Raw genomic sequence first — 288,358 nt, 5'->3', positions numbered from 1 at the left:
TTGCTGTTCTGCTGTCATCCCTGCCAGTGTTCCCTTCCAATCAGTTTTGACTAGCTCCTCTCTCATGCCTCTATAATTCCCTTTACTCCTTTGTAATACTGATATATCTGACTTTAGGTTCTGCTTCTCAAATTGCAGAGTAAATCCTATCTCCTAAGGGTTCCCTTACCTTAAGCTCTCTAATCAATTCTGATTCATTGCAGAACACCCAATCCAAAATAATTCATTGCCTTCTGGGCTCATCCATGAGCTGCAATATAAAGCCATCTCATTGGCATTCTATAAATTCTCTCTCAGGATCTGGCACCAACCTAATTTCCCCCATCTATCATTGGCATTGCCCATGGGATCCATTCAATCTTGAAAAGAATTCCTTCAGCCTCTATGTGACATAACTCACTGGTTACTTTATCACAGATGGTATAAGCAACTTTGTTGCAGCATTTTCATTTAATGCTATTTTACCTTTGATACATTTGGGTTTTTCAGTGCCATCCTTGAACGTAGCAGTACCTTTCTTAGTTCACTTTCAGTTGGCTCTATTGCAGGAGATGTGGCATGTAAATTGGATGGAATTCCAATCAAATTTTGGCTATTTCAGCCAATCATGTCTCCACAATACTGGTGCTACTGTTTTTACCACATATAAGTCCAATTTGGTTTGTTCATTGTTGCATCTTACTGTTACGAATATTATTCCTGCTGGAATTATCTTTTCTCCAGTATGAGTTCTTAGCTGGATATATGTAGGCTTCAGTTCAGTATCTTTGAAATGCCATTCATGATCATTTTGTAGAATAACTGTTAACAGCCAAGTCAGTGTCCAATTCTATTTTAAGTAATTTACCACTCACTTCTGGCGTAAGCTATATTACTTGTCTATTTTTAGCTTACACAGTATAAATCTCAAGGCTACACAATCCTGTCTCACTCTCATCATAATCAGATTTTTCATCAACAGCATGCAGATTAGTGCTTTTAGGAAATTGCAACATGACTTTTTATCTTCTTCTCTTCCCTGAGCAGTCTATTTATTTTTGTCTGCCCAACATGCTCTTTGTACATGTTGATCTGACCACTGCATCTGCAGTGTACTTTGTGTTTATGCTCTTTGTGTGTATGTGTCATACTTTATTGCATTTTCTGCAAGTTTCACCTTTAAACTTGCATTGGTCTGGTGTGTGTAAGCCCCTGCCACAATGGTAACTGATTTCTTCAGCCAGTCCTGTTTCTATTTAGATGCTGCAATTTTGTTCACACTCACTTTCATTCCAGACTGCAACAAAATGGCATCTCTGCTGTTTACATTGATGCAGCAATTTCAAATGTCCTTTTAAACTTAAATTGTGCTTCAGTTAGGAGCCATTTTCAAATGCTTTCTTGTAAGATTGCACAAACTAAGTGATCTCTCAGTGCATCATTAAGTCTATTGCCAAACTGATAATGCTCAATTTCTTCAATTCAGCCACATACATGCCTCTTCTTTTTGATTCCGCTTATGAAACCTAAAGCAATTCATAGTCAACAATGAGTTTGATTCTAAATGTTCCTGCCTTACTTTCATGACATCAGCAACTGGTTTGGTTGGTTAGACCTCTCAGCAAACTGTATGTCTTTAAATCCAATGCACTGAGCGAAATTGGCGCTCACTTGTTGATGGCCATTTCATTTCCTTCAAATTCATTCAATACACTGAAGTCAGTTATCTGTTGTGTTGTGGAATATGTATATCTTTCCAATATAGCCGGCTATCTCAGCTCTTTTTTTAATTTATTATTATCACCCAGAGCTCATTGTTTATGAACCCATCAGTTTGCCTTTTTTTGCCTTTTTTGTAGTTAATCACGTCTGTCCCTTCTGAAGAACACGTGCTATGCTGTTGTTTTTTACTCAACTGTTTCATGTTGCGCTTTGATTTAACTCAAACATCTAACTGCATTTCAACAGGTAGGTGGGCATCTCAGACTTGTTTTAAAAATTCCTAGTCACCACTGTTTCATGCTATAAATCCAAACATAAACTGAATCAAAATAAAACCAAGGAGCTGCGAATAACCTGGATTTGTTCTAAGCTGTACTTTTAGCGAGACGTGCACTTAAGACGTGGTGGTGTGATAGCGTATGCCCTGCACATACTTTTACATATAACCTGTAATGAATTATTTAATCAGCAAAGAATGCTTAATCAAACAACATATTTACAATATTACTGAAATATTAAATACACAACAGTAAGCAACTGGGAGGAGTCCCACCAACACTACTGCTTAAATGCATTAAAAATTATCCGTAGATTAGTCTTTCAGTCATTATTACTTCTCTACAACTTTTTGGTTACTTCTATAGTTGTTGAAAAAATTATAGGAATCTTGTGGCAGGATCTGAAGGAGAGAGATTTAGCTGATTTTAAGTTACTTGCTGACTGGCATAAGTACACTGGTAGGCATTCATCTTAACAGAGCATGATAGGGAGAATAAGCAGATAAACTCGACTTTCCAGCAGTGGGAAGAAAAAAAATGGTTGTGGACACTCAAAAAGGAATCATATCTGCCCAAGATTTACAGGGGCAGTTCACCCAGTGGAACTTCTGCTCCAGGAACAATTCTATGAATTGTCTGTGCTTCAGTAATTCAATAAAAAAAATCACTGGATTCTAACACATCCTGCACTTTTAAATACAACCTCAGAGCACAACAAGAATTGTAATGGCAGTTTTTATGATGTTGACAAAGGCAAACAGCTTTTATGTGTTAATCTCCTGCCAGGCTGGAGTTAGTTGCAACACAGTTTGCCATCTCTTGTTATATAAAGGAGGAACCACAGGCTCTCTGTTGAAAGTCCTAGCCACATTTCAAATGACAATCAAACAGAATTTACTTAGAATACAGCTTTGCCCATCATGCACTGGAACAATAAGGGATTTCATTCCTTCAGTACTCAGCTGGTGAAACCATAGATAAGTCAATGCCCAGTTTCTTAGCAGTGCAGGTTTATTCCATGATGGTCAATTCCACACCTGAATTTTGTTTCCATGTGCTTACACTTGTAACACTAACGACTCCGTTTTGCAAACCGAGCACGTGTAAAAAACATGTTCAAAATGAAGGTTTGGTTCCAGTGTAAAATATGTTATTGCAGACCTTTGCCAATCTGAAACATTGATTTATTGAAACCCGGCAGCATGAAATGCAGAGGGTATTAGGTACATGGTGACCTGCTGCACTTATGCATCCTCACCATCTAGGCAGCCCCTACAGCAGCTAAGCCCCTTAGCAAAGGCAGCGGCAGAAAGGTGAAGCAGGAAGGGAGGTGGCAATGTAAACAGCTCAGGCTCTCTGGTCCTTTAGTAAAGAACAAATTCAGATAAGACACAAGCAAAACCAGTCTGTGTTTTCCGCTCACAAATCATCTATTTAATTTCCATCACATTTTTGATGACTGCCAACCTGATCACAAAACAAAAAGGTATCTAGAAAGTATTTTAGAAAACAAATTTATAGGTCAAATCATGTAATATTGCAGATAAGCAAAAGTATTATGCATGCTTATTCCATTATTAGATGATTTGCTTGTGTGTTTTCCTGTACTAATGCTAGAAAAAGTTAGTACTGAGGTCTGCAGTATAGGTGGTGAAAGGCATTTGAGGTTCAGTGGAGTAAGCTGCAGATGACTCTCAAGCATTTCCAGACCCAGAAAGATATGTTTTAGACTTCACTATCAGGGCCAAGTCAGCAGCATTCTGGACTAGTTTACTGATAGACAAGCAAGAGCATGAAGTGTCTATACAGAAGGATGAATTCAGTCATCTTATGGGATGACAGTAAATAATTGATTAGGAAAGCATGGACTTATTAGGGATAATCACCATGGTTTAGCATGAGGAGGCTCCATCCCACAAACTTTGTTAACTTTTTTTTTGAGGAAGTGGCGATGATCTTTTTTTGAGAATTGGGCAGTGGCTGTTGTCTATGGGCTCTAAGTACAGTTTTGGCAATGCCTCTCATGGTAGCCTAGCCCAGAACATTAAGTCACATGATGAGCTGGCAAATTGGATCCAAAGGTAACAATCGTAGAAGACAAAGGCAGAGGTAGAGATGCAGTGGCATTGTTAGTAATAGACATGTTAATGAATTCCATGAAAACATAGGTGATCTGATTAGTAAGTTTGCAGTTGACATGAAAATTGGTCACAATCTGGATCATGAAGAAGAATGTCAAAGAATGCAGCAGGATCTGGAGCAATTGGAAAATTTGGGTGAGGAATGGCACATGGAGTTTAATACATACAAGTATGAGATGGTTTATTTTGGAAAATCATATGCAAGAGGAATCATTTGCCCTTAGGAGCATCACCTGTGGAGGCTTTGAAGAGGAAGCAGAAATAGTTTGCCAGGATGTTAAAAAATAAACTGCTGGAAGAGCTCAGTGGATAGAGGTACATCCATATAGGCAAAGGGGTTGTTAATACTTCATTTAAAAATACTGTACTTATTTTATGTTCTATTCTGCAGAAGCTTATGCCATGATGTTGTGTATTGGCTACAGACTTAATTATTATCTCTGATAAATGCTACAAAAATCAAGGGACCAACCTTTGAGTCCTATGGAACCATGTTGGTTATCACTTAACATTCACAAATATATCTCCCAAACTTTTCTCATTACTGAACCAACTTACAACTCTCCTTTGTATCCCTTGGGTTTCTGCTTCTTTTGGCCAGCCTGCCATGTTGGACTTTGAGAAAGGCCTTGCTAAATTCCATGCAAATTACAACAATGCTTAGTTATTCCTTCTTGCTGTCTTTAGAAATTATTTTCAATTTATGCTAACTTTCTTTGAATAATTTATGGCCTTCTAAACTGAAAGTTTACACTATCCCTTCAAAAGCATTCCAGCAATTTTTCCATCACTAAAAGTAAACCAACTTTTCTATACTTACTAGTTTATCTCTATCCTCTCCATTCATCAATGGTACAAAGTTAGCAATCCTCCAATCCCCAACCACCACTCCTGTGGCCCAAGGACTAAAAGATTATGCTCTGACCCTTTACAGTTTCCTCCCTTGCTTGTTTTAAAAGCCTGAGATACAGTTCACCTGGACCTGGTGATTCACCACTTTTCAAAGATGTTAACAATCTGACTTTTACTTGACTTATCCCATCCATTTTACACATTTCCTCCTTATCTGTGCAACACTGGTATCATCCCAATTTTTTATGAAGACAGTCACAAAGTATTGCCAAAGTTGTTATTTTATTCTTAAACAGACCCTAGTCTTTCCTTAGTCATTTTCATGATTGTTTATGTACTTATAAAACATCTTTGGATTCCTTTGATCTATCTTACTGATATAATGTACTTCCCTTTTCTTTTGTAATTTCTTTTTTTAACTTCATGGCATCACTTTTTATAATTTTCTAGGTTTTCATAGCTTTAAGATCGTGGGGTCAAAAGTGTCCTTTTCTTGATTTAACTCACCATCTAGGCATCTTTTCAACTGTAACATTCTAGATTTGGCAATTTGACTATTTTTCTTTGGACAAGTAGATCTACCTCAAACCTCTGGATTTTTCTGGAATACTTGCCATTTTTCTGACCTATTTATTTTAAAATGATTGTCCCCACTCCATTTCACTAAGTCACTTCTCTAGTAAAAGGGGAGGGGACTGGGAGTGGCATTGCTTACAGGGATATTATCACAGCCACAGAAAGAGGGGACATCGTGGAGGGATCATCTACCAAGTCAATGAGGATAGAAGTCAGACACAGGAAGGGAGCATTCAGTGTACTGGGAATATTCTATAGACCTCCCAATAGCCATTAGGACACGGAGGAGCAGATAAGTAGGCAGATTTTGGACAGACACAAAGATAACAAGAATGTTGTCATGGGTGACTTCAACTTCTATAATATTGTTTGACACCTCCTTAGTGCAAAAAAAAATGAATAGATGGGCAGATTTTGTTAGATGTGTCTTGACACAGTATGAGGAATGGCTAACTAGAGGACAGGTTATTCTGGATCTAGTAATCAACCTGGTCAGATGACAGTTCACACGGTGGGTGAGTTTTCAGCCATAATATCACAACTCCCTAACCTTTAGCATATCCATGGACAAGGATAGGTGTAGATGATATGGGAAACTTTTTGACTGTAGCAGGACCAATTGTGGTGGTATTCAGCCTGAACTCGGAAGTGTAAATTGGGAACAGGTGATCTCAGCCAAAATATGGAGGGTTTTTTTAGGAACCATTTATATGGATAGGGGCTGGATGGGTTTGATAGGGAAAGGATGGTGGAGTAAAGGAATCATGGTTGATAAGAGGAGAAAAAAAGGTTTAGGAAGCAAAAATTATGCAGGACTCTTGAGAATTACGAAGTAGTCAGGAAGGACCTTAAGAAGGGACTTAAGAGAGCTAGAAAAGGACAAGAGAAGGCCTTGGCAAGTAGAATTAAGGAAATCCCTGAAGGAGTTCTGCATGTATGTGGAGGATGTATACAGGGGGATGACTAGTGTGAGAAAAGGACCAATCAGGGATAGAAGAGGAAACATATACTTGGAGTTGGAGGAGGTAGAGGAGTTCCTTAATGAATACTTTGCTTCAGTGTTCACCAGTGAAAGGGAACTTGACAAATGTGAGGTCAGCATAGAACAAGCTAATGTGCTATAACATGTTGAGGTTAAGAAAGAGGAGTGATGGAGCTTCTGAAAAACATTTGGAGCCAAGGCTAAATGGGACATGGCCCAGCTTCCTACTGGAAGCGAGGGAAGAGATGATTGTTGATGATGACATTTACATTTCTGGCCACTGGAGTGGTACCAGAGGATTGGAGGGCAGCAAATGTTATTCCATTGTTCAAGAAAGATAATAATCCTAGGAATAATAGATCAGTGAGTCTTACATCAGTAGTGGGCAAACTATTAGTGAGGATTCTTAGAGACAAGCATTTGGAGAAGGATAGTCTATTTAGAGACAAGAGAAATCTGAAGATGCTGGAAATCCAAGCAACACGCACAAAATGCTGAGTTCCTCCAGCATTTTGTGGGTCTATTTAGAGATATTCAGCATGGCTTTGTGAGGGGCAGAACGTGTATCACAAGCCTGACTGAATTATTCAAGGAGGTGACAAAATAAATTGATGAAGGTAGAGAAGTGAATGTGGTGTATATGGATCTTAGTACAGTGTTTGACATGGTAGGCTCATCCAGAACATCATGAGTGATGAGATCCACGGATACTTGGCTGTGTAGATTCATATCTAGTTCACCCATAGAAGCAGAGGGCAAATGTAGATGGAGTGTTATCTAGCTGGAGATCAGAAGTGACCAGTGGTGTGCCACAACGATCCGTTCTGGAACTCCTACTCTTTGTGATTTCGATAAATGACTTGGATGAGGAAATGTAGGAGTGTGTTAGTAAGATTATAGATGACACAAAAGTTGGCAGTATTGTGAATAGTTTAAAAGATTGTCATAGGCTACAATGGGATATAGACAGAATACAGAGTTGGGCAGAGAAGTGGCAGACAGAGTTCAGTATGGGGAGGTGTGAAGTGATACACTTCGCAAGATTGAACTTGCAGGCAGAGTACAGGTTTAATGGTAGATTTCTTCACAGCGTGGTGGAACAGAGAGACTGCAGCTCCAACTCCATAGATCCTTCAAAAATGCTGTTCAGTTTGATAGGGTAGTTCAGAAAATATATGGTTTATTGCAAGCATGAGAAAATATGCAGATGCTGGAAATCCAAACCAACACACAAAATCCTGGAGGAACTCAGCAGATCAGGCAGCATCTTTGGAAGAGAGAAAAACAGCAGACATTTCAGGCCAAGACCATTCTTCAAAATTTTCTTCAGGGTTTATTGACTTTCATTAGTCAAGGTATTGAGTCCAGAACCACAAAGTAATGGTGCAGTTCAATAAAACTCTGGTTAGTTCACCCTTAAAGCATTGTGTGCAGTGGTCACATCATTGGAAGAAGCATGTGAAAACTTTAGAGAGGGTGCAGAGGAGAGTTACCAGAATGCAGTCTGGATCAGAGAAAATAGCTTGAGGAAAGGTTTGCTCTTCTATATGGCTCATGATGTTTGGTGCTCTACTGAACTCTCCCACCAATGTTCAATTTCAGCTGCTTCTGGGACCATTCTTTTTATTTTCCTTCCAAGCAGTAACCTTCATGGCTATCCTAATCCTTCAAGCTTTTCAACGTGAATTTAGATGGCTTTCTGGGCGACCTTTGAGAACAGAACATCATTACTCTTCTCCACTTATTGCATTAGCATCCTCAATGGAACTTAGAAATGGCTTGGCCATATCCTCCCACAGAGTGCTGTCACTTCCAGTATGTCTCCCAATATGGAGGTGGAAGTTGACCTGCATGTTAGTATTATTGCACAAGAAAATTATGATTTTGAAATCTATGCAGCTAATGGGCACTGCAGTTAGTGCAGTTGCACTTGAAAGCCATGTTACTCAGCCTGCAGAATGAAGATTGTACCAACATTTCACAAAATGCTGTTTAATGGCTATCCCATCCTTACATTTCCTTGGTTAGGCTTTTGAGCTAAATTCTTAATATCATCTTCTTCTACATTGTTTCCTTGCTTTGTTTAAAATTATGCCTCAACAAATTCCATTGGATTTTTCATATATTGAAAAGCAAGAGATAATGCTGTTGTGGGTGATACTTCTATGATATTTAAATTTAAATGTGAACCAAAATTAATTTAAAGGAATTTATTTAATGGGTTTTTTAAATTCCATCATGTATATGACAATTCTTTTTAAATAGAAAATCTAACATGAACTTTGGACTCTTGCTGCAATGTTTTTGACTCAAAATATTTTACATCCAGTGAAGATTTTGGGGTTTTGCTATTTTACATGTGGATATGCTGCCCTCTGCTGTTCATGGTCCTACAAATACAAAGCTGCAGCAACAGATAAATATCTAAAATATTGGGAAGATCTGAAAGCTTTTAAAAGCCAACAGAAGGCAACTAAAAAGTAATTAAGAAGGAAAAATGGAATATGAAGGTAAGCTAGCTAATAATGTTAAAGAGAATACCAAAAACTTCTTCGGATATTTAAAGTGCAAAGGAGAGGTGAGAGTGGATATCAGACTCTTGGAAAACAGTGCTGGAGAGGTAATATTAGTGGACGAAGTGAATAAGTATTTTGCATCATTCTTCACTCTGGAAGACACTAGTAGCATGCCAGAAGTTTGAGCCTGTCAAGGGGCAGAAGTATGTAAAGCTGCCATTATTAGTGAGAAGGTTCTTAGGAAACTGAATGGTCTGAAGGTAGATAAATCACCTGGACCAGATGGTATGCACACCAGGGTTCTGAAAGAAGTGGCTGAAAGAGATTGTGGAGGTATTTGAAATGATCTCTCGAGAATCAATTGATTCTGCATGGTTTTAGAGGAACAGAAGATTGCAAGTTAAGAACCCATGGTATTACAGGAAAGATACTCGCATGGATAAAGTAGTGACTGATTAGCAGGAGGCAAAATGTGGGAATAAAGGGAGCCTTTACTGGTTGGCTGTCAGTGACTAGAGGTATTCCACAGGGGTCTGTGTTGGGACTGCTATTTTTTAAATTGCTTGTCAGTGATTTAGAAAATGGAGTTGATGGCTTGCAGATGATCTGAAGATAGGTAGAGGGGCAGGTAGTTTTGAGGAAGTAGAGAGGACCAGGACAGATGAGATGAATGGGCAAAGAAGTGGCAGATGGAATATAGCATTGGGAACACTTTGATATAAGAAATAGAAGGGTTGACTATTTTTTAAATGTAGAGAAAATTCAAAAATCTGAAGTACAAAGGGACTTGGGAGTCCTTGTGCAGGATTTCCTAAAGATTACTTTGTAGGTTGAATCTGGAGAGGAAGGTAAATGCGACGTTAGCATTTATTTTGAGACAACTAGAGTATAAAAGCAAGGATGTAATGTTGAGGATTTATAAGGCACTGGTAAGGCTCACTTGTAGTATTGTGAGCAGTTTTGTGTCCCTTATCTAAGAAAGGATGTGCTGCCATTGGAGAGGGTTCAAAGGAAGTTTCCAAAAATGATTCCTGGATTGAAAGACTTGTCATATGAAGAGAGTTTGATGGCTCTGGGGCTGTACTCACTGGAATTCAGAAGAATGAGGGGTGACCTCATTGAAACCTATGGACTGGTGAAATGTCTTGATAGAGTGGATGCGGAGAGCATGTTCCCTATGGTGGGGGAGTCTAAGGCCTCAGAAAAGAAGCGCATTCTTTTAGAATGGAGATGAGGTGCAGTTTCTTTAGACAGAGTGTGGTGAATCTGTAGAAATTGTTGCCACAGGCAACTGTGGAGGTCAAGTCATCGGTATATTTAAGGCAGAGATTGATAGATTCTTGATTGGTCAGGGCTGAGAGGGAAAATGGATCAGCCATGATGAAATGGCAAAGCAGATTCGATGGTGCAAAAGGCATAATTCTGCTTCTATATCTTATGGCCTTATGGAATGGCTCTGGTAGCTGAAAACTTCTCAGAGCAAAGATGATTTGCTTTCCTCAGTGATGCACCATCAATAACTCTCGGAGACAGGAGGCGAACGATAGGCTTTTATTAGCTGCAAAAGTGACCACAACATCTTGGAGACTGAGGGAGGAGCAGTGCCTCCAATCACCTTTATACAGGGGTCTGTGGGAGGAGCCACAGGAGCAGTCAGCAGAGGGGCCGTCCAGACAGGTACACATAGTTTACCACACTCGGGTTTATATTGTGCTATGTTAGAACAGCATGTGAGGCCAAAGATGGAGGTTAGAAGTTGGAACGGGAAACAGAACTGAAGTGACAGATGACTGGAATTGATAGTCACCAAGTGGAGGTGTACTGCAACAGTCAAATAGTGTTTTGTTTCTTTAATGCAGAAAAGACTACATTGTAAATGAATGTAAGATACTTCATGGGAAAATATGTGAATGAATTGATGCTTCATTTGGAAGAACTGGTTAGGTCACTGAATGCTGGGAAGGGATGAGGTAAAGGAATAGGTGTTTATGTCTCCTGCATTACTTTGGAACTGAAGAATGAAACAAGGAATTATGCAGGCAACTGCCACTTCCAAATGCTGAAAAGAAAGGGGAGGGGATTAAAACTAGAGGAAATTATGGAGAATGATCCATCAAATGTGGAGGCTGATGAGTGGATGTTGAGGAGAGTGTACTCTGTCCTTGCTCTGACTAAAAGAAAAGAAAGAGAACAGAAATGGAAACACTGTGATTTCCTCTCATAATGGTAGACAGGAAGCAATGGTTAAGGAAAAAGGAAGACCTGTAGCACTGGAGTTACTGGAGTGTCAAGTCTCATCATCAAAACAAATGCAAAGGAGACAGGAAAAATAGAAGAATGGAATGCTTACAGGAAGCATGGTGGGAGGATGTGTTGAGATAACTCTGAGAGTCTGTGGGCTTGTACTAAATATTCTTCTTGAGCCTATTCCCTGAGAAACAGCTGGAGATAGAGAAGCCGGTGAAAGAAAGAGTCAGAGATAGATATGTGAAAGTGAGAACAGAGTGGAAATTGCAAATGAAGTGAATAAATTATAAAGCCTTGTATCTGTGCCAGAAGCAGTATCAATATAGTGATCAACATGACAGAAAAAGAGTTGAGGGAGGTAGCTGGAATAAAGGCTGCTCCATACAATCCCATAAAGAGGCAGACACAGTTCTGGCTGAGGTGAGATCCCATTGCCATATCTTTGATGTGGAGAAAGAGAATGGAGTTGAAGGAGAAGTTATTCAATGTAAGGATATGTTCAGTTATGTGAATTAAGGTGCTAGTGAAGGGGGCCTTGTTAAGACTCTATTCAAGGAAGAAGCAAAGATCCATCAGACTACATTGGCATAGCCTGTATATACAGACAGACTGAACATTCATGCTGCAGATGAGTCTGTAGGAATTAAGAATCTGGAAATATTCTAAGTGGCAGATGTCATGAGGTGTAGGTGGGAGGAGTATTGACAAAGAATTAATAACTGATTTTTTTTTATGAGCAGTTTGAGCCAATGAGTCTATCCTGGCCAGCCCAGTTTGTGGATCTTGGGAGGAGATAGAAATGGGCTGTGTGTGTGGCTGAAGGATTGAGACTGAAGGTGGAGGAAATCCTATCAGCGATTCTTGGAGATAATGGACTCAGCAATAACTCAATATATTCAGTGCTATTGTCAAGGTTCAGAAGGAGGTATAAGGAGTTGTTTAAATGTTGGCATGGCACATCTTCACTGTCGATCTTCAATTACTCTTTTCCTCCTTTCTGTTCTCAAATAGTATGTGCCACAATCACGGATTCGGCAGCGCAGTAGATACGGCAATTGCACTTGTGAATATGCACATGTCAGCTAATTATTATTTAATTGTGACAGTATTTAACTACATACTTGTCGTCTTAGTGCTTGTCAACACTTGGACAGAGCACAGCAACGCTTCACTGCCTGTTTGCTTTTGGCCTTCCCTGAGAAATTGGACTTTTGAGTCAACTGACATTGAAGGTGAGCGGTATTTGTTTAGTGTTTAGATTTTCTTTCCAGCCGCAGTATAGGTTTCATTTCCCATTTGAGAGTTTTAGTTAACGACCCCTATTTGGCCTAGCGATTATTGTTTATTTTCCCTTTAACACTGTTCGCAATAAAGTTTTGTGAACTATCGATCTGCTTCAGTACCTCCCATGCCAAACTTGGGTCATATTCAAACCTGATAACAGCAAGTCTCAACAACACAAAGATGGACCCAGGAGAGAGAGAGCAGCTGCCCTTAGCCGTGAGATTCATTGGTCAGGTGGGAGACAAGCTCCAGGCAATAGAATCTGTTCTCAGTGAAGTTACGGAGGCAATGAGACAGATAACCTTGTGCTGCCAAGCCCAGTTTCACTTGAAGGAACAGGTATCGTCCCGAGGCGTAACTGTTCAACAGCTCATCACAGACAATCGGACTCAGGTGTCTGCGATTTCCACACTCACAGCCACCATCCACGAACTTGCTGTGAACAGCCAACATCAGCTGACAGCCATTAATGTTCTTGCCAGCTCAATTGAGCAGCTTCAGGCCACCTCAGTCACACTCTCAGCATCTCGCAGGTCCTCCTTTTCTGCTGCCCCGACAATCTCTGCTACTATTGCTCCCACGCCCAGACCAGAGCTGACTCCCACAACCATACAGGAACCGAGTATTCCACCACCAGGCAGATATTCTGGTGATTCCAATGTTTGCAGGAATTTTATTACCCAATGCGAGCTAATATTCCAAGCTCAGCCTTGTCGTTTTGGTGATGATGGACGAAAACTGGTGAACATGGTCAATCTTCTTGACAGACTTCCACTCAGCCTGTTAAATGCTTTGCAGGAGCAAGGATACCCCACAGCCCAGTCATTCTGACATTTTGTGGCAGAGTTAAGGAGGGTTTTTGATCTTCCAGTACGGGGTCAGGAGGCTGCCACCAACTCTTGGACCTGCGCCAAGGCAGAGGAATTGTGAGAGCCTTTGCAGTGAAATTCCCATACCCTTGCAGTAGAGATGGGATGGAATGAGAGATCTCTCATCACTGCCTTCCAGCGTGGACTGAACACAGGGGTCTGGTATGAGATCGTCATCCGGGACGAGCAGGATAGTCTGGATGACCTGATTAATCTGGCTATTGGAGTTGACGACCGGGTAACTGAGTGGCACAGGGAAAGAATGTTTCAAACTTCCTACGCACCACCTGATCACTGTCTTTCCTCGCCCTCTCCCCCTCCCTCACCACCCAGCACCCAGCCCACGGAAGAGCATATGCAAGTGGGGTGCATACGCCTATCTCAGGAGGATGAGAGCAGCACTGGAGAATAGGTTCTTGCCTCTATTGTGATGTTCCAGGACACTTCCAGGCAGCATCATCCAGTGAAAGAGAATACCCAACAGCAGGGAGGGGAATCCTGACGGGTTGGTTCTCTCTTCAGTCAGCTTCCCCTAATCCTGTAATGCTCACATCTTCCTTTTCATGGAGGTCTCAGACCCATTTGACTCTACTTATTGACTCTGGTGCAGCCGGGAGTCTTATGGACATCTCCCTTTTCATGGAGGTCTCAGACCCATTTGACTCTACTTATTGACTCTGGTGCAGCCGGGAGTCTTATGGACATCTCTCTCACTCAAAGATGGGAAGTTCCAACTCAGGGATTAAGAGAAAAGATCAATGTCAAGGTGCTGGACAGTCGACCTCTTGTAACCGGCCAGACCCACCTTTCCATCCAACTAGTGCTCCAGGGCAACCATCATGAAGAAGTATCTTTCTATCTGGTTAATTCACCGGAACTGCTACTGGTTCTTGGTCTCCCCTGGTTATCCAGACATTACCCACAGATCGATTGGTCTCTGAAGGTACTCCAGGAGTGGGGACCGGCATGCCTGTCTACCTGTCTGGGTCCAGCTCAAGCTCCATTCCATGAATCCCCTCCTGTGTCAGCTAAGGATGTGGACCTGTCTGGGATTCCAGCTGAAAATGCGGATCTCCTTGAGGTTTTCAGTAAAAGAAATGCCACCACCCTGCCCCCACACCAGCTACACGACTGTGCCATAGATCTGCTACCTGGCACTAGTCCTCCCCGGAGCCAGCTCTTTTCCCTCTCTCGTCCTGAAACGGTGGCCATGGAGGAATACATTAAGGAGGCAATGAGCATGGGGTTTATCCGTCCAACAACCTCGCCGGCATGAGCAGGCTTCTTTTTTTTGAGCAAGAAAGATAGCAAGCTCTGTCCCTGCATCAATTATCGGCCCCTGAACAACATCACCATGAAGAACCGCTGCCCTCTTGCTAGCATCCATGCTTGAACGTCTCCAGGGAGCATATTTTCTAAAATTGATCTGTGCAATGCTTACAGTCTGATTCGCATAGGAGAAGGGGATGAGTGGAAAATGGCTTTCAGCACCTCTAATGGCCACTATGAATACCTAGTGATGCCTTTTGGTCTGGCCAATGCTCCCATTGTATTCCAGGCGCTGGAATAATGATGCGCTCAGCGACATGTTGAACCAGTTTGTGTTTGTGTATTTAGATAACATCCTTATCTATTCCCACTCTCATAAGGAACACGTCTAGCATGTCTGAAGAGTACACAGACACCTTCTGGATAATAACCTGTACATCAAGCCTGAAAGATGTACATTCCAGGTGTAGTTGTTGGGCTATATACTTACCCCATCCAGTGTTCAAGTGGATCCTAGTAAAGTTCAGGCAGTTGCAAAGTGACCCAAACCATCTACAGTAAAACAGGTACAGCGCTTCATGGGGTTTGCGAACTTTAATGGCGGCTTCATCCGGAATTTCAGCTCTGTCGCGGCTCCAATTAATGCACTCACCAAGAAGACCTTGGCAGGATTCCACTGGACGGACGATACCGACCAAGCATTTTCCGAGCTAAAGAGACGTTTCACCACTGCCATGCTGCTGCAACACCCAGACCCATCTCAGCCAGTCATTGCCAAGGTGGATGCATCCGATGTAGGCGTTGGAGCTGTCCTCGCTCAGCGCACGTCTGCGGCTAGCCGGCTGCACCCTTGTGCCTTTCTTTCCCGTTGCTTTACTCCGACCAAGAGGAATTATGATGTTGGGAACCGAGAGCTTCTGACTGTCAAGGAGGCCCTGGAGGAATTGCGACACTGGCTGGAGGGGGCAGAACATCCATTCTTGGTCTGGACAGATCACAAGAATCTCTCCTGTATTCAGGATGCTTAGAGACTCAACTCTTGTCAAGCTCAGTGGGCTCTGTTCTTCACACAGTTCAATTTCGTCTTCACTTATCGTCCAGGCAGCAAGAATACAAAGGCTGACGCTCCGTCCCGGCAGTTCAATAGATCTGCGGACAATGCTGATCCAGAGCCCATTCTTCCTCGCTCAAGTATCACTGCTCCGGTGATCTGGGGACTAGAGGCAGATGTGAGGGCTGCCCAACAATCAGATCCAGGCCTGGATGGGGGACCTCCCAAATGGCTGTTTGTCCCTGCTGCAGTTCATTCCAAAGTGTTTGAATGGGGTCACTCCTCCCATCCGGCTGGACATCCAGGAATTCAATGGACTCAGAATGTTATAAAGAGACAATTTTGTTGCCCATCTACATCCCAGGATGTTCATGACTTTGTATCTGCCTGTCCCTCCTGCGCTTGGAAAAAGACATCACACCAGCGTACTGCAGCTCTGTTATGTCCACTGCCTGTGCCCCACCACCCCTGGTCCCACTTCTCAGTAGATTTCATCACTGGTCTGCCCCCGTCCATTGGAAACACCACCATTTTGGTCGTTGTAGATCAATTTTCCAAGGCTGCTTATTGCCTTTCCCAGGCTCCCATCGGCTCGTGAGATTGCCACACTCATGGTTCAACATGTGTTCAGCCTCCATGGCTTTCCTCGAGACATAGTGTCTGATCGTAGACCACAGTTCACTTCCCGCTTTCGGAAGGCTTTCTTCTCTCTCGTAGGAGCCACGGCCAGCCTCTAGTCAGGCTTCCACCCCCAATCTAATGGCCAGACTGAGAGTGAACCAGGAGTTCGAGACAACCCTGCCCTGTCTTGCTTCTTCCAACCCCACATCCTGGAGCTCCCAATTGATTTGGGCAGAAATTGCCCACAATAACCTCCAGTCGTCCTCCACCAGTATGTCTCCCTTTGAATGCCAGAAGGAATTCCAGCCCCCGCTCTGCCCTGATCTGGAGATCAACATAGGACTTCCTGCTGCTGAACAGCTGACCCAGCACCACGAGCCAGAGCTTCTCTACTGCGTGCCCAGCAACAGCATTCCCAGCAGGCTGATCGGCTCCATCGACAGGTAGGCCATTCAAGCCAGGAGAGGAGGTCTGGTTGGCATCAAGGGATCTTCTCTTGACAGTCGAGAACCAGAAAATGGCACCGTGCTACGTGGGAGTGGAAGTGGTTTGTAGTGGAAGAAGCTGTCAACAAGATGTCCTATACATTGCGTCTACCAGCATCACTGAAGATGCACTGAGTATTCCATGTTTCCCAGCTCAAGCAGTTTCTACCTCTCGCCTGGCCCAAGTCACCCCACCTTCCCCTCCTCCCTGCCTGGTAGATGGTTCCCTTGTCTATACTGTGCATCATAGTGCTTGTCGCGACTTGGACAGAGCACAGCAACACTTCACAGCCTGTTTGCTTTCAGCCTTCCCTGAGAAATTGGACTTCTGAGTCATCTGACATTGAAGGCTTAGTGGTATTTGTTTAATGTTCAGATTTTCTTTTCAGACACAGTATAGGCTTTGTCTCCCATTTGAGAGTTTTAGTTAACGGCCCCCACATGGCCTAGCGTTCCTTATTTATTTTCCCTTTAATACAGTTTGCAATGAAGTTTTGTGAACTATCGACCTGCTCAGTGTCTCTCACTCCACACTTGGGCCATATTCGAACCTGGTAAAAGTCTGAGGGCTTTTCACTTCTTTCTTAAAAAGAATTTCTCTCTTCCTCTTTCTTTCCTCTCCCTTTTTTTCTATTGCATTCTCTTTTGGTAAGAGAATGAAAGCAAGGCATTTGACATGGTATCCTGTGCAAGGCTTATTGAGAAAGTAAGGAGGCATAGGATCCAAGGGGACATTGCTTTGTGGATCCAGAACTGGCTTGCCCACAGTAGGCAAAGAGTGTTTGTAGACAGGTCGTGTTCTGCATGGAGGTCGGTGACCAGTGGTGTGCCTCAGGAATCTGTTCTGGGACCCCTACTCTTTGTGATCTTTATAAATTACCTGGATGAGGAAGTGGAGGGGATGGGTTAGTAAATTTGCTGATGACAAAAAGGTCGGGGGTGTTGTGGATAGTATGGAGGGATGTTCAACCCAGATAAGTGTGAGGTGGTTCACTTTGGTAGATCAAATATGATGGTAGAATACTGTATAGTATTAATGGCAGTATGGAGGATCAGAGGGATCTTGGGGTCCGAGTCCATACGACACTCAAAGCTGCTGCACAGGTTGACTCTGTGGTCAAGAAGACATACGGTGCATTGGCCTTCATCAACTGATGGATTGAGTTTAAGAGCCAAGAGGTAATGTTGCAGCTATATAGGACCCTGGTCAGACCCCACTTAGAGTACTGCGCTCAGTTCTGGTCACCTCACTACAGGAAGGATGTGGAAGCCATAGAAAGGGTGCAGAGGAGATTTACAAGGATGTTGCCTGGATTGGGGAACATGCCTTATGAGAATAGGTTGAGTAAACCTGGCCTTTTCTCCTTGGAGCAACGGAGGATGAGAGGGGACCTGATAGAGTTGTACAAGATGATGACAGGCATTGATCGTGTGGATAGTCAGAGGCATTTTTCCCAGGGCTGGAATGGCTAGTATGAGAGGGCACAGTTCTAAGGTGCATGGAAGTAGTTACAGAGGAGATGTCAGGGGTGGGTTTTTTTAGGCAGAGTGTTGAGTGTGTGGAATGGGCTGCTGGCGATGGTAGTGGAGGTGGTAATGAAAGGGTCTTTTAAGAGACTCCTGGATAGGTACATGGGGCTTAGAAAAGTAGAGGGCAATGGGTAACCCTAGGTAATTTCCAAGGTAAGGACATGTTTGGCACAGTTTTGTGGGCCAAAGGGCCTGTATTATGCCATCGATTTTCTATGTTTCTCTTCTTCCTCTCTCTTTCTCCCCTTCCTTTTCTTTCTCTCATTTTCTTAATCCTTTTGCCTTTTTATATGCTCTCTCTTTGGCTGTGACTTCTCTTGTTAGCCATGGTTGCATTTTCCTGCCTTTAGAATACTTCGTCCTCTTTTTGACGTACAGTATATATCCTATGCCTTCCGAATTGTTTTCAGAAAATCCAGCCATTGCTGCTCTGCCATCATCCCTACCAGTGTGCTTTTCCAATCAATTTTTGCCAGCTCCTTTTCCATACCTCTGTAATTCCCTTTACTGCACTGTAATACTGATACATTAAACTTTAGCTTCTTCATCAAATATGAGGGCAGAATATAGTATTAATGGTAAGACTCTTGGCAGAGTGGAGGATCAGATGGATCTTGGGGTCCGAGTCCATAGGACGCTCAAAGCAGCTGCACAGATTGACTCTGTGGTTAAGAAGGCATACGATGTATTGGCCTTCGTCAATCATGGAATTGTATTTAGGAACTGAAAGGTAATGTTGCAGCCATATAGGACCCTGGTCTGACCCCACTTGGAGTACTGTGTTCAGTTCTGGTCACCTCACTACAGGAAGGATGTGGAAACCATAGAAAGGGTGCAGAGGAGATTTACAAGTATGTTGTCTGGATTGGGGAGCATGCCTTATGAGAATAGGTTGAGTGAACCCAGCCTTTCCTCCTTGGAGTGACAGAGGATGAGAGGGGACCTGATAGGGGTGTACAAGAAGATGAGAGGCATTGATTGTGTGGATAGTCAGAGGCTTTTTCCCAGGGCTGAAATGGTTGCCACAAGAGGACATAAGTTTAAGGTGCTGGGGAGTAGGTACAGAGGAGATGTCAGGGATAAGTTTTTTACTCAGAGAGTGGTGAGTGCGTGGAATGGGCTGCCGGCAACAGTGGTGGAGGCGGATCTTTTAAGAGGCTTTTGGATAGGTACAGTACATGGAGCTTAGAAAAATAGAGGGCTATAGGTAAGCCTAGCAATTTCTGAGGTAGGGACATGTTCGGCACAACTTTGAGGGCCAAAGGGCTTGTATTGTGCTGTAGGTTTTCTATGTTTCTATCTCAAATGGCAAGGTGAGTTCTATCATATTATGATTACTGACCCTAAGTGTCCTTCTACCTTAAGCTCTCTAATCAATTCCAGTTTATAGCACAACATCTAACCCAGACTAGCTGATTCCCTGGTCGGCTCAACCATAAGCTGCTCTCTTCTTTTAGTCATGTAAAGTTGTGCTCTTGGGATCCAACACCAACCTGATTTTCCCAATCTACCTGCAAATCGAAATCCCCCATGATATTGTAACATTGCACTTTATATGCATTTTTATCTCCCTTCATAATTTGTAGACCATATTCTTACTACTGTTGGGGGTCTGTATATTACTCAATCCAGGGTCTTTTTACCCTTGCAGTTCCTTAGCTCTACCAACAACGTTGTCCTGTTTCTCCTTATTGCCCTTTATCTGAGCAACTGACTTTCTTTTGCATGGCCATCATCTCCCCCTTTTGTTCCTTGCCACTTGGCTAAACTAATGAGTAATGTCCAACAGTCAATTCAACTACCAACAAATCAATGGGATACAAGAACAAACCAGAACACCCTGCTTCTCTCACATCACCTGTCAGAAACCCATACAGGGTTAGAGCCCATAGAATTCAAGATAGTTTGGTACACTGCTGCTAATTCAAGCTCAGTAATAGGAGATAAAAGATGATGGTAGGAAGTTTGCACAGGAACCCTTGGATAAGCAGGGTATTACAGGGATACACTACTGTCACAATGGGGCTATTCTTAGGGTGAAGGAGCAACATCTCATATTTCATCTGGGTAGCTTTAACCTGATGGTATGAATGTCAATTTCTCTCATTTCTGGTTATTCCCCTTGCCCCCTTTCTTTTCTCTTTCCCCTTTCTGGCATCCCTTTTACCCGTTCTTTTCTCCTCACCTGTCCATAACCTTCTTCTTGTGCCTTCCTCCTTCCCTATATCCAACATTTCACTCTCCTTTCCTATTTGAGTCCTTCTTCATCAACCCTTTACCTTTCCCACCTGTCACCTCCCAGCTTCTCACTTCATCCCACTTCCCCCACTGGTAAGGACTCTGCAGGATATTACTGCACTTCAGGTTGGCACATTAGAGAAAGGAAACAGTGTGGAGGAGATTCACCAGAATTTTCCCTGGAATGAAATGTCTCAATTTGGAGGAAAGGTTTGATAGGCTACTTTTTTTTCCTTGGAACGGACAATGAGTGAGGGGAGGCTTTTATAGAGATCTATAAAAGTATGAGAGGCATACAGAGTAAGACAGTTGGTGGAGTGGAAAGAGGTTCTACTAAAGGAGGTATAAGGCACTCCTTCCCTCTGCTAGCTCGTAGGTCACCCTTAAGCAAGGTGTAGCACCTGCTTAACCCCCGGTCAGGGTCACGTGAATCTAGGAAAGCAGGTAGTGGATGGCTGTATGAGCAGCTGGTGATATCACAAGTCCTGGTTATACAACCATTGACGCCAGGCAGACAATTTCTAAGGGGTATTGATAATGGCTGGGGTCACTCGTCTTGTAAAGACTCTGCCCAGAAGAAGGCAAAGGCAAGCTACTTCAGTAGAAAAATTTACAAAGAACAATTATGCCATCACATAGTATTTGATGATGATTATGATGAAACATCAAGAAACTTCTCCCCATGACAACAATGACCAAAAGCTACATGCTTGCTGTGAGGAGCAAGAGATTTAATGGGTATAGAATCATAGAGATACATAAACAGACCTTTTGGTCCAACTTGATGGTTGGCATGAACATGGTGGGATAATGAGTCTGTTTGTATTTTGTATTACTCCATAATGAGATGGTTCAGATAAATTAAGGTAGAAGGATACTTGAGAAGGCCTTGGCGGGCAGAATTAAGGAAAAGGTCCAAGGCATTCTACAAGTATGTGAAGAACAAGAGGATAAGGCATGAAAGAATAGGACCTATCAAATGTGACAGTGGGAAAGTGTGTATGGAACTGGAGGAAATAGCAGAGGTATGTAATGAATACTTTACTTCAGTATTCACTATGGTTTAGTATTTTTGTTGCTTTTTTTTAGTTAGTTTCATTATGTGGGGAAAGGGGGATTTGGTGGCCAGTGTTCTTTTTGTGTTTCATGTGGGGGGAGTGAGTTTGGGGGTCGGTGTTCTTGTTGTGTTTTGTGCAGGGAGGGGCGTTTGAGAGTTGATGGTTGTGCTGCTGTTCTTCTTTTTCTTGGTTTCATAGCTATCCAGAGAAAGAGTATCTCAGAGTTGTACACTTCGATAATAAATGAATCTTTGAATCTTTAAAAGGAGGGTGATAGATGTTGCTGATTGAAGAATGTTCAAATCTATTTCCGTTCCAGCTGTTAACAATTTATATCTTTGACTTAGATTAAAGAAATTGATGTAATAAGGCTAAGTTTTTTGGTGAACCCTGATGAGCTTTCCCATAGAACGGTCTAGACGGAATTTGCTTCCTTAGCTAAAGAAAAACATTCTTGTGATAGATCCTGATTAGATCTATCCTAGCTTGTTGAAAGAAACAAGAGAAGAAACACTGAGGCCTTGATGAAAATCTTTGTATCCTGTCTAACCACAAGTGAGATCCTGGAGGATTGGAGAGGACCCAATGGTGTTTCTCTGTTTCTAAAGGAAAATAGGGCAAAGCCAGGAAATGTGAGCATTATAACAGTGGAGCTATTTGAGATGATTCTTAGAGATAGAATTTACAAAGATTTGGAAGAATATGTGATAATCAGAGACAATCATATGCCTTTGTAGGGCAGGCCATGTCTTACAAACTTATTTTAAGTTTTTTGTGGATGTGATCAAAGTGATTGATGAGGTACTCTCTATATGGACTTTAGAAAGCCATTTGACACTGACTTGTAATAGGTTGAGCAGGAAGTTTAATATGTATGGGATCCACCGAAAATTGGTAGTTTAGATTCAGGCAACACACACAAAATGCTGGTGGAATGCAGCAGGTCAGGCAGCATCTATAGGGAGAAGCACTGTCAACGATTTGGGCCGAGACCCTTCATCAGGACTAACTGAACGGAAAGATAATAAGAGATTTGAAAGTAGGAGGGGGAGGGGAAAATGTGAAATGATCAGAGAAGACCGAAGGGGATGGGTGAAGCTGAGAGCCAGAAAAGTGATTGGCAAAAGGGATACAGAGCCGGAGAAGGGAAAGGATCATGGGACGGGAGGCCTAGGGAGAAAGAAAAGGGGAGGGGGGAGCACCAGAGGGAGATGGAGAACAGGCAGAGTGATGGGCAGAGAGAGAAAAAAAAGGAAGAGGGGGGAAAAAAGCTAAATATATCAGGGATGGGCAAGAAGGGGAGGAGGGGCATTAACGGAAGTTAGAGAAGTCAATCTTCATGCCATCCCGTTGGAGGCTACCCAGCCAGTATACAAGGTGTCGTTCCTCCAACCTGAGTGTGGATTCATCTTGACAGTAGAGGAGGCCATGGATAGACATATCAGAATGGGAATGGGATGTGGAATTAAAATGTATGGCCACTAGGAGATCCTGCTTTCTCTGGCGGACAGAGCGTAGGTGTTCAGCGAAACAGTCTCCCAGTCTGCGTCGGGTCTCACCAAAGGCCACACCGGGAGCACCGGACACAGTATACCACACCAACCGACTCACAGGTGAAGTGTCGCCTCACTTGGAAGGACTGTCTGGGGCCCTGAATGGTGATGAGGGAGGAAGTGTAAGGGCAGGTGTAGCACTTGTTCCGCTTGCAAGGGTAAGTGCCAGGAGGGAGATCGGTGGGGAGGGATGGGGGCGATGAATGGATAAGGGAGTCGCGTAGGGAGCGATCCCTGCGGAAAGCAGAAGGGGGGGGGAGGGAAAGATGTGCTTAGTAGTGGGATCCCATTGGAGGTGGCGGAAGTTACAGAGAATTATACGTTGGACTCGGAGGTTGGTGGGGTGGTAGGTGAGGACAAGGGGAACCCTATCCCGAATGGGGTAGTGGGTGGATGGGGTGAGGGCAGATGTGTGGGAAATGGGAGAGATGCGTTTGAGAGCAGAGTTGATGGTGGAAGAAGGGAAGCCCCTTTGTTTAAAAAAGGAAGACATCTCCTTCGTCTTGGAATGAAAAGCCTCATCCTGAGAGCAGATGCGGTGGAGACGGAGGAATTGTGAGAAGGGGATAGCATTTTTGCAAGAGACAGGGTGGGAAGAGTAATAGTCCAGGTAGCTGTGAGAGTCTGTAGGCATATAGTAGATATCAGTAGATAAGCCATCTCCAGAGATGGAGACAGAAAGATCAAGAAAGGGGAGGGAGGTGTCAGAAAAGGACCAGCTAAATTTGAGGGCAGGGTGAAAGTTGGAGGCAAAGTTAATGAAGTCAACGAGCTCAGAATGCGTGCAGGAGGCAACACCAATGCAGTCGTCGATATAGCGAAGGGAAAGAGGGGGACTGATACCCATATAGGCTTGGAACATGGACTGTTCCACAAAGCCAACAAAAAGGCAGGCATAACTGGGATCCATGTGGGTGCCCATGGCTATACCTTTGGTTTGGAGGAAGTGGGAGGAGCCAAAGGAGAAATTATTGAGAATAAGGACTAATTCCGCTAGACAAAGGAGAGTGGTGGTAGAGGGGAATTGGTTAGGTCTGGAATCCAAAAAGAAGCGGAGAGCTTTGAGACCTTCTTGGTGGAGGATGGAGGTATATAGGGACTGGACGTTCATGGTGAAAATAAGGTGGTGGGGACAGGGAACTTAAAATCATTGAAAAAATTCAAAGCGTGAGAAGTGTCACGAACATAGGTGGGAAGGGATTGAACAAGGGGGGATAAAACAATGTCAAGGTATGCAGAAATGAGTTTGGTGGGGCAGGAGTAAGTTAAGACAATGGGTCTACCTGGACAGGCAGGTTTGTGGATCTTGGGTAGTTTGCATTCAGAATGAGTTGCTCATAAATAAAAGACAGTACGTCTTTTGTGAAAGTGTGTTACTCTGGGTGGAAATCCGTGACTATTGGTGTTCTGCAGAGAGCAGTGTTTGGATCTCTGTGATAGGAATTGGTTAGTAAATTTGCAGATGACACAAACTGATGGAGTTGCAGGCAGTGAAGAAAGCCATCAAAGGATACTGCAGGATATAGATCAGTTATAGTGGATGGAGAATTTGCAGATAGAACTTAATCTGGGCAAGTATGAGGTGTTCCATTATGGGTGGGGCAGTCAAATATAAAAGGAAAGTATATAGTTAAAGTTAGGAGTCTTAACAACAGTGATATAAAGGGGGATCTTATGGTCCAAGGCAATACCTCACTGAAAGTGGCAAAGCATGTAGATACTGGTGAAGAATGTGTTTAACATACTTGCCTTCGTCACTAAAAAGAAACAGACATGATGCCGTTGTATAAAACTTCGGCTAGGCTACACTAGGAGTATTGCATGCAGTTCCAATTGCCCCATCACAGGAAGGATGTGGAGGCTTTGGAAAAGGTGCAGAATATGTTAAACAGGATGCTACCAAGATTAGAAGGTATTAGCAATAAAGAGAAATAGGATAATTTTTCACTGGGGTGTCAAGGTTGATGGAGACCTGACAAAAATACAAAATGATGAGAGGCATTGATAATGTAGTCTGCAAGAATCTTTATCCTGGGGTAGAAATGTCAAATAATAGAGGACATGGCTGTAAGGTGAAAGGGGGAAAATTTGAAGGATGTGGGGCAGAGCAGAGCAAGATTTTTTACATAGAATGGTAGGTGCCTGGAGCACACTGCCGGGGTGGAAGTGGAAGCAGATGTGATAATGGTATTCTGGAGGCATATAGAGAGGCAAATGAATATGGAGGTATATAGATCAAGTGGACAGAATGGATTACTGTGATATGCCATCATAATTGGCAATATATTGTAAGCCACAAGCCTATTCTAGATGCAACAAATGTTCACTTGATGCATTCCTAGAATAAAGGAAGTTTCTCCTGGAAGGAGTGTACAGAACTCATATTAATTGGTTGGCCACTCAGAATTCAAAGTAAATTTATTATTGAAGTACATATATGTCACCATACACAACCCTAAAATTCATTTTCTTGTGGGCATGCACAATAATCCCAAGAAAAACAATAGAAGCAATGAAAGACCGTACCCAATAGAACAGACAAACAACCAATGTGCAAAAGACAAACTGCAAACTGTCTTCTTCCTATATCCCTTCCTGCCCTGACCAATCAAAAATCTATCAATCACCGCCTTAAATATACATAAAGACTTGGCCTCCAAAGTTGCCGGTGGTAACGAATTCCACTGATTCACTACTCTCTTGTTCAGTGATAGTGATAATGTGATAGATAGTTTGAGTTGTGTGTATTTTAATGCTGAGTGTATTATGGGTAAAAGTGATGTACTTAGAGAACGGATCAGCACATGGAACTATGATGTCTTGAACATTATAGAGCTTTGGGTGAGAGAAGGACAGAAATGGGTGTATAATGTATCAGAGTTTTGATGTTTTAGGGAAGATAGAGAGGGAGTCAAAAGTGATGAAGGTGTTGCACTATTAATCAGGGACAATATCATAGCTGCACTCAGGGGAAATAATGGAGGGCTCATCCACTGATTCTAAATTGATAGAACTCCAAAACAGGAAGGGTGCAATCACTCTGATGGGATTGTACTACAGACCCCTCCCCCCCCCCCCCAAGAGCCACCAGGATGTTGAGGAATAGATATGTGGGCAGATTAAGGAAAAAAAAGTAAGTAAAAAAAAGTTGTCATGGCAAACTTCAACTTCTCTAATATAAACAAGAAACTCTGAGTGCAAGAGATTTAGATGGGGTAGAATTTGTTATGTGCATCTAACAGGGTTTCTTAATGCAATATGTAGATAGTCCAACAAGAGGAGGGACTGTACTGGACCTGGTGTTGGGTACTGGGCCTGGCCAGGTGGCCAACCTTTCAGAGGGTGAACAGTTAGGAACCAGTGAACACAACCCCTTAAGTTTTAAGATAACTTTTGGTAAGCATGGACCATGGGGGAGGGTGTTAAATTGGACCAGGGCAAATTATGAAAGAATTAGCAGGGACTAGGGAGAGTTAACTGAGAACAGCAGTTTTTGGTCAAGTCCAAGTCTGACATGTGGAGGAAAACCAACCAAACAGAGTACAGGACAAGTATGTTCCAGTAAGAAGGAAGGACAAGGGTGGCAAGGTGAGAGAACCTTGGACGTTGAGAGAGGTGATGAATTTAGTCAAGAAGAAAGGGAATAAGTAGGTAAAGATTTGGAAGATAGAATCAACCAGCACTTGAGGATTATAAAAAAGTCAGAAAGGAACACAAGAAGGGAATTAGGAGAGCAAGGAGGGGCCATGAAAGCTCCTTGACAAGTAAGATTAAAGAGAATCCCAAGGCACTCTATACATACATACTCACAGAGTATGAGGATAACTAGGGAGAGGGTAGGACCACTCAAGGATAAAGGGGTGTAAATATGCTTTGATGCAGGGGATGTGTTATATGCTGTGTGTTGGGTGCTGTTGGCAATGTGTTTTGCACCATGGCCCCAGAGAAATGCTGTTTCATTTGGGTATATTCATATATTGACATTATATAACCTCTATTGACACAAAGGATCTGGGGTTGAGAGGGTGAACAGTATTAAGTTCCTCAGCATAAACATCACCAAGGATCTTACGTGCTCTGTAAGATACCGGCTGTGTGGTGTAAAAGGCACAACACCACCTCTTTCATTTCATACGTTTGAAGAAGTTTGGTATGGGGCCCAAATCCTAAGAAGTTTCTATAGCGGCACAATTAAGAGCATCCTGATTGGCTGCGTCACTGCCTGATATAGGAACGGTACTTCCCTCAATCGCAGTACTCTGCAGAGAGTGGTGCGGACAGCCCAGCAGATCTGTAGATGAGAACTTCCTACTATTCAGGACATTTACAAAGACAGGTATGTAAAAAGGGCCCAAGGATCACTGGGGACCTGAATCACCCCAAGCACAAACTGTTCCAGCTGCTACCATCCAAGAAACAGTACCGCAGCATAAAAGTCAAGACCAACAGACTCTGGGACAGCTTCTTCCACCAGGCCATCAGACTACTTAATTCATGCTGACACAACAGTATTTCTATGTTATTTATATTGACTATCCTGTTGTACATACAATTTATTATAAATTACTATAAATTGCACATTGCGCGTTTAGATGGAGACGTAACGTAAAGATTTTTGCTCATGTGTATGAAGGATGTAAGTAATAAAATCAATTCAAATCAATATTGTTGAATGAAAAGTGAACTTGAAATTGAACTTGGACTTGATGTGGGTGAGGTCCTTAATGAGTACTTAATATCAGTATTTACCAAGGAGAAGAATGTGAAGGATAGGGTGATCAGTGCTGAGCGTATTAATATACTACAACATTTCAAGGTAAAGGAGGAGGTAGTGTTGGGTCTCTCAAAGAGCTTTATAGTAGGTAAGTCCCCAGGGCCTGATGGGATATAATTCAGGTTACTGAGGAAGGCAAGAGAAGAGATTGCTGGGGCCTTTGCCAATATCTTTACATTCTTGTCTAGCTACAGGCGAGATCCCAAAGGTTGTTCCATTATTCAAGAAGGTAACCAGGAATAATCTTGAAACTATAAACCAGTGAGTCTCATGTCAGTGGTAGGGAAAGAATTGGAGAGATCTCTACTGGAGCAAGTTCTTAGGGATAGGATTTAGGAACATTTGGAAAACCATGACCTAATTCTTTCTACGGGACAAGTTTTGTCTTACTAACGTGCTTGAGTTTTTTGGCAAGTTAACAAGGGTGATTGATGACGATAGAGCTGTGGATGCTCTCTACATGGATTTTAGAAAGATGTTTGGCAAGGTCCCTCATGGGAAACTCATCCAGATGATTAAGATGCATGGGATCAAAAGTGAATTGGCCATTTGGATTCAGAACTCACTTGCCCATAGAAGACAAAGAGTGAAAGTCAAAGGGACTTTTCTGAGTTAAGTGTTCTGCATGGATCTGTACAGGGATTTCTGCTGCTTGTGATGTATTTAAATGATCTGGATGAAAATGTACATAGTTCGATTAGGAAGTGTGCAGGTGGTGTTGAGGATAGTATAGATGACTGGCAAATTATACAGCAGGATATAGATCCATTGCAGATACTGCATGAGTGGAGAAATGGCAGATGGAGTTTAACCCAGCCAAATATGAAGTGTTGCACCTTGGTAGGTCAAATGTAAAGAGACAATACACTATTAAAGACAAGATCCTTAAATGTGTTGATGAGCAGTGAGACCTTGGGATCCAAGTTCATAGATCCCTGAAAGTGTCTACACAGGTTGATAGGGTTGTTAAGAAGGCAAATGGCATGCTTGCATTTATTAGTCGAGGCATTTAGTTCAAAAGTCAGGAAGTTGTGTTGCAACTTTATAAAATTCTAGTTAGGCCACATCTGTGGTATTGTATACAGTTCTGGTCGTGCCATTATAGGAAAAATATCAAGGCTCGGAGAGGGTGCAGAAGAGTTTTATCAAGATACTGTATGGATTAGAGGGCATGTGCTATAATGGGAGATTGGACAAACTTGTGTCACTTTCTCTGAAGCAGTGGAAGCTGGGTGGTGATCTGATAGAGGTTTAGGAAATAATGAGAGGCATACATAGAGTAGATAGAGAATATACTTTTCCAAGAATTGAAATGTGTAATACCAGACAGCATGCATTTAAGGTTAGAAGGATTAATTGCAAAGGAGTTGTGAGGGATAAGACTTTTACACAGAGTGTTGGGTGCCTACAATGTGCTGCTGGGGTGGTAGTAGAGGAAGAAACATTGGAGACTTTTAAGAAATTTTTAGATAGGCACATGAATGCAAGGAAAATTAATGGATATTGGCATTATTTAGGTGGAAGAGATTAGTTTTGTTAGCCATTTGATTAATAATTTAATTGAGTACAGCGCAACATTATGGGCCAAAAGGCTTGTTCCCATGCTGTACTGTTCAAGTTCAAGTTTAATTGTCATTCAGCCATATATGAATAGAGATGAATACAGTCAAATGAAACAGTGTTATTCTAAGGCCAAGGTGCAAAATACAGTACCAACAGACATACACTGCACAAGGCACATATACTGTAGTGCACGCACCGTAAGATGTACATACACACAAGCACATACAAGGTATCAGTAAAATACTGTCATACAAAAAAATATAGTCCAAGACCCTAAGTCCATGAATTTTACAGCAGTCTGCAGTCGAACACATTATGAGTTGTCTTTTGCTGAATGAACACTGGAGGGCAGCTTTGACCCTAGCTTGGATGCAGCACCACACCACCACCCTACCGCACCCCTCCCCAACTCCGGTGGAGCGCACCAACTTCACCTCTCTCCTGGGTGGTAATAAACAGGCATAAGTGGCATCAACGCAGCTTGAGGCCTCGTCCTCACTATGACTGAGGGCATGCAGCTCACCCGCCATTCACTCCTGCTGTCTGCCTATAAATCTGTGGACCGGACTCGCAGCATTTTTCATTAACAGTGTCCAAAAGGGTCTTGCGACCAGAGGAAAAGTGACTAAAATACTACACACCTTCGCACACCAACTCCTTCGGCGCCTCATTGACGTAGGCAGCAGCATGATCTGAACTGTCCAGCTCCTTCAGTTTCTCTGCCAACGAATAACTCACTGATTGGATAGATCTGCAGTACTTAAATTTCTTAATATACAGAAGGGTCTTGTAATCAAAAGATAGTTTTTAAAAAGACAATAACACCTTTGGTTGGCTCTGTAAAAGCCATTGCATCCAAACACACTGCCATCTATGTTCTAATTCAAGTCCGACAATCCAGGCCTGTACCAGAAAACTGGGTATGATTTGTGGAGGGCTATTTCAAGGGTGAAGAGACAATTTTGAATGAAGTTGGAGGTGACATTGGATGCACAACAACTCTGGCAGGGCTTGCAAGACGTTTTTCTCCTACAAAGCGAAACCCAATAGCAAGATGGCAGTTAATGCCTTTTATGCCCGCTTTGAAAGGGAGAATACAACTACAGCTTTGAACATCCCTGCTGCACCTGATGACTGCATGAACTCTGACACAGTGGTCGGTGTTAGGCTGTCTTTGAAGAGACTGAACCCTCGCAAGGTGGAAGGTCCGGATGGAGTACCTGGTAAGGCTCTGAAAACCTGTGCCAACCAAATGGCGGGAGTATTCAAGGGTATTTTCAACCTCTCACTGCTATGGGCGGAAGTTCCCACTTGCTTCAAAAAGGCAACAATTATACCACTGCATGAGAAGAATAATGTGAGCTGCCTTAATGACTATTGCCCGGTAGCACTCACATCAGCAGTGATGGAATGCTTTGAGAGGTTGGTCATGACTAGACAGAACGCCTATCTCAGCAAGGACCTGGACTCATTGCAATTTGCCTATTGCCACAATAGGTCAATGACAGACACAATCTCAATGGCTCTCCACATGGCTTTAGACCACCTGGCCAACACAAACACCTATGTCAGGAGGCTGTTCATTGACTATAACTCACCATTTAATACCATCATTCCCACAATCCTGATTGAGAAGTTGCAGAACCTAGGCCTCTGTACCTCCCTCTGCAATTGGATCCTCGATTTCCTAACCAGAAGACCACAATCTCTGCTGACTAGTGATAGCATCTCCTCCTCGCTGTCGATCAACACTGGCACACCTCAGGGGTGTGTGTTTAGCCCACTGCTCTACTGTCTATATACACATGACTGTGTGGCTAGGCATAGCTCAAAAACCATCTATCAATTTACTAATGATACAACCATTGTTGATAGAATCTCAGGTGGTAATGAGAGAGTGTACAGGAGTGAGATATGCCAACTAGTGGAGTGGTGTCACAGCAACAAACTTGCACTCAGTAAGGAGAAAAAGCTGATTGTGGACTTCAGGAATGGTAAGATGAAAGAACACATACTAATCCTCATAGAGAGATCAGAAGTAGAGAGAGTGGTTCAAGCAGCTTCAAGTTGCTGGGTGTTAAGATCTCTGTGGATCTAACCTGGTCCGAACATATTGATGCAGTTATAAAGAAGACAAGACAGTGGCTATACTTTATTAAGAGTTTGAAGAGATTTGATATGTCAAAAAATCTACTCAAAAACTTCTATAGTTGTACTGAGGAGAGCATTCTGACAGACTGCATCACTGTCTGGTATGGGGGGACTGAAAGAAGCTGCAGAGGGTTGTAAATTTAGTCAGCTCCATCTTGGGTACTAGCCTACAAAATACCAAGGACATCTTCAAGGAGCAGTGTCTCAGAGAAGCAGTGTCCATTATTAAGGACGCCCAGCACCCAGAGTATGCCTTTTCTCACTGTTACCATCAGGTAGGAAGAACAGAAGCCTGAAGACACACATTCAGCGATTCAGGTACAGCTTCTTCCCCTCTGTAATCCGATTCCTAAATGGACATTGAACTCTTGGACACGACCTCACTTTTTTTAAATATACAGTATTTCTGTTTTTGCACGATTTTTGATCTATTCAATATACATATATTGTATAAAGTATACAGAAAAGATTTATTTATTTTTTATTATTTGTTTTTCTTTTTTCTTCTATATTTTGTATTGCATTCAACTGCTGCTGCTAAGTTAACAAATTTCACATCACATGCCAGTGATAATAAACCTGATGCCGATTCTAAGTGATAAGTGCAGATAATCATTGCTGATTTTGATTCCATTCATATCTTCTCAGCAACTGAAGCAATCCATGCCTGTATTCAACCCGACATTCTTCAGTCGCTGATATAATGTTTATAAAAATAATAGCATTCACTGCACAAGTGCCAGACGACAGCTCCAAGAAGACTGAGGATAATGACCAACCATTTCTATTAAATGGCATTAACTTAGCTAAATAGTCAAATCCTATATCACTAACATTTGTGGCAGTCACCACAAATAGAAACTCAAATAGACCATCCACAAGAACAAGAAAAAACAATATATACTACAGGCAAATTATACACTTCCTGACAGCATCTGTAAGGCACAAGACAGGATTGTGATGGAGTACTCCACCTCCCCCCATCCCCACTTGCCTGGATAAGTGAAGCTCCAAAATATTCAAGAAGCTTCTACTAGCCATGTGATTACCTCTCCATGTACCACCCTAAATATTCTCCCTCTATCACACTGACTACAGTGTGTACCATTTATAAAATTTTCTGTAGTTACTAGCTCTGACATCACTTCCCAAACCTGCAACTTCTACACCAAAGAGAATAAGGGAAATGAGCACAAGGAAAAACCACAAGCTGCAGGTTCTTTTTAAAGCTACACACTGTCTTGACTGAGAAATACATTGCCATTTTGACATTGCAACTGAGTCTAGCCCTTGAAGTTCCCTACAGCATGTCACTGTTTGACTTCCTCCAACACAAGAAGTGTTGCTGCTTGGGGATAATTAATGTTGGTCCTGACAATGACAATCATGTAAGAAAAATAAAAAATCATTAGAGGGTTATTTTAAAATAATTTATTGGACGCAACATCCAAAATTACATGCAATCCTCTTATATTCATTCTTTAAATTAAAATTCCAATTGAAAGCCCATTATTTTTTGTAAGAGGTAATTTTTCTATTAACAATGAATGCAGAGATCACTTACATTTGGGTTGAATGAAAGAAAGAAAAGTTATGGATCAAAACAAGCATTAGGGATTTTGGAGTTGATCTGAATGAGGCATCACACATAGCTGCAGTTAAATGGAAAAATAGAGTCTGGAGAAATGGAACTGCACCCTAATATTCACAGTCCCCTTGAGCACAGATTAGATAAGAATATAAGAAGCAAGCAGTAAAATGATATAGCCCTTTGTGCCTTTCTGCCATTCAGTAAGATCATAGCTAATCTGTACTGAGACGGTCGACCCTGAGCACTGGATTTCTCCAAGTGGTTGTTTGCAAAGAGGTTCTCTGGTCTGCTGTTTCTGAGACAGTGAAAAGATGCAAATGTTGCTGGACAATTGTAAAGGAGATTTAAAGGAGAACAGGAATACAAATTTAAAGAACAAAAAGCAAGAGAGTGGTTAAATGAACTAGAATAGAAACATTTAGAAACATAGAAAACCTACAACACAATACAGACCCTTTGGCCCACAAAGTTGTGCCAAACATGTCCCTACCTCAGAAATTACTAGGATTACCAATAGCCCTCTATTTTTCTAAGCTCCATGTACCTATCCAAAAGTCTCTTAAAAGACCCTATCGCATCCACCTCCACCACCATTGCCGGCAGCCCATTCCATACACTCACTGTTCTCTGAGTAAAAAAACTTACCTCTGACATCTCCTCTGTACCTACTCCCCAGCACCTTAAACCTGTGTCCTCTTGTGGCAACCATTCCAGCCCTGGGAAAAAGCCTCTGACTATCCACACGATCAATACCTCTCATCATCTTATACACCTCTAACAGGTCACCTGTCATCCTCCATCGCTCCAAGGAGAAAAGGCCAAGTTCACTCAACCTATTCTGATAAGGTGTGCTCCCCAATCCAGGCAACATCCTTGTAAATCTCCTTTGCACTCTTTCTATGGCTTCCATATCCTTCCTGTAATGAGGTGACAAGAACTGAGCACAGTACACCAAGTGGGGTCTGACCAGGGACCTATATAACTGCAATATTACCTCCAGGCTCCTAAATTCAATTCCACAATTGATGAAGGCAAATACACTGTACACCTTCTTAACGACAGAGTCAACCTGTGCAGCTGCTTTGAGCGTCCTATGGACTCAGACCCTCTGATCTTCCACACTGCCAAGGGTCTTACCATTAATACTATATTCTGCCATCATATTTGATCTACCAAAATGAACCACTTCACACTTATCTGGATTGAACTCCATCTGCCTCTACACAGCCCAGTTTTGCATCTTATCAATTTGAAAATGGATACAAAAATATTAAGCATACGAAATGGAGAGTAAGAGAAATTCAAGGCTAAGATGAGCAGTTCACCAGAACCTAAATGGAAAAGCAAATCAAGCCAATTCTCCAAATGCAAAGCTCTGCTCTCACTGACCCTTCTGACTAAAGTACTTTTGAAAGCAAAATATTAGCTTGAATTTTCACTGCATTGGAATTAGTGTACCTACTGTCTAATTCAAGGACAAGAAAGGTGAGATGAGTCAGATCCTGGCTAAATATTTCTGTAAGCCAAAGCACTTTTGAGATAAGTTAATTGGTTACAAGAAAACCACGGGTGCCACAGTAGCATAGCGATTAGCGTAACCCTATTACAGCTCAGGTGTCAAAGTTTGGAGTTCAATTCAAAATGATCTGTAAGGGCATCCTCCCCATGGAATGCGTGGGTTTTCTCTGGGTGCTCTGGCTTCTTCCCACAGTCCAAAGACATTCCAGTTTGCCAGTTAATTGGTCATTTTAAACTATCCCATGATTAGGCTAGGGTTAAATCAGGGGTTGCCGAGTGGCACAGCTTGAAGGGCTCGAAGGGCTATGTTTGTAAATAAATAAATAAATGTTATTTTGTCAAATATCTCATAAGAAGAATACAATTTAATTTCAATACTCAACTAGAGATTCTCATTCTGAAACTGCTGGGGAAGTATCTCCCAAAGAGAAAATAAGAAGCATTTACACAACAGTAACTTGTAAATATCCTTGAAAGACTTCAAATTCATTTTTAATGTAATAATTTGATTTCTTATTAGATCTTTGTTTCAAAGTTCAAAGTACATTTATTATCAAAGTATGTATACCATATACACACATTGATAATAAATATTGATGGTGCTGGTAAAGTTAAGCAACTACCTGCTGGTGGCAAACAAAACAAAGAAAACAACTAAATACTTTACTAATCACACAGTTTCTGGTAAACGATCACTGCAAACAATAACTTGTAACTTCCCTGTCGGGAGTTAAGCTTTTGCAATGCCTCTAAAACCCGGCATTGTTGGGGTGTGAACTGAAGTCTCAAGGGTGTTGCTGGTTGCGGCATGGCATGTATGGGTTGCATTGAGGTGACATTGTCTGGGCCTGACAGCATGGAATGAGCCAATGTATGGCCATTGCTGGAACAGATTTGGAAGCAATTCACTGAACAATGGTGAGGCAGAGTAGAGGCAGGGCCTGGGCCCGAGAACAATGATCATTTCCAAGAAAAGGTGAGATGAATACAGTAACTAATAGTTTTGTTTGCTGCCAACAAGTTGTCGCTGTGCTTCATCAGCGCCATCTTAAACCACCATCAATTTCCCAAAGTATCTTTGCAAAGCAATATACATAGTTGATAGAAATTATTCAGTCATTCAAATGTGAAGGGAGACAATTTTGCCTTTGTCACTCTTTGGAAACATCATTGTTGGAGATTGGATCATTTCTCATTTCACACAGGTGTTGAGCATTCCCAAGAGTTTGAATCCTACAATGAGCATATTTTAAAGATTGAGGGTTAATTATTCCCAAGGCTTTGAATGCACAAATTCAGATAATTAAAGTACTTTGAAAGAATTGTGGCTGTAAAATGTACGTTATTTAATATTTATTCAAATATTGTAAAACAATTCCTGTTTTAAAAAATATGTTATAAGTATGCCAAAGCACACTTCTTTATACATTCATGAAACATGGACATTTCTGACAAGACCAACATTTGAAACTCCATCTTTAATTGTTGAAAAGGTGATGATGTTCCGCTTCTTCATCTATTATTGATCTTTTCAGTGCTATTATGTGGAAAATTCCAGGATTTCAACACAGTAATGACAAAGATTTGGCGATCTATTTCCAAGTCAGTATGTATGCTTTGGAAGAGACCATAAGACATAAGAGCAGTGTTAGGCTGTTCATACCATTGGCTCTGTTCAGTTATTCCATCATGGCTGATCCTGGATGCTACTCAACCCCATACACTTGCCTTCTCACCATATCCTTTGATGCCCTGATCGATCACAGAAGTATCAACTTCCGCCTTAAACTTCCCATCAACTTCCCACGAACTTGGCCTCTGCGGCAGTCTGTGGCAGGGAATTCCACAGATTTACTACTCATTGGTTAAAAAAATTTCCCATATCTCTATTCCAAAGGGTCACCCCTCAATTTTGAGGCTCTTCCCTCTAGTTCTGGATACCCCCACCATAGGAAACGTCCTCTCCACATCCACCTTATCTAGCTCGTCCTTTCAACATTTGGTAGGTTTCAATGAGATCTCCTTGCATTCTTCTAAATTCAGTGAATACAGGTCCAAAGTTGCCAGATGTTCCTCGTACATTAACCCCTTTACTACCAGAATCATCCTTGTAAACCTCCACTGGACTCGCTCCAATGACAACATATCCTTTCTGAGATATGGGGCCCAAAACTGTTGACCATACTCTAAGTACAGTCTGACTAATGTCTGATAAAGGCTCAGCCTTATCTCCTTGCTTTTATATTCTATTTCCCTTGAAATAAATGCCAACATTGCACTTGCCTTTTTTTTACCACAGACAACCTATTAATGAACCTTCTGGGAATCTTGCATGAAGACTCCTAAGTCCCTCTGAACCTCTGAAGTTTGAACCTTCTCCCCATTTTGATAATAGTCTGCACTATTGTTCATTTTACCGAAGTGCATTTTCATACACTTCCCAGCACTGTATTCCATCTGCCACTTTGTTGACCATTCTTCCAATTTGTCTAACTCCTTCTGCAATCATATTCTTTTCTCAGCACTACCTACCTCTCCACGTATCTTCATATCATCCACAAACTTTGTCACAAAGTCATCAATTCCATTATCTAAATCATTGACAAACAATGTGAAACGTATTGGAAAAGAAGAAGGAAATGCTGATGTTCCCATTGACCTTTTGGTCTTGTTCTTCAAGGTTGTAGAGGTGGTGACGAAAAAGCCTTGTTCCATTGAAATATTGGTTACTATATTGTAGGAGGAATGTATTGGAATAGGGAGGATATCAAATATAATTTATGAAAATGTTGTCAGTACTAAATAATATTATCATTGAGGATCAGTATGATTAAGCTGGTGTGTTTTCTTTAAAGCAGAATAGGCTGAAGGAAATATAATTAAAATATATAAAATTACAAAATCCTTAACATGGTGAATAGGAAGACCTAATTCCATTCATGGAAGGACAGGTACTTAAGGGTAGATAAAGGTTCCATTTCTAAGAGCTGTCCATAAACAGATATTTCTGCAAATCACAAATGAATAATTTCCCCCTTGCCTGAAATAGTTCATCTGCCCTTCCTGATTTAGAAGCAGCTCTTTTTTTCTCACAAGCTTTTCACACCCAGCTGCTAAAATGATAATAAAACAAAGGGACCATGCTATTTAGTACAGTTTGCGTGGATTAGGATCAAAAAACTATGGAGACAATATTGAAGATCTGAAGGAGAAGGAAGCCTTCTCCTTCCCACCCTCCCCCCACCTTCTTTATAGGGCCCCTACCCCCTCCCTCTTCAGTCCCTCTTCTTGGCCCGAAACATTGACTGCTTGTTTCCACAGATGCTACCCGACCTGCTGAGTTCCTCCAGCTTGTTGTACGTGTTGCTTTGACCACAGCATCTGCAGTGTACTTTGTGTTGAAGATTTGATTGATTGCTAAGAGTGTTGGGGCTACTAAATTTGAATCATGTTTATGATTTCTGTATGAATATTGCAGCGTAGGCTGGAATATTGGTACATAGAGTCATAGAAAAGTACAGCACAGCCAATCTAGTCCATGTCAAACCATTTAAAGTTCTTAATTCCAGTGATCTGCACCCAGACCATAACAATCCATATCCCTATTAGCTATATATCTATTCAAATTTCCCTTAAATGTTGAATCAAGCTCACATGCACCATTTACACTGATAGCTCATTCCACACTCTCATGACCCTCTGAGTGAAGAAGTTTCCCTTCATTTCCATTAAACTTTTCACTTTTCACCCTTAACCCATGACCCAACTTCAGTGAAAAAAGCATGTTTGCATTTGCTCTATCTTTATCCCTCATAATTTTGCATACCTCTATCAAATCTGATCTCAATCTTCTACGTTCCAAGGAATAAAATCCTAACTTATTCAAACTTTCATTATAACTCAGGTCCTACAGAACCATTTTTGAAATCCTCCCACTCACCAAGTACAACTTTGCCTGAAAACAGCCAGCTCAATCCACACTTGCCAAATCCTTTCTGATACCACCACAATTGGCCTTTTTCCAATTTAGAATCTCTATCCATGGACCTGACCTATACTCTTCCGTATTTACTTTGAAACTAGTGGCATTATGATCACTGGATGGGAAGTGTGCCCCTAGCAGATCAAAAACCGCACATTTTCTTGTTGGGACTTCTATGTACTGATTAAGACCATAAGATTGGCCCATGGAGTCCGCTCCACCATTTCATCCTGGCTGAACCAGTTTTACTCTCAGCCCCAATCTCCTGCCTTCTCCCCATATCCTTTCATGCCCTGATCATTCAAGAATCTATCAACCTCTGCCTGAAGTATACATAAAGACTTGGCTTCCACAGCTGCCTGTAGCAAATAATGCCACAGTTTCACCACTCTCTGGCTAAAGAAATTCCTCCTCACCTCCATTCTAAAAAGATGCCCCTCTATTCTGAAGGTATATCCTCTGGTCTTACACTCTCCCATCATAGAAACACATCCACTCCCTTCACATCCACTCTACCATTTGATTGGTTTCAATGATGTCTTCCCTCATTCTTCTGAATTCTAGTGAATACAGGCCCAGAGCCATCAAATGATCTTCATATGGAATACCATTCAATCCTGCAGTCATTTTTGTGACCTTCTTTCTGCAAAACTACTTGCCCCTTCATCCATCTTCATATCATCCACCAAAATTGCCGCAAAACCATCAATTCAATCATCCAAACCATTAACACATAACGTAAACAGAATCAGTCCCAAAACTGACCCCTGTGGAACACCACTAGTCAAAGGCAGTCAACCAGAAAATTCTCCCTTTATTCCCAGTCTTTGCATTCTGCCAATCAGCCAATGCTTTATCTATGCTAGAATCTTTCCTGAAATACCATGGGCTCATAGCTGGTTAAGCTGCCTCATGTGTGGCACCTTGTCAAAGGCCTTCTGAAAATCCAAATACATAACATCAACTGACTCTCCTTTGTCTATCCTGCTTGTCATTTCTTCAAAAATTTCCAATGGATTTGTCAGGCAAGATTTTCCCTAGAGGAAACCAGGCTGACTATGTCCTATTTTATCATGACCCTCCAAGTACCCTGAGACCTCATCCTTATTAATTGACTCCAACATTGCCCAATGATTGAGATCAGACTTGCTGGACTATGGTTTCCTTTCTTCTGTCTCTCTCCGTTCTTGAAGAGTGGAATGACATTTGCAATTTTCAGTCTTTTGGAACCATTCCAGAATCTAGTGATTCTTGAAAGATCATTACTAATGTTTCCAGAAACTCTTCAGCCACCTCTTTCAGAACCATTGGGTGTACACCATCTGGTCCAGGTGACTTACCTACCTTCAGACCATTCAGTTTCCCAAAAACCTTCTCTCTAGTTAAAGTAACTTCATGGAAACTAATGAAACGTTCCTGATCATATTTGACAAATTCTATCCCATCTAGTCCTTTTACAGTATGGTAGTCAAATCAACATGTTGAAAGTTAAAATAACCTACCGTAACAAACTTGGGTTTCTTGCAACACTCATTCCATTATTTAATTGCTAACATTAGACTATTTGTAAGTTATTTATATGTAAATATTTGAGAATTGACCTATGTTGTTAATCATTATAACTTACTGTACATCAATACCGTCCACTGGATAAGACCATAAGACCATAAGATACAGGAGCAGAAGTAGGCCATCTGGCCCATCGAGTCTGCTCCGCCAATCAATCATGGGCTGATCCAATTCTTCCAGTCATTGCTACTCCCCTGCCATCTCCCCATACCCTTTGATGCCCTGGCTAATCAAGAACCTATCTACCTCTGCCTTAAATGCACCCAATGTCCACAGCCGCTCATGGCAACAAATTCCACAGATATACCACCCTTTGACTAAAGTAATTTCTCCGCATTTCTGTTCTAAATGGACGTCCTTCAATCCTGAAGTCATGCCCTCTTGTCTTGGATTCCCCTACCACAAGAAATAACTTTACCATATCTAATCTGTTCAGGCCTTTTAACATTTGGAATGTTTCTACAAGATCCCCCTTCATTCTCCTGAACTCCAGTGAATACAGCCCAAGAGCTGCATGACATTCCTCATACGGTAACCCTTTCATCTCTGGAATCATTCTCGTGAATCTTCTCTGAACCCTATCCAATGTCAGTATATCCCTTCTAAAATAAGGAGCCCAAAACTACACACAATACCAAGTATGGTCTCACGAGTGCCTTATAGAGCCTCAACATCATATATCTGCTCTTTTATTCCATACCTCTAGAAATGAATGCCAACATTGCGTTCACCTTCTTCACAACCGACCCAACCTGGAGGTGAACCCTTAAGGTATCCTACACAAGAACTCTCAAGTCCCTTTGCATCTTTGCATTTTGAATTCTCTCCCCATCTAAATAATAGTCTGTCCGTTTATTTCTTCCACCAAAGTGCATGACCAAATACTTTCTAAAATTGTATTTCATTTGCCACTTCTTTGCCCATTCCCCTAAACTATCTAAGTCTCTCTGTAAGCTCTCTGTTTCCTCAAAACTACCCAGTCCTCCACCTATCTTTGTATCATCGGCAAATTTAGACACAAATCCATTAATCCCATCATCCAAATCATTGACATACATCGTAAAGAGCGGCGATCCCAACACCAAACCCTGTGGAACTCCACTGATAACTGGCAGCCAGCCAGAATAGGATCCCTTTATTCCCACTCTCTGTTTTCTGCCAACCAGCCAATGATCCACCCAAGCTAGTAACTCCCCTGTAATTCTATGGGCTCTTATCTTGCTAGGCAGCGTCATGTGCAGCACTTTGTCAACGGCCTTCTGAAAATCCAAGTACACCATGTCTACTACATCTCCTTTGTCTACCCTGTTTGTAATTTCTTCAAAAACTTGCAGTAGGTTAGTCAGGCAGGATTTTCCTTTCAGGAAATTATGCTGGCTTTGGCCTATTTTGTTGTGTGCCTCCAGGTATTCCATAATCTCATCCCTAACAATCGATTCCAACAACTTCCGGACCATTGATGTCAGGTTAATAGGTCTATAGTTTCCCTTCTGCTGCCTCCCACCCTTCTTAAATAGCGGAGTAACATTTCCAGTCATCCGGTACAATGCCAGAGTCTATTGATTCTTGAAAGATCATTGTTAATGCCTCCGCAATCTCTCCAACTACTTCCTTCACAACCCGAGGGTGCATTCCATCAGGTCCAGATTTATCCACCCTCAGACCATTAAGCTTCCTGAGCACCTTTGTCGTAATTTTCACTGCACGTACTTCACCTCCCTGACACTCTTGGATATCTGGTATACTGCAGATGTCCGTGAAGACTGATGCAACATACGCATTCAGTTCCTCTGCCATCTCTGTGTCTCATTGCAATATCTCATTTTCTATTGGTCCTATATCTACCATCAACTCTCTTTTATCCTTTATATACTTAGAAAAGCTTTTAGTATCTTCTTTTATATTAGTCACCAGCTTCCCTTCATAATTCATCTTTTTCTTCCTAATGACCTTCTTAGTTTCCTTCTGCAAGTTTTTAAAAGCTTCCCAATCCTTTATCTTCCCACTAGCTTTGGTGTTTATATGCCTCTCCTTTGCTTTTACTTTGACTCTGACTTCACCTGTCAGCCACGGTAGTTTCCTTCTTCCATTCAAACATTTCTTCTTATTTGGAATATATCTGTCTTGCACTTCCCTCATTTTTCGCAGAAACTCCAGCCATTGCTGCTCTGCTGTCCTTCCTGCTAGTGTCCCTTTCCAGTCAACCTTGGCCAGTTTCCCTCTATTATATCCGTTATTCTGCTGAAATACTGACACATTGGAATTTAGTTTTTCCATCTCAAATTTCAGTGAACTTAATCATATTGTGATCACTGTTCCCTGAGGGTCCCTTATATTTAAACTTTCTTATCACCTCCAGATCATTGCATAACATGCAATCCAGCACAGCCGATCCCCTAGTGGGCTCAACAACAAGCTGTTCTAAAAAGCCATCCCTCAGACATTCTACAAATTCTCCCTGTTGAGGTCCAGTACTGACCCGGTTTTCCCAAACCACTTTCATGTTAAAATCCCCAATGATCACTATGACATTGCCCTTCTGACATGCCTTTTCTATTTCCTACTGTAATTTGTAATCCACATCCCGGCTCCTGGTTGGAGCCCTGTATACAACTGCTATTAGGGTCCTTTTACCATTGTCATTTCTTAACTCAGTCCATACAGACTCTACACCTTCTGATCCTATATCATTCTTTTCTAATGATTTAATATTATTTCTTATACCCAGAGCCACACCATCCCTCTGCCTACTAACCTATCTTTCCAATACACCTTATATCCTTGGATATTCAGCTCCCAATGGCAACCATTCTTTAGCCAAGTTTCAGAGATGGCCACAACGTCATACTTGCCAATCTGTAGTTGAATTTCAAGATCATCCATTTTATTTCTTATGCTGTGTGCATTCAAATACAACACTTCCAGTTGAGTATTATTTGCTTTCTGTTTTAACTGCACCACGACTCTATTGCACTGTAGCTCATCCCACTGGTTGTGATTATGCTTCATCTCCTGCCTATCATTTCCATCATCTCTGTTGCATGCTATCTTTGATTTGTTTCTGTTTTCCCCTTCCTCTACCCTATCTCTCCAATTCCCATCCCCCTGCCAAATTACTTTAACAGCTCCCTAACACCTCTATTGAACCTGCCTGCTAGGATATTGGACCCCTTTGGGTTCAGGTGTAACCCGTCCTTTTTGTACGGGTTGTATCTACCTCAGAAGATGCCCCAATGATCCAGGAACCCGAAGCTCTGCCCCCGACACCAGTCTCTCGGCCACGCGTTAATATCATGCTATTCTCCTGAGATTATTACCCCGCAGGTCCTGCTTTTCAGCTTCCTACCCTGGAGATCCTGCTTTTCAGCTTCCCACCCATCTCCCTGAGTCCTCTCTCAGGACCTCTTCCCTTTTTCTACCATTGTTAGTAAATGTCACAAGAAATACAAATCACTCGTCAGCTTCTACCATCTGTAAGGTTATCACCATGATAAATTCCCAGGGTCTGTCAAAGTGTTCTCTCAGATCCTGTGGAAGGCAAGTGCAGAAATTGCAGGGGCCCTATCAAAGATATTTAAATCATCATTAGTGACAGATGAAGTGCCAGAGGACTGGAGGATAGCCAATGCTGTTCCACTGTTTATGAAAGGCTCTAAAACTAAACCAGAACATTATAGGCCAGTCATTATAGGGATGAGGTCCAGCACCTGACCGCGTGGTGTGCCGACAACAACCTGGCCCTTAACACCCAGAAGACCAAGGAGATCATTGTGGACTTCAGGCAAGCTAGGAGACACACTCATGTCCCCATCTACATCAATGGAGCTGCAGTGGAGCACGTATCAAGCTTCAAATTCCTTGGTGTCCACATTTCCGAGGATCTCAGCAGGTCCCTGAACTCCACCATCCTGATCAAAAAGGTGGAACCACCTTTATTTCCTGCAGAGCATCAAGAAAGCTCACCTCTGTCCCAGGATACTGACGGACTTGTACCGCTGTACCATTGAGAGAATACTCACCAACTGCATCTTAGTGTGGTATGGCAATTGTCCTGTATCGGACTGCAAAGCACTCCAGCATGTGGTAAAAACTGCCCAGTGGATTATCGGCACCCAATTGCCTGCCATTGAGAACAACTACCATAAATGCTGCTTGGGCAGGGGGAAAAGCATTATCAAGGATGCATCTCACCCTAACCACAGTGGACTTTTTACTCTCCTCCCATCTGGTAGGCACTACAGGAGCCTCCGCTCCTGCACCAGCAGGCACAGGAAGAGCTTCTTTCCTGAGGCTGTGACCCTGCTGAACCTCACGTCACAGCGCTAAGCAGTATTGCACCCATATTGTACCCATCAGTACTTTTATATTTGTGTGCTGTAGTACTTACTTTTTATTCGCAGTTATTTTGTAAATAACACTATTCTTTGCATTTCTGGTTAGATGCTAATTGCATTTCATTGGCTTTGTATCTGTACTAGGCACAATGACAATAAAGTTGAATCTAATCTAATCTAACTAATAGTGGGAAAGTTATTGGAAGGTATTCTAAGGGACCGGAGTATCCTATATGAGTATTTGAATAGACATGGACTGATTAAGGAAAGTCAGCATAGCTTCATGCATGGTAGGTCATATCTAAGCACTTTCATAGTTTTTCGAGGAAGTTACCTGGAAAGTTAATGAAGGCAAATCAGTGGATGTTGTCTACGTGGACTTTAGAAAGGCAAATTGGTTTTGTGGGAGAAGCCAGAGAAGCCAGAGAGTGGTAGTAGATAGATGCCACTCTGACTGAAGGTCTGTGGTTAGTGGTGTGCTGCAGGGATCAGTGCTGGGTCTCTATCAATGATCTGAATGATTATATGGTTATCTGGATGACACCAAGACTGGGGGTGCAGTTGACAGCAAGGAAGACTATCATAGCTTGCATCGGGATCTGGACCAGCTGGAAAAATTGGCTGAAAAAGGCAGATGGAACTTAACACAGACAAATGTGAGGTGCTGCACTTCAGTAGGATCAATCAGGTTCTTACTCAGTGAATAGTAGGGCACTGAGGAGTGCAGTAGAACAAAGGGATCCGGCAATACAGATTCATATTTCTTGAAGTGGTGTTAAAGGTTGATAGGGTCCTAAAGAAAGCCCTTGGCACTTCAGCCTTCATAAATCAAAGTACTGAGTATAGATGCAACACATACCAAATGCAGGAGGAACTCAACAGGTCAGGCAGCATCTATGGAAAAGAGTAAATAGTCAATGTTTTGGGCTGAAACCCTTTATCAGGACAGATTACAGGAGATAGGATGAGTACAGGAGATAGAATGTCATGTTGAAGTTTATAAGACATTGGTGAGGCCAAATTAGTATTGTGTGGAGTTTTGGTCACCCACCTACAGGAAAGATAATTAACCTTGAAAGAGTACAGAGAACATTTACAAGGATGTTACCGGGTATGGAGGACCTGCCATATATGTAAAGATTGAATAGGTTAGCACTTTACTCCTTGGAACATTGAATATTGAGAGGAGATTTGATAGAGATGTACAAAATTATGAGGGCTATAGACAGGGAAAATGCAAGCAGGCTTTTAAACTGAGATTGGGTGAGAGGACATGGGTTCAGGATGAAAGGTGAAAAGTTTAAGGGGAACATGAGGGGAAATTTCACTCAGAGGGTGGTGAGAGTGTGAAATGAACTGCCAGCATAAGTGGTGCATGCAAGCTCAACTTCAATATTTAAGAGAAGTTTTTATAGCTACATGAATGTAGGGGTATGGAGGGCTATGGCCTCAGTATATTTTGATGGGAGTAGACAGTTTAAATGGCTCAGCACAGAATAGCTGGGCTGATGGGCGTGTTTCTATGCTGTACGTTTCTGAGTCTATGACCATGGAAGGGAATATAAAAATATATCACATGGTAGTAATTGTTTTTGGACAAAGATTATAATGCATTTGTACTTTGACATTCAACAAGAGTACAATTTGAGAGGAAGTTAGTTGCATGTTGCAGCTTCTGACTTCCTATCCTATCCATTCTTCAGCTGAATGACTGAATGTACTGAACATTTCAGTTCTCTTCATTAAACTAACAAAGCATTCACTTCTGAATGTTATGTGATCTACTGGAGAATTCGCACAAAGCACATCTTCCTTAATCCAGGGGAGAAAGGTTAGGGTTGGGCTAAAGAATAGAAAAAGAATCATAACAACATATGTCAATTCTCTTTCTGACAACAGATCCTCCCAGAAATGTGGACACAAGCTGTTTTCCAGATGGCAGAAGATGCCTGCAGACCCACAATAGGAAACATATCTATCTCACCAATCTCCCACTCACTCACTCATATATATGGGTTCTACAAAAGCCAAGCATTTATAACCTGGGGAAGGCCTGGTTATAAATAACTGGGGAATAACTGTAATGCAACAGCAAACTTCAAAACCACTATTGTAGCAGAAATTGTTACAAACCCATGCTGATTGTTCATAACCGGCCTTCAGGATCTCTGAGCTAACCGTTGTTAATTGCAAATGTAAGTCAATCAGGTGTTAAAAAGCAGCTTCTGGCAGTTACCAGCTATTATTATTTAATGTTTATTGCTCAACCAGTTTTAGAACTTTTGTTTCTTCTCTCAGGGGGATATTTCAGTGTGCACTTCGCTGTTGTCGTTTTTAGAGGTTTGTTTATCTGAAGTCAAATGACAGCTGCTGCATATTCATTAATTGGTTGTGTTTGACTATTACTCTCACTGAACTTCTGCAACTGCCAAGCAATGGAAAAAAATAGGTATATGATTAAAATAGTAAAGATATATTTTTCTTGTTGTGGCTGAGGAATTCAATACTGTGGTATGTACAAAACTTTGAATTTGCTAGCCTTTTGGGGTCACACTTCCTTAATGTTATCAGGTGCACTGGAGTATGTGCATTAACAGCATCATCAGATTATGAGGTAAGGGGGGGGGGGTGCAGAAGGCATGGTGCCTGGATTCAAAGTTCTGCTTGCTACACGTTACCTTCTACCTTACTTCTGCTCACTTGCAAAACCAAGCAGGGGTTAAATGGCAACACACACAAAATGCTGGTGGAATGCAGCATCTATAGGAAGAAGCACTGTCGATGTTTCGGGCAGAGACCCTTCGTCAGGACTAACTGAAATAGTCTTCCAACCTGAATGTGGCTTTATCTTGACAATAGAGGAGGCCATGGATAGACACATCAGAATGGGAATGGGACGTGGAATTAAACTGTGTGGCCAGTGGGATGCCACAATCAGGTTGGAGGAACAACACCTTGTATACTGTTTGGGTAGCCTCCAACCTGATGGCATGAACATTGACTTTTCTAACTTCCATTAATGCCCCTCCACCCTTTCTTACCCCATCCCTGATATATTTCCCCCCTTTTTTCTCTCTCTGCCCATCACTCTTTGCCTGTACTCCATCTCCCTCTGGTGCTCCCCTCCCCCATTCTTTCTCCCTAGGCCTCCTGTCCCATGATCCTTTCCCTTCTCCAACTCTACATCCCTTTTGCCAATCGCCTTTCCAGCTCTTGGCTTCACCCCACCCCCTCCGGTCTTCTTCTATCATTTCGGATTTCCTCCTTTCCCCCCCCCCCCTCCACTTTCAAATCTCTTACTATCTTTTATTTCAGTTAGTCCTGACGAAGGGTCTCAGCCCAAAACATCGACAGTGCTTCTTCCTATAGATGCTGCCTGGTCTGCTGTGTTCCAACAGCATTTTGTGTGTGTTGCTTGAATTTCCAGCATCTGCAGACTTCCTCGTGTTTGCTTTTTAAATTCCAGGGGTTAAATAGGACTGAGAGCTATTACACCAGGCTTCCTCTCACCATTTTTGGCTGTGAACAGGAAGGTGTACCCATGGTCGTCCATTGAAGAATATCTTAAAGAATCTTGGAATTCCAGGACACCCAGAAGTTGGATAATTATGGGGATTATCCAAATGTTAGATAATTAAAGGGCTGTCTGAAAACCTGATACACTTTAGTTATTGAATCCATTCATTGAGATGATTTTCAGGTTCTGATGACTGTGGTTGTTCAAGCCTGTATTTTTGTTTCTGCTCCTGTTTTCTGAGATAAGAGCAACAAGAAAAGAAAATCATAGGATGCGCTCTTCCAATACTTACCAATGATACTGCACCTCTCAAAAACCCAAAGAGGAAAGCTGGCCTAAAATACCTCCTATATCTAATAGGGACCACAGTATATGTTTGTGGTCTTCTGCTGCTGTAGTCCATCCACTTCAAGGTTCAATGTGTTGTATATTCTGAGATGCTCTTCTGCACGCTAGGTCATCAGATATAGGAGCAGAATTAGGTCATGTGGCCCTTTGAGTTTGCTCCACCATTTCACCATGGCTGATCCGTTTTCCCTCTCAGACTCAGTCCCCTGCCTCCTCCCTGTATTCTTCTGTGCCCTGACTGATCAACTTCTGCCTTAAAAAAACATAAAGACTTGGCTTCCATAGCTACCTGTGGCAATGAATTCCTCAGATTCAGCACTCTCTGGCTAAAGAAACTCCTCCTCGTCTCCATTCTAAAAGGGTGCCCCTCTATTCTGAGGCTGTGTCTTCTGGTCTTAGACTCCCCCATCATAGAAAACATCTCCACATTCACTCTATCCAGGCTTTTCAACACTTGATAGATTTCAATGAGATCACACCTCATTCTTCTGAATTCTAATGAGTACAGGCCCAGAGCCATCAAATGCTCCTCATATTATAAGCCTTTCAATCCTGGAATAATTTTCGTGAACTTCCTTTGAACCTTTTCCAATGTCAGCACATCCTTTTTTAGATAAGGAGCCCAAAACTGTTCACAATACTCCAAGTGAGGCCTCACCAGCGCTTTATAAAGTATTAACGTTACATCCTTGCTTTTAGACCATAAGACAAAGGAGCAGAAGTCGGCCATTTGGCCCATTGAGTCTGCTCCACCATTTCATCATGAGCTAATCTAATGTCCCCTTTAGTCCCATTCCCCCGCCTTCTCACCATAACCTTTGATGCCCGAACTACTCAGATACCTATCAATCTCTGCCTTAAATACACCCAATGACTTGACTTCCACTGCTGTCTGTGGCAACAAATTCCATAGATTCACCACCCTCTGGCTAACAAAATGTTTTTGCATCTCTGTTCTGAATGGGCGCCCTGCAATCCTCAAGTCATGTCCTCTCGTACTAAATTCCCCCACCATGGGAAACAACTTTGCCACATCCACTCTGTCCATGCCTTTTAACATTCGAAATGTTTCTATGAGGTCCCCCTTCATTCTTCTAAACTCCAAGGAGTACAGTCCAAGAGCGGTTAAATGTTCCTCATATGTTAACCCTCTCATTCCCAGAAACATTCTAGTGAATCTTCTCTGAACCTTCTCCAATGTCAGCACATCCTTTATTAAATAAGGAGCCCAAAACTGCACACAGTATTCCAAGTGAGGTCTTACCAGTGCCTTACAGAGCCTCAACATCACATCTCTGCTCCTATACTCTATTCCTCTAGAAATGAATGCCAACATTGCATTCGCCTTCTTCACCACCAACTCAACCTGGAGGTTAACCTTAAGGGTATCCTGCACGAGGACTCCCAAGTCCCGTTGCATCTCAGAACTTTGAATTCTCTCCCCATTTAAATAATAGTTTGCCCATTTATTTCTTCTTCCAAAGTGCATGACAGTACACTTTCCAACATTGCAATTAATTTGCCACTTCTTTGCCCATTCCCCCAATCTATCCAAGTCTCTCTGCAGACTCTCTGTTTCCTCAGCACTACCAGCCTCTCCACCTATCTTTGTATCATCAGCAAACTTAGCCACAAAGCCATCTAATCCACAATCCAAATCGTTGATATACAACGTAAAAAGAAGCGGCCCCAACACGGACCCCTGTGGAACATCACTGGTAACCAGCAGCCAACCAGAATGGGATCCCTTTATTCCCACTCTCTGTTTCCTGCCAATCAACCAACGCTCTATCCACGTATGTAACTTTCCCGTAATTTCATGGACTCCTATCTTGTTTAGCAGCCTCATGTGCGGCACCTTGTCAAAGGCCTGAAAATCCAAATATACAACATCCACTGCATCTCCCTTGTCTAGCCTACCTGTAATTTCCTCAAAAAATTACACTAGGTTTGTCAGGCAGGATTTTCCTTTAAGGAAACCATGCTGAGTTCTGCCTATCTTGTCACATGCCTCCAGGTAATCTGTAACCTCATCCTTGACAATCAACTCCAAAAACTTCCCAACCACCGATGTCAAGCTAACAGGTCTATAATTCCTTTTTTGCTTACTTGCCCCCTTCTTAAATAGTGGAGTGACATTTGCAATCTTCCAGTCCTCCGGAACCAGGCCAGAATCTATCGACTTTTGAAAGATCATTGCTAATGCCTCCGCAATGTCCACTGCTACCTCCTTCAGAACACAAGGGTGCATTCCATCTGGTCCAGGAGATTTATTTACACTTAGACTATTCAGCTTCCTGAGTAATTTCTCTGTCGTAATTGTGACTGCGCATATTTCTCCTTCCTGACGCCCTTGAATGTCCGGTATATTGCTGATGTCTTCCTCAGTGAAGATTGATGCAAAATACTTGTTCAGTTCCTCTGCCATCTCCTTATCTCCCATTACAATTTCTCCAGTATCACTTTCTATCGGTCCTATTTTCTCTCACCTGTCTTTTACTCTTTATATACTTGAAAAAGCTTTTAGTATCCTCTTTGATATTATTTGCTAGCTTCCTTTTATAGTTCATCTTTTCCCTCTTAATGACCTTCTTAGTTTCCTTTTGTAAGCTTTTAAAAACTTCCCAATCCTCTGTCTTCCCACTAAGTTTTGCTTCCTTGTATGCCCTCTGCTTTGCTTTTACTTTGGCTTTGACTTCTCTTGTTTAATCTTCCCCGCTTCACTGCCCGACATCACACGCCCGTGCAGTCCAGCCTCTCTTAACTCTGATGAGAATAAGAAAAAATCAGAATGGCTCCCACCGCACTCCGACTTCCTTCTCCAAAAATCTAGTCCTCTTGAAATTTATATTCTATCCTCTTTTTATTTTAGTCCTCCTGAAAGGAATGCTAACATTGTGTTCGCCTTCTTCACCACCGACTAACCTGCAAATTAACCTTCAGGAAATCCTGCACAAAGACCCCAAGTCCCTTTCCACCTCAGATCTTTGAATTTTCTCTCCATTTAGAGAATATTTAACCCTTTCATTTCTTCTACCAAAGTGCAAGACTATACACTTCCCGACACTGTATTCTGACACTTCTTTGCCCATTCTCATAATTCATCTAAGTCCTTCTGTAGCCTTTCAACACTTTCTAGCTTCCTCAACACTACCTGCCTCTTCACTTATCTTCGTATAGTCCACAAAATTGCCCGAGAAAGGCTCCCTTTATTCCCACTTTGCCTCCTGCCACTCAGCCAGTGCTCCAGCCATGATAGTGTGGCGACCCACTTTCTGCGCAGGCGAACCAGCTCACAAATAGCCAGCGCGCGGGGGGAGACTTTGGTAATGCACCTTTGATGTCATTTCTGCCCGGAGAGGGCGGGCGCTAGGGATTAAATGCCAGCGCCGCAAAGTTTGAATAAACTAGTCTCCAAACGACTTACCGACTGTGTGTCGTTATTTCAGCGCTGTGTGTAGCACATCGCTAAAATAGTATCTTTCCTGTAACACCATGTTATACAGTTTCATGTGTTGCACCTTGTCAAAGGCCTTATATTGTCCTGTCATGTTGAACCAGTCTGATCATTCTTCTCTGACCTTTGAACACGGTGTTGGGAAATGTATGATGATGCATTTTATTAAATAACAATAGTGTGGACTATTTTCTAAATGGGGAGAAGGTTCAAACAACAGAGGTGCAGAGGGACTTAGGAGTCCCCGTGCAAGACTCCCAGAGGTTAACTTATAGATTGAGTCTGTGGTAAAGAAGCCAAATGCAATGTTGCCATTTATTTCAATGGGAATAGAATATAAAAGCAAGGAGATAATGCTGAGCCTTTATAAGACACTAGTCAGGCTGCATTTGGAGTATTGTCAACAGTTTTGGGCCCCATATCTCAGAAAGGATGTGTTGTCATTGGAAAGAGTCCAGAGGAGATTCACAAGAATGATTCTAGGAATGAAGAGATTAATATATGAGAAGCATTTGGCAGTGTACCATATAGCCTACTGTATAATATGGGATTATTTTATGTTGTAGTAACACATTATTGAGCTTGCGCTATTGAGCATGTATTGATCTGTATACGTGTGTTCAGTTTGGTTTTAGTTAGTAAAGAACCCTGTTAATGTAGCTCCAGTCTCCGGCGTTTTTATTAATGATATTGTTGTGTAAACAGCCACATACACAACAAATTGGCGACGAGGTTAATGAACCTACATCGTATCGGAATGCGGCATTTCAATTGATATTGGCACTCAAGGAAGAGTGCAAGGAATGAGCCAAGGAGCGGGAAAAAGGAGGCAGAGTGAGGCTGTGAATCTGAAAGGAACGAGAGTTCAGCCGGAGTTGGGAACGTCGAGAGACAAAGAGACACACTCAGAGCCACAGTGTTTCCAGGCGAGACCACAGCCAGTGCTGAACCCCAGGAACAACACATGCATCTAGCCAGAGTACACTCGCAACGCAACGCTAGCAACACATGCATCTAGCCAGAGTACACTCGCAACGCAACGCTAGCAACACATGCATCTAGCCAGAGTACACTCACAACGCTAGCAAGAGAAAGGTCACATCAGTCAAAAAGAAAACAAAGGACCGAGGCTAAATTGACATAGCAAGGATAAATTAACATGATGATGGTGCTAATTGGAACCATTACAGCACTTGATTATGGCATTGAAGACTGAGCAACTTATATTGAAAGAATAGAGTTATATTGTGATGCTAACAGTGTTGTGATGCTAAAGAAAGTCAGCATCTTACTTAGTGTAATGGGTGCGAAAACATATGGGCTACTATGGAGCTTGTTAACCCCTGAAAAGCCAGCTGACAAAACATTCAAGCAAATAGTAGATACTCTCCAACAGCATTTAAACCGCAAACCGCTGGTCATTGCTGAAAGATTTAAATTTTACAATTGGAATCAGAGCAAAAATGAAAGCATTTCTGAATAGTGTGCTGAATTGCGCAAAGTCTCAGAATATTGTCAATTTGGAGTGGGTCTATCAGACGCATTAAGGGATAGGTTAGTGTGTGGCATGTACTGTGAAACCACACAGAAGAAGCTCCTGTGTGAAAAGACCTTATACTTGAGAAAGTGCTAAACCTCTCGATATCATTAGAAGCAGCCACACATGGTGCTTCAGAAATTCAACAAAAATCACTGGAATATGCTACGAATAAAATGTCACCAAGCAGAAATGAAGGAAAGAAATGTTACCGTTGTGGGAACATGGTGAATAGAAATGAAGGAAAGAAATGTTACCCTTGTGGGAACATGTCACATGACCTTGAGGACTGTTGGTTTAAAGACAAGGAATGCAGGATCTATAGCAAACAGGGCCACACTGGCAGAGTATGCAAAGCTAGTAAACAACAGGAAAAGGACAAAATGCAGAGAAACAAGAAACCCCAGAAAGGAAAATACAACTATGTGCACAAAATGAAAGAAAACAATGCTGATGAAAACTACTCAGACAAAAGTGAATTGTCTTATCTGCAACTTCACAGCGTGAAAGACGCAGATGATCGAAGAGTAATATGGATCACTCCGCAAGTGGCAGGCAAGAGACTGAAAATGGAGTTGGACACAGGCTCAGCCTTAACAGTGATCTCTGTACACGACTACAAACGACTGTTTTCTCACATACCTCCGAAACGAACTGAACTACTGCTAAAGACTTACACAGGACAGAAAGTGCGTCCCAAAGGTAAAATTAAAGTGAGAGTGACCTACAGGGACAAAACCTATCAGCTGAACCTCTATGTACTGGAAACTGGAGGACCACCATTGTTGGGATGTGAATGACTTAGGAAAACCCAGTTGGATTGGCACACCATCAAGGCACTAGATGTGTCAACAAAGGAGGGAAGCTCGGCGAGGAAGATGTCCGCAGCTCTCCTCTCACCCATTGTTGACTATTACAATGATGAGGAAGAGCAAAATAGCGTCAATAGGGAGACAGATATTGCCAATAAGCAGGATGATGAAGACTAGCTGGAAGTAAAAGAGCAAATGTACCAGGGGAAATTGACATCTCTCAAAAGACAGTGACAGCAGTTACAGGAAGGCACTTCGCAGGGGTATCAGAAAAGGTTGAAGAAACTAGATCAACAATATAAGCGAGGAATACGAAATGGGAGCTTATTCTGCAACTGGAGACAGAAAAAGTGGGAAGGAATTATATTAGAGAGAAGAAAGAAGCGGAGAGAGCGCAGGAGCTCCCACCTCAGACCGGCCTGAGCCACAACCATCTCACGCAGCCCATCAACACCACGAGCGAGGCCGAGACGGAGCAGCAATCCAAACAGCAGCAGCAGGAACAGCCAGACAAACCCAAATCCTCCGGGAAGAAGAAAGTCATCACAACAAAGGTTCTTGGAGCAGTAAAGTGGCTCAACGTACGAAATGGATATGGATTCATCAACAGGAATGATACAAAGGAAGATGTGTTTGTACATCAGACTGCTATAAAAAAGAATAACCCACAGAAATACCTCTGCAGTGTTGGAGATGGTGAAACAGTGGAGTTCGACATAGTGGAAGGTGAAAAGGGTGCAGAAGCAGCAAACGTAACTGGTCCCAGAGGAGTTCCAATCCAAGGAAGCCAATATGCTGCGGACAGAAATCATTATCGTCGCTGCAACCCCCGCCACCGAGATCCACCACGTAAGTACCCAACAGAACATTGAAGGTGGAGAGAAAGGAGATGGAGCAGACAGCAACAGGACAGATGGAGAAAACCAAGATTATCAAAATCAGCAACATTACCCTCCTTACAGAAGGCAGCGTTACCCACCTTACAAAGGGTCTTGACCCAAAATGTCAACTGTAGTTCTTCTTATACTATTTTCCACCAGCATTTTGTGTGTGTTGCTTGAATTTCCAGCATCTGCAGGTTTCCTCGTGTTTGTGTTACCCACCTTACTTTGTTTGTCGTCGCTATGGTCACCACCCACAATATAGCAACCAGCCTCAGAAAGAAATTACTGAGGGTGCTGAAGTAAAGGAAAACCAGGTTGCTGGGGAAGAAGGTAAACCTAACAGAGGACAAAATCAATTCCATTCAAACAGAACAGCTTTCACACGAGGTAAACCTTGAAGCAATTTTTTCCTCCATTGAGAAGCATACACTTAATCCTTGGCGGGGAAGTTTCTTTTGCGCGTATGTATTTTGAATCCTCAGCCAATGTGTATTGTTTTTCAGAAAGACATTGGGAAACAGCATCAAAACAGAGGTGAATTCTGGCAACAAACTTCAAGGTTTCTATTGTTGTATTTTCACACTTGTGCTGAAGGTGCATCAGAAGGAATTCTCCCTCTTGAGCCAGACAGATAGCACTGCAGGTAATCTTTAATATCAGCAAAACTGTACTTTAACAACAGCTTAAGAACAATGGAACAAACAACAGGATTTTGATCAACTGCTGCACAAAATGGTGAAAGATTACTGGTAAAGTACTGATCTTTCTGTGAGTCATTGGATTGCCCTGACTGTTGAATAACTAGTAGAGACAGCCAATCACTGACCACTTCTTTTGTTGGTGGCAAGTCATCTTTTAAGCAGACCATGGAAACTCCCTATCCTCAGACTTTTCATGACTTTTTTATGGAAATCTGTATTGAAACAAACAAGTTTATTGACAGATGTTACTCAGAGGGGCAGAGAAGACCCCCCCCCAAAAAAAGACTTGAGTTATAATTATTAATATTATTATGTTACTTTGTTATAATTTCATATTATTAAGTTACTAATTAAACAGTGGGTGGGCGCTTGTATATTAAGGGTACACATACAGTATTTGTTCAGCATAAAAAAAGTTGATACACTTTTTAAATAAAAGGGGAAGATTGTACATATAGCCTACTGTATAGTATGGGACTATTTTATGTCGTAGTAAAAAGTTATTGAACATGCACTATTGAGCGCGTATTGATCTGTACATATGTGTTCAGTTCGGTTTTAGTTAGTAAAGAACCCTTTTAACGTAGCTCCAGTCGCCGACGTTTATACTAATGATATTGTTGTGTAAACGGCCATACACACAACAGGCAGCTTTGGGCCCATACTTACCGGAATTTAGAAGAATGCATGGGGATCACATTGAAACCTACCGAATGTTGGAAGGATGTTTCCTATGGTGAGGGTGTCCAGAATTTGAGGGCACAGCCTCAAAATTGAGGGGCAAAGGTAAGGAGGAAGCTTTTTAGCCAGAGACTAGGAAATCTGTGGAATGCCCTTCCACAGACTGCAGAGGAGGCCAAATCCGTGGGTATATTTAAGGTGGAAGTTGATAGCTTCATAGTCGGTTGGGGCATCAAAGGATATGGTAAGAAAGCAGGTGTATGGGGTTGAGTGGGATCCAGGATCAGCCATGATGGATTAGCTGAGCAGACTCAATGGGCTGAATAGCCTAATTCTACTCCCATGTCTTATGGACCTCTCTCATTAAGAAGGGATTTTTGCCCATAGAATTACTGTTCACTGGATTTTTTTTTGGGGGGGGGGGGGTTTTGCACTGCTCTCTGTAAACGTTAGAGACTTACGCATGCAAATCGCAGTAGAACAGCAACTTCTGGGATTCTCAAATCAACCTGCCTGGCTCCAACAATCATTTCATGGTCAAAGTCACTTAGATCACTTTTCTTCCCCATTCTTATGTTTGCTCTGAACAACCACTGAACATCTTAACTGTATTTGCATGCTTTTATGCATTGACTTGCTGCCACATGATTTTCTGATTAAGTATTTGCATTAATGCACAGGTGTTCAAGTGTTCCTATTAAAGTGTCCACTGCGTGTTTATACAATAGCATTTCTTTCAGCTGTTCTGTAATCTTAATTGTGCTAACAAAATCACAAAACTTTCCTCTCCTCCTTGCTGTCCCTTGTGGTCACCGTAATGTCACTTAAACCTCTCCAACTCTCTTACTCTGTGCAAAATAGTGGCAGCTCATTAAACAAGAAATAGTTACACTGAAATCTGCTTTGCAACCTTGCCACTATTATATTTTTGGTGAATACAGTAGTTCAACAAAATATCAAGAAAATAGACTCTAAGTCTGGAAACCATAAGGAAGAGATAAGAGCTGGAGATCATGACTTTAAAAATAGTTTGGAGTCTAAAAAGCAAAAGAAAAAAAATCACTCTTCTAAAGTAAAACTATAATTCCATTAGCATAGTTACTCATAGTAAATTATGCTCCCATCCATCCTGCTTTTGTCCCTTGAAAAACTGCAAAACACATTTTTTTTCTGGTCAAACTTCTGGTTGCTTGTCCTATCATTATTCATTGTCTATTCCTTTATTTCTCTTTACTGATAAAATACTCCTCCTACATGGTGTCACAATTAAGTTGCTTGTTGTTATATCATGGACAGTTAATTATTCATCTCATATAATGAAGACTTGAAACCCATGGGTTGAAAAAATCAATATTTTTTGCACGTGTCACTCATGAATTGCAGCATAATGTCAATGGCAATGCAGAATAAAAAAAAACTGACCACATGAGGTGTAAACTTCAATTTAGTCACTTGTTTTAATACATCACTTATATGCATGAAGTGTACAGAGGACACAAGGCTGCGAACTCAATTGACCAGCAGAAAACTGATCTGTGTAAATGCTGTTAATATCCAGTCTGTGTCAAGCATGGGATATCAGGGATCTGAACAACAGGAGCAAGCCTAACAATGCCAACCAATTCTTTGAGTTTTTACCAGTGCAATTCTTTATGCGTTTTTACCTAACTTCACTCTAAAGTTTTCCACTACACTACATTCTAGAGCGTGTTTAAGGTACTCATCTCTGGTCAGATGCTATGCATTTAAGTGTCAGCTCTCTAACCAATAATACTTAAATCCCTCTAGGACACAGCATAGCAGATTATTAGCTCTGCAGCCAATCACATTGATTTACTGAACAAGTACAAACTGTGATAAGTAATTCACCCCATCCACTTCCCAGCCAGATGGGGCAATGCTCAGAAGACTTCCAAGAGTAACACAGCCAGAAGTCATGATTCCCAAAGCCAGTGGTGCAGGAAAAGCTCCAGCCTCATCCTTCCTCATGTATATTATTAGAGCAGTCCTCTGCACATCAAGTCTTAGTTTGCCTTTCTCTTCTTTAGCCCTTTGGATTGAGAATCAGATCTTTCTCTCCAATTCTAAGGTGATTCTTAGGGACCATATGGGAACTACAGTTAGTTCTGCATATGGGACAGGACAGCTGTGTGTATGTGTGCGAGTGAGATGAGGGTGGGAGAAGTGAAAGTGAGTGGTGAGGGTGGGAGCAGGGGTGAGGAGTTGCATTCCTGCTGTTGAAGCTGAGCTTCTCATAGTTTTCCCAAGTGTGAACTCAAGGGCTTCAGACAATCCTGAGTGCAGCTTCCCCAGTGTGGGCTGAATGTTCCCAAGTGTCAGTAGAGATATTCCAGTCTTTCAAGGAGGCACTGAGGGAAGAATTTGAACCTTTTTCTCTGCATCATAAATCTTGGAATAAAGATCTGTGCATTTTTCTAGCATCTGTTGTTGGGCTGGCAAGCAACGTGTCTGTCTCATGGAGCTGACTGAGTTAAAAACTAAGCTGCTAGCGGAACTTGGTGGGTCAGGCAGCATATGTAGAGGGAAACTGATGCTCCAGGTCAAGGTTGACTGTAATTAAAGCCTCAATGGGTTTGTTTCCCACAAGAGGACTCTGGTGTTGATTTTCTAAACTTTACAGTATATTTGTAACACATTCAAAGACATTGTTGGTATCTTTCCAGTGTGGTGCCTAGTGTGGATTCTAGAAGTTTCAGAAGCACATACAAAGGCAAGATCATTGCTGCTGTATGACAGATTGTGTGTTTTGTCAATTTTGAAACCTTGTTCATCAAATATTCTTTACCTCAATCAACCAGAAGCTGTGATAGTGCACTGAAGCTAGTTGTGAGTTTTATCCTTAGTGTCTGCCTTCACTGAGTGGTGGGAAGTAGTGAACACTTTCCCGGGTTTCAGCATGGATTTTCAGTATTGGAGGGCAGTGTGGTGCAGCAGGTTTAAGTTGGTAATAGACTTTGATCTTGTGGATGTTGAATGCAAAGTCCACCCTCTTCTATGTTTCTTTAAATAGGTTGATGCTTCATTTACATACTGAAGTTCGACTATTGAGGTTGGGGTGACATTGGTTCTGTGATGTAGATGACATAGGCTGAATAGCTTCCCATTAGTCCCATTCCCTAGAAGCATTTGTTAAAAGTGAATTGAGTATTGCTGGAAGAAAAATAAGAAAGCAGTTTAAGAGTAATGTTGCCGCAATGCTTAGTGCTAGATTTAACTGGGATTGGCTCTGTTATTGACCCTTTGGACAGTACCATGGCATTCATGCCATCATGAAGCACCCATAAAATGGAAATAAATACACACACACACACACACACACACACACACACACACACACACACACACACACACACACACACACACACACACACACACTCACTCCCAATTAAAGTTAAATGGGACACAGCGGAACCAGTACCTCTTGTCCTCACGTACCACCCACCCCCCCTCACATCCAGCACATAATTCTCCATAACTTCCCACATCTCCCACCACCACCACCACCAAACATACTTTTCCCATCTTCTGCTTTCCATACGGATTACTCACTAGGTGACTCCCCTCCACATCCGTACATCCCTACTGATCTTCCTCCTGGTACTTACCCTTGCAAGCAGAACAAGTGCCACATCTGCCCCTTTATCTCCTCCATCACTAACATTCAGGATCCCAAACAGTCCTACCAGGTGAAGTGACACTTCACCTGTGAGTCTGTTGGGATTAACTACTGTATCCAGCTCTCCTGGTGTGGCCTCCTGTATATCAGTGAGGCCAACGTAGATTGGGAAACTGCTTCACTGAGCACCTATGCTCTGTTGGCCAGAAAAAATGGGATTTCCCAGTGGCCACCCACTTCAATTCTATTTCCCATTCCCATTATGTCATTATATATTATATTCCCATTCCCATCCCTGATGAGGCCACACTCAGGTTGGAGGAACAACACCTTATGTTCCATCTGGGTAGCCACAAGCTGATGGCATAAATGTCAATTTCTCGATCTTCTGGTAATTGTCCCCCTCTCCTTCACCATTCCCCATTCTTGTTTCCCTCTCTCACCTTATCTCCTTACCTGCCCATCAGCTCCCCCTTCCCTTTCTTCCATGGTCTTCTATCCTCTCCTATCAGATTCCTAATTTTACAGCCCTTTATCTCTTTCACCAATCGACTTCCCAGCTCTTTACTTCACCCCTCCCCTGTTTCACCTATCACCTTGTACCTTATATTTCTTTCTCCCCTCCCCCCACTTTCTTACACTGACCTCATCTCTTTTTTCCAGTCCTAACAAAGGGTCTTAGCCCAAAACTTCAACTGTTTACACCTTTTCATAGATGCTGCTTGGCCTGCTGAGTTCCTTTTCCAGCATTTGCAGATTTTCTCTTGTTTGTAACCATGACTTCACAATTTTTATACTCAATGTCCTTTTATAAGCCTTTTTTTTACCACCCTATTCACTTTTGATTGCACTTTCAGGGAACTATGGACCTACACCCCAGGATCCAATTGTTCTCCTAAGAGCCCTACCACTACTTGCTATAAGCCTATTTTTACCACCCTATCTACTTAAGCAAAATAGAATATAATTATTTGACAACAGTACCAAAACCTATGAAAAATATTTTTAAAACTTTCACAATTTTGTAACCTTTAATACTTATTCTCATCAGTCACCACAGGCCACATAATAAAACATCTGAAAATGTTAAAAACAATAATGAGCTCAAAGTATGGATTTTCAGAGTATTTTTGTAAGTGTGTATCATGCAATATTATTTCCTCCAGAAATCACTCCCTTCAATCAAAGAATACACTTGTTTGCTCCATCTAGTCTAATCAATACTATTTACAGTAGCACCAAAGAAACAGGGAGCCATCACTGGGAATGTTGCTGCTGACAAAAGTTACAGGAACCAGCAATCCAGAATGGTAACAATGAGAACTAGATTTTCTGTGTAAGAGTGAACATTGTGAGAATGGCAGAAATGGAAGATGGCACCAACGGCAACATCCTGTAGACAGTTCATGAAACTACTTCTTTTACTTTTACTTCAAACATGATACTACCTCTAAACTGCTTGCAATTGGAACCTGTGATTTACATTTTGACCGATCTGATGCTTTGCTGTTTTTAAGGGAGTTTGGTGAGGTTTGGGGCATAGTGTGCAGCCTGGAGACAGGACTCAAGCCCATGATCGACTCCATTGCTTCTCTCCAACTGAGGCATTGAGGGCACGAGCCCATGATCAACTCAATTGCTTCCCTCTGATTGAAGCGTCAAGCAAAATTGAAGTCAACAAGGATGAGAGCGGAGAATGGGCAAGTGTTTCGTGTTGTATGCCTGTGTTTCACCTGTCTTCTTCTCCCTCCCGCTAGCTGCTGTTGGAGGAATGTACAGGAGCCTTGGGATCCACATTGCAAGGATTGACCAGTGAGGCTGTGGCTCATTTTGGGGGGGGGGGGTGCTTTTCGGTTCTTGTTGCATGTGTTCCTAGATTTAGGTTTCTCTTTTTATTGAATGGTTTGTTTGGGGTGATCAACGAGGACTGGAAGAATTGCTCTGCGGCCAGCAGTGCAGTAGTAGCACATCACTGAACTGAATTAAACTTTACAGTACTGGACTTCTGGTTTGATGTTTAATATTCTCTGTGTTGTTTGCACGCTTTTTGCTGTTTGCACAATTTGCTCTTTTTTTTTGGCACGTTGAGTGTTTGATATCTTCTTGAACAGGTTCCATAGTGTTACTTTGTTTCATACTTGCCTGCAGATGGACGAATCTCAGAGTTGTGTTCTGTATACATACTTCGATGATAAATGTATGTTGAATCTTTGAGACCTATCAGGAAGATCAAGAAGCACAAGCAAACCATTCACCTGGTATATGGTTTCTATGTGTCTGTTCTTTGAAATGAACAACATGGCTGAGTTTTTTGGGGAAAAAAAGAGGAGCATGAAGATATTGCCACTGGCATTAGTGGGAGAAGTGTAGAAAATGTTGGCTGGTTTCTTAGCGTCCATTCTCCCTATGGCCAGCACCAAACAGCCCAGGAGTCCAGAAAACTTGAGATCCAGGGATGACTCAAGACATGTGAGGAACTCAAGAGAGGGAGGCCTTGGGAACTTGAGTGAGGAACCACAGAGAAAGACTTGGTAGTCCATGAGAGGACCATGGGAAACCTGAAGAACCCTGACAACCCAAAGAGCCAGAAAAAGCCTGAAAACCCAGAAACACTCAGAACATAGACTTAGAGAAGCTTGGAATGTAGACTGGAGACACTTGGAACATAAACTTGAGAAATTCAGAACTTGGATGAGAATAGATGACATTCTCACCTAAAGCCGACTGATGTTAAAATGCCATTGTTCAACCTCCACTGGGTCCATTACTTGGCTGGGTTCTGCAGTCACAATGTGTGCTGGCAATATCAGAACCTAAGTGCGGAGGAAAGACAGACCTCAATGTATAGAGAGTGACTAGAGTTTATTCATAATAATGATTCCAAAAGAATATCAGTCGCTTGGCTGAGCGACACCATGAGAAGTAATATTCTCAAAATTAGGACTCCATAATTAGTGCTAATTGGATATCCCTTAAATAATACAAGTAACACAGAACCCCTGAGTCTACCAAAATAAGATTAACAATCTTAAACTGAAAGCACCAGGAGATCGCATTACAAAGAGTGAGTTGCTCAAGAAAAACACAAGGAACACCAAAAAATTAACACTCTTGTTCAACAACAATTAACTAATTCAAGTGCTCGAAAAACCTTAGCGCCTGATGCTCTTTGGCACCCTGCACAGGTCCGAAGAACTCATTACACTGTCTTCTTTCCATTGTTTTCTTTCCTAAAAGTGTTGACTTCTTGAAGCAGTGAGCTTTTGTATGCAGGCTTGAGCCATGTGCAGTAACAGCCAATTAGAATGCAGGATCGTTACATTGTGTCCTTAATTTGTGAATTGTGGAATGAGCTAAATCTACTAAATTCAGCAAATGGAGCTGGTGTTGTGTGAGTGGGTGGGTCAGTGGGAAATGAGTTTGCTTTGCCATTGATGTCCTGTTTTATTTTATTTGTTTATTTAGTTACTTATTTAGAGATACAGAACAGGCCTTCCCAGACCAACAATCCACCTATTTAACTCAAGCCTAATCACAGGACAATTTACAGTGTCCAATTGACCTACTAACCAGTACATCTTCGGACTATTGGAGGAAACCAGAGCACCCAGAGGAAATCCACATGCACCTGGGAAGTATGTATAAACTTTCATACAGGGGAAACCAGAATAGAACCCAGCCTCTGAGTCCCCAAGCCTTTGTTGTTGCTTTTGTTGTTGCTGCTTGTATTTTTCTGCTGAACACGATAAGCATGCTGTGTTGGCACCAGAATGCATAGTGCACTTGCGGGCTGTCCCATCACATCCTTGAGCGTCCTAGTTGTTTACTCAAATGACATATTTCATTGTACATGTGATAAATAATTCTGAATCTGAATATATCTTATCTATCCCTTTCATAGTTTTATATATTTTACAAGATCACCTCTCCTTCTGAATTCCAGTGAGAAGAGACCGCTGCCTGGCCTGCTGTGTTCCACCAGTATTTTGTGTGTGTTGTTTGAATCAATCTTTCATCAGAAGATAACTCCTTCTCCTCTAGAATCAACCTGATGAACTTCCTCTGCACCACCTTCATTACCACCACCGTTAGTTATCCCTTCTCATCTTCCAAGGAACCTATATTCACTTCAGCCACTCTTTTCTGCGTTTTATAATGATAAACATTTTTACTATCCACTTTCATGTTTTGTGTTAGTTTGCTTTGTCATTCTCTATTGCTTTTGAAAGTTTTCCCACTCTTCCAGTTTCCCACTACTTCTGGCAACTTTGTGTGTATGAACTTTTAGCTTGATGTTCTCCTTTATTTTTTTAAATATCCAAAAATGGCTTTCCTACCCTTAATATCCTTGCTTATACATGAAATATACTTTTGCTGAGCATTGTGAAAAGTTTCTTTAAAAGTCTCCCACTGTTCGTCAACTCTTCCACCATATGCCCTGTTTCCCAATCTACGCTAGCCAGCTCCTCCTCCTTCTTCCCATTGTAGTCTCTTATTTAGACATAATGTGGTTTTGAAACACATTATTGCATCCTACATTTGTATGAGAAATTCAAATGTACTGTGATCACTTTTTCCAAGAGGATCCCAAACTACAAGATCATTAATTCTACCTGTCTCACTGCATAGGACCATTCTCAGGTAGTATTTTCTGTTAGAGGTTCAGTAACATGTTGTTCAAGAAAGCTATCGTAGATGCATTTTGTGACACCCTCTCCAAGACTGCTTCAAGTTACTTGATTCGCTTAATCTATGTGCAAGGCAAAGACCCCATGACAACTGCCATTCCATTCTTACATGCATCACCTATTTATTGATTTGTTGCCTACGCCACTGTAATTTTATTGTATCTGGGAAATGACATCTTCATTCTCAGCACAGCTTCTGAAGTGAAAGCAAGAAACAGGGCCAGAGTTGAATTCTCTATTGAGGCTTAAGCATGTGGTCACAGTATAAGGGATAAGCAGGAAATCAGCAAGGCATTTTGTCATTGCTGGAGGTTCAGAAAGAGGAAACTATTTTTTTTCCCAGCATATCTGAACAGTATACAGACATTTGAAATGAATGAGGATTCTAGACTTTGTTCGAAGTGATAGATAAGTAAGAATTGCTTGGTATTATCTGGCAGCCTTCTGGGTAGGAACTCAACGAACTGCCAGGAAACATACAACCAATGAACAAGCTTGATCACTTTAAATGCAAGAAAGAAAATAAAATGAGCTTATCATATAACTGTGTATTTTCAATATTTTAATGTTTAAGCAACAAACTTCTCAAAACCCCATTTATATCTGAAACATGAGTAATAACTTAATTAGGCTAAGAGAATTCCACACATCCCTGTATAGCTGTGAAGCAAATTTATGGAATGGGCCAATTTGTTATTGTACTTACAATGGAATCAGAGAGCTAAGAGATGGGAACAGGAGTCATTACAAGCTGAAATGTAGGGTATAAATGATACAATCACGGAACATTTTATGTGTGTTGCTAAGACTTCCAGCTTCTGCAGAATCTCTAGTGTATACAACCATGGCTGACTTTTCAATTGAGGAAGTAACTATAAATATACTTGCAGACACAATGGTGAATCATTTTATATTGTTACATGATGTGTATTTGAAATACTGCAGCGGTGTGCTACACGCAGCGCTGAAGTAACTACACGGAGTCAGTGAGCTGCAGTTGCAAAAAGAGGTTTATTCAAACTTCGCGGCCTGGCTTTAAAGATTTCCTGATCCTGCCCTCCCCGGGCAGAAATACTGTAGGGGGCGCGTATTCACAGTCCCGTCCCATGCACGGGTTTTCCCCTTGCTGGTGAAGCAGGCTTGGCGCCCTTTTGGGGACCGGCCTCAATTCCGGCTTGCGCCACTTTGTGAGCCAGTTCGAGTGCACTGGGAAGTGGGTTGCCACATAACCACCCCCCCCCAGAACCGGCAATACACCCCCCAATGTCCACAGTCTGGGTCGGACTCTGTTTGGGAGGTCTGCCTCTGCACCGCGGTGCCGGAATCTCGAGCGGCTGCGCCAAGTCCACATGGGCCGGTTTGAGTTGGTCCCCTGTGAAAACCTCCTCTTCCCCCCAATGTTCAGCCAGTTGTTTCTGACCGCCGTAAACGGCCCCTTGTAGGGCCGCTGTAAGGTGCCCGTTGTCCACCCCATCATATAAAAACAAACTTACAGTTTTGCAGGTCTTTGGGTACGCAGGTCGGGTTCTGCCCATGCTGTGAAGTGGGTATGGGGGACAGGTTACTGATCCTCTTGCGTAGTCTGTCCAGGACTGCTGCGGGTTCTTCCTCTTGCCCCCTCTGGGGCTGCTACGAACTCTCCCGGGACGACCAAGGCTGCGCCATACACCAACTCGGCCGGCGAGGTGTGAAGATCCTCTTTGGGTGCCGTGCGGATTCCGAGCAGGACGCCTTTGAGGCGGGCCATGAGAACCGACTTCAGGTGACGGTGAAAACGCTCCACTAGTCCATTCGACTGTGGGTGGTAGGCAGTGGTGTGGTGCAGCTGAGTCCCCAAAAGGCTGGCCATAGCTGACCACAGGCTGGAGGTGAACTGGACGTCTCTGTTGGAGGTAATGTGGGACGGTACACCAAAGCGAGATCCCCAGGTGGCAATCAGTGCCCGGGCACAAGATTCGGAGCTGGTGTCGGCGAGCGGGACTGCCTCTGGCCATCTTGTGAACCGGTCCATGATAGTCAGGAGCTGCTGCGCTCCTCACGACACTGGCAGGGGGCCCACGATATCCACATGAATGTGGTCGAAACGCCAGCGGGTGGGGTGGAACTGCTGCAGCAGAGCTTTGGTGTGCCGCTGCACCTTGGCTGTTTGGCAGTGCATGCTCGTTTTGGCCCATTCACTGACCTGCTTGCGGAGTCCATGCCAAACGAACCTGTTGGAGATCATCTGGACGGTTGTCCTGATGGAGGGGTGTGCTAAGTTGTGAATGGAGTTGAAAATGCGCCGCCGCCAGGCTGCGGGACGACGGGGCGGGGTTGGCCAGTGGTGATGTCACAGAGTAGGGTCCTCTCAGCTGGGAGGTCCTGGAGCTGCAAACCAGAGACTGCAGTCCTGTAACTAGAGATCTCCTCGTCTGCCTGCTGCGCCTCCGCCAGCGCTTCATAGTCTACCCACTGGGACAGGGCTTGGATGTTAGGGCGGGAGAGGGCGTCCGCCACGACATTGTCCTTTCCCGAGACATGCCGGACATCCATCGTGCATTCAGAGATGTAGGACAGACGTCGCTGCTGGTGGGACGACCAGGGGTCAGATGCTTTCATGAATGCAAAGGTAAGAGGTTTGTGGTCCGTGAACACGATGAAAGGCCTACCTTCTAAGAAGTACCTGAAATGCCGGATTGCCAGGTATAGCACCAACAGTTCCCGGTTGAAAGCACTGTATTTGAGCTCGGGTGGTCGTAGGTGTTTGCTGAAAAATGCCAGGGGTTGTCAGCGACCTTCGATGAGTTGTTCCAGCACCCCACCGACTGCCGTGTTAGATGCATCCACTGTGAGGGCGGTAGGGACGTCCGTTCTGGGGTGCACTAGCATCGTGGCATTTGCTAAGGCTTCTTTGGTTTTAATGAAAGCGGCAGCGGACTCCTCGTCCCAGGTAATGTCCTTGCCCTTACCTGACATCAGGGCGAACAGGGGGCGCATGATTTGAGCAGCTGAAGGTAGGAAGCGGTGGTAGAAATTCACCATACCCATGAATTCCTGAAGGCCTTTGATTGCGTTGGGTCGGGGGAAATGGCGGACCGCGTCTACCTTAGCAGGCAGAGGGGTTGCCCCGTCTTTATTAATCCTGTGGCCCAGGAAGTCGATGGTGTCAAGCCCGAACTGGCATTTGGCCGGGTTGATTGTCAGGCCATATTCACTCAGTCAGATGTAGAGTTGACGGAGGTGGGACAGATGCTCCTGACGACTGCTGCTGGCTATGAGGATGTCGTCCAAATGGATGAAAGCGAAGTCCAGGTCGCATCCCACCGCGTCCATTAACTGCTGAAACATCTGTGCGGCATTCTTTAGGCCGAACGGCATGCGGAGGAACTCGAAAAGGCCGAAAGGGGTGATGAGTGCCGTTTTGGGGACGTCGTCCGGATGCATTGGGATTTGATGGTATCCCTGGACGAGGTCTACTTTGGAGAAGATCCACGCGCCATGCAGGTTTGCTGGAAAGTCCTGAATGTATGGCACAGGGTAGCTGTCCGGTGTTGTAGCCTCGTTCAGCCTGCGGTAGTCGCCGCATGGTCTCCAGCCCCCTGTTGCTTTGGGCACCATGTGCAGGGGGGAGGCCCATGGGCTGTTGGACCGCCGTATGATCCCCAATTACTCGATCCTCTTGAATCCTCCTTCGCCAGTTGGAGCTTGTCCGGGAGAAGCCTTTGGGCATGGGCATGGAGGGGTCGTCCTTGTGTCGGGATATGGTGCTGTACGCCGTGTCTGGGCATGGCTACCGTGAACTGCGGTGCCAGAACCGATGGGAAATCCGCCAGGACTCTGGTGAAGTCGTTGTCGGACAGCTTGATGAAGCCTAAGTGTGGGGCCGGCAACTGGGCTTCACCCAGGGAGAACATTTGAAAGGTCTCGGCGTGGACCAATCTCTTCCTTGGCAGGTCGACCAGTAGGCTGTGAGCTCGCAAAAAATCCGCTCCCATGAGCGGTTGGGCCACGGCAGCCAGTGTGAAGTCTCATGTGAACTGGCTGAAGCCGAACTGTAGCAGCACCATACGGGTGCCGTAGGTCCTTACTGTGATGCCATTCACAGCCCTCAGGGTGGGACCCAGTGCTCTGTTGCGGGTGTCGTAACTCGTTGGAGGTAAGACGCTGATCTCGGCTCCAGTGTCGACCAAAAAGCGGTGTCCCAACTGCTTGTCCCAGACATACAGGAGGCGATCCCGATGGCCAGCTGCCATAGCCATCAGTGGCGTTTCCCGGGAACTTGCAGGGCGGGCTACAGTGGCGGGCTTCTGCCACTGTTTCTGCGCCCCACCGCTGGTGGTAGAAGTACCATTGTTCGTTGGCCTCCTCACCCCTGCCTCTGGGGTTGCCTCTGGGCCTGGTCTGGTTTGCTGCTGGGAGCATGGCCTGGTGATCTGTGCGATGGACGCCCCACTCTCCTTCTTGGCTTTCCACAGCACGTCTGCCCGGGCCTCCACCTTCCGGGGGTCGCTGAAATCCGCGTCGGACAGCAGCAGGTGTATGTCCTCGGGCAGCTGCTCCAGGAATGCCTGCTCAAACATGAGGCAGGGCTTGTGACCTCCGGCCAGGGAGAGCATCTCGTTCATCAAAGCCGACGGTGGCCTGTCCCCCAAACCATCCAGGTGCAGTAAGCGGGCAGCTCACTTGCGCCGTGAGAGTCCGAAAGTCCTTATGAGCAAGGCTTTGAATTCTGTGTATTTGCCGTCCACTGCGTGCGACTGTATGAACTCCTCAACCTGGGCCGCTGTTTCCTGGTCAAGGGAGCTCACCACGTAGTAGTAACATGTGGCATCTGAGGTTATCTGCTGAATGTGGAATTGGGCTTCTGCTTGCTGGAACCATAGGTGAGGTCGCAGCGTCCAGAAGCTAGCCAGTTTTAACGAAACTGCATGAACAGATGTGGCGGCGTTCATCTTCGGCTCAAATATCCTTTGGGCCATCGGGGTCACCAATTGTAGCGGAGCACTACACGCAGTGCTGCAATAACGACGTGGAGTTGGTGAGCTGCAGTTGCAAAAAAGAGGTTTATTCAAACTTCGCAGCCTCGCCTTAAAGCCTTCCTGATCCCGCCCTCCCTGGGTGGGTATACTGTAGGGGGCGCATATTCACAGTCCCGTCCTGCACGCAGGCTTTTCCACTTGCTGGTGAAGCAGGCTTGGCGCCCTCTTTGGGACCGGCCTCAATGCTGGCTCGCGCCACTTTGTGAGCCGGTTCGAGTGTGCTGGGAAGTGGATCGCCACAATACTGTATTTTCACCATATTTCACTGAGGAAGACCAAGTGTTGCGCATCAGCTTAGAAACCCAGAAGACACTGGGGTGTGTGAGTTCTGCCTGAACAGACCACTGGTCATTTGCGATCTGTCACGAAGGGAGCATAATCAACAGACTTGAGACCATTTTACATGCGTTAAACGATCACAGCATTGTCACAGTCTGAACCTTGTGTTGCCTTCAGGATGCTGTTCAAGAACTCAGGGCCTTAAAGAACGGGCTTAAGGATTGCATTGTTGACCCTTAATCTTACATGTATGACTTTGAGGGCATCACTGAATTGTGGCTGAAAGCAGGGAACTTAACGTCCAAATAGGCACATTGTATCGAAAGGACACTGAGTTAGAATAGGTGGGGTGGCTCTGTGGTAAAAAAATGAAATCAAATCATTAGTAAGAGGTGGCAGAGAATCATTGTGGGTAGAGTTAAAAAAATGTACGGCTACAAAGATCCAAGTGGGAGTTAAATACTCTGAACAGTAGCAATGATGTGGTCAACAAATTACAACAGGAGACAGAAAATATATGTCAAAAGGGCAATATTACAAGTCATGGGGGATATCAAGAAGCAGGTACATTGGGAAAATCAGATTGATGCTGGATCCCCAGAGGGGTATTTCTAGAATGCCTTTGAGATGGCTTTTTAGAGCAACTCATGGTTGTGTACATTATGGGATCAGCTATTCTAGATTGCGAGTTGTGAAATGAACCAGAATTGATTAGAGAGTTTAAGGTAAAGAAAACCTGAGGGGCCAGTGATCATAATATGGTAGAATTCACCTGCAATTTGAGAAGGAAAAGCTAAAGTCAGATGTATCTGTATACAGTGGAGTAAGAGGGTTACAAAAGCATGAGAGAGGAACTGGCCAGGCAGTAGCAGGGATGATGGCAGAAAAACAATAGCTGAAATTTTTGGGAACAATTTGGAAGGTGCAGAAGGAAGGTGCAGACTAAGACTAATAGGCACTGGAGAAGTTTTTTCCCTACTGCGGTCACTTTGCTGAACAGTTAACTGCCGGTTAACTGTCGGCTAACTATTACTTGGATTGCACTACTTGTACGTATAATCTATATTTTCATTTATATTTATCATTATTATTGTTATGAGCAGAGAGACAACATCTGCCGGAAGTAAATTCCTTGTATGTGCACAGGTACTTGGCGATTAAAGTCTGATTCCGATTCTGATTCCGATTCTGAAGTATTCCAAAGGCAGGATGATACAAATGTGACTAACAAGGGAAATAGAAGCCAACATTAGAGCTAAAGAGAGGACATATAGTACAATAAAAATTAGTGGGAAGTTAAGAAATTTGGAAGCTTTTAAAAACCAACAGAAGGCAACTAAACTCATAAGTAAGGAGAAGATGGAATACAAAGGTAAGCTAGCCAATAATATTAAAGAGGATACTAGAAGTTCCTTCAGATGTACAAAGTGTGAAAGAGAATCAAATGTAAATATTGGACCAGTGGAAAATGATGCTGGAGAGGTAGTAATGGGGGAGTAGGAAATGGCGGAAGAACTAAAGTATTTTGCATCAGTCTTCACTGTGGAAGTCACTAGAAGTATGCCAGAAGTTCGAGAGTATCAGGGGCAGAAGTGTGTGAATTTGCCATTACTAGGGAGAAAATTCTTGGGAAACTGAAAAATCTAAAGATAGGTAAGTCATCTGGACCAGATGGTCAACACCTCAGAGTTCTGAAAGAGGCAGCTGAAGGGATTGTGGCAACATTAGTAACAATCTTTCAAGAATCAATTAATTCTGGCATGGTTCTGGAGGTCTGAAAAATTGCAAATGTTACTACACTCTTCAAGAACAGAGAAAGGCAGAAAAAAAAGAAAAATTACAGGCCAGTTGTTCTCTTACCTCAGTGGTTGAGAAGATGTTGGAGTTGATTGTTAAGGATATGGTTTCGGGGTACTTGGAGGCACATGACAAAAGAGGCCATAGTCAATATGGTTTCCTCAAGGGAAAATCTGGCCTGACAGATCTGTTGTAGTTCCTTGAAGAAATAACAATCAGAATAGACAAAGGAAATTGGTGGATGTTGTGTGTTTGTATTTTCAGAAGGCATTTGACAAGGTGCCACTCAGGAGGCTGCTTAACAAGCATACCTTTCAATTTGTCACTCCAATAAACTGTGTCATTAAGCCCTACTGAACTCCATCTATGTTTATTGTAACTTGAAACATTGACAATGTAAATACATTGAAACTTGAAAATGTTGTGGTAACATGTAAAGGTTGTGGAATGTTTATTATTTAGAAAAATTACAGATTATATTTATTAATATAACTAATTACATGGTATTTCACAATTATTTGAAAATATCGTAGATTTCAAAATTATATTAGCATAATTTCAAAATCATATTAAAACTATGTAAAAGAAAATTCCAGCTGTGTGGTAACGAGGGCTATATACATGGGAGCATTTCAGTTATTGTGCAGCCGTGCACCTGTGCAGCTTAGAGGGAACAGTACCTGCAAATTCTATCTGTATTGCTACTTTCCATGTTCAGGTTAGGAATGAGTGCCTGTCATCCACATGTTATTGCGCTGGGATCTATCAAACACTTGCCCTATGGCAGACAACAGTCCAAAATGCTTGAGTTACAATTAAATCTAATTGTAGCTTAAAATATTCCTACTCAGTCTGTAGTTTAATGCTTCTGATATTACTACTATTCAGAACTACAAAGCCACAGTTATCTTGCAAACACATAATTTGCCAATATAATACTCCAACACAGTGAGTTTACAGATGGATTTACTCATCACTGTGAAGTTACGATCACAAAGATACCAATTACATTCAGATTTTAGAAGAGAAAAACCTAGCCATTGTGCACAGTAAGACAAGTCACACTTTCTCTTGCTTGAATAATTGTACTGCTATCAAGAATTTCAAAACTACTCATCTTCCTTGGATGTGTTAAAATTCTCAATTTTAGATTGCTTCCAGTAGTTCCAAACTTCATCAGGTCTTATAGGGAAACACAAACTTATTGGAGTTATTTTCTTTTGAGGATATAATTGGTAGAACAGAAAAGAGAGAACAAATAGATGAGGTAGTTTTGGGTTCTCAGAAAGTACCACGTAAGAGTGCAAATTAAAAGCACATGGCGCAGAAAGTAAAGTTGAATCATAAATTGAAAATTGTTTTACATAGGATGTAGAGAAGGAATAAGTGGATCTTTTATGTGATGTCAGGCATTAAGCAATTTAGTGTCATAGCTATTCATAATGTGCATCAATAATTTGAATTAGGAGAGAAAATGCAATATTTCAAAATTTGCTGACAACATTAAATTGGATGGGATTATGAATTGCTTCATGATGCCTTAGACAGATTGAGTGAGTGGTCAAAACATGGCAGATAGAGAAGTATGAAATTATCCATCCATAGGATAATCAAAAATTTAACTTATTATTTACATATTTGGTATTGGATTGAAGAGTTGCAGATATTCAAAGACATTGGATGTCCCCATGCTCCAGTTACTGAAGGCAAACATCTAGGTGTATTATGGAGTCAAGAAGGAAAATACTACTTTGCACTTCATAGTTAGTGGATATGTATTCATGAGCAAGGACATCTCATTGTAGTCATACAGGATCTTGAAGAGAACACCATTTAGATGTTTTGTGTGGTTTTACACTCCTTAATCAGGCAAAGATTCATGTGCAAAAAAAAAAGAATTGGAGTAATTCCTAGGATGGCAAAATGAAATAGACAAGATTTGTATTTAATTGAGCTAGATCAGGAAGGATGTTTCCCTTCGCTGGAATGTTGAGAAGGAAGAATCACAGCTTCTGAAAAGGGTAAGAGAATTAGTATTTCAAGCTGAAGATGAAGATCCTGATTAAGGGTCTTTGACCTGAAGTGTTAACTGTGTTGGAAATATAGCTTCTATTGATGACTCCAATGCATGGTTCCATTTGCCTCTCCACATTCTATGATGTAGAAGATGCTTCAATGCAGCAACAAGCTCAAGCAAATTGAACAAGAATCATAGAGAAAAGTATCCCTCTACTCAATGAAGTCACAGATGACATAAAGGAAGTTGGTTGTGATTTTTGGAGACAAACCATCTCAGACACAACAGCAAAGACACAGACTTGCAGTACCCCAAAGACTACTCATTCACCTGGTACTAGACATATACCTAATAAGGGAGAAAGAGGTGTCTTCATTTCACAATGAGAGGGGAGATATAATAAACAACTCGCTGGTTAATGATGTTAAAAGATCTCAGGTCTCTGGGAACACAGCCAAAGATCTTCTGACTCCCATGACACACCAATCTCCTGCTGGGACACTGACCTTCGATCCGCCTGTCTCCAGAGCCACGAGATCTCAGACCTCCAAAGGTGAGCTAAGCTCTTGAGCTGCATGCTTGGAATGTCAAATAACGGCCAGTCATGAAACCCCGAAAGCGGATCCCATTCCCACAAAGAACCAAAGTCAGCGTGTAACTCCAGGTCAGAGTCAAAAGAACCCTGAAAGGTAAAAATAGAGATATTAAAGATGGAAATAGAGCTGTTCCCAAAGATGCAAGCAAAGGAGTCACCATTTAGCACCATCATGACTAAGCTCCGCCCTCTTCCAAACTAGTGGTTCCAACTAGAGAGAGCGCAATACTGGATCTTCTCTTAGGGATTGAGAGGAGGCAGGTGGAATAATGTATGATGGGGAACACTTCAGATATAGTGATCACAGTTCTATTAATTTCAAAATAATTATAGAAAAGGATAGGACAAGCCCTCAGGTTGAGATTCGAAATTGGAGAAAGTCCTTCTTTGTTGGTATCAGAAGGGATCTGACAGGTGTGGATTGGGACACTTTATTTTCCATTGAAGAGATGCTTGGCAGGTCAGAGGCATTCAAAAATGAACTATTGAGAGTATAGAATCTGTAAGTTCCAGTTAGAGTAAAAGATAAGACTAACAAGTTAAGAGAACCTTGATAATAGAGGGATATTGAGGCCCTATTAAAGAAATATTAGTTGTTTTTCAGGCTTTTGGGGAGGCAGAGAGGGGATACAGAGGATATGTTAGGGTTTTGGGGACAGAGATGTGGGGGAATTAGAGGACAAGCCAGAATCTTAAGTCTCTGCTCCACGTTTAAAGGGTGTCAACATGGACATGGGACATCTGTATACTGGGTCCGGCAGATGGACCAGCATGGATGAAGGCTGGTGGCTGCACCAGGGTCAGCAAGTTGTTGGCAGGTTACAGAGTTGGCATTCTGTCCAATGACCCCCTGGGCTTGTGAATTGGTGAGACCTTAGTTCAAGATGTTGTGTTTAGGGTTCTATCATTAACAAGTCCAGAGCTTGATGCCTGGTTTTCTGTGATTGGCAGGTCCTGTGGCTGATGCTGAGGCTCAAATTGGAAATCCAGAAGTCCAGGCCCATTGTCTAGAGCCCTGGGTTTGTGAATATCTGTAGGTCCACAAGGTAATCAAAGGCCCAATGTCTGCAAGTACATGTCCAAACCTGAGTCTGCCAGAGGTCAAAGGCCAAAGAACGCGGACTGTCGTGATGTTGTTATTTTGTTGCTTGTTGTGTTCTCTGTTGTTCTACAAAGCATGTGAGCAATATTTTGGCACTAGCCTTGGATCACCTTGGACAATAACAATAGCTATGCCAGGTTGTTGTTTATTGATTCTTCTTCTTCTTCAGTTGTCCAATGGAATCCAATGACGGTGTCCACTCTTTTAACTGTGAGATCTTTGATGACTACACAGTCCTATCCTGGACCCACAAGTTCTATTGCAGGTGGGACATGTATATGTGGTAGTGGTGGTAGTGATGGCAACCATGGCTGCATTTCTCCTGGCTCCCTTCTGCTGTCTTCTGGTTGTTCTTTCCATCTCCAGAATACGAACCCCATCCCTACACAGCTGTCGCCAAGTGTTACAGTCAGCAGTAACATCCTCCAGGTCCTCAGGTCTGATCTTGCACTTCCTTAAAGCATTCATCATCTGATCCTCATAGTGCTTTTTCGGCACTCCAGCTGAGTGTCGACATGATGTAGCTGACCGTATAACACTCTGCGGGGTACCCTTATACAGCAACCTTTGTGGAGGGACGAAGGCTCCTGTTCTGAAAGACTTTACGCCGAAGTCTCCCAAAGACAGCTGATGCCTGTTTAACGAGGCTCTGGATGTCGTTGTCAATGCCGCTATCCTCAGAGGAGAGAATGCTCCCCAGATATTTGAAAGATGGCACTACTGACAGCTTTTTATCACCAACAGTGAAGGCACTAGTACACTGGCAAACCACTTCTGTCTCGGTGGTATTGACAGTCAGCCCCATCCTGCTGTACGCTCTCACTGCCACAGCAAGGACAGTCTGAAGATCCTCCGGAGTATGGGCCACAGGAGCACAGTTATCTGCATACTGCAGCTCCAGGACCCGTTCTCTACGGAGTTTGGTGGTTGTGTGGAGCCTCCTGATGTTAAAGAGGTTGCCATCTAATTTGATGTCCGCTGCCACACTGCTGCTATCCACAATCTTGTTGTGGAGAAGCTTGGTAACACACAAGAGGAAGATGTTAAAGAGTATTGGTGCTAGCACACACCCCTGCGTCACCCCTGTGCATACAAGGAAGGGCTTGGACTCTTGTCCTCCTATGGTCACCTGAGCAGTCATGGATGGTGGAGGATGTTAACAAATTTATTGGGACAGCCAACCTGAGGAGAACATCCCACAAGAGCTCTCATTGCACAATGTCGAATGCTTTGGAGAGGTCGACAAAGGCCTTAAACAGGTTTTGATGTTGCTCCCAGCACTTTTCCTGAAGCTGCCGGGCTGTGAAGATCATGTCAATCGTGCTCCTGTTCTTCCTAAACCCACACTGCGATTCAGGCAGCATTGACTAGGTGATGTTGCTGATGAGCCTCTGAAGCATCACCTTAGCCAGGACCTTTCCAGCAACAGAAAGGAGTGATATGCCCCTACTATTGCTGCAAATGGCCTTGCCACCCTTGCTCCTATAAATTATTGATTACAGCTCAGTATTCAGCACAATCATAATCTCAGATCTAATCTACAATATATGAACTTCCTTCTCTTTCTAGATCAAGATTGAAGTTTATTTATTATGTATACCTCATAACATACAGTGAAGTAAAGTGTTTGCATTAACAATCTGAACACACCCAAGGATTGGCTGGGGGACCAACTGTTGAAAAACTATGTTAATGAATGGGTTCAAAGTGACAAGAACATTTATAATGCAAATTATGACTTCATTCAGATGGTGCTGTGAGTGTGGAACAAGCTGCCAGTAGAAGTAATAGATGCAAGTTTGATTTAATCCTTTAAGAAAAATATGGATAGATACATGGATGGGAGGAGTATGGAGGTCTATTGTCTGGTGCAACTTGATGGGACTAGGCAGGATAATAATTCAACATTGACTAGATGGGCCAAAGGGCCTGCTTCTGAGCTTCCGTGTTAAAGGTTCAAGAGTTCATTTTATTATTGAAGTATCTACGCAGAATACAACTCTGAAGTTTGTCTCTTCTCCTGATAGCCATAGAATACAGAAAACCATAAAAGTTGTGGAAGGAAAAGACATCAATTTCCCCCTCGTACGAAAAGAGAAAGAAATAAAAACTCACAAGTTCCAAATACCCCCAAACCCCTCCCTTGCACAAAAACTAACAGATCACCAAAACACACAACCTGCCAATTGGCAACAAGAAAGAATGGGTGAGAACACAAAAGAAACATAGACCTGAAAGAGGTCAATATGAACTACAGTCCAATCCACAAATCTTAGAATTTCAATAACATCTTCAAGAGCATAGGGATCTGGTGGCCCCCGACAGCTGTGACTTGAAACTGCGGCGCCTTCCAATGGCAGCAACTCAAACCAGCAGCCCCTCCGACAGCAGCCCCTCCGACAGCAGCAACTCTAACAAGCGGCCGCCTCCGAGGGCAGAGACTTGACCCAGCGGCCCCTCCAAGGACAGCAACATGAACCAGTGGCCCCTCCAATGGCAGTGACTCGAAGCAGCGGCCCCTCCATGGACAGCGACTCAAACCAGTGACCCCCCTCAGACTGCAACAACGCGAATCAGCAGCCCCTCCGAGGGCAGCGACTCGAACCAACGGCCTTTCCAGCAGCAACCACTGGAACCAGCGGCGCCTCCGAGGGCAGTGACTTGAACCAGCAGCCTCTCCAAGAGCAGCGATTTGAATCAGCGGCCCTTTCCAAGGGCAGTGACTTGAACCAGCGGCCCCTCCGAGGTCAGGAACTCGAACCAATGGCCCATCCGACAGCAGCAACTTGAACTAGCAGCCACTCCGAGGGCAGTGACTCAAACCAGTGGCCACTCCGAGGGCAGCGACTCAAACCAACGGCCTTTCCAACAGCAACAACTGGAACCAGCAGCCCCTCCGAGGGCAGAGACTCGAACCAGCAGCCTCTCCAAGAGCAGTGACTCAAACCAGCAGCCCCTTCTGAGGGCAGTGACTTGAACCAGTGACACCCTCTGATAGCAGCGACTCGATCCACCAGCCCCTCCGACAGCAGAGACTCAAACTAGTGGCCCCTCTGAGGCCTGTGACTCAGACCAGCAGCCTCTCCGAGGACAGCAACTCGAACCATTGGCCCATCTGACAGCAGTGACTCGAACCAGCTGCCCCGCCAACAGCAACAACTGGAACCAACAACCCCTCCGAGGGCAGCGACTCGAACCAGCGGCCTCTCTGACAGCAGAGACTCAACCAGTGGTCTCTCTGAGGGCTGTGATTCAGACCAGCGGCCTCTCTGACACCAGTGACTCGAACCAGCGGTCCCCTCCGAGGGCAGAGACTCGAACCAGCAGCCCCTCCGAGGGCAGTGACTTGAACCAGCGGCCTTTCCAACAGCAACAACTGGAACCAGCAGCCCCTCTGAGGGTAGCAACTCTAACAAGCGGCCGCCTCCGAGGGCAGAGACTTGACCCAGCGGCCCCTCCAAGGACAGCAACATGAACCAGTGGCCCCTCCAATGGCAGTGACTCGAAGCAGCGGCCCCTCCATGGACAGCGACTCAAACCAGTGACCCCCCTCAGACTGCAACAACACCGATCAGCGGCCCCTCCGAGGTCAGTGACTCGAAGCAGCGGCCCCTCCATGGACAGCGACTCAAACCAGTGACCTCCTCCGACAGTAGAGACTGAAATCAGTGGCTCCTCTGAACGCAGCGAATCAAACCAGCAGCCCCTCTGAGGGCAGCGACTTAAACCGGTGGCCCTCTACGAGGGCAGCAACTTGGACCAACAGCCTTTCCAACAGCAACAACTGGAACCAAGTCACTGATGGCAGTGACTGCAACCAGCAGCCCCTCTGAGGGCAGCAACTCAGAATATCGGCCTCTCCGATGACGGCGACTTGAACCAGCGGCCCCTCCGAAGGCAGTTAGTCTAACCAGTGATCCCTCCGAAGGCAGCGACTCGAACCAGCAGCCCCTCTGGGGAAGCAACTCAAAGCAGCGGCCCCTCCGATAGCAGCAACTAGAATCAGTGGCCCCTCTGACAGCAGCGACTCAAACCCTCCAGGGCATCCTTTCATAAATAAGGGGCCCAAAACTGCTCAAAAAACTCCAAAGTTAGGCCTCGCCAGTGTCATATAAAGCCTGAGTATTACATCCTTACTTTTATATTGTAGTCCTCTCAAAATGAATGTTAACATTATATTTGCCTTACTTACCACCAATTGTACCTACAAATTAACCCTTGGGGTGTTATGCACAAGAACTCCTGTCCTTTTGCACATTGAGTTTTTGAATTTTCTTCCCTGATGAAAATATTCTGTGCTTTTATTCCTTCTACAAAAGTGCATGACCATGTACTTCCCAATACACTATTCCATCTGCCACCTATTTGCCCATTTCTCCTAATCTGAGTCAAAGGTGCTGTACTGTTCTCTGACTCTGTGGCTCTAAATAGACAGAAGACTATAAGTAAGCACTGTAACAAGCTGAAAATGTAGTTGCAAATAAATATTTTCTTATATTTTAGTGGAATTGTGATCAACATAATACTTTCCTATAATAATAAACTTCATATACACAGTAGAGCAACCCAATTCTAATTAATCAATACCCTTTAATCATATTCATGTTGCATGAACAGAGTTAATTTTGTGTAGAAAAATATATTTAGGGTAATTGTAAAAAAACATAGTAAGATAAGGAGATTGGAGCTCATTTAAATAATACACTTTGATCTTTGATATACTTCATTGTTGCAGTGCTGTTGAAAACAATAGTACTAAAATAAGAGAATGCTATAAAATATATTTCATTATAGCAGAAAGCATTTAAAAGTCTTTAAAGTATTCACAATTCTCCAATATAAAACATATATTGCTTCAACGTAATTTCAAACACACTATTTAAATTTATGTTTATATGTTAGTCTGATTGACTTGAATACTTCCCATAATATATCAACCTGAAGTAAGAATTTTGAAAACCATGTAACAATTATAGCACAGAAACAAGCCATCTCGGCCTTTCTAGTCCTTGCCGAATGCTTACTCTCACCTTGTCCCACCTACCTGCGCTCAGCCCATAACCCTCCATTCCTTTCCTGTCCATATACCTATCCAATTTTTTTTTAAATGACAAAATCGAACCTCGAGACATGTGAATTCAAGTTAAAAGTGAATTTTGTTTTAACGTGTGTTTGCATATATCCAAAATCACAGAATACTTCTATTTAAGTACGACTGGATTTGCTTTATATCCTATAATAGAGTTAAAACACTGAATTTTTCCTTTGCTCTATTAAAACATCAAGGTCTGTGATCTGGAGAGCAGCATTTAATGATTTTCAACCATGTAATTTTCTTCACGTATCATCAAATTTTTCCATTTGTTGACACTTAAAGCAGAAAATAATGAATAAATGAGAAATGTAGAGAAAAAAACTGAATGAGTTGGTATTTAATGATTTTAGTTCTATTATTGGATCAGACATGTTGAATTGAGTGTAAAGACATCATAAATTTGCAGCACTCTGGAATTAATGAGTTTCAACATTTCTAAATGAAGCTGGAAATACAATAGAAATTCCTTTTCCACTGAACTACAATGGTGGTCATAAACCAGCTGGTGACTACCATGACTTGGTATGCACTCAATTTGTTATCAAGCTCCAAATGAAACTGGTGAGTGCTATGTAGGCTGCTTGGAGATAGCAATTGGACAGCATTGACTTGGCTAATTAGTTAAGGAGAAACTTTGAAATTGACTAATGCCGATTAAAAGGGAAAATGTTTAACGAAAGTAGTATTTGTCTACCAAGAGAAAATGAATCAAACTGCTTATTTTCTTTCTGCCTCACATGTCATTGTCAACTCTGAGAGTTCCTGTTAGTCACCTTATGCATATCTATATGTAGCATCACCTTGTGGACATACAATCAATGTATATAAGCTATGTTATGTATTTGTTATTATTGTGTTCTCTATCTTATTGTGTTTTTTACCTGCTGCATTGGATTCAGAATAACAATTATTTTGTTCTCCTTTACACTCGCATAGTTACAAAGAAAGATTGTGCAATTACGAAGAAAGCACGACAGTGCCTCTACTTCCTTAGGAGTTTGCAAAGATTTGGCATGGCATCTAAAATTTTGACTAACTTTTATGCATAGTGGAGAGTATATTGACTAGTTGTAACAGACCCTGATATGAAAACACCAATGCCCTTGAACAGAGAATCCTATAAAATGTAGTGGATATGACCCAGTACATGACAGTTAAAGCCCTCCCAATCATTGAGCACATCTACATAAAATGCTGCCACAGGAAAGTAGCATCCATCATCAGGGGCCCCCACCACCCATGTTCTCTTTTTGCTGCTGCCACAAGGAAGGTGCTACAGGAGCCTTAGGATCAACACCACCAGGTTCAGGCAGTTACTACCCCTTAACTATCTGGCTTTTGAACCAAAGGGGATAACTTCTCTCAACTTCATTGCCTATCATTGAAATGTCCCCACAACCAGTGGACTCACTTTCAAGGGTCCTGATGAAGGGTCTCGGCCCGAAATGTCGACTATACTCTTTTCCATAGATGCTGCCTGGCCTGCTGAGTTCCTCCAGCATTTTGTGTGTGACTGGCTTTCAAGGACTCTTCATCTCATGCTCTCTAAATTGATCGCTTATTTATATCATTATTTCTTTTTGCATTTGTAGTTTGTTGCCTCCTGCACTCTGGCTGAACATCCCATTGATAGTGATAGTTATTATTCTATGGATTTGTTGAGTATGCCCACAAGAAAATGAAAACGGTGACATGTATGTACTTTGATAATAAAAATTACTCTGAACTTTGTCCACTAGAGATGACATGAAACAACATTGGATGGCGAAAGAGCGCGCCTTCGCTCGTGCAGTGGCAGTTGCGACCGATTGTCGGTGTGACGGAAGTGACGCGAGGTCTCCATCAAACTGGGTTCTTGCGGCGAGTTGGAGGTTCCTGAAAATGGCGGCGGCGGCCGAGAGTGGTGGGCGATCGGGGGACCCGTCACCTGCAGCACCACCGCGTCCTGTGGTCGCGGCGAAAGCCGAGCAAGACAAAGACAAGAATAGAACAATCTTCATCTTCGATCGTCGCCTAGGAGACTCTTCGGAGAAATCCTTGGAGCTGAGCAGCAGCAGCACGTACACCGAGTTCAGGAGCGCCGTGTGTCGGGTAAATAGAGGGAGGGGAAAACACGGGGATCCCCGCGGCCTGATCACCCTCAGCACCACTGGTCTGCTTCATCCCTGGAGGCTGAAAGAGATGCTTAAACTCACTAACGTAAATAGGAGATTGGGGGAGATGTTCGTCTCGAGGTTCCCTGCAGTTACGGTTTCATTGCCGTGTTTTTAATTCCCCCGCCGATGGCCCGAACCGCACTGGAGTGTGAAAAGTGGACGGAAAGGTTTTGGGGTTTTCCCGGGCACCTTGCGACTGTCGGAGTCGGTTAATGTCAGAACAGGTCTGCTGGTATTTCTCAGCAAGTTCCGGCCCTCTTTCCGTGTGCTTCAGTGGAATTGACGTAGTGCGCAGCTCGTTCTGGATGATGCCTTGAAACAAGTTGCTAAAATGAAGTGCCTTTAGAATGGTAATTTCCAGTTTTGTACGATTCGTGGTTTTAAGGTACACACACAAAATGCTGGAGGAATTCAGGTCGGGCTGCATCTGTGGATCAAGGTCTCTGCTCAGAGTCGCGACTATTTCCCACCGTAGATGGTCGCATGACTCTACAGTTCCTCCAGCATTTTGTGCGTATTGCTCCAGATTTTCAGCTCCTGTAGAATCGCTGTGTTTTGAGCTTTAAGCTACTTGGATTGCAAATTTTGCTATTATGCTCCTAAAACTCAGTGAATCTATCTTTTTAAATCCTACTTTTATTTATTTTTTTCCTTGTTCTTCGATTTTCTACCAGCATGCCAGGTAGTGTTCTTGAGGAAAGCAAATGCTGAAAGATCTTCAAGACCATGAAAGTAGACTTGTAGGGGATCGTTGTACCTGACAGATGCAAAAACTTGAGACACAATAGCAAGGCAGCTGTCAATAAAATAAACATGCTAATTGTCCTTGCAATAAAATACAAATTTTATGAAATTAACAATAGAATGATAAAATATAAATAAAACCCTAGAGTAAACACCAACACATCATATGTTCCTGAGGTTTTATAGGGGAGACAAGCATAATGTGTATAGAATAAAAAATATTGGTTATTTAAGTCTTATTCAAACAAAAAGGTAAACTGGGATGTAGCTTTGTTATTCTGACATTATAAAAAATACTGCTGCTAGTAGAATGCACTTTGAAGAGTATTGTAGACAAAATCAGTATAGATGTATAGGGGAAAAATAGAATTTTGAAATTGGAATGTCCTGGGCAAAAAGGGAGATGGTGGATTATTAAGGGAAGTCGCAGCAGTCAGGTCTCTGACACCATTGGTCTCTGTGACTCAGAAGCAAGGAGGATGCTGAGGTGAGTTGTGGTGGCAGGATATTTGTTAGGGAGGTTCTGTGGACGAGAGTGAGATTCCTGGATGGTATGTTCCCTCTCGGGTGCTAGTGTCTGGGACATCTCGGATCGAGTCAGCAGATTCTTAAGTGGGAGAGTGAGCAGCCAGGGGTCGTGGTCCAAGTAGGTACCAGTGTCATACGTAAGAAGAGTGAAGAGGTTCTGCAAAGTGAGTTTAAGGAGTTAGATGCTAAGTTAAAGAACAGAACCCCCAGGGTTATGCTATGTGCTAGTGAGGCCAGAAATCGGAAGATCATACAGTTTAACTCATGGCTAAGGAGTTGGTTTAGCAGGAGGAGGGTGATTTTTGGATCATTGCACTCTGCTCCACGGAAGGTGGGACCAGTATAGAAGAGACGGTTTGCACCTGAGGGAGACTAATATCCTGTTGAGAAAATCTGCTAGAGCTTCATGGGGGTTTTAACCAGAGTTACAGGGGGTTGGGAACCAGACTGCCAGAACTGATAGTGGAAAGGTTGTGGAAACATGTTGTTAAGACCTTAGACAAAATCGGGAGTCAAAAGGTTGAGCATGGTGTAACTAATATACTGAACTGTATATATTTTAATGCAAGAAGTATTGTAGGAAAGGAAGATAAGCTCAGGGCATGGATCAACAAATGGAATTATGATATTGTGTCATTGATGAGACTTGGTTGCAGGAGGGGCAGGAGTGCCAGCTCAATATTCCTGGGTCCCATTGTAGATGCAATGGAGTGGGAGGGATTAGAAGTGGAGGGGTGGCATTGAGAGTCGAGGAAAATGTTGGCAGTGCTCAGTCATGACAGACTAGAGAACTCATCTAGCGAGGCTTTATGGGTAGAACTGAGGAATAAGAAATGTATGATCACGTTAATGAGGTTATATTATAGTCCATCCAACAGACTGGGATTTAGAGGAACAAATTTGTGGAGAGATCACAGACAGTTGCAAGAAACACAGGGTTGTTATAGTAGGTGATTTTAACTTTCCACATATTGATTGGGACTTCCATACTGTGAAAGGACTAGATGAGATAGACTTTGTCAAATGTGTTCAAAAAGGTTTCCTAAATCAGTACATAGAAATCCCAATGCTAGAGTGTGATACTTGATTTACCCTTGGGGAATGAGACAGGGCAGCGACAGAAGTTTGTTTTCGGAAACACTTTATATTTAGTGATCCTAATGCCATTAGTTTCAAAGTAAGTATGGAAAAGGATATTCTGGTCTGCGTGTTGAGATTATAAATTGGAGGAAGGCTAAATTTGATGGTCCCAGAAAGGATCTGACAAGTGTTGATTGGGACAGGCTATTTTCTCACAAAGGTGTACTTGGTGAGTGGGAGGACTTCAAAAGTGAAATTTTGAGAGTACAATGCTTGTATGTACCTGTCAGAATAAAAGGTAAAGATTACAGATTTATGGACCCTTGATTTACAAGAGATTTTGAGGCCGTAGTTAAGAAAAAAAAGGAGATGCACAGCAGGCATAGGCAGGTACTTATGGAATATAAAAATGGAAGAGAGCACTTAAGAAAGAAATCAGGAGGGCTAAAAGAAGGCATGAGGTTATTCTGGCAGATAAGATGAAGGAGAATCCCAAGGGATTCTACAGATAGAGCAGAAAGAATTGCAAATGCCAAAATTGGTCCTCTGGAAGATCAGAATGGTAATCTCTGCATGGAACCAAAAGAGATGGCGGAGATCTTAAATGGATTTTTTAAAGTGTTATTTTATTATCTAAATCTTCTTTTCCAGATAGCCTTTCATTTGCATTTATGCGGGAAACAGAGATAATATATAGCAGTGAGGCAAAGAGGAAGCCAGGTCATGGACCCAATAAAAAATTACAGAGGAGGAGGTTTTTGCTGTCTTGAGGCCAGTTAGGGTGGATAAATCCCCAGGGCCTGACAAGGTGTTCCTTCAGACCCTGTGGGAGGCAAGTGCAGAAATTACAGGAGCCCAAGAATATCAGAGCTACACACACAAAATGCTGGAGGGGTTCAGCAGGCCAGGCAGCATCTATGGAAAAGACGGCGATGTTTCGTGCAAAGACCCTTCATCAGGACTGTCAAAACTTGAGACATCTGGACCAGCTGGAAAAATGGGCTGAAAAGTGGCAGATGGAATTTAATGCAGACAAGTGCGAGGTATGCACTTCACTGGGACCAATCAGGGTATGTCTTACACAGTGTGTGGGAGAACAAAGGGATTTTGAAATACTGGTCTATAATTCATTGAAAGTGGTGTCAAAGGTAGTTAGAGTCACTAAGAAAGCTTTTGGTACATTGGCCTTCATAAATCAAAAGTATTGAGTACAGATGAGATGTTGAAGTTGTAGAAGACGATGGTGATGCCTAATTTGGAGTAATGTGTGCAGTTTTAGTTACCTACCTAGAGGAAAGATGTAAATAAGGTTGGAAGAATAGAGAAAAAGTTTACAAGGATTTTGCTGTGACTGGAGGATCTGAATTATAAGGAAAAATTGAATAGGTTATGACTATTCTTTAGAATGTAGAAGATTGAGGGGAGATTTGATGGAGGTATGCAGAATTATGAGAGGTATAGATAGAATAAATGCAAACAGACTTTTTCCACTGAGATTGGGTGGGACAAAACTGGAGATCATGGGTTAAGGTTGAAAGGTGAAAAGTTTAAGGGGGAATTTGAGGGCAAACTTGACTCAGAGGGTGCTGAGATTGCAATGAGTTGCCGGCGTAAGTGGTGCACGTGAGCTGGATTTCAAGTTTTAAGAGAAGTTTGATTAGGTACATGGATCGTAGGGGTATGAATGGGTAAGGTGCAGGTGTAGGTCGATGGGAGGAGGCAGTTTAAATGGACTAGATGGACCGAAGGGCCTGTTCTATGTTGTACTTTTCTATGACTCTATAACTCTTAAGTCACTGAATGGCATAGCCTGAAAATTGATGGTGCACAGGGTGTTCCCTGGGGCCATGTTTCTGCAAGAACAAGCACCAGGCAGTTCCTTATTACCCTCAGTGCAAACAAATGCAATCCAGCTTGTCTTTCTGCCAGCAAACACTAGAATCCAGCACCAATGGGAGGGGACAGCCCCCAACCCAGATGGATTCCAGCATGCCCACTGTGCCTCTGGTTTCTCCTCCCCGAGCGGCTGCAACAGGTGATGCTGCGGCATGAGGGCCTGGAGCACGCAACAACTGAGGGCACGCAGCTCCCCAACCGTCGGTCTCACTAATGAACCAAACATTCCCAAAGTCTAACAGGGTTTTGCGATCACAAGAAAAATGCAAGTTGTTCTAGATGTACAATTTGTTGGTGAGGTTACATTTGGAGTACTGTGCAGAGTTTTGGTCACTTTGTAATAGAACAGACTTGGTTAAATTTGTAAGAGTGCAGAAACAAATTGTGACAATGTTGCCAGAACTAGAAGGTCTGAGTTATAGAGAGAGGTTGTCCAGCCTCGGTCTTTATTCTTTATAACATTGGAGAATATCCTTATAGAGATGGTTAGAATTGAGAGGTGGATAGTAACAGTCTTCTTTCCCCCAGAGAAGTGGAATCCAGTATTAGGAGGCATAGATTTAGGGTAAGGGGGAGAAGTTCTAAATGCGACCGGAGGGGCAAGTTTTATATGCAGACGGTGTTAGTACATGGAACAAGCTGCCAGGGGAAGTGGTTAAGGCAAGTACGGGTAGTCCCTGAGTTACGAACGTCCGACTTACGGACAACTCGTACTTAAGAACTGAGGAAGGAGAACGCCGTCTGCCATTTTAAGTCGTTGCCGTTGACACTGTGTTGAGTGTTTAACTTTGTATTTGGCTTAATTTTTTCTTAGTAAGATTTTACCCTGACTCCGCCCCCTTCCCGTTCTGGTGGGCTGGTGGCGCAGTGAGATCAGCGCCGGGCTCGAGAATGGAGATTTCTGAGCTCGATCCAGTGATAGACCGCTCCCGTGCCCGGTTGATGTCGATCCAGTGACTCCTGTACCATCTGCCGGGTTGATGTCAAGCTCGCAACTCGACCTTGTAAAAAATAACACTGCCACCTCCAGTTTAAATTCTCACGCGGAATATTGTGGAGGATCAAATACCCAAACCCAGCACAGCCCCCACTTGTCCCATTTTGCCTGTCTCAGTGCGGTGGAGTTTAGGACCCGGGGAATTCAGTATGGTGGTCCTTAGGACTTGGCGGAACTCGAGACCCGTCACCCGTTTCTGTTCCATTGACGGGAAGTCATCACAATTGTAAATAAAGTAGAAGTAATAAAACATTTGGAAAGAAGTGAAACACCATTGGTCATTGGAAAAACATTAGGCTACAGTCGGTCAATGGTCAGAACAATTTTAAAGGATAACGGATAAAGTGAGAATAATGGAGCATGTGAAAGGGCCTGCCCCGATGAAAGCTAAGCAACGCAGTGGTTTAATTATTGGAATACATATGTTTCTTAAGTGTTTTATATGCATAGAAAGGCAAAATATATGCTATATATTAAGACAAACGTTTGACTAACTGAAGCTGTATAATATCAGATGTACTTGTTCCGACTTGCGTACTAATCCGACTTAAAGACGGACTCAGGAACAGAACTCGTACATAACCCGGCGACTGCCTGTACAGTCGTATGATTTGAGAAATACTTTGATAGGTACATGGAGAAGTGGGGCTTAGAGGGATTTGGGATGAAGGCAGGAAATTGGGTAGGCACAGTAGTTGGCATCAGCTGGTTAGGTTAAAGGACCTGTGTCTGTGCCATATTGCTCTATGACTATTATTGGAGACGTTTGGAGGGATATGATCCAAAAGTGGGCAAAGGACTCTGCAGTTAGAATGGGTGACTTTTACTGAAGGGCCTTTTTCCACACTGTTTTGCTGACTATACAGTCAGTTTAAGAGAGTGGCAATTTGAACATTTAGTGGACAAATAATTTGTACAGATTGAGATGGAATGCTTGTGTAAAAATTATTGAGAAAGCAAGTAGTATGAAATAGCTTGAAGGATGAGTAGAGGAGTGGAATGCAACTATACTTCCTGGATTTCCTACAGTCTTGGTTTTTATTTAAGGAAAGATTATTTGTCATGGATATTTGTGATGAGGTTGGTTTCTGGCATAAGAATTGGGTTATCAAAAGGATTTGAGTAGACTGCCTAAAGACGTAAATTCAAGGAATAATTTCTGGAAAGGTATTTTCCATTGTTGTGTGGTGTGGACAATGAATTTGTCTCGAGCTTGGTTAGTTGCCATTGGACTATATCTTTCCCCCTGTTCATAATCATCACCAGCAGTTCGCAGCCTAGACATTTGTAGTGTTAATACAGTAGACCAATCATGCAAGAATAAAGCATCTCAACATTTGCACTGTGGTCTGCATAGGGACAGGGCCTCTTGTGATAAAATGATTATATCTTCGTTGAAAAAACGGTTCCTCCTTTTTGATTGTTTGCAAAGCCTTGCACTTTCCCCTTTTCAATGCAAATGGCTTTTAAGTTCTTGAATGTGTATGACATTTGGAGATACTGGAAAACTTGGGAGTATTAAAGAAAATAAAAGTATTTTCAAAAACAAAAACTTTAAGAATCCAAACATATTATAACAAAGTAACTTCATTTTTCCTTGCTAATTCGGAGGTCACTGATCCCACATCAAGTCTAAGTTCTAATGAGATCTTAGATAGTTTTCCTACACTAAACCTCACACTTGCCTTCCTCCCTGCACCAGAGGAACCGGTTTAACAGCAAAAAAAGCTAGTTGTAATCTGTTGACATTTGAATAACAAGTACAGTCAGCCCTCCTTATCCGCGAATTCAACCAACTGCAAATCGCAAAAACCCGGAAGTGCTCTTCCAGCACTTCTTGTTCGAGCATGTAGAGACTTTTTTTTGTCATTATCCCCTAAACCAGGGGTCAGCAACCTTTACCACTGAAAGAGCCACTTGGACCCGTTTCCCACAGAAAAGAAAACACTGGGAGCCGCAAAACCCGTTTGACATTTAAAATGAAATAACACTGCATACAATGTTTTGTTTTGCCTTTATGCTATGTATAAACAAACTATAATGTGTTGCATTTATGAAATTGATGAACTCCTGCAGAGAAAACAAAATTACATTTCTGCATGCAACAAAAACATTTTGAACTCCGAAAAAAAGACGTTGGGTTGAAGGTTACTTTTAAGTAAAATACTCAACGTCTATTTGAGTCCTTCTTGTATTTATGAAAAACGCCAAACTTAAATTTGCCGCCAGCAGCAAACCAAAAATAATGTCAGCCAGCTGTCAACCTGAAAAATAAAAGGACTTTTTCACTGAACAATGAAAACATATGAATATATGTAAAATAATAGGCAATTAAAATATTTATCATACTTGGTCAGGTTGACTCACACCTGACAATGCAGTCATATTCAGTAGGGATGGATCGATGCTTAGGGGAGTGACCGGGAAGGATAATGTGTTTTTTTCCTCTCTGAACTCACAGAAGCGTTTCCCAAACGATGTTTGCATTGCGATGATTGCAGAATGTAAATACTCCGAATTTATCATGTCGTGACCTTGTTTGAACTCTCTCAAATTGGGGAAGTGAGACAATGTGCCTTTCTGTAAATCTCTGGCAAGCACTGTCAACTTGCGCTCAAATGCCAAAACATCCTCCAACATGTGCAGGGCTGTACGTCCTTACCCCGTTGAAGAGCTGTGTTCAGCGTGTTCAGGTGCGCTGTCATGTCTACCATGAAGTGTAGCTTTTCCAGCCACTCTGGCTATTCCAGCTCAGGAAAGGTGAGCCCTTTGCTGCCCAGGAAAGTTTTCACTTCTTCCAGACACGCGACAAAGCGTTTCAGCACCTCCCCTCTGGATAGCCAGCGATAAAAACACGTTGTAGCAGTGTGCTACACGCAGTCAGTAAACTGCAGTCAAAGATAGCTTTATTCGAACTAAACAGCCTTGCTTTTAAGCCTCCCTCAACCCGCCCCCCCATGGGCGCGGATGCTGCAAAAGACACGTACTCACAAACCCCCGTAGGCTATCTTCCCTTAGCCTGAACGCTGGCTAATTGTGAGCCGGTTCGGATGTGTCAGGAAATGGGTCGCCACAACGTCTTATTTAGATTGTACAAGATCACCATAATCTTTAAATTTAGAATTACATTTCAAAAACTAACAAACTAACATAAAATACATTTTAATTAAATACTGACCAATTATTTCCCAAAGCAACAGGGAGCCGCAGCACAGACGTAAAAGAGCCACATGTGGCTCTGGAGCCGCGGGTTGCCGACCCCCGCCCTAAACAATGCAGTATAACAACTATTTTACATAGCATTTACATTGTATTAGGTATTATAAGTAATCTAGAGATGATTTGAAGTATACGGGAGGATGTGCGTAGGTTATCGTGGATCGGGATCGAAAAAAATCGGAAGTTCTCTTACTAAGTAAGTCAGAACAGGTACATCCGGTATTATTTAGTGTCAGTCAAACGTTTGCATTCATATAGAGTATATGTTTTACCTTTCTATGCATATAAAACACTTAAGAACGTATGTTTCAGTGCCAGGCTCGGGAAGTTCCTGAGTTTGATCTAGTGTTAGATTGCTATGGAGTACGCTCTCCACTGTGCCGGGTTGATGTGGAGGATCAAAAACTCAAAGTCCAATTATTAAACCACTGCGTTGCTAAGTAATAATTGTAGCTTTTGTTGGGGCACAGCCTCTCTCACTTTATCCTTTAAAATTGTTCCGATTGTTGACCAACGTAGCCTAACGTTTTTCCAATGGTGTTTCGCCTCTTTCCGATTGCTTTTATTATTTCCGCTTAATTTTCAATCGTGATCGTGATTATTTTCGTGCACAGAAACACTGCGGATTCAGATCTCTTCCGCTGGGTCCTAATGTCCACCACACTGAGACAGGTTAAATAAGGTCTTGGGTTCCGCTGGGTCCTAAGGTCCAACTCAGTATAACAGGTTGAATAAGGGACTTGAGCATCTGCAAATTTTGGTATCTGTGGTGGGTCCCAGAACCAATCCCTCGGGGATAAGGAGGGCTGACTGTAGTGAGATGAGGGGGCCTGATGCAATGTACAGTGTCATGCAAATGTTTGGGCACCCCTGGTCAAAATTTCTGTTACTATGAATAGTTAAGTGAGTAGAAAATGAACTGATATCCAAAAATTATAAAGTTAAAGATGAAACATTCTTTTCAACATTTTAAGCAAGATTAGTGTGTTATTTTTGTTTTGTATAATTTTAGCGTGAAAAAAAGGAAAAGAACACCATGAAGAAGTTTGGGCACCCCAAGAGATTTGAGCTCTTAGATAACTTTTACCAAGGTCTTAGACCTTAATTAGCTTGTTAGGGCTATGGCTTGTTCACAGTCATTGTTAGGAAAGGCCAGGTGATGCAAATTTCAAAGCTTTATAAATACCCTTTCTCCTCAAACCTTGCCCCAACAATCAGCAGCCATGGGCTCCTGTAACCAGCTGCCTAGCACTCTGTATATTAAAATAAATGATGCCCACAAAGAAGAAGGCTACAAGAAGACAGCAAAGCATTTTCAGGAAGCCGTTTCCTCAGTTCATAATGTAATTAAGGAATGGCAGTTAACAGGAATGGTGGACGTCAAGTTGAGGTCTGGAAGACCAAGAGAACTTTCCTAGAGAACTGCTCGTAGGATTGCTAGAAAAGCAAATCAAAACCCCCGTTTGACTGCAAAAGACCTTCAGGAAGATTTAGCAGACTCTGCAGTGGTGGTGCACTGTTCAACTGTGCAGCAACAGCTGCACAAATATGACCTTCATAGAAGAGTCATCAGAAGAAAACCTTTCCTGTGTCCTCACCACAAAATTCAGCATCAGAAGTTTGCACAGAAACATCTAAACAAGCCTGATGCATTTTGGAAACAAGTCTTGTGGACTGATGAAGTTAAAATAGAACTTTTTGGCTGCAAGGTATGTTTGGAGAAAAAAGGGTGCAGAATTTCCTGCAAAGAACACCTCTCCAACTGTGCTTTGGGCTTGTCTTGCACCTCAAGAGGCACAAGCTGAAGGTTTTGCCATGGCCCTCACAGTCCCCTGACCTAAGCAGCATCAAAAATCTGTGGCTAGACCTCAAAAAAGCAGTGCGTGCAAGACAGCCCAAGAATCTCACAGAACTAGAAGCCTTTTGCAAGGAAGAATGGGCAAAAATCCCCTAAACAAGAATTGAAAGACTCTTAGCTGGCTACAGAAAGTGTTTACAAGCTGTGACACTTGCCAAAGGGGGTGTTAGTTACTAAGTACTGACCATGCAGGGCGCCCAAACTTTTGCTTCATGCCCTTTGCCTTTTTTGTTATTTTGAAACTGTAAAAAATGGAAATAAAAAAGTAATCTTGCTTAAAATATTACAGAAATGTGTCATCTTTAACTTTATACCTTTTGGAAATCAGGTCATCTTTTACTCGCTTAGCTATTCACAGTAACAGAAATTTTGACCAGAGGTGCCCAAACTTTTGCATGCCACTGTATATCTAATCACTTAGATTAGGACTTGCGGAGAAGCCCTGCTACATAGAGGAGAGGTTCTGGTGTGCTGCTAACCTCTAGCTACTTCCATACATCTGCACAACATTATCGACCAGCCTTTAGTATGGTCTGGTAAGCGATCATTAACACTTTTTAATTCAGTTGATCATTGCTTCCTGCAGTATGATATTAATGTTGACAGATTTATTTTAAAGTGAGATCTACATAGTACTGAATTTGGAATTGAACAAATAAATGGAGAGCTGGTATATAAGGGAAAGTAATGGATCCAGTTTAAGAAAATATCAAACACCCAATGCATGAAAAAAGAACATATCATGCAAATGGCAAAGTGAGTAAACAACACATAGAAAGTCAAATATCAAGCCAGGAGTCCAATAGTGTTCAGTTTAGTCCAGTTCAGCGTCATACCGCTAGTCAATGCAGACCGCAGGGCCATTCTTTGCTGAACCATTCCAGTCCTCATCGATTGCCCTGATGAAACCTCTCGCAAACAGCAAATAAAGGATTCAGGAACACATGCAACATGAACTTCAAAGTGTTCCAAAATGAGTCCACAGCCCTGCCAGTTAATCCTGGCAACATAGAACCCAGGACTCCTGCACTTTGCTTCAGCAGCAGCTAGCGAGAGGAAGAGGAAGACCAGTCAAACGCAGGCAGATGGCACTGACCGTCCTTGTCAACTTCAACTATGCTCGATGCCTAAGTTGGAGGGAAGCAATGGAGTCGATCATGGCTTCGAGCCCACAAGCACTCCACACCAAATCTCTCCGAACTTCTTTGGAAACAGCAAAGTGCCAGATCGCTCAGTTAGTCCCAAAACATACCATCAAAATGCAACACACAGGTTCCAATCACAAGCATCTTAGTGGTAGAATCATATTGGAAAGAAGTACTTATCAACAGTACATCACTGTTGGTTGCATTGTTCGCTGGCACTACCTTTGAATAATGTTGCAGGCTGTTTCCTGTGTAAGTCAATTGTATCTTCATCCCATGGATTAATTCTTACATCTCAATTCAAAAATAGTTCATTCAGCCTTTTGGTGCATGTTCGGGCACATTGATATATTGGATGGAATATATGGTGCATCAGTACGCTGTAGTGGTTCTCATTGACTGAGAAAAAAATTCAGGATCAGGTTTATCACTACTGACCTATGGCAAGAAATTTGTTGTTTTGTGGTGTAACGAACCCTGTAACTGGGTCACTTACCAGCAAAGATCGAGAAGTATGATGGAACTATTTTTAAAAGTCTTTATTTATAAAGAGGCACAAAAATAAGATTAATACAGACATTCAGGTAATATACGTTGTCAATACTCAATTTAAAAATGCCGGTATAATAATAATAATCAATTAAGCAATAGCTCTATTGTTTGTCTAGGGCAGGGGTTGGCAACGTTTACCACTGAAAGAGCCATATGGACCCATTTCCCACAGAAAAGAAAACACTGGGAGCCACAAAACCCGTTTGACATTTAAAATGAAATAACACTGCATGCAACGGTTTTTTTTTTGCCTTTATGCTATGTATAAACAAACTATAATGTGTTGCATTTATGAAATTGATGAACTCCTGCAGAGAAAACGAAATTACATTTCTGCATGCATGCAACAAAAACATTTTGAACTCCGAAAAAAAGACATTGGGTTGAAGGTTACTCCATAGTTAGCCTACCTTGGATCGAAGAATTAAAAGAAAGCGTGCACTGGCGGGTGTCAGGCATTGGCAGTGGTGATGTATATTAATAGCGATAAAAAAACACGTAGCGGTGTGCTACACGCAGCGCTAAAATAACGACACTGCAGTCAAAGATAACTTTATTCGAACTAAACAGCCTTGCTTTAAAGCCTCCCTCAACCCGCCCCCCGTGGGCGCGGATGCTCCAAAAGACACGTACTCACAAATCCCCACAGGCTATCTCCCTTAGCCGGAACGGTGGCTAATTGTGAGCCGGTTCGGATGTGCCAGGAAATGGGGTCTCCACAACGTTTTATTTAGATTGTACAAGATCATATTAATCTTCAAATTTCGAATTACATTTCAAAAACTAACAAACCACGGGGAGCCGCAGCACAGAGATGAAAGAGCCCCATGCAGCTCCGGAGCCGCGGGTTGCCGACCCCTGGTCTAGGGGATATTGTATTGTCCGATGGAAAGATAAAAGTCACTGTCCTTTCAAGCTGCAGCTCTTTGGGTTTAAGAGAGACGGTTTTAAACTTGCCTGGGTCTTTTATAAGGCCAATCCGTTGAGTCGGGGGAGTTGGTTCCCTGTTGTTAGTTCTAATTCGTTTTCCGTGGTACCAGGCAAGGGAGCCGAATGCACGTGGCTTCCTTCAAATGGCTTCCCGCTATTACGGGATCGCTAGCGTTTCTTCTGGTGCGTCTGAGGGGCTGTGCCTACAGCCCCTCTTTTATCTTAACTCGCAGGGTAGTAGATGTCAATCAGGTTGGGGTGATGCAATCTCTCTCTCAACCAGCCCACTTTGCCCGAGGGCTTGCACGTACATAGCCCCCAATCCACAAATGTTGTCTCCAGGAGACAATGGCTATGTCTCTCTCATTTCCTGGGTCCTCTGACCCAACCCGATAATGCTCTTACGATTCCCACAAAGGAGGGGGCTACCCCACACCCTTCGGCCCCTCAGAGCTGTGGTACATTCATAACACCCCCTTCAAAGTGTTTTCACCAGCGGTGAAAACGAAGTAGTACAGAGTGTTACAGGGTTTTAGAATCTAACACAATACAAAAGTTTTTTTTTCTACAGAGTAATACAGTGATACATTCAATTCAGCATCCAAACAGTTAACGATTACAGTGGCATTTCCTTTAATATTTTAACATCTTGTACCTTACTAAAATCTTGTAGCATCAGACTTCAACTGAATAACCACCTATTTTTTTTTCAGCAACAAAACTAAGGTGTTGTGATCTTAGCTTATGTGCATCTACAAAAGTTTATGTGAACACTAATCTTTTCGGTCGTTCTCAACTTAGCAGGCAGGCTTCCAAGGGGGTTGTCTTTATTATTCACAGGCTTTGGCGAAATCCCGTACAACCTGCTTTGCTGTTTAAAATGGCATCCTCATTAACCGTCGCCTCTTTTCTGGTGAGTTCCCATGTAGGGAACTTGAGTAATCTGGCGAGGTAAACTCCCGCCCGCCTCTTTCATAGGGGTTATTTTATCAACACCATGTCCCAAACTTAGACCATTTCCACCCAATTCTTTAATTTTACACAGGTGGCTAGCTCTCTCCTCAGGACCCTTCAGGCTATTGGTTTTTAATTCGAACTCTTTGTTCAAGCAGCATTTCGAATTCTGCCTCTTCACACCACATCCTGGCATAACAATAGTGTGGCCCCCCCCCCCCCCCGCTATCTCCCAGCGATTTGCCGGGTTTAAAATTTCTTCTTTCAACTTGGGAACTACAGACTTTCAGTTTCCTTCAATAATATTTATCTCCCCATTTTTGAGATCCGCATTAAGTTTGAACACACCTTCGAGCACAAACACCTGGGAACTCTCACTTCCCACTGTTACCAAGGTTAACCCTTTTTTCACTGAACCAAGTCTATCTGACCCACAAGGATGGCTGTCCCGTTCCACTGAATCTAATACCTCAGACTTTTTCTGAGCTCTGTTACTAAGTTCAGTACCACGTGCATCCTCATCTTGGACACACTCAAACGGGACATTGGCCTCTTCCAGGCTTTCAATACCCGTACTCTTTTCAAATTCTAAGTTCCCCCAATCCTCCCAGGTACTCTCTGGGCAACTCCCTCCCGGAGTAAACGCAACCCCGCAGGCTGAAACAACCTCATCTGCCAACCCAGCAGACTTCTTCGAGGTAAGGGCACCCTTTTCATCTAGGGCTGTCCTCATTTCATTATCGGGAACACCTTTAGAATTTTCAACTTCTGCAAACAGTTCTGCCAAACCAGACAGATTATCCCTGTCCAACTCTGGACCTCTTAACCGCTCTATCGGTTCCTCATCTTTATTTTCTGCCTCTAGGACCTTTCTCCTCTCTAAGGGCAGATCTACCTCCGCTCCCTTACCCTCTTCCACTTTACTACTCTTTGTTTTACCACCCTCTAAACCCTCGTGGTACAGGGTCGGTAGAAACGTCTCGGCCAAATCAAAACTGGCCAGATTTAAACTGCTCTCGTTCTCAGCTGCCTTTCTCGACATGCTGCGAGTGACCGCGCATGCGGGATAGATCTGGGACTCTAGGGGCGGAGCCTCAACACTCACCGGCTGGCTGGTCCTTGTCATGGCTGCCCAAACCTTACCACCTGCTAAATCGTTACCGAGAAGGACGTTCACGTCAGTTCTCGGGAATTCTGATGGCACCCCTATTTCAACGGGTCCAGACACCAGCTCACAATCCATAATGACCTCATGTAAGGGCACCATTTCTATCCTTTTACTTATTCCCCTCACCGCTACCATTCCCGTTTTCCGACCAAATTCTAGTACCTTACTGCTGATCAACGACAGCTCAGCCCCCGTGTCTCTCCAGATTCGTATGGGAATTGGTGGGTCCCCCTTCCTCAAAGACACGGTTCCGTGTGACAGACAAGTCTCAGACCCTTCTTGTACTCTGTCTACCCGGGTCTCTCTTGTCGATTTACTGATTACCACTGCACATCCGAGAGGGACTGCTGCTTTCCCTTTTCCCGTCTCCCTCCTCGGAGCAAAGCACCAAGACGCATCATGCCCGCTCTTCCCACAATTAAAACAGGTCAAGCCCTGAAATCTCTGGCCGTCTGGCCTTTCCCCCTCAACTTTACCACTAGCTCCTGGCGGGACCTCTGCCTCAGCCAGCGGACTTTCTCGATCGTTCTTGGGGAACTTTTATTCGAGGAATACTTTGTCTTGTGGGTTAGGGCATATTCATCTGCGAACCTAGCAAAATCCTGAGATGGACTTATTCGGCTTCTCATTCAAATACATCCGGATCTCCTCCGGAACACAACCTTTAAATTCCTCAATCAAAATTAACTCCCTGAGACACCCATAATCCTCGTCCACTATTTCTGCGGTGCACCAACGGTCCAAGAGCACACCCTTCTCACGGGCAAACTCGGTATACATCTGATTCCACCCTTTCCGTAAATTTCTGAACTTTTGTCTATATGCTTTAGGTACCAGCTCGTAACCCCGGAGCCGCCTTTACTTTGTCATAACTCTCCTCCTCCATGGACAACACCGCATATGCCCGCTTTGCCTTCCCTTTTAACACACTTTGTAACAACGCCACCCACTGTGCTCTGGGCCACTCCTGATTCACTGCCACCTTTTCAAAAAGCAAGAAATAACTATCAACATCCGTCTCCTCGAACGGGGGTACTAACCTCAACACCCGACTAACATCAAACCGCTCCTCTCGGTCTGACCCCTGACCACGTTGCTCCTGCTTTAACTTCTCCATTTCCAAGTCATGTTTCCTCTGTCTCTCTGCCTCCCTCTCCTTCTCGGCCCTTTCCTTCTCCTTCTCAACTGCTTCCAGCTTTTTTAACTGAAGTTCATGCTCTCATTGCTTCTCAGCTCTTTCCTGCTCCCTTTTCACCTCTAACGCCCTTAGCTGGAGCTCCTGATCCCGTTTCACCTCTAACTCCTTTAGCTGGCGCACATGCTCCCTTTGTTTTCGGCCCTTTCTCTCTCTCTCTCTTTCTCGGCTCTTTTGCTCTCTCTCTCTTTCTCGCCTTTCTCTTTGTCTCTTTCTTGGCTCTTTCGCTCTCTCTCTCTCTTTCTCGGCTCTTTCTCTCTCTTTCTCGGCTGCTTCCAGCTGCTTTAACTTAATTTCATGTTCCAACCTTAATTTCTCCAAATTAACTGAGCCGTCCCAGTAGCTGGTACCTTTTCAGGGATATTTTCCAATGCCTCAGCTGCAAACACATTCTTCTCGATGTAATACTGAGTTACGGCCCTTCGCACCTCCCGCTTTTTCATTGACGACCTCACCTCTGCGAGGTTTAACCCCTTCGCCAAATTTACCAAGTCTGATTTGGTGGCTGCCTCTAGCGCCTCCAGAGTCGGGTTTTTTATAAATTAATCCACGTCCATCTTTGCTGGTTTCCCGTCTGGCTACCCGCATACCAGATCCAAGTTGGGACTTACAGGCCCGATTCACTGCCTCCCCAATTTGGTTTCAGATCTCGAGACGAGAACCCCAATTTTTGTTATGAACCCCGTAACTGGGTCTCTTACCAGCAAAGATCGAGAGGTCCGTTGAAGTATGATGATACTATTTTTAAAACTCTTTATTTATAAAGAGGCACAAAAGTAAGATTAATACAGACATTCAGATAATATACGTCTTCAATACTCAATCGAAAAATAATAATAATAATAATTAAGCAATAGCTCTATCGTTTGTCTAGGGGATATTGTATTGTCCGATGGAAAGATAAAAGTCACTGTCCTTTCAAGCTGCAACTCTTTGGGTTTAAGAGAGACGGTTTTAAACTTGCCCGGGTCTTTTATGAGGCCAATGCCCGGGTCTTTTATGAGGCCAATCCGTTGAGTCGGGGGAGTTGGTTCCCCGTTGTTAGTTCCAAGTCGTTTTCCGTGGTACCAGCCACCAGTCCCCAGGCAAGGGAGCTGAACGCACGTGGCTTCCTTCAAATGGCTTCCCGCTATTACGGGATCGCTAGCGTTTCTTCTGGTGCGTCTGAGGGGCTGTGCCTACAGCCCCTCTTTTATCTTAACTCGCAGGGTAGTAGATGTCAATCAGGTTGGGGTGATGCAATCTCTCTCTCAACCAGCCCACTTTGCCCGAGGGCTTGCACGTAGCATAGTCCCCAATCCACAAATGTTGTCTCCAGGAGACAATGGCTATGTCTCTCTCATTTCCTGGGTCCTCTGACCCAACCCGATAATGCTCTTACGATTCCCACAAAGGAGGGGGCTACCCCGCACCCTTTGGCCCCTCAGAGCTGTGGTACATTCATAACAGTGGTAACGATACAGGGCGATATATTTTAAAAATGTAGGTTACAATAGGAAATATAAATATAAATAAGTAATGCAAAAAGAGCAAAAATATTGTAGTAGTGTCGTTGTCCATTCAAAAATCAGATGCAGAGGGTTAGAGGTGGTTCCTAAAATGATGAGTGGGTCTTCAGGCTCCTGTATCTCCTCTCTGATGATAATAAGGCATGTCCTCTGAGGGTCCTTAATGATGGATGCCCCCTTCTTGAGGGATCAGCTTTTAAAGGTGTCCTGGATGCTGGGGAGGCTAGTGCCCATGATGGAACAGATTGAGCTTACAACTTGCTGTAGCTCTTTCCAATCTTGTGCAATGGTGCTTCCATATCAGACAGTGATGGAAACAAGTTCAGAATGCTCATCAAGGTATATCTGGAGAAATTTGCTAGAGTCCATATCAGACAGTGATGGAAACAAGTTCAGAATGCTCATCAAGGTATATCTGGAGAAATTTGCTAGAGTCCTGACTGACATACTAAAGGACCTCAAACTTCTAATGAAATATAGCTACTGGCATGTCTTCATAATTGTACCAATATGTAAGGTCTAGGATGCTGTGATGTTCACACCTGGAACATGAAGCTTCTCCACTGCTGACTCCTTGATGAAGACTGGTTTGTGATTTCTTGACCTGCCCTTCTTGAAGTCCATAATCAGTTCCTTGGTCTTACTGAAGTTGAGTGTAAGGTGGTGGTTGTGACACCACTCAACCAGCCAATCCATCTCACTCCTGTACACCACCTCGTCACCATCTGAAATTCTGCCAAAGACAATTGTATCATCATCAAATTTATAGATGGCATTTGAGCTGTGCCTAGCCACACAGTCATGACTGTAGGGAGAAAGAGCAGTGGGCTAAGCATTGTCTGTGAGGAGGAATTGTTATTTCTGATCTGCGCTGACTGTTGTCTCCCCGGTTAGGAAGTCAGGGATTCACTTTGCAGAATTAAATACAGAGGTCCAGGTTTTGAAGTTTCTTCATTAGAACTAGGAGTTGATGGTGCTCAACGCTGAGCTATATCAATATTCAGCTGCCTGATGTAGATATTGCTTTCATCCAGGTGTTCCTAAGCTAAGTGAGATAGAATCCACTGTGGACCTATTGTGGCAGCAAGCAAATTGCAGCAATTCTAGGTCCTCGGTGAGGCAGGAGTTAATTCTAGCCATGACCAGTCTCTCAAAGCACTTCCTCACAGTAGATGTGAGTGCCACTAGATAATGGTCATTAAGATAGCTCACCCTGCTCATTATGGGGTTGGATATGATTGATGTCCTGTTGATATAGGTTTGAACCTGCGACTGCAGCAGTGAGAGATAGAGAACTGCTTGAACTCTCCAGCCAGTTGGTTGGCATGTTTTCAGTGCTCTGCCAGGTCACCATCAAGGCCTGACTCTCTGCGAAGGTTCACCTTTTGAAAGATGTTCTGATGTCAGCCTCTGAGGCAGATATCACAGTGTCACCGGTTGCTGCAGGGATTCTCAGGTCAAGGGTCACAGTCATTTATGACGTGAAGTTTTGTCTTGTAGAAATTGTGAAAGTGATCATATTTTAAATGATGTGTATTATCTCAATGTCACTATTCTACTGTCTTCTGTCTCATCTGTCTTTGTAAGGACAGGTTCAGGAGAGGCATGGTGTTGACGATTCACCCCCCCCCCCCCCCCCCCAGTTTATATTGATGTAGTTGCAGTCTTTGTATAATGATAGGAAGACCTTGCCCTACGTTGCCAAATTGTAGCATCATGCTGACTTTATTGTGTTTGGTATATAGGGGTCAACTATAACGGTCTCTTTTGTAATTTTTTAGGCTTTTGAAATTGCTGAAGAAAATAAATTTGTAATTACAACAACAAATAGAAAAGAAGTCAAAAGTCAAAACTTTGGTAAGTTCATTTTAAACCAGGTTATTTATTTTGGTACGATGTAGTGGCAATACTTTACATTAAAGCATGCTTCAAATATTTGCCTCATTAATCTGAACAAAATTAATCAATTTCTGCCAATCCCCACAAAGCACTAAGGTCCATGATGAGAACTTAACAAAACATGGCTCATTTTCCATATCTTGCTAACAACCTCTCAGTAAAGGGAGACATTGGTGAAAAAGTCCCTTCTGTCTCCAGTGTGTGTTTGGCTGACTGAGAGAAAGAATATTAGATTACCAAGACCTATCCTATTCCTTGCCTATTTGAACTTTACAGATTCTGGTTAGGGACACAATCTTGACATTTCACTTGTCTTTCTCACTTAGACTCTTAAAAATGAGTCCACTCAGGATCTGTACTGTCAATTGGTAAAGGATCATGGTACTAGGTATTCAAAAAATGTTTAAGTGAACAGCCTGTCAGATAACACTAAACTTGATGCTTTATGAAATTGTAGCTGCAATGAGTGAAATTAAAAACAAATTGATCAAGTTAAGAAACTATGGAAACTCCTTAATCAAAACGAATATATGTGCACATAAGCTAAATCAACTGAAGACTCTTCACAACTGCAAGAAAGCCTCATTGAGAATGCAGTAAGAAGTCCCATTGCTCTGTCTTAGCCCATTAATATTTTCTGTAGTACTGTTTCCCTAAAATACAGCTTATAGCTTTCACCAGTGATGTTCTCTCTACTCGACTGGCGAACCTTTTAGTAAGGCTTTGCTTTTGAAAATGTTCCTTACCATTGTAGATATGGAAAAATGGCAACATACAATTAGGTGCATGAATTTCCCTCACATTTTTGAGATGCAGGAAGCAATATGACTGAGTAGTTTTTTTGTTCCCCAGAAAAAAAAACTATTAAAAAGCAAGTGTTTGCTTGAGATGCTGGATGCTGAGTGTATAAGTATTTTTCCTCCTTATAACTGTTGTTATTCAGTTCCGGTATTTCATGTGGAAAATATTTAAACTTGTGAACAGGTGTTTTAACTCAGCAAATAAAAAATGAAGCTCTGATTTCATGTTGATTAAGTATAACCTGGTGTATTTGCCTTTTCGATTCAGATTAATTAAGGGAAGCTTCAGTATTGAATATTCATTATTTCAGAGTTGGTGAATCAAATTTGTGTGTAATTTCATTACACAATCTTAAGGGTGTTTTTAAATATGCATATTTAATGTTCTAGTGGTTTGTAGGTTTGTTCTTTACCATGCGTAAAACAAGAAATTTATTTAAAATGAGTATGAAGCCTTGTGGAATAGATTGACCATCTATGACTTTTGAAAGAGGTGCTGAGGCTCATTTTTAGTAGGAACTCATTATTGTGCAGCATAATGGACCATTGGCTACATACAAATAATTAGGTTGCTGTTCATTAACTGGAAATGTATCCCAATTTTTTTCCCAACTTTAGATAAATATATCAAAGATGGAACCACCTTGTATATACTTTATTCAGCAGACCAAACACTGCCCTCAGCAACAAGGGAAAGAATTGATTTTCTTCCTCACTATGATACATTGGTTAAAAGTGGCATGTATGAATATTATGCCAGTGAAGGACAGACTCCTTTGCGTAAGTATTCCACTAGCACCAGTTGTACAGAGAACAGTTGTATATTGCTTGTTCAAAATTTTTTGATCTAGAAAGATTAGCATTCAATTATTTTAAAATAATTTACTTTTTTCATCGTAAACAGCTTTTGCCTTTGCTGAATTAATAGACAATTCATTATCAGCAACAGCAAACAACAAAGGTATTCGCACCATACAAGTACGACTGGTGAGTAGAATGTATGTTAAATTTTACATCAATACACAGTTGCAAGAAAAAAAGGTTGTGAAGCCTTTGCAGTTACCTGGTTTTCTGCATTAATTACTCATAAAATGTAGTCTGATCTTCATTTAAGTCAAAATAATAGACTAACAGAATCTGCCTGAACTAATAACACACAAACGGCACTTTACAGTACCAGGGTTCAATTCCCACTGCTGTCTGAAAGGAGTTTGTACATTCTCTCTGTAACCACGTGTGATTCCTCTGGGTGCTCCAATTTGTAGGTTATTTGGTCATTGTAAACTGTCCCATAATTGAACTCGGATTAAATCGGGGGTTGCTGTGTTGTGCGCACTTCTTCTCATCAATACTAAGTACACCAGTTAAACAATCACAGTCTAGGTTCAAAAAAGTATGTGAACCTCTGGGGTAATGCCTTCTAGAAAAGCTGTTTGGAGTCAGGTGTTTCAATCAATGAGATGAGATAGGAAGTGAGGGCTGCAGAGGTGCCCTGCCCTATTAAAAAGACGCACAAAGTCAGGTTACTGACAGAGCCTGCACTTCTCAGGAAAGATCTCTTTATGTGCACCATGCCTCAATCAAAATAACTTTTAGAGGATCTTAGAAGAAGAATTGTAGAGATGCATGAAGCTGGAAAAGGCTACAAAAGCATTTCTAAAGACCTGTGTGTTCACCTGTCCACAATAAGAAAAACAGTCTCCAAATGAAGGAAATTCAGTACTCTTTCTACTCTCCCTAGGAGTGAGTGTCCTGCAAAGATCATACCAAGAACACAATGTGCTGTGCTGAAGGAGGTGGAAAAGAACCCAAGGATAACAGCAAAAGACCTGCAGAAATCTCTAGAACTTGTTCTCTGTTCATGTGTCCAGTATAAGAAAAGCACTGAACAAGAATGGTGTTCATGAAAGGACACTACAGAGGAAATCACTGCTTTCCAAAAAAACATTGCGGCACATCTCAAGTTTGCAAAGGCAACCTGGATGTACCACGATGCTTCTGGGACAATATCTTGTGGACGGATGAGACAAAAGTTGAACTTTCTGGCAGAAATGTACAGTGCTATGTTTGGAGGGAAAAGGACATTGCACACCAACACCAAAACCTCATAATAACTGTGAAGCATGCTGGAAGGAGCATCATGGTTTGGGGCTGCTTTGCTGCCACAGGGCCTGGATAACTTGAAATTGTTGAGGGAACAATGAATTCCAAATTGCATCAAGACATCATACAGGAGTATGGGCAGGGTAGCGGTCTGTCACTTGAAGCTTGGATGATGCAACAAGACAATGATCTAAAACACAAGAGTAAATCAACAACAGAATGGTATAAAAAGAAGAATTTTTTGTTTTGGAATGGCCAAATCAGAGTCCAGGCCTTAACCCAATTGAGATGCTGTTGCATGACCAGAACAGGGCTGTTTCAACAAGGTATGCCAGAAATATTGATGAACTGAAACAGTTGTGTATGGAGGAATGGTCTAAAATTCCTTCCCGGCGGTGTGCAAGTCTGATCATTTGTTGAAGGTTATTTCTGCTAAAGGAGGTAGTACCAGTTATTAAGTGCAAGGGTTCACATACTTTTTCCACCCTTGACTGTGAATGATTAAACAATGTGTTCAATAAAGTCTTGACAAGTACAATTGTTATTTGTGTTATTAGTATAGGTAGATTGTGCTTGTCTATGTGACATAAATGAAGATCAGACCACATTTTATGAGTAATAAATGCAGAAAACCAGGTACTTGCAAAACTTTCACAAACTGTTTCTTACAACTGTCTGTTTTCTGAAAATCATTTCCAATTTGAATTTTGATAGCTGCTTGTTTATATTTGAAATAAAAATTTCATATAGTTATTTGCCATGCTGTAAAATGTAGACTTTTGCTAAAAGAGGTATTTTAAAAGTATGATTGCACTGTGGGTTATGACATTTCCAATACAAATGTGAAAAGAGAAATGACAGGTGATCTTACTGAAATGTAGTATTTGGGGTGGATGCTGAGAAGACAGGGAATGAAAGGATTATCATATGAAGAGTGATTGATGGCTCTTGGCCTAAATTTCAGTGAGTACTGAGGGAGGATCTCATTGAAACCTATGAAATGTTGAACAGTGTAGACAAGAGTGAAGGTGGCGAGGATGTTTCCTGTGGTGGTGGAGTCTGGAACCAGAGGGCAGAGCCTCAGAATAGAGGGACGTTGCTTTAGAACCAAGATGAGGAATTTTTTGGCCAGAGGATGGTGAATCTGTGGAATCTGTTGGCACAGGTGGCTCTGGGAGGGGCTAGGTCATTGGGTGCATTAAAGGCAGAGGTTGATAGGTTCATGATTAGTCAGGGTGTGAATGGTTACAGTGAGAAGGCAAGAGAATGGGGATAAGAGAGAAATGGGTCAACCATGAAGAAATGGTTGAGCAGACTCTCTGGGCCGAATGGCCTAATTCTGCTCCTATGTTTTATAGTCTTAAAAATTCCCTCTCAGTTTGATTCAAAATGGTTGACCCATCATTCTGAAACTAGTCTAAAACCAGTTTTAGAATGAAGGGTTAACCATTTCAGATTAAGGTGAGAAAGAGTTTCTTCTGATGGTGAGAGAACTGTGGAGGCAGAATCATTAACATATTTAAAGCAGGGATTAAGGCATTTTAAACAAGACATTCAAGAGATTTGGCGAAGGAGCTGGAAGATGATATTGAGGCCAAAGATATGGATCAAACAAGACCTCATTGAATGGCTGAGCAGGCTTAACCCTGCTGTCTGTATATGAATTCAGAATCAGGTTTAATATCACCAGCATATTTTGTGAACTATATTATCTTTATGGCAGCAGTACAATGAAATAATAAACAAAAAAAACCCTGAGTTACATTAAGCAGTTATGGTTCTCAGCAGTAACAGGCTACAACCAGATATTTGATGATTTCATCCAGTTTCAATGGGAGCTTCTGCTTCAGGTCAACTGTTTGGCACCCTGGAAGTGGATTTATAATGAATGGTGAAAAATGCATACAGAAAATTATTATATAACTATGGAGAAAGAACTGATGTATGGGACTTTAAACAAAAAACTGGTGCAAATGGCTGCTTGACCTTATGTGCTTTTCATTAATGTATGATTTCATATTTAGGTTCCAATTTCATATCTGCACCTTCTGTACAACTATTGTCCATATTCTCCCAGTTGTGTCCAGCTTACAGATTGTCATTTAACTTTGGTCTATTTGTTATTTTTTTTAAGTTGTTTGATGAATCTCAAGGTAAGCCAGCTGTGGCTGTAATTGACAACGGGAGGGGAATGACATCAAAACAACTTAACAACTGGGCTGTATATCGGCTTTCCAAGTTCACCAGAACTGAGGACGATGTTGAAAGGTTTGTTTCTTATATAAAAATGCAATTAATTTGAATGAAGATGTTGGTTCATCTTGCTCATTGCTGTTTAAATACGTAGAGCTTTTCATCATCAAGTGGCCTTCAAATGGAAACCGGTACTGACGTGATTTTCCAAGTAATTTAAAATGATTTTCCCTGGGTGAAAAACTATTTGGGGGTTTAATAAAATGCAAAACAAAAACCCTACAGATACTGGAAATCCTGGAATTGCCACTGGATCCAACACCCTATTTAAAGAAGTTTACATGTAGTCAACAACAGGACTGAGTTTACAAGCATATTTTTTCTCTTTCTGGAGTTGCTTATTTACAATCATAAGTGTTTTGCTCATGAAGAATGGCCACAGAATGGAGTGCTGTAGGGATACTGCTGCACGTGTTATCTTTAGAAACAGAAATAAGAGGAAATATATAAAGAATTGGATTTGTAGCAAGGATTGAACAAGATACTGTCATTTGTTTGGATAAATAAAGTTCAATACTTCTAAGATAAACCTTGTAGTAGTAATAATATATACTGTATCCTTGTAAAAATAGGTTTTTTCTTGAACATCCTGCTACAATGTAGATGTTGGTCCTGGTATTGGACCTAAATGTTATCAGGATAAGACTTGCGCTAACAAGTCATAGGTTTGAATAACTTGAATCATTTAAATTACAGAGAACACCAGTTCTCTGTGTCTTGGGAGTTTTTGTCTAATTTATATACTGTAAAGTCAGGCTAACAATTAGATAAATATTTTCTATTCATTTACAGTGGCACTAATTATATAATTCTTTATTTCTGTGTTGACCATCAGCATCAAATTAGACAAATCTGCTAATTACAATTAGTAAGTAATAAACAGACATACTTTATTGATCCCGAGGGAAATTGGGTTTCATTACAGCCGCGCCAACCAAGAATAGTGAAGAAATATGGCAATATAAAACCATAAATAATTAGATAACAAGTAGAAAGTTAATCATGCCAAGTAGAAATAAATCCAGGACCAGCCTATTGGCTCAGAGTGTCTGACAGTCCGAGGGAGCAGTTGTAAAGTTTGATGGCCACAGGTAGGAATGACTTCCTGTGACACTCAGTGTTACATCTCGGTGGAATGAGTCTCTGGCTGAATGTACTCCTGTGCCTAACCAGTACATTATGGAGTGGATGGGAGTCATTGTCCAAGATGGCATGCAACTTGGACAGCGTCCTTTTTTCAGACACCACCATCAGAGAGTCCAGTTCCACCCCCACAACATCACTGGCCTTACGAATAAGTTTGTTGATTCTGTTGGTGTCTGCTACCTTCAGCCTACAGTGAGTTATATCTATTTTAGAAGCAAAATATTAAGTTGATGTCAAAGTATTCCACAGATTGTCAATTTCTCTCTTCAAAAGGAAAGTATTATTCTTATTTCCTCAGTGACCACTCAGGATATGTTCGTCCATCTGTGGTGCCACGCAGCCTGAACAGTGACATTTCATATTTCGGTGTTGGTGGGAAACAAGCAGTTTTCTTCATTGGCCAGTCAACCAGAGTAAGTTGATAAATTTAAGAATACTAGCACGTTTATTATCAAACGATTGCTTTTAGCAACTTCTGAATGTAAGTTTTTGAATAAAGCATTGATTTTTTTTCTTTCAAGTTCTTCTGATGAGACTAGAACATATGTGTTCCTATAGAAGTTGGGTGAATCATTTCTTTGTTGGAAAAAACTGAAGGCAAAGTAGGAACTGTGTGTAGTTAGATATCACATTAAGTTGATCTTCCTGGAGGCAATTCCTCAGAACTGTTGGTAATCCTGAAATGCACAAAACATCTGTGAAGAGAGAGGGTGCAGGTGCAGGAAGAGCAGCAACAAGCTGGTGTCACTGATTTGGTGAATGAGTGAGTCTTAGTGCTTTTGATCCTGCTCAGCTCAATCCACTTTATCAAGCTCTTGTTTGTTGTGATGTTGGGGTTGGGCAAAGGCATATGGAACTGGTCTGTTCCTACTTGACAGATAGTGTTGTAGCCCCTCTGCAACTGACAAATCCATCCTGCCTGTCTCCCAAATGTCCAGGCTATTCGTGAATCAGGCACTTGTAATCTAGAGAGGACCTGTACTTCCTTGAAATTTAATACTTCAGAGTATTTGTGTTTTTATCCTTACAGTGAATTTAAATTATTTACGTGGAAAAACCAAAGTTTGTTCTAATCTACGTAAAATTATACAACATGATATCTCTAAATTATTCTGTAATCATGGTTTCATTTCAAAAGATTTTTGAAAACTAATACATTATTGCATCAGTGCAGAAAGCAACATGTTTAATTGGAATATACTGAAGACATCAGAACTGAATTTTGGTATACTTACGCAGAAGTATAATTTATGAGATGTTATGTATTTTTAAAAAATTGGTTAATTCAAGAATGCAGTAGTTACGTTTTTCACCAACTATTTGTAACAGTCATTTAATTTATAAGAATCAAAATATAATGGGTGAAAATTTGTTTTCCAATTGCATGTTTTAGCAAGACTTTTTATCCCCAGATGATAACCAAACCAACAGATTCACAAGATGTGCATGAGCTGATACTTTCAAAAGATGACTTTGAGAAGAAAGAAAAAAATAAGGAGGCAATATACAGCGGGTTCATCAGGAACAGAAAGGTAGCGTCTTTAATGCCTTTGCATTTTAGAGTGGCAATCCAATTGAGGGAAAATATGACTTTTGTTTAATCCCAATAGATTTATGAATAATGTGGTCTGATGAAATTAATGTTTTGCATGCCATTACTAATTGCATGTACCTGGTAACTAAATGAATTTGGATTGAAGTCAAATGAATTAATTTGCTTATCACATGCAACTGATTAGTTAACATTGATGAAGCTGAGGCAGTTTAATCATGCAGTCAAGGGAAAATCTGCAGCTGCTGGAAATCCAAGTAACACACACAAAGTGCTGGAGGAACTCAGCCGGCCAGGTAGCATCTGTTGAAAACAATACAGTCGACATTTCGGGCTGAGATCCTTCAGCAGGACTGGAGAAAAAAAGATGAGTAGATTTAAAAGATGGGGGAGGGGAGGGGAGGGAGAAACACAAGATGATAGGTGAAACTGAGAGGGGGGAGGATGAAGTAAAGAGCTGGGAAATTGACTGGTGACATGTTCCCAGGAAAGATACATGGCTGTTGTAAGCATGAGGTCACAGAGTGAGAGCAGTGAGTGAGGGTTTCACTGAATTCCCGTTGAAGGGAAGATTTAAACTTCTTCAGGGTAGGCATCCCTGGAAGAGACTTTGCAGTGTAGTCATCCAATCACAAACAAGCCAAAATCCAAGCAAAATGCTAGATGAACTCAGCAGGCCAGGCAGCATCTTTGGAAAAGAGTACAGTTGATGTTTTGGGTTGTGACCCTTTATCAGTACTGGACACACAATTCTAGGATGTCAATTAACCCATTTAAATTCAGTTTTTGGACATGGATGTTGGTTCAGATGGTAGATATTTAGTTGTTGAGAAAGATGGTGTGCATTTTGAAACCTTTTTGCTTAAAATTTGGCTGTTAAGTGACAGAAAATCATTCTGCTATACTATATGTTTCTTTATCAATAGCCAACTGATTCAATGCATGTCACTAGTGAAGAGGAACGATTCCTTCATAGTCTCATAATGGAAGAAAAAAACAAGGAAAGCTTTACTGCTGTAGTAATTACAGGAGTTCAGCAAGCCCACATACAATACTTGAAGAGCTACTTTCATCTCTGGACTCGGCAATTGGCGTAAGTAGCATGTGTCAAACATGAATGTAACTACCTTCTGATCCATCAATCAACTATTAAGTCACCTGAATTTCACCTTGAGCCTCATGTCATAATTACCATAAACTATACTGTGGCCAAAAGTGGATATAAGTGGAGTTGTTCATGGGGAAATACGTTAGCATTTTAGTTTATAGAATCTAAAATGTGATCCATGCAGTCATGTCTATGGAAGTAGTTTTTAAAAATATTTGGGACTGCTTGTTATTTGCATTCTACAGGGATCTATTGTTGTCTACAGGGTGACAACATCAAAGTTTGCCAGTTTTACTACTATATTTTTTTCTGATGTATGTTAATGAATAGTGATCTGCTCCAGTTTAGTCCTTGGTTTATACCCTTCCTCACCAGATTCTTGTTCCTCTGATACTTACCAAAGTTCAAATTAAATTTATTATCAAAGTACATGTATGTCACCATATACAACCATGAAATTCATTTTCTTGTGGGTATTCACAGTGAATACAGGTGTCCCCTGTTTCTCGAAAGTTCACTTTACAACAACTCGCTGTTACGAAAGACCTGCATTACTACCTGTTTTCGCTAACCAAAGAGGATTTTCGTTTTTACAGAAAAAAGACGCCCACTTTATACGTGCGTTTACCCTGAGAAAGACTACAATGACTGTGAAACCTTGTGCGGGCAGTTGTTTGCGCATTCGTGCATGTGTAGGCATGTACGTGCCGATTTTTTTTTTCCCTCCAAATCGATTTTGGCTCACTGTCTTCCCGATTTTGATAAGTGAAACTACACCGTACATACAATATTTCTACTTTATATGGGGTGTATATTTATCATACTTCACTATATGTTCCGTGTTATTTTAGGTTTTATGTGTTATTTGGTTTGGTTTGGTAGGTTTTATTTGGGTCTGAGAACGCTCAAAAATTTTTCCCATCTAAATTAATGGAATTGCTTCTTCGCTTTACGACATTTCGGTTTATAAATGGTTTCGTAGGAACGCTCTACCTTTGAATTGGGGGGGGGGGGGAAATCCTGTACAAGAAACATAATAGAATTGATAAAAGACTGCCCCCGATAGGACGGAACACAACCAATGTGAAAAAGACAATGACCTGTACAAATTCAAAAAAAAAATTATTAATAAGTAATACATATTAAGAACATGAGATTAAAGTCCTTGAAAATGGAATCAGTTCAGTGAGTTGGTTGAGTGGAGTTATCCCCTCTGGATCAAGAGCCTGATGGCTGAGTGGTAATAACTGTTCCTGAACCTGGTGGTATGGTTTCTGACGCTCCTGTACCACCTGCTCAATGGTGGAGAGGGTTTTACCCATGAGGGACTGGGCTCTATCCACTACTTTGTACAAGCGTTTCTGTTCAAGGGCATTGGTGTTTCCATACCAGGCCATAATACAACCAGTCAATATACTCTTGGCCACGCATCTATAGAAGTTTGTTGGAGTTTTGGATGACATGTTGAATCTTCACATTCTGTAAGAAAGTAGAGCCAATGCCATGCTTTCTTAGTAATTGCACTTGCATGCTGGACTGAGGCCAGATCCTCTGAAATGAAAATACCAAGGAATTTAAAGTTGTTGACCCTCTCCACCTCTGATTTCCCTCCCCCACTCCACCACCCAGTTGAGGAGGGATGCTCATGGATCTCCATTTTTCTCCTCCTGAAGTCAGTAATCAGCTCTTTGGTCCTGCTAATATTGCATGAGAGCTTTGTGTGGCACCACTCTGACAGGTTTTTATTTTCCCTCCTATATGCTGATTTGTCACCATCTTTGATTCTGCAAGCTACGGTGGTGTGGAAAATATGGCATTAGAGCTGTGCTTAGAACAAACAAAACAAATGAACAGACCATTTGGCCTCACGAAGCTCTCGAATGGTTCCAGAATACTTGAAAATTGAGTATGTAACTCCACGCTTCAAGAAGGGAGAGGGGCAAAAGAAAGGAAACTATAGGCCAGCTAATCTGGTGTCAGTAGTTGGGAAGGTGTTGGATTAAGGGTGAGGTCTCAGGATACCTGGAGGCACATGATAAAATAGTCAGCATGGTTTCCTCAAGGGAAAATCTTGCCTGACTAATCTGTTGGAATTCTTTGAAGAATTAACACACAGGATAGACAAAGGAGAATTGGTTGATGTTGTGTACTTGAATTTTCAGAAGGCCTTTGACAAGGTGCCACATAAGAGGCTGATTAACAAGTTATGAGTCCATGTTATTACAGGAAAGATTCTTGCATGGATAAAGCAGTGGCTGATTGGCAGGAGGGAAAGAGTGAGAATGAAAGGAGCCTTTTCTGACTGGCTACTGGTGACTAGTGGTGTTCCACAGAGGTCTGTGTTGGGACTGATTCCTTTTACATTATATGTCAGTGATTTGGATGATGGAATTGATGGCTTTATTCAAAGGTTTGTCAACAATATGAAGATAACTGGTGGGGGGCAGGTAGCTTTGAGGAAGTAAAGAGGGTACAGAAGGACTTAGACAGATTAGTAGAATGGGCATGGAAATGGCATATGGAATACGGTGTTCGGAAGTACAAACCCCATTTCCAGAAAAGTTGGGATATTTTCCAAAATGCAGTAAAACAAAAATCTGTGATATGTTAATTCACATGAACCTTTATTTAACTGACAAAAGTACAAAGAAAAGATTTTCAATAGTTTTACTGACCAACTTAATTGTATTTTGTAAATATACACAAATTTAGAATTTGATGGCTGCAACACACTCAACAAAAGTTGGGACAGAGGCATGTTTACCATTGTGTTACATCACCTTTCCTTTTAATAACACTTTTTAATCGTTTTGGAACTGAGGATACTAATTGTAGTAGATTTGCAATTGGAAATTTTGTCCATTCTTGCTTGATATAAGACTTCAGCTGCTCAACAGTCCGTGGTCTCCATTGTCTGATTCTCCTCTTCGTGATGCGCCATACATTTTCAATAGGAGATAGATCTGGACTGGCAGCAGGCCAGTCAAGCACACGCACTCTGTGTCTACAAAGCCACGCTGTTGTAGCCCGTGCAGAATGTAGTCTGGCATTGTCCTGCTGAAATAAGCATGGACGTCCCGGGAAGAGACGTCGCCTTGATGGCAACACATGTCTCTATTAAATCCTAATATACGCCTCAGAGTCAATGGTACCTGCACATACATGCAACTCACCCATGCCGTGGGCACTGATGCACCCCCATACCATCACAGATGCTGGCTTTTGCGCCTTTTAATGATAACAATCAGGATGGTCGTTTTCATCTTTGGCATGGAGAACTCGACGCCCGTTTTTTCCGAAGACTAGCTGAAATGTGGACTCATCTCTCTACAGCACACGGTTCCACAGTCTTTCGATCCATCTGAGATGAGCTCGGGACTAGAGAACTCGCCGGCGTTTCTGCATAGAGTTGATGTATGGCTTCCTCCTTACGTAATACAGTTTCAAGTTGCATTTCTGGATGCAGCGGCGGACTGTGTTAAGTGACAGTGGTTTTCCAAAGTACTCCCGAGTTCAGATGGCTATAATTGTCACAGTAGCATGACGGTTTCTTAGGCAGTGCCGCCTGAGGGCTCAAAGATCACGTGCATTCAACAGTGGTTTCCGACCTTGCCCTTTACGCACTGAGATGTCTCTGAATCTTTTCACAATATTATGTACTGTAGATGTTGAAAAACCTAAATTCTATGCAATCTTGCGATGGGAAATGTTCCTTTTGAACTGACTAACAATTCTCTCACAAATTTTGGCACAAAGGGATGAGCCATGACCCATCCTTGCTTGCAAAGACTGAGCCTTTGATGGACACTACTTTTATACTCAGTCATGATACCTCACCTGCTACCAAATAGCCTGCTTAATGTGGAGTCTTCCAAACCGGTGTTACTTGAATATTCTGTGCACTTTTCAATCTTATTTTAACTCTGTCTCAACTTTTGTTGAGTGTGTTGCAGCCATCAAATTCTAAATTTGTGTATATTTACAAAATACAATTAAGTTGGTCAGTAAAACTATTGAAAATCTTTTCTTTGTACTTTTGTCAGTTAAATAAGGGGTCACATGAATTAACATATCACAGATCTTTGTTTTTATTGCATTTTGGAAAATATCCCAACTTTTCTGAAATTGGGGTTTGTATATGGTCATGCACTTTAGTAGAAGAAATAAAGGGGATGACTTTTCTAAATAGCGAGAAAATACAAAAAACTGAGATGCAAAGGGACTTGGGAGTCCTTATGCAGGATTCCCTAAAGGTTAATTTGCAGGTTGAGTCTTTAGTGAGGAAGACAAATGCAATGTTAGCATTCACTTCAAGTACTAGAATATAAAAGTAAGGGCATAATGTTAAAACTTATAAAGGGCTGTTGAGACCTCACTTGGAATATTGTGAGCAGTTTTGGGCCCCTTATCTTGGAAAGGATGTGCTGAAACTGGACGGGGTTCAAAGGAGGCTCATGAAAATGATTCCAGGATTGAATGGCTTGTCATATGAAGAATGTGATGGCTCTGAGCCTGTATTCACTGGAATTCAGAAGAATGAGGGGTGACCTCATTGAAATCTATTGAACGGTGAAAGGTCTTGATAAAATGGATATGGAGAGAATGTCTCCTGTGATGGGAGAGTCTTAAGACCAGAGGACACAGACTCAGAACAGAGGAGCATTCTTTTAGAATGGAGATGAGGAGGAATTTATTTAGCCAGAGGGTGGTGAATATGTGGAATTCTTTGACATAGGCAGCTGTGGAGGACAAACTTTAAATATTTTAAGGCAGGGGTTGATAGATTCTTGATTGGTCAGGGCATGAAGGGATATGGGGAGAAGACAGGAGATTGGGGCTGAGAGGAAAATTGGATGAACCATGATGAAATGGTGGAACAGACTCAATGGGCCAAATTCTGCTCCTATATCTGATGGTCTTATAGTCAGTGTTGTGCTGAGCCAGCAAAAATGCAAATCAAAAGCACCCAGACATTAATCCCTCCTACCTATATAATGCCCATTTCTCACTATCTTCCTTACAGCCATGTATATATCTAAGTGTCTCTTAAAAGCCTCTAATATATTTGCCTTTACCACCATACCAGGTATCTACCACTCTGAGTAAAAAAAAACCCTTACCCCTCACATCCTCTTTAAACTACCCCCTCTCAACTTCAATGAATGCGCTTTCATATTAGACATTTCAACCCTCAGAAACAGATACTCCCTGTTTGCTCTCTCAGTGCCTCCTATAATCTTATAAAGCTCTATCAGATCTCCCCTCAACCTCCGCTGCTCCAGAGAAAACAACCCAAGTTTATCTAGCTTCTCATGATAGGACATGGCCTCTAAACCAGGTAGCATCCTGGTAAACCACTTCTGCACTGTCTCCAAAGCCTCAACATCCTAACTCTAGTGGGGAGACCAGAACTGTGTGCAATACTCCAGTTGTGGCCTAATCAGAATTTTATAAAGTTGCAACTTAATCTCTCGACTTTTGATCTCAGTGCCTTGACTAATAAAGCCTTCTTAACCACCATATCAACCTGTGTGGCCTCACAGTTTTAAGTATAAAATGAGTAGAGTAGGGAGCTAAGCACACAGCCTTGGGTGCATCTGTGCTGTTGGAGATTGTGGAGGAGATGTTGCCAATCTGAGCTGACTGGGGTCTGCAATTGAGGAAATCCAGGATCCAGTTATGACAGGGGGTATTGAGGCTTTAGGTCTCAAAGCTTATTGATTAGTTGTGAGAAGATGAGAGTATTGAATGGTGAGCTATAGTCAATGAAGAGCATGCTGATGTTTGCATCTGTGCTGTCTAGATATTCTAGGGTTGAGTGAAGAGTCAATGAGATTGCATCTGCTGTTGATTTGTTTTGACAGTAGATATATTGAAGTGAATCCAAGTCGCTGCTCAGGCAGGAGTTGATATGTTTCACCACCAATCTCTTAAAACACTTCATTACAGTGGATGTAAGTGCTACTGGATGATGGCCATTGAGGCAGGTTAACAGGTTAATACCAATTACACTGGTATAATTGAAGCCTGCCTGAAGCAGGTGGTTAACTTAGACTGCTGAAGCGAGATGGTGAAGATATCGGTGAACATGCCAGCCAGTTGATCAGCACAGGTCTTTCGTACTTAAAGGGAAATAGTTTAAGCTACTACAACAACTTGATGTCAATATTTTGATTCTTCCTGTAGATCTTAGATGCTGAAATAGGATATATTTGTCTTTAAATACACAATAATTAAGATTTCATATCCTTTGCATGAACTTTGATTATAAAGGCCTATCATCTCCTTAGTGGCAACATCTATTTGTTTCAAACACTATATTTTTGGCTCTGTATTTACTATATTACTGCCAATTTTTAACTGATAGATGAAAAATACTAATATTCTTGCTGTATTCTTAGACATATTTATCACTACTATATTCATGGACCCAAAGGAAATGACATGGAGGCCAATAAAGAAGTCGGGTATTTCAACAATATTGACATCGAGGCAAGTTTATAATGCTTTTGTGCTGTCTCCTGGAAAAATTGTGCAAGAAAATCATAAGTTAACATGTTGTTCTTTGCAAGTTTATTTGAGTACGTGAGGTGTTGCTCAAACTATTAGCGGACCTGGACGAAACCACACTTGGAGTTTTGTATGTAATATACTTGTATAAGGAGGGATTACAGCATTGTTTCACTAGACTGGTACACTGCTTTGTACATCTTTCTCTCTTTCAAATGAGGAAATTAATTTGGCTGATCCTCTATTCTATTGAGGTTTTTTTTAAAAAAAGGGAGATGACCTTATAATGTAGAAGGCTTGACTGGGGAATGTAGGAGGATGTTTCTTCTCGCTGAGGTAAGTAGAGCTGGAGTTAGTGCAGCCACATGGGTTTGGATGTGTGGAGAATGCCAGAATGAAGTGTGGCCATCCAGTACTCAAATGAGAAATTTGTTCATTTGGAGGATAGTCAATTTTTGAAATTCTCTACTTCATCACTATTGTGAATGCTGAGTTCATTTCATTCAAATTAAAATTGACAGGGTTCTGAATATTGGAATAATTTTGGAACTTAACAAATAAGGTGGGAAAATGGTGTTGCGGTAGATCAGTCATTGAACAGCTGAATAAGCTCAAAGGGCCTTTTTGCTCCCTACTTGCATTCTTATTTAGAGTTGTTTCATTTGCTTTTTATTAAGAAATGGTGATTTTAAAATCTAATTTATTTCTTTACCCAGTCACGTAAATGATGTAATGCTTCATATTTTTGCTCCAGTGTTTTTGTTCCAAATGTGCAACAGATCTGTAAACACACTGCACGTCCAAATTTATTTTATGTCTATTTATTTTGTTAATTTTAAAGCATATTTAAGTTGAAGTGAAGAAGAAGTCTTCTCTTAAAAGGATTGTTGAATCAAGAATGAAAGCATTGAATAAAGCTCAAATAATTATATTGTCCAATTTCATGAAGAATTTGCTGTTTTAAAGAGAACTCCAGCAGAGAAATTTTTACTGTGGGAGCTGATTTTAGTGGCAGTGGCTATGCAAATCTTGGGGGTCGAAAAGAAATAATGTGCGGAAAGATGGAAAATGATTTTAAATTTGTAATTTCTGAATAATGGGAAAGTTCTTAAGTATTAATTACTTAACATTATTAATTTTTAAATTTTATTCTTGCAGACTTTTTAATAGGAAAATATATTGAAAATATGTTTTGATATTTGTTGGAATTTGAGGTGATTTTGTCATTATAATAATTACTGTCTATAAACATTTTCATCCTCCTTGGGAGTTTTAGTGTTTTATTTTTACAACATTGGATCACAGTGGATTTAATTTGTTTTTTTGACACGAGTCAACAGAAAAAGACTCTTCCGTGTCAAAGTGAAAACAAATCTCTACAGAGTGATGGAATTTAATTACAAATATAAAGCCCAAAATAATTGACTGCGTAAGTATTCATCCCCTTTAATATGACACTGTAGCGCCTCATTTCCTAGCGTATCCGAACCGACTCACAATTAGATAGCCTACGGGGGTTTGCGAGCACAGAGCTTTGGAGCCTCTTCGCCATGGGGGGCCGGTTGACAGAGGCTTAAAAGTGAGGCTGAAGTTTTCGAATAAAGTTTTTCCTTCGACTGCAGCTACCGACTCCGTGTCGTAATTTTAGCGCTGCTTGTAGCACACTGCTACAATTGGTGACCCCGACGGTCCAAACGATTTTTGGACCAGAAATGACCGACGCCGCCTCTGTTCATGCGGTTTCGTTGAAACTGCCGGGTTTCTGGACACAGCGCCCGGACCTATGGTTCCAGCAAGCCGAAGCCCAATTCCACGTTCGCCGGATCACCTCAGAAGACACCCGCTACTACTACGTGGTGGGCTCCCTCGACCAGGACACAGCTGCCCAGGTCGCGGAGTTCGTACAGTCGCCCCCGGCAGACGGCAAGTACACAGAATTCAAAGCCCTGCTCCTCAGGACTTTCGGACTCTCATGGCGCGAGCGGGCTGCCCGTTTACTGCACCTGGATGGCTTGGGCGACAGACCTCCATCGGCTTTAATGAACGAGATGTTGTCTCTGGCCGAGGGACACACAGGCCTCATGTTTGAGCAGGCATTCCTGGAGCAGCTGCCCGAGGACATACGCCTGCTGCTGTCCGACGCGGATTTCAGTGACCCCCGGAAGGTGGCAGCCCGGGCGGACTTGCTGTGGAACGCCAAAAAGGTGAGCGGGGCGTCCATCGCACAGATCTCCCAGCCACGCTCCCGGCAGCAAACCAGTCCAGGCCCGGCCGCAGAGCCCACTAACCCCCGGCCCAATGACCACTGGTGCTTCTACCACCAGCGGTGGGGCGCAGAAGCCCGCCGTTGCCGCCCGCCCTGCAAGTTCCCGGGAAACGCCAGGGCCAGCCGCCGCTGATGGCTACGGCGGCTGGCCATCGGGATAGCCTCCTGTATGTGTGGGATAGAAAGTCGGGACGCCGGTTTTTGGTCGATACTGGGGCTGAGATCAGCGTTTTACCTCCGACGAGTTACGACACCCGCAGCAGGGCACCGGGTCCCCCCCTGAGGGCCGTGAATGGCAGCACAGTAAGGACCTATGGCACCCGTCAGGTGCAGCTACTGTTCGGCCCCAGCCAGTTCACGTGGGACTTCACACTGGCCGCCGTAGCCCAACCGCTTCTGGGTGCGGATTTTTTGCAAGCTCACAGCCTGCTGGTTGACCTGCCCAGGAAGAGACTGGTACACGCCGAGACCTTTCAGACGTTCTCCCTGGGCGCGGCCCAGTTGCCAGCCCCTCACCTCGGCTCCATCACGCTGTCCGACAACGATTTCACCAGGGTCCTGGCGGAGTTCCCATCGGCTCTGGCACCGCAGTTCACAGCAGCCATGCCCAGGCACGGCGTACAGCACCACATCCCGACCCAGGGACCACCCCTCCATGCCCGTGCTCGGCGGCTTCCCCCGGACAAGCTCCGACTGGCGAAGGAGGAGTTCCAGAGAATGGAGGAATTGGGGATCATCCGGCGGTCCGACAGCCCCTGGGCTTCCCCCCTGCACATGGTGCCCAAAGCGACGGGGGGCTGGAGACCGTGCGGCGACTACCGCAGGCTGAACGAGGCTACCACACCGGACCGCTACCCTGTGCCGCACATTCAGGACTTTGCGGCAAACCTGCACGGCGCCCGGATCTTCTCCAAGGTCGACCTTGTCCGAGGGTACCATCAAATCCCGATGCATCCTGACGACGTCCCCAAAACGGCTCTCATCACCCCGTTTGGCCTCTTCGAGTTCCTCCGCATGCCGTTCGGCCTGAAGAATGCCGCACAGACGTTCCAGCGGTTAATGGACGCGGTGGGACGGGACCTGGACTTCGCGTTCATCTATTTGGATGACATCCTCATAGCCAGCGGCAGTTGTCAGGAGCATCTGTCCCACCTCCGTCAACTCTGCGCCCGACTGAGTGAGTACGGTCTTACAATCAACCCTGCCAAATGCCAGTTCGGACTTGATACCATTGACTTCCTGGGCCACAGGATTACTAAAGACGGGGCAACCCCTCTGCCCGCTAAGGTAGATGCGGTCCGCCACTTCCCCCGACCCACCACGATCAAAGGCCTTCAGGAATTCGTAGGTATGGTCAATTTCTACCGCCGCTTCCTCCCTTCAGCTGCCCGGCTCAAGCGCCCCCTGTTCGCCCTGATGTCGGGTCCGAGCAAGAACATTACCTGGGACGAGGAGTCCGCCGCCGCTTTCGTTCAAACGAAGGAAGCTTTGGCTGACGCCGCAATGCTAGTGCATCCCAGAATGGACACCCCTACCGCCCTCACAGTGGACGCATCAAACACGGCAGTCGGTGGGGTGCTGCAGCAGCTCATCGCTGGTCGCTGGCAACCCCTGGCGTTTTTCAGCAAACACCTGCGGCCACCCGAGCTCAAGTACAGTGCTTTTGACCGGGAACTGTTGGCGCTCTACCTGGCAATCCGGCATTTCAGGTACTTCCTAGAAGGTTGGCCCTTCACCGCGTTCACGGACCACAAACCGCTTACCTTTGCGTTTACGAAAGCATCCGACCCCTGGTCATCCCGCCAGCAACGCCACCTGTCCTACATCTCTGAATACACAACGGATGTCCGGCACGTCTCGGGTAAGGACAATGTCGTGGCGGATGCGCTCTCTCGCCCTACCGTTCATGCCCTTTCCCAAGGGGTAGACTTTGAGGCACTGGCAGAGGCACAGCAGGTAGATGAGGAGATTCCGAGTTACAGGACTGCGGTCTCTGGTTTGCAGCTCCAGGACTTCCCCGTGGGCCCAGGTGAGAGGACCCTACTCTGTGACGTCGCCACCGGCCGGCCCCGTCCGGTCGTCCCCGCAGCCTGGCGGCGACGTGTTTTCGACTCCATTCATAACTTGGCGCATCCCTCCATCCGGACAACTGTCCGGCTGGTTTCCAGCAGGTTCGTTTGGCACGGTCTCCGCAAACAGGTCAGTGAATGGGCCAGAACGTGCATGCACTGCCAGACGGCCAAGGTTCAGCGGCACACCAAAGCCCCACCGCAGCAGTTCCATCCCGCCCACCGGCGTTTCGACCACATTCATGTGGATATCGTGGGCCCCCTGCCAGTGTCGCGCGGAGCGCGTTACCTCCTGACTATCGTGGACCGGTTCACAAGATGGCCGGACCGAATCTTGCGCCCGAGCCCTGCTTGCCACCTGGATATCCCGCTTTGGTGTACCAGCCCACAATACCTCCGACAGAGGCGCCCAGTTCACCTCCAGCCTGTGGTCAGCTATGGCCAGCCTTTTGGGGACTCAGCTGCACCACACCACTGCCTACCACCCACAGTCGAACGGGCTAGTGGAGCGTTTCCACCGTCACCTGAAGTCGGCCCTCATGGCCCGCCTGCGGGGAGCCAACTGGGCGGACGAGCTTCCCTGGGTCCTTCTCGGCATCCGCACAGCGCCCAAGGACGACCTGCACGCCTCGTCGGCCGAGTTGGTATACGGCGCGCCCCTGGCCGTCCCCGGGGAGTTCCTACCAGCCCCGAGGGGGCAAGAGGAAGAACCCGCTGCAGTCCTGGGCAGACTTCGCGAGAAGCTCGGTAACCTGGCCCCCATACCCACTTCACAGCATGGGCGGCACCCGACCTGCGTACCCAAAGACCTACGGAACTGTAAGTTTGTGTTTGTACGAAGGGGCGGGCATCGGCCACCGCTGCAGCGGCCATACGAGGGGCCGTTTACGGTGCTCCGGAACAACGGGTCCACGTTCATGCTGGACGTTGGGGGGAAGGTGGAGGTTTTCACGGTGGACCGCCTCAAGCCGGCCCATGTGGACCTGGCGCAACCGGCCGAGTTTCCGGCGCCTCGGCGCAGAGGCCGACCTCCCAAGCAGGTTCTGGCCCAGGCTGTGGACATTGGGGGGTGTATCGCCGGTTCTGGGGGGGGGTTATGTAGCGCCTCATTTCCTAGCGTATCCGAACCGACTCACAATTAGATAGCCTACGGGGGTTTGCGAGCACAGAGCTTTGGAGCCTCTTCGCCATGGGGGGCCGGTTGACAGAGGCTTAAAAGTGAGGCTGAAGTTTTCGAATAAAGTTTTTCCTTCGACTGCAGCTACCGACTCCGTGTCGTAATTTTAGCGCTGCTTGTAGCACACCGCTACAACACACCAAATCATCACTGGTACAGGCAATTGGTTTTAGAAGTCACATAATTAGTTAAATGGAGACCATCCATGTGCAGTCAAAGTGCTTCAACTGATTGTAGTAACACTTCTGTCTGGAAGGTCTGGTTGCTGGTGAGTCAATATCCTGGCAAAAGCAACACCATGAAGACAAAAGGGCACTCCAAGCAACTCCTATTGAAAAGCACAATTGAAGAGATGGATGCAAGGGAATTACCAAGTCACTGAATATCCCTTGGAGTACAGTTAAGTCAATCATTAAGAAATGGAAAAAATATGCACTGCTGTGAATCTGCCTAGAGCAGGCCATCCCCAAAAGCTGAGTGACCGTGCAAGAAGGGGACTAGTGAGCGAGGCCACCAAGAGACCTATGACGCAACTCTGGAGGAGTTACAAGCTCAGTTGGTGAGACTGCGCACACAAATGCTGTGCATCATCAAAAGCAGACTACCCTTATCATGAAGCATGGTGGTGGCCCCATCATATTGTGGGGATGCTTCACTGCAGTAGGCCTTAGAAGGTGTGTGAAGGTAGAGGATAAACTAAATGTAGCAAAATACAGGGGAAATCCTGGAGGAAAACCTAAATTAGTTTGCAAGAAAACTGCAACTTGGGAGAAGATTTGTTTTCCAGGAAGACAGCGACCCCAAACATAAAACCAAAGCTACACAGGAATGGCTTAAAAAATAACAAAGTTAATGTCCTGGAGTAGCCAAGTCAGAGTCTGGTCCTCAAACCAATTGAGAATTTGTGGCTGGACTTGAAAAAGGGCTGCTCATTCATGGTCCCCATGCAATCTGACAGAGCTTGGACAATTTTTTGAAGCAGAATGGGGAAAAATTGCAATGGCCAGATGTGCAAAGCTGATAGAGACCTATCCACACAGATTCAAGGCTGTATTTGCTGCCTACTGACTTGAAGGAGGTGAGTAATTATGCTATCAATTATTTTGTTGTTTAATAATTGTAATAAAATTAGGCCAATTTGTACAAATTTGTTTTCACTTTGAGACAAATGAGTCTTTTCTGTTGATTAGTGCCAAAAAAGCCAAATTAAATCCACTGTGATTCAATGTTGTAAAACAATAAAACATGAAAACTTCCAAGGGCGGTGAATACTTTTTGTAGGCACTCTGTATCTGTTCCCTTTCCTCTCAAGGTTAGGGCACAAGTGTTTTTGTAAACAGGATTCAAGATGGATTTGGTGATAGGAGGTAGAAGGTATTGGAAGGTAGAAAGTTGTGTTTTTTTTTACTGGAGTCTAACCAGTGCATGCTATGAGAATACTACGGAAACTTGAATGAGAATATAGGTGGTCTAATTAGTAAGTTTGTTGACCATATAAAAACGGGTAGTAAATGGAAAAGAATGTGGTAAGAGGATGCAGAACTTTGATGTGATGGATCATTTTGAAATTTGTGCAGAATGGGGAAGATGGGATGTAATCCAGGCAAGTATAGAATAATAGATTTTGGCATAATCAATAACAACTGTATGGGTTGTGAGCACATTTTGGGATTGTTTACCTTGGAGGGACTCTGGGTGCAAGTTCAGACATGGAGGTGTGGAGTGGAAGAGTCAGGATGTCACATTGTAGCTGTACAAATCACTGCTCAGGATGCACTTGGAACATTATAAATAATTCTGTGTACTGCAATTGGAAGGATATAGTAGTATGGTAGTAATAGAAAGTGAGCTGAAGAGGTTCACCAGAGTGTTGCCTGGACTAGAGGATTGTGGTTTAAAAGAAATTTGATGTATTGTTTATTCTCTCTGAAACTTTGGAGGCCAGGGATAATCTTTATGGAGATTCATAACCATGAGAATGGATGTATCAACAGGTTTTTTCCCTACAGCAGGAGAAGTCTAAAAAATAGAGGGTATGGAGTTAATATGAGAGCAGAAAATATTGGGGACAAACATTGTGCAAAGTATGGTAAAATGCAACAAGTTGCTAAGGAAGTTGTGGGTGCAGATACAATTACACCATTTGAAAGGTATTTGCATAAGAAAGATATGAACTTGGTGTGTGGACAAATGAGATTAATGTAGATAGGTTTCATGTTTAGCATACAGTGGCATGCAAAAGTCTGGGCACCCCTTGTCAAAATTTCTGTTACTGTGAATAGTTATGTGAGTAGAAGATGAACTGATCTCCAAAAGTCATAAAGTTAAAGCTGAATCATTCTTTTCAACATTTTAAGCAGGGTACATTATTTTTTTGTACAATTTTAGAGTGAAAAAAAGGAAAGAAGCACCATGCAAAAGTTTGGGCACCCCAAGAGATTTGAGTTCTCTGATAACTTTTACCAAGGTCTCAGACCTTAATTAGCTTGTTAGGGCTATGGCTTGTTCACAGTCATTGTTTGGAAAGGCCAGATAATGCAAATTTCAAAGCTTTATAAATGCCTTGATTCAAACCTTGCCCCAACAATCAGCAGCCATGGGCTCCTCAAAGCAGCTGCTTGGCACTCTGAAAATTAAAATAAATGACGCCCACAAAGCAGGAGAAGGCAACAAGAAGATAGCAAAGTGTTTCCAGGTAGCCATTTCCTCAGTTCGTAACGTAATTAAGAAATGGCAGTTAACAGGAACGGTCGAGGTCAAGTTGAGGTCTGAAAGACCAAGAAAACTTTCTGAGAGAACTGCTTGTAGGATTACTGAAAAGGCAAATCAAAACCACCGTTTGACTACAAAAGACCTTCAGGAAGATTTAGCAGACTCTGCAGTGGTGGTACACTGTTGTACTGTGCAGTGGCACCTGCACAACTATGACCTTCATGGAAGAGTCATCAGAAGAAAACCTTTCCTGCGTCCTCACAACTAAATTGAGCATCAGAAATTTGCACAGAAACATCTAAACAAGCCTGATGCATTTTGGAAACAAGTCCTGTGGACTGTTGAAGTTAAAATAGAACTTTTTGGCTGCAATGAGCAAAGGTATGTTTGGAGAAAAAAGGTGCAGAATTTCATGTAACGAACACCTCTCCAACTGTTAAACACGGGTGTATCGATCATGCTTTGGGCTTATGTTGCACCCAATGGCAAAGGAACATTTCACTGGTAGAGGGAAGAATGAATTCAATTAAATACCAGCAAATTCTGGAAGCAAACATCACACCATCTGTAAAAAAAAAAGCTGAAGATGAAAAGAGGTTGACTTCTACAACAGGATAATGATCCTAAACACACCTCAAAATCCACAATAGATTACCTCAAGAGGCACAAGCTGAAGGTTTTGTCATGGGCCTCACAGTCCCCCGACCTAAACATCATCGAAAATCTGTGGATAGACTTCAAAAGAGCAGTGCATGCAAAATGGCCCAAGATTCTCACAGAACTGGAAGCCTTTTGCAAGGAAGAATGGGCGAAAATACCCCAAACAAGAATTGAAGGATTCCTAGCTGGCTACAGAAAGCATTTACAAGGTGTGATACTTGCCAAAGTGGGTGTTACTAAGTACTGACCATGCAGGGTGCCCAAACTTTTGCTTTGGGCCCTTTTCCTTTTTTGTTATGAAACTTTAAAAGATGGAAATAAAAAAGTAATCTGTCTTAAAATATTAAAGAAATGTATTATCTTTAACTTTATGCCTTTTGGAAATCAGGTCATCATTTACTCGCTTAGCTATTCACAGTAACAGAAATTTTGATCGGGGTCCCCAAACTTTTGCATGCCACTCTAGATGAGGTGGGCAAAAGGGTTTGTTTCTGTGATGCTGTGACTCTTCTGGATACCTCTTTCTGAATTTCTTGGCCTTAAATGTTAAGATACAAAAAGATTGAACTGATGAACTGCGAATTTATTCAGTGATTTCTTAATGACAATTTGATCTGATAACATAACTTGATTTTATTGCAGTGCATCTTCGGTGCTGATGTCCCTTTTCGTGTCCCTTTTTAGATCTCAATGTTCGAGAAGGGAAAAGTCCCTAAGATTGTAAATCTAAGGGAAATAAAAGATGACATGCAGACTCTATTCATCAACACTGCAGCTGACAGCTTTGAATTTAAAGCACATGTAGAAGGTGAAGGGGTTGTAGAAGGAGTAATACGTTATCATCCTTTCCTGTATGATAAGGAAACCTACCCTGAAGACACTAGCTGCCCATTCAGTAAGATTATTTTTCATTTCAATGGTCAAATAATGGACTTGGTTGTGGGGAGGGGATAACTTTGTTCCAATATGGAATTGTTTAAAGATAGTTTCTTACATATGCAGCCTTTGAAGGGAGCAGTAAGTTATTCCTTTATATTGTGGATCACAAGTTTTTTGCTTCCATGCTTTCTTCCCAACTCAGCTGAATTTTGATTTTAATGTGAATACTAAAGAATTAAAGAACAGACCTGGTTGTTTTATTAAAGATAGATATCTTGAACTTAAAAAACTAAACCTTGTTCAAAAGGAATGTTTGTATATAAATACATATCTTAAGAATTTACTATCTTCAGCAACAAATTACCAGTAGTGACACAGTGGTTTTTAACTCTCCAAGAGAATTCAGTTAGTTTATTATTAAACCTGCAGTAGTTTAGTCTGTTCACTGTTGATCTTTTGATGTTATTCTCATTCTGCCTATCACCCCTCCTTCTCAACCACAACCCTCCCCATCCTTCCGCCCAAAAGAACTCTGGGTATACCTAGTACTGATATAGTCCTGATGAAGGGTCTCAGCCCAAAACGTCAATTGTATGCTCCTTTCCATTGATGCTGCCTGGCCTGCTGACTTCCTCCAGCATTTTGTATGTGTTGCTTGGATTTCCAACATCTGCAGATTTTCTCGTCTGGATATACCAATCATTTACCTGCTCTTGATCCACCCCTTCTCTTTCTGTCCAGATGAAAGGCCACAATCCAAGACATCGACTGCCAATTTCATTATAAATGCTGTGATCTGCTGAGTTTCTGAAGCTTTGTGTGTGCTGGTGTTATTTTTGCAGTTTGCTATCAATCTAACTTAAATTTTCAGTTCACATGAACTTATAATTTGTATATTGATTGTGAAAATGTGCAATGTACTTTAAGTAATAGCAAGAATGGAGAAGAAGGCATTTCTGTTAATTCAGTCCTCAACCGTTTAAACCTGAACTACTTGACTTTGTAGATGCTGCTGATGATGATGAGGAAGACTGCTATTCTGTTGATAAAGGGGCCAGAGGAAGAAGACCAATATTTGAATGTTTTTGGAATGGAAGATTAATACCATACACCACTGTTGAAGAGTAAGGATAAGCATACTATCGGGGTTCAGTTTTGCTAGTATTTTTCAAGTTACTTTTCAGTGTTAATGATTTTGCTAAGCTATGACTTTAGAAGTACTAATGCTTTTTAGAACTTGGAGCCCTAGCCCTAGACTATTTCATGGTACTGTAGCTTATTTCATCTTGGTTTGAGGTGGTTTAACAGATTCTCTGTTAATGCCACTTATTTTTGTTGCACTGTGTTGTACTATTTTGTTGCATTCAGCTAGAAGGTTACTGAACAGTGATCAAGAACCAAATAATATTTATCCCATTCTACAGTCAAGGCATCCAGATTGTAATGATCAGCTGTCCAATCTATTTATACATGACCAAAACAGTGTGGCTTAATTATTACCTAGTTGTTCATTGGATAAACTACAGTAATACTCTGTGTGATAGTTGTAACTATTAAGATGAGGTATTTTAACTTGTCCTGTCTTGGATTTTGAAGGCTCATATTATTGATGTACTTAATGTAACTGGATGTCTACTTTCTTGCTTTTGGAACTATCTAGCCACTTTTTAGATAATGTTATAACCTGCATGGGATATTTTGATCTTAATTTTCAATCCTCCCAGTCATACAGAATTGCAACTTTTTCAACACATGGGATAGGATATCTAAGATAAATTATTTTAGATTATTTTAACCCATCACTCGGATGATAACGTTTTTATTTGCCCACTTTCCAAACATATGGTCGACTCCATTAGATGGGAAGATAGCAAATGTAGCACCTTTACACATAAAAGGGGGTGGAAAGCAGGCTAATATACCATCTGTGATAGTGTAGCTGTTAGAAGATAATTAACATACTGTTTGTAGGGTGCTTTAAAGAATTCAGGTAATTGGGCAAAGTCAATATGTTTTTGTGACATCACGTTTAACTGTCTTGTTGGTGTTGAATAATTTACATGTTCTTTATGTACATGTGCTGTTTGAAGTTTTTGAATCAGTTACCAAAAGAAATGGGTAACTTACTGTCAACCTCAATCTCAAATCCAGCACTGGAGCACATTTGCTGAATGTTTTATCTTCATTTTGTAATGAAGTTTTTAAGTTATTTAAATGGGGCAGAATCTGTCATCAGGCTTTTCTGCTCCCTTTTTAACCCTCAAATTTTAAAGCCAGACTTTAGACTTAAATAATTTCTTCACAGTATTAGTGTCAAGTCAAAACTGGATAAAGTTAAGGGAGCATAGTGTTGAGTCCTAGCACCTGGTATTTATCCATGTAAGTGTAAATGTAAGAGTAAGTTCATGCAGGCTTTTTCCCGAGGTTGAGTGTGACTCGAACTTGAGGTCATATTTTTGGGGTGAAAGGTGAAATATTTAAGGGGAACTTCGTTCACTTAGAAGACAGTGAGAGTTTGGAATGAGTTGCCGACGGAGGTAATGGATGTGGGTTCAATTGTAATGAGAAATTTGGATCGGCACGTAGAGGAGAGATAATATGGAGTAATATGGTCTGGGTGTGGGAAGATAGGATTAGGCAGAAAAGTTATAGTAAAGTTTATTGTCGAATTATCGATATGGTATGATATACTATCTTGAAATGTAGTTCCTTTTAGGTATTTGTAGGAAAAATAAAATCCAATAGAGTAGAAGTGCAATAGAGAAACAGGTCAGCATGGACTAGATTGGCTGAAGGACCTGTTTCTGTGCTGTGGTGCTCTCTGACTAAAAGAATTCAAGACAATAATCTTTGCTTTTTAGTTTTGAGTTTTGTGCACCCCCCAAGAAAAGAGGACTTGTGGCACTGGAATGTTTCAACAGGATCTCTGGTGTGCTTTTCACCAATGATAAATTTCAGGTCAGCACCAACAAGTTGACGTTTATGGATTTGGAATTGAAGTTGAAGGACAAGAACACACTTTTCACACGTGTTGTGAATGGCCAGGTAATAAACCAAATTTCTTTATTTGGTTAGAGATTGGTAAGGTTGCTTTTATTTGTACTAAATAGTATTACTTGTGGTTATATTGAGTGAAGTGTATTTTTTTTTGCAACCCATCAGACTCAGATTTTGACAAGTTGCATGGGCAAAATAACTTTTATTATCACAGAGACATGTCAATTTTTTTTCTAGTCAGAAATTAAAAATTTGGGCCAAACAAGTAGATTATAGCTTGTGATATATAGCAGGTTACAGGTGGTCATGAGAACTGCCCAAGTGGAGGGATATGACACTTAGTGATTTGGAGGGGGAAGTGGATGATGGGAAGTATGTACAAACCCCATTTCCAGAAAAGTTGGGATATTTTCCAAAATGCAATAAAAACAAAAATCTGTGATATGTTAATTCACGTGAACCTTTATTTAACTGACAAAAGTACAAAGAAAAGATTTTCAATAGTTTTACTGACCAACTTAATTGTATTTTGTAAATATACACAAATTTAGAATTTGATGGCTGCAACACACTCAACAAAAGTTGGGACAGAGTTAAAATAAGATTGAAAAGTGCACAGAATATTCAAGTAACACCGGTTTGGAAGACTCCATATTAAGCAGGCTATTTGGTAGCAGGTGAGGTATCATGACTGAGTATAAAAGTAGTGTCCATCAAAGGCTCAGTCTTTGCAAGCAAGGATGGGTCATGGCTCATCCCTTTGTGCCAAAATTTGTGAGAGAATTGTTAGTCAGTTCAAAAGGAACATTTCCCATCGCAAGATTGCATAGAATTTAGGTTTTTCAACATCTACAGTACATAATATTGTGAAAAGATTCAGAGACATCTCAGTGCGTAAAGGGCAAGGTCGGAAACCACTGTTGAATGCACGTGATCTTTGAGCCCTCAGGCGGCACTGCCTAAGAAACCGTCATGCTACTGTGACAATTATAGCCATCTGAACTCGGGAGTACTTTGGAAAACCACTGTCACTTAACACAGTCCGCTGCTGCATCCAGAAATGCAACTTGAAACTGTATTACGTAAGGAGGAAGCCATACATCAACTCTATGCAGAAACGCCGGCAAGTTCTCTGGGCCCAAGCTCATCTCAGATGGACTGAAAGACTGTGGAACCGTGTGCTGTAGTCAGATGAATCCACATTTCAGCTCATTTTCAGAAAAAATGGGCATCGGGTTCTCTGTGCCAAAGATGAAAATGGCCATCCTGATGTTATCAGCGAAAGGTGCAAAAGCCAGCATCTGTGATGGTATGGGGGTGCAGCAGTGCCCACGGTATGGGTGAGTTGCATGTATGTGAAGGTACCATTGACTCTGAGGTGTATATTAGGATTTTATAGAGACGTGTTGCCATCAAGGCAACGTCTCTTCCCGGGACGTGCATGCTTATTTCAGCAGGACAATGCCAGACCACATTCTGCACGGGCTACAACAACGTGGCTTTGTAGACACAGAGTGCGTGTGCTTGACTGGCCTGCTACCAGTCCATATCTATCTCCTATTGAAAATGTATGGTGCATCATGAAGAGGAGAATCAGACAACGGAGACCACGGACTGTTGAGCAGCTGAAGTCTTATATCAAGCAAGAATGGACAAAATTTCCAATTGCAAATCTACTACAATTAGTATCCTCATTTCCAAAACGATTAAAAAGTGTTATTAAAAGGAAAGGTGATGTAATACAATGGTAAACATGCCTCTGTCCCAACTTTTGTTGAGTGTGTTGCAGCCATCAAATTCTAAATTTGTATATATTTGCAAAATATAATTAAGTTGGTCAGTAAAACTATTGAAATTCTTTTCTTTGTACTTTTGTCAGTTAAATAAAGGTTCATGTGAATTAACATATCACAGATTTTTGTTTTTATTACATTTTGGAAAATATCCCAACTTTTCTGGAAATGGGGTTTGTAGTTATCCTCTTGGAAGAATGCATCAGCAGTATTATTTGAATGTTAAGATATTAAATTATGTTTAGAGGCAACTATTTTTGGTAATCTGAGATGTGCTGGAAGATATCCAGAGAATTTTAGAATACAGAGAAATAGATTCTGCAGATGCTGGAAATCCAGAGTAATGCACACACAATTCTGCAGACACTTAGCAGGTCAGGCAGCATCTATAGAAAATGTGTACGTTATAACTAAGAGAAATTCAAAGGGAGGGGACACGAAAATGGAATTTAAGGAAGTCACAGAGCAAGTGTACATGTCAAACACCAGGGAAGTGATACTGAGCAAATTGTTGGAGCTACGTTATCTTAGGAAAGCAGAAGTGTAATGAGGTAGTTAGATTGTTTTAATTTTCCAAAGTTCCCTTGATAAAGAAGGCTCTATTAAACGGGAAGATCTCAAAACATAATTCCTTTATGCAAAAAAAAAAGGGTTGTGGGTAACATGGACTTACAGATGCCTTAAAGTAAGTAGTAGTGAGACTATTAGAAGATATTAACTACCTTGATCACAGGGCATAATGTGAAGTTTTGTGGATAATGGGAGCCTGTGGATATACAAGGATTTCCAAAAAGTGCTTGATAAGTTAGTTAACTGGGATTATTATATAACTCTTGGTGTAGAAGGTAATGATGGGTGGATTAGGCAATTGTCTTGCTAACAGAAACCTGAATGGACATATTTCTCGTAGGAGGATTACTGAATAGTGTGCTATGAGATGGGTGCTGCAGCCTCAAAGTTTATGAGTGACTTAGAAGAAGGGAATGAAGATATGGTTGCTAAATTTGCTGATGGCACAAAAAAAAAGAGTTATGAAGAGGGCATAAGAAACTGCCAAAGGATATTGGTAGGTGATGTAAGTGGGCAAAGATCTTGCAAATAGAAATGAAGAAAATGTGGAATTATCTATTTTAACAGAAAAAAATATAAAGAAGCATTTTATTTCAATGGTAGGTTATTACAGAGTTTTGAGATGTGCAGGAGAATTGGCTTGCCCTGATCCATGAAGGGCAAAAGATTGCTGCAGCAGGGAATTATGAAAGATAATAAATTATAGTTTACTGCAAGGATAATTAGATACAAATGTGGGGATGTTTTGTATTAGTTACATTCGTGAAACATCTGGAATATTGATCACTAAATGGGTTACTTGAGAAATTAAAGGAATTGTTCCAATAGCTGGTGTGGACGAGTTAAAATAGCTTCCTATGATGTAAGGAAGCATGAATCTGATACATAGACTAGCCAGGTTACCTTGTAGTTAAAGGTCAGTCAAGCTAGGCTTTTGAATATCCTGAATTCAAAACAAGTCAAATAAGTTCCTGAATCTTCAGAGTGCTTTACCTTAGTGGTGAAATTAATCTTTGAATATTAAGACAGAGTTAAATATTTAGATACTGGAAAACAAGGCGGTGAAAAGTGTGTGTGGGAGAGTAAGGGAGTATGGTGTGTGTATCCAATTTCAGCTTTCATAAATGATAGAGTAGGCTCAAGGGACTGAGAGGCCTGATTCTCTGCATAGAATTAGCTTTTTCTTTGGAATTTTGGGAGAATCTCACTGAAGCCTGCAATTCGGATTGGGCTTGGCAGGGTAGATGCCCAGAAGATGCCCTTGGTTATCAAAGGTAGAACTAGGAAACATGGAGTCAAGGTAATGGGTCGAAGACAGAACTCAGGGTTTTTATTCATTGGACTGATTAATGGGACTGCTGGAATACTGAATGCTGAATCCCAGAGAATGTTAGTTCTGTGCTAATGGGGATATTGAAGGTTAAGAGCCTTTAACAAGTGAAGTTGCATGTTATGGAATGTGGACAAAGGTTAGATAAGTCATTATCTTGGTGGCTGATCAGACTTGAGGGACTTCATGGGATACTATTTCAAACTGGTAAACCTGAATATTTTGAACTGTTTTGTCACTTGGGCCATCTTAATTCTGCTCCCTTATATTTTTGCATGCTATATTGAGATTCAGTGATATTTTATGATTCGCTAACCAAATAATTCCTGAGTTCCCACTTCCCTGGTATTACATTGGTGTCACTGTGGAAGGGTTTGTAAGTATGAGGGCAAGAGAATGTTGAAAAGCATTAATTTAGCAGACATTACAAAGTTATCATTCTGAGTTAGAAAGCTTTGGACCTCCACCTTCTGAGAAGATGTGCAAGCCATCTATAGGATGAGCAATCCACTACAGACACTATGGGTTGATTAATTCAGTAGCAGTGTAGAAAATTAAAATACACGTAATTTTTGTTCTTTGTGTTGAGGATCCTTCAGTATCAACATCAATATTTCTCAATTTAAGATGCCAAGCAAGCTGCAACAGGATACCCAGCAGTGTAGAGTCAACTCTCCAGTCAACTGCAGAGTACTAGACAATGAAGTATTTTTTGCTGCTGAGGCAAGTTTTTCATGAAATTGATTTGGGTTTAAATTTTACAAAGATGAAAAAGGTGTTCATAATAACACATTGAATGGAGTAGTAGCAATTACATGTGAACACTATTACTCAAAATTTGCATTCATCCGAGTTTGGACATGTATTAATCTATTAAACTAAGCCAATACCCATGAACTCTGTATATAACAAAATGGTTAAAAACATACACATAGCAAAAAACACAATTTCATTATATACTCTGAGGCCAATTTGCTAAGTACTTTCTGTATCTAATAAAGTGGCCAATGAGTGTATGTTCGTGGTCTTCAACTTCTTCATACCACAGTAATAACAAAATTCAAAGTAAATTTACTCTCCAAATACATATATGTCACCCTATCCAACACTGAGATTCATTTTCTTGTGGGCATTCACAATAAATACTAGAAACAATAGAATCAATGAAAGCCCCAACCCAATAGGAGGGATAGCAACCAATGTGGAAAAGACACCAAACTATGCTGAAATATGCTAACCAAAATAATAATATTAAATAAATAAATTGGTAATGAATATTGAGGAAGTAAGTTGTAGAGTGCTTGAAAGTGAGTATATTGGTTGTGGAAACAGTTCAGTGATGCAGCAAGTGAAGTTGAGTGAAATTATCCCCTCTGGTTTAAGAGTATGGTTGAGGGGTAATATCTGTTCCTGAACTTGGTGGTGTTGGTCGTGAGACTTCTGTACCAGCTTCCTGGTGGGAGCAGTGAGAAGAGACCATAGGAGTCTCTTGTGGGTTCCTTGACAAATGCTGCTTTCCTGCAATGATGTTCCATGTAGATATGCTCAGTGGTGGAGAGGGCTTTACCGTAATGTACTGGACTGTATCCACTACTGTTTGTAGCATTTTCCATTCAAGGAAGGGTATTGGTGTTTCCATACCAGGAAGCAACCTGTCAATGTCCTTATTCTCCACCACGTATCTTTAGAAGTTAGTCAAAGTTTTAGATGACATGCTGAATCTTTGTAAACTTCTAAGAAAGTAGAGGCATTTGCATGCTTTCTTTGTAATGGCACTTTCGTGCTGGATCCAGGGGAGATTCTCGGACATGATAACACCTACTCTTTCCACTCTAATCTCTTGATGAGGACTCTGGTTGCCTCTTCCTGAAGTTAATAATCAGCTTGCTGACATTGAGTGAGAGGTTGTTGATGTAGCACAGGCATGGGCAAACTACGGCCCGCGGCCATATGCGGCCCGTTAAGCTTTTTAATCCGGCCCGCAGAACTTGATGAAATTATATTAATAAACCTTGTTAATGTTTTTTCCCCGCAATTCTGGCGTTTTCCCAATAGATGACGCACTATATACATTTCCTGGCACATCCAAACCGGCTCACAATTAGCCAGCGTTCCGGCTAAGGGAGATAGCCTGCGGGGATTTGCGAGCACAGAGCTTTGGAGCCTCTGCGCAGGGGGACAGGTTGAGGGAGGCTTAAAAGTGAGGCTGAGGATTTAGAATAAAGTTTTTTTTCTTCGACTGCAGTTACCTACTCCATGTCGTAATTTTAGCGCTGCATGTTAGCACACCGCTACACATTGACCTTTGTTGAGGTGCAGCGTATTACTCCACATTTGCGCTTTACTCTTTGTTCGGCTCGACCTATTTGTGTGAACAGGCGTTCAGCGTCATGAACATCAACAAAGCCAGCCAAAGATCCAAGTTAACTGACCAACACCTCAGATCCATCCTGAGAATCGCCACAACAGAACTAAATCCAGACTTTGATGCACTGGCTAAAAAGGGAGACCAACAATGCTATTCCCACTGAAATTAAAAATAAGTTTCTTCGTTGTGTTATGTAAAAAATGCATTTGAAAATATTTTTTTCAATAAGCCTTACATGTTACATGTCATTTCTGTTAAGTGATGGACATGAGTAGTGCGCAGGTGCACGTATGTTCTCAAAATAAAAAATGCGCTTCAGATCAAATAACGTGCTCCGCATACTGGCTGGTCGTTGTTGAGTTTTGGCACGGGACAATTGAATAAGAAGCAGCAGGACAAGTAGACCTGCATCTCCTACCGTTTTTGAAATAAAGACAGGCAGGAGGAGAGTGATGATGATAATATCTTGAAGGGTAACAGAATTTTCAGTGCTTTAAAATAACTGTTACTATTAAAAAAACTGTATTTTATTCATTTAATTTTCAGCGTTTTAAAAGTCATTTCAATAAATAGCTAAATACCATGGAACTTCAAAGACAGATATTTTGTTGTAATGCATTTGTTCATTTTCAATTGAAATTAAAGCACATGTTTTCTACATACCCATGATATTTTATTTTCTGTTATGAGGTGTATTACCAAAACACTCCGTCCATCTGCTCCTGGTCCCTGTCAAATTTTAGAACCCTTTGTGGCCCTCAAGTCAAAAAGTTTGCCCATCCCTGATGTAGCATCACCCAACAAGATTCTCAATCTCCCTCCTATATGCTGATCCGTCACCACCTTTGATTTGGCCTACAGCAGTAGTGTTGTCAGCAAACTTAAATATGGCATTGAAGCTGTGCTTAGCCTTGTAGTTATAAAGCGAGTATTGCAGTGGCTAAGTACCCAGCCTCGTGGTGCACCTGTACTGATGGAGATTGTGGAGGAGATGTTTTTGCCAGTCTAAGCTGACTGGGATATGCAAGTGAGGTAATTGAGGATTCAGTTGCACGAGGGTTGAGACCTATGTATTTAAGCTTATTGATTAGTTTTGAGGGGATACTAATATTGATTGTTGAGCCGTTGTCAATGAGTCAGAATGGTGAGAAATGAAGAGCACCCTGATGCATGTATCTTTGCTGTCTGGATGTTCCAGGGTTGAGTGAAGAGCCAATTAAATGGCATCTGCTGTTGACCTGTAGGCCAATAACAAGTGGTTATTTGAGCTACTTTCCTGTCAGCTTGAGCCAGTCTGGCCTTACTCCTGACCTCTTCATCAACAAGGTGTTTTTACCCACAGAACTAACGCTCAATGGGTGTATTTTGTTTTTTGGACTGTTTTCTGAAAATTCTAGAGATTAGTGCATGAAAATCCCAGGAGATTAGCGGTCTCTGAGAACTATCCCATCTGGCACTAACAACCATTCCACAGTCAGAGTCACTTAGATCATATTTCTTCACCGTTCTGAACAACAACTAGAACTTCTTGACCATGTCTGTATGCTTTTATGCATGGAGTTGCTGCCACATGATTGGCTGATTAGCTATTTGCATTATCAAGCAGGTAACAAGTGCCCACTTGAGTATAGTTCACTATTTGCTGCTCTCTGAATTAATACTGTGTAGAAACATTACCACCAACATCTTTGAAGTAAAAATTGTACAGGCCCCTCAAATTTTGCTTTGGCAGTCTATGCTATAACTGTTAATAAATCCAGGCATAGCAGAGGAGAGACAGAGATTCTGCTTTATGATATAACCAAATGTTTCTCTAGATAGGTTGCTCCAGAGCATAATCTTGTGAGTCTCAAGCATGAACTTGATGTAATGAAGCAGACTAATGTAAATGCTCTGCTTCAGAAGGCAGTGGAGGCCAATTCTCTGGATGCTTTCAAGAGAGAGTTAGATAGAGCTTTTAAAGATAATAAAGTCAGGGGATATGGGGAGAAGGCAGGAACAAGGTACTGATTGTGGATGATCAGCCATGATCACAGTGAATGGCGGTGCTGGCTTGAAGGGCCGAATAGCCTACTCCTGCAGCTATTGTCTAAGTAGTTCAGAAATGAGGCAGCCTACTGAAACATTTCCTTGGTTGTAGGATACCCTTTATAACAGTGTAGGTGGATGTTTTGACTTGTAGCATTAAAGGAGCAATGAGTGGGATCTTCATTGAGCTGGTGCCCGAGGTACGTGCATTTATCCATGCACATATAGTTTTACTATTAAATATTTTAATTATTGGAGGCTAAGATCTGTAACCCTTTATTAGTTTAATTTAAGCCATTTTAATTTATGGTTTTTCTGACGGTTGTCAGGTGTTTAATTAGTACAAAGGACATTTTGTTCTCAAATCCATTGCAAACGCTCTTTTGGAGGAACTTAGTATTTTAGAACATGCAGCTGATTTGCTTCATAAATTCTGCTTACTTAATTTTTGAAATAACACCATGGAAACATTCCTTATTTGCTTTCTTTGGCCCCTATTTTTGTGTGTTTCTCCTGAGGAAGAAGCAGTTCACTAATTATTCCTCAGAAATTTATAATTGTAAAATCCTTTAGTTTTCATCATGGAACTAAAGCGGTAGGGCCAGAAGTAGAACACTGGATGGATTAGATGGGCTGAAGGGCCTGTTTCTGTGCTGTGGTGCTCCAAAATTCAAGACTCTAAAGCAGATTAGCCATAATGTGTAGAAAGAGAAATAATCAATGTTTCAGGTCAAAGGTTCTAACAGAGCCTAACTTCACCGAGGATCTGAACCTATGACCTGATACCATTTTCTAAGGATGCTGCCTCACCGGAATGTTTCCAGCATTTTGCTATTTATTTATTCATGATTTCTTGCATCATCTTTTTAAAAATATGTATTTTTAAGAGTTTTTAGAAGCTTTTTTGCATTTATAACCCAGTACTGGGTCTTTAGTCTCTGTCAGTGATCTTGTTTTCAAATGTCCAATTTAATAATTGATTCCTTGCTTGCTGTTTGATTTTTTTTTGTTTATTTTTGAAGTGTAACCCCAATTTCCCTTTCAGGAGCAGAGGATGAAGATAGACAGAGAATTTGCCATGTGGCTTAAGGAGTGTCATGAGAAATATGACAAACAAATAAAATTCAGCTGTTACAAAGGTACAATCACCAGAGGTGATTTGCCATCTAAGCGTATGCAGAGTCCTTGGGCTGTATATGCGGCAATTGAATGGGATGGGAAAATATTTAAAGCAGCACAAATGGTAAGCCCATTTATACATTGAAAATTTCTTTGATTTTGAAAGTACGGGTCAAAAGTTAAAAATGCTAGTGAAGGATATGTTTAATAAGAAAATTCCATTAGCTCGTTGGGAATATATGTTCTTGTGTTTTCAAACTAGATAATGTTGCCTTATAGTGATCAAGGCACTGGATAAAAGATGGGACAGTTAGAGTTAAAACACTTTGTTGAGTGATTTCCTCTTCTGTAAGTAGTCCTAATTTTCAAGATTCTGCTTTTGCTAAGTAAAGATTGTTTATTATTCCTAAATATAGGTAAAGTGGCAGGAGTATGTTCGTTTGAGTTGTGTTGGGTTGTGTTTTGATCTATCAATGAATTTTAAGTTTCTTGCCTACTTGTCGTGAAGCTGATTTTGGACTGCATGTTTAGTCAGGAGAGTTATGGGTAGAATCTCGCAGTAAGATGCTTATCTTAATAGTCATTTTCTATCAGAACAATTGAAGTGGCACTAACATGTTTTAAGTTGTTAACTTGTCTTTGCGAGAAACAATAGAAACATTACTCATTGTTGAGCACCCACCTTAGAAGTTCTAAGTAAATATATGTCCCTGTATACAACCTTGAGATTAATTTTCTTGTGGTCATACTCAATAAATCCAGTAGCCATAACAGAATCAATGGAAGACCATGCCAACAGGGCATACAATCAGTGTGCAAAAGGCGACAAACTGCAAGTACGCACGTACGTACGTACATACATACATAAATAAATAGGTTGATTTTTAAAATAAATATATTGATAACCTAAGATGAAGATTCCTTGAAAACGAGTCTATAGGTTGTGGGAGCATTTTAGTGATGGGGCAAGTGAAGTTGATAGAAGTTATCCCCTCTAGTTCAAGAGCCAAAGTTCAAGGTTGAGGGGTAATAACTTCTTGAATCTGGTGCTGTGAGTCCTGAAGTTCCTGTACCACCTTCCTGATGGCAGCAGTAAGAAGAGAGCATGACCTGGGGGTGGGTTGATGGCCCTTGATGTTGGATGTCGCTTTCCTTCAACAACGCTCCGTGTAGATGTACTCAATAGTTAGGAAGGCTTTATGGACTAGGTTGTATTCACCTACTTATTGTAAGATTTTCTGTTCATGGGCTTTAGAGTTTCCATACCCGGCTGTGATGCAGCCAGTCAATATAGCCAGCCACACATGTATAGAGTTTGTCAAAGTTTTAGATGTCATGCCGATCTTTGGCAAACTCCGAAGGAAGCAGAAGCACTGAAACTCCATTTCTACAAATAATTTTATCTATTAAGCAATTATTTTATAACATTTCATTAATGAAATTTATTTGTACAAGTTAATATCTATATAAATCTAGCAATCTCGGGTTATTAAAATAATATTGACTTAAATTGAAGATTTTTTAAAGTCTGGATCAGTCCTTACTTTCCAGTTATTTACCAGGAGTTGGATATCTAAGATTGCTATTGGCTGTTTTAAAACTAGAAGATCTGAAATTTGTGTCGGCTGGTTTCAGAATGACAGGGTAAGAAGAGTGATGAGGCAGTAAATTTTTTTTTGAACATTATGCTAATAGTGTACTTATGTATTCATTATAAAAATGGATTGTATTTGTATCAATTGTTATTTATCTTAATTGCAATGATGAAAGATGCCATTGTTAGTTATTCATGACTTATTTTATTGATCAATATTAATTATATCAAGAATAGAAAGAGACAAATCAATAAAATCCATGCACAGTGTGGAGTTTCAAAAGGTGTTTACATTGTGCTGTGTAGCATGCCTCTTGTTCTTGGAATGAATTAACAATATTGGGGTATTTTTGGGTTTTTTTATTTTTCATATATGTGTTGTAACAAAGGATGCACCTACAAGATTGTAGATGAAAAGATGATTTTATTTTTGACAATAAAATATTTCAATTTTGGTTGAATGGTGTTTAACTACTTGCAGAATAGGCAGGCAGATGGAGTTAATGTAGATGGGCAAAAGGTTGACATGGATGTGGCTATTGAAGGGTCAGTTTCTGTGCTGAATAACCCTGGCTCTGTGTCTAAAATCTTAATAGTTATGTAGAATTAACTTGAAAGACTTCAACTTTATTTTCAGGTTAAGACAGTTAAAACAGTGCCAATAATTTATGGAAGCATAGTTCGTTTTCTCCTTTATGGTGACCATGAAGGTGATGTATTTTCCACTGGAGGTGAAGTCCAAATAGCTGTGGTGAGTATAGAATTACCATTGAATGTCATCATTAACTTTATCCACATTTTTATGTTGAGAATTCTACTTTAACTTATGGATCAGTTTATAAGGTGGCTTATTAAATCATCTCTGGTTATTTAAAATAGCTCCATATCAAGATTTTGTAAAACTTTTGAGAAATCTCCAGTTCCAGCTTTGGTGGCAAAGTCATTCTCTGTTATGGTATAACTACTGTGACACTATGTCAAAAGCTGTTGTCATGGCAGTATGTACAGGGCAGAATTCTATTAAAATATGTTTAAATGTTCTAAACCACTAGCAAAAGAGCTGAAACATTCAATAGTCGTAATTAGATTCATTGCCCACAGGAAGTGAGGGAGCATAGAAGAGAAATTAGCCAATCAAATTGAACTCGATAGTCTTTCAGTGTTATTGTTAATTACAATGTTAAATTTAATGTAAATAAAACTGTTCTGTGCAGTGATAGCATTCTGGGGTACCTGGGTGGGTGGTAAAATCAGTGTCAGGTAAAAGGTTCTGAATTACTTGATAATAGCCTAGTCTTGGAGTCAAAAAGGTTCTGAGTTTTATGTGCCGCTCCAGACTTGACCACAGAATTCTAGTTTAATGTAGTATTGTCATAATGCTGCACTGTTGGGGATTCATTTTCAAATGGACAGGAATAAGTTCCTACTACTGTGATTTTAATTATCACAAATAAGTTTCTGTTTTTCCTGCATAACAATAGCAGTCTCTTGACAGAAATATTTAAGCACCTGAAGGTGATGTAAAAGATGCAATATAAGTGCAAATTTTCCTCATTGTTATAAAGTTTTCAGAACATCCTTTACAATAACAGACAAAGAAATAATTTATTCAGGGGTGAAAGTATGAAGCTGTACACGTTAAAATCTTAATGTTAACTAACTTCAGGTAGGTAAAGTTACTTGAGGCTGTTGAAGTGATAGATACTTGACAATTCTACTCATTTCCTGATTCTGACCATAGTAATTGGTATTGAATCAGACTCTTGCATAACAAGGACAGTGATAGACAGCCCCAATTAACTTGCATTGTGAATGACAAATGCTTTGAAGCCATGTGTGCTCAAGATTCCAAATTGTAGGTAGTTTTCTTTGTATCAGTTTAACAAACATCAGAGAATCAGCTGATACTGGAAATCCAAAGCAACACACAAAATGCTGGAGAAACTCAGTATGCCAGGCAGGATCTATGGAAAAGAATAAACAGTCGATGTTTCGGGCTGAGACCCTTCATCAGCATTGGAAAGGAAAGAGAGAAGTCAGAATAACTAGGCGGGGAAAGAGGAGGAAGAAGTACAAGGTAGCAGGTGACTGGGAGGCGGTGGGTGTGGTGGTGAGGGTGAAGTGAATTGAGAAGTTGGTGAACAAGATAAAGGGTTGGAGAAGAAGTTGAGAGTTAGGGGGCAAAAGTTTAGGGATAACACGAGGGGGAAACTTCTTTACTCAGAGAGTGGTAGCTGTGTGGAACGAGCTTCCAGCAGAAGTGGTAGGGGCAGGTTCGATATTGTCATTTAAAGTAAAGTTGGATAGGTATATGGACGGGAAAGGAATGGAGGGTTATGGGCTGAGTGCAGGTCGGTGGGACTAGGTTGAGAGTAAGTGTTGGGTATGGACTAGAAGAGCCAAGATGGCCTATTTCTGTGCTGTAATTGTTATATGGTTATATATGGTTAAGGGGCGATCTGATAGGAGAGGACAGAAGACCATGGAAGGAAGAGAAGAGAAAGGAGCACCAGAGGGAGGTGATGGACAGGTAAGAAGTCAAGGTGTGAGAGGGAAAAGAGAATGGGGAATGGTGAAGGAGAGAAGGAGGGACAATTACCAGAGGTTCAAGAAATTGATGTTCATGCCATCAGGTTGGAGCTTACTCAGACGCAATACAACATGTTATTCCATCCTGAGTGTGGTCTCATCCTGGCGGTATAGAAGGCCATGGACTGACATGTCGGATTTATAATAGGAAGTAGAATTGAAATGGGTGGCCACTGGGAATTCCCACTTTTTATGGTGCACAGAGCAAGGATATACGATGAAGTTGTCTCTCAGTCTATGTCGGGTCTCACTTGATATACAGCAGGCCACACCAGGAGTGTCGGATACAGTTGTTGACCCCCTTCACAGGTGAAGTATTGCCTAACATAGAGTTAGCTTAACATCTGTAATCGGGAAAATGCTTGAGACCGTCATTAAGGAAAAAATAGTGAAACATTTAGAAAGGAGTTGTTCCATTAGATAGACAGGCACAACATGGATTCAGAAAGGGCTGGTCCTGTTTGACAAACTTATTGGAGTTCTCTGAGGACATAATAAGTGCAGTGGATAGAGAGGAACAGGTGGATGTCGTAAATTGGATTTTCAGAAGGTGTTTGATAAGGTGCCGCACAAGAGACTTATAAATAAGATGTGGACGCATGGAGTTGGAGGAAGTATGTTGGCATGGATAGTGGATTGGTTAACCAATAGAAAGCAAAGAGTTGGTATAAATGGGTGTTCGTCCGGTTGGCAGTCAGTGGTGAGTGAGGTGCCGCAGGGGTCAGTGTTGGGCCCGCAGCTGTTTACCATTTACATTGATGATTTGGAAGAGGGGACTGAGTGTAGCGTAGCAAAATTTGCTGATGACACTAAACTGAGTGGAAAAGCAAATTGTACAGAGGATGTGGAGAGTCTGCAGAGGATCATAGATAGGTTAAGTGAGTGGGCCAAGGTCTGGCAGATGGAATACAACATTGGTAAATGTGAGATCATGCACTTTGGAAGGAATAATAGAAGAGCTGGTTATTATTTAAATGGTAAAAGATTGCGACCTGCTGTTGTGCAGAGGGACTTGGGAGAGCTTGTGCATGAATGCAAAAAGTTGGCTTGCAGGTACAACAGGTTATTAAGAAAGCAAACGGAATGTTGGCCTTCATTGCTAGAGGGATTGAATTCAAGAGCAAGGAGGTCATGCTGCAACTATACAGGGTACAGGTGAGGCTGCACCTGGAGTACTGTGTGCAGTTCTGGTCTCCATACTTGAGGAAGGATATACTGGCTTCGAAGGCAGTGAAGAGGAGGTTCACCAGGTTGATTCCAGAGATGAAGGGGTTAACCTACAAGGAGAGATTGAGTCACCTGGGACTATACTCTCTGGAATTCAGAAGAATGAGAAGGGATCTTATAGAAACATTCATAATTTTGAAAGGGATGGATAAGATAGAAGTAGGAAAGTTGTTTCCATTGGTAGGTGAGACTAGAACTAGGGGACATTGCGTCAAGATTTAGGATGGAGATAAAGAGAAACTGTTTTTCCCAGAGAGTGGTGAATCTGTGGAATTCTCTGCCCAAGGAAGCAGTTGAGGCTTCTTCATTAAATATACTTAAGATACAGTTAGATAGATTTTTGCATAGTAGAGGAATTGAGGGTTATGGGGAAAAGACAGGTAGATAGAGATGAGTTTACTGACAGATCAGCCATGATCTCATTGAAGGGCAGGGCAGATTTAATGGGCCAGATGGCCTGCGCCTGCTCCTATTTCTTATGTTCTTATGACTGCTTGGGGCCCTGAATGGTGGTGAGGGAGGAGGTGTAGGGGCAGGTATGGAATGTGTTCTACTTGCAAGGATAAATACCAGGAGGTAGATCAGGAGGAAGGGACAAGTGGACACGGGAGAGGTTTAGGGAGCAATCTGCAGAAAGCAGAAAGTGAGGTGGGAGGTAAGATACTAAAAGCTTTTTTAAGTGTATAAAGGGTAAAAGCGAGTTGAGGGTAGATAGAGGACCAATAGAAAATGTCACTGGAGATATTGTAATGACAGTTGCAGAGATAGCAGAGGAACTGAATGCGTATTTTGCATCAATCTTCACAGTGGAAGACATTTGCTGTACATCGGACATTAAAGAGTGTCAGGGAAGTGAGGTATGTGCAGTGAAAATTACAACGGAGAGGGTGCTCAGGAAGCTTAATGGTCTTGGGATGGATACATCTCCTGGACCTGATGGAGTGCACCCTCGGGTTCTGAACAAAGTAGCTGGAGAGATTGCAGAGACATTAAAAATGATCTTTCATGAATCAATAGATTCTGGCATTGTACCGGATGACTGGAAAATTGCAAATGTTACTCTGCTATTTAAAAAGGGTGGGAGGCAGCAGAAAGGAAACTAAATCTGTTAGCCTGGCATCTGTGGTTGGGAAGTTGTTGGAATCGATTGTTAGAGATGATATTACAGAGTACCAGGAGGCACATGACAGAATAGGCCATTGCCAGCATGGTTTCCTGAAAGGAAAACCTTGCCTGACTAACCTACTGCAATTTTTTGAGGAATTTACAAGCAGGGTAGACAAAGGAGATGCAGTAGATGTGGTGCACTTGGGTTTTCAGAAGGCCTTTGACAAGGTGTCGCAAATGAGGCTGCTTAACAAGATAAGAGCCCATGGAATTACAGGGGAGTTACTAGCATGGGTGGAGCATTGGCTGATCAGCAAAAAACAGAGTGGAAATAAAGGGATCCTATTCTGGCTGGCTGCTGGTTACCAGTGGACCAGTTCCACAGGGGTCAGCGTTGGGACCACTGCTTTTTACGATGTATGTCAGTGATTTGGACTGGGATTAATGGATTTATGGTTAAATTTGCTGATGGTACAAAGATAGGTGGAGGAGCAGGTAGTGTTGAGGAAATGTAGCCTGCAGAGAGACTTAGATAGTTTTGGGGAATGGGCAAAGAAGTGGCAAATGAAATGCAATGTTGGAAAGTGTATAGTTGTGCACTTTGGTGGAAGAAATAAACAGGCAGACTGTTATTTAGATCGGGAGATAATTCAAAATGCAGAGATGCAAAAGGACTTTGGACTCCTTGTGCAGGATAACCTAAAGGTTAACATCCAGATTGAGTAGATGGTGAAGAAGGGAAATGCAATGTTGGTATTCATTTCTAAAGATATAGAATATAAGAGCAGGGATGTAATGTTGTGGCTCTATAAGGCACTTGTGAGATCACACTTGGAGTATTGTGTGCAGTTTTGGGTTCCTTATTTTAGAAAGGATATACTGACATTGGAGAGGGCTCAGAGTAGATTCATGAGAATAATTCCAGGGATGAAAGGGTTATGTCTGGCAGCTCTTGGGCTATATTCCTTGGAGTTCAGGAGAATGAGGGGGGATCTCATAGAAACATTCTGAATGTTAAAAGGCCTGAACAGATTAGATATGGTAAGTAATTTCCCATGGTAGGGGATTCTAGGACAAGAGGTCACAACTTAGGATTGAAGGACATCCATTTAGAACAGAGATGTGGAGAAATTACTTTAGTCAGAGGGGTATAAATCTGTAGAATTTGTTGCCACAAGCGGCTGTGGAAGCCAAGTGATTGGGTGCTTTCAAGGCAGAGATAGATAAGTTCTTGATTAGTTAGGGCATCGAAAGGTATGGTGAGAAGGCAGGGGTGTGGAGATATCTGGAAGAATTGGATCAGCCCATGATTGAATGGCGGAGCAGACTCGATGCTCTTACATCTTATGCTCTTATGTGCTTTGTGGTGGGATCCCATTGGAGACGGCAGAAGTTACAGAAAATAATGTGCTGGATGCAGAGGCTTGTGGGTAACAACAAGTGGAAGTCGATCCCTGGTGTGGTGGCAGGAGGATGGGGTGAGGGCAGATTTCACACTTTACCTGGCCATCACCTCCCTCTGGTGCTCCTCTTCCTTCTCTTTCTTCCATGTTCTTCTGTCCTCCTATCAGATTTCCCCCTTCTCTAGACCTTTATCTTTTTCACCAATCAACTTCCCAGCTCTTCACTTCACACCTCCTCCCCTCTTCCCAGTTTCACCTATCACCTGTCACTTTGTACTTCTTCCTCCCCTCTCCCCCACCTTTTTTTTTATCTAACTTCTCTTCCTTTCCAGACCTGATGAAGAGTCTCAGCCCGAAGCATCAACTATTCCATAGATGCTGCTGGCCTGCTGGGTTCCTCCAGCATTTTGTGTGTGTTTGTTTTAATGTTAAGACAAGGGAAATACAATAGATATGCTTTAGTGTAGTTTATATTAAAACTAAAATCTACATAATGCTTGAAAGATTTTTTGCAAAACTTTTGTTGGTCCATGGCTATAATCAGTGAGGATTTAATCTATTACATCTGTACTTCGTTATTTTCAGAACTTATGGGTGACCAGGCCATGAATCTCTCCTGCCGTTACTGTTTTGACATGTATCACTGTTGAAATCATTCCTGATGTCACTGGTTCTAATGTAAATGAGTTAGTCCACAACAATGCTTATTCAGAACTCCTTAAACTGAACCCAAAAAGTAAAGGTCCTGCTGAAGGGTCTCAGCCCGAAATATCAATTGTACATTTTTTCCCTAGATGCTGCCTGGCCTGCTGAGTTCTTCCAGCATTTTTATTTATGTTGTGAGTGGGGTACATTCAAGAATCAGAATCAGGTTTAATATAACTGGCATATGTCCTGAGATTTGTTATGCAGCAGCAATACATAATAACTTCTGTGAATTACAGTAACAAGTATGTGTGCACTGTATATTTAAAAGGAAACTTAAAGTAGTGCAAAAAGGGGCAAATAAAGGTAATGAGGTACCGTCCATGGTTTTAATGTTTATTCAGAAATCTGATGGCAGAGGGGAAGAAGCTGTTCCTGAATCATTAAGTGTGAGCCTGCAGGGTCCTGTACTTCCTCCCCAGTTGTAGCATTGAGAAGAGAGCTTGTGCTGGATGATGGAGGTCCTTAATGATGGAAGAGAAGAACAATCAGCTAATTCTTGGGTGGTCAAGTTTTTTTTTACAAGTTGTATTCTATTCCAGATCATCATCTGAGCTTGTGATCGGTATATTGTTTTACTGGGACATTTATCACTTTATTGTTTATAGGGCAAATCCTGTAAACAATCCTAATCCTGTGGCAAGAGCAACATGCAGATGTAATGCCACCAATAATTCAAAACTAACGTTCAGTAATTGTACACATTTTATGAATAATTCAAAGATTGTGCCAGACTTTAAAAGGGTGCACAACATTGTTCTAATGGGTTTAAGATCAAAACATACCTTTCAACTTAATTATTAAATTGACAAGATTGGGTTGATGGCCACTTCCACTATACTATTTTACTGTGAAACAACTGATTCTACTGTCAACTTCCTAGTTAGCGTCATTCATGGATGCTAGGGAGTTACTGGAAAAACAAGTCACTAAACTCGGTAAGATTTTATATCCTTTTTTAATTTCATTCCTCCTAGGAACCTCAAGCTTTATATGATGAAGTGAAGACTATTCCAATTTCAAAGCTAGACAGAACTGTAGCTACCTCTATGATCAAGAAATACATAGAAGATGAAATGGCAAGGTACTTGAAATTCACAGTGGTAATTTCACATTCTGGTTAAATTTTGTTTATGCTTGTAGAAATGTATCCATGCTATTTATTTTAAACAGGCTTCCTGATAAATTGTCTGTTACTTGGCCAGAAGGAGACGAACTTATTCCTAATGGAAGCAGACCTGCAGGAATCCCCATAGGTGAGACAAAATAATATTTAATTATCTTCATCTAGTCAAGCATTTCTGATGAACCCTTACCATTTCCTAATATCTATTTCTTTGAGCATTCAGCAGTTCAGGCAGCATTTAGGGAAAGTGAAACTGCTTCATTTGTCTGAACTCTTATACACGTTAAATTTCAAGGATGTTTTCTTGTCTTATCCATCCCAATCTGCACTTTTGCTGCAATTGAAATCTAGCTTTTCTCTTTTAGTTCTCAAAGCATTTTTGACCTGAAATGTTTCTCTCTGCACAATACTGTCTGGCACCTAAGTGCTTGGAGCCTTTTGTTTGTTTCAAATTGCTGGCCTCTGCAGTTTTGATTTTAATTTTGATAGTCCATTATTCACAAATAATCTGGAACATACAGTGACATGCAAAAGTTTGGGCACCACTGGTCAAAATTTCTGTTACTGTGAATAGTTATGTGAATAGAAGATGATCTGATCTCCAAAAGTGATAAAGTTAAAGATGAAACATTATTTTGAACATTTTGAACAAGATTAGTGTATTATTTTTGTTTTGTACAATTTTAGAAAAAAGGAAAGGAGTACCATGCAAAAGTGTGGCCACCTTAAGAGATTTGAGCTCTCAGATAACTTTTACCAAGGTCTTAGACCTTAATTAGCTTGTTAGGGCAATGGCTTGTTCACAGTCATTGTTGGGAAGGGCCAGGTGATGCAAATTTCAAAGCTTATAAATACCCTGACTCCTCAAACCTTGTCCCAACAATCAGCAGCATGGGCTCCTCTAAGCAGCTACCTAGCACTCTGAAAATTAAAATAAATGATGCCCACAAAGCAGGAGAAGGCTATAAGAAGATAGCGAAGCAATTTCAGGTAGCCGTTTCCTCAGTTTGTAATGTAATTAAGAAATGGCAGTTAACAGGAGCAGTTGAGTTCAAGTTGAGGTCTGGAAGACCAAGAAAACTTTCTGAGAGAACTGCTGGAGGATTGCTAGAAAGGCAAATCTAAACCCCTGTTTGACTGCAAAAGACCTTCCGGTAGATTTAGTGGACACTGGAGTGGGTGGTACATTGTTGTACTGTGCAGTGACGCCTGCACAAATATGACCTTCATGGAAGAGTCATCAGAAGAAAACCTTTCCTGCGTCCTCACAGCAAAATTCAGTGTCAGAAAATTGCAAAGGAACATCTAAACAAGCCTGATGCATTTTGGAAACAAGTCCTGTAGACTGAAGAAGTTAAAATAGAACTTTTTGGCTGCAGTGAGCAAAGGTATGTTTGGAGAATAAAAGGTGCAGAATTTCATGAAAAGAACACCTCTCCAGGGGTGGATCAGTCAATCGTGCTTTGGGCTTGTGTTGCAGCCGGTGGCACGGGGAACATTTCACTGTTAGAGGGAAGAATGAATTCAATTAAATACCATCAAATTCTGAAAGCACACATCACCCTGTCTAAAAGAAAAAAGCTGAAGATGAAAAGAGGATGGTTTCTACAACAAGATTATGATCCTTAACACACCTCAAGATCTACAGTGGACTACCTCGAGGCGCAAGCAGAATGTTTTGCCACAGCCGTCAGAGTCCCCCAACCTAAACATCATCGAAAATCTGTGGATAAACCTCAAACGAGCAGTGCATGCAAGACGGTTCAAGAATCTCACAGAACTAAAAGCCTTTTGCAAGGAAGAATGGGCGAAAATCCCCTAAACAAGAATTGAAAGACTCTTAGCTGGCTACAGAAAGCATTTACAAGCTGTGATACTTGCCAAGGGGGGTGTTACTGACATAAGTACTGACATGCAGAATTATGAAGATATTAATAAAATTTTTCAAGACTTTTATATAGAACTTTATAAATCTCAGTTTCCAGTTGATTCTTCCAAAATGAATGCCTTTTTACAAAAGATTGATTTTCCTCAAATTTCTGTTGAAGATCAACAAACTCTTGATTCTCCTATTACTGAAAGCGAAATTCAGAAAGCTATTTTTTCAATGCAATCTGGTAAAGCTCCTGGACTGGATGGTTATTCTGTAGGATTTTATAAAAAATTTGAAAAATTGTTCTCTTCATATATGTTGGAAACACTTAAAGATTCTTTTTTTTATTAGTTTTTTAATACATTTTCTACATAACTACAGATTAAAAAAAAACCCAGATCAAAATGAAGGACATTGATACCGTGTAAAAATAAGCATACAATAACAATCTGATACAGACAAAGATAATTGAAAAAGCACCCAAATTGAAGACAAGTAAAATTAGTGTCCTCCCCAAGCCCCACAACACAAAACAAAAAAAGGAAACTCCAGACCACCCACAACACAATATAGAGAATATAAATCAGGACAATCAAACCCCCAAACTGTGAATACACTTAGCAACAGAAGATATTAATGCCTACTACCAAAAAAAAGGAGCTGAAAGCAAGGGACCGAAAAAAAAACCTTAGTTAGGAGGAAGGTTATGAGAGTACTCAATAAAAGGTCCCCAGACCTTACGGAACTTTAAATCCGAATTAAGAATTGAATAATGAATTTTTTCAAGGTCCAAGCAGGCCATAATATCATTAAGCCATTGAGCATGCGTGGGCGGGGCAACATCTCTCCATCTAAGAAGGATTAAATGTCTAGCCAGGAGAGAGGCAAATGATAATATTCGACACTTGGACGAACTCAGACGTAATTCTGTCTCGCCCCAGAAACCGAACAGAGCAATTAAAGGGTTTGGTTCTAGGTGGTGATTCAGAATATACGATAACTTTATAAAGACATCTTTCCAAAATTTCTCCAAGCTAGGTCAAAATCAGTACATATGAATGAGAGAGGCCTCGCCCCTTTTGCATTTATCACAAAGCGGACTGATGTTAGGGTAAAATTGAGATAATTTAGATTTAGACATATGGGCTCTATGAACAATCTTAAACTGTAAAAGGCAATGGCGAGCACAAAGAGAGGTTATATTAACCGATTTGAGAATCGAGACCCAAGTCTCATCAGATAAGGAGGTATTTAAATCCTGATCCCATGCCATTTTAATTTTATCCACCTAAAGATTCTTTTTTGATAGAGCTCCCACATTTTCTGAAGCTTTTATTTCTTTAATTCTTATGAAAGATAAAGATTCTGCTGACTGTGCTTCATACAGACCTATTTCATTATTAAATGTGGATGCTACAATTCTCTCAGAAATAACGGCTAATCGGCTAGAGAACATTTTAGCTAAAATTATTTCTCAAGATCAAACAGGTTTTTTAAAGGGCCGTTATTCCTTTTCTAATGTTTGGAGACTGTTAAATGTTACATATTCATCCTCTGCTAAGGCTCCCCAATGTGTCATCTCTCTGGATGCTGAAAAGGCATTTGGCAGAATTGAATGGAAGTACTTATTTAATGTTTTAGAGAAATTCAGCTTTGGTATTAAATTTAATAAGTGGATTAGAATGATATATAAAAGCCCTATTGCTACTGTTATTACTAACAATTGCAGATCTTTTTTTTTTACTTTCACGGGGTACGAGACAAGGATGTCCGTTAAGTCCTTTGTTATTTAATTTGCTGCTGGAACCCTTGTCTATTGCACTTCGTGAAGCTAAGGATATTCATGGAATTATTAAAAATGGGACTGTTCATAAGATCTCCCTTTATACTGAAGATCTTTTAGTTTATCTTTCAAATCTTGAAGAATCTATTCCTAGTTTATTGAAACTATTAAATGATTTTGGAAAGTTTTTGGGATATAAACTAAACCTTCATAAAAGTGCATTATCATCTACAAAATAATTGCTTCGTAAAATCCACTAAAGGAACCAAATTAGCTTGATAAAGATCTTTATGATTTTTAGTGATAATAATACCTAAATATTTAAATGAGCCTGTAACTCTAAAAGGAATGTCATCATATATAGAAGCAGAATCACTTAGGGGAAATACTTTATGAACAGTCCCATTTATAATAGTTCCATGAATATCCTTAGCTTCACGAAGTGCAATAGACAAGTTATTAAATAGACAAGCACCAAATTAAATAACAAAGGACTTAAAGGAAATTGAGGATTTGATTAAGAAAAAGGAATCAAATGTCAGGTGTAAGCAATGGATAACAAGCAAGTTCTTTGAAGTTTTTAAGAAGTACATGCTATGTGAATGGAGGAGATAGCTGGAGCCCTGATGGCGATTTTATCATTTTAGGTGACGTACAGAAAGACTGGGTAATTGCAAATGTTTCCTTATTGAAAAGCTATTAGAGATGAGCCAGGAAACTAAAGGCCAATGAGCCTGTTCCAGTTATAGGGAAATGAGGGGGAGAAAGGAGCAGGATTTAAGTTCACTTGGAAATATGGGATTCAGCACGATTTGTTCACAGAGGAAATCTTGGCCCATAACTGATCAAATTTTTTGCAGGTAACTAAGAAAATAGATGAATGCAAGAAGCAGTATACATGAATTCGAGCAAGGCTTCTCTAAAGATCCAAGTAGATGGGCTGGGTTCAAAGGTGAAGGCAATAGGAATCAGAGGCATATTGACAAAATGGATTTAGAATTGGCTTGATGATCCAAGGCAGAAAACAGAGGTTGAGGGGGAAGTCGAACTTTTGATCCTCGATTCGATTTTGAGAAAAGGTGGGGTTCATTCGCCCGCTACTATCATCTGATTAGAGTTAATTAATATGGTTTTGTGGCGACCCACTTTCTGCGCAGGCAAACCAGCTCACAAATAGCCAGCGCGCGGGGGGGGGGGGGGGGGGGGGAGACTTTGGTAATGCACCTCTGACAACATTTCTGCCCGGAGAGGGCGGGCACTAGGGATTAAATGTCAGCGCCGCGAAGTTTGAATAAACTAGTCTCGAAACGACTTACCGACTGCGTGTCGTTATTTCAGCGCTGTGTGTAGCACATCGCTACAGTTTTCTTCTGATTTTTTTTTAAGTGGATTTAAGTTGGCAGATTGATTTTTTTTTGGAAGCTTGTATGATGGATAGCTCCAGGGTTGTGCTCCCAATGGATTTTTTTGTTTTCGTTTTTTCTTCAGTCAATGTTTTTTTTAGTTAGTAGGGAGGTTTTTTCCCCTCCTTTTTCTTTCAAATAAAAATATTCTTAACTCTTTATTTTTTGTATTATTATTGATATATTGCTTAGCTTTGTTAATCAGTTATTTGCTAATTTAATTCTTTATTGTACATAATGACATTGACTTAATGTATCTTTTTTTGCTAATCTTCAATAGTAATTAATTTTTAAAAAGATTTAAAATGACCATGCAAAGTTCCCAAACTTTTGCTTTGGGCCCTTTTCCTTCTTTGTTATTTTGAAACTGTAAAAAATGGAAATAAAAAAGTAATTTTGCTTAAAATATTAAAGAAATGTGTCGTCTTTCACTTTATACCTTTGGAAATCAGGTCCTTTTTTTAATTCGCTTAGCTATTCACAGTAACTGAAATTTTGACCAGAGGTGCCCAAACTTTTGCATACCATGTATTTTGATACTTCATTCAATTTGTGTCCAGCAGGGGGTTTGAAATTACCTCTTTTGAAATCATTTCTGATTTGATCTGGTTTCATCTGTAATCCTGTTTACATTTGGCAAATTTTCCTAACTAGTGTTGTAGTTCTCTATGATTCTACATACATTTCTCAAATGTTCAGAGCAATTACTTTTAATCAGGCCTTATTTTTAGTGATTTAGGACATTTTTAGGCCCTGAATTCATTTTTTTGATAGTTGTAATTAAAAGATTCTCTTGCATCTTGTGACAAGATGCAAGCTGGACTCTGCCTTTTTTTAGATTTAATTTGGCTAAGCCTAGATTTAAGAACACTATTGATTAAACTAATAGTTTGGAAAGAAAAAAGAAAAAAATTAAGTGGGTCAAGTGTAAAATCTGAAAATGTAAGCAAGAACAATTGGTATAATATACAATCGATTGAAGTGCTATAGAAACATATTCATTTCCACAAACAGGTAAAGAGTTTAAGAATGAAAGAAAGGGCTTACTAATGTGCAGAAATACAAAGTTCAGTGGACTGGTTGAATTTCAACAATCATCAAAGGGCACCTATTTGCCACAATTACATCAGGCAAGCATATTAACTGATAGTGCACGGGTGTTTCTGATAGTTTGGTGTATCCAAATTGGTTGTTGTTTTTTGTTAACTTCATCTGAAAGACTGTTTCTAACGAATAATTGCACATTCAATAGTGCAGTTGACAGTAAGCCCAAAGTTGTGCTTGTATCTCTAGAGTAACATTAAGTGGCTGTCTTATGACCTGTGCAAGGTGGCTGTAACTGAACCATTGCTGATGCTTGTACTGGCACTGGTTTTCTTACAGAACCAGTTACCAGTTCGTTTGATTGCATTCCAGTTATATTTTGACAAGCTGTGGCTTTAAGACAGTGTGTGATAAAGAAATGTTGATTTTTCCTAAGCAACATACCATATGTAAATGTAGTTAATCCTTCAACTATATACTGATACTGTTTACAGGTGCTTTAAGAATTGAAATTCTCAATAAAAAAGGTGAAACCATGCAGAAGCTTCCAGGGACAAGTCATGGTGGATCAAAGAAGTTATTGGTGGAGCTGAAAGTTATTTGGCAGTGTAAGTATGCAAAAGTTTCTAATTTGAAGAGGTAATTTTTAGTGTGTATAACCATTCAGCTGTTTGCTGTGTTTGACACCTAACTGCTGGTGATCCTTTTTAAATGCATTACCTTTGTTATCAGCTAGCAAAATGTAAACATGAAAAATAACTTGATCGCTGTAAATTTTCCTCCCAGTCTGGCATTACATGAGGTACATAATATCAGCAAGAACTTATGCAATCTATAACACTAGATTATTCTGTAACCTTTTATGGAGGATCTAGTCAGCATTCTGGGGGGGGAAGAAATTTGAGTTCAGGTATGCTTCACCAATGAATTTGCTTTGGAACAATGAACCATGTAAATTTCTCCTTGTTTATCTAATGCAACTCAAGTTCTCAATTCAAAGCAACCTCCTGGTGAATCTGTTCTGCGTACAACATCCTTTCTGCTATGGTAGCCAGAACTGCACACAGTATTTCAACTGTGACCTGACCAATGTTCTGCAGAGCTGCATCGTAATATCCCAACTCTTATACTTTATAATCTCTGTCTATGAAGGCAAGCATGCCAATGTGGCTTCTCTGACTTATTCCCCTGTTTTTGCAGTTTTGGGCAATTACAAATATGCACACAAGGCATCTCTGTATGTCAGCGCCCCTATTGTTCCTTCCATGTATTGTATACATCTTACAAGTATTTGATGTTCCAAAATACATCACACTTGTCTGAAATTAATGATATCTACCAAACCTCTGTCCAGCCTTCCATTTGATTTATTATCTTCCATATCCTTAGACAATCATATTTTCCATTTTCATTTTCTGCAATTTTTATGTTGTCAGCAAGCTTACTAATCAGACCACCTGTGTTCTTGACCATATCATATGACAAACAAATGTTCTGGCAAAGATCCTGTGTGGTCCATGTTCCAGTTCTAGTCAGCAAAGAGCCCCTCCACCTCTGTTTTCTGCCTTGGATCATCAAGCCAATTCTAAATCCATTTTGTCAACGTGCCTCTGATTCCTGTTGCCTTCACCTTTGAACCCAGCCTGTCTACTTGGATCTTTAGAGAAGCCTTGCTCAAAATCATGTACACTGCTTCTTGCATTCATCTATCTTCTTAGTTACCTGCAAAAAATTTGATCAGATATGAGCCAAGATTTCCTCTGTGAGCAAAGTGTGTTGAATCCCCTGTCTTTCCAAATGAACTTAAATCCTGCTCCTTTTTTCCCCCATTTCCCTATAACTGGAACAGGCTCATTGGCCTTTAGTTTCCTGGCTCATCTCTGATAGCTTTTCAATAAGGAAACATTTGCAAACACCCAGTCTTTCTGTACATCACCTAAAATGATAAAATCTCCATCAGGGCTCCAGCTATCTCCTCCATTCACATAGCATGTACTTCTAAAAACTTCAAAGAACTTGCTTGTTATCCATTGCTTACACCTGACATTTGATTCCTTTTTCTTAATCAAATCTTCAATTTCCTTTGTTAATCAAGGTTTAAATAATCTTACCATATTTGCTTCTTACCTTAGAGGGACATGCTGAATCTGAACCTTACTGTTTTACCTTTACACTCTTCGCACTTGACTGTTCTTTTGCCATCTAGCAGCTGCTCCTTATCAACTTCTAAACCTGTTACTCTAAGGTAATGGGATATTGATGGTGAATGTAGATAATTTTGCCAATAATAGCTCGAACATCTGATCCACTAGAATAATTCCTTCCAAAATTATGCAAGGTAGATTCAAGACTCGTGTTCTGGGAAATCATCGTATAGAAAATGGTTTCTTTGCATAGTATGTAACATGATTTCCTTTTCATTTGGTCCACACAATTTTATTTGTCAAATATAGTCTCTTAATGTCATGACAACAAGTTTAAGTTCTTCAGAAGGCAGCTTCTCTTAATGTCATGACAACAAGTTTAAGTTCTTCAGAAGGCAGCTTGTAAACAAACAATGGCAAATGGCGAGAATGGTATTTGATCAAAGGAGGAAAGAAAGCTGACAATCAGAATCAGAGTTAGGTTTATTATCACTGGCATGCATCGTAAAATTTGTTAACTGAGCAGCAGCAGTTCAATGCAATACAAAATATGGAAGGGGAAAAAACATAATTAATAACTAAATAAATTACTGTATATGTATATTGAATAGATTAAAAGTCGTGCAAAAACAGAAATAAATGTATATTCACTAAGTGAGGTATTGTTCACAGGTTCACTATCCATTTAGGAATCGGATGGTAAAGGTGAAAAAGCTGTTCCTGAATCCCCAAGTGTGAGCCTTCAGGCTTCTGTACCTCCTAATGATGGTAACAGTGAGAAAGGGGCATTCCCTGGGTGCTGGGAGTCCTTAATAATGGGCATTACCTTTCTTAGATGCCGCTCCTTGAAGATCTCCTGGTTATTCTGTAGGGTAGTACCCAAGCTGGTCCTGATTAAATTTATGACCCTCTGCAGCTTCTTTCCGCCCACCCTCCAAACCAGAGAGTGAAGCAGCCTGTCAAAATGCTCTCCACGGTACATCTATAGATGTTTTTGAGTGTTTTTGTTGACATACCAAATTTCTTCAAATTTCTAATGAAGTATAGCCACTGTCTTGCCTTCTTTGTAGCTGCATTGCTGTGTTGGGACCAGGTTAGGCCCTCAGAGATTTTTGACACCCAGGAACTTGAAACTGCTCACTCTCTTCACTTCAAGTTCAAGTCACTTTTTATTGTCATTTTGACTATAACTGCTGGCACAGTACACAGTAAAAACGAGACAGTGTTTTTCAGGACCATGGTGCTACATGAAACAATATAAAAACTACACTGAACTACGTAAAACAACACAAAAAACTACACTAGACTACAGACTTACCCAGGACTGCATAAAGTGCACAAAACAGTGCAGGCATTACAATAAGTAATAAACAAGACAATAGGCACAGTAGAGGGCAGTAAGTTGGTGTCAGTCCAGACTCTGTGTATTGAGGAGTCTGGCTTGGAAACTGTTACAAAGCCTTATCCTGAGAGCCCAAATGCTTCGGTGCCTTTTCCCAGATGGCAGGAGAGAGAAGAGTTTGTATGAGGGGTGCGTGCGGTCCTTCATAATACTATTTGCGGATGCATGGTGTGGTGTAAGTGTCTGTAATGGTGGGAAAAGAGACCCCAATCATCCTCTCAGCTGACCTTGCTATCCGCTGTAGGGTCTTGCGATCCGAGGTAGTGCAGTTTCCGAACCAGGCAGTGATGCAGCTGCTCAGGATGCTCTCAATACAACCCCTGTAGAATGTGATGAGGATGGGGGGTGGGAGATGGACTTTCCTCAGCCTTCGCAGAAAGTAGAGACACTGCTGGGCTTTCTTTGCTATGGAGCTGGTGTTGAAGGACCAGGTGAGATTCTCTGCCAGGTGAACACCAAGAAATTTGGTGCTCTTAACGATCTCTACCAAGGAGCCGTCGATGTTCAGCAGAGAGTGGTCGCTCCGTGCCCTCCTGAAGTCAACAACCATATCTTTTGTTTTGTTCACATTCAGAGACGGGTTGTTGGATCTGTACCAGTCCGTTAGCTGCTGTACCTCCTCTCTGTAAGCTGACTCGTCATTCTTGCTGATGAGACCCACCATGGTCTGTCATTGGCAAACTTGATGATGTGATTTGAGCTGGGTGTTGCAGCACATTTGTGGGTCAGCAGAGTGAACAGCAGTGGACTGAGCACACAGCCCTGGCAGGGGTCCCGTGCTCATTGTGATGGTGTTGGAGATGCTGCCTCCAATCCAGACTGACTGAGGTCTCCCAGTCAGTAAGCCTACTATCCAGTTGCAGAGGGAGGTGTTCAGGCCCAGTAGGCTCAGCTTTCCAATCAGTTTCTGAGGAATGATTTTGTTGAATGCTGAACTGAAGTCTATGATCGGCATCCGAACATCTGTGTCTTTTTTTTGTCCGGGTGGTTTAGGGCCAGGTGGAGGGTGATGGCAATGGCGTCGTATGTTGAACAGTTGGGATGGTATGCGAACTGCAGGGGGTCCAGTGAGGGGAGCAGCAGGATCTTGATGTGCCTCATGACAAGCCTCTCGAAACACTTCATGATGGATGTGAGTACAACAGGACAGTAGTCATCAAGGCAGGACACTGAAGACTTCTTTGGCACGGGGATGATGGTGGTGGCCTTGAAGCATGTTGGAATGACAGCGCTGCTCAGGGAGATGTTAAAGATGTCAGTGAGAACATCTGCTAGCTGGTCTGCACATCCTCTAAGCACTCTGCCAGGAACATTGTTTGGTCCAGCAGCCTTTCATGGGTTGACCCTGCACATGGTTCTCCTCACATTGGCCACTGTGAGACGCAGCACCTGGTCATTTGGAGGAAGGGTGGATTTCCTCACCGCCAAGTCATTTTCCGCCTCAAAACGAGCATATCACACTCCTGTATGCCCTCTTGTCTCCATCTGAGATTCTACCAACAGTAGTTGTATCATCAGATAATTTATAGATGGTATCTGAGCTATACCTAGCCACACAGTCATGGGTATAGAGAGAGTAGAACTGTGGGCTAAGCACACACACCTGAGGTGCACCAGTGTTGGTCTTAAAAAAAAAACAGTAAATCGTGGATTCATTAAGTTTAGAAATCAGTAAAGGAGGATTAAAAGATTAAGAAGGAAATTAGAAAATGAGGTATTAAAAAAGTAAAAGTTCTATACATGAATGTATGGTGAGAGGGAAGAAAAGCTGAAGATAATGTGGGCTGTGACCTTAAGACATGGCAGGAGAATTAGGCCTTTTGACCTATTAGGTCTGTTCCACCATTCAATCATGGCAGATTTATTATCCCTCTCATTCCCATTCTCTTGCCTTCTTCCCGTAATCTTTGTCACTTTGACTAATCAAGAACCGATCAACCTCTGCATCTGTCAGTGACTTGGCCTCCATTGCTGAGGCAATGAATTCCACAGATTCCTCTACCCTCTGGTTAAAGAAGGTCCTCCTCATCTCTGTTCTAAATGGACGACTCAATTCTGAGGCTGTTCCCACTGGCCCTAGATTCCCCCACTATAGGAAACAATCTCTCCACATCTACTCTATCTAGGCCTTCAAATATTTGATAGGTTTCAGTGATGTCCCCTCCTCATTCTTCTAAACTCCAGTGAGCACAGACACAGAGTCATCATTCTTATGAATCTCCTGGGCCCTCTCCAACAATAGCACATCTTTTCTTAAATATCGATCTAAAATGCTCACAATATTCCCAAGTGCAATCTGATCAATGCCTTATAAAGCCTTGTAGTCATGCGCAAAGCGCTACAAAAGGAATACACGGAGGCAGAGAGAGCTGAACTCGGAATGACTTTACTGATTCAACTCACGTGCTTAAATCTCCCCTCCCGTGGGTCCCTGCGGCCAGGGGGGGCGGATGTGACGTCAGTCCGTCCCTGGAAGGTCAGCCCCGAGCGGGCCGCACATCTGACTGCGGCTCCCGATGGCGGTTCAAGTCCTGTGTGTATGGGGACTCCCTGTCAAAGGCACTGTACTTCACCTCTGGTGGCCGTAGTCAACGAGCTGCTCCAGGACTCCACCAACTGCCGTGTTGGAAGCATCGACTGTGAGTGCCATGGGTACATCGACTCGCGGGTGCACTAGGGGGGCCGCCTTTGCCAGTGCCTCCTTGATCTGCTCGAACGCCTCCGTGGACTCTGTGTCCCATGCCACTTCTTTGGCCTTGCTGGCCATCAGGAAGAACAAGGGTATCATGATGCGGGCTGCCGCTGGCACGAACCGATGATAAAAGTTGACCATCCCTACCAACGCCTGCAGGCCCTTGCCCGTGCTGGGCTTGGGAACTGGCGGATGGCCTGGACCTTATCCAGTAGGGGAACTGAGCTATGTCGGTTGATTCTGTGGCCCAAGAAGTCAATCTCTGTCAGCCCGAACTGGCACTTGGCCGGCTTGATTGCTAGTCCGTGGTTGCTCAGGCATTGGCAGAGCTGGCACAAATGTGCCACGTGCTCTTGGTGCAAACTGCTGGCCGCCAGAATATCGTCCAAGTAAATGAAAACAAAATCCAGGCTGCGTCCTACCGAGTCCATGAGCCTTTGGAAAGTTTGGGCTGCATTCTTGAGACTGAAAGGCATCCTCAGGAATTCGAACAAGCCGAACGGGGTGATGAGGGCTGCCTTGGGCACGTCGTCAGGGTGCACTGGGATCTGATAGTATCCCCTGACCAGGTCAATGTTGGAGAAGATGATCACTCCGTGCAGGTTCGCCGTGAAGTCCTGGATGTGGGGTACCAGGTATCTGTCGGCAGTTGTGACGTCATTGAGTCTTCTGTAGTCTCTGCAGGGCCTCCAGCCTCCTGCAGATTTGGGCACCATGTGCAGCGGGGGTGCCCACGGGCTGTCTGAGCGGTGTATGACCACCAGCTCTTCCATCTTACGGAACTCCTCTTTGGTGAGGTGTAGCTTGTCGGGTGGGAGCCTGCATGCTCGGGTGTGCAGTGGTGGTCTTTGCGTGGGGATGTGGTGCTGCATGCCATGCTTGGGGTTGACTGTGGAGAACTGTTGGGTGACTATGGAGGGGAATTCCACCAACACCCTGGCGAATTCGTTACCCGAGAGGGTCACGGAATCTAGTTGGATGGCTAGTAGCTTGGCTTCTCGGCTCGACCTATTTGTGTGAACAGGCGTTCAGCATCATGAACATCAACAAAGCCAGCCACAGATCCAAGTTAACTGACCAACACCTCAGGTCCATCCTGAGAATCGCCACAACAAAACTAAATCCAGACTTTGATGCGTTGGCTAAAAAGGGAGACCAACAACACTGTTCCCACTGAAATTAAAAATAAGTTTCTTCGTTGTGTTATGTAAAAAATGCATTTGAAAATATTTTTTTCAATAAGCCTTACATGTTACATGTCATTTCTGTTAAGTGATGGACATGAGTAGTGCACAGGTGCACGTACATTCTCAAAATAAAAAATGCGCTCCAGATCAAATAACGCGCTCTGCATACTGGCTGGTCATTGTTGAGTTTTGGCACAGGGGACAATTGAATAAGAAGGAGCAGGACAAGTAGACCTGCATCTCCTACCATTTTTGAAATAAAGACAGTCAGGAGGAGAGTGATGATGATAATATCTTGAAGGGTAACAGAATTTTCAGTGCTTTAAAATAATAACTGTTACTATTAAAAAAGCTGTATTTTATTCATTTAATTTTCAGTGTTTTAAAAGTCATTTCAATAAATAGCTAAATACCATGGGACTTCAAAGACAGATATTTTGTTGTAATGCATTTGTTCATTTTCAATTGAAATTAAAGCACATGTTTTCTACATATCCCATGATATTTTATTTTCTCTTATGAGGTGTATTACCAAAACACTCCGTCCATCTGCTCCTGGTCCGGCCCCCCTGTCAAATTTTAGAACCCTTTGTGGCCCTCAAGTCAAAAAGTTTGCCCACCCCGGTCTACACCTTTATTCCATCTACCACGGTGCATAACCATACATTTCCCTACACAGTTTCATCTGCCACTTCTTTTCCCATTCTCCTAGTCTCTCTAAGTCCTTCTGCAGATTCCCTGCTTTCTCAATACTTTTCTCCCCTCCACCTGTCTTTGTATTGTTCACAAACTTTGCCACAAAGCTATCAATTCTGTCATCCAAATCCTTGACATATAGCGTGAATAGAAGTGGTCCCAACACTAACCCTTATGGATCACCATTAGTCACTGGTAGCCAAACAGAAAAAGGGCCCTTTATTCCCACTCTTTGTCTCCTGCCACTTAGCCAATCTTCTGTCCGTGCTAGTATCTTCCTTTCAAAACTATGTGCTCCTATTTTGTTAAGCATCTTGTCGAAGGACTTCTGAAAATCCAAGTAAACAACGTTCATTCACTCATTACAGACTCAGCCAGGAAAGATTCTACTAGGGATTAGGAAAATACCTAGAAAAATTCGACATATTTTAGCTGTCTTTGTGGAAGAAGATACTGAAAATCTCCTGGATCAGTTAACTTGACCTCATTAGAAGGGAAATTATTTGGAATCTACCCTAAGAGATTAAGCTACAAACAAGTAATTGCAACTTGTAGAAATTGCTGCCTTGTTGTGAGATTGACCTAAGTTCAGCCTGACTTAGTGTTCTCTGGAGATGGCATGTTCTCCCTGTGACAAAGGTGTATGCATTAGTCAGTTAATTGACTGAGTCTGACCCTGTGGGGCAGAAGGGTGGGAAGGAGAAGAGAAGAGCTGTCATCATTGGGGACTCTATAGTCAGGGGAGCAGACAGGAGACTTTGTGGACTTGAGAAGGACACCTGCATGGTTTGTTGCCTCCGGGATGTCTCTGACTGGTTGAACAACAACCTGGAACGAGAAGGAAAGCAACCAGAAGTTGTGATACATGTTGGTACCAACGACATAGGCAAGAAGAGGGATGAGCTCATGAAGTGTGAGTTTCAGGAACTAGGCAGAAGGCTGAAGTACAGGACCTCAAGGGTGGCATTCTTAAGATTGCTGCCAGTGCTACGTGATAGTGATGGTAAGAATTGGAGGAGTTGGCTGTTGAATGTGTGGCTGAGGACAGGGGGCAGGGTTTTAGGTTTTTGGATCATTGTGATTTCTTCTGGGGAAGGTGGGACCTTTACAGATTGGATGGGTTGCAACTGAACTTGAGGGGGTGCAATATCCTTGCAGGTAGGTTTGCTGGTTCAGGAGGGTTTAAATAAATTTGCAAGGGGGATGGGACCCAGACCGATAGAACTGTGGAAGAAGTGCATGGAGTAAAGCTAGATCTAACAGAGAGAGGCTTTGAGGAAAGAGAAGCGGAATAAAGGGTGTAAAGGTAGAAGGGCTAAAGTGTGTGTACATCAATGCAAGAAACATCAGGAACAAAGGTGATGAACTGAGAGCTTGGGTACATACATGGAATTATGATGTAGTGGCGATTACAGAGACTTGGCACCAGGGCAGGAATAAATTCTCAATATTCCTGGATTTCAGTGCTTTAAAAGGGATAGAGAGTGGGGGGGAAGGGGAGGATGGGTGGCATTACTGGTCAGGGATACTATTACAGCTACAGAAAGGGTGGGTAATGTAGCAGGATCCTCTTGAATCAGTATGGATGGAAGTCAGGAACAGGAAGGGAGCAGTTACTCTGTTGGCAGTATTCTGTAGGGCCCCTGGTAGCAGCAGAGATACCAAGGAGCAGATTGGGAGGCAGATTTTGGAAAAGTGCAAAAATGACAGGGGTTGTAATCATGGGTGACTTAGCTTCCCTAATATTGATTGGCACCTGATTAGTTCCAATGGTTTAGATGGGGCAGAGTTTGTTAAGTGTGTCCAGGACGGATTCATGTCACAGTATGTTGACGGGCTGACTAAGGGGAATGCCATACTAGATCTAGTATTAGGTAACAAACTGGGTCAGGTCACAGATCTCTCAGTGGGTGAGTGACTGGGGGACAGTGACCACTGTTCCCTGGCCTTTAGCATTATCATGAAAAAGGATAGAATCAGAGAGGACAGGAAAATTTTTAATTGGGGAGGGGCAAATTATGAGGCTCTTAGGCTAGAATTTGCGAGTGTGAATTGGGATGATGTTTTCTCAGGGAATTGTACTATGAACCTGTGGTCGATGTTTAGGGATCTCTTGCAGGGTGTTAGGGCTAAATTTGTTCCGGTGAAGAAGATAAAGAATAATAGGGTGAAGGAACCATGGGTGACAAGTGAGGTGGAAAATCTAGTCAGGTGGAAGAAGGCAGCATACATGAGGTTTAGGAAGCAAGGATCAGATGGGTCTATTGAGGAGTGTAGGGTAGCAAGAAAGGAGCTTAAGAAGGGGCTGAGAAGAGCAAGAAGGGGGCATGAGAAGGCCTTGGCGAGTAGGGTAAAGAAAACCCTAAGGCATTCTTCAATAAAATGAAGAACAAAAGGATGACAGGAGTGAAGGTAGGACTGATTAGGGATAAAATTGGGAAGATGTGCCTGGAGGCTGTGGAAGTGAGCGAGGTTCTCAATGAATACTTCTCTTTGGTATTCACCAATGAGAGGGAACTTGATGACGGTGAAAACTATATGGGTGAAGTTAATGTTCTGGAACATGTTAATATTAAGGGAGAGGAGGTGTTGGAGTTGTTAAAATACATTAGGACGGTTTAGTCCCCGGGGCCTGTCGGAATATTCTCCAGGCTGCTCCACAAGGCGAGGGAAGAGATTGTTGTGCCTCTGGCTAGGATCTTTATGTCTCGTTGTCCACGGGAATGGTACCAGAGGATTGAATATTGTCCCTTTGTTCAAAAAAGGTAGTAGGGATAGTCTGGGTAATTATAGACCAGTGAGCCTTACGTCTGTGGTGGGAAAGCTGTTGGAAGAGATGGAATCTGTGGGCATTTAGAGATTCATGGTCTGATCAGGGACAGTCAGCATGGCTTTATGAAGGACAGATCATGTCTAACAAGCCTGATAAAGTTCTTTGAGGAGGTGACCAGGCATACAGATGAGGGTAGTGTGATGGATGTGATCTACATGGATTTTAGTAAGGCATTTGACAAGGTTCCACATGGTAGGCTTATTCAGAAAGTCAGAAGGCATGGGATCCAGGGAAGTTTGGCCAGGTGGATTCAGAGTTGGCTTACCTGCGGAAAGCAGAGGGTTGTGGTGGAGGGAGTACATTCAGATTGGAGGGTTGTGACTAGTGGTGTCCCACAAGGATCGGTTCGGGGACCTCTACTTTTCGTGATTTTTATTAATGGCCTGGATGTAGGGGTAGAAGGGTGTGTTGGCAAGTTTGCAGGCAACGCAAAGGTTGTTGGTGTTGTAGATAGAGGATTGTCAAAGATTGCAGAGAGACATTGATAGGATGCAGAAGTGGGCTGAGAAGTGGCAGATGGAGTTCAACCCAGAGAAGTGTGAGGTGGTACACTTTGGATGGACAAACTCCAAGGCAGAGTACAAAGTAAATGGCAGGTTACTTGGTAGTGTGGAGGAGCAGAGGGACCTGGGGGTATATGTCCACAGATCCCTGAAAGTTGCCTCACAGATAGTTAGGGTAGTTAAGAAAGCTTATGGGGTGTTAGCTTTCATAAGTCGAGGGATAGAGTTTAAGAGTCGTGAGGTAATGATGTAGCTCTATAAAACTCTGGTTAGGCTATGCTTGGAGTACTGTTTCCAGTTCTGGTCGCCTCACTATAGGAAGGATGTGGAAGCATTGGAAAGAGTACAGAGGAGATTTACCAGGATGCTGCTTGGTTTAGAGAGTATGGATTATGATCAGAGATTAAGGGAACTAGGGCTTTACTCTTTGGAGAGAAGGAGGATGAGAGGAGATGTGATAGAGGTATACAAGATATTAAGAGGAATAGATAGAGTGGACAGCCAGTGCCTCTTCCCCAGGGCACCACTGCTCAATACAAGAGGACATGGCTTTAAGGTAAGAGGTTGAAAGTTCAAGGGGGATACTAGAGGAAGATTTTTTACTCAAAGAGTGGTTGGTGCATGGAATACACTGCCTGAGTCAGTGGTGGAGGCAGATACACTAGTGAAGTTTAAGAGACTACTAGACACGTATATGGAGGAACTTAAGGTGGGGGTTTTATGGGAGGCAGGGTTTAACGGTCAGCACAGCATTGTGGGCCAAAGGGCCTGTACTGTGCTGTACTATTCTATGTTCTATGTTGATCACTGTAAATTGTTCTTGTGTAGTTTATGGAAGTGTGGGGTGAGTGAGATTGCTCTGTGAACAGGCATAGAATTGTTGGCCCAAATGGAGATGTTTGAAGTTTGCGCTTGCAGAAAAAACGTGGGCCCATGAGTTAATTGTATTTGAATACTCGATAAGATGCTGTCCATGAGATTTCCACATTTGTCCAAATGGTATATACTCCTAAGAATACGTACCCAACGCTGGAAGAACTCAGCAAGTCAGGCAGCATCCGTGAGAAAAGAGTAGCCAACGTTTCAGGCCAAGACCCTTCATCAGGAATCTTGATTAAGGGTCTTGGCCCGAAATGTTGGCTACTCTTTTCTCAATGATGCTGCCTCACCTGCTGAGTTCTTCCAGCATTGTGTACGTATTCTTTCATCTACAGCATCTGCAGTTGTATTTTTGTGTTTTGATATACTCCTAAATTGGCTGAATGTCACATTGAACAGTTAATTAAGAATCTTAATTAATTGATGCTATTATTAAATTGTTGTAAAATGTTAATAACTGTTTTTGGCATTTCAGCTTCTGGAGGTGATAAAGAAATAGTTTCTCATATCAGTCAACATGGTGGCAAATGGCCATATTGGTTCAAAAAGATGGGTGAGTGTTTTTACAAGAAAATACTGAAGTCATGGTTCAGGTTTTCCTAGGTTCATTTTTTCACATGGTGTGGTGTGGACATTTCAAGCAAGTGTATTCTTTTGTTCCTGTTTGTGAACAAAAAATATCACCAAGGGAGGGATCTTGTTTGTAAAAAGAATAATGTGTTAGTATTTTCACTGAAGTAAATAAATTAGAAATATAGATTTTTAATCCTTGAAGTGTCATTGTTTTGCATTATTTGTAATAAGTGCTGATTTTAAAACTGGATATATCTAGGCATTTCCAAGCAGAAAATTATTCTGTAAAGTAGCCTTATTGTGTATATTGGCATAATTGTAGTACTCCATCACTATGTTTGTGGGTTTGCATTTGGGGGTACTCGAGACACAAATTATGAATACTAATTTTGGCTGTAAATGAGAACAGTTAAAACCAGAATTATGCACTTTGCAACCAAATAGAGGACATTGTGGAGCAATTTTTAGAAATATGAGGAAGCGATCACAGCTCAATTTTGCATTTTACTTTAATAGGGTTGCATTTTTTTTTCCAGAAAATATTAATAAGCTTGGGAATTACACCTTAAAACTACAAGTGGTGTTGAATGAAAGTAATGCAGATACGTATGCAGGAAGGCCCCTTCCAAGCAAAATCTTCAAATTTACTGTCACAGGTAAATAATGGGAGAGGGATGTATTTCAGAGAATCTTCAAGGATTAGCTTGAGGTTATCTGATTATCTGTCAAAAAGTTCAGAATACAGTGGGCATACCTGAATGAGTTTCAAGGAACAGAAAAGATTGGTGGTGCAAAGGGTTCTGATGAAAGTGAGGAGAAGGCTGTGGGTAAGGACATCTAGGTCACTCTATCATGAAAGACCTTTTCAAATGCCTTACTAACTTCGGTGCAGTCAACTTCCACTGCCTTACCCTTACAATTGCCCTCTTGCCCTCCTCTAGGTGCCTTACCCTGCATGTAGCAGCAGTGACTGGTCTCTTTGCAGCTTAGAGTCCCTTGCCACTAAGATCAAGGCATTACTGTGACCTTGCTCTTTTGTACTTGCGTGTTACTGTATTAATTTGATTTCTGCTCTAATACTCATTGATTAGAGATTAGCTTCCTGAACAGATTTTCTGTTTCCAGTGTTTTTCAATTTGTGCACTATTTTGAGATTAATATTTCTTTCCTCTTAAGAGGGCAAACCTGATAAATTTACAGTGGGAATGCTGGATCCTCCATTTCGTATTGCTGTCCCTTTCAGTATTCCTCTGGACCTGCAGGATGAATTTGGACATTCAACAAAACCAACCACTGATATCAAACCAATTGTGGAAGCAAGGTATTGCAACAAATAATTCTGCTGTACTTTAGATAAGCATTTGGTATCATTTTTGATTTGCTTGCCATTTGCACTCTTGAGTAGTGTAAATTTACAATTATCTAACATATCTCTGGTAGCTCATTTCATCTAATGAAAAACCTATCCTTCGTGCCCCCTTTAAATCTTTCCCTCCAGCTTAAATTTATGTCCTATAGTTTTAACTCTTCTACCCTGGGGGGAAAAAAACTGTGACCAATGACCTTATCCTTGTTCTTCATGATTGTATGAATCTCTATAAGGTTTAAAGTAAATTTATTATCAAAGTAATATATATCATCATATAAAACCCTGAGGTTCATTTTCTTGCGAGCATGCTGAGAAAATTGAAGAAACGTAATAAAATCAATGAAAGACCTTCTGGCCACGTAGACCTGACCCCTATGTCTTTCCTCTGCTAGATCAACCGCATCCCTTCCCAACAATATCCAAAGCAGTATACCCTTTAAGGGGAAGGGCCATTGGGGTACTCTGCGCTAGCTGCCTATCCCCTTTTCCCCTTCCTGACAGTTACACTGTTTCCTGCACCTAGTTGTAACTGTCTCCCTATATTTCCTGTCGGTCAACAAATGTTTCTTAATCTTGTATATTTTCTTGGATATGTACAGTTTGTCCTTCTGTTTGCACTCTAACCTCTCCATATCTCTGAACTGCATTATTTAGGCTGAATGTAGAGCTCTCCAAATGATTAACATTTACAGTTTGATTTTCCTGGAGTGAGAGTTAAATTATAACAGGAGATTATACCATCTCAGGCTATATCACTTGGAATAAGGAATATCATGCGTGATTTGATTATGTTTGTAGTTATGAAGAAGCACTCTTGTTAGCAAAACTGTTTCAAGTATCAGAGAGCCTAAGATTATGGAACATAATCCATATCCCTCCATTCTTTGCATATTCATGTGCATATCTAGGAGTTTCTTAAATGCCTTAACACCACCTCTGGCAGCTTATTCCAGGCAGCCATCACTCCGAGTTTCTTTTAAAAATGAACTTGCCCTGAACATTTCCTTTGAACTTTTCCCCTCTGGCTTTCAATGCATGCCTTCTGGTATAAGACTTTACAACCTTCAGAAAAAGGTACTGGCTGTCTAGCAATACCTCTCATAATTTTAAAAACTGGTTTGATCTCTTTGCTAATAAAGATTTTTTTATCTCATCATCAACATTTATCTTATTCCATAAATCAATCAAATGTTTTAATATAGGAGATTCTTTCTTTTCCCGTATCCATTTAGATTCCCATTTGTATATAAAATCTTCTGGTACATTTTCTCCTATTTTATCTAATTCTATTCTAATCCATGCCGGTTTATCTTTCTCGAAAAAAGATGCAATAAATCTAAGTTGAAAAAAATTTAATCCAAATTTATCGGATCAGTGTTTCCGATGTAACCAGGAAACTGGTACTTTTTTACATTCGACATGGTCTTGCTCTAAAATTCAACCATTTTGGACAAATTTAAGACTTTTACTGGAACAAATTACAGGAACACAATTTCCTCATAATCCAATATTATTTTTACTAGGTGATATTGAAGGGATAAAACCGAAACTCAAACTAAATAAGTATCAGAAAGAATTTATAAAAATTGCACTGGCAGTAGCCAAAAAAGCTATTGCAGTTACTTGGAAATCGGATACACATTTAAGTATAGATTCTTGGAAGAAAGAAATCTATGGTTGTATTCCATTAGAAAAAATTACTTATAATTTAAGAGATAAATATGAAACATTTTTGAAAATTTGGAAACCTTATTTACAAAAGACAGGATTAAATATATAGATGCTTTTAAGATGAAACAATTGGTTATTAGGGGAAAGAAATAAATATACATATTAAAATTATTACGAACTCCATGGAGCATGTGGAGATCTTCCAACCACCAGGCATTCTTTCTTTCTTTCTTTCTTTCTTTCTTTTTTTTTTCCATGGGGCAGTTAGGGGGGAGGGGCTAAGGGGAGGGGGTATGGGTTATATACATTGTTTTTTCATACTTTGTAATCATTTAAAAATGCAATAAAAAATTATTAAAAAAAAAAACTGGTTTGAATGAATCTTACTATGCACTATCTCCAATTGTAGTATATTCCTTTAAGTAAGAGAACTAAAATATGCATATTACGCTTGTGTGTCCCCCACTACCCTGTACAATTGTAAAGAATTCTCCTCCTTACTTCTGAACTTTTTTTGCAATGTGCTAATATGCCATTTACTTTCCTAACTACTTAAAAAGTGAACAGGCAAGTGTATCAGGTATTAAGTGTATCACACCACATCACCTTCCCTAATTTGCAGTTAAATGATTACTTTTTTAAAAATAATTATATAGCTTTTAATTCCTTATTCTGAACTGCATGACATTGAACTTTACTACACTAAACAAAACATGACAAGTGGTGCACACTCAAATCAATCTGTATCCCAAAGATATGCCTAAATATTCTTATGGTGGCATGCCCTCACAATTATTTTGTGGCATTGGCAAACTTGGATACCAAGTCACTCACTTATATAAACAAAAGAGAATCTGCAGATGATGGAAATCCAAGCAACACACACAAGATGCTGGAAGAACTCAGCAGGCCAGGCAGCATCTATGGAAAAATGTACATTTGATATTTCGGGCCGACACTCTTCGGCAGGACTTACAGGTAATTGAAGTCTAGGAACTCCATTAGTTACCACTTTCCAGTCTGAAAAAGGCCTACTTATTCCTTCCAAAATCACTTTGCTTTTATATAGAAGTAACCTATTCTAATATAATTGCTTTTTGCAGTGGGTTAGAGCTGCGTTATGAAACATTTGTGGCCGATGGAACAAATTTCATCATTGAAGGTATAATTGCCAGAGGTCCTGTGAACAGCTGTCAAGGCAAGGTATGTTTAATTATAGATAATCCCCTTAAATTTTCTGGTAGAAGTTGACTAATTCAACTGCTTTTCCCCCTATTAGTGCATGATTTTAATTACCTTGGTGCATAAAGATGTGAGCATCTGTACACTTCAATTTTATTCACTTGTCTTCTCACTATATTTAAGAAATGAAAGGCAATACAATTCAATTTCTGATGTTGTTGCCCATAAAAGTTTGTTAAATATCAATCTGGAAATAGCATCATTAATGCATATGATCCAGTAATTGTTCAAGTATTTCTTTATAGAACTTTGCACTTAAAGTTATCTTACCTGGATTGAAGCAAGATACAGAAATATTAAGAATCCGGCTGCTGCCTGGTAAGTTCCTGAATTTCTCAAAATTTTTTAGAAATTTGTACGGGGAAAAAATTATTATTAAATGTTGCATATATAACAGGTGCAGTGGTATCATTGTGTGTGAGTGTTTATAGCATTTGAGTTGAAAAGAACTGTGCCATAATGCTTGAAATTCAGCAGAACTTAATGGACAAGTGACTGATTTTGACACTGAAGCATTGATTTCTGGCATGTAACCCGAATGCAGATTTTTGTGTACTTGTCTGTGGCATTACATTCATAATTTTTACACTTTTGTTTATTCATAGCATTTGGGTTTTCACTTAAATTGTACACCATTAACCATAAGCTGAATGGTTTGCATGGCCACTTTAGAAGATAGTTAAGAATTGACTGAGTTTTTGATTCTCGTGTCATGCACTAGATGGCTACCATGTTAATGGTAGATGTTAATGAACCAAATAGATTTTGGAGCATTGACTAATAACTTTATTCTTAAGTATTCTTAAGTAATTTATATTCCCTATCTGCCACTTTGAACTCCTGTTTCCTCATCAATATTCCAGGCTTCTGGATGAAGGCCATTAACTTAACCAATAAGCCACTGCACCCTAGATCAATTGACATTGATTTTTTTCAGATTAAATTAGCATTGTAAAACTTGTAGTAAATTTTTCTGCTTATAAGTTCAAGAAGCTCTAGACAGTTTAATATTTTGTCAGTTCCAACTTAAAGGATAAGTTAGTTTTGTAGCTAAATATTGTCCAGTACTCAGTCAGCCAGCCTTCATCAAAGCTCTGAAAAATGATTATAGCTAAAACTGAATAACCTTATCTAAAGTTTGCTTCACTGTGGCAGCAATCCCTGTTTCATCATGTGACTAAACTGGCACACATCCTTCATCCACCAACCTTCCCTAAACGACATCAGAGGTAACATTGTTTTTAAGGGAAAGTTCATATCCATTTTGCTTTCACTTATTTTCCACCCCCACTCCAACATTTTTCTCCACAAACACTCTAAATTCCGGCTCCCATCCTACTACAACTCTAGTTCAATCCCCTGCTTCTTGTGCAATGCTAATAAACCTTCTGCTAGTGCTCTGGAAGATCAGTATTCTTTAGCGGAGACCAAGTGGGGAAGATCTTGAATGGATCTCTTCCATCTGTGTTTACTCAGGTGACATATACAGAGGCAATGCAGCAGCAAGGTCATGCATCCTATATAGTAGTGGTCACCAACCCGTCAATTGCGATCGACTGGTCGATTTTTGAAACTTTCCCAGTAGATTCCGAAAAAAAAAAAGTGAAAAATAAATACACAAATACTGTTGAGAGATTATTTCCGAGTTGCGGGCTTTTAGTTCCGTTCTTTCTGCCCATTGTGCATGCGTGTAGCTCCCCCGCACTATACAGTGTACTTCAGAGGTCCCCAACCACCGGGCCGCGAGGAAACGATGAGTCAGCTGCACCTTTCCTCATTCCCTGTCAGCCCACTGTTGAACTTGAATGCATGCAAGGTCAGCTGTCGCCTAAATGCAGTGATATCCTCGCGCCAGGGATCACTGGTTGGCCTCACGTGGCCGGTGGGAAGTGCTGTTGCCACCGTCCTGGAGCGCGGACAGGTGGGCGCCATATCTGAACCTGTTTACCACACCAAATGTTCGTGGGGAACCCAGTGCTAAAATATTCGCAGACAACCTAATTCGGGCTCAAGGGTTTCGTAAGTAGCAGAGCAGCTACCACACTGCGATCTACTGAAACAAACTTTTGTCGGCTGATAGATCATACAAGGTGGGTGGGCATGCGTCCTAACGCACTCCTCGCTTGGTTGGTCGCTCTCTCCAGACTGCGACTGCCGCGGCCCCGGCACGGGGACCTCCGTCCATGACCTTGCACTCTTACCCACCCATGACCAGTGCACCTGGCCAAGGCGGCGGGCGGGCGTGAGTCTGGAGTTTGGGCCCAGAGGCTATCTAATGAGGCAATGAAGCCCTCAAAACTGCTTCGGTAGCTTGAGTCCAAGCACCCTGAACTTAAGGACAAACCTGTTGAGTTTTGTGAGTGGAAAAAACGTGAGCAAGTGGGACAGAAGCTAAGTGCCGAGAGCCAGGAAAACTAAATTGCGGAATAGACTGGACATAAGGAACCTGCTTCAAGTATCGTTGTATTCCGGTCATGTTTAACACCCTCCCCCCACCCCGTTGGCCAGTCCTGCTATATTCTGGTTGTGTTTAACACACACACCCCTAACCCCTGTTGGCTGGTCCCGCTTTATTCCCGTAGTGTTTAACACCACCTCCCCTCCCCCTGTCGGCTGATCTGCAGGAATATTATCAATATTAAACCAGTCTGCGGTGCAAAAAAAGGGTGGGTACCCCTGTGGTTTATACATTATTTCTAACTCCGGGTTGCGGGGTTTTACTTCTGGTCTTTTCTGCCCTGGTGCGCATGTGAGTAACTAATTGATCTGGGGTCGATCTCGCCTTTCACTAAGGCCGAGGTAGGGTATCTTGGGCTTAGAAAGGTTGGTGACCGCTACTATACAGATTACTGAGGTCGCGTTGTCTTCTAACAACTAGAGGCAATTTAGGGTGGATAAACACAAAAATACAACTGCAGATGTTGTGGATCAAAGAATGCATACACAACGCTGGAAGAACTCAGCAGGTCAGGCAGCATCCATGAGAAAAGAGTAGCCAACGTTTTGGACCCTTCCTGCTGAAGGGTCTCGGTCCGAAACAATGGCTACTCTTTTCTCATGGATGCTGCCTGACCTGCTGAGTTCTTCCAGCATTGTGAACGTATTCTTAGGGTGGATAAATCTCCACACCCTGACAGTGTGTTCCCTCAAACTCTTTGGGAAGCTACTGCAGAAATGGCAGGAGCCCTAGCAGAGATACTTAAAACATCCATAGCCACGGGTGAGGTGCTGGAGGATTGGACATTAGCTAATGTTCCATTGTTTAAGAAAGGCTCTAAGAATAAACCAGAAAATTACAGGCTGGTGAGCCTTCTGTCAGTAGTAGGAAAGTTATTGGAAAGTATTCTAAAGGACTGGATGTAAAAGTGTTTGAATGATTAGGGATAGTCAACATGGCTTTGTGCGTGGTGAGTCATGTCTAACTAATCTTAATCAAATTTTCGAGGAAGTTACCAAAAAAGTTTATAAAGGCAAAGGCAGTGGATGTTGTCTATGTGGACTTTAGCAGCACCTTTGACAAGGTCCCACATGGGAGTCAAGAAGGTTCAGTGACTTGGCATTGAAGATGAGGTAATAAATTGGATTGGACATTGTAGATGGTTACCTCTCTGACTGAAGGCCTGTCACTAATAGTGTGCTGCAGGGATTAGTGCTGTGTCCATTGTTCTTTGTCATCTTTATTAACAATGATAACTAAGCATGATCAGAAAATTTTCAGATGGCAGTGTGGAGGATCAGAGGGATCTTGGGGTCCAAGTCCATAGGACACTCAAAGCTGCTGCGCAGGTTGACTCTGTGGTTAAGAAAGCATATGGTGCATTGGTCTTCATCAATCGTGGGATTGAGTTTAGGAGTCGAGAGGTAATATTGTGGCTATATAGGGCCCTGGTCAGACCCCACTTGGAGTACTGCGCTCAGTTCTGATAGCCTCACTACAGGAAGGATGTGGAAACCATAGAAAGGGTGCAGAGGAGATCCATGGCCTCCTCTACTGTCAAGATGAAGCCACACTCAGGTTGGAGAAACAACACCTTATATACCGGCTGAGTAGCCTCCAACCTGATGGCATGAATATTGATTTCTCTAACTTCCATTAATGCCCCCCCTCCCCTTCTTCCCCCTTCCCTTATTAATTATTTTTCTCTTTTCTCTTTTTTTTCTCTTTTTACTCTTTTTCTCTCTCTGTCACTCTCACAATAACTCCTTGCCTGCTCGCTATCTTCCTCTGGTCCTCCCCTCCCCCTTTTTCTCCCTAGGCCTCCCATCTCATGATCCTCTCCCTCTCCAGCTGTGTATCCCTTTTGCTAATCAACTTTCCCTCTTTCCTATCATTTTGGATCTCCCCCTCCCCCTCCCACTTTCAAATCTCTTACTATCTCTTCTTTCCGTTAGTCCTGGCAAAGGGTCTCGGCCCAAAACGTCGACTGTACTTCTTCCTATAGATGCTGCCTGGCCTGCTGCATTCCACCAGCATTTTGTGTGTGTTGCTAACATATCTGCATCTATGTGCCAAGCAGATAATGTATTTATTAAGATTATATCTTTATTTAATAGTCACATATACTTCGAGATGTAGTGAAATATGTGTCATTTGCGTCAATAACCAACACAGGTCACGAGTGTCACCGTGCCTCCGGCACCAACATAACATATTCACAGCTTATGAGCTGCTAACTTGTATGTCTTTGGAATTTGGGAGGAAACCAGAGGATCCAGAGGAAATCCTCTCGGTCACAGGGAGAACCGATTAGATATGGCACAGTTATTTCCCATGGTAGGGGAGTTTAGGACAAGAGACCATGACTTCAGAATTGAAGAAGTACGTTTAGAACAGAGATGCTGAGAAATTACTTAGTCAGGGTGGTAAATCTGTGGAATTTGTTGCCACAAGTGGCTGTGGAGGCCAAGTCATTGGGTGCATTTAAGGAAGTGATAGATAGGTTCTTGATTAGCCAGGACATCAAAGTGTATGGGAAGAAGGCAGGGGAGTGGGGATGACTGGAAGAATTGGATCAGCCCTTGATTGAATGGTGGAGCAGACTCTATGGGCTGAATGGCCTTCTTCTGCTCCTATATGTTATGGTCTTATAAACTCCTTACAACTAGCGACTGGAATTGAACCCCGAACACTGGTGCTGTAAAGCATTGCGCTACTATGTATCAATGATTTACAAAAAATTTGGTGTGCACTTGATTTGCCAATGTTTTTTTTAAATGACTTTAATGTCTAAAGCTCAAAATATATGAATTAGGGCAATGAGTCAGTAGTTCCACAGGAACTGTCTGATATTTAGAGAAGGTATGAACTTAGTTTTCATTGCTATCCAAATCTCTTCCCATTCTGAATATCCAGGTTGTGCTTTGTAATGCCGCCATTCAGGACATGCGTGACTATGAAATGATCAAAGTAGACTGCTGATAGAAATGTCATCAGCTTTGCCAGTAATCAAAAATTTTGTATGGTTCCCTCCATCAGTCACAGGGGAGAAATGTATCTAACAAGAGATACCTTGACTCGGGTATCTAACTTTGCCTTGCAGTCTTGTGATTGAGTGAAGCAATTTCTTTACCTGAGCTTAATAAATTGTTTGGAGTTCTTTAGTGAGAAATTATTTAAATTCAGTTTGTAAGTATATTCAAGACACGTATAGATCTTTTCGCGTGAAGTGAACCTGTAGTAATGTAGGAATGAAGGTACCAAGATGAAAGGCCTTTTTGAGTAATGGAGCTGATGCAAATTATCAAATGTCCTGTTCTTAAACTTTCTGACACTTGCAGGTAGTTGACAGTGAAGAGCAGTTTGGCATTGAGTTGCTGGCTTTCCCAGTAAGAAATGGCCCAAAAATCTTCTAAGCAGTTTATTTTAGTAATTGTGCCATCAAGTGTTATGTTAACGGATGCAGATGAATGAGGCCACAAGATTTTATCTTTCCTATTAGCTAGACAAAAGGTGATACTAAATTGTTACATTTACCCTCATTTTCAGAGGTTAAGAAGGAAAAAAAGTTTATCATTGCCTGCTACTTAGAAATCCTTGCAGAAGACGTATGGATTCAGTTCAGTAGTGATACCTTGCAGAATTAAAATATGCCAAAACAGCCTATCCATATTAATGTTAAAGAATTTTCATATTGGTAAAGTTCAATGGGGAATTGTGTTTGTGGCTTATAACTCAACAGTGGAGTAAGGCTCAAGAGATAAGATGGAATAGAAAGGCTAATGTTGTGCTACCAATTACAGGTCCACCACATACCCTGAGGATAAAGCCCGAATCTAATAAAGTAGTTATTGAAAATGGAACAGCTTTTCCATTCCAAGTTGAGGTGTTGGATGAAGCAGGGAATATTACAGCACAACCGAAGTTGATGGTACATTGTAAGGTAAACATTTTAGCTGTCAAAGTTAAGATTTTACTTTTCATTATCTCTCCTGCATTCTCTTAGCATATTCTCTTCCATTATTTTCTCAGTATAAATGTTCAACAGAGAACTGCACATCTGATGGTTGGTTCTCTTCATGATACGTATTTATGTCTGGATATAGTTTTAACACCATTTTGCTTCATGTTAATGAAAGCTGCTTTTCAGTCATAGTCAGAGAGCAATATGACCTTATGGCCCAAGCATGACGTCTACCCAGCTAATCCCAATTTCTTGCATTTGGCCCGTATCCCTCTAATCCCTACTTCCACATATCTATCCACGTGCTTCTTAAATGATGCTATTGACTAGTTGTTCTCATCATCCTGTGCACGAAAATGTTGTCCCTCAGGTCCCATTTAAGGTCTTCCCCCATCACCCTAAAATTATGCCCCTAGTTTTGCACTCCTTCTCTGGGGAAAAGATTGTTACCATCAACTTTATCTATGCCTTTCAATTTTAACTGCTGCTAAAAAGTTACCTTTATTCTCACACATTCCAAGGAATAAAGACCTAGCTTTACAACCTCCCCTGTAATTCAGGCATTTTGTTCCAGGCAATATCCTTGTAAATCTTTTCTGCACCATTTCTAGTTTAACCAAGCCATTCCTATTACAGGGTGACTAAAGCTGCCCCCAGTACTCCAAGTCTGGACACCTGTCTACCTGTGATGCCACTTGTGCTCCTAGGTCCCTTTGTTCTGTTACACTCCTGAGTGCCCTACCAATCATAGCATAAGCTCTGTGTCGGCTTGACTTCCCAGATTGTATTACCTCACACTTATCTGTATTGAGATTCACTCCTCATACCATTTCCTTTGCAATCTACAAAAACCTACATCAACACCTCATAATTTTGTGTCATTCACAAAATTATCCACTAAAGCTTTGTGTATTTACATTCAAATCATTTATATAAATAACGAATAAAAAATATCCAAACACTAAACCGGGTGGCAGACTAGTCACTCAACCTTCATTCCAAGAAAGAACATTCAAGCACTACCCTCAGCTTCCTATTTCTGAACCAGTTTTGAATCTTTCTGGATTCCATAGGAGGCTCCTGTTGAAGGCTTTGTTTAAGTTAAATACCCAACATCCACTACCTTCACTCATCTATATTTTGGATTAATTCTTTTTTTAAAAAAAAAAGAGCTCTAAAATGTTTATCAAGCACAACTTAAGAACCACAAAGCCATGCTGACTCCTAATCAGGTGCTGTTTATCCAAATACTAATTGGTCCGGTCCCTCAGATTTCCTCCAGCAACTTCTCACTACTGGTGTCAAGCCAACCGGTCTGTTGTTCCCTGGCTTGTCCTTCCTACCTTTTTTTTAAACAGCATAGTAACATTAGCCACCTTCCAGTCTTTGGAAACTTCAGCAGCAGCTAATGATGTAGCAAATAACTCACACAGACCCCTGCAATTTCCCCTCCAGCCTTCAACAAAGTACAAGGATGCTCTCTGTAAACCCCTGTGGATTTATCCATCTTAATGCACTTTAAAGCTGCAAGTACCCACTTCATTTGTTTCACTTATATCTTGAGCAACCATGATTTTCCTCTTAGTCAAAGAATTTTTTAAAAACTTCTCCCATTTCCTGTGGCTCAAGACATAGGAAGCCATGCTAATCTCAAAGGGGACCTGTCTCTCAAAGTTCAAAGTACATCTATACACTACTAAAACTCTCATGCTCTGTTTGTCACCTCCAGTTAGTGCAAACAGTGCATTACAGTGGCACTATTTTTGGCAAAATCGACTTAAAATGCGCACAGAATGCAGGCAAAGTTAACATAACACTTGATTGCACAATTACTAAAATAAACTGCTTAGAAGATTTTTGGGCCATCTCTTACTGGGAAAGCCAGCAACTCAATGCCAAACTGCTCTTCATTGTCAACTACCTGCAAGTGTCAGAAAGTTTAAGAACAGGACATTTAATAATTCGTATTCATGCAAAATTGCTCACTCACCAAAATCAACTTTCACCTGAGAGCCGATGTCAGCCATGATGGAAAGCGCAACGCAACACCACGATGCATGCGCACGGCCAGACTCAGAAGCGACTCACGATGCTCACAGCAGCGTCACCAACCGGAGCAAAAGGAAAGGGCAGCTCTATTTTGAGCAGAACAATACTGCTAATCACCATCAGCATGTGCAGGATCGGGACAGATTTAGCTGCCACCCATCAATAAGAGATAATTAAATCTTATTGTAATGACGTACTTCGAGCCACCCATCAGACCCTTGGCTGCAGTCAAAGGACAGTGGTGACAATATCATGTCCATTTAGGAGAGCGCCAACCACGTCATCAAGAATAATCAGCATCCTGGAGGCTTTGGTGTTACTGCTTCGTATCTTCTATCTAGCATTAGTGTAAAAAAAATGGTCAGTCTAATTATGCTGCATGGAAAGAGAAGGGGGACATTATGGTCAAGCGATGACGCCAGACGTCGTTGGGAAGCGGCAAGGAGAGGGGGAGAACAAGAATTGGATGAGGTCAGGGCCGCATGACTCCAGGATCAGAGTCAGGACAAAAAAGATGAGAGAAGAAGAGACAGAGGAGGAGAGGCATGCACGTCTCCAGAATGACAAAAACAGGCACAGGAGAAGGAGAGAAGAAGAGACAAAGGAGCTGAGAAATGCACGTCTCCAGGATCAGAGACAAAGAACAAACAGCAGAAGAGATGAAGAGACGTGGAATGAAAGGGCTGCACATCTCCAGAATGACATCGAGAGGCACAAGGGTGGCAGATCGACCAGAAATGATGTCATCAATAGTGTCCTTCGTTAAATGAGGAGGAGCTATATTTGCCTTGCTATGCATCTTTCTTTAATAAACTGAGGTTTTGTTCTTTAATTTCCAAAGCAAAGCGATACCAGTAGCATTCAGGAAAATTTGATGTTCATTCTGGTCACATCAGACTGCACTACCCTTCTCTCAAAGGGCGCCCCAACAGGTCACCCCATTGTCTAGTATATTATAAAACTATGTATACTTCGTACAATCTTGTCTCCTTACAGGTAGCCATGAAACAAAGAAACTCAAGAGAACCCAGTAAAAGCAAAAGAAGACAATCAAGCACCCAGTGCGCAGAGAAAGAAAAAAAAATCGTGCAAACAGTAAAAGCAAGGAAACAGCATTTAGAACTGAAGTTCTGAAAGCCAGGCATCATTGCAGCCACTCTAGAAGTCCAACTCTTTGCAGGCCACAGCATCAGTCCAGCACAGATGAGCAAACCACGCCACAAAGCCAGACATCTCTGCAGCCGACCTTGAGGTCCACTAGTTGCAGGCCACAATCTCAGTCTGGCACAGAGACGAGCAAACCCTGCAGAGCAGTGAGCCAAACCAGACCATCCCTGGCATCTGACCCTGACACCCTGATCATTTCAATCTGGTCTGGTGTTTAAATTGGCGAAACTTTGGCTCATTCCTCACTCTCTGCCACTTTGTTACACGCTCAGGCTCCACCGCCTCGACTTGACCAGTACCCCAACCTTTCCAGCTCAACTCTTAAATTATTCAAACCTCAGATCTTCCCTCGAGTTCACTTTGCCTTGGCTCCACCGCATTGAATTTTGTCCAAATCTGCTCCAGCAACTCTGGCCTGGATGTGCTGCAAACATGCTGTTTCTCCTAGACCCCAGCCCACACCACTAAAATGCCAAGTCATACCAACAGTTCAGCTCAACTCTGACATAGAAGCCACAGGGCACTGTTTGCAGTGATTGTTTACCAGAACAAGTGTGGGTAACAAAGAATTTAGTGACTTCCGTTGTTTCATTAGCTACCAGCAAGTTGTCACTGAACTTTAGCAGTGCAGTCTTAAACCTGAAGACATAGGCAGCCTGCTAATCTCAAAGAGGACCTTTTCCCTAGCCACCCTTTTAATATGGCTATAGAACCTCTTGGAATTTTCCTGAACTTTACCTGCCAGATCTATCTTGTACCCTCTCTTTGTCCTCCTGGTATTCTTTTTAAGAGTATTGTTGATTTTCTGATTGTCATCAAGGAACTCACTTGTCCCAAATCTTCTAAACCTGATATATACTTATTTGTGACCAAAGCCTTAATATCTCTCGTCGGCCAAGGTTCCTAATTTTGCTCGTTTTACTCTTCATCCTAATAGGATCATGCTGCTTTTGGATAGCTTGCTAACATTCCCTTAAAAGTCTCCCACTTGCAAATGGTTCCTTTCTGCCTTTTGCTAGATCTTGTCTTAATTTCCCCCAAAATAACCCTGCTCCAGTTTAGGATCCTAACCTGTTGACTTGTCCTATCCTTATCCATCACTATCTTAAAATTAATAGAACTATGGCAACTAGACACAAATTGCTCCTTGACTGCCGAGATTCAAAATTCATTATTATTTATCATACATACTGTAAAATGAGACCTTTGTGTTAACAGCCAACATACCCAAAGATGTGCTGGAGGTAGCCATGTTATTACCATGTATTCTGGTATCAGCATAGCGTTGGCAGCAAAACACAAAGCACAAAAGCAAAAAAACCCAACAAAACAAGGCCTGTTCAACCCTCCCCACCCACACACATTCACAGAACCTACCCATGGACAGGCTACCTTCAGCCTCTCAGCTCCAGACATTGAGCCTTTAACTTTCCCAGCAGACTTGGGACTCCTGCCAAACAGTTTTGACTTCCAGAACTTCCAAAAACACTTCGGGCTTCAATCATCAGTGTCAATCCCAGGTCCCATGGATCACCAAGCTCTTGGCTTTGAGCTCTGTTCTCATTGATTCGCATACACCGGCCATCGTGCTTCCTGCCTATAGAAAATTACAATTTTAGTTCCTACCTATGACTCATTGACCTGATGGTACCACTGGCTCTTGTCCTTGCTGGTCTGCCAACCTGACATCTGACCACAGATGTACCACAGCCACCTCACTGGCCTTCGGACATGGAGTGGAGGCTTAGACTCTGGCCTGCCCGCTAACTGCCCCACATAATTGTTCCTAACCACTAACCTGACACCTAACTCTTCTCTCCAAAACCATCCCTACATAACTTTTCTTTTTAAAAAAAACAACTAAGAACAGTGATTTCAGGGACCTCAGCTTCATGCCATCTTGCCACTTAATTTACTTTCCCTGCCTCACTCTCTGACAGTAAGTCCAGTATTACACCCTGCCATGTAGAGCCCTCTATGCATGTACTTAGCCAAATGTTGTCATTGTACCTGCCTCAACCATTTTCACTGGTAGCTTATTCCATATGTGTGGTCTTGCTGTCCACTCATCCATGCTCCTTACTGCACCTGCTTCGTCCTCACAGTTTACCTTCGCATTATCTCTGCTTTTCAGTCAACATGCAGATATTAAACTTCCTTTTCAGACTTTTGTAATTGATTTCTCTCTGGTTCTGGTTGAGTATAGATTTAAAACCCATATAAATACTGTTTGTTGACATGGGCATATTGAGCTGAGCGGACTGTTCAAATGCTGTATCTCTCTAATCTTTGTATATTAGCTATATCCACATTCCCTAGGTTTACATAGACTGTATACATAGGTAGTTCTCAAAAATGTGAAAACAAGAAAGGATGTTAAAAGTACTTCGAAGGGCAAACAGTATTTATGGAGAGAGAATTGAGATTCTAGCTCATTGACCTTTCATCAGAATTGAAATATTTTCAGTGTTCTATTTACTCCAGATTTACAGCTTCTGTAGTGTTTTGATATTAAGTATAGATAAACTGAAATTGTACAATTAGTCCATGTTATCTGCTGATTTGTTATCCACTAACCCAGTGCTCATCTTGCATTTTGCAATGATGGCAATCAGTTTTATGAATCAATCATTGTCTGTATAAATGTGGTGAACAGTTTCCAGACCACTTGTTGAGTGGCTTCTAGGTATATGCTATCCTATTAGTCTGTTCTTGTTTACACAGCTGTATATAATGATTTTTCAAAACCAGTGTTTGAAAGTTTCAATGCATTCAGTTGAAGTTGTTAGCAAATATGGAGGCACAGGGACTGCAGGTGCTTAAATCTAGAGCAGTTGCTAATATAATTTATTAGCTATCATCATTTAATCCTGTTAGTCATGGAACTGTACAGCCCAGAAATGGGCCCTTTAGTCCATCTAAACATATCTTATGATCTTATGATGAAAATCATATTTGCTTATCCTGTGACTTACTTAGTTAAGTGTCTGTCTCTTTGTTTCCTAATACATAGTAATACTTTTAGAATATTATACATCACATTAATGTTTATTTGGGGAGTTGTATTGGGTACAGTCAAGGGGTACATTAATCAAAAACTAGACTTATAAAAGTCAAAATGAAGTTTATTGTCACATGCATAAGGCCATGAATGCACAGGTGCAATGAAAACTTAGTTTCAGCATTATTGCAGATACATTGCATTAGTCACAACATTAGCAGGGAAACCTTAAATTATTCAAGAAAGAACACAATGTCTGGAAAACTCATTGTAGTGCAGAGTGGTCATATTTCAGAAACTGATGCTCATTCCCGTCAGTCTAGTTTGTAGAAATATGATTGAAATCAATCAAAATCAAGTAAGTTGCTAGATTCATGGGTTGTTTGCTTGAAGAGTTTTTTTTTTGCATACTGATGAAATAACAGTATATAGACAGATTGCATAGAACTTTGCCATCTACATCAGAGTCAGGAAAATGGTGCAAAATTGCACTTCAGCCATTTTTTTCCTGTAGTTTCATCTACAAATAAAATTACATTTGCATGAAATGATTTGTCAATTTTCAATTGTCGCTTTCCAGATAGCAAGCAACATCAGTTCCTGCCTCTGATCTGGGCTGGCATTTAAATGGTCTTAACAGTGTTTTACACCTTGCACTAAAACACGGGCACTGGGCTTAGACCACATTGCCCATTTTGACTTGCTCCAGGCCCAGCCCAAAACTGCTTCTCAAGTTCTTCAGATCAATTCAACACCCAAAGTGATCCAACCTCTCACTTGGGTCAGTTGACTAAGCATGGGAATTTCTTCCCCTAGGATTCTGCAGTACACCATCTCGATTCATCCCCCAAACTCACCTCACCATTGTTCTCTCTTTGCTGTTTGCTTCGGTAATTGGAACACAATGCCTCAGAAGTACTGTTCTTACTGAAATGATTTGGTAAATTCCTTTTGATTCACAATAATCATTTATTTAATTGTCATGTTTTTGGTTTTCTTTTGGACAAAGGTTGTGATTGTTCAACATTTCTTTAGAATTCATAAAATTGGAACCATAGGATTAATGGATATTGCAATCTCAGAAACTCGAGTGTTCACCCATGATGGAATGGTGGAGCAGACTTAACAGGTTGAATGACCAAATTCTTCTCATGTCTTATTGTAATGGAATTGGGAATAAATACTTTTGAACAAGCAAGTAGCTGGAAGTTGAGACCAGACGTTAAAATGAAATGAATCCTAAAGACATGAGTGAATAAAATCGGTAGCTCAACTCAAAATGCTGCAGGAACTCAGCAAGTCAGGCAGCATCTGTGGAGGGAAATCCACAGATGCTTTTTTTTAATGAATTTGTATTTGTAGTACGGCTAGCTTTTGGTTTTTATTTTTATTTCCCTTTATGTTGCATTTCAGCTGCTATTAGCAAGAACAGTTATTTATTTTGAGTTTAGTAGAAACTGGAAGAAGCAATTGAACAGTTTGAAATTAACTGTTGGATTTTCTTTTGATAGATTTTACCCATGAGTTTTTTATGAAAGAGTTTGTATTTCAATCTTATTAAATTGCATTACAAATGGTTACATGGTTAAGATCGCACCCTAATGATTGCACTTGGGAAAGGTTTCTATCTTTAGGGAAATTAGATTGTTTTATTGTTATGTTCAGCTGACTTTTCCATTAACCTGAACTTGGTTTGAACTGAATCCAAAGGAGTTTGTTATGTATTTACTGTATCATTCACTCAGTGGTCACCCTAACTCTTGTTAATTAACTTGTTCAGTTCTCATCGATTTTATTGTAATTGTTTATATGTGTTTTTAAATACAGTTTCTTGGTGCCCCAAATCTGCCTGTCTACACAGTAGATTGTAGCAATACTGGTACTGGAATCCTAACTGGCCCTGTGATACATGTCCAGAACATCAAAAAAGACCAAACATTGAAAGCAAAAATTGAGTTAGTGGTAAGAATTTTGTTTTATTCGATAATATTTCTGTTGTAACTGATAGCTTTAGCCAATAGATGTTGTTGTACATGTCAAATGTACAGATACACTAATTGTCTTTTTTGACTTCCACTGTCTTTTGTTTTCCTGCTTGTTTGCCACTTTGAGCCATGTAACAAATTTATATTTCTGGTATGGCTAGCTTATTTATATTTCCCCTTTCTGTTGCATTTCAGCTGTTATTAGCATGAACAGTTATTCATCCGAGATGGTTTTGCAAATAAACTATAAGATGTAAATTTGAGTTTTATGAGATCCAGGTTGAAATGCAGAAACAACTTCTTTGCCTGCACATCAGATTTCTGAACAGTCCATGAACTCTTCCTCTTTTTGTTTTGCACTATTTATTTGTAATTTATAGTAATTATGTCTTTGTAATATACTACTGCAAAACAACAGAATTTACATCATATAAAATGGTGACGATGAATCAGCTGATAAGTAACATTTGGATTGACTTGTTAATGAATTTATACGAGCATTTGACTTAAATATGTGGAACTGGACAACCAAAGTCTAGCATATGGTTTATTTATGCAGGTTTAAAGGTTTCATTTGCATAGAATTGATATAAAAATTATCTCTGACTGTTCTCAAGATGAAGATTTGAGTATTAGGTAATTGCAGCAAATCATTTCATACAACTTAGATATATGTATTTTTCAAAACATTGGCAGCCTTCTGGTTTCTAGAAAATATGAAGAATCAAAAATGAAACAAGCATAAGCTGTTGGATCAAACAATGGAAATAAAGATGTAGTTAGAGCTGGGATTGGTGTTTTCTATTTGAAAAAATTTGTTAAAAGTTTTAATAATTGAAGTATAATTTAGTCAATGTTAATGGACAAAATAAATTTGAATCAAGCAAAGCTAAGAACTCCATATAAAAGTTCAAAGTAAATTTATTATAATTTATGTCACTATATACAGCCCTGAAATTGTGTTTTCTTGTGCGCATTCTGAGCAAATTCAATAACCACAATACACCAATGAAAAGGATAGGATAAAAGGTCTATGAATACTGGACCATTTTGTGGAGGCTGTTTTAATTGGAAATGATACTTTTTGCGTGGTTATTAAATTGCCGCACGTTAGTGGATATTGCCAAGAAATGCAAAAGTGAGTGAGACTAGTTGACTGTAAAAAAAAATTGCTGTACTTCTCTCTACCTTTTTAAAAATAAAAACAACAAAATTACTTTTTGTCCTCTTGTTCATCTTGTGTTCATGCAGTCAGTGTTTTTAATTACATTTGCTTCAATTTTGTTAATAGTTGTGGTATGTGATACATTATCAAATGCTTTTCAAGTCTCCTAGCATGTCAACTATATTTCCCCACATCATCCCTTCTACAAAGTACAAGGTAAACTTTATTATCAGAGTTGTGTATACATCACCACATACAACCCTGAGATTCATTTTCCTTCAGGCATACTCAGCAAATCCTATATAGTAGTAACGAGTAGGATCAAAGAAAGGTCAAGTAGAGTGCAAAAGAGAACAGTGCAAATGCAATATAAATAAATAGCAATAAATAACGAGATCATGAAATAACAAGAAAAGACGAGTCCTTAAAGTGAGATCATTGGTTATAGGAACATCTCCATGGATGGGCAATTAAGTGTAGTTATCCCCTTTGGCCAGATGTCTGATGGTTGAGAGGTAGTAACTGTTCTTGAACCTGGTGGTGCAAGTCCTGAGGCTCTTGTACCTTCTACCTTCTTTCTCAGTGCATGTAAAAAGATAGGTCATTTTGTGCAGACTATCAAATGCTCATCCATTTTTTTTCTGGTTTTGGAATGTCCTTTTTCTAGGTCACTATGCTGATTCATTATGCTTTTTTGGAAATGGGTATAATATTTTGACAGTAATATTTTGTTGAAGATGAACTGATAAAGGATTTTTACAGAAAGGACTTAGCAAATAATGGAGTAGACTATAGAAAGAGGGAAGGAGAATAGCTGACCATAAGTTGCAAGCTATTGATGTCAGTGATCACAAGGGTTCAGATTACACTGCTGGAGACTGGGGACAGCCAGCCAGTATTTCACTTCTGTTTAGCAACACAGTAACAAACTGTCAGTTCAACAATTGCCATATTTTCTTATAGATTTGCTTTCTTTTTTTCCTGAGTGCAATGCAATTATTGCCAGTTTCCTTAATTTGAATATTTGCATTTTTTGGTTGAACCAAACTTGGACAAACTTGCTATGATAAAATTTGTGTACAAAATTATTTTTATTGTGCTTGTTAATTCATGTAAGTGCTATCAGTTGAAAAAGGTGACAAGATATTTCCACCAGAAACTTTTTTTCATATTTTATGTCGTTTATTAAGATGATATAGAAATCCATGAAAGACGGAGGAGGAACTCGGCAGGTCAGGCAGAGTCTATTTAAGGCAGAGGTTGATAGGTTCTTGATGAGTCAGAGCATGATGGGTTACAGGGGACTGGGGCTGAAAGGGGAATGGATCAGCCATGATGAAATGGCAGAGCAAATTCAATGGGCCAAATGTTCTAATTCTGCCCTATGCCATTTGGTCTTATTTCTATCATCTCCAGAATCTTGCCTTTGTAAAATAACTGTGTTGTTCTTAATATGCAGAGCTACAAAGATGTTCCTTCATTGGAGAAAGTGATCAAACTGCTGCCTAGCACTCAAGTTGCCAAACTACAAATATTCAGTATGGATGGACAGAAAGCGATACCTATTAAACACCAGGATGAAATTGATTGGATAGCTGGTGACACAATTCATAACCTTATCTTTCGGATGTATGATGAGGGTGATCGGCAGATTGTTGTCAATTCATCTCTAGCTGAAAAAATTAAGGTAGATACTCTAGCTCATTTGATTAACGTTCTGTATAATACATTGTTTAAAACATAAATTTATAAGAGTAATTGAAATTACAGCATGAGATAATTTGGCCTGCTTTGCCAGTGACATGAACTTCCAAATTTAAATGCTAATCACTAACAGAGTTTTAGAGACATAAGCTCTCTTACTTCTTCACTTAACATGCAACCATTTTTTTCTTTTTACATCTTGAGCATTCTATTGATCACTTAATAACAAAACTACTTTCTGTCCTCTTGATCAAAGATCTATAAATTATCTGAGAATTTTCCTCTGAGAATTGAAACAGTCATAATATCAATAAATTATTGAGATTGAATTAATCAGTAAAGATTCTGAAATTAGGTATTTTCCTTGGTTCTTATTTCCTGAAAATAGAGATATCAAACTCAAAACAAAATGTAGATGACAAGAAATGTTTGAAATTAATATTCCTTTGATTGTTCTTTCCTTCACTGATCTGTATTCCTGGATTCCCTGCAGTAGAATATTGGACAGAATTATATAATCTTTTGGTTAAATTCTGTTTAGTTTTAAAGGAAAAATGGTAAACATTGTGTTTATTTTCCTTCCTGACTTTATTATAAAATTCAGGTCTCTTTCGTTATATCATGTGCACATATGCACTACTGTCCCCGCCATTAATAGCAATTAGCTTAATTTCTATCTGTTTCTTTTATTGTCTCATTACCTTTGATCTCAGTAAATCCCATTTATCTACCTTACCAGCCTGTTTGTTCCTCAGTATTACATGTGGTGACCCTGCTTTTAGCTACTTATTGTAAATATGCAGATATAAATTCATGGCACTTAATTCTTTCACTCCTGATAGCCCTGTTTTGAAACTATCTGTAATTTGTTTACTGGCTGTTTATAAGCTTAATTGTCGAATCTTCAAATCTCTTCCTACTCACCACCAACGTAACACACTTCAACAAATTCCTTCAGGTTGGTTTATATTTTTCTCTCTTTCAGCCTTAAAACAGACCTATTCTGTTGAACAAATACAGACCCCAGGGTTTGTTTTACTCCTTCTTTGGTTTCATTTGGTTGATACTTTGAAAGCAAATTCACTCATTCCAGTCAGTAGGTGTCTGTTTCAGATGCATGTCCTTGCTCTGCATTGTGCAGTATCCTGTCTTCGAAATTCATTCGGACATCAGAAAGTTTTTGACAAGAGTTCGGCCCAACAAAGCTTGCCAAATTCCTATTCACATAGTGTGTTGAAATAATTGTCGAGTTTAGATTTGAAATTATCTAAGGTACTACTTTCAACTACGCAACTAGGTAGTTTGTTCCATGTGTCCACAACTCGCTGTGTAAAGAAATGCTTCCTTTAACCAGTCTCCACCTATGGCCCCTTGACTTTGATGGATGAATTTTGAAGTAGCAGCTGGCATCTACTTATATCCTTAATGATTTCGAACACTTCTATCATGTCTCCTCTCATTCTACATCCACTTAGGCTAAAAAAAATTTACTTCTTTCAATCTTCTTCATAGCTCATACCCTGCTGACTTGGAATGAGTCTAGTCCTTCTCTGGGCTCTCTCCAGTGCCTTCACATCCCTCACAAAATATTCATGGTGTGGCCTCCACTGAATTCTACTGAGCACATTGTAAGAAATAGGAGCAGAAGTAGGCCATCTGGCCTGTGGAGCCTGCTCTGCCGTACACTAAGATCATGCCTGATCTGGCCATGGACATCTCCACCTACTTCCCCATAACCCTTAATTCCCCAACTATGCAAAAATCTATCCAACCATGTCTCAAGTATATTATGGAGGTAGCTTCCACTGCTTCATTGGGCAGTGAATACCAGATTCACCACTCTCTGGGAAAGCAGTTCCTTCTCATCTCCATCCCAAATCTACACCCCAAATCTTGAGGCTCTGTCCCCTAATTCTAATCTCACCAGCCAGTGGAAATGACTTTACTGCCTCTATCTTATCTATCCCTTTCATAATTTTCATTTTGTCAGCATTCTATTAGCCTCCCTAATTGCCTCTGTGCATTGTCTAGATGTTGATAGTGATGAGTATTCCAGGGCACCCAAATCCCTCTCATACTGTGCACTTTCTAACTCAAGACCACCTATGGTATGTTAATATCTCATACTTCTACTTCTTTTATGTATTACTTTACATAGATTAAATTTCATCTGCCATTTATCTGCCCACATCTGAATTTGCCTGGTTAGAATTTTAAGATTTTTTATTATATAGTATTCAGTCTTTTTGAAAGCATCATAGATCAAACGTTTCAACACATAAATTGCTCAATTCCAATTCCTGTTATTAGGCTTTTTTTTAATATATTGTCCTTTCAGTTAATTAGAGCAAATTCATACTGTTTTGCACTCATTTTGTGATGGTGACATTTCAATGTCATCATCACTTTGAACACCTATTCGCATTTATCTGTATCAATTTTACATTCATGAAAAATCAATCAAGTTCAATAGAATCACATTTCTTATAACTTTTCCAGTACGATATGAACTTAATATAATTTATGTTTAAAATAATTGGACATACAAATCAATGGTTTATTTTAACACTGCATGGAAGTTTTGCTCTTTTTTTCTTTAACCAGGTGCTTAATTATTTTATATTTTAGGTCAACTGGACACCACGTATAAATAGAGAACATTTAATTCAAGGGTTATTGCCTGATGTAAAAGTACCTAGCTCTGTTAAGGATGTTCGTTACTGTCAGGTATCATACCAAGATGATCATGTTTCACTGGAGAGTGCTTTTACAGTAAAGTAAGCAAAGGAGCCTTTATCTTGTCCTTACCAGTCAGATCAATGTGCTTTCCATTTAGATGTATTTGTATAAATTACTCTGTATGAACTACAAAGTATGGATTAGACACTCGAAAATACCTTCCCCATTCTTCACTTCATTTTAATTTATGAAAAGCCTACTGTTTCTCAAAAATATTGGAATAGATGAATTTCTATTCTCACAGACAATATTATTTCATTTATTCACTGCAAACCTTAATCGTGCCTCAAGTACCTATCCAATAAAAGCAATAAATGTTAATCCTTACAAGTTAGGTAGCCTCTATTAGGAGTGCAAAGTATTTAGAAAATAATTTTCTTCTGCAAATGCTGTCTGACTTTGTTTTCAAATATTCAGTAACTTGTATTGGAGGTATACAGGTATTTATTCAGGAACAGTATTAATATGTTGGTAATTAGCAATACTATTATCGAAACATAGAAAATCTACACCACAATACAGGCTCTCCGGACCACAAAGCTGTGCTGAACATGTCCCTACCTTAGAACTACCTAGGCTTTACCCATAGCCCTCTATTTTTCTAAGCTCCATGTAGCCATCCAGGAGTCTCTTAAAAGACCCTATCATTTCTGCCACCGCCAGCAGCTCATAAATGGATGAAATTTTGCCCTAATGTGTGTTGACTAGCTGCTCCAAAAATCAATGTACATGGAGTTCTGGTACAATAACCCTACTCAGCTATTCAGATCATTGCACCCATCTATGTGAGTTACCTGTTAGTCAATCCACATGGTAGGTTTTTCTCAAAATCGCACGAGGTCTCAAGCAAATGCTTAGATTATTCCATTTATTTTACCCAGAGTATTTACATTGTAGAAATTTAATAACAGTTTTAGAATCTATGTAAATTTTGTATATTCTGTCATGCTGTGTGGTTTTTCCCCCTCTTATTCTAATACAGTGGATTCCAGTTAATTGGGACACATCAGGACCAGTACATTTTGGCCCAATTAAGCAGCCTCCCCTTTATAGTTAAAAAAGGTATATAAAAAAAAGACAAACTATTTAACTGAGTAACAAATTATGCATTTAAATGGAATACTGAATTAGAACACTACCAATCTTGCTACAGTACAGTAAAAGTGTATTAGTTCTTATAGTTATTAACAGAAGGATTAATTCTGTGAATTCTGCAGTGTATGGGGTATCCAGGCAGGGGTAGCTCCTCTAGTGAAGAGGTAGTTCTACAGTACTTTGTGGTGAGCGAAGGGCATGACAAGGCGCAGAAGTAGTCATGGTTATCCACTGCTACCAAGGAAGACATCAATTTGTGATGACTACTCGTACTACTGGCTTTTCCACTTCAAAAACTCACAAGTTTCACTGTTGTTATTGGTTACAACACACACCAACACACTTCTGTGTTCTTTTGATTGACTGCAAGTGAACAGTATTAGCACAGACACCTAGTGGGGATAATAGACAGCCTGCATCTTCCAAATTGTCTTTTTCATTGTAATATTTAGGATGGTTGTCAATGCGTCCAAGCTCTTTGTAGTCCTAACTTGTTCATGTCGTTAAGTCAAACGTGTAACTGATGCATTTTAAAAATTGTTAATGGTGTGATGTCTAATGGCCACACAAGTTCATGTGACTAACACTATTTAGAAGTTGTTCAGAACAGTTTCCTGTCCCAATTAGTGGCATAGTGTCCCAAATAATGAAGGGAAACACAACTATTTTCTCGATTAGTATTTGTTCTTTAAAAGTTGTCCCAAATAAGCAGTTGCCCTGATTAACTGATGGCCCAATTAATCAGAATCCACTATATACAAAAAGATACGATGTATGCCTTTTACAAGTTTGCCAGATGCTTTATAGCTGGTCCTTAATTTAAAAATATTTTATCCTTCATATAGGAGATGTATAATAAAGGAATATAGCTGAATTGTATATAAGACAAGGTTGGGAGGGGGTATAAGAGAAAGAAAAGTAAGTAAAGGTATGAAGTAGAAGAAACCCAAGCATTGTAGTCATGTTTGAGGCCAGAAAGTAAATAACATATATAGAATCAACTGATTATTGTAGCATGAGAACATTTCCCTAGAAAACAGAGCTTTTGAGCTGTATTTATAAATTAAATTTTAAATTGAACTATGCTGGCTTAGGATGCTAGAAGCTGGAGTCTTGGAGATGTGTAGTTAAAACCGTAAGACATAAGAGCAAATTAGGCCATTCTGCCCTTTGAGTCAGCTGAAGAAAATTCTAACTTTAATTTAATATGTTGCAATTCATTTTTTAAAGACCACAGCCAGATGAACCCAAGCTTTTGAAATGTTCTTTGAAAGGATTAAGCACTGTCCAGATGGGTGAAGAACTACAAGGAGAAATATGTAAGTTTTGTTTCATTGTAACATTGTATGCTTGATCATTCATGTAATTTTTTGAAATGTCAATATAAAGTTGAAGTTCATCTTGATGTAAAATAATTTTTTGATTTTAGATGCAATGCTTACTGATCGACATGGCAATCATATTCAGAATCTAACATCCTCTTGTATAAACTTACTGGGTGTGGCTGCTGACGGACTCGACAAGAATTCATTAAAAATCATTTGGCAGGTAAAGCATCTATATTTATTTTTGCCCGTCTCTTTTTTTCTAGGTAATATTTGATAGAAAAAAAATAAGCTTGTGCTTTTGCAAAAAAAAAATCCATAATATTGTAGTTATTTATAAGTTAGAATTTAGCCTTAAATGTGTTAGCAACTCTGCATTTACCACTCTCTCCATGGTTGTGCATTCGAGGTAACTACACACTCTGGATGAATTTCTTACATTTTATCTTAAATCTAGGTCCCCTGCTTTTATTCACCTTCTGAGGAGAAAAAAAGATGCCTGAAATCTACACTATATATCCCTCTCATACTCACATATACTTTAGTCATTGTCCCTTACAAGCTTCACTCCAGGGAAAGTAGGCCTGGCCTAGGCCTCCCCTCATAACTAAAATGCTCTATCCCGGAAGCATCTCGTTGAGTTTTCTCTGCACCCTTTGTAGCATTATCTTTCCAGTGGCGACCACGATACTCTAGATGAGGCCTGATCAGTGTTTCATAAGGTTGGAGCAGAATCTCCATTCTAAATAGGCGAGCATTGATATGTCTTAACCATTTATTACGTTGTGCTGCAACTTCAAGGATCGTTGGACTTGCGCACCGAGGCCTCTCATCCCCTCAATGCTTTTTTTAAGAACTTAGCATTGATGCTCTATGTCTTAGTTTCAGCAAAGCTCCCAAAGTGCATCACCTTGCATTTATCTAGAATAAACTCCATCTGCCATTTTGCGGTCATTTCACAAATATGTTGATATCACCGCGGGGGCCAAAGAATGCTTCCCACACCATCAGCAACTCCAGTCTTATAGTCATCTGTAAACTTGTACCACCTACATCCATAATTAAATCATTCATGTATGTTATAAACAACAGGAGACTTTCCACAAATCCTCAGGGAGTGCCATTAATCACAGGCACCTAGTCACAAAAACAACCCTATGGCATCGCCTTTTCTGTCCTAACTTCAATAGTTCACAATCAAAAACACAGCTGCAAAGAGTGTTCGTACTGGGCAGAAGATGCCTACACCAGCTTGAAAATCCATTCTACCAGTCTCCCAAATGCTTATGTATATGGCTGTATGTATGTTGAATGTACAGAAGTGTGCTGGGCTCTATGTCCAGCATTTGGATGGCATGATTTGATGTGCTCTATTCAGAATTAAACTTTTAAAATCCATCACAGTATAAGTCCAAATTCTTAAGTATAACTTTGACAACTTAGAGATAAATACAAGAGGATATGGTTTTAGGGTGAAAGTGGAAAGATTTAGGGGGAACTTCTTCACTCAGAGAGTGGTGGGAGTGTGGGACAAGCTGCCATCTGACATGGTAAATGCAGGCTCACTCTTAAGTTTTAAGAATAACTTGGGTAAGTACATGGATGGGAGAGGTCTGAACGGTTATGGACTGGGTGCAGGTCAATGGGACTAGTGGAATAAAGTTTCAGCACAGACTAAAAAGGCTGAATGGCCTATTTTCTGTGCTGTAGTGTTCTATGGTTTGTTAATAAAATAATTGGGGTGGAGTTTCAAGATGGCGACGTAAACATCTGCCTTCTAGGCGCTCTTTATTTTTTCAACTATAATCACCCTTTAATCAAATCTTTTCGAACTTAATCATATGAGTTGATACTTCCGATTAACTTTTTTTTTCCTAAAACTATATTTGACCTAATTCTGTCAAACTTAAAATGGCTACAAGCAAGAAATCGTCTAAGGAGCCTTTATCTATCGACGCAATTTCTAATCTTCTGGACGTTAAACTGGATACTAAACTTGCAAGTTTGGAAAGCAAGCTGGAAAGTAAAATGGAAAGTAAAGCAACTAGTTTGGAAAGTAAACTGGCAAGTTTGGAAAACAAGCTTACCACGAAAGTGACTGAACTTGAAGGAGTTGTTAGATCGCTTGATAATAAGCTTCAATCGCAGGCATCGGATATTCAGCGGCATGAAGATAAGTTTACGACTCTTGAAAAATTAATTTGTGAAAAAGTATGTACAATTGAAGCACTGGACAAGAAGATACAATCGACTGTTAAAACAGTAGATCAGTATAAGTTGAAAATTACTGATCTCGAAAACCGATCTCGCAGACAGAACTTGCGAATCATCGGGTTTCCCGAAAAAGTTGAGTCCGGTGATTTAACTGAATTTTTCTCTAAATTACTGTGGGAAATTTTCGGTGGTGAAGGTTTGCAAGCTAAACCTGTTATCGACCGCGCTCACAGAGTTGCGAGGTTTTCGGCTACGAGTGTTAAACCACGAGCGGTGATTGTTCGCCTTCATTATCCTCGGGAGAAAGAGCTTTTAATTCGATTAGCTCGTAAAAAAGGTATGATTTCTCACAATAGCAACACATTTTGAATTGTTGAAGATTATTCGTTCGAAGTAATGAGAGCGAAAATCGCTTTTAAACCAGTGATGGCAGAGATTCACTCGATTGGACTTAAACAAGCTTTAATGTATCCAGCGAAGCTTAGAATTACGCTGAACGACAACAGTCAGCAATTTTTTAACACTCCGGAAGAAGCGAAGAAATTTGTTGAAGAATATCGATCTTCTAGTGCAACCTGAACTATGTGTTACGTTGAAGATTTTTCGGAGAGAGGATATCTTTCTATTTTAAGTTTTAACCTATGAAGCTGGGTTATAACTTCTTATCCTGATCTACGGGTCTGTTTTTTTTTTTACTATCATCATTGTTTATAGATGCTCTTTTTAATTTTTATAATATCTTTTTTTTATTCTTTTTTCTGTTTTGGATATATACGTTTATATTTTGTAATAATGATTTACTTTTTTTTTCAAGATGTCGTTTCTTTTTCCCGTAAGACTTTGTTTTCTGTAAGCATTTATTTGTTTGCCTGTACTTAGAAATGGGACGAATGTTTTGGACTTTTTGTTCTTTTTTTTATATATGTTGTAGTGTCTTTGATAACTTTTTTTTAATTAAATTTCTTTTAATAGGTTGCTGAACTTACATTTGTATTTTGTAATATGGCTTTTCAAAATGTCGTTTCTTCTTCCCATAAGCCTTTGCTTATGAAACGTCATTTTTCTTGTATTTGAATATAGAATTTTTTTTAAAGATTATAAAGATTTTAAAGATTAAAGATTATAAAAAGTATAAACATTAAAATTTAAAAGTGTAATATCTTTTTTATTAATGATTGTTTGTTTTATTATATTAGTTTTTTCACTCTGACTGATATATATATATTTTTTTTGCAACCCTATATTTAAATCTGGGTGTTACATAGTTTTTTTTTAAATCTTTTTATGGAGCTGCCATCTTGAAATGGGGGTAATGTTAGTATTAGATTATGCGCCTGCCGCTTGGCTTTCTTTCAAAGGGAGGGGGGAGGGATCTTTTTTCACGCTTTCGATTTTTATTTTTTTGCTTTTAGTCTATGGGCCGACTTTAAATTATTAATATTGTTGAGGTGTCATGTTCTCCGGTTGCTCCTGAATCAATTTTCCTTCTTCCTGAATTATGGGTTATGTGTCTTTGTAACCTTTTATGATATACACAACAAATATTGGCATGATGGATAAATCTATTAACTTTATTTCTTGGAATACTAATGGTTTAAATCATCCGATTAAACGTAAAAAAATATTTAAAGTATTCCATAGATTGAACGCTAATATTATTTTTGCACAGGAGACCCATATTAGGAGGGAGGATAATCAGTGTTTTTTTAGGTTCTGGAAGGGGCAACAATTTCACTCGAATTGTACCGCCAAAATTATAGACCCCTCAATTTCGTTTACACATCAAGAAATTATTTCTGATCCACAGGGCAGATTTTTGTTGATAACTGGTTCACTTTTTAGTCGAAAAGTGGTTCTAGTTAATATTTATGCTCCAAACTTTGACTGCCCTGAATTTTTTAAACGTTTATTTACTTCCCGTCCTAATCTAAATGAATATATGTTGATAATGGGTGGAGATTTTAATTGTTGTTTGAATCCTTCGATGGATAGATCTAAACCTATCCATACTCTTCCGAATAGATCAGCCTTACTTATTAATTCTTTTATGGTTGATTCAGGAATCACTGAAATATGGCGGTTTTTGAACCCTAAAGATAAAGAATTTTCATTTTTTTCACATGTATATCATAGCTTTTCTAGAATTGACTATTTTCTTATTGATCATCGGTTATTAACGGATGTTATTGATTGTAAATATGATTCTATTACTATTTCGGATCATGCACCTTTGAAGTTACCTATTAAGATTTCGGACTTTTCCAATAATATTAGATCTTGGAGACATTAACGCTACTTTGCTTCAAGACCCAGAATTTATCACCTACATAAAACAGCAAATTGACTTGTTTTTCTCAACAAACTATACTGAAGAAATCGACAGAGGAATACTTTGGGATTCTTTTAAGGCTTTTATCCGTGGACAAATTATCTCATATTCCGTTGGTAAAAGAAAACAAAGATATTTAGATATTGCTTTATTAGTGGATAAAATTAAGGAAATTGATAAGATTTATTCCGTGACTCCTACCAAAGAACTTTATAAGAAGAGAGTTGAGCTTCAAATGGAACATAGTTTACTGTTATCTTCTTCAATTGAAAATCAGTTAATTAGGACCAGGGCTCAATTCTATATTCACAGTGATCGAACTGGTAAACTGTTAGCTAATCAATTAAAAGCTATTTCGACTAGGCGACAAATTATTAAAATTCGTAAACAAGACGGTAATTTAACTACTGATCATAAAGAAATCAATAATACTTTTCAAGATTTTTATAAATCTTTATATCAATCAGAATTTGATGGTGACCTGTCTATGATGGATAATTTTTTTAACAATTTGAATATTCCTAAACTGATAGATGAAGATCGTAGCTTGTTAGATGCTTCTATGTCTATGGCCGAAATAGGAGAGGCTATCTCATCAATGAATTCAGGGAAAGCTCCTGGCCCTGATGGTTATATTGTAGAATTTTTTAAAACTTTTTCTTCTTTGCTTTCCCCTTGGTTATGTGAAATCTTTAATGATGCGTTTGCTAAGAAGAGATTACCTCAATCTTTTTATGAAGCTACTATCTCTCTAATTCTTAAAAAAGATAAAGATCCTACTTTATGTGCATCTTATCGCCCTATATCATTATTAAATGTAGATTCTAAGATTCTTACAAAAATTTTAGCCATTATATTAGAAAAGGTACTATCACAGATTATTTCAGTAGATCAAACTGGTTTTATTAGGAATCGGTATTCCTTTTTTAATGTTAGAAAATTGATTGATATAATTTATACTTCATCACCCACAATCCCAGAATGTGTTATCTCATTAGATGCTGAAAAAGCTTTTGATAGAGTTGAATGGACATACTTATTTAATACATTGAGAAATTTTAATTTTAGTCCCAACTTCATATCATAGATTAAATTAATATATTATAAACCTGTTGCTTCTGTTCTTAAAAATAATTATAGATCCTCTTTTTTTCAATTATCTCGTGGTACGAGACAAGGTTGTCCCTTAAGTCCTTTATTATTTAATATCGCATTAGAACCTTTAGCCATTGCTATTCGTGAATCTCCTAATATTTTTGGTATTACCCGTAATGAGAAGTTATACAAATTATCACTTTATGCTGATGACTTGCTGTTATATATTTCTGATCCTGACAGGTCTATTCCCGCTATTTTATTCTTGTTGGCTCAATTTGGTAGCTTTTCTGGTTATAAACTAAACTTGGATAAGAGTGAATTATTTCCCTTAAACGCACAAACTTTATTGAATGACAGGATACCATTTAAAGTTGTTACTGATAACTTTACCTATTTAGGTATAAAAATTACCAAGAAATATAAAGATTTATTTAGACTGAATTTTTTACCTATGCTTCATCAAATTCAACAACTTACTACAAGATGGTCTCTCCCTTATTCTTATCATTAATTGGTCAGATTAATGCTATTAAAATGATGATTTTACCGAAATTCTTATACTTATTTCAAGCCTTACCAATTTTTATTCCCAAATCTTTTTTCGACAACATTGATTCAAAAATTTCCTCATTTGTGTGGCAAAATAAAAACCCCAGGTTAAGTAAAAAAACAATTACAAAAATCTAAAAAAGATGGTGGTTTAGCTTTACCTAATTTTAGATTTTATTATTAGGCAAATAATATTCGTAACTTAATGTATTGGAAATTAGATTTGGATTCACCACTGCGCCCGCAGTGGGTAAATTTGGAATGTAACGAGGTACATTCTCTGTTCTTGGTTCTTTTCTTCCTGCTGATTTAGTTAAATTCAATAAACAGATATCTAATCCTGTTATCAAACATACATTACGAATTTGGTTTCAATTTCGTAAGTTTTTTACTCTGAAAAACTTTGTTCTTGATTGCCCTATCTTACTTAATTTTTTTTTCAAACCTTCCTGGACAGATCAAGCTTTTAGCATATGGAAAAGGAAAGGTATAAAATGTTTTCGTGATCTTTTTTTTGAAGATACTTTGATGTCCTTTGACCAACTTTCCAACAAATTTAAATTACCTAAATCTAATTTTTTTCAGATATCTACAAATCAGAAATTTCTTACATAAAGTTCTACCATCTTTTCCCAATTCAACTTCAGTGGATTTCTCAGATTTGATTTTTACCTTAAACCCTTGTCAGAAGGGATTAGTAGCTTTTATTTATAATATGATTATGAAGATACAACCAGAAATATCAGATAGAATTAAACAAGAATGGGAAAAAGAACTTATATAATATTTCAACTGATAAATGGGAAAAAATTTTACAAATGGTTAATTCCTCTTCAATATGTGCTAAACATGCTTTAATACAATTTAAAATTGTACATAGAGCTTATATGTCTAAAGATAAGCTTGCTCGATTTTACTCTTATATTAACCCTCAATGTGACAGGTGTCATCTAGAAGTGGCTTCATTGACCCACATGTTTTGGTCATGTCCCACTTTACATAACTATTGGAAGGATATATTTGTTACCATTTCTTCTATTTGGAATACCGATTTACAACCTCATTTCATTACTGCAATTTTTGGTATACCAAATGAGGATGGTATTCAGTTTTCCCCTTCAATCAGACGAATGATTGCTTTTGTAACATTAATGGCCAGAAGGTCTATATTACAAAACTGGAAAGAAGTAAATCCTCCTACCACGTCTCAGTGGCTTTCCCAAACTATTTCATATCTAAGCCTAGAAAAAATCAGAAGCACTATTTTTGACTCATCAGTCAAATTTGAAGAAACTTGGGGACCGTTTATTCGACATTTCCATATGAATTAATCTGACCTTTTCCAGACCTTCTTTCTGCTTATTCTTGTTCAGGTATGGAGTTCCGGAGTTTTTTTTGACACTATCACATACTTATAAACTGTTACTATTGCCCATGTTAGTTTAGTTTAGTGCTTTTTTTATCAATATACATTTCCTTTTACTTACTTTTAATTCTTTTTTCTTTTTCGATGATTATTTTTGTTTTTTTTCATATGTAGTTATACAGACTTGATTGATTAATGTACTTTGTTGATGTTTTAATAGAATATTATTATCTTCTTATAAATGTAATTTCAAGTCTATTGTATTCATAACCTATTCATTATTATGTTATGTTTTTCTTTATATATATATGAAACTTAATAAAAAGATTGAAAAAGAAAGAATAAAATCATTGACAATACTAATTTTGGCTTATTAACATTCAAATATCTTCAGTTGTAGCTTTCTTAATTAAGTGTCTTAAACTTTTCTATGTATACATGATGTATCTACAGTTATATGATAGCTTCTATATGATTCTGAGCTCATCATTCTTTTACTACTTTCAGGAAAATAACCAGCATATGGTTGTTCGGGGAATAAAGTTTTTACCAGGACGCACTGGCCACAAAGAAATTTGTTTTGCTTGGCGTGAATTTGTAGACTATGTAAGAATTCATCTGACTGCAGGACCTCCAACCCAGATTTCTAACCTTGACCTGGGAAATACAGAAGAGGTAAAATTAAAGTAGTTAGATTACCGTAAATATATGAATATTCATCCCTTTGCCTTTTCTAGCTATCACCTCTCAGTTTCTTATTACATCCACCGTCTCCCACCCACCTGCCTTCCCCCCCACTCTTCTACCTTGTCCTCTTCCTCCGCCACCCGCCACCACCTTCTTATTCTGGCATCTTCCCCTTTCATTCCCTAAATGTCCTAGCCTGAAATCTCAACAGTTGATTCATTTCCACAGATGCTGCCCGACCTGTTGAGTTTCTCCAGCATTTTATGTGTGTTACGAAAGATTAAATAGCTTGGTAACCCAAAATAAAGCTGCACAAAAATGAAATCTATAGAGATTAACAAGATTGATCTCATGGACCAGTATCCTTAAATGGAATTGTGTTCACTGTCTCCTAACAGCCAGTTAGCTATTTTCTAGGCTCCAGTGCAAAGTTATCTAGAATTCTAGTGGTAGTATTATAAAGTACTTTTATTATCAAAGTATGTACACAGAATACAACTTTTAGCAGGGCATGTGCAGGAGACCTTGCCCTTGAAACTTTGCCTGTAAAATCCTTACACCCAGCTTTGTCAACTTTAAATGTTGAGTAATATTTACTGCTTTGTCTCCATCATTCTGATTTTTTAAAATTATATAACACATATAAGGCCATTCTATTCCCCAGTGGACACCCATTCACAATAATCCCATGTTCCAGCCCTTGGCTCAATGATTCAAGTGTTTGCCTGGCGTCTAGACGCTTAAATGGTGTCAGCGCTTCTGCAATCACCACTCTATCCAGTGATACGTTCTAGATTCAGCCCACTCTCTGAAAATGATCCTTCTAAAATCTGCTAAACCTTTGAAATAGGGTAGGTGGAGAAAATACATTCCCATCTATACCCCTCAATCGCCTGATATACCCCTCCTCTTAACCTCCTCTTCTCCAGGGACAACAGAGCTTTTTCATTCTCTCTCCTCAACTGAAACATTATGTCCCTGGCAACATCTTGGTACATCTCCTCTGTATCCTCACCGGTTCTATCACATCCTTCCTTTAGTATGGTAACCAGAATATCTGAGGTCTGACCAATGTTTCATAAAGTTGGACCACAACATGCCTGATCTTGTATTCACTGTCCTGACCAATGAAGTCCAGCATCCCATATGCCTTCTTAACCAATGAGACCTGGCACCTTTAGACATGCATACTAAGGTCCCACTCTCCCTAGGAATCCACCATTTATTGTGTATCTAGTCTCATTAGTACTCTCATTATCATTGCATCACAAACTCCATTTGAGATTTCCCAGTCTTTTTCATTAATATTACTCTGTAGCCTTAGAATACCCTCTACTCTGTCTACATTTCCATCAGTGTTAGTTTCATCTGAAGACTAACTCATCTTGCCACCTACATCCAGCTCCAAATCATGAACGGCAAGGGTCCTGTTACAGATCCCTGTGCAACAGCACTAGTCACAGAATCCAATCATATTAAAGTGCGTAACTAAAAAGCAATGTAAAATATAATTATGGGACATCAGAAACACAATAAATAATTGAGTAACTTTAAAGTATAATAATTTCAAACTTCATCTGGAGCAGGATGTCAGCAATAACAGAATGAAACCCACACTGTCACACTGTATCAGAGACTGACAAATACAGAATGAAACCCACACTCTCACACTGTAACAGAGACTGACAGATAATTAGAGTCAATACAGCACAAGTAAAGATCCTTTGGCCTAACCAGTTAGTCACTGTGCCCACCCAGCTAGTCCAATTCCTTGCATTCATCACATACCCCTCTAAGTCACAAAATGCTATGTATTTCTCCAAGTGCTTCTGATACTATTGTACCTGCCTCAACCACTGCTTCTGGGAACTTGGTCCATACATTCACCACCTGTTGTATGAAAAGGTTACCCTCAGATCCCTTTTTAAATCTTTTCTCCCACAAATTAAATCTGTGTCCCCTAGTTTAGGACTTACCCACCCTGGACAAAGAGTTGCAATCCACCCTATCTCAGCCTGTCATGATTTTAAACATTTCCATAAAGTCGCCCTTCATTCTCCTATGTTCCAAAACTCAGCCTGGACAACCTCTCCCTTTTAATCTAGTCCTGGCAACATCCTCATAAATCTGTTCTTCACTCTTCCTAATCATTTATGTAAATAACTGATAATGTGTTCAAGCACTAAAGCCTTAGGCACACTAGTCACCAACCTTCATTCTGAGAAACAACTTTCAACCACCACCCTCTGCTTCCAACCTCTGAGCCAATTCCAAATATTCCTAACTAACTCTCCCTGGATTCCAGAGCAGCTGATCATGCGGGCTCTTGTTGAAGGCCTAGCTATGGCCCAAATAAACAAAATACAACTTCCCTACTCTCATGAATCTTCTTTTTGGTTGTCTCTTCAAAAATAATGCCATAAGTTTGTGAAGCTTGACTTCCTATGCACAGAGCCATAGTGACTTGTCCTAATCACACTATTCAAATGCTGATAGGTCCTGTCCTTAATTCCTAATAGGAACTTCCCCACTGTTGTTGTCAGGCTGAGTAGCCTGTAGCTTCCTGGCCTGTATTTGCTACCCTTTTCAAATAACATTAGCCACATTGCAGTACTTAGGAACTATTCATCATCAGTGGCTAATGATGAAGCAGATGTCTCCACGCAGGACTTCACAGTTTTGTTTCAAGCATCCCACAAAGACCAAGGATACTCTCTTGTCTGGCCCCAGGGTTTTATCCACTTTAATGCTCTGGAAGTTCTCCCAGCTTAGATTAATACTCAGGAATATTATCAGGAATAACTTCTATTGCTTGACTTATGAACGACAGTAGCTATAATGAACTAATAATGGATCAAGACTTTAGATATATTGAAGTCTTGTGTTCCAACTGAATGCATTAGTTTGTTTTTTGGAGGTGAACAAAAATAACTGAACCAATTTGACATCTTCTTTTCAGTTTGTTTCTGTAGACATCTTGCTTGAATCTTAGTGATCAAGGCAATTGTTTCTTATCTTTTTGCCTGAGTTGTACATTTTTATTTTTAGCCCATCACAGTGGTAAATGGTCAAAAACTTAATAAGCCTTTGATTGTGCAACTTTGTGATGCTTGGAAGAATCCATCTCCTGAACCAATGATTAAAGCTTTCCTGTTAAAGGATAGTGGAATAAAGGTAAGTAATTAGTTGATATAAAAATTTCTAGAATATATGCTTACTTGGTTACAGTGCACAAACAATAAAATGCAATTAAAACACATTCTGAATATACCTATATGAATTGAGACTGAGAATTATCATGTCAGTCAACATCTATGTAGCGAAAAATTAGGAACAATTTTAATAAAGTGTCTGGCATTGATAGGGTATGACAGGCACTGATAGAAGCAAAATGTATAGCAAACTCAATGTCATACAGGACATAACCTGCTTGAGAGAGACTCCATCCACAGTTTTTCACTTACTTCACCACCAACACAGGATAGTGGCAGTATTCACATTGACAGGAAGTACTTCAGCAACTTCTAGTTAAAGGCATAAAACTGGCAAAAGCCTGGAAATTGTCCTGTAGGCCACATACAATTCTGATTTGGAAAGGTATTTCAATTCCCTCACTATATATGAGGCAAAATCCTGGATTGCTATCAGAATCAGGTTTATTATCACTGGCACATGACATGAAATTTGTTAACTTAGCAGCAGCAGTTCAATGTAATAGATAATCTAGCAGAGAGAATAAAATAAAAATATAATAATAAACAAGTAAATCAATTATCTATATTGAATAGATTTTAAAAATGTGCAAAAGCAGAAATACTATGTTTTTAAAAAAAAGTGAAGTAGTGTCCAGAGATTCAATGTCCATTTATGAATTGGATGGCAGAGTGGAAGAAGCTGTTCCTGAATCACTGAGTGTGTGCCTTCAGGCTTCTGTACCTCCTACCTGATGGTAACAGTGAGAAAAGGGCATGCCCTGGGTGCTGGAGGTCCTTAATAATAGACACTGCCTTTCTGTGAGACACCTCTCCCTAAAGATGGCCTGGGTACTTCGTAGGCTAGAACCAAGATGAAGCTGACTAGATTTACAACCTTCTGCAGCTTCTTTCGGTCCTGTGCAGTAGCCCCTCCATACAAGACAGTGATGCAGCCTGTCAGAATGCTCTCCACGGTACAACTATAGAAGTTTTTGAGTGTATTTTTTGACATGCCAAATCTCTTCAAACTCCTAATAAAGTATAGCTGCTATCTTGCCTTCTTTATAACTACATCGATATGTTCGGACCAGGTTAGATCCTCAGAGACCTTGACACCCAGGAACTTGAAACTGCTCATTCTCTCCACTTCTGAACCCTCTAGGAGGATTGGTATGTGTTCCTTCGTCTTGCCCTCACTGAAGTCCACAATCGGCTCTTTCATCTTATGTTGAGTGCCAGGTTGTTGCTGTGGCACCACGCCATTAATCAGCATATCTCACTCCTGTATGTCCTCTCGTCACCATCTGAGATTCTACCAACAGTAGTTGTATCGTCAGCAAATTTATAGATGGTAATTGAGCTATGCCTAGCCACATAGTCATGTGTATATAGAGAGTAGAGCAGTGGGCTAAGCACACACCCCTGAGGTGCGCCAGTGTTGATCGTCAGCAAGGAGGATATGTTATCAGCAATCCACACAGATTGTGGTCGTTCGGTTAGGAAGTTGAGGATCTAGTTGCAGAGGGAGGTACAGAGACCCAGGTTCTGCAACTTCTAATCAAGATTGTGGGAATGATGGTTTTAAATACTGAGCTATAGTCGTTGAATAGCATCCTGACATAAGTGTTTGTGTTGTCCAGGTAGTCTAAACCCGTGTGGAGAGCCATTAAGATTGTGTCTGCTGTTAACCTACTGTGGCAATAGGCAAATTGCAATGGGTCCAGGTCCTTGCTGAGGCAGGAGTTCAGTCTAGTAATGACCAACCTATCAAAGCATTTCATCATTGTCAATGTGAGTGCTACTGGGCAATAGTCATTAAAGTAACCCACATTATTCTTCTTAGGCACTGGTATAATTGTTGCCTTTTTGAAGCAAGTGGGAACTTCTGCCCATTGCAATGAGAGGTCGAAAATGTCCTTGAATATTCCTTCTAGTTGGTTGGCACAGGTTTTCAGAGCCTTACCAGGAACTCCATTGGGACCTTCCGCCTTGCGAGAGTTCACTCTTTTTAAAGACAGCCTAACATCAGCCTCCGAGACAGAGACCGCAGGTGTAGTTGTGTTCGCCCTTTCAAAGCATGCATAGAAAGCGTTGAGTTCATCTCGTAGTGAAGCATCACTACATAACAGTATTGTGGATATACACACTCCTCAAGGACTGAAGTATCTCAAAAAGGCAGCTTTTCGCCACCTTGAGCAATTGGGTTTTGGCGGTTAAATACTGGCTCAGCCTGTGAAGTCCACAAACCTGGTATGAAAAAAACTCTTTGCATTGAGGGTTAAAATGTTTTGCACCAGGTGAAGGAAAGAACAGAATTGGGGAAAGTAGTAGGTTTAGCGATCTTGGTTGAGAATACAATTACAGCTGTAATTGCATTCCCAAAAAGAAACCTGGCACTTCAATTCTTGAGCAAAGGAAGAAAGAAAATCTCACTTTTAGAAGGATCCCATAATTCTTCAAACAAAGCAGATGTTTTTAGGAGATGCAGGCTGCTTATGATTATTTACAATTCAATTTGATCTGCCCTTAGCCTTTATTTGAAAGTAAAACCCAACCCTACACTAGCAAAGGTTCAACTTTCAGCATATGAATATTTGTTAACCTTTCTAATACTTAGTCTTCTTATAATGTGGTGAACAAGGGCAATGTAGATATGTAAGAATTGCAGAGCTTGGATGCTTCTGAAAAGGCCAGCCTACTTTTATTCTTTGTCTTCTTAAATTACCCTTTGCCCAACTTACAAAACATTGTTTGCTATTTTTTGTGTCCAACAGTGTTTTTGGTGGTGATCAATTGTACAGATTTGTTTATATCCTATACTAACCTTATAAATCAACAATATACATTTGCTGTACTTTATACTGATCATGAGTAAGTTAAGAATTTTACTTGAATTTCTTCAAGCTTATGTTTTTGAGAGAGTAAATAAATAATAATCTTAAGTCTTGTATCATTATTTATTTTCTTTTCAGCTGTCACCAGCACCACAACAGCAGAAAACTGATGAAGGTGGAAAGGCAAACTTTGGCTTATTTCAAATTTTTGCAGCAAGGTATGATTAAAGCAAAAAAAAAAGTATCATGTATTTTTCTTCTGAGCCTTTTAAAAACATGTTGATGAAACAGGCAAATGTATGATTTGTGTGTTTTCCTCAATTTGTACAGAACTGTTGTGTGCTTCCAATGTGTAACCTTAAGGTTCTCATTCTACCTCAAAAAAAAGTCCTCCACTTTTAGTAGTCATGGTCTGGAGGCTCCCAGGAGTGAATGAGAATGTTGCACTTCTCCAGACGTTTTTGAGCACATAATTTTAATCTTTTTCACTGTCCACTTGGATTTGCAGGGAATTTACATCACTAAATTCTGTGGGGTGCCATAACAGCATAGTTGTTAGCACAATGTTATTATAGCTCAGGCTGTCATAGTTCAGTGCTACGATTTAATCTTCACAGATGTGTACAGTATACAACCGGAAATCCATGTTCTTCGTAGATATGCATGAAACGGGGAGAAAGAAACCGAAGAATGAATGAATGACAAAAAAAAAATTATCCCCAAAGCTTTCCCTCCCCCCTACCATGCACAAGCAGCTGCAAATCATCAACCATCCCCCTCGTCCCCACTTGTCCCCACCTCCCACCAAGCAATTGCAAGCCCCCAGAGACCATGATCTGTAAGCCGTCAAAATTACTCTCCATCCCATCACTTCAACATCTCAGCAGACTTTCTCTCTCACTAACAAGGGGGAGAGAGGCATTGTTCCTGCCACAGCGAGAGGGATGGCTAGTAGCTCACTATTTTATTGTTATTTTAAGTTCCCTCAACTTGAGAATCAGCGGACTCTCACGGTCGAGGGAGAGATCATGTGCTCTCTCACCTGCTGGAGTGCTGAGGCCTCCAACAGCCATGTCTGCTGCCTTGATATTTCAGTGTTCCATGATGCTTTGGTTTGCAACATCCACAAGGAACTGGGTCATGCACAGGGACAGGGCCCTGCACCCTGAAGGTGCACATCTTCCAAGCCACTCCTGGAAGCGTAGGGTGCTCGGCAAATTCCAAAGAGTGAGAATCCATCATTCGTGAAGAATGCAGTTTGAGCACAGCTGTAGATCATGGACTCACACAAGATTCCAACCACCTTAAAAAGGGGGAAAAGACTCATGAGAACAGGAGATTTAAGCTGTTTCTGGATGAACTCGAAGAAGTTGCCCAAGTCGGCAAAAACCTCTGGCACCATTCGGTTGCTACCCATAAGCAAGTGAGTTTCCTCCAAGGAACTCTGGTTTCCTCCCACAGACCAAAGACATACGGATTAGTAAGTTAATTGGTCATTGTAAATTGGGGTTAAATAGGTGGGTCATTGGGCAGTGCAGCTTGTTGGATCAGAAGGACCTGTTCTACCCTATTTCTCTAAATAAATAGAAATATAAATAAATTATAAGAACTATCTATCAAGCATAAAAACAATATGGCCTGTTCAGAGTAGTTAGTACCCCACTGTTCATGATGTTGGCCTGGGAGGGGCCATTGACATTTGTTCACTTAGCTTTCCAATTCTTTTTCAATCTTGGAGACATGAGCCAAGTGTGCAGCATGAAACATTTTCATGAAGTTTTGTTGCACTTTTCAGACTTGTGTCCTCAGATAAGCAGGTGAAAATTGAGTAGTTAATCCATATGTGATCGCAGCAATGTCTTTCATATTTGTAATCTGAATATTTAACTTTTTACTTCAATTCTTAGTTAGCTTGTTCTGCCTTAATGCTGTTATATACTCAGCAACTATTAGGTACATCTGTGCTGTACACCTCATTCATGCAAATACCCAATCATGTGACATCAATCAGTACATAAAAGCATACAGACACGGTCAAAAAGTTCAGTTATTGTTCGGCCCAAACATCAGAATGGGGAAGAAATGTGATCTAAGTGACTAACCATGGAATGACTGTTGGTGCCAGACAGGGTGGTTTCAGTATCTCAGAAACTGCTGATCTCCTGGGACTTTCACACACAACAGTCTCTAGAGCTCACAGAGAATGGTTACAAAAACAAAACAAAAAAATCCGATGAGTGGCACTTCTGTGACCATCTCATATTGATATGAGAGGTCAGAGGAGAATGGCCAGACTGGCACATGCTGACAAGAAGGCAACTGAAACTCAAACAACCACGCACTACAACAGTGGTGTGCAGAAGAGCATCTCTGAATGCACAACATATCGAACCTTGAAGTGGATGGGCTACAGCAGTAGAAGAGTACACTGGGTTTCACACCTGTGCCTAATAACGTGGCCAGGGAGTATATTACTTAGTGTCAAGTGTCTGCGCAGTCTGTTGTATTGGATGATTTTAATATCCATAAGCTTTCATCCACTGAGACCCCTTGTCTATTTTACTCAAAAATGCTTTAGTTTTGTACATTTAAGTTGTACAAATAAGTTTTTAATTGCTTTGCTTTTAATCCTTGATAGCTCCTAGCATTTTCTGTAGAAGTGATGTTAAACTAACTGGCCTACTGTTTCCTGCTTTGTTTCCTTCCTCATTTGTATAAGGCTGAGATACGCTTTCAGCCAATCAGCAGGAACTATTCTAAATATAGGGTAAATTGCACTACCTTCAAACCTTGCACTACCCTTCCAGTAGCCTCAATTTTTAAAATATTAAGATGCAGACTTTCATGTTCAGAGATTTTGTAACCTATTTTTTTCCAATGTAGTATTTACTAGTATTTGCTAATATTAATTATTTCTAATTTCAATATTATTACTTGACATTTGGTTTCCCCGTGATTTTTTTTCCGTGTTTCCAGCCATGAAGATGTAAACTGTGATTTGATTACACAATTTTCTTTTCTTCTGATTTATTTCTCTTCCCTGAAAACCAAAAACCACCCTGTTATGTCTTATTGTTTCACTCTCCATCCGGTTTGTTCTATTTACAATTTGCTGAATCTTAAGTTTTTTTCCATCTTCTGATGCTAATCTTTTCAGTTGCAAAAACCAATTTTTAATTTAATTATATGCTTATGTAACTTGGTAAAAACAGCTGTCTTGTAGACAATGTATAAAGAAGGTCATAACTTTTTTTTAAACCAGTCTTAACCTATTAATCTTTTCAAAGGGAAAAACTGCTGGCAAAGTCATAGTTGATTTTGGAATCAAACCTGCATTGTCTTGATGTAGAGTCTGGACCTGAAGTGTCACTGATAATATTTGACCTGCTGAATTCCTCCAGTTTTTCTTTTTTCATCTGAGATTCCAGCATAGTCTCTTGTCCCTCATACCCAACTGTAGCTTACGTTTATCTAATTTGGAAAAAAAACACTGGAGGAACTTGGTTCCTCTCACCTTCACAGATGTTGAATAACCCACCCCTTCCTCCTGAGTTCCTGCTGTAATCTGCTCTCTATGTAGCTTGCCTGATTTAGTTCAAACTTAAAGCTAGTTTTTGAGGCAATTAAATAACTCACATTCTTTCCTGATCCAGTAATTTCATCACTTCACTGGAGGCTGTTTTACTGTATGTATTGGAAATGTAAGAAGGATAAAATTGCAGTGTGCAAGAATTTACCCTCTCTCGGGAATATTTTTTACCTGAAATATTCACTGTTACCTTTTGCATCAATACTGCCTAACATGAAAAGTATCTCCAATGTTTTTTGTGTATTTTGTTAATTTTAAGAATTTTGTTTATCCCCATTGGAAAATATGAACCTAAAACGAAGGATCTTAACATTGCTGCTTTACTGTTAACCTTAAAGCTATTGTCTGAACTCAAAAACAATGTTTTTCAGCAGAAGTTGTTAACTACAACTTTGGTGCCTGAGTGTATTTCAGGTTTGGTTGAACAGTCATTAAGTGTGCTTTAGAAACATAGAAAAACTGCAGCACAATACAGGCCCTTCGGCTCACAAAGCTGTACCAAACATGTCCTTTCCGTAGAAATTACCTAGGGTTATCCATAGCCCTTTATTTTTCTGAGCTCCATGTACCTGTCCAGGAGTCTCTTAAAGACTCTATCATATCTGCCTCCACCACCGTCACTGATACCCAATTCCATGAACTCACCACTCTGTGTGTTTAAAAAAAAACAGCTTACTCCTGACATCTCCTCTTTACCTACTTCCAAGCACCTTAAAACTGTGCCTTCTTGTGCTAACCATTTCAGCCCTGGGAAAAAGCCTCTATCCACACAATCAAGGCCTCTCATCACCTTGTACACCTCTATCGGGACACCTCTCATTCTCTGACGCTCCAAGGAAAAAAGGCCGAGTTCTCTCAAGTGCAATAGATCTGCACCTGGTTTTCAAAGTCAAATTGAGCATGATAGTCATTAGTGCAAAACTGCATGGCAATGGGAAGTTATGTCTCAAATTTCGTAGCTTTTTTGAATAGGTGATCAAGATGCATGCAAGATAGTGGACATTACCAGAAGCCTTGCTAAGGCCCACGTGGATAGTGACAGGAATGACTTTTCTTACATGCGTTTACCTGTGGTAGGCTGGACTAGGAAATTAGATCACATGGTGTTCAAGGTAAAGTAGCCAGTTGACCCAAAGGAAGGAGTCAGATGGTGGCCTGGGACCAATAGCGTCCTGCAGAAATTGGTGCAGAGCCCCCTGTTTGTCCCCTACTGTATGTTTGTGATGTAGATTAGAGAAGACATGGCGTGATTAGCATGTTTGCGGATGACTCCAAATTTGGTGGTGTGAACAGTGAAGAAGATTGTCTAAGGTTACAACAGGATCTGGATCAACTGAGGAAAGGGAGCAAAGGGGCAATAAAGTGTAATCAACTTGGAGAAGTGCAACAGTCCAAAACATTGACTGTACTTTTTTACATAGATGCTGCCTGACCTGCTGATTTCCTTCAGCATTTTGAGTGTGTTGCTAGGAATTCCAGCATCTGAAGATTTTTTTCTTGTTTGTGAAGTGCAATATGTTACATTTTGGAAAGTTAAACCAGGACAGGTCATACATGGTGAATGGCAGAGCCATGTGGAATGTTGTAGAATAGAGTGACTGATAGGTACAGGTACTCAGAGGAACTCTTTCCACTGTAAGTGGTGACACTGGTAGACAAGATATTGTAAAAGGCATGTAGCATGCTTGCTTGTGTGGATCAGGGCATTGAATGCAGGAGTTGCGACAACTATACCAGGTGTTGGTAGATTTACAAGGATATTGCCTAGAATTGAGGGATTGAGTTTTAGGAGGGATTGATTAAACTGGGTGCTATTCCCTAAAGTAAAGGAGATTGAGGGGTGACATTGTAGATGCTTATTAGATCATGAGCAGCATGGATATGCTGCATGGTCAGTCATTTTTCCAAAGTATGAGAGTCTTAACGCTAGAGGGGATAGATTTAAGGTGCAATGGTAAAGATTTAAAGGAGATTTAAGAGGCAAGTATTTACAAAGACAGGGAATGTAGATCAAGTTGCCAAAAGAGGTGATAGGGTTGGGTGTATTTTCATTTTCAACATTTAGAAGGCATTTGGGCAGGTTCATGGATAGGGAAAGTTTAGAAGGATATGGGTCAAGTGGGTTTAGCTCAGAAAGGCACATTGATTGTCATGGGTGAATTGGGTCATGCTGTGTTACTTTATGAACTGGATTGTTTGTGTTGAAAACTAAACTGAATGATTATGTTAGCAATGAAAAATCAATCAAGCTCACTTGATTAAAGCTAATATTTACAAAAATGCTAATTTTCTCATATTAAATTGGTGTAAATAGATTAGTGTTGCAGATATCATTAAAAGAATGGTATATTAGCCTCAAGTTGCACATTGATGAAAGTTGTTTAATATTTAAAATCAATTTAGCTTTCTGGGAGTAAGATTGCTTTCATAGTGTATTCTATTAGTCTTACAGGCAATAATTACAAATGTTAAAAACATTTTATTGCATAGGTTATCTTTTGTATTTCAGGGGAGAGTATACATTACAAGTTAAAGCTATCATTAATAAAACTGCATTGGAAGGGCCAATAATCAAAGTGAATGTAATCCCAGATCCCAACAAACCTACCCGCTTGCATGTGGAATACGACAAAAGTGCACCTCTTGTTGCTGGTGGAATTTTTCCAGGTATGTATGATCTTATTTGTAAAAAGTGCAAATAGAAATTGGTTGATTGACTTTGCTTCTTTGGCCTAGGGCTATATGTTCAATACTTCTATAATTTGTGTACTGTACATTAGATCTATAATTTGCTTCATTCATCCTCTTTTATATGATCCAGTATCACTTGAAATAGTTTGTTAAGATTTGTTTTGCTATTTGCAGCATTCCTGGTCTGAGTCTGGTAGGGAAGTTTGCCTGATCCACCCAAAACTGCAATAAGAAATCTGTATGCTAACCACCAAAAGCAGCAGTTATGTGGAGAGCTACTCAATACCACAATTAATACATGATATAAAAGGGAAAAATGAAGTACAAAAGGAGGACAACTAGTTGGAAGAAAGGTTAAAAGAGGAAAATGCAAGAGGAGGAATAAAGGGATTGATGTAAGGGAGAAGTGTGGGAGTAAGGAAGGAGTTTGAGAATTGGGAAGAACAAGGTGAACTGAGAATGGGGAGGAGGCTGTGGAAAAGAAAGATGCAAAGATGAATAGAATTATGCACTGCTTCTATGCTGAATAGTATGGATAGCATACTTTGAGCAAAAGCCAGCGCAGGCTTAATGTTTAGTCCTCAAAATTTCATGCATTGTTTTTGGAAGAAATGCTTATACACCAGGTATTTTACATTACACTTTCCATAGTATCCCATACACGACTCTGTGTGAATCCCACCCACATTCTTTAAAGTGGATGTGTGTATAAACCCTCTTATTGGTCCTTATCTTTTCCCTGCCATATCAACAGGCCAATTACCATGTTCAGATCCTACCTGTATATGCATGATACAAGATTAGGATGCGAGGTCTGCAGCAATGTTAATGATGAAGTGACAAGTGTTTCAAGGCAAAAGAGTATAGATTGAACTCCGTTGATTCAAGATTTCTCCAGCCACCTACCTCTAGCATTCTATTAGGTTATGTCAAGGCCATTGAAAACAAAGTAGATGAACTAAGCGCGAAACTGATCTATCAAAGAGCTGAGGGACTGCTGTGTGCACTGCTTCACTGAAACGTGGCTTACACCTGATTCATCTGATTGCTCATACCACTTAAGAGCTTTTCAATTCACAAGATGGTCTAAATGGTGTCATTAGGCAGAACAAGAAGTGGAGGGGATGAGTTGTGCCAGAGTTTACTAATAAGTTACAAAACAGGTGGGCAGCATTACCAACAATAGTGCTCCCCTTCTAATGAGCTTAAATCCATTCTATGAGTGTTTTGAACAGAAAGGATTGGAATGCCACCACGCATTCTGACAGCCTCCAATGTACCTGAACACATTAAAGACATCAGATCGGTGTTCCAGACAGAGAACCTGCAGAAAGCTTCTGGCCTGGATGGTGGCCCAGGTGTATCCTTAGATCCACTGACAAGGGTGTTTGCAGATGTTTTTAACATGAAGTTTCCACCTGCTTTAAAATAACCACAGTCACCCCAGTTACAAAGAAAAATAGGATCACGTGCTTTAATGCCTAGTGCCTGGTGGCTCTAACATTCATCATTGTGAAGTGCTTCAGGAGACTGATCATAACACATCAATTCCAGCCTCCCAGTGAACCTTGACCCACTGAAATTCACCTATCACAAAAACAGATCTGCGGCAGATCCACCTCCTTGCTCACTCATTTAGAGCATTTAGACAGTACAGATGGCACGTTAGACTATTGTTTGAAGACTTTGTCTTCAGTACTATAATTCCAAGCAAATTAATTTCCAAACTCTTAGCAGGAAAAATAGGGATCACGATTATACTCAACACCGCTTTTTCACAAGGCTGCACCTTCAGCTCCTTAATTTACTCTTTGCATGTTTTTGACTGCATGGCCAGATTCTGTGGTAGCTCCATCTACAAGTTTACAGAAGATACCACTGTAATGGGCTAAATCTGAAATCACATTGAGTTGGAGTACAAGAAAGAGGGCAAAAGCCTTGTGACGTGATGTTATTACACCAGCCTTTCCTTCAGCGCAATCAGAGTGAAAGCACTGGTCATTGAATTTAGGAAGCTATATGGTGCATATGCTCCTGTTTACATCAACAGTGCTGGGGTCAAGAGGGTTGAGAGCTTCTAAAGTTCAAAGCAAATATATGTTGCCATATACAACCCTGAGATTCATTTTCTTGTGGGCATACTTAATGAATCTCTAGAATACAACCATAACAAAATCAGTGAAAGGCTGTCTAACTGGAGTGTTAACCAAAGTGCAGAAGACAACAGGCTATGCCAATAGAAAATGAAGAATTAATAATATAAATAAGCAATAAATATTGAGAACATGAGATGAAGAGTAATTGAAACTGAGTTCATTGACTGTGAGAACATTTCGATGATGGGGCAAATGAAGTTGTGAAGTTATCCCCTTTGGTTCAAGAGCTCTGATGGTTGAGGGGTCGTAACTGATGCTGAACCTAATGGTATGAGTCCTGAGGCTCCTGTACCATCTTCCTGATGGCAGCACTGGAAGAGGGCATGTCCTGGTTGGTGGAGGTTCCTAATAATGGATGCTGTTTATTCTGCAACAGCATTTAATGTAGATGTCAATGGTTAGGAGGGCTTTGCCTGTGAGGACGCCTACATGAATTGCTGTAGTAGAAAAGCAGCAACCTGAATCAAAGTTTCTCACCACCCATGCCATGCTGTTTTCTTGCTGCCATCAGATAGACAGTATAAGAGCCTTAGAACTCTTACCACCATCTTCAAGAACAGTTACTATCCCTCAAGGGGAGGGATTCAAATTTCTGGGGCATTGGAATCAGTTCTGGGGGAGGTGGGACCGGTACAAACAGGATGGTCTGCACCTGGGCTGGACTGGAACCAATGTCCTAGGGGGAGCGTTTGCTACTGCAGTTCGGGAGGATTTAAACTAATGTGGCAGGGGGATGGGAACAAGTGCAGAGAGACAGAGGGGTGTAAAATGAGGGTAGAAGCAAAAAGTAGTAAGGTGAAAAGTAAAAGTGGCAGGCAGGCAAATCCAGGGCAAAAATCAAAAAGGGCCACTTTTCAACATAATTGTATCACAGAGACATGGCTCCAGGGTGACCAAGGATTGGTGCTCAACATCCAGGGATATTCCATATTCAGGAGGGATAGACAGGAAAGAAAAGGAGGTGGGGTAGCATTTCTGGTTAGAAAGGAAGGATATTAGCCTGGAGGATATGGAATTGATATGGGTTGACCTGCATAACACTAAGGGGCAGAAAACACTGGTGGGAGTTGTGTACAGGCCACCTAACAGTAGTAGTGTGGTTGGGGATGGTATTAAACAGGAAATTAGAAATGCGTGCAATAAAGGAACTGTAGTTATAATGGGTGACTTCAATCTACATACAGATTGGGTGAACCAAATTGGTAAGGGTGCTGAGGAAGAGGATTTCTTGGAATGTATGCGGGATGGTTTTCTGAACCAACATGTCGAGGAACCAACTAGAGAGCAGGCCAATCTAGATTGGGTATTGAGCAATGAGGAAGGGTTAGTTAGCAATCTTGTCGTGCGAGGCCCCTTGGGTAAGACTGACCATAATATGGTGGAATTCTTCATTAAGATGGAGAGTGACAGAGTTAATTCAGAAACAAAGGTTCTGAACTTAAAGAAGGGTAACTTTGAAGGTATGAGACGTGAATTAGCTAAGATAGCCTGGGAAACTATACTTAAAGGGTTGACGGTGGATATGCAATGGCAAGCATTTAAAGATTTAATAATCTAATTTAAGTGGCTAATGTAACCCCACTTTTTAAAAAAGGAGGGAGAGAAAAACCGGGGAATTATAGACCAGTTAGCCTGACATCAGTGGTGGGGAAAATGCTAAAGTCAGTTTTCAAAGATGTGATAACAGCATATTTGGAAAGCGGTGAAATCATCGGACAAAGTCAGCATGGATTTGTGAAAGGAAAATCATGTCTGACAAATCTTATAGAATTTTTTGAAGATGTAACTAGTAGAGTGGATAGGGGAGAGCCAGTGGATGTGGTATATTTGGATTTTCAAAAGGCTTTTGACAAGGTCCCACACAGGAGATTAGTGTGCGAACTTAAAGCACATGGTATTGGGGGTATGGTATTGATGTGGATAGAGAATTGGTTGGCAGACAGGAAGCAAAGAGTGGGAGTAAATGGGACCTTTTCAGAACGGCAGGCAGTGACTAGTGGGGTACTGCAAGGCTTAGTGCTGGGACCCCAGTTGTTTACAATATATATTAATGATTTAGCCGAGAGAATTAAATGCAGCATCTCCAAGTTTGCAGATGACACGAAGCTGGGCGGTGGTGTTAGCTGTGAGGAGGATGCTAAGAGGATGCAGGGTGACTTGGATAGGTTAGGTGAGTGGGCAAATTCATGGCAGATGCAATTTAATGTGGATAAATGTGAGGTTATCCACTTTGGTTGCAAGAACAGGAAAACAGATTATTATTTGAATGGTGGCCGATTAGGAAAAGGGGAGGTGCAACGAGACCTGGGTGTCATTGTACACCAGTCATTGAAGGTGGGCATGCAGGTACAACAGGTGGTGAAAAAGTCAAATGGTATGTTGGCATTCATAGCAAAAGGATTTGAGTACAAGATCAGGGAGGTTCTACTGCAGTTGTACAAGGCCTTGGCGAGACCGCACCTAGAATATTGTGTGCAGTTTTGGTCCCCTAATCTAAGGAAAGACATTCTTGCCATAGAGGGAGTACAAAGAAGGTTCACCAGATTGATTCCTGGGGTGGCAGGACTTTCATATGAAGAAAGACTGGATCAACTAGGCTTCTACTCACTAGAATTTAGAAGATTGAGGGGGGATCTTATTGAAACGTATAAAATTCTAAAGGGTTTGGACAGGCTAGATGCAGGAAGGTTGTTTCCGATGTTGGGGAAGTCCAGAACGAGGGGTCACAGTTTAAGGATGAAAGGAAAACCTTTTAGGACCGAGATGAGGAAAAGCTTCTTCACACAGAGAATGGTGAATCTGTGGAATTCTCTGCCACAGGAAACAGTTGAGGCTGGTTCATTGGCTATATTTAAGAGGAAGTTAGATATGGCCCTTGTGGCTAAAGGGATCGGGGGTATGGAGGGAAAGCAGGTACAGGGTTCTGAGTTGGATGATCAGCCATGATCATACTGAATGGTGGTGCAGGCTCGAAGGGCCAAACGGCCTACTCCTGCACCTATTTTCTATGTTTCTATCTAATCATCAACCTCTTAAAAGAGGATAACTATAATCAACTGCCCATCTACTGAGATGTTCCCACAACCAATGAACTTACTTTAAGGCCTCTGTCTTTTTATTTCATGTTCTCGTTATTGCAATTTATTTATCTTTGCATTTGCACAGTTTGCTGTATTTTACACTCTGCTTGATCTTCATTGAATCTTGTTATAGTTGCTATTCTATAGATTTGCTGAGTATGCCTGCAGGAAAAAGAATCTCAGGGTTCTAGGTGGTGACATATATGTACTCTGATAATAAAATTTACTTTTGAACTTACAACTTTTGAAATGGACTGGCCGTATCCTCCACTATTCATAGGATTTTCAGTTTAAGGACACTGGTGTTTCCAGACCAGGCTGTGATGCATACAGTCAATATACTCTTCACTACACATCTATAGAAGATCCTAGGAATGAATGTCTAGCACAATCATGTAGACATCACGGGCACTCTTGTGTCCTCTGGAAACTATGAAAATTTGGCATGTCCTTTTGACCTATTCACCATTTTTAATCAATGTATGGAGAAAGCATCCGAACTAGATGCATCATAACTGCTCTGCTGGTGACTGCAAGAAACTGCGAAGAATTGTGGATATAATTGAGCACATCATTGAAAACTCAATGGCCCTCTATAGACTCCACGTATCTTGCCATTTAAGTAAAGTAAATTAGATTAGATTCAACTTTTTTGTCATTGTGCCGAGTACAGATACAAAGCCAATGAAATAAATGCAGTTAGCATCTAACTAGAAATGCATAGTGTTATTTACAAAATAACTGCAAATAAGAAGTAAGTGCTACAAGCACACAAATATAAAGGTACTGAGACAGTACAAGGCTTAACTTGCTGGTCTTATGCACTCTGAGTAGCATCTGGACTTGGGCTGTGTAGTGTGGGTGCCTGCACCTATGAAATGTGCCAGGTAGATCTTGTAGAAGGGAATGTTGGGGGTAGAGCTCATCAAGCCTTCCAATTTTCAAATTTTAAATCTTTCTTATGTTCTTACTTATAAAATTGGAATTAATATGTAAACATTTTTTAATTTTTTATTAAAAAACAAGTAAAAGCATTTAAAATTTTAATGTAAAGTAATTTAAAACCATTCCTCTGCCTCCACACTTTCAGCCAGGAATCCCAATTAAACTCAATACTGCACAAAGTCCTGGGCGTGACCTGATCATCTACAAGGCATGTCAAAAGCATGATAACATATTCTCCACTTGCCTTGATGAGTGCAGCTTAAGTAATACTCCAGCTCTATACCACAGTAATGTTGGAGAATCCTAATAGTCCTCCTTGTGAAGTATAGTGATAAATAAGTCCCAACACAGTGTGTTCCTCTAAATCAAGAACTTGAAATAGTTATATACTGTTAAATAAATAGTTCCTTAAACACCTTTCACAGTTGCTTCTATCTATGTTTATATGTCAGCTATCTTCTCTGCCGTCATCAAACTTGACCTAGATTATTTATGAATAGCAAGAATACTTTTTGTTCCATTGCATATATTTATACTCGTCAAATACTATCAACTTTTGTACCAGGTTATTTTGTCACTTTCCTAAGCAGGCCAATAACATATTTACCAACCCATTACTTCAACTTAAACTAAAGATAATCCTTGGGGGATTTATGGACTGTCCTCTGGAAGTTCATCTAAGTAACAGTACCTGTTCATGACTCATCGCATATTCATTGGAGACTATAAAATAATGAGGCATATAAAATTTGAAGGCCTTGATGTATCGTGAGGACCTATTCACAGAATAGTTAATATAGAAGGAGAAAAGAAAGATAATTGTGAGACTGATTGCAAAGGAGATGAGGCTCCTGAATACAATTGAAGCTTAAACCTTGCACTCAGAGGAGTTGATGGAGGCACAAACCATTTCATATGTTTGCAATGGAGAGGTTTTTCCTCAGATTGAAGATTTGATGTCTTGCTGGGCATAGATGAACACATGTCAATAAAATGAAGTAATTTCTTTATTATGAACTTGGGGAGGGGTTCGCAGAGAAGTTTCAGCTTACAGTTTTAATTATGAATTGTGAACAGTTTCATTTGAAAATGAAAGGTTAGTATTTTGTATTGATGAAACTGGATTAGTTAAACAAATGAAGGAGAACTTGTAAAATAAATACAATGAATTCTACTGTAACCAGGCAAATGGTAGTTGATAAACATTTGCTTAAAAATTCTTGTATATCATTACTTTGCTTTAATTACAGCTGGAACTGCTGTAAATTAATTTGAATATATGAAGAAAATTGCATTGTAATAAGCCTCAATATTTTTGTGTAATTCTTAGATTTTGTGGTTAGTGTCATTTCTGAAGATGGTACTACAATGAGGAATATTAAGCCAGGAGATATTACAATGAGAATCTGGAAAGGAGAGCGACCAACATCAAATGTAAGTTTAAAAAAATCATTTATTATTAAACAGAATAATTTTTGGCTTGTTATCTATCTCCTGGGATAATAGAGCCATTGAAAGAGTCAGAGTCATAGAATCATAGAACACTTCTCATAATCATTGCATCATAAACTTAATTTCTCAGCTTTTCTAGCCTAAGAATACCCTCTACTCTGTCAAAATTTCCACCAATCTTAGTTTCATCTGAAGACTAACTCATCATGTCACCCACATCCAGCTCCAAATCATAAACAGCAAGGGTCCTGTTACAGATCCCTGTGGAACGCAGTCACAGAATCCAATCACATTAAAGTGCATTATTAAGTAGCAGTGTAAAGTATAATTATGGACATCTAGAAACACAATAAATAATTGAGTAACTTTAAAGTATAATTAGAGTCATAGAGCAAGCAATACAGCACAAGTTAAGATTCTTTGGGATGAACGGCTTAATTCTTTTCCTGTGGCTTATGGTCTTACGGCAGAGAAACAGGTCTTTCGGCCCATTCCCCATCACTGATCGCCCTCCCCCACACCCACTCCGATCTTCCACTCTGAGAGGTTTAAAGTTCTCAAAGTTATCGTCATTTAATTTGAAGTGAACTATTTGTATAAGCTTTTACTTTCAAGAGGAATAGACAAAGGAAACAATTATACTACCAAAAAGATGCATCACTCTATCTCAAGCAAAAGAAACAGAGGGCATTATAACGTGCTTCTAAAATTTCCACTTTTATCCAAAACCAAAATTGTGATCTTTGAAAGTGAAAATGGTATGGTAGTATGGTTAAATGGGAGTGTACAAAGTAAAACATGAGGAAATCTGCAGATGCTGGAAATTCAAGCAACACACACAAAATGCTGGTGGAACACAGCAGGCCAGGCAGCATCTATAGGAAGAAGTACAGTCGATGCTTTGGGCCAAGACACTCCGTCAGGACTACCTGAAAGAAAAGATAGTACAAGATTGGAAAGTAGGAGGGGGAAATCATAAATTGTAGGAGAAGACAGGAGGGGGAGGGGTGAAGCTAAGAGCTGGAAAGGTGATTGGCAAAAGGGATACACAGCTGGAGAAGGGAAAGGATCATGGGACGAGAGGCCTAGGGAGAAAGAAAGGGCAAGGGGAGCACCAGAGGGAGAAGGAGAACGGGCAAGGAGTGATTGTGAGAGGTTCCTTCCCACTTTCTTTCTCCCTAGGCCTCTCGTCCCATGATCCTTTCCCTTCTCCAGCTGTGTATCCCTTTTGCCAATCACCTTTCCAGCTCTTAGCTCTTCCCCCTCCTGTCTTCTATCATTTTGGATTTCCTCCTCCCCTGCTCACTTCCAAATCTCTTACTATCTTTTCTTTAAGTTAGTCCTATCGAAGGGTCTCGGCCCGAAACGTCAACTGTACTACTTCCTATAGATGCTGCCTGGCCTGCTGCGTTCCACCAGCATTTTGTGTGTGTTGTGTCTACAAATTGTTTCCAGGCCTTTGTGGTATTTCTTTAAAGAAAGAACTGATATCTTAACTGCTATTTTGGAAAGATGAATGAATTTAAAATGAATCATTTTTCACCATCACCAACAGTTTTTATGAATTCTATTCAAATTATGTGGATGTCTTTTTGTGAATTATAAAGTTTAAAAAGGGACTTGTTTCTCAAGTGGAATATTTACGTATTGTAAATATTGTTGGTATGTTCATCATAATGTAGTCTTTATTCAAACGTTAATGATCTTTGCACTTTCATCTTTAGCCCACCATTCTAAACTGCAACAAAGCACGGGAGAATGACAAAGAGGGGTGCTTTTATTTCAGGTATTCACTATGTATATTTAAGTCAATTTCATGTCTTTTTTTAAAATCAACTATTTGTATTTAACAGTATTTTTCTGGAAATCATCTAATTTTTTTGGTGTTTATCAGATTTTTTAATACGCAGAACAAAAGCTTAAAGGTTTCTAAAGTTCAGTTGTATCTTGTTAGAAATGTGTTAACATTCTGTAGCATGTGTTACCAAGCTTTCAGTTCACCTGATTGTTATTGTTATATGTTATTGCAGTTCATTTTACTTATCCACAATATCATCTCATAATTTTGCACTATCGTAACCTTAATATTTTCACCAAGTAAGGTTCAATGACGTGCAGAGAAGTAGGCAAATGCAACATTAGCCATGCCTAAAATTAAGAAGCCAGTGTAGGATAACACATATTCTACTTTGCAGAGGTAGCTTAATGCAATCTGTTAAGCATTTCTACAACCATCAAAAGCTGTCTGATAGTTCTGCCTGTATTTGGTGGAATTCAGATTGATGGATAAGGGTGTGGGAGTTAGAGAGGTGTGATCGCATTGAAACCTACTGACACTGAAAGGCCTGGATAGGGTGGATGCGGTAAAGATGTTTCCATGAGTAGGAGAGTTTAGGATCTGAGCATACAATATCAAAATGATGAGATGCCCATTTAAACTGAGATGAGGAATTATTTCAGTCAGAAGGTTTTGAAAGAATTCAGTGCTATTGAAGACTGTGAAGATCTAGTCATTGAGATCTGGCCCCCGGGTAGCAGCAGAGATACCGAGGAGCAGATTGGGAGGCAGATCTTGGAAAGGTGCAAAAATAACAGGGTTGTTATCATGGGTGACTTTAACTTCCCTAATATTGATTGGCGCTTGATTAGTTCCAAGGGTTTAGACGGGGCAGAGTTTGTTAAGTGTATCCAGGATGGATTCCTGTCACAGTATGTTGACCGGCCGACTAGGGGGAAATGCCATACCAGATCTAGTATTAGGTAATGAACCGGGTCAGGTCACAGATCTGTCAGTGGGTGAGCATCTGGGGGACAGTGATCACAGCTCCCTGACCTTTAGCATTATCATGGAAAAGGATAGAATCAGAGAGGACAGGAAAATTTTTAATTGTGGAAGGGCAAATTATGAGACTATAAGGCTGGAACTTGTGGGTGTGAATTAGGGTGATGTTTTCTCAGGGAAATGTACTATGGACATGTGGTTGATGTTTAGGGATATCTTGCAGGATGTTAGGGATAAATTTGTCCTGGTGAGGAAGATAAAGAATGGTAGAGTGAAAGAACCATGGGTGACAAGTGAAGTGGAAAATCTATTCAGGTGGAAGAAGGCAGCATACACGAGGTTTAGGAAGCAAGGATCAGATGGGTCTATTGAGGAATATAGGGTAGCAAGAAAGGAGCTTAAGAAGGGGCTGAGATGAGCAAGAGCTGAGAAGGCCTTGGCTTGTAGGCCCAAGGCATTCTTCATTTATGTGAAGAACAAAAGGATGACAGGAGTGAAGGTAGGACCGATTAGAGATAAAATTGGGAAGATGTGCCTGGGGGCTGTGAAAGTGAGCGAGGTCCTCAATGAATACTTCTCTTTGGTATTCACCACTGAGAAGGAACTTGATGACGGTGAGGACAATATGAGTGAGGTTGATTTTCTGGAGCATGTTAATATTAAGGGAGAGGAGGTGTTGGAGTTGTTAAAATACATTAGGACAGATAAGTCCCCGGGGCCTGACGGAATATTCCCCAGGCTGCTCCACGAGGAAAGGGAAGAGATTGCTGAACCTCTGGTTAGGATCTTTGTCCTCGTTGTCCATGGTAATTGGAGGATTGGAGGGAGGCAAATGTTGTCACCTTGTTCAAAAAAGGTAGTAGGGATAGTCCAAGTAATTATAGACCAGTGAGCCTTGCGTCTATGATTCTTAGAGATAGGATCTGTGGCCATTTAGAGAATCATGGTCTGATCAGGGACAGTCAGCATGGCTTTGTGAAGGGCAGATCATGCCTAACAAGCCTGATAGAATTCTTTGAGGAGGTGACCAGGCATATAGATGAAGGTAATGCAGTGGATGTGATCTACATGGATTTTAGTAAGGCATTTGACAAGGTTCCACATGGTAGGCTTATTCAGAAAATCAGAAGGCATGGGATTCAGGGAAGTTTGGCCAGGTGGATTCAGAATTCGCTTGCTTGCAGAAGGCATAGGGTCGTGGTGGAGGGAGTACATTCAGATTGGAGGATTGGACTAGCGGTATCCCACAAGGATCTGTTCTGGGACCTCTACTTTTCGTGATTTTTATTAACAACCTGGATGTGGGGTTAGAAGGGTGGGTTGGCAAGTTTGCAGACGACACAAAGGTTGGTGGTGTTGTAGATAGTGTAGAGGATTTTCGAAGATTGCAGAGAGACATTGATAGGATGCAGAAGTGGGCTGAGAAGTGGCAGATGGAGTTCAACCCAGAGAAGTGTGAGGTGGTACACTTTGAAGGACAAACTCCAAGGCAGAGTACAAAGTAAATGGCAGGATACTTGGTAGTGTGGAGGAGCAGAGGGATCTGGGGGTACATGTCCACAGATCCCTGAAAGTTGCCTCACAGGTAGATAGGGTAGTTAAGAAAGCTTATGGGGTGTTAGCTTTCATAAGTTGAGGGATAGAGTTTAAGAGACGCGATATAATGATGCAGCTCTATAGAACTCTAGTTAGGCCACACTTGGAGTACTATGTCCAGTTCTGGTCGCCTCAGTATAAGAAGGATGTGGAAGCATTGGAAAGGGTACAAAGGAGATTTACCAGGATGCTGCCTGGTTTAGATCAGAGATTAAGGGAGCTAGGGCTTTACTCTTTGGAGAGAAGGAGGACGAGAGGAGACATGATAGAGGCATACAATATATAAAGAGGAATAGACAGAGTGGACAGCCAGCACCTCTTTCCCAGGGCACCACTGCTCAGTACAAGAGGACATGGCTTTAAGGTAAGGGGAGGGAAGTTCAAGGGGGATATTAGAGGAAGGTTTTTTACTCAGAGTGGTTGGTGCATAGAATGCACTGCCTGAGTCAGTGGTGGAGGGAGATACACTGGTGAAGTTTAAGAGACTACTAGACAGGTATATGGAGGAATTTAAGGTGGGTGGTTATATGGGAGGCAGGGTTTGAGGGTCAGCACAACATTGTGGGCCTAAGGGCCTGTAATGTGCTGTACTATTCTATGTTAAAATGAGGTTGGGAAAAGAAATCAGCCACAATTAAATGGCAGTGCAGACTCAATGACCTAATTTGGCTCCTATATCATACAGTTTTTTAACTCTTATCTAATAGTCATCTATGTCATCTGCCCAAGACTTCTCCGCAGCACATCCTAAATCTGTGATTAAACTAACACTAACAGTATGCTGAAGGAGCTCAGCAGGTTGGGCAGCATCTTTGGAGAGTAATAAATAGTCGGTGTTTTGAGCTGAGACCCTCCATCGGCACTGGAAGAGAAGGAGGGGGAAATGGCAGAATAAGAAGGTGGGAAGGATAAGGCATACAGGCTGTCAGGTGATGGGTAAAAACAAGTGAAGGGGAAGGTGGGGGAGGGGGTGAAGTAAGAAGCTACATAGAAGAGGCAAAAGACTGAAGAAGGAATCAGGTGAGCAGAGTAGACCATAAGGTAGAAGGGAAGGAGGGGGGCACCAGAGGTAGGTGATGGGCAGGTGAAAGAAAAGAAGGTGGTAAGAAGGGAGCCAGAATGGGAAATGGAATAAGAAAGAAGAGGGAAGGAATTACAATGTTCATGTTGTCAGGTAGGAGGCTATCCAGATGGAATATGAGATGTTGCTCTTTCAACATGAGTATGCTGTCATTGTGGCAGTAGAGGAGGTCATGGATTGATATGTGGGGAAAAAGAAGTAAACACATCTTTTGTGATGGACAGAGCAAAGGAGACTTAACCCTGCAAACAGGACGTGCTACATCTGCCCTATACCTTCTTCCTCACGGCCCCAAACAGTTTTTCTTGGTGAGATGACATCTCACCTCTGATTCTGTTCAAATTGTCAACTGTATCTAGTGTTCCAGTGTGAACTCCTCTACACCCATTGTAGATTGGAGACCGCTTCGTAAAGCACCCTTGCATGTCCTCCACTTCCAGGGGGAAAACTGAGGATTAAAGAAATAATTTAAAAAATTCTGGTTTTCTTGATGTGTTTCAAAAATATTCATCACTTTACAAGCTTATTTTATGATGTATATTTGCATTTCAGGGATAAAGTCCTTCCAGAGCGGACAGGAGTTCATTCCATTCAATTTGCTTATTCACAGGATAAAAGTGTGCTCTATGGTGAGCAGGTATGGTGCTATTGGTGCTAAAACCTTTTTAAAGATTTTGTAGCTGTATTATTAAACTACTTTTATCCCAACTTTTGTACTAGTGGAAATTTTATTATCTCCACCATCCATCTCCTCTGAAACTTTTCAGTAGGAGAGTTCCTTTATCGTCAATTTCCACACCACTCAATGATTTACTGGCCCCTTTTAGGGAACTTTACTTAACTACCTTAACTAGCTTAACTACCTTTAGGGAATTTCGAGTTTATGGTGATGGACATCCCTCAGTTGTTATTACCGTGTCAATATGTTGGTTTACTGCATTTGCGCTTAGTGTGCATTTACTGTATACGTCCCTTTTTCCATTATTTTCTTTCCAGATTACTTTGAATGTGACACCTGGTGAACCTGTGAAATTAATGCCAGAAGAGCTGCCAGCAACTCCTACTGTCTCAAATGTCCGTAGTGTCACCCATCGCACATTGGTTAAAAACATGTGCTTGAAGATCATGGTAACAAGATTTTCTTTTCATTTAAATATAATGCTCAAGGAAACTAGCGTAATTTTCTGATATTGCTCAGTTTCTATAATGTTTGTCAGTAAATTATTTGTGGAGCATGTCTTTATTTAGCCTAATTCTCTCATTGCTTAGGTGAGTTTTCCTGTGAGCTTTACTAAATTAGTCAGGAAGATAGGTTTTTATGATATTCTGTATGGGTAACTCTGATTGTAGTTGGTGAATCTGGCTATTAAAACATGAATTATTTTTACTTGTGTTTTGTTTATCCACACCAATGTATTTAGCATAGGAATGTGTTGAGGCATGTCGTGATCAACCATGAAAAGATTGTAGAATTATTGTGAAGCAAAGTAAAGCATTCATAGCACAGAATGAACATCATGACTAGTTGTGATTGCTTTCAATGCCATAGTAGAGTTAGATGTTTTATTCAAATGTGTTGTGTGAGGGACGACAGGAATTTGCAATTCAATACTGTTCAGGGATATTGAACAGCTAAGGCAAGTTGCTGAAGAAGTAATGGGACGTTTCAGTAAATATTCTGGAAGAGAAAAGGACATGAGGGTACTATTCACTGCATCAACTGGCTGTAACTCAGAATTAATTTGAGATACTTGCGAGATTGTAATTTGTTAATAAGTAAAAAAACAAGATTTATAGGAAGTTGAGAATAGGAAAAGAAATGCACATAAGAACCAAATGTCTTTTAAGATACGCAAACAATAAACAGGTAATAAACGGACCTAGTGCCAATTGGGACCAAAATGAAAATCGCTTATTGAGGGAATAGACATGGCTGAGATACCAAATGAGTTTTTTTTTATCTTGACCTGCAGTAGCATCTACCTTGGTAATAATTTTAGTTGGCCAACAGTTGCTATACTTAATATAGATATATTCCATTGATCCAGTAAGTTATTAGGGAAAGCAAAGGTAAAATCTGCAAGTGTACGATGATCTTCCAACTATCTTTATATAGGGAAGGCACCTAATTATTGGAGAACTGCGAACTTTGTCCAAGAAAGCATACATGGATAAGTCCAGCAACCACAGGGTAGTCAGTTTAGCCCTAATGATGGAGATGCCTGGTATTACAAAGATCTACCCCTTAGTATTAATGATCAAAGAGACACAGAGAGAATCTGTAAATACCAACAAGTACTCTTATTGTCTCAATGAAAGAACATGTGAATTTTCACAACAGAATACCTGTGTGCACATTCAAGTTTTCCTGACCCTCCATGAACAGTCAAGAAAGGTAATACCAGTAAAAGGAGCCTATACTGGCTATATGTTCCTCGTGGTCCCGCTCCAATCTCTAGGTGGCTGTGGTGTACTTCACATCCACGATCATTGGTCTGTGGTGGTTAGAGAGTTATCAATATTTTGTATATGAAGCTCCTAACTCTTAGTGTTCCTCAGCATGTCAAATGATACTTTTCCATCCTGTTGGCTCATGGTCATCTGACTAACCTGGATCACCTTATTGGCTCTGGTCCAGGGCTACAAACAGGGTTTTCTATGGTCTATGCCCTCAGCCCCATACGTTTGTTCTTTTCAACTCTGGTTGGTTCAAAGCAGTCAAACAAAGCCACTCAGACTCAGGACCAAGATAACTTCTGCAAACCTACCATAGTACACAACACACAGCTTATCTGAGAATGATAGCATTTACTCCTTATGACACCATTCAGTTGCTCTGATTAGATTATCCCAGAACAAGTATCAGTTCTCAAACAATTCACAAGATAGAGGTTACAGAACAGCTTCATAAAATGGAAGCCTCTATTTACTAACATGGCAAGAACAAAGACAATTGATTTGTCTACTTCCACTGTCCTTGATTTATTCAAATTAATTGATTTGTAGACTGTACTTCTTTCTGACCTGTGATGATAATCATAGATATATTAGGATTAGTTCGTTTGAATGATTAAGGGCAGATCACTGTTAACCTACCTGATGACTGAGTTTGTTGATGAAATAGCAACATCATTGAGGGAATTGAAATTGATTTATTGGATTAAAAACTTGAATAAGGTAACTTTTAAAGTTGAGTAGTTGCTTAACTGAAGAGCAAGGCAGATAAAAAATATGCAATAAAGATATGAAGAGCAAAATTTTGGATGACTCTATGGGGAAGACCTTATGACTCTTAGGGAGACCAGCTACACCCTGGAAATTTGATCTCCCTTTTATCTAAGCTGTTAGTAGGATCTTTTCTTACTTGTTTATTTTACGGACAACCTTGCAAGGATCTGAGTAATTCTTTCTGGTTCAGTTTATCTTTTAAACTTCTTAGTTTGCTGTCATGAATAGGCACGTACACCAGATATATCTGTATTAAAGTAAAGTACATTTGGTGACTTGTTCTTCACAAACAGGATCAATACAGCAATGCAGCTGGAGAGGATATTTGTGGCATGTTGGTGGTCACAATTAGAAGTACAACTGAAGACGATAATGAGATTCCTCAGTTTCAGGGAAAATTCAACTTTCTAGAGTATGAACTCAACCATGGATCATCTGTTATTTCTGTAAGTAAATCCAATTTAACTCATAGGAGTTATTGGTATTGCTTCCTCCTGTTAAACAAAATCTGAAATTTTGTTTCTCGTTGTCAGTTTCTACGGTTCTCTATATGTAGTCCATCTCCAACTGATTTATATTCTCAGAAGGTTAGTTACCAACCTTCTGCAGGTCCGTAGACTGTTCTTATTTGACTGAGCCACCCCCTGCCCTGCTTATGAGGACTGTTATTTTCATTCTCCCATTTTCTCTGGGGTATTTTCATTTTTCTTGACAACGTAGGAAATGGTTGTAAGGCCCAATGAGTTTGACTGGCTCTGGAATAATCCTGTCAAACTCCTTCACCAATTTATTTCCCTTAATTCCCTTTCTCAGATATATTAATTCTCCTGCTTCTCCTACCACAGTAGTAATTAATCCACCAGCATATCTTTGATATGCAGGAGGAAACTGAAGGACTAGGAAGAAACTTACTTAATCATGGAGCAAATATGTAAACTCATGAGTGAATAAACAAAACCGTTTAAAGTGGAGAATTGTGAGATTCATACCTTCAGTAAGATAAATCAAAAGACAGACTGTTAGCTAGATGGAGAGGGGTTGCAAATGTGCGGAATGCAGAGGAATCTCGGTGTTCTTGTGCATGAATCACAAAAGGTTAGGGAGAAAATGGCATCTATTAGCCTTTATTGGAAAGTGATTGGAGTTTAGAAATGGGCAACTATTGTTACAGTTGTACAAGATCACACAGAGTACAGTTTGGGTTTTTTGGTTCTTGCTGTATTTTTTTGAATGTAGAATGTAGAAGCATAATCTTGTAACATGAAATTCTTAAGGAACCATGACTAGATAGGCAACTAGCACTAAAGGGACCAGGGGCAGACCAACCATAATCACACTGAATGGAAGGACAGGGTTGAGATGTCAGCTGGCGTATACTGCTACTTGCATATTTTGGGTATGATAAAAATTCTGTGTACTTTTTATGTATAGTTGAATTATTTTATCTGTGTTCCATTTTTGGAGCATAGGAGGTTGAGGGATAACCTGAAGTCAGAGGGGTACAGATGGGTGGATGGTCAGTATCTTTTTCCCCAGGACAGAGTAGTATGAAACTAAAATAGGCCCTTTGGTCTAGTTAGTCTGTGCTGAACTATTATTCTACCTAGTCCCATCGATCTGCACAGCCCTCCACACCTCTCATCTATGTACTTAACCAGATTTCTCTTAAATTTTGAAATCACACCTGCACTTGTCACTTCCACTGGCAACTCGTTCCACATTTCAGCAACCTCTGAGTGAAGACGCTTGCTCTCATGCTCTCCCTAAACATTTCACCCTTCACCCATAGCCTAGGACCTCTGGTTCTAGTCTCATCCAACTTTATGGAAAAAGGCTTTATATTTACCCTATCTAAAACCCTTTAATTTTATATACCTCTATCAAATCCCTCCTTATTCTCCTACACTAGATTGAAGTCTTAACCTATTCAAGCTTTCCCTATAATTCAGGTCTCAAGTCCCAGCAACATCCTTGTAATTTGTTTCCACCCTCTTTCAATCCTATTGACATTTTTCCTGTAGGCAGGAAACCAGAACTGTACACAATTCTTGAAGTTAGGCCCCAACAATGCCTTATGTACAACTTCAACATAACATCCCAACTCCTGTACTCAGTACTTTGATTTATGTACCAAAGCATGAAAAGCTGTCTTTACAAACCCTATCTACCTGTGATGCCACTTTCAAGAAACTATGCATCTGTATTCCCAGATCCCTCTGTTCTACTGTACTTCTCAATGCCCTACCTCTCTTGTTGTAAGTTCTACACTGGTTTGTCCTCCTAAAGTGCAACATACGTTCAAATGCTGTTCATAGACTTCAGTTCAGCATTCAACACAAATCATTCCTCAGCACCTGATTGGAAAACTGATACTGCTGGGCCTGACACCTCCCTCTGCAACTGGATCCTAGACTTCTTGACTGGGAGACCTCAGTCAGTCCGGATCGGGAGCAGCATCTCCAACACCATCACACTGAGCACGGGGGATCCCCAGGGCTGTGTGCTCAGTCCACTGCTGACCCACGACCGTGGTAGGTCTCATCAGCAAGAACGACAAGTCAGCTTGCAGAGAGGAGGTGGAGCCGCTAACAGACTGGTGCAGAGCCAACAATCTGTCTCTGAATGTGAGCAAAACAGAAGAGATGGTTGTTGACTTCAGGAGAGCACGGAGCGACCACTCTCCACTGAATATCGACGGCTCTTCCGTTGAGATCATTAAGAGCACTAAATTTCTTGGTGTTCACCTGGCGGAGAATCTCACCTGGTCCCTCAACACCAGCTCCATAGCCAAGGAAGCCCAGCAGCATCTCTATTTTCTGCAAAGGCTGAGAAGAGTCCATCTCCCACCCCCCATCCTCATCACATTCTACAGGGGTTGTATTGAGAGCATCCTGAGCAGCTGCATCACTGCCTGGTTGGGGAATTGCACCGTCTCGGATCGCAAGACCCTGCAGCGGATAGTGAGGTCAGCTGAGAAGATCATTAGGATCTCTCTTCCCACCATTACAGATATTTACACTACACACTGCACCCGCAAAGTTAACAGTATTGTGAAGGACCCCACGCACCCCTCACACAAACTCTTCTCCCTCCTGCCATCTGGCAGAAGGCACCGAAGCATTCGGGCTCTCACGACCAGACTGTGCAACAGTTTCTTCCCCCAAGCCATCAGACTCCTCAATACTCAGAGTCTACACTGACATCTGCATCATTTATTATTATATAGTAATTTGTGCTTTACTGTGCCTGTTATCTTAGTTATATAATTATTGTACTGCCTACTTTATGTAGTCCTGTGCAGGTCTGTAGTCTAGTGCAGTTTTTTTTTGTTTTATGTAGTCTAATGTAGCCTTGTGCTGTCTATTGTAGTTTTGTGTTTCATGTAGCACCAGGGTCCTGGAGGAACGTTGTTTCGTTTTTACTGTGTACTGTACCAGCAGTTATGTTCATAATGACAATAAACTTGACTTGACACCTCGTACTTATCTGCATTACATTTCATCTACCATTATTCCAACTGGTGCTGATCCTGTTGCAAGCCTTGACATCCATCCTTGCTTTCAACTATGCCCCCAATCTTGGTATCAATCACAGATTTGCTCATCCATGTTTACCACATTATCATCCAGGTTGTTGATATAGATAACATAAAGTCCCAGCACTGATCCCCGTGGCACACCTCTAGTTGCATGCCTCCTGGAGAGGAGACCATCCGTTACCACTCTCTGGCTTCTCCACAAAGGCAGTATCTAATCCAGTTTACTACCTCATCCTCAATGGCAAGCATTGTAAGCTTCCAAACCAAGCTTCTCAAAAGCCTTGCAAAAGTCCATGTAAACAATATCCATTGCCTTACCTTCATCAACTTTCCTGGTAACTTCCTCAGAAAACTCTTTAAGGTTGTTTATACAGGACCTGCCATGCACAAAGCCATCCTTGCCTATCCAAATACTTATATATCAAGTCCTTTGGAATGCTTTCTAATAACTTACTACTGATGTCAGGTTCATCAGCCTATAATTTCCTTGCTTAGAGCTTTTTTTTATACAATGAATGGAACAACATTAGCTGTCTACTAATTTCCCGGCACCTCACTTGCAGAATGTGCTACTCGAGGGAAGTAATAGAGGCAGACAGAATTCCAATATTCAAAAGGCATTTGGATTGATATATGGATATAAAAGGTTTAAAGAGATGTTGGACAAACTTGAACTAGCTCGTCAGTAACAAGGTTGAACCAAGGAGGCTCTTTCTGAGCTCTGTGATTCAATATAGATGTGATGTTAAAGCATGGGTTGCACGTTGGGTTATGCATGTATTTTTTCGCTAATGTGTATCTGCATTTTATTATGCCAGTTTCCAAAGTTTTGTAAATAATTCAAATTTTTGTTTGAAAACTTAAGAAAAAGGGCAAGTAGATCTGTAAAGCAGGCAAATTGAAAGTGAGCCAGAAAGAGCCTCATGAAATGATTTTTTTTATAAATCCAACATCAGTTTTGAGTTTGTTCAGTCTAGTTTTGCACAAAAATTGAGCAGCCTTTTTATAATTGAAATGAATCTCAACTTGGGTTAAATCAAGTTCATTTTAATTTTGTCCTACTAAGAAATTGTTGACCAAATCTAAATTACTTGCCACTCTTTGAAACTTGCACTTTTGTTGTTACAGAATGTGATGCTAGCAGAAAATAGCCCTGGCAGAGATAGCACTGAGTACTTGCTGGTCTTTGAACTAACCATTAAAAACACGAAAATGAAGAATCCTTTACCTCCTTACATATTACCTTTTATGTTTTACAATGGTAAGCAACTCAATGGTCTACCTGTTTTTACTTGCACTGTGTATGTATAATTTATAATTCATGTAATTGCAAAATTGTGAATTAGAGTAAATGTGCAGAGGAAGGAATTTGCTTTCAGTTTATTTTGAAAATACTGTATATATCACAGAAGGTTAAGTGTACCAGAGCCCTATTACCTGACCATGTTTGAAGCTGACTAAGGAATTTAATTAAATAATAACTTATACCATGCATAAATAATACCCGTGGATTGACTTCCGCTCAAGATGACGCAAACTGCTATGTTGTCAAGGTTGTGGTTTAAACTTGGTTGGTTTTAGGTTCATTTTGGGGCCAGCGAGGGTGATGGGAGACAGGTTGGGGCTTAGGAACACTGATGAGGGCAGTTAAAGTGAGGAGCACTTAATGAAGAGTCAGGGCAGAAGCTGGAGTCCATGTCAGAGCACTTCTCAGCAGAAGGCCATTGATCCCTGTACACAAATGTTGCATTGGCAGGCACTGAGGCATAGCCCAGTGATCCTCGTGGTCAATGATGGAAGTTGATGGGCCCTGTGAAAAGGGCTGGTGCTCTCCCCCACCCCAGCACCACCACCTAGATCAGTGAATCAAGAGATCAGACTTCCATAAGACATAGGAGCAGGATTAGGCCATTCAGGCCATTGAGTTTGCTCCGCCATTCCATCATGCTGATCCCAGATCCCACACCTCCCACATCTGGGGCAGAGCATGCCACATATTCACTACTCTCTGGCTAAAAATACTTAACCTTACCTCTGTTCTAACGGGTCGCCCTTCAATATTGAGGCTGAGCCCTCTACTTCTGGACAGCCCACAGTAGGAAACTTCATGTTGGTGAGCCCTGGGGTTAGAGGTCAGTGGGAGTCTGGAATTTGAGATCCAGAATTCGTAGTGATTGGAAAGTACTGGAGTTGATACCAAAGGTTGAGGCCTGAAGGTCAAAGGCCTAAATCGGCAAGGCCCAATAGTTGAATCCCTGGGTCAGTTTGTTCAGAAGTCAGATGCCCAGGTCTGTGACTTCAAGTCCATGTCCAATGTCTGCAAGTCTGAGAGTATGGGACCAAGGACTTGGGCGGCCTGTCCTGGGGTTGGAGGCCTGTATGTGTGGGTGGGAGAGAAGGAGAAAAGAGGCTTGTTTTGTTGCTGTTGTTGTTTGTGTTGTTCTGTTGAACATTCTGGGCATGCTGTGTTAGCACCATAATGTGTAGTGTCACTTACAGTCTGCCCCCAGTACATCCTTAAGTTGGGTTGGCTGTTAACTTAAATGACACAATTCACTGTATGTGATGAATCCGAATGGCAGAAAAGTTCAAGGTTGTCTGTACTACACTAGCATAAAAGAAGTGACACATTTAAGATGAGGATGCCTACATTATGACGTGTGTTTGTGTGTGTGGGGGGGGGGGTGGAATTTGGCCTTTCCTCCATGAACCTCTGCGCCATTGCAGAGGATGAAGCAAATTTATTAGGGATAGCATTATTGGTGATGTGGGTATGGAGTTTGATGGAGAGGGAGGAAGGGATAGGGAGCCAGATTATCCAGAAAGATGAGCGTTGGGTGGAGGAGAGGGAGACTAGGCACTTAATTAAGTGGGGAGAGGGATGAAGTATGTCAGGTAGATGATTCATTAGAAAGAAGGACTATGAGGTAGTAAGTACAGTGAAGAAAAAGCTGAACAGTGGGTTTTGTGTGTGTTTTGCTGGGTGAGGGTAGGATTTGAAAGGATAGAGAGGAGGAAGGGCAGATGATCTAATGGGATGGAGAGGATGTTGTGCATAGCATGGTAGCTACAAAGTTGAAGATGTGCCAGATCACCATTGTAGAGTCTTTGCAGCTGTCTTCAACATATGTAATTTTTAATATGTATTTTTCTAACCCCTAACTAGGGTAAATAAACAGGTGGTATACATATATTGGCATGTATGAGGGATTGGCTAACTAATAAAATTAGAATAAATAATTCTATTATTGTTTAATCTAAGTTTTGCACTGCCTGCACTCAAAGGAGTTTACAGAAGCAGTAATTTAAAATGGTTGTTGCAGAATTGAGAAATCTTTTTGCTCAAAAGTGAATACAGTAATAGCTGATGAGGATGATCCTTTTGTTCACAGATTTTAAGAAACAGCAGCAAATGACGTCCTTAACCAAGGAGAAGGACCAACTCACCCAATCCATTGTTGCATACCGGAGTTTGTTTGATACCACAAACCAACTAATTAGTGAAATGAAGTGTAAGTCACATTAAGAGTACTTGCATGTTTGTGAATTACAAACAACGTGTGGGGGAAGGAATTTGCTTTCGTTATTATTTGCAAAATAAGTATCACAAAGTTAATTTATATTTAGGAGTTCAATAGTAACTTGAGGGCTCTTTCAAGTAACACTGATGAAAAAACAAAAATGCTTGTTTTAAATACGAACTGATTATAGTACTGCAAATGTTTCAATGGTTTCGGAGGTACATTTAATGTCAGAGAAATGTATACAATATACATCCTGAAATGCTTTTTCTTTGCAACCATCCATAAAAACAGAGAAGTGCCCCAAAGAATGAATGACAGTTAAATGTTAGAGCCCCAAAGTCTCCCCTAGCTCCCCTTCCTCCTGTGCGTAAGTGGCAGCAAGCAACGATCCCCCTTTCCCCTCACCAGCAATAAAAAGCATCGGCACCCGCCACCGAGCACTCAAGCGTGAGCAAAGCAACAGTAAAGACACAGACTTGCAGTACTCCAAAGACTACATTGTTCACCTGGCATTCGACATACCACATGCTCTCTCTCTCTCTCTCCCCCTAATAAGGGAGAAAGAGGTGTCTCCATTTCATGGCGAGAGGGGAGGCATATCAAACAACTCGCTGGTTTACGATGTTAAAAGTCTGTTACATCGCTTTTCTCGAGTTCTGTGCCCAAAGATCTTGAGTCTCGGGGGACACAGCTGCAGATCTTCTGACTCCCTCAATGACACATGGATCTCCTGCCATGACACTGACCTTCGATCCGCTCGTCTCCAGAGCCCTGAGGTCCCAGGTCTCCCAAACTCAAGCCGAACTCTTAGGCCGAACAAAGGCCAGTTATGAAACTCCAATAGTGGGTCCCATTCCCACAAAGAGTCGTCGTCAGCATTAAACTCCAGGTCAGGGTCTTCAAAAGAATCCTGAAAGGGAAAAATAGAGATATAACAATTACAGCACGGAAACAGGCCATCTCAGCCCTTCTAGACCGCGCCGACGCTTACACTCACCTAGTCCCACTGGCCCGCACTCAGCCCATAACCCTCCATTCCTTTCTTGTCCATATACCTATCCAATTTTACTTTAAATGACAATACCGAACCTGCCTCTACCACTTCTACTGGAAGATTGAAGATGGAAATAGAGCTGTTTCTGAAAATGCAAGCAAAGAAGTCGCTGTTTAGCAAAGTATATTTTGGTTGCTTTTTGCCTCTATTTGAACTGTTTGAAACTTTTTATTTCCAAGAATCACAATCCAGAAAAATGCCCAAAATAACGATGTATTCTGAAAGCAAAAACAGAACATGTGTTTGAAATCTGGGGTTAAAAACGAAGTGCTGGAAATATTCAGCAGGCTAAGCTGCAACTGTTCAGAAATAAACATTTAATATTTTCAATCAATTACCTTTCGTGAAGAGTTGAAAATGTTAAAAAAAAACATGAATGCTTAATGTTGCAGAGAAGAGAAAAGGTGGAGGATAAAAGGGAATGTGATAGGATGAAAATCACAGTATATGGAATGACATGTGTTGTTAGTGCCAGTTGGGAGAGGAACGATGAAAACTTAGTTACTGCTGATCTGTCAGGAGAAGCTTCAAATGAAGAGAAATGAATGATGACAGCTTTTTTTTAAATGCACAATACTAGATAACATTTGCTGAAAATCTGATATATCTGGAAAAACTGAGTCAATATTACAGTATGATTAATCAGAGCTGGCCAATTCTGATGCAGCTGGGTAGACGTGGCTACCTTGTAACCTAATGTATTGTGTTCCATACTCATTTGTGGTTGCCTTGACACTGGATAAACTAACTGCAGTTTGCTAACCAATTTGTAGATCACCTTTGTTCAGAACACCAACATGACCCAGTGCTTCCAGTTGCCTATCATGTTAATCCTCTGTTCCACTCACTCAGTTCTGTCATTGTTACAAAACAACTTAAGCAAATTTAAAGAATAGCTTTCTGGCCAGGAAACTGAATTCATCAGTTTCAGTCTGTTAGCTATTCTAATTTTCCAGGATTGATCGAATGTCATTAGTCTGTAATTTGAGTCAGTTTTTCTCTACTGATACTACTGGACCTACTTAAATACATGAACCACTGAATATCATTAATACCAGAAAATAGAAACATAACTCTACATTAAGCCCTACATACCTTTTTTGCCTTGGCTAAGCATCTATCTGAATACCATAATGTATGTGTGTGTGTGTTTGTATATCTGTTGGTCTGTTGTGTTCTAGAGAAGGGGTTCCTAACCTTTTTTATGCCATGCACCCCAACACTTAACCGAGACTTAGAGGCTTATCCATCTGAAAAATAATCAGTTACATTAGTGTTTGTACAGTGGTGCTAGAAGGTTTGTGAGCCCTGTAGAATTCTCTTTATTTCTGCATCAATATGACCTAAAATGTAATTAGATCTTCACTTAAGTCCTAAAACAAGATAACAAGGACTCAATTAAATAAATAACACAAAAAGTTATACCATTTATTTATTGAGAAAAATATCCAATATGACATGTATTAGTTGGAAGAAATACGTGAACCTTTGCTTTCCGTAACTGGTGTGACCCCCTTGTATAGCAATAACTGCAGCCAAACATTTCCAGTAACTGTTGCTCAGTCCCAGTCCTGCACATTGGTTTAGAGGTATTTTAGGCGATTCCTCCTCACAAAATTGCTTCAACTCCGGGATGATTGATGAACTACTTGCTTCAGGTCATTTCACAATATTTCTAAAGAATTAAGGTCAGGACTTTGACTTGGCCATTCCAAAACACAAATTTTCTTCTTTTTAAACCATTTTATTGTTGATTTACTCTTGTCTTTCAGATCACTGTCTTGTTGCATAATCCAAATTCTAATAAAGTTCAGGTAACAGACTGCTGCCCTGATATTCTCCTATAAAATTACTTGATACAATTTTGAATTCATTTCTTCACTCAATGATTGCAAGCTGTCCAGGCCCCGAGACAGTAAAGCAGCCCAGAACCATGATGCTCCTTCCACCATGCTTCACAGTTGGCTGAGGTTTTGGTTTTGGGGTGCAGTGCCCTTTTTCCTCGAAACATAGCAATGTGCATTGCCTCATCTGTCCACAGAACATTGTACCGAAGCATTGTAGAGCATCCAAGCTTTTGCAAATTTGAAACATGCTGCAGTGTTTCTTTTTATTTTTGTAGAGCAGTGTCCTTCCATGAACAACATTCTTATTCAGTGTTTTTCTTATAGTGGACACATGAACAAAGACTTAGCAAGTTCTAGAGACTTCTGCAGGTCTTTTGCAGGTAATTTCTCTTATTGTGGAATGATGAACTTTTGGGTCTTTAGAAATGCTTTTGTAGCCTTTTCAGCTTCATGTCTCTCTACAATTCTTCTTCTAAGGTCCTCTGTAAGTTGTTTTGATCGAGGCATGGTGCACATAAACAGATCTTTCTTGAGAAGAGCTGGCTCTGTTAGTAATCTGACTTTGTGTGTCTTTGTTATAGGGCAGGGAACCTCAACAACCCACACCTCTGATCTCATCGATTGGAACACCAATACCAAATAGCTTTTGTAGAAAGCATTACACTAGAGATTCACATACTTTTCCCAAAAAGTACATGTAATTTTGGGTCATTTTTCTCAATAAATAAATGAACGAGTATAATGCTTTTTGTTTTATTTAATTGGGTTCTTGTTTTATCTAGTTTTAGAACTTATAAGAAAATCTGATCACATTTTAGGTCATATTTATGCAGAAATAGTGAACATTATACAGGGTTCTCAAACTTTCTAGCACCACTGTAACTTTCAGGTAGGTTCCTCGTTCTTCTAAATTCTAGTGAATATAAACCTAGGTAGCGTGATTGTTCTCCGGACAGTAGCCCTGTCGAACCAGAAAGCAACCAATTGAGCCATGACTGTATTTCCTTTATGGCAACTATACCCTCTCTAGGTAAAGAAACCACTGAGTTATTGACAGATCCTGAAAACTAAAGAAAGAATAGGAAAATAATGATTGATTACAGAGCAACTGATTAAATTCTAAAACTGTTATCTTATTAAGGTCAAGCACAAGAAGCTACAGCAAAGGAATCTCATTTGAAAAATGAACTTCGTAAACAGAAGATCAATCCTGCAGAAATCAGTACTGTAAGTTGATGTATGTATTTTTTAAGTGATGTATAAAGTATTTCTAGTGTATAAGTCAGCATAACATGAGAATAACTTCTGTAAATAACAATGCAAGTACTGAGACAAAGTTGCTTTAGATCTGGGATTGTCACAGGCTACAGGCAAAATTCCAAACTGTGAAGTACCTTAATCAAACTTTCCTTTTCCCCTTTTTAGATTACAGGGAATATAATCTTTATATTGTAATCAAAACATAAAATTCGAGAGGAACTCAGCAGGCTAGGCAGCATCTATGGAAAAGAGTACAGTCAACGTTTCAGACTGAGTCCCTTCCTCAGGACTGTAGAAAAAAGATGAAAAGCTAATAGGTTAAACCAGGAGAGGTGAAGTAAGGAGCTGGGAGGTCGATTGGTGAAAGAGATAAAGGGCTGGAGAAGGGGAATTCTGATAGGAGAGGACAGAAGGCCATGGAAGAAAGGGATGGTGGAGGAGCACCAGAGAATGTGATGGGCAGGTGAGAAAGGGAATTGAGAATGGGGAATGGTGAAAATGTGGGAGGGGGGTAATTCCAGAAGTTTGAGAAATTGATGTTCATGCTATCAGGTTGGAGGCTGGAATATAAAGTGCTGCTCCTCCAACCTTGGTGTGGCCTCATCACAGCACTGGAGGAGGCCATGAGCTGACATGGGAATGGGAAGTGGAATTAAAATGGGTGGCCATCGGGAGATCCTGCTTTTTCTAGTGGATGGCGAAGCTGTCTCACCGATATACAGGAAGCCACAGCAGATGACCCCAGCAGATTCACAGATGAACTGTCGCCTCACCTGGAAGGACTTTTTGGGACCTGAATGGTAGTGAGGGAGGGAAGTGTAGAGACAGATGAAGCACTTGTTCTGCTTGCAAAGGTAAGTGACAGGAGGGAGATCACTGGGGAAAGATAAATAGGCAATGGTCACATAGGGACTTATTCCTGTTGGAAAGCAGAACCTATTGGAGATGACAGAAGTTACAAAGAATTATGTGCTGGACACTGGCAATTGAGGTGGTAAGTGAGGACAAGAGGAACCCTATTCTCGATGGGCTGAGGTCAGACGTGTGCAAAATGAAAGAGATGCGGATGAGGGCAGCGTTGGTGGTGGAGAAGAAACAACCCCTTTCTTTGAAGAAGGGCATATCCTCAGTTCTGAAATGAAAAGGCATTTTTACAGTAACAGAGTGGGAAAAGCAAAAGTTCAGGTAGCTGTGGGAATTAGTGGGTTTATGAAAGGTATCAGTAGAATAAGCTGTCTCCAGAGATCGAGAAAGGGGAAGGAGTGTTGGAAATACAGCAGGTAAATTTAAGAGCAAGGTGGATGTTGGAGACAAAGCTGATGAAGTCGATGAGCTCTGCATGGATATAGGAAGCAGCACCAATGCAGTCATCGATGTAACACAGGAAAAGTTGGGGAGTGATACTAGTGTAGGCTTAGAACATTAACATTTCTATGTAGCTGACAAAAAGGCAGGCATAGGTAGGACCCATGCAAGTGCCTGTGGCTACATGTTTTGTTTGAAGGATGTGGGAGGAGCTGAAGGAGAAATTATTGAGAGTGAGAACCAGTTTTGCCAGATGGTAGAGAATGGTGGTGGAGGGGAACTGGTTGGGTCTGGTGTCTAGAAAGAAACTGAGAGATTTGAAGCCTTCCTGATGGGGTTGGAGGTGTTGATGGACACCCACAGTGAAAAGATGATTGGGGTCAGGGAACGTGAAATCATTGAAAGATCAAGAGTGTCTGAAGTGTCATGGATTTTGGTAGGAACTGAGTCAAGGTATGCAGATACAAGTTCAGCAACAAGCAGAAACAATGGGACTACCTGGACAGGCAAGTTTGGGGATCTTGGCGTAGAAAAAAGCTGGATGAACTCAGCAGGTCGGGCAGCATCCGTTGACTGCTCCTTTCAATGGATGCTGCCCGACCTGCTGAGTTCATCCAGCTTTTTTGTACGTCTTGATTTGACCACAGCTTCTACAGTGCACTTTGTGTTTGGGGATCTTGGGTCGGAGGTAGAAATAGGAGGTGAGGGAATTAAGAGGTTGATGGCAATTGTTCAGCACATAATTCTCCATAACTTCCATCATTTGGAAGCACCCCCTACGAGACTCTCTTGTCCATTCGTCCCTCCCCACAGATCTCCTTCATGGCACTTGTTCCACTTGTAAGGATAAGTGGTCCACCTGCCCCTGCACCTCCTCCCTCGCTACCATTTAGGGCTTCAAGCAGTCCTTCCAGGTGAGACGACACTTCACCTGGGATTCTATTGGGGTCACCTACAATGTCCGGTGCACCTGTGTGGCCTCCTATATATTGATGAAACCCTACATAGATTGGGAGACCACTTTGCTGTCTGCCAGAAGAAGCAGGATCTCCCAGTGGCCACCCATTTTAATTCTACTTCCCATTCCAACATGTCAATCTATGACCTCCTCTACTGCCCTGATGAGGGCACATTCAGGTTGGAGGAGCAACACCTTGTATACCGGCTGGGTAGCCTCCAATCTGATAGCATGAACATCGATTTCTCAACTTCTGGTAATGCCTATTCCCCATTTCCATTAACTTCTCTCACCTTATCTCCTTACCTTCCAATTACCTCTCTAGTGCTCCTCCCCCTTTTCTTTTTCCCATGGCCTTCTGTCCTCTCCTTTCAGATTCCCACTTCTCCAGCTCTTTACTTCCCTCCTCCTCTGTTTCTTCTATCACCTACTACCTTGTATATCTTCCTCCCTTCCCCTACACCTTCTTACTCTGACCTCATCTTTTTTTCTCCAGTCTTGAAGGATCTTGGCACAAATCGTCAACTTTTTACTCTTTTCCATAGATGCTGGCTGGCTTCAGAGTTCCTCAAGCATCTGCAGTTTTTCTCGTTTGTGATTTGTATTTGTGTTGTTAGGAACTACTAAAATGGGTTAAATCATTTTTTTTCACTCCCAAGTGTGAGCAGCAGGAATCCAAGGATATCTTTCCAAATAAGGTCTAGAGATGCAGATTTTTAGCACCTGCACCTCCACTTCATGCAGATATCAGAAATGCATTGTTTACACGTTTCAGGACCTGATTTTTCAGGAAGAAAGGAAATAACGATAAAGCTTGCTGAGCTTGTGCTCCTGTTTTGCAATTCACAATCCCAGAATTATTTTGTCTATTTTCTCACCCCTAGTTGCTCCCATAATTGACCATTTATTGACCATGTAACCTTGTTTATATGGCTTTTCCTCATTGTCACCTTGGTTTATCCTATCAAAGACATTCACCCACCTGCAGCTTTCCGCACAGCAGATGAATCCAAAAGAAGTGCAGAGACTAAAACAGTTTTTCACCAGCAGTGTGTAGGAAGTTGCCAGTCAACGTTGAACTCAACGTAGGACTGCTTTAGAATCTCCAGCTCCAGATTTTGACTTTGGGGTTTATTCCTGAAGTACTCCCTTTTGAGTAGGTATAGCAGCAAAGCAGTGGAGGTTTAAAGTCAGCATTTTCCTCCTTCTAGATGAGCTGCCACTAACCCACCTTTGCCCCTTTGTCCCTTCTCCTCTCAGTAGAAATAGTTCCGCCAGGTTTAATAGCTGTGCCACATATGAAGGTCAGGAGCTGCTCTTGGTTGTCAGAGGCTATTTGAGATGCCTGCCACTCGGAGCATTCCTAGTATCTATGACAACCTTAAGAAACCAAAATATACTTAGTGGCCTCTTTATTAAGTACAGTTGTATAGCTGCTTGTTAATGCAAATTTCTAATCAGCCAATCACTTGGAAGCAACTCAGTGCATAAAAGCATGCTTTACATGGTCAAAAGGTTCAGTTATTGTTCGAGCATCAGAATGGAGAAGAATCATGATAGAACGTTGAACACAGAACAGTAAAGCACAGGAACAGGCCCTTTAGCTCACAATGTTGTGTCAAACCAGCTAAAAAGTAAATCAAATACTCCTAAAAAATTAATCCCTTCTCTCTATACAATGTTCATGTCCCTCCATCTTCCTCACATTTGTGTGTCTATCTAAACGTTTCTTAGAAACCTCTAATGTGTTTGCCTCTACCGTCATTGCAGGCAGCTCAATACAGGCATCCACTACTCTGAGTAAAAAATTTACCCCTCACATCCCCTTTGAACCTACCCCCCTCACCTTCAGTGCATGCCCTCTAGTATTAGACCTTTCAACCCTCGGGGAAAAATTATACTCCCTGTCTACTCTTATCTGTATCTCTCATGATCTTATAAACCTCTATCAAATTTCCATTCAGCCTCCGCTGCTCCAAAGTAAAGAACCCAAGTTTGTCCAGCCTCTTCTGATAGCATATACCCTGTAAACAAGACAGCATCCTGGGAAACTACTTCTGCACCCACTCCAAAGCCTCAACATCCTTCTTATTGTGAGGCAACTAGAGCTGTATGTGTAGAACTCCAGATGTGGCCTAACCACAGTCGTGTACAGTTGCAACCTAATCTCTTGACTTTTGAACTCAATTCCTTAACTAATAAAAGCAAGCATTCCATAGACCTTCTTAACCACCCTGTCGACCTCTGTAGCCACCTTCATGGAGCTATGAATTGGAACCTCAAGATCTCTCTGCACAGCAACACTTATGGGTCTTGCCCTTAATGGTGTACTTTCTCCTTGCATTTTCCCTACTTCACATTTATCTGGGTGAAACTCCATCTGCCATTTCTCTGCCGAAATGTGCATTTATTCTATATTGTGTTGTATTTTTTGCCAGTCTTCTACACTATTGACAACTCCATCAATCTTGGTATCATCTGTAAACTTACCAACCCACCCATAGAGATTTTCATCTAGGTCATTTATATACATCACAAACAGCAGAAGTCCCAACACATATCACTGCATAACTCCTCTGATTACAGACCTCCAACTCAAAGAAAGCCCTTATGAGTAAGTCAGTACTGAATCCAAACAGCCAATTCGCTACGAACCCCATGGTTCTTAATCCTCTAGATTAGAAGGGACTTCATCAAATGCCATGCTTCCATGAAGGACTTTGTCATGGACCCATGAGGGCCATACAAAAATCCATGTAGACGACATCCACTGCCCTACCTTCATCAATTTCTCTCATCACCTTGTCAAAAAAAACTCAATCAATTTGACTTGCCCCCACACAAAGCTATGCTGGCTCTCTCTAGTTAGGTCATGGGTTTCCAAATGCTCATTTATGTAACCTTAGAATTTTCAACAGCAATTTCCCAACAAGTGAAATTGCTGAACTATTAATTCCTAGGATTTTCCTTCATTCTCCACTTAAATAGCGATACAACCTTAGCCATTCACCAGCCCTCCGGGACTTTGCCTGTGCTTAGAGAGGACACAAAGATACTGGTTAAGGCCACAGCAATCTTGTTTCTTGACTCCTTCAATAACCTGGGGTAAATCTCATTAGGCCCTGAGGACTTATCCACCTTAATACTCTTTAGGAGGCCCCACACTTCCTGCTGTTTGACCTCTCAATGCCCTGACATATTCATACACTCAGCATGAATCTCCTGTTCCTCCATGTCCTTTTCCTTGGTAAATACTGAAGTAAATTACTCATTAAGTACCTCACGCATTCTCCACATCCAAACAATTATTTCACTCTCTATCCTTGAGTGATCCTACCCTCTTCCTATTGATGTATGTATAGAATGTCTTCAGATTCACCTTAATCCTACTTGTCAATGACTTTTCATGACCCCTTCAGGCTTTCCTAATGCCCTTCTTTAGTTCTTTTCTGACTTTATATTCCTCATGGGCTGCATTTGATCCTAACTTTCAAAGTTTTATGTACTTTTCCTTTTTTTTTCTTGACTAAATCCATCACCTTTCTGGACATCCAAAGCTCTGTTAATCTTTCCATCCCTGTCTTTCCTTCTAACAGGAACATACCTTTCTTGTACTCTGCAATTGGTTTTTAAACACCCTCCACATTTCTGTTGTGGACTTCCCAGAAAAAAGGTGTTCCCAATTAACTCTTCTTAGTTCCTGCCTAATGCCTTCATAATTTGGCCTACTCTAATTTAAAATTCTCCTGCAAGGACCTTACCTATCTTGATCTATAGTTCTCTTGAAAGTTAAGGAGTTGTGGTCACTATTCCCTAACTTCTTACCCATTAAAAGTTCAGTTACATGGCCAGGCTCATTCCCTAATACAGCCCCTCCTTTTGTTGGATTAATTTAATAATCCCTCCAAGATACACTTAACAAATTATGTCCCATATAAACCCCTTACACTACGGAGGTTCCAGTTTATATTAAAATTCCCCATGACAACAACCCTCTTTTTTTTTGCACATTTCCTTAATCTGCTTACATATCTGTTCCTCACTGTCCCAGTGGCTATTGAGGGAGTCAGTGTGATTGCACCCTTCCTGTTCCTGGGTTCTACCTAAATGGACTCTGTGTCTGAATCCTTCATTATGTCTCCCCTGAGTACAGTTTTGATACTGTACTGATTGGGAGTGTAACTGCCCCTCCCCCTTTTACCTCCTTCTGTATTTTTTTTAAAACTTTGAAAACCTGGTTCATCAATCACCCATTCCTGCCCCTTCACAACCCAGTTTCTGTAATGGCCACAACATCGTAGTTCCATGTACTGATCCATGCTATAAATTCATAACCATTACCCATAATACTCCTAGCATTAAAATACACGGACTTCAAACTATCCGACTTACTGGACAAGAATGTAGAAATCAGAGAAAGTATTGAAAAGTAAAATCTAAACATCATACCTGTTGTTTTGATTTTATTTTTCAGTACTTTCCCTGACTTCTACCTTCCTGTCGGATCCTTCACTTACTGACTTGGTGCTTACCAGTCCCTGCAAAACTAGTGTAAACCTTCCCAGGTAGCATTAGCAAACCTCCTGACCAGGATGTTGGCTCCCCTCTGGTTCAGGTGCAGCCTGTCCCTCTTGTACAGGTCACCCATTCCCCAGAAAATGTTCCAATAATCCAAGAACTTAAAACCCTGCCCCCTGCACCATCTCCTTAGCCACTCATTCTTCCATTCCTACATGCACTAGCCCATGCCACTGGGAATAATTATACATTACTTCCTCGGAGGTCCTTCAACCTCTTTCCTAACTCTATGTAGTCACTGTTTAGGACGTTTGGCTGTAAACTCCCTCATCCTTGAGAATATCCTGCAGCTGCTTTGACACATTCTAGACCCTCACACCCAGGAGACAACACACATCCTGGTGTCTCTTTTGTGACCACAGAATCTCCTGTCTGTCCCCCTATCTATCAAATCCCTATCACTACAGCATTGCTTGATTTTACTCTTCCCTGCTTATCCTCAGAGCTGGCCATGGTGCCACTAGCCTAGCTGCTCTGACTGCTGCTGCTGTGCGCTAATGAGTCGTCTACCCCTCCCCCAGCAGTATCCAAGGAAGTATAATTGTTGCTGAGGGGAAAGGTCGCAGGGGAGCCCTGCACTGACTTCTTAATCCCCTTATCTTTCCTGGTAGTCACTCTTATACTGTCTAAAGCCTGTACTCTCAATATGACTACCTCTTCAAAAGTCTAATCTATAATGTCATCAGCCTCTCGAATGGTCCTGCATACATCCTCCTTGACCCAGTCATTCAGGAGCTGAGTTTGTGTGCACTTCCTGCTGATGCACCCATTAGGGAAGCTGTAAGGTATCCAGAGTACCCACATCTGACAGGATGAGCATTCCATCCTGACTACTATGCACTAAAAGAAAAGCTTCGGAACTGTGCCTCTCTCTGCCTGTTCTTGCTGAAGTGGGAAGTAGACAAAGCCTTCCCACTTTATCACTGTAACACTCCGAAAATGACTGCTCTCTGTGACCCTACCTTCCTTTTGTTTGGTGCTGAGTTTAGGCCTCTGGCGTCAATGCCAACCTAACCTGCACAGGTCCTTACCTGAATCTGCACCTTTTTCACTCTCTCCTATTCTCTTCTGAACTTCAGTAGGGCTCTGATACCAACACGTAGCACGTCTGAGCGGCTGAGAAAGGCAAGTGACTTTGGCTGTAGAATGATTGTTGGAGGTGGTTTGAGTATCTCAGAAACTGCTGATCTCCTGGGATTTTCACCCACAGTCTCTAGAATTTCCAGAGAATAGTGCAAAAAATAAAAACATCTAGTGAGCGGCAGTTCTGTGGGAAAGTGCCTTGTTAATGAGAGAGGTCAGAGGAGAAAGGCCAGAATGATTCAGGCTAACAGGAAGGTGACAGTAACTCAAAATACCATGTGTTACAACAGTGGTTTGCAGAAGAGCATCTCTGAACACACAACAGATTGAACCTTGAAGTGGATAGGCTACAGCAGCAGAAAACCACAGCCGGCTCCACATCTGTATCTAATAAAGTGGCCATTGGGTGTATATTAACTGACACACAAATGTAGTTCAAAAGCTAACATAATTATTTTATTAATATTTGTATTGTTTTTTGGGCCTTCACCCCATTGCCTTTCAGATGAGTGACATGGAACCCCTGATATCTCTGTTGTCCCATTTTTTGGGGCTGTGTGGGAAAATGGGTTCAGGATTGGAAAATTTGTGACAAGGCCACTCCCCATCCCTATAAGGAACACAGCCAGGAAACATCAGGGATTTCCAAGCTGTGAAATGTTGGTCATAGGACCTCCCTGTATGTTGATGAATGTGGAGCTTGCCATGGATTTGGCCAGCAATAAAGGAGTTCTACAGGGTTCGTTGTTGAACAGCAAATACAAAGCAGCCAGAGAGTATTGGCAAACTTCTAATCCAGTATAGCACTCCACATTAACCATTTTTACTAGCTTTCTCTGATTTACTAGCTTGTTTTTTAATCCTGGTTTTTGTTCTGTTTAAATTTTAAATTGCCTATAGAAACTGATTTAATGATCACTGTATGTAGCATTGTTTGTCGATGTATTATATGTAAATATTACTGAAATGGGGTATGTCCTCAAAACTTGTAAAGTATCCTTTCCTATATACAGTTCAGGAAAAAGTTTGTTAACACTTTGCAGTTACCTGGTTTTCTGCATCAGTTACGCATAAAAGGTCTGATCGTCATCGTCACAATAATCGATAAACACAATCTGCCTAAACTAAGAAAACACACAAATAATTGTACTTCTCATCAAAACTGAGTACACAATTTAAAAATCACAGTCTAAGTTCAATAAATTATGTGAACCTCTGGGGTAATGTCTTCTAGAAAAGCTGTTTGGAGTCAGGTGTTCCAATCAATGAAATGAGATTGGTGGTGTGACTTAGAAGTTCTTTGCCTTATATAAAAAAAAGGACATGCAAAGTTAGGTTACTAACAGAGCTAACTCAAGAATGATCTATTTAAGTGCACCATGCCTTGATCAAAACAACTCTCAGAGGACCTTAGAAGAATTGTAGACAATAGACAATAGGTGCAGAAGTAGACCATTCGGCCCCTTGAGTCTGCACCGCCATTCTGAGATCATGGCTGATCATTCACTATCAATACCCAGTCCCTGCCTTGTTCCCATATCCCTTGATTCCCCTATCCATCAGGTATCTATCTAGCTCCTTCTTGAAAGCATCCAGAGAATTGGCCTCCACCGTCTTCTGAGGCAGTGCATTCCACACCTCCACAACTCTCTGGGAGAAGAAGTTTTTCCTCAACTCTGTTTTAAATAACTGACCTCTTATTCTCAATCCATGCCCTCTGGTACTGGACTCTCCCAACATCTGGAACATATTTCCTGTCTCAATCCTATCAAATCCTTTAATTATCTTAAACGTTTCAATCTGATCCCCTCTCAATCTCCTCAATTCCAGTGTGTACAAGCCCAATTTCTCTGCGTAAGACAGCCCTGCCATCCCAGGAATCAACCTAGTGAATCTACGCTGCACTTCCTCAATTGCCAGAATGTCCTTCCTTAAACCTGGAGACCAAAACTGTACACAATATTCCAGGTGTGGTCTCACCAGGGCCCTGTACAAATGCAAAAGGACATCCTTGCTCTTGTACTCAATTCCCCTTGTAATAAAGGCCAACATTCCATTTGCCCTCTTCACTGCCTGTTGCACTTGCTCATTCACCTTCATTGACTGATGAACTAGGACTCCTAGGTCTCTTTGCATTTCTCCCTTACCTAACTCTACACCGTTCAGACAATACTCTGCCCTCTTGTTCCTGCTTCCAAAGTGGATAACTTCACATTTATTCACATTGAATGACATCTGCCAAGTATCTGCCCATTCACCCAACCTATCCAAGTCTCCCTGTATTCTTCTAACGTCCTCTTCGCATGTCACACTGCCACCCAGTTTAGTATCGTCAGCAAACTTGCTGATATAGTTTTCAATGCCCTCATCTAAATCGTTGACATAAATCGTAAAGAGCTGTGGTCCCAATACAGAGCCCTGTGGTACCCCACCAGTCACCTCCAGCCAGTCCGAGAAACACACATTCCATTCACTGCTACCCTTTGCTTTCTATCTGCCAACCAGTTTTCTATCCATGTTGAAACCCTGCCCCCAATGCCATGAGCTCTGATTTTACTCACCAATCTCCTATGTGGCACCTTATCGAATGCCTTCTGAAAATCTAGGTACACTACATCCACTGGCTTACCCTCGTCTAACATCCTTGTTACACCCTCAAAAAACTCCAACAGATTAGTCAAGCATGATTTGCCCTTGGTAAATCCATGCTGGCTCGGCCTAATCCTATAACTGCCATCAAGATATGCCACTATTTCGTCCTTAATAATGGACTCAAGCATCTTCCCCATGACTGACGTTAGGCTGACGTTAGTTCTCCATTTTCTCCTTCCCTCCCTTCTTGAAAAGTGGGATAACATTAGCCACTCTCCAATCTTCAGGAACTGATCCTGAATCTAAGGAACATTGGAAAATGATTACCAATGCATCCGCAATTTCCTGAGCCACCTCTTTTAGAACCCTTGGATGCAGACCATCTGGACCCGGGGATTTATTAGCCTTCAGTCCTATCAGTCTACTCATCACAGTTTCTTTCCTAATGTCAATCTGTTTCAATTCCTCTGATATCTTATGACCCTGGCCCATCCATACATCTGGGAGATTGCTTGTGTCCTCCCTGGTGAAGACAGATCTAAAGTACGCATTAAATTCTGTTGCCATTTCCCTGTTTCCCATAACAATTTCTCCCAGTTCATTTTTCAAGGGGCCAACATTGTTCTTAACTATCTTCTTTCTCTTCACATAGCTAAAAAAGCTTTTGCTATCCCCTTTTATATTCCTGGCTAGACTGAGCTCATACCTGATTTTTTTCTCTCCGTATTGCTTTTTTAGTTAAGATCTGCTGTTCCTTAAAACTTTCCCAATCATCTGTATTCCCACTCATCTTAGCCCTGTCATACTTCTTTTTCTTTCATGCTATACAATCTCTGACTTCCTTTGTCAACCACTATGGCCTCTTCCCCCTCTTTGGATCCTTCCTTCTCATTGGAATGAACTGCTTTTGCATCTTTTGTATTATCCCCAAGAATATCTGCCACTGCTGATCCACTGTCTTTCCTGCCAGGGCATCCGCCCATTTAACTTTGGCCAGCTCTTCCCTCGTGGCTCCGTAGTCTCCTTTATTTAATTGCAACACTGACACCTCTGATCTGCCCTTATCCCTCTCAAATTGTAGATAAAAACTTATCATGTTATGATAATGGCTCCTTTACTTCAAGATCACTTATCAATTCCTGTTCATTACACATCACCAAGTCCAAAATAGCCTCGTTCCTGGTTGGCTCAAGCACAAGCTGTTCCAAAAATACATCCCTTAGACACTCCACAAACTCCCTATCCTGGGGTCCAGCACCTACCTGATTCTCCCAGTTCACCTGCATGTTGAAATCTCCCATAACGACTGCATTACCTTTAGCACATGCCAATGTTAACTCCCTAATCAACTTGTACCCAATATCAACGCTGCTGTTTGGGGGCCTGTACGCAACACCCAATAGGGTCTTTTCATCCTTACTGTTCCTCAGCTCAATCCACACAGACTCTACTTCCCCTGTTCCTAAGTCACCCCTTGCTAAGGACTGAATCTCATTCCTCACCAACAGGGCCACCCCACCCCTCTTCCCATATTTCTGTCTCTACGATAGCACGTATACCCTGGTACACTCAATTCCCAGGCCTGATCCCCTTGCAGCTATGTCTCCGTTATCCCAACAATATCGTAGTTCCCCATTTTCATCTGAGCTTCAAGCTCATCTGTCTTATTTCTGACACTACGCGCATTCAAGTATAGAATTCTTAGCCCATTCCTCCTCTCTTTGCTTAAAACACTGACTATTGTACCTAACCCAGCTCCTTGAACTTCCATTGGGCTAATTGCACCTTGAATTTTAATGACCTTCTCAAGATCACCCAAACCTTCTACACATTTAACCCCATGCTCCTTCTGACCAACCCTCTGTACATGTAACTTTTCCAACACATGTTCTGTCTCACCTTTCTCCTTTACACAATTAATATTTGGGAAACGTGTATTCCCCACCTGTCCCTTATCCTTCATCATATCATCTTCTCTTGTATTCTGGATCCCTGCCCCCTGCACATCTAGTTTAAACCCCCCCGAGCAGCACTGGCAAACATTCCTGCAAGAATGTTAGTACCCCTCCAGTTCAGATGTAGACCGTCCCTTCGAAACAGATCCCAACGTCCCTGGAACAAAGACCAATTATCCAAAAACCTGAACCCTTCCTTCCTGCACCATGCTCTCAGCCTCGTATTAATGTGCATAATCATTCTATTCTTCGCCTCACTCACACGTGGCACAGGTAGCAATCCCGAGATTGTCACCCTGGAGGTCCTGCCTTTCAGCTTCACTCCTAACTCCCTGAACTCTCTAAGCAGGACCCCCTCACTCACCTTACCTACATCGTTGGTCCCTACATGGACCACTACATCTGGGTTCATTCCCTCGTTCTCAAGAATAGCCTGCACCCGATCTGAAATGTCCCAGACCCTGGCACCAGGGAGGCAACATACCATCCGAGACTCCCGATCTGCCCCACAAAATCTCCTATCTGCCCCCCTGACTATAGAATCCCCTAAAACTATCGCTCTCTTCTCTTCCCTCCTCCCCTTCCTAGTTGAGGGTTCAACCTCTGTGCCAGAGGCAGGACCACTACAACTCATTCCTGGTAGGTCATCCCCATCAACAGTATCCAGTACGGTATACTTATTGTTAATGGGAATGGCCGCAGGCGTGCTCTGCTCTCTCTGCCTGCTCCCCCTGCCTCTCTGGACCGTCACCCATCTGCCTACTTCTTGGATTTTTGGTGTGACTACCTCCTGATAACTCCTATCTATCTCTGTCTCTGCCTCCCAAATAATCCGTAGTTCATCCAGCTCCCGCTCCAACTCCCTAACTCGGGCTGATAGGAGCTGCAGCTGGACGCACCTTTTGCAGGTGTGGTCATCAGGGACAACTGTGTTGACCCTGACTTCCCACATACTGCATACGGAGCACACCACTGCTCTGACTGCCTCCCCCATACCTGAACTGGATTGATAGAATAATTCTAAAAAGCACCTAGCGACCTTACCTTTAGATGTATGAGATGTAGAGATGCATGAGCCTGGAGAAGGCTACAAAAGCATTTCTAAAGACCCAAGTGTTCATCAGTCTTTAGATGATGAACAGAGAAATTGTCTACAAATGGAGGAAATTCAGTACTGTTGCTACTCTCCCTAGGAGTGAGCGTCTTGCAAAGATCACACGAAGAGCATAACGTGCAATGCTGAAGGAGATGAAAAAGACCTGCAGATATCTTTGGAACTTGTTAAAGTCTCTGTTCATGTGTCCACTATCAGAAAAGCACTGAACAAGCATGTTGTTCATGGAAGGACTCCACAGAGGACACCAGTGCTCTCCAAAAAAAATATTGCTGCACATCTCACGTTTGCAAAAGGCCACCTGGTTGTTCTACAACACTTCTAAGACAATGTCAGAATCATTAGCAGAATCAGTTTTATTATCACCGGCATGTGCCATGAAATTTAACTTAGCAGTTCAATGCAATACATAATATAGAAGAAAAAAAATACATAAATCAATTACAGTATACATATATTGAATAGATTAAAAATTGTGCAAAAACAAATAATATATATTAAAAAATGAGGTAGTGTTCACAGGTTCAGTATTCATTTAGGAATCAGATGGCAGAGGGGAAGAAGCTGTTCCTGAATCATTGAGTGTGTGCCTTTAGACTTCTGTACCTCCTACTTGATAGTAACAGTGAGAAAAGGGCATGCCCTGAAGTGCTGGGAGTCCTTAATAATGGATGCTGCCTTTCTGAGAAACGGCTCCTTGAAGGTGTACTGGGGATACTTTGTAGACTAAGTACCCAAGATCCTCGGCAGCTTCTTTAGGTCCTGTGTAGCAGCTACCCCACCCACTAAACCAGACAGTGATGCAGTATGTCAGAATGCTCTCCACGGTATATCTATATAAGTTTTTGAATGTATTTGTTGACATACCAAATCTCTTCAAGCTTTTAGTGAAGTACAAGGGGTGATTCGTTCGTAACCTCAAGGTAGAAGAAGTCAATTTTAGAAAACCTAGCACATTTATTTTTCAACATGGTCCCCTCCTACATTTACACACTTAGTCCAGCAGTCGTGGAGTTCGTGGTCTAAGGAAGAAGGAGATGAGTTATTAACTTCAAACTTTCTGTATCATCACTCAGAGTTGAACTGTATGTGCTTGTAATGACAGCTGTATAACTCATCTCCTTCTACCTTAGGCCACGAGCTTATCAATCACCCCTCATATATTCACTGTCTTGCCAGCTTTATAACTGCATCGATATTTAAATCGAAGCAAAAGGTGGAAGAGGTAAAAGAAGCTCGGAGAGAAGCTGTGATTTTTTAACTGATCGGGGCAAAGAGGCTAGACTGCACAGGCACGTGAAAGTCGGCCTCTGAGATCAGCAGGGGAATTTAAATAGCGAGTAGAGGCTGAGTATGAGCTTCACTCCAGGTGAGGTAAGGCTGGGTAATCTAATTAATCTAATTAGCTTAGGAGTAGGTAATGGAGGCAGCAGTTAGGGCAATTGAGTGCTCTGTTTGCAGTATGTGGGAAGTCAGGGCGAGTACAGCTGTCCCTGATGACTATACCTGTAAAAGGTGCATCCAGCTGCAGCTCCTGACAAACCATGTTAGGGAGCTGGAGCTGGATGAACTTCAGATCATTCATGAGGCAGAGGCAGAAATAGGAGTTTCAGGGAGATAGTCACCCCTAGGAGTCAGGAGACAGGTTGTTGGGTGACTGTCAGGAGAGGGAAGGGGAATAGACAGGAAGAACAGAGCACCCCTGTGGCTGTTCCCATCAACAATAAGTATACCGTTTTGGATACTGTTGGTGGGGACGACCTACCAGGGACAAGTTGCAGTGGTTGCGTCTCTGGCACCAAGACTGGACCCTCAGCTCAGAAGGGAAGGAGGGAAAAGAGGAGAGCAGTAGTGGTAGGGGATTCTATAGTTAGGGGGACAGATAGGAGGTTCTGCGGAAGAGATAGAGAATCCCGGATGGTCTGTTGCCTCCCCGGTGCCAGGGTCCGTGATATCTCGGGTCGAGTTCTCAGTATTCTCAAGAGGGAGGGTGAGCAGCCGGATGTTGTGGTCCATGTAGGGACCAATGACGTGGGTAGGAAGAGTGAGGAGGTCCTGAAAGGTGAGGTTAGGGAGCTAGGTGCCAAGTTAAAGGACAGGACCTCCAGGATAGCAATCTCAGGATTGCTACCAGTGCCACGTGCAGGTGGGTTTAGAAATAGTAAGATAGTGCAGATCAATACGTGGCCAAAGACATGGTGCAGGAAGGAGCGCTTCAGATTTATACATAATTGGGCAGTTTTCCAGGGAAGGTGGGACCTGTTCCGGCGGGATGGTTTACATCTGAACTGGAGGGGGACAGATATTCTTGCAGGTAGGTTTGCTAGAGATTCTCCAGTGGATTTAAACTAGATACGGGGTGGGGGGGGGGGGGGAACCAGAGGGTAGGAACAGATGTATCAGAGAAGGAAGAAAAAGAAGACAGTAAAGTTCTTTGTACTGTTAGAGATAAACAGAGATGAAGAGGTGGAGAATTTCTTTAATGCATTTATTTTAATGCTAGGAGCATTGTAAGAAAGATGGTTGAGCTTAGAGCATGGTTTGATACCTGGAAATATGATGTAGCTATTAGTGAAACATGGTTGCGGGAGGGGTGTGATTGGCAACTAAATGTTCCTGGATTTCGTTGCTTCAGGTGTGATGGAATCAGAGGGACAAGAGGGGGAGGTGTTGCGTTGAATGTCACAGACAATATTATGGTGGTGCTCTGGCAGGATAGATTAGAGGGCTTGTCTAGGGAGGCTATTTGGATGGAATTGAATGGGAAAGGTGTCGTAACACTTATAAGGGTGTATTATAGACCACCTAATGGGGAGCGAGAATTGGAGGAGCAAATTTGCAAGGAGATAGCAGATATTTGTATTAAGCACAGGGTTGTGATTGTGGGAGATTTTAATTTTCCACACATAGACTGGGAAGCCCATACTGTAAAAGGGATGGATGGTTTGGAGTTTGTAAAAAGTGTGCAGGATAGTTTTTTGCAGCAGTACATAGAGGTACCAACTAGAGAAGGGGAAGTGTTGGATCTTCTGTTAGGGAATGAAATAGGTCAGGTGACAGAGGTATGTATTGGGGAGCACTTTGGGTCCAATTATCACAATGCCATTACTTTCAATATAATTATGGAGAAGGATAGGACTGGATCCAGGGTTGAGATTTTTGATTGGAGAAAAGCTAACTCTGAGGAGATGCGAAAGGATTTAGAAGGAGTGGATTGGGACAATTTGTTTTATAGGAAGGATGTAATAGAGAACTGGAGGTCAATTAGAGGTGAAATTTTGTGGTTGCAGAATCTTTATGTTCCTGTTAGGTTGAAAGGAAAGGTTAAAAGTTTGAGAGAGCCATGGTTTTCAAGGGATATTGGAAACTTGGTTAGGAAAAAGAGAGATATCTACAATAAATATAGGCAGCATGGAGTAAATGAGGTGCTCGAGGAATATAAAGAATGTAAGAAGAATCTTAAGAAAGAAATACGACGTTGCTTTGGCAGGTAAAGTGAAAATAAATCCAAAGGGTTTCTACAGTTATATTAATAGCAAAAAGATAATGAGGGATAAAATTGGTCCCTTAGAGAATCAGAGTGGACAGCTATGTGTGGAAGAGATGGGGGAGATTTTGAACAATTTCTTTTCTTCAGTATTCACTAAGGAGAAGGATATTGAATTGTGTAAGGTAAGGGAAACAAGTAGGGAAGTTATGGAAACTATGATGATTAAAGAGGAGGAAGTACTGGCGCATTTAAGGAATATAAAAGTGGATAAATCTCCATGTCCTGACAGGATATTCCCTCGGACCTTGAGGAAAGTTAGTGTAGAAATAGTAGGGGCTCAGACAGAAATATTTAAAATGTCATTAGAAACGGGGATGGTGCCGGACGATTGGCATATTGTTCATGTGGTTCCATTGTTTAAAAAGGGTTCAAAGAGTAAACTTAGCAATTATAGGCCTGTCAATTTGACATCAGAGGTGGGTAAATTAATGGAAAGTATTCTTAGAGATGGTATATATAATTATCTGGATAGACAGGGTCTGATTAGGAACAGTCAGCATGGTTTTGTGCGTGGAGGGTCATTTTTGACAAATCTTACTGAATTTTTTGAAGAGGTTACAGGGAAAGTTGTTGAGGGTAAAGCAGTGGATGTTGTCTATATGGACCTCAGTAAAGCCTTTGACAAGGTTCCACACAGAAGGTTAGTTAGGAGGGTTCAATCGTTAGGTTTTAATATTGAAGTAGTAAAATGGATTCAACAGTGGCTGGATGGGAGATGCCAGAGTAGATAACTGTTTGTCAGGTTGGAGGCTGGTGACTAGTGGTGTGCCTCAGGGGTCCAATGTTATTTGTCATATACATTAATGATCTGAATGATGGGGTGGTAAATTGGATTAGTAAGTATGCAGATGATACTAAGGTAGGTGGCGTTGTGGATAATGAAGTAGGTTTTCAAAGCTTGCAGAGAGTTGTAGGCCAGTTAAAAGAGTGGGCTGAACATTGGCAGATGGAGTTTAATGCTGATACTTGTGAAGTGCTACATTTTGGTAGGAATAATCCAAATAGGACATACATGGTAAATGGTAGGGCATTGAAGAATGCAGTAGAACAGAGTGATCTAGGAATAATGGTGCATAGTTCCCTGAAGGTGGAATCTCAAGTGGATAGAGTGGTGAAGAAAGCTTTTGGTATGCTGGCCTTTATAAATCAGAGCATTGAGTATAGGAGTCGGGATGTAATGTTAAAATTGTACAAGGCATTGGTAAGGCCAAATTTGGAGTATTGTGTACAGTTCTGGTCACCGAATTATAGGAAAGATGCCAACAAAATAGAGAGAGTACAGAGAAGATGTACTAGAATGTTGCCTGGGTTTCAGCACCTAAGTTACAGGGAAAGGCTGAACAAGTTGGGTCTTCATTCTTTGGAGCGTAGAAGGTTGAGGGGAGGACTTGATAGAGGTATTTAAAATTATGAGGGGGATAGATAAGTTGATGTGGATGGGCTTTTTCCATTGAGAGTAGAGGAGATTCAAACAAGAGGACGTGATTTGAGAGTTAGGGGGCAAAAGTTTTAAGGGTAACACGAGGGGGAATTTCTTTACTCAGAGAGTGGTAGCTGTGTGGAACGAGCTTCCAGTAGAAGTGGTGGAGGCAGGTTCGGTATTGTCATTTAAAGTAAAATTGGATAGGTGTAACAGACAGGAAAGGAATGGAGGGTTATGGACTGAGTGCGGGCCAGTGGTACTAGGTGTGAGTAAGCGTTCAGCACGGACTAGTAGAGCCAAGATGGCCTGTTTCCGTGCTGTAGTTGTTATATGGTTAGATGATATGTTGGTACCTAGTTAGCTTCTCAAAGATCTTGACACCCAGGATCTTGAAACTGCTTACTCTCTCCACCTCTGATCCCTCTATGAGGATTGGTGTGTGTTCCTTCATCTTACCCTTCCTGAAGCCCACAATCAGCTCTTTCATCTTTCTGACGTTGAGTGCCAGGTTGTTGCTGCAACACTACTCCACTAGTTGGCATATCTCGCTCTTGTATGCCTCTTCTCTCCATCTGAGATTCTACCAACAATGGTTGTATCATCAGCAAATTTATAGATGGTATTTGAGCTATATCTAGCCACACAGTCATTAGTATAGAGAGAGTAGAGCTGTTGGCTAAGTATGCACCCCTGAGTGCACCAGTGTTGATCATCACAGAAGAGGAGATATTATCACCAGTCCACATAGATTGTGGTCTTCCTGTTTGGAAGTCAAGGATCCAATTGCAGAGGGAGGTACAGAGGCCCAGGTTACTATAGCAATGTTCTATGGACAGATAAGACAAAAGTTGAACTTTTTGTCAGAAATGCACACTGCTATGTTTAGAGGAAAAAGGGCACTGCACACAAATACTAAAACCTCATCCAGCTGTGCAGAAACATGGCCTGGACCGCTTGCAGTCGTTGAGGGAACAGTGAATTCAAAATTGCATCAAGACATTCTACAGGAGAATGTCATGGTAGCAGTCTGTCACCTGAAGCTTAATAGAAATTGGATAATGCAACAAGACAAGATCCAAAACGCAAAAGTAAATAAATAACAGAATGGTATAATAAGAACATTTTTGTAATGCCCAAATCAAAATCTAGACCTCAATCCAATTAAGATGCTGTAGCATGACCTGAAGGTGGCTGTCCATGCAAGGTTAGCCACAAATATTGATGAACTGAAACAGTTTTGAATGGAGAAATGGTCTCAAATTCCTCTTCACAGTTGTACAGGTCAGATCAGCTGCTACAAGTAACGTTTGGTGGAGGTTATTGCTGCTCAAGGAGGTTCGACCAATTATTAAATGCAAGAATTCATGTGCTTTTTCCACCCTGGACTTCGAATGATAAAGCAATGTGTTCAATAATGACATGAAAAGTACCATTGTCTGTATGTTATTGGCTTAGGCAGTTTTGTTTTTCTATTATTGTGACAGATGAAGATCAGACCAAATTTTATGAGTAATTCGTGCAGAAAACCAGGTAATTGCAAAGGGTTCGTAATTTTTATATATATATATAACTGTGCATTTCAATTGTTATTTTTAGATCACATCAGAATTCAGTGCAAGTTGTAGACTTTACGGCAGATTGTATATTGTGTTTCATTTTAAAATGCTGTTCTTCTCTAACCCCCCCACCCCCAATCTAAACCACATGCTGAAAATACTGTTTTTCTTCAATGTAGCTTCAAGATATTGATGTAGTCATCAAGCAGATGAAAATTGAAAGAGAGAGGATAATGAAATTGCCCAGGAGAACATGTTCTCTGCCAAATTATTCTAGGAACAGCAGTGACATTTTGGGAAAGGTATGATCATTATAATTACTGAATAATTTATAAACTCTGCATTATAGAACTTACACAGTCCAGCTGAGGATAAAAAATCCAACTGTATTTAGTTCAAACCAATTAATACCTATATTATTGATGAAATGCTGATGCTTTTAATTTGTGCTAATTTGTATTCTTCCTTTGCCACAAATTAATACTGTCTAATGTACCTAAAAGTAAATCAGCATTGTATATTGGTAGCTATTTTACTAGAAAGGCATTGAACCTGGTGCATTTGTCAAGGGAATTGAGGCTATTATTTAATCAGTATTTCTTAGAGGCTAGGGTTTCCCAAAATGGTGTGCTTAGCTATTCTAATCCTCCTTGCATTAGTGTGCATGCTCCCACCTTGCCAATGAAATACAACTTTTTCCTTCATTTTTCACAATTGTTATTTTTTAATGGCTTATGACACTTTGTTTTAAATTCCTTAATGAAAAGATTTTTTTTTGTTTTAATTACAGATTGCACACTTGGCAATGATAGAGGATGATGAGGTAGCCAAGGTCATCTCATGGCATATGGCTAGTGATATGGACTGTGTGGTTACTTTAACCACAGATGCGGCACGACGTATCTTTGATGAAACCCAGGGTCGTCAACAAGTACTTCCACTTGATTCTATATATAGAAAAAACCTTCCAGATAGTAATAGGTATAAACTGTTAACTGAAATTTCAACCAGTTGAACAAACTTTGTGAAGGGACATTAGAAAATGCATTAGAATGTCAACATGTTAAATATGTACCAGATTATAATTTAAAAACAGTTTGATGAGTCATGTATTTTAGACTCGTGTTGATGAAGCTGTCAGAATTAATTAGGTTAAATTTTACATTTAACTTAAAATTTGAAGTTAAGTACTAGTTCACGACATACTGTTATTTTAATACTATATTCAGACAAAAATTTGTATTGGGCTTAATTGGTTATTACATCTGGAAACAGCGCGGTCTAAAAACCGTATGAAGCTTAGTACAGAAGTTTCAATTCTCATTTAGTTTGCTAAATTTGAGTTGCATTGATTTTTAAAAACACAGACTATGAATATACTGAATTCATGTATTACAACTACAATTTTTCTTGTGGTTGATAGTCATATTCCTTTGGTCATATTTTGGGGAGGTAGTAAGAGTTCAAGATGTCATTTCAAAATGCACTTGGTAAATTAAGCAAATATTAGCTCCTGTATTGAGGGAAGAAATATAAAATGTAAAATGTATTAATAAATTACATAATTTTGTAAATTGCTGCTAAATGCTGTTTAAATTTCTTTATGTAAGTGCTCAGGTTTGCTTTTTTGTGAATTATAGACCATTACCTCACATGCGAAATGGAAAATGCCATTTCAAGCCTGAAGGAAACCCAATATTTGCACGTGACCTACTAATTTTCACAGAAAATGTTGAACAATGTCGAATGGGTAAAGTATATTTGTCCCAATTTTGTTTTAACCTAAAATAATTGTATAATTTTATATTTAGCATTAATCATTGATTATAACCATCTGGGTTTTATTTTTCTGAAAGGTAGTTGCTTTAATAATTTTTTTTTACTAATTATATTTCATATTAGTCAGCAGATAGCTTATTCCTGTGTAGTTGATGCTCTTCAATAGAGATGGCCTTTTAGGTTCTCAATGGATTCAAAAAGAATTCAAAAAGAGAAAAAATTTGAATACATGCTGAAAAATATGAACAGAATCTTTCTCAGAATAAAAGGACGTTCCTTTTTAGGACAGAGATGAGGAGGAATTTCTTCGGCCAGAGAGTGGTGACTCTGTGGAAATCATTCCCACAGGTGGTTGTGGAGGCCCAGATATCGGATGTATTTAAAGTGGCGGTTGATAGGTTCTTGATTAGTAAAGGCATCAGAGGTTATGAGAAGAAGGGAAAAGAATGGGGTTGAGTGCGATAATAAATCAGCCATGATGAAATAGTGGAGCAGACTCATTGGGCTGAATGCCATATTTCTTGTCCTATGTCTTATAGTCTAATAACTTGAAAGATGATTAGCTTTAAGGTATGATTGCTTTTGTGATTGGTACTTTTAAACCAATTCTGTTCAAAAGTGACTTAAGTACTGCATGTGCCATGCATGTGTTTGAAATTTCCTTGCCCTAGAACTAGTAATTATAGGTATTTTTGTGAGATTTATTGGCAAGCTTGCACAGTAAAAGCAAGTTTCTTGGCTTGGACGCAGAATTAGCTGAAGAGAGGAATGCCCTCTGATTTTTCCATGTGTTGGTCAAGACTGAGTGATATAACCTCAACTCATTCAGCTTGAGTCAAAAGTTGAGGATGTAGCAGAGTTTTAGATGTAGTGTGAAAAACTGGCTGAAATGAAGAGACTAGTGGTTGAAAGAGATTGAGTGTGAGCAAGAATGACTTCTTCACTCCCAAGCCTTCAGTTAATGCAAGCTTTCGAGAGTAGGAGCTTAATGTTTTGGATGAGGGGTTGCCATTATCCATGCCCTATGTTCAGCTTCCAGAAAGGACTGTGAAGCACTTGATCTATTTTCTTCTAAAATGCTGCAATGCATTTTCCTTGTGTGTGCAATTATAATATTGAAATTGCAAATAATTTTGTGAATAGTAGTATGCCAGCCATTAATGCTATTCTTAAATTTTTTATGATCATCCTGTGGGGAAACTCAGTATTACTGTTAATTATTACACATTGGTTTATAGTATGTAAACCAGTGAGTTTAGCATTTGCAATATTTAATTGTAAAAGGCATTCTATTAAAATGAAAATTTGTTTTTCAGTATTTGGGATGCTTCTTGGAGATACAATTATCTTGGACAATTTAAATGCTGCGAATCAGTATCGAAAAGAGGTAGATTCAAGATATTCTGTTTTTTAATGCATAAAACTTTGCCTTTGCAACCACTGACACATAGCTTATTGTCTTTAACAATGTTTCCATAGATCTGAAATATATATTATTTTGCATAAACCATGTTAACTGGCATGAATAATTCAAATTTGCATTTAACAGTGTTCTTTTTTTAATTGTTATTACTCAGAAATTTGAAGCATTATGTTATAAACTTAGGTTGTGAAAATTAGCCACTGCCCTACGTTGCTGACCAGAGATGGAGATAGAATACGAAGCAATGGAAAGTTTGGAGGCCTTCAAAACAAGGCACCACAAATGGATAAACTGCGAGGAATGATATTTGGAGCTCCTCTACCAAAGGCTTACCATGTATTGAATTCACAGATTGGTGAGTTTATTTTGAAAATAGCTTTTATGTCAAGAGTAAATTAAAATTTGAATTGATGTAGTATTGTGCAGCAGAGCAGCAGACCGTTCACTGATAGTTGCTTTTGGTTACTTCATGGCTCCAAAATCTGAATTTATTTCTCATTGCCTGCTCACCTATGATCTTGAAATACTTTTGCTGATGTTTAACAATGCAAGAATAATACAGTATACTGAAGTCAGGCGGTCTCACATGAATGGACGAGGTTCCCATCACTCTGGTGATGAATTTCATCTCGCTAGTAGCTGCCATTTAGAGAAAGCAAGGCTGCGGTGCAATTTGAGATCTAGTAAATGAACACCGAGGTGAATTAACAAAGATGCATTTAAAACCTGTAATGTTTAACATGGTCACCTGATATTTCTTCAAATGAGTATTGTATCTACAAGTTAGTGTAATGTAAACCTATTCCAGCCAATGGATTAAAATATCTTACAGCCCTGTTTACAAAAGATCAAGTTTATAGGATTATAGGAAATATATTCTAATATACCCATATTCCAACCATAGGCAAGAGAAAATCTGCATATACTGGAAATCCAAGCAACACACACAAGATGCTGGAGGAACTGAGTAGGCCAGGCAGCATCTATGGAAAAGAGTACAGTCGATGTTTCGAGCCAAAATCCTTTATCAGGACTGGAGTGGGAAGGAACATGAGGAGTCAGAGTTAGGAGATGGGAAGGGAGAAAGAAACAAGGTGATAGATGAAACTGAGAAGGGTGAAATAAAGAGCTGGGGAAATGGATTTGCTGCTCCATCCACCAGGAAAAGCACGATCTCCCAGTGGCCACCCACTTTAATTCTGCTTCCAGTTCCCGTTCCAGTCCATGGCCTCCTGTACTGTCACAATGAAGCCACCCGCACTCAGGTTGGAGGAGCAACATCTTATATTCTGTCTGGGTAGCCTCCAACTTGATGGCATGAACATCAATTTCTCAAACCTCTGGTAATGTCCCCCTTTCCCCCAGTCACTATTCTCCATTCCCTTTTCCTTCTCTCACCTTATCTCCTTACCTGCCCGTCACCTCCCTTTTCTCCTCCCCTTTTTCTTTCCTCTCCTATCAGATTCCCCCTTCTCCAGCCCTGTACCTCTTTCACCAATCAACTTCCCAGTTCTTCACTTCACCTTTTTCCAACCCACCTCCCACCACCACCATTTACACCTAGCACCTTGTGTTTCTTCCTCCCTTCCTCCCACCTTCTAACTATGAAACAATGACGACTCATCTTCTCCAGTTCTGATGAAGTGTCTCCAGTATTTTTTCCAGTTCTGATGAAGTGTCTCTGCTCAAAGCGTCGACTACACTCTTTTCCATAGATGCTGCCTGGCCTGCTGAGTTCCTCCAGCAGTTTGTGTGTGTGACCCTTTTTCCAGACTTTTTAAAATGTGCAATGTTTGTGAGTGACCTGTCCAAGTGATTGGTTTAGTACTGTTGGGAAGAAATGTGTGTATTTAACATGGGTTGATTAGGAATTGACAATCCTGTACCAAAGGCAGTACCTGTTTCCCAACCCATTTTGTGTCGAAAGTGAGTGACCTTCTCATCATTCTGAAGGAAACCTGTTAATAAAACAGTCCGTTGATCAAACCTGGCATTTTCCCAGTAACTGCGACTTACCTACAAATGCTTTAAGTTATCATTAGAATGGATGTGGTTTCCTTAATTTAAAATATTGTCTTTATTCATCACTAGTTCTGTTTGGGCTATAAGCATTCTTTTCTGTCAAATAAATATCTTATTATTTCTAATAGTATGTGGTTAACTTAACAGGTTGTTTCAAACTGTTCCTTAATCTGTCCACCATCCTCCTTCCTCACTCCCCAGGCAACCATATTGACAAATTCAACCTGTCGGCAATATTCAGGAACAGAATGGCACTTTCAATTTGCTCCTTCAGCTGATATGCTGGATTCTAATTTTATCGCGAAATATATATGCAGCAAAAATAAAAATAATGATTTTTTACGTGCTTTTGTTTAATAGTCCAAATAAGCTTTGTATTCACATAACTGAATGTATATGTCAAAGTCGTTTGTCATAGGCACGAGTGAAAATTTGCAGTAGCGTCACGAGCACATAGCATCATACATATAAGTAAGAAAGACATTTACTATACACAATTCTAACAAGAAAGAACCCATTTTAATGCAAGATGAGCGACGTGATCATTTTGTTGCTGAGCTGTAGTGATTAGGGTTTTGCTGGTTAATTCAGGAACTGAATTGTTAGGTAAAATCTGCCTTGAACCTGGTGGTGTAGGAGTTAGGTCTCTATACCTGATGGAAATATGAAAAGATAGCATGGCTCCAGATGGTGGAGATCTTTGAAGATGGATGATTCCTTTCTGAGGCAGTGCCTCCTATAGATACTACCTCTGGTGGGAAGGGATGTGCCCATAATGTATTGGACAGAATCCAGTATTGTACCTTTCTGCATTCCTGCTCATTGAAATCGCTGTTACCAACCATTATGCAACCTGTGAGGATACTCCCAACAGGAGTATTTTGTCAGAGTGCTTTGTGAACTTAATCTTCTTAGAAAGCAAAGATGCTGGCACACTTTCCTTATGACTGCATCTTATGTGCTATGCCCTGGACAGGTCATCCAATATGTTAATACTCGGGAATTTAAAGCATCTGACTCTCCACCGCTGTTCCCTCGTTATAGACAGGTGCACATTTTCCTTTCTTCCTGAAGTGACCTTTAGCTCTCCTGTTCTGCTGACAGTGAACAAGGGGCTGCTCTTCTGGCGCCACTCAACCATGTGTTCTCTCAATCCAGTAAGCTGACTCGTTATCAACGGTGATGCATCCAACAACAGTAGTGTCATTGAATTTGAAGATGACTTTGGAGCTGTACTTAACCACAGTCGTGTGTATAGAAAGTAGAATAGAAGGCTGAATATACAGCTTGGAGGTGCACCAGTGCTGATGGTCAGCAGGAAGGAGATGTTACCAATCCTCATTGACTGATGTATGCCTATGAGAAAGTCAAGTATCCAGTTGCAGGTCAAGGTACAGAGGCCCAGGACTTGAACTTAAGTTTGTTGATGAATTTGAATGGGATGATGCTGTTCGATGTCCAGATGTAGTCAATGAACAGCAATCTGGCATAAGAGTTCCTGTTTTCCAAGTGGTTCAGAGCAAAGTGCAGAAGCAATAAAATCACATCTGCTGTAGGCAGTAGGCAAATTTAAGTGGATCCAGGTCTTCTCTGAGGCAGGAGTTGATTCACAACATAACCAACCTCACAAAATACTTCATTATATTTGATGTAAGCACCACCAGGTAGTCGTTAAGGCAGATTACCATGGTCTTTGTGGAAATCAGTACAATAGATACCTTTTTGAAGTTTGTGGGAACCTCAGGCTGCCGAAATGAGAGGTTGAATATGTTTGTAAATACTCTGTCTGGTTGGTTCCACCCAGATCTTGGCCAGATACACCATCTGGACTAAACCTCTTGAAGGATGCCTGTATCTCTGTCTCTGAGGCTAAAATTATAGGATCATTGGAGATGTGAGGGCTTGTGTGGGTGTGTCATGGTTCTCCCTATCAAAGTGTACTTAGGTACTGAGCTCATCTGGGAGTGATGGATCTTTGCTTGATCTAGAAGAATGAAGACTTGAATTCAGATTCTACCACTGTGGCTGGGAGTTTAAATTCAGGTATCAAACTGGCTAAGGAAATGATAGGATTATTGTCATAACCAAAATGGTTTATTAATGTATGGACAACAGGTTTCTTTCCCCTAGACACACGCTGGGTTACATTTTACTTGAACCTAAAACAGTGTCACAGATAGTTTGGCTGCTGTTGATGGCTGCCCACATTTTCCAGTACTGTATTGGAGCCTACATTTTCTTGGGATCAGTGATGAACTGATCACCAGATGTCATCTGAAATCCATTTTTCTGTACAGTATCATTATCAAATGTTAATTGGTCTCTGATTCAGGCCAGCAGGGGCTTGCTTGGTGCAAGTTTAGGCTGTTAAGCATTTTGCTGATTTGCTGATTACTGCTTAAATTGTTCCATTGTTAAGAAATTTTGTAGGCCTCTGGATATAAAGAGCTCAGCAACGTTGCCTTTACACTCAATTGGGACTGATTTCAGCAACTTGGTGCATATTCCACTGTTAAGCTACAGTTTGACTATCTTCACATAGACAGATATATTGCTGCTTTCATGTCTGAAAGTAGGCCAAGTTTGTTTTGTTGTTCTGCCTAAATACCCAGTTATTCTGGTTCACAGGATGTCCTTTGACAAAGGATACTTTATGGACCAGATTAACGACAAGTTACTGCAGATGCTAGTAATTTGGAGCAACACAGAAGACTGGAGGAGCTGAGCAGTTTATGAAGGGAAATAATCAATCTTCTAATGAAGGATATTGAGCTAAAATTATACACTTTCTTCCATTGATGTTGCCTGGCCCACTAAGCTCCTGCAGCATTTTGTGCATTGCTCGAAGTGTACTTGTGCTGTGTGAAGAAGCTAACTGTAAGATCCCATCATTAAACATCTGCCAGCAGATAGATCAGCCCATTGAGGTTTTGCACGTTACAGTAGAGGTCATACATGACATTTGATAGTTGGGCTGGGCATTTACTGACAGATCTTTCCACAACCTGAAAATATGAACAATGTCATTACTGACCACATGGTGGCAGTGACAGCATCTTGCCAAGATCAACAGTTAAGCTGCTTTCATCTTGCTAGGTATCACCACTGTAGTAAGTGGAATAGATTTTTATAAAAGATCTATCAGTTCATAATTTGCAGCTTATGAGGTGTTGAGGATATTCAGTAGCAAAAATATTTTCTACCATATCCCTCATTCTACTATTGCTGTTATGTCAAACGACTTTTCTGATTTAGATGAAGTATCTTGAAAGGGGAAGACCAAGCGACCTCAAAGGTGTTGCTTTGAAGAAGCTACATTACTGGATCGCATGCAAGCCAAAGATGGAACAACATATGGTAGACTTCAAAATCAACTGAACAGATAGAATTGGCAAATAAAGTGAGAATTCTCATTCTCAATGAGCTCAAATAACAAGGTTAACGTGTTTGCAACCATCAAAAAAAAAGAAAATGCCAAATAGATGATCCATCCTGGGTTTCATTTGAGACTGCCCAACCAGCCAATCTTTAGTTCATTCTTTTTTACCCTCTGTAATTTACAAAACAGCGAAATGCATTGGCTACAATAGATAAGGCTGGAGACTACTCAGGTTATTACTAACTCCCAAATTTCTAAGCCCTTTAAATTACAGCGGGGAACTAGACAAGGATGTCCTCTTAGTCCTTTACTTTTTGCTTTAGCTATAGAACCCTTAGCAATAGCACTTCAAGAAGCTAAGGACATTTCTGGTAAGGGACATTTAAGGGAAGGTATGTCTCATAAAATTTCTTTATACACTGATGATATTTTACTTTGTATTTCTAACACTGAAACTTCTTTACCTTTGGTTCTTTCTTTAATCTCCCAGTTTAGTTCTTTTTCAGGATATAAGCTGAACCTACATAAAAGTGAGCTATTTCCTTTAAATGACCTAATGTCATCAAATGCCAAATTTCCGTTCAAAGTTGTAACAGGTCAGTTTACATATTTAGGTGTAACAATTACTAAAAACTTCAAGAACTTATTCAAAGAAAACTTAAACCCCTTATTGATTTATGTGAAAAAGACGCTTTCTAAATGGTCCCCTCTTTCTTTATCTCTAATTGGGCGAATTAATTCGATTAAAATGAAGATTCTTCCTAAATTTTTATATCTTTTTCAGGCCTTACCTATTTTTGTTCCTAAGACGTACTTTGATTCTTTAGATTCAATTTTAACCTCATATTTGGAATAATATACAAGCTCGTTTAAGTAAAGTTTACTTACAAAGAAATAAAGAGATGGGTGGACTAGCCTTACCCAATTTCAGGTTTTACTATTGAGCTGCCAATATAAGGAATATTACTTTCTGGTCTTATTATATTTATCGTAAAGATTGTCCATCATGGGTCTCCTTAGAAGTTAATTCTGTAAAAAAAAATTCCTCTATTGTTTCTCTTCTTGGATCATACTCTTCTTTTTCAGCAAATAAAACAACAGATAACATAATTGTTAAGCACACTTTAAGGATCTGGTCTCAATTTAGAAAATGTTTTGGTTTAGTGAATTTTTCATTATCATCTCCCATTCTCCTTAATTGTTTTTTTATTCCTTCCATGACTGATAAAGTCTTTAAAGATTGGGATGAACTAGGTATTAAGTGTTTTTGGGACCTGTTTATCTCAGGATCTCTTGCTTCATTTGACCAGTTGGCAAATAAATTTGCACTCTCAAAATCACATTTTTTCAGATACCTTCAAATTAGAGATTTTCTACGTTTCCAATTAGCTACTTTTCCTATAGGTCCTGATAAAAGTTTACTGGATGATCTTTTAAATTTAAAACCTTTTGTTAATGGTTCTATTACTGGTATCTATAACTTGTTGATTGATTCTAGACAAGACGTTTTAGATAAAATAAAAAAAGCTTGGGAGGATGACCTAAATTGTCAGATTTCTGATGATAGATGGAATAAAATTCTTAAACGGGTTAATAAATCATCTTTCTGTGCTTGTCATTCTCTTTTACAATTTAAACTGGTTCATAGAGCTTACGTTTCTAAACAGAAGCTGTCCAGTTTTTATCCGAATGTTTCTCCACTTTGTAATAAATGTAACTCTGCTGATGCCTCTTTAATTCATATGTTTTGGTTTTGCCCTAAAATTGAAAAGTTTTGGCGGGAAGTATTCCATACCTTCTCACAACTTTTTAGGGCCCAATTTGACCCAAATCCCCTTACTGCCTTGTTTGGTATTATTGCAGATGAAGATATAACTTTAAATACTCCTAACCTACAGGTTTTAGTTTTTACCTCTCTTTTAGCAAGGAGAACAATCTTGTTTAAATGGAAGGAGTCTATCCCTCCTACACATCTTCAATGGCTCCGTGATATATCTTATTTAAATTTAGAAAAGATCCGCTGCTCAGCCTTAAATTCGAAACAATCTTTTTATGATATTTGGGGACCTTTCCTAAATTACTTTTCTAATTTATAAAGTTTAACAGTGCACAGACTTTTATGTATATTTTTATCTTCTCTTAAGCGAATATGTTTTCTTTTCTAATTTATCCATTATCATCCATCAGCTTTTTTCTTTGGTAGTTGGTAGGGGGTTGACCTTTTTTTTAAATAAAAAATTTTTTTATGATGTATGACCTATCTTTAAATTTTTGATTACAGAGTGGTATACCTTTATGTGATATGCTATAACATTTTGATCAATTTTATAACAATATATGAATGTACACAGGTTATGTTAAGATGTATCTATGTGTTGCAATCTGTAAATCTTTTTTTTCTTCTGAATAAAAACATTGTAAAAAGAAAAGAAAGGCTGTAGACCCGAACAATATTGAATAATTATGCCTCAAATCTCAGTGTTACGTCTCGTATAGCTCCAGCAAAACAGAAAATTTGAGTTAATTCTTGCCCACACATCCCATTCAGCCAGATACTTTTGTGTCATTCAAGAGCAATATGAAAGAAAATATAACTAGCAGTTACTATCAGAGCAATTGATCCAGACAGCATTTGAACTGAATTCCAGTGGCTGGATGAGTGGCTGCCCTTGATCTAAAGCCAACATTTCTTTCTTTTTCCATCTTTTTATTATCATTATTAATAACAACAAAATAAAATTGGTACATAGATAATGGGATTACAAACGTACATATTTCAACTAACTATAAAAGATTACAAAAACAATGATTACAGTATAAATGAGTATTCCCACATCGTAAAAGATACACCTAGGTTTGCCTTTTCTATTTGTATATTGTATCATAATATAAAATAAAAAGAAAAAATAAAAAGGAAAAAAGAAAAAAAATTCATTATGCAAAAACTAATCTAAAAAGCTAATAACTAATAGAAGAAAAAAACAAGAAAAAAAGAGAGAAAAGGAAAAAAAAGGCTGTTTATAATATCTCACAAAAATACAAAATCATCAGTGTCCTCTTGACATATATGAAAGCAAAATTGGAAAATCAAATAGGCCTGGAACAGGGTCCTATTACATCATATGAAAATATTGAATAAAAGGTCTCCATATCTTTTCAAATTTAGTATAAGTGTCAAATACACAACTTCTAATTTTTTCTAAACTTAAACATAACATAGTTTGAGAAAACCAATGAAATACAGTCGGAGGATTAATTTATAAACATTTAACAGTGTAGCACCAAAGAATCCAGGTAAATTAGAAATCAGTGGGAATTGCGGGAAGCACCTCCACAGGCTGCACTCTATATAAAGGAAGATAGATATGGTTATTGGGGGGAGGGGGGGGGTCAGTTATCTTGAGCCTAAGGTATTCTTAGAGGACAGCTGTATTCAGCTCTTATTAATAACTACCCCTTTTCACAAGGTCAGAAATAAGATTGTTTACTGATAATGTTTCGATTCCTTTCACAATTAGGATCACCCATAGTGATCAGAAACCTAACTAGGCCCTAGGCCATCACATGTGCTGATCTTCAAGAGTAGGGATATCCTTTTACTTATCAATAATTCCTTTCCTACTAAAGACCCCAATACCTGTCATATATAGTTAGTGTTGAATGTAGAATGCTTCTCAGCAGTCTCATTAATGCTTAACAAAGAGCATTAATGCTCTTTTGGAAGAGGAAGTGCGGCGGCGGCCATTTTCAAATTGTCCAATTGCTTCTCAGATCGGAGTTCTGAGAGGCGGGACTGCGCAGGCGCATGAAGGAGGCCCGGGAAGGAGGGAAGATATATAAAGGAGATACTGAGTGAGGTAGTTCTCTTTTGGAAGAGGACAGCGAGGCTTGAGAGGAAGTGCGGCGGCGGCCATTTTCAAATTGTCCAATTGCTTCTCAGATCGGAGTTCTGAGAGGCAGGACTGCGCAGGCGCGTGAAGGAGGCCCGGGAAGGAGGGAAGATATATAAAGAACGCCGCCTTAAGAAGCGGGCAGCTTCGTTTGCGGGCAGCAGAGTGAGCCGGGCGCAGAGTGTAGGGCTTGGGCTCAGAGGGCTTAGGCGGAAGAGGGCACAGTAGGCATATCTTTTTAGTTCTTGTATTTTCAGTTATTTGGGAGGTATGAGTGTGAGGGCAGCTTGTTGTTCTCGGTGTCGGATGTGGGAGATCCTGGAGTCTCCGAGCCTCCCGGACATCCACATCTGCGCCAGGTGCGCCGAACTGCAGCTCCTGAGGGACCGAGTTAGGGAACTGGAGCTGCAGCTCGATGACCTTCGCCTGATCAGGGAGAGTGAGGAGGTGATAGGAGTTACAGGCAGGTGGTCACTCCGGGACCACGGGAGGCAGATAGGTGGGTTACAGTCAGGAAGGGGAAGAGGCAGGTACTAGAGAGTACCCCAGTGGCTGTACCCCTTGACAATAAGTACTCATGTTTGAGTACTGTTGGGGGGGACAGCCTACCTGGTGGGAGTGACAGTGGCCGAGCCTCCGGCACAGAGGACGGCCCTGTAGCTCAGAAGGGTAGGATTAGAAGAAAGAGGTCCATAGTAATAGGGGACTCAATAGTCAGGGGCTCAGACAGGCGTTTCTGTGGAGGTGACCGGGAGGCCCGGATGGTAATTTGCCTCCCTGGTGCCAGGGTTCGGGACGTCCAAGATATCCTGAAGTGGGAGGGTGAAGAGCCAGAGGTCGTGGTACATGTAGGTACCAATGACATAGGAAGGAAAGGGGAAGAGGTCCTGAAACGAGAGTATAGGGAGTTAGGAAGGCAGTTAAGAAGAAGGACCGCAAAGGTAGTAATCTCGGGATTACTGCCTGTGCCATGCGACAGTGAGAGTAGGAATAGAATTAGGTGGAGGATGAATGCGTGGCTGTGGGATTGGAGCAGGGGGCAGGGATTCAAGTTTCTGGATCATTGGGACCTCTTCTGGGGCAGGAGTGACCTGTTCAAGAAGGACGGGTTACACTTGAATCGTGGGGGGACCAATATCCTAGCGGGGAGGTTTGCTAGGGCTACAGGGCAGACTTTAAACTAGTAAGATGGGGGGGGACGGGAGACTATTTGAGGAGACTATGGGAGGGGAGGTTAGTTCACCAGTGGAGCAAGTAAATAGACAGTGTGTGAGGGAGGAAAGGCAGGTGATGGAGAAGGGATGCGCTCAGCCCGAAGATGTAGGGGAGAAGAAAGAAAAGGATAATAAATTTGAATGCATTGTTAGGGATGGAAAGAGAGGAGGAGATGGAGAGTATCTTAAATGTATCTATTTTAATGCTAGGAGCATTGTAAGAAAGGTGGATGAGCTTAAAGCTCCTGATACCTGGAATTATGATGTTGTAGCTATTACTGAAATATGGTTGCAGGAAGGGTGTGATTGGCAACTAAATATTCCTGGATTTAGTTGCTTCAGGTGTGATAGAGTAGGAGGGGCCAGAGGGGGAGGTGTTGCATTGCTTGTCCGAGAAAATCTTATGGCGGTGCTTTGGAAGGATAGATTAGAGAGCTCCTCTAGGGAGGCCATTTGGGTGGAATTGAAGAATAGGAAAGGTGCAGTAACACTGATAGGAGTGTATTATAGACCACCTAATGGGGCGCGTGAGTTGGAAGAGCAAATGTGTAAGGAGATAGCAGATATTTGTAGTAAACACAAGGTGGTGATTCTGGGAGATTTTAATTTTCCACACGTAGACTGGGAAGCTCATTCTGTAAAAGGGCTGGATGGTTTAGAGTTTGTGAAATGTGTGCAGGATAGTTTTTTGCAACAATACATAGAAGTACCGACTAGAGATGGGGCAGTGTTGGACCTCCTGTTAGGGAATGCGATAGGTCAGCTGACAGATGTATGTGTTGGGGAGCACTTCGGGTCCAGTGATCACAATAGCATTAGCTTCAATATAATTATGGAGAAGGACAGGACTGGACCTAGAGTTGAGATTTTTGATTGGAGAAAGGCTAACTTTGAGGGGATGCGAAGAGATTTAGAGAGAGTGGGTCAAGTTGTTTTATGGGAAGGATGTAATAGAGAAATGGAGGTCATTTAAGGGTGAAATTATGAGGGTACAGAAGCTTTATGTTCCTGTTAGGGTGAAAGGAAAGGTTAAAGGTTTGAGAGCACCATGGTTTTCAAGGGATATTAGAAATTTGGTTCAGAAAAAGAGGGATGTCTACAATAGATATAGGCAGCATGGAGTAAAGGAATTGCTCGAGGAATATAAAGAATGTAAAAGGAATCTTAAGAAAGAGATTAGAAAAGCTAAAAGAAGATACGAGGTTGGTTTGGCAAATAAGGTGAAAGTAAATCCGAAAGGTTTCTACAGTTATATTAAAAGCAAGAGGATAGTGAGGGATAAAATTGGCCCCTTAGAGAATCAGAGTGGTCAGCTATGTGCGGAACCGAAGGAGATGGGAGAGATTTTGAATGATTTCTTCTCTTCGGTATTCACTAAGGAGAAGGATATTGAATTGTCTAAGGTGTGGGAAACAAGTAAGGAAGTTATGGAACCTATGACAATTAAAGAGGTGGAGGTACTGGCGCTTTTAAGAAATTTAAAAGTGGATAAATCTCCGGGTCCTGACAAGATATTCCCCAGGACCTTGAGGGGTTTGTGTAGAAATAGCAGGAGCTCTGACGGAGATCTTTAATATGTCATTAGAAACTGGGATTGTGCCGGAGGATTGGCGTATTGCTCATGTGGTTCCATTGTTTAAAAAGGGTTCTAGAAGGAAGCCTAGCAATTATAGACCTGTCAGTTTGACATCAGTGGTGGGTAAATTAATGGAAAGTATTCTTAGAGATAGTATTTATAATTATCTGGATAGACGGGATCTGATTAGAAGTAGCCAGCATGGATTTGTGCGTGGAAGGTCATGTTTGACAAACGTTATTGAATTTTTTGAAGAAGTTACGAGGAATGTTGACGAGGGTAAGGCAGTGGATGTAGTCTATATGGACTTCAGCAAAGCCTTTGACAAAGTTCCACATGGAAGGTTAGTTAAGAAGGTTCAGTCATTAGGTATTAATGCTGGAGTAATAAAATGGATTCAACAGTGGCTAGATGGGAGATGCCAGAGAGTAGTGGTGGATAATTGTTTATCGGGATGGAGGCCGGTGACTAGCGGGGTGCCTCAGGGATCTGTTTTGGGCCCAATGTTGTTTGTAATATACATAAATGATCTGGATGATGGGGTGGTAAATTGGATTAGTAAGTATGCCGATGATACTAAGGTAGGAGGTGTTGTGGATAATGAGGTGGATTTTCAAAGCTTGCAGGGAGATTTATGCCGGTTAGAAGAATGGGCTGAATGTTGGCAGATGGAGTTTAATGCTGAGAAGTGTGAGGTTCTACATTTTGGCAGGAATAATCCAAATAGAACATACAGAGTAAATGGTAGGGCATTGAGGAATGCAGAGGAACAGAGAGATCTAGGAATAACTGTGCATAGTTCCCTGAAAGTGGAGTCTCATGTAGATAGGGTAGTGAAGAGGGCTTTTGGAACGCTGGCCTTTATAAATCAAAGCATTGAGTACAGAAGTTGGGATGTAATGCTAAAGTTGTACAAGGCATTGGTAAGGCCAAATTTGGAATATTGTGTGCAGTTCTGGTCACCGAATTATAGGAAAGATATCAATAAATTAGAGAGAGTGCAGAGACAATTTACTAGGATGTTACCTGGGTTTCAGCAATTAAGTTACAGAGAAAGGTTGAACAAGTTAGGTCTCTATTCATTGGAGCGTAGAAGGTTGAGGGGGGATTTGATCGAGGTATTTAAAATTTTGAGAGGGATAGATAGAGTTGACGTGAACAGGCTGTTTCCATTGAGAGTAGGGGAGATTCAAACTAGAGGACATGGTTTGAGAGTTAGGGGGCAGAAGTTTAAGGGAAACACGAGGGGGTATTTCTTTACTCAAAGAGTGATAGCTGTGTGGAATGAGCTTCCTGTAGAAGTAGTAGAGGCCAGTTCAGTTGTGTCATTTAAGGTAAAATTGGATAGGTATATGGACAGGAAAGGAGTGGAGGGTTATGGGCTGTGTGCGGGTAGGTGGGACTAGGTGAGATTAAGGGTTCGGCACGGACTAGGAGGGCCAAGATGGCCTGTTTCCGTGCTGTGATTGTTATATGGTTATATATGGTTAAAACAACCATTAGTGCCAACTGGTCATCATCTGAACTTTCACTCCTATCATTAGAACATCATGGATATGGTATATGCCATCTAGCAAATGCACCACAGCAACTCAGTAAACTAACTGAAAGTAAAATTAGTAAGAGACAGTTAGTCCTGATGAAGGGTCTCGGCCCGAAATGTCAACAGTGCTTCTCCCTATAGATGCTACCTGGTCTGCTGTGTTCCACAAGCACTTTGTGTATATTGCTTGAAATTCCAGCATCTGCAAATTTCCTCGTGTTAGTTCATGATTATGACCACTCTTAAAGGGCATTCAAAACCCATTTTCAAGGGGTCTAGAATACAAGTGCAACAATGTGATGCTGAGGCTTTATAAGGCACTGGTGAGGCCTCACCTTCAGTATTGTGAACAGTTCTGGGAAATGTTCTCTAGTAAGGTTAGGTCTGAGTAAATTATTTCTATATTATTTGAGCATTGTTGAAATTTGACTCCTAACTTAATAAAACAAATTAGCACAGTACTCTGTCAAAATTATCTTAAATCTATTTTGTATTTAAGACAGAGCTTGATAAGCTCTTGATTGGACATGACATCAAAGGTTATGGGGAGAAGGCCAGGGAGTGAGGCAGAGGAGGGGGAAAAAAGGATCAGCCATGATTGAATGGCAGAGCAGACTCGAAGGTCCAAATGGCCTAATTCTGCTCCTATGTCTTATGGTTTCATGGTCTCAATGAGGGAATAAAAGAATCAGATTCATTTGGTGAATGATTATTTTTGACTTAGAAGGATGCTCTTCTATGTTCAATGTTCAAGTTGGAATTCTTTTCTTCAGAAGAGAATAGATAGGTAATCTGTTGACAGGAATGATCAGAGTGCCTACTAAGTAGTGCTTCAGACTTGTCTCTCTACCGATCCTGTTTTCCCCGATGGTCTAACTGTGATCAGAAACTCAACTCATGGAAAACTGAAAGTGCAAAATGGTAATGAATTTTGCTTAAAGAGCAACAGGCCCAATATAATTTCACTGATGTGAAGATTTGTTAAATCTCAGCAAATAAAAAAAACTACTGATTCTTCGTCCATGTTTCTTTCTTTGCATTCTGTTTGTTTTCTGAGTTTTTAGTATTTACAACAGTTGTTTTTCTTGTAGATCTTATCCAGCAATATCGCTCAGCTTTGATCAAGCTTAATAATGTCAATCAGGAATTGGATCTACAGCTGAAGTACATCAATTCACCAGAAATGACCCAGAAGCACAAGGAGCTCAGTGACCAAGAGAACCAGCTCAAGCAAATTGAAAAGCTACTAGGCAAGTTTTCTATGTGTGCTAATGTCGTAAGAAATTGGTATATGACTGAGTCGTGGCTCTCCAGCCTACTCTGCCAAACAGTAATCTTGAATGTACAATGGAATTCGTCAACTCTTCACATTTTGTGCCTTAATCAGCACAGAAATTGACTAGCAAATTTGGGGGTTGGAAGAAATTTAGCATGAATCTCTAGAACATCTCAGTCAATTTGTAGCATTGATAAATGAAAGCTCATAATTAACTCTTTTGATGAGCATGGTAATGCAAGTTAAATCTTTCCATCATAGAGAAATATTGAGTCTCATTACTGAGCCTAAATGTTTTATTCCCTTCACCATGTTATTTAGAAGTTACTGTTTAAATTACATTTAAGGTGAAGCTTTGCAGAAAAAAGTTTACATGACATGTGTGTGGAGATGTTGCTCTCTAGTAAGGTTAGGTCTGAGTAAATTATTTCTATATTATTTGAGCATTGTAAATTTGATTTGAATACAATTATTCTCTTAACTTAATAAAACAAATTAGCACAGTACTCGGTCAAAATTATCTTAAATCTATTTTGTCCTTGAAATTTATTGTTAATTCTAAATATCATAAATTGCAACAAAAAGAAATAACCATCGCCTAAGTGGCTGGAAGTGTTAGAAACCTGGCTGTTAAATCCTGCATTTATTATCCTTCCTATTTCTTGAGTAGCCAATCACATTAAAGAATTATCACAAAGAAAATTAATAACTTGCACTTTGTTTAGCATCCTGTATAAAGATCAGAATTGACTCATTGTTGGGAGGTACAATAGAAACTAATATCAGAAGCTACGAAATAAAAATCGCAAATTAGAAATATTTGTGATTTGCAATACAATCGATACTAGAGCTAGATGATTTTATGCAGTAATTATGGCCTTATGTGCTCTTCAATCCTCTTATAAAGAGATAAGTTCATAAATAGCTTTAATTTACCTTCACTCATGGTGGTTAAGAATTTCAACTAACCTACCAAGGAGTGTTGACCATCTGGCATTAGTGGTGGAGCATTTGCGCTTTGTCCAGCCATCTTGAGCTTCTGATTACACATCATGTATCGTCTTCTGCTCTGACACATGTACATCCTCAGCCTTCTCCATTTCTAAGGAGAAACCGAGCAAAATGGTGAGTTCTCCTGCACACACACCCATCCAATTCTGTTCCACCCCCTGTAAGCTGGCAATCTTTCCTCTTCACTCTGTCTAATGCAATGTCTCAATGCCATGGTGATATTCACCTTTTGCCTTCATGAATGCTGCTCAACATGGAGCTCTTTCAGCTTTTTTTTCAAATTTTATTTCTAGAATTTTTTTCACTAAATCCTTGAGTCAGTGTTAAAATTATGTAAACCATAGCTTACAAAACATAAAATTATCCATAAAATTAAAAACAAATGTGGCAGAAATAAATATCAATGTAAAGTAATAACCAAGTGTGTCTATTAGACCTCTAATAACAGAAAAGACCACCATTCAGCAATATGCTTCACCACTACATTCACCACTATTCCCCCCTCCAGGAAACCTAAATATTTGCCCCATTTTTGTGTATAGATGTCCAATCTATCAAACTGTTTGTAAGACATGCGTTCAAAAGCTGCCACTTCAGCTATTTCTGTGACCCACTCCTGTAATGATAACCCCCCCCCCAGTTCCTCCAACCTCTATGTATAATTTGTCTTCCGAACTACTTGTCTGAATATATGTTTTTTTTTAATATACAGCTGACCTGTTCCACAGTTGCTCAAGAACTACTTGTATTTATGTGTTTTCTATATCATGGTCATTTGGCATAATTATACATTTACTTTGCATTAAAATCAGTTTTGGGTGAATTCAAATTATAACATTTTTGTCATTATTTTAATGTTAATTTCTGCCTACTCAGTAAAAGGATTAAATCTGCCAAAAATGAATTGAAATATTTTAACACATCAAGACTACGTTATTTTCACTTAGTGGTTTGTTTCTAATAAAATTTCAAATAATATTACACTTAACATTTAGTAAGAAACAAGGGATTTTTTCTGACAGATGCTCTGCTGGTATTGTATCACAAACCTTTGAAACATTCTGTAATTGATCTCATTAAGCATTATCGTTTAAGACTACATGCGGGATGTTGATTTATGCTTATTCCCTCGTACACAGGAATGACTCCAACAAGAGCAATTTCCTCCAGCAGTCCTAAAATAATGGCTTTAGATTTATCTGACGGGCAAACTCCAAATAAAAGAATAAGAAGAGAGAGTGCAAAGAAAACTTACAGGTATAGAAACACAAAGTTTGGACAGGAATAGTCCTTTCAACCCTTCAAACCAGCTTTAGATGATCATATCTAGTATTCCACCGATCCCTTATTCCATCGCCCCACATTCCTTGGTCTCTAGCTTTAAAATTTTTGTTTTAATAATGATCCTGTACTGCCTGCTGCGGTATAAATTTCACAGCTTCCTGACTTCAGTTCTGAAAGCCGTAAGAGCAAAATTTGCCATTTGGCCCATCAAGTTCTCTCCACCGTTCATTCATGGCTAATTTCGTTTTACTCTCAAATCCATTCTCCTGCCTTCTCCCCAAAACCTTTGGTGTCCTTACTAATCAGGAACTTATCAACTTCTGCTTTAAATACACTCAAACCCCAGATAACGCTACCCCGCATAATGCTGAATCATTACAGCACTGTTATTCAGTTCTTTATTGGGATTTTAAAAAATGACAAGAATTCATTCTAAACAACACTTAAAACTTTCCAAGAGCAGCCGCCATTACAGTAAATATTCAATTAGCCAATGAGAGTGCTTTGCACGTGCTATGAGCCACTTAGCCAAACACATATTAGTTCACACTCTTGCTTTCCCCGCGTGTATAAATGTTCTTGTTCCCTCGCCGATTTATTTCATTTTTTTCACCCATAATATCTGGAAAACGGCCTGCAACTTCCAGTGAGGGTAGTACATCTGAGATGTCCATGAGTAGCATTAGATGTGAAACTGCAAGTGATAGAGCATTTGGAAGCTGGTGAGCATCAGGTTGATGTTGGTACCCCTTTGAAATTGGCTACATCAATGATCAGAATAATTATAAGAAAAAATGCAGACAAGATAAAAAAGCATCTGCAATGACGACTGCAAAGTTATCATCAATGAAGGTGTCTCATTCAAGGAGGCATTTGCTTGAAAAAAATGGAAAATAGACTAAATATATGAGTGGATGACCAAACACAACGAAACAGGCCCCTAAGCCAGCAGATAATAATGGGAACAAAGGGACGAAGCATCTTCAGTCATACTCAACAAGAAGAAAAAGGTACATCAGTAACATTTAAAGAGCAAACGAGGAAATCTGCAGATGCTGGAAATTCAAACACACACAAAATGCAGGTGGAACACTGCAGGCCAGGCAGCATCTGTAAGGAGAAGCACTGTCGACGTTTTGAGCCAAGACCCTTCGTCAGGACATCAGTAACCTCCATAGCATGAAGGAAGCATGGAAGAAGCTATGGCCAGAAGCATACAACAATATCCGGGGATTTCAGACTGAATCGGTCATGCAAAGCATCGTTGAACTAGCCAATGAAGCGGGATTAGAGAATGTTAATGATGGCAATTTACTGCAGTCTTATGGTGAAAGCCGCAATAACGAAGACCTTCAAGAACTGGCAGAACAATGCATCCTGGGTGAATCTGAGGACATGGATGGAGAAGAGGAAACACCAGCAAGAAACCTTACCACAAAATACCTCAACATTAGCAGCAGCATGATCACACAAATCATGGACCAGTTCATCGATAATGAACCTGCCTGGGAGCAAAGCAGCAAGGCAAAAGGAGGAGTTTTTGACAAGATTTCCTGCTGCGGAGAACTGCTTCATGAGAGGAAACTTAAGATAAGGCCCTCAAATCTCAACACCTGCTTGAAGAAGAAGCCAAAATTAGAGGAGGACCCACAGCCTTGTCCCTTTTCTAAGATGTAACCACCACCTACTTTCCTCCACTGCTGCTACGCTGTGTTGCACATCCACTGATGTACAGGTCAGGCCTATTTGCGAGCTTGTTACTCTATGAATTACTGTATATACATAAAATAATATATATATATTGGGTTTGATTTTTTTTGAGGCAGATATCCGTTTAAGTAATGTTATAATGACCCTGCATAGCACTGATATACGTAGCACTCCACCTCTGAGGAGCACATCCTCAGCATTAAGCGGGATCTGAGTGTATTTTTTTTCAAACTTTAGAACCACCTGCTATTAAAGCCCTATCCACTGCCCTTGTTACGCAATTTGCTAGGACACTGGTGCTAGCATTGTCTGAGTGAAGCCCATCCCATCTGAACACCGAACAATTCTGTCCTTTCCCAATGCTGGTGCCAATATTCCACGAATTCAAACCCACTTCTCCCACGCCAATCTTTGAACCTCGCATTTAGCTCCCTGACCTTATTAAACTTCCCAAGACTGTGGCTCCCAGTTCTTGTTTCCAGCCATTGGGAGCATCCTCCCAGCATTGAATATAATTAGTTTCTGTCAGACTTTGTTTCATTCTTTGAAACTCAAATAACTATATGCCTAACCAATTAATGCATAAGATCTACCATTCTATTTATCCTTTTTTGCGTGTTTATATCATTGCCGAGAATTTCCTTATGAAATGACCATAGACAACAAAACTTTTTTTTAAATCTTGAACAGTGCAGAAGAATGGGTTTCAATACCTTTGAAGAAGTCACAGCAGCTGCCATCAGGATCTGGATTAGAAACAAACGGAAGTACTTCGTCACGAAAAAGGAAGGCCTAGAGGAAAATGTAGATGTTTTGGGGTATTTTTCCTGAAAGTTCAGCTATTAAATTCTTAAGCAAATATGTCTTCAAATTTTCTTATATTTCAGAGAAATATATCTCGTTATGGTGTCGCGAGTCAGAGTTACTGATAAGGAGATACGATGTACATAGTGTGAAAGAAAAATTGAACAATGTATAAGTGTTCTACAAAGATTTCTATCCAACAGTCACAAATATATTAAAAAGCATGTTGGTAGTTAATATGTTCATTTGTAGTTATTTAAATTGAAAAGCTTAATTTTGTATATTCAACTTTGTATTTTTTATTTTTTACTTTTTTTCCAAAAGTTTACTGAACTTTGTCATGGAGCAAGAAATAAACCCTTTATATAATTTGATGCTATTTTTCTTAAAACAGTTTCCAAAGTGAAATCTTTAACCATGTGGTACATAGACTAATTTCTTGAATCCTACATTTGTTACTGATGACACCAGGCACCTTGAATGACAAATTTGAGAGTCAGTGTAACTCTAAATGTCATGAAGACAAAATACGAGGGGTGATTGATAAGTTCATAGCCTAAAGTAGGAGTCAATTTTAGAAAACCTGGCACATTTATTTTTCAACATAGTCCCCTCCAACATGTACGCACTTAGTCCAACGGCCGTGGAGCATACAGATCCCTTCTTTGTAGAAGTGGTCCACAGCGGCAGTGATTGATAAGTTCGTGACCTAAGGTAGAAGGAGATGAGTTAACTTCAAACAGTCTGCATTATCATTCAAAGAGTTGATGTAACGAGAGCGTCTTGGACTTCCAGGTGGTCCACAGCAGGGGTGATTGATAAGTTTGCAGCCTAAGGTAGAAAGAGATGAGTTATACAGCTCTCATTACATGCACATGCAGTTCAACTCTGAGTGAAAATGCAGAAAGTTTGAAGTTAATAACTCATCTCCTTTGGCCAGAAACTTATCAATCACCCCATGTTGTGGACCACTTCTGGAGGTCCAAGACGCCAACTGCCACAAAGAAGGGATCCATATGCTCCACGACCGCTGGACTAAGTATGTAAATCTAGGAAAAATAAGTGTGCTAGGTTTTCTAAAATTGACTCCTACTTTGCTTAGGGCACGAACTTATCAATCACCCCTTGTAATATAATTGGATGCATGTCGTTTTGTGATCCTATTCTCTCTTGTTTGATATTCATTATTTTTCATGCCATTCTATGTTTATAGACAACATTTGTGCTGGGCTACCTTTAACACCACCTATCTTCTGTTCTTGTGTTTCTTGTGACTATTTTATTTCTCAAACTCAATAATTCTCAGTAAGTTTACAAAAATGTTCATGTCTTTATAAGTAGAGAAAATTTAGCATGTTTTAACACAAGTTCCTTGAAATTTCCTAGATTCTGGTTT

The 288,358-nt window shown here is 40.9% G+C and overlaps 1 protein-coding gene across 2 annotated transcripts; it reads left to right on the top strand.

Annotated features, from left to right (window-relative positions):
* The first annotated feature begins 80,870 nt into the window (after positions 1-80,870).
* On the top strand, positions 80,871-287,719 carry smchd1 (structural maintenance of chromosomes flexible hinge domain containing 1). 2 transcript variants are annotated; one of them, XM_059979642.1, is made up of 48 exons: positions 80,887-82,989; positions 102,610-102,685; positions 104,146-104,307; positions 104,432-104,514; positions 107,765-107,898; positions 109,328-109,442; positions 110,442-110,561; positions 111,508-111,674; positions 118,091-118,181; positions 127,768-127,978; positions 128,969-129,086; positions 130,824-131,007; positions 140,094-140,291; positions 142,399-142,512; positions 149,770-149,876; positions 149,966-150,048; positions 156,516-156,629; positions 168,833-168,910; positions 169,467-169,586; positions 170,107-170,251; positions 173,074-173,173; positions 173,458-173,530; positions 179,453-179,592; positions 187,658-187,792; positions 190,440-190,667; positions 193,313-193,461; positions 195,749-195,837; positions 195,948-196,066; positions 203,907-204,074; positions 207,135-207,260; positions 210,253-210,332; positions 216,213-216,370; positions 223,906-224,009; positions 225,752-225,813; positions 230,039-230,123; positions 230,483-230,614; positions 233,008-233,160; positions 237,381-237,513; positions 239,645-239,764; positions 243,819-243,904; positions 264,231-264,353; positions 264,842-265,032; positions 265,692-265,801; positions 267,147-267,217; positions 267,437-267,608; positions 281,969-282,127; positions 284,304-284,421; positions 286,849-287,719. In XM_059979642.1, exons 1-48 carry the CDS (start codon positions 82,645-82,647, stop codon positions 286,952-286,954), a joined length of 6,255 nt encoding a protein of 2,084 aa, XP_059835625.1. In that variant the 5' UTR covers positions 80,887-82,644; the 3' UTR covers positions 286,955-287,719. The 2 variants fall into 2 exon arrangements, with proteins under 2 accessions (XP_059835617.1, XP_059835625.1); XM_059979634.1 differs by lacking the exons at positions 264,842-265,032; positions 265,692-265,801; positions 267,147-267,217; ... (2 more) ...; positions 284,304-284,421; positions 286,849-287,719 and adding exons at positions 135,280-135,375; positions 144,214-144,291 and having other exon boundaries at positions 80,871-82,989; positions 243,819-243,914; positions 264,231-264,345.
* The last annotated feature ends 639 nt before the right edge of the window (positions 287,720-288,358 follow it).

The sequence above is a fragment of the Hypanus sabinus genome, chromosome 1, assembly GCF_030144855.1.
Source record: "Hypanus sabinus isolate sHypSab1 chromosome 1, sHypSab1.hap1, whole genome shotgun sequence".
Classification (NCBI taxonomy): domain Eukaryota; kingdom Metazoa; phylum Chordata; class Chondrichthyes; order Myliobatiformes; family Dasyatidae; genus Hypanus; species Hypanus sabinus.
The sequence above is the reverse complement of the archived record's forward strand: the minus strand, read 5'-3'. Positions and strand labels throughout refer to the sequence as shown.

Coding starts and splice junctions, on each gene's coding strand:
- smchd1 (XM_059979642.1), top strand. CDS start 82,645: ATGAAACAACATTGGATGGCGAAAGAGCGCGCCTTCGCTCGTGCAGTG. Junction 173,531..179,452: donor AAGAATCCGGCTGCTGCCTG/GTAAGTTCCTGA, acceptor TACCAATTACAG/GTCCACCACATACCCTGAGG. Junction 265,802..267,146: donor TGTTGAACAATGTCGAATGG/GTAAAGTATATT, acceptor TTTGTTTTTCAG/TATTTGGGATGCTTCTTGGA.